Source organism: Calonectris borealis, chromosome 18 (genome assembly GCF_964195595.1).
Source record: "Calonectris borealis chromosome 18, bCalBor7.hap1.2, whole genome shotgun sequence".
NCBI lineage: Eukaryota > Metazoa > Chordata > Aves > Procellariiformes > Procellariidae > Calonectris > Calonectris borealis.
The window spans coordinates 7,620,269-7,836,588 of NC_134329.1; the positions used below are offsets into that span (position 1 = coordinate 7,620,269).

At 49.8% G+C, this 216,320-nt stretch overlaps 13 protein-coding genes across 35 annotated transcripts; 6 read left to right on the forward strand and 7 right to left on the reverse strand.

Annotated features, from left to right (window-relative positions):
• Nucleotides 1-1,612: 1,612 nt before the first annotated feature.
• Nucleotides 1,613-6,834, forward strand: ERP29 (endoplasmic reticulum protein 29). Its single transcript, XM_075167626.1, has 3 exons — nucleotides 1,613-1,781; nucleotides 3,629-3,767; nucleotides 4,942-6,834. The coding sequence occupies exons 1-3, from the start codon at nucleotides 1,662-1,664 to the stop codon at nucleotides 5,442-5,444; spliced, it is 762 nt and encodes a 253-aa protein (XP_075023727.1). The 5' UTR covers nucleotides 1,613-1,661; the 3' UTR covers nucleotides 5,445-6,834.
• A 792-nt stretch (nucleotides 6,835-7,626) lies between these two features.
• On the forward strand, nucleotides 7,627-20,660 carry TMEM116 (transmembrane protein 116). 2 transcript variants are annotated; one of them, XM_075167625.1, is made up of 11 exons: nucleotides 7,627-7,711; nucleotides 8,009-8,055; nucleotides 8,191-8,254; nucleotides 12,102-12,233; nucleotides 16,245-16,349; nucleotides 17,883-17,932; nucleotides 18,365-18,448; nucleotides 18,532-18,670; nucleotides 19,185-19,329; nucleotides 19,444-19,517; nucleotides 20,057-20,660. In XM_075167625.1, exons 1-11 carry the CDS (start codon nucleotides 7,664-7,666, stop codon nucleotides 20,285-20,287), a joined length of 1,119 nt encoding a protein of 372 aa, XP_075023726.1. In that variant the 5' UTR covers nucleotides 7,627-7,663; the 3' UTR covers nucleotides 20,288-20,660. The 2 variants fall into 2 exon arrangements, with proteins under 2 accessions (XP_075023726.1, XP_075023724.1); XM_075167623.1 differs by having other exon boundaries at nucleotides 7,631-7,711; nucleotides 8,009-8,254.
• On the reverse strand, nucleotides 20,418-23,750 carry LOC142090155 (disintegrin and metalloproteinase domain-containing protein 20-like). The gene has a single exon (XM_075167612.1). It carries the CDS (start codon nucleotides 23,748-23,750, stop codon nucleotides 21,255-21,257), a length of 2,496 nt encoding a protein of 831 aa, XP_075023713.1. The 3' UTR covers nucleotides 20,418-21,254.
• A 1,630-nt stretch (nucleotides 23,751-25,380) lies between these two features.
• LOC142090156 (disintegrin and metalloproteinase domain-containing protein 21-like) lies at nucleotides 25,381-32,660 on the reverse strand. Of its 4 annotated transcripts, none has more exons than XM_075167615.1 (3): nucleotides 30,476-30,545; nucleotides 29,300-29,366; nucleotides 25,381-29,101 (listed from the first exon to the last, which is right to left on the reverse strand). In XM_075167615.1, the coding sequence occupies exon 3, from the start codon at nucleotides 27,724-27,726 to the stop codon at nucleotides 25,381-25,383; it is 2,346 nt and encodes a 781-aa protein (XP_075023716.1). In that variant the 5' UTR covers nucleotides 27,727-29,101; nucleotides 29,300-29,366; nucleotides 30,476-30,545. The 4 variants fall into 4 exon arrangements, with proteins under 4 accessions (XP_075023716.1, XP_075023718.1, XP_075023717.1 ...); XM_075167617.1 differs by having other exon boundaries at nucleotides 25,381-27,689; nucleotides 28,957-29,366; XM_075167616.1 differs by lacking the exon at nucleotides 30,476-30,545 and adding an exon at nucleotides 32,586-32,660 and having other exon boundaries at nucleotides 25,381-29,366.
• Nucleotides 29,576-56,522, reverse strand: MAPKAPK5 (MAPK activated protein kinase 5). Of its 5 annotated transcripts, none has more exons than XM_075167618.1 (14): nucleotides 56,149-56,522; nucleotides 51,352-51,425; nucleotides 49,989-50,064; nucleotides 48,701-48,798; nucleotides 47,143-47,251; nucleotides 44,392-44,481; nucleotides 43,666-43,761; nucleotides 42,335-42,415; nucleotides 38,252-38,439; nucleotides 35,810-35,930; nucleotides 35,022-35,152; nucleotides 34,262-34,383; nucleotides 33,818-33,922; nucleotides 29,576-33,054 (listed from the first exon to the last, which is right to left on the reverse strand). In XM_075167618.1, exons 1-14 carry the CDS (start codon nucleotides 56,182-56,184, stop codon nucleotides 32,960-32,962), a joined length of 1,422 nt encoding a protein of 473 aa, XP_075023719.1. In that variant the 5' UTR covers nucleotides 56,185-56,522; the 3' UTR covers nucleotides 29,576-32,959. The 5 variants fall into 5 exon arrangements, with proteins under 5 accessions (XP_075023719.1, XP_075023720.1, XP_075023721.1 ...); XM_075167619.1 differs by having other exon boundaries at nucleotides 34,268-34,383; nucleotides 56,149-56,518; XM_075167620.1 differs by lacking the exons at nucleotides 48,701-48,798; nucleotides 56,149-56,522 and having other exon boundaries at nucleotides 32,859-33,054; nucleotides 51,352-51,380.
• A 590-nt stretch (nucleotides 56,523-57,112) lies between these two features.
• ALDH2 (aldehyde dehydrogenase 2 family member) lies at nucleotides 57,113-67,572 on the reverse strand. The gene is made up of 13 exons (XM_075167627.1): nucleotides 67,379-67,572; nucleotides 66,060-66,164; nucleotides 64,568-64,708; nucleotides 64,215-64,294; nucleotides 63,558-63,669; nucleotides 62,535-62,663; nucleotides 61,917-62,030; nucleotides 61,433-61,535; nucleotides 60,513-60,697; nucleotides 59,997-60,161; nucleotides 59,531-59,688; nucleotides 58,647-58,761; nucleotides 57,113-57,657 (listed from the first exon to the last, which is right to left on the reverse strand). The coding sequence occupies exons 1-13, from the start codon at nucleotides 67,505-67,507 to the stop codon at nucleotides 57,625-57,627; spliced, it is 1,569 nt and encodes a 522-aa protein (XP_075023728.1). The 5' UTR covers nucleotides 67,508-67,572; the 3' UTR covers nucleotides 57,113-57,624.
• Nucleotides 67,573-70,249: 2,677 nt separating this feature from the next.
• ACAD10 (acyl-CoA dehydrogenase family member 10) lies at nucleotides 70,250-85,081 on the reverse strand. The gene is made up of 15 exons (XM_075167628.1): nucleotides 85,004-85,081; nucleotides 83,992-84,202; nucleotides 83,339-83,487; nucleotides 82,327-82,521; nucleotides 80,569-80,727; nucleotides 79,666-79,825; nucleotides 79,091-79,232; nucleotides 78,268-78,336; nucleotides 77,308-77,489; nucleotides 76,578-76,728; nucleotides 75,171-75,316; nucleotides 74,174-74,347; nucleotides 72,934-73,289; nucleotides 70,784-70,852; nucleotides 70,250-70,490 (listed from the first exon to the last, which is right to left on the reverse strand). Exons 2-15 carry the CDS (start codon nucleotides 84,155-84,157, stop codon nucleotides 70,413-70,415), a joined length of 2,196 nt encoding a protein of 731 aa, XP_075023729.1. The 5' UTR covers nucleotides 84,158-84,202; nucleotides 85,004-85,081; the 3' UTR covers nucleotides 70,250-70,412.
• Nucleotides 85,002-100,933, forward strand: BRAP (BRCA1 associated protein). Of its 2 annotated transcripts, XR_012676434.1 has the most exons (13): nucleotides 85,100-85,280; nucleotides 85,500-85,658; nucleotides 86,440-86,641; nucleotides 87,429-87,618; nucleotides 89,136-89,249; nucleotides 89,747-89,895; nucleotides 92,122-92,197; nucleotides 92,842-92,980; nucleotides 93,472-93,581; nucleotides 95,217-95,306; nucleotides 97,220-97,323; nucleotides 98,563-99,079; nucleotides 99,674-100,933. XR_012676434.1 is itself a non-coding variant. In XM_075167629.1 (12 exons), the coding sequence occupies exons 1-12, from the start codon at nucleotides 85,199-85,201 to the stop codon at nucleotides 98,921-98,923; spliced, it is 1,776 nt and encodes a 591-aa protein (XP_075023730.1). In that variant the 5' UTR covers nucleotides 85,002-85,198; the 3' UTR covers nucleotides 98,924-100,933. The 2 variants fall into 2 exon arrangements, 1 of the variants encoding a protein (XP_075023730.1); XM_075167629.1 differs by having other exon boundaries at nucleotides 85,002-85,280; nucleotides 98,563-100,933.
• Nucleotides 100,934-111,734: 10,801 nt separating this feature from the next.
• ATXN2 (ataxin 2) lies at nucleotides 111,735-169,075 on the forward strand. Of its 11 annotated transcripts, none has more exons than XR_012676435.1 (24): nucleotides 111,745-112,002; nucleotides 118,767-118,803; nucleotides 120,473-120,532; nucleotides 121,263-121,334; nucleotides 121,570-121,720; nucleotides 129,802-129,926; nucleotides 131,214-131,305; nucleotides 134,047-134,244; nucleotides 134,765-134,943; nucleotides 136,448-136,657; nucleotides 138,738-138,920; nucleotides 140,461-140,649; nucleotides 141,385-141,492; nucleotides 142,342-142,412; nucleotides 143,124-143,431; nucleotides 143,922-143,985; nucleotides 144,101-144,253; nucleotides 144,889-144,955; nucleotides 146,970-147,154; nucleotides 147,777-147,909; nucleotides 157,785-157,930; nucleotides 158,773-159,000; nucleotides 162,394-164,194; nucleotides 164,364-169,075. XR_012676435.1 is itself a non-coding variant. In XM_075167634.1 (24 exons), exons 1-24 carry the CDS (start codon nucleotides 111,881-111,883, stop codon nucleotides 163,484-163,486), a joined length of 3,279 nt encoding a protein of 1,092 aa, XP_075023735.1. In that variant the 5' UTR covers nucleotides 111,745-111,880; the 3' UTR covers nucleotides 163,487-169,075. The 11 variants fall into 11 exon arrangements, 10 of the variants coding, with proteins under 10 accessions (XP_075023741.1, XP_075023740.1, XP_075023743.1 ...); XM_075167634.1 differs by having other exon boundaries at nucleotides 162,394-162,562; nucleotides 163,458-169,075; XM_075167636.1 differs by having other exon boundaries at nucleotides 144,889-144,949; nucleotides 162,394-162,562; nucleotides 163,458-169,075.
• SH2B3 (SH2B adaptor protein 3) lies at nucleotides 169,025-196,088 on the reverse strand. Of its 4 annotated transcripts, none has more exons than XM_075167645.1 (8): nucleotides 195,778-196,088; nucleotides 186,209-186,997; nucleotides 171,405-171,506; nucleotides 171,048-171,139; nucleotides 170,848-170,930; nucleotides 170,435-170,649; nucleotides 169,916-170,133; nucleotides 169,025-169,565 (listed from the first exon to the last, which is right to left on the reverse strand). In XM_075167645.1, exons 2-8 carry the CDS (start codon nucleotides 186,968-186,970, stop codon nucleotides 169,127-169,129), a joined length of 1,911 nt encoding a protein of 636 aa, XP_075023746.1. In that variant the 5' UTR covers nucleotides 186,971-186,997; nucleotides 195,778-196,088; the 3' UTR covers nucleotides 169,025-169,126. The 4 variants fall into 4 exon arrangements, with proteins under 4 accessions (XP_075023746.1, XP_075023745.1, XP_075023748.1 ...); XM_075167644.1 differs by lacking the exon at nucleotides 195,778-196,088 and adding an exon at nucleotides 193,922-194,423; XM_075167647.1 differs by lacking the exon at nucleotides 195,778-196,088 and adding an exon at nucleotides 193,922-194,402 and having other exon boundaries at nucleotides 169,916-170,087.
• On the forward strand, nucleotides 173,841-176,548 carry LOC142090168 (uncharacterized). The gene is made up of 2 exons (XM_075167648.1): nucleotides 173,841-175,126; nucleotides 175,544-176,548. Exons 1-2 carry the CDS (start codon nucleotides 174,258-174,260, stop codon nucleotides 175,641-175,643), a joined length of 969 nt encoding a protein of 322 aa, XP_075023749.1. The 5' UTR covers nucleotides 173,841-174,257; the 3' UTR covers nucleotides 175,644-176,548.
• Nucleotides 196,089-199,464: 3,376 nt separating the features above from the next.
• Nucleotides 199,465-202,423, forward strand: PHETA1 (PH domain containing endocytic trafficking adaptor 1). Its single transcript, XM_075167630.1, has 2 exons — nucleotides 199,465-199,969; nucleotides 200,469-202,423. Exon 2 carries the CDS (start codon nucleotides 200,480-200,482, stop codon nucleotides 201,257-201,259), a length of 780 nt encoding a protein of 259 aa, XP_075023731.1. The 5' UTR covers nucleotides 199,465-199,969; nucleotides 200,469-200,479; the 3' UTR covers nucleotides 201,260-202,423.
• Nucleotides 202,424-203,983: 1,560 nt separating this feature from the next.
• CUX2 (cut like homeobox 2) lies at nucleotides 203,984-215,736 on the reverse strand. The gene is made up of 14 exons (XM_075167632.1): nucleotides 215,689-215,736; nucleotides 214,822-214,926; nucleotides 214,054-214,245; nucleotides 213,887-213,945; nucleotides 213,667-213,727; nucleotides 213,471-213,558; nucleotides 212,603-213,223; nucleotides 211,531-211,632; nucleotides 209,867-210,642; nucleotides 209,273-209,438; nucleotides 208,459-208,728; nucleotides 208,032-208,220; nucleotides 207,649-207,922; nucleotides 203,984-206,587 (listed from the first exon to the last, which is right to left on the reverse strand). The coding sequence occupies exons 1-14, from the start codon at nucleotides 215,719-215,721 to the stop codon at nucleotides 205,927-205,929; spliced, it is 3,597 nt and encodes a 1,198-aa protein (XP_075023733.1). The 5' UTR covers nucleotides 215,722-215,736; the 3' UTR covers nucleotides 203,984-205,926.
• Nucleotides 215,737-216,320: the final 584 nt, after the last annotated feature.

A 216,320-nucleotide genomic window follows, 5' to 3' on the forward strand; every position in this document is an offset into this window, starting at 1 on the left:
AGTTTCTCTATAGGAAGAGACGGTGTACAAAAATTACTATGTACTGACTGTTTGGGGGCTTGGTTGAGGGAGAGGGAGAATTTCTCTCCCCCTATAAATTGTGTACAGTTAAATATATTATATATTTCTTACAAAAGAGCATTTCCCCTCCAGAATGTGTCCCACAGGGATCTGATAAGAAATTCAAGCTATAACCCATTGCTGCTGTTCCCCCTTTTCCACTCTTGGGATTTGTTTTTGTTTGTTTGTTTTTGGAATTTTTTTTTTTTGGTGATGAGTTGAAAAACATACCTAGAAGAAGCTACCAAGACTACTGTTTACAGACTGAAAAAATACTGCTTTTATACTACTGGGATCACGAGCCACGATCCTTTTACAGATCTCCTCAACTCTTCTCTTTGCTTAACATCAGTGTCTGATGTAGATAAAGGCCAGAAGTCTCCTACCCTGCTTTGTCTACATACAGGACAAAATGTACAATGCCTGTTTGTGTTGCCCATCATTTTTGTACTTTTTAACTGTTCAAAAATTGCATTTATATTTTGCAATCATTGATAATCATGACTTTATTTTAACCGCTAGTAATCTTAGGAGGGGACTTTTTTGTTGTATCTGCAGCCTTATCTGAACTTTCTCTTCCTTGATTATTCATTGTTAATTTATGACTGTAGAAGATGTGTATGCCTCAGCCTTCTACGGACTTAAGTGACACAACTGCAAATGATCTGCTTTAAACTGGATGGGTTTATAATTTATATAAAAGTCAGTTTCGTTACAAATCAGTATTGCTGCCTCTTTCATTTTTCTGTCAGGATGTTCTGGAAGTGACTGAAGTGTTTGCCTCCAGTGTCTAGCTTTGTTAACTCCTTGGTGAAGCCAGATTATCCTGGTGCAGGGCAAGCAGAAAATCAAGTTACCTGCAAAGAGGGAAAGAGGGGAGGGGGGAAATGCTCATTGCTTTCTACCTGCAGACTGGGTTCAGAATGATGTCTGCTGGGGCGAGGGAGACATTGACATGATCTGACATGATTTGACATAATTTGTCAATCTGCTGTTGAGGCTTTCTGCATTGCTTGCTTCTACTTTATCCTGGCTTGCAGTGACAAGGAAGGTAAGGGCTGACAGTGCCTGAGATATCTCTAGTAGCACAAAAAAATGTGCTTGAGAGGGCCGAGGCAATGCGATGGCAGCAGCCACCCTGCCTGGCCTGCTGCTGTATATAAATATATACCCCACCAGCTGGTCTCTCCTCTCCCTGCTCATCCCTGCGTGGCCGTAGCGCTGCAGCCTGTCCTGCAGGGCCAGATCCTGCATTCTGCCCTTTCGCCTGCCTTCATCTTCTGCGAATTTGCCGCTGCAAGCTGCCTGCTTGCATTTATGTTTCTAGCAGCAGCACCACAGCCTGCTGCCCCCCGAGGGAAGGGGCTGCCTGTGCGCTCTGCCCGTTCCACGCGCGGCGTGGAAGCGGGACGGCGTTAGGGCACTGTCCGTGGCCCGAGGACCCTGCCCGCTCCACCGCCGCGGCCTGGGCCCGGCCCGGGAGCGCTGCCCCGCTCCTCCGGTTGGCCCCGGGGCTGGCGGGGCGGGGCGAGCCCCCGGCGGCGGCCGGCTCTCCGTGCGGTCACGTGGCCCCGGCAGCCCCGCTCCCTCCGCGCTCCGCCATGGCTGCGGCGGCCGCCGCCGGCTCTCTGCTCCTCTGCCTGCTCGGCCTGGCGCTGCCCGGCGGTAGCGCGCTGCACACCAAGGGCTCCGTGCCCCTCGACGCCATCACCTTCTACAAGGTACGGCCCGCCCGGCGGGCGCTGCCGGGTCTGGCAGAGCGCTCGGGGTGGGGGAGCGGGCGGCCGCTCCGGGAGCGCGGCGGCCATGTGCACCCTCGCGGCTGCCATTGCAACAGGCGGACAGGCTCGGGGAGGCGGGGTGGGGCGCCGGGGGTGCGGAGCCGGGGCCGCCGCGGGGCCGTCCCCCCCCCACACCGCCGCCGCCACCGGCGCGGGGGAGCGCTCGGGGCTCGCGGAATGGCCGAGGCGGCGGGCCCGCCGCGCCACAGCCAATAGGAGAGCGGCAGCCGCGGCGGACAGCCAATCGGCGCGGTCCAAGTGGAGCCGTGCCGCCGGGGGCCGCCAGGGCAGCGCTGCGGCCGGGGGCGCGGGGGGCCCGGCCCGGCTGCTGCCGTGGCTTCTCGGCCCTGCGCCGGGCCGGCTCCCCGCGCCCCCGGTCAGGGAGCAGGAGAGCCGCTGTCGGCTCGCTCCTGCTCTGCCCGTGCCGGTGACCCAGGGCAGGACCGTGCAGGGGAGCGAGTCGGGGCCGTGAGTGCTCTCTGCTTGGGCCGGTTTCACTTCTTTTTTGTTCGTGAAAGAGAAAGCAACAGGCTTCTGCCAGACTGAGGTCTTGCACGGTTTTTTTCTCCGCTAAATCACTTGGAAATGAAGGTGTCTCCTTAGAGCGTGGCAGGATTTTGATTTCAGTAGCAACTCGTGCCGCGACAGGTGTCGCAGGCCCAGCTCGAGGCAGATGGCGAGACGCCTATCGAAAGGGAATGTCGTATGGCAGGATTAAAGCGTGTGCTGTAGCAGGGCGAGCTGAAGAGAGAACAATCAGCTGAGCTGTTGGAAAAGTATCTGCCCTAAACAAACTGCTCAGGCGTGAGCAAATACTTCTTGCCACATGCCAGCCCCCGGCTTGATTTTTCTACGGTGACAGACCATTTTTGGTGTTTTAACGCTACGGCACTCTACAACCCTTAGGAGCTTCCAGCTCTTCTGCAACAAGAAGGATTTGAAGTAATTGGCAGAATGCTGAAAAAGGGACTTTAAAAGACTAGCAGAAATATCAAAGCTGTAACACCTGCCATGCTCGCTTCCTAGCAGTAAATAAAGTGATCAGCAGGCCCAGGGCTGAAGACTTCTGTTAACTGTTGCAACCAGGTCTTTTGTCAGTGCCTGAGCAGTGCTTTCAGTGCACTTTGTAGGCGGGGACCTGTGTTGCAATCCGGCCCTGTTCACTAGAAAAAAGATTTTGCAAGATCTTCTCCTGGAGGGAGAAAAAAATCCCAAACCAGGTGGCAGATTCCATTTCCAAGCTCATTTGAAAGGGCATCATCTGAGCAGAGGAAAATTCAAAAGCAACAGCACAAGTGAAGAGCAATCAATTAAAATACAAATTCTCCGTTTACTGAACCAGTACAGCACCTGCAGCATCTCTGCTCCTTCCCCGCGCCTCCTCTTAGCTAAGAGCAGCAGTTCTCAGGCTGGGGCACTTCAGAATGACATTAGATTTGGTGTCTGTCCTCTTAATGTCCCACTGAAAATTGTTTAGCTGACTTCCTTCCAAAATGCTAATCAGATTTACAATAAGCAAATCAGGTACAATTAAAGGCATTATCAGATCCCCCAAACCTACCATATACCATCTTTATCATCTGGTGTAGGAATACGTACACCCAAAGCTCAGTCTTTCCTCCATACTGCAGTGAGTCATTTTTGAAAGGCCATAATTATAAAATTTCCATTCTCCCTCTGCATCTACTCATTGCACAGGAAAAGAAGAACAAGCTAAAGCAACCTTAGGTGACTTACAGATTACTCAAACCTGAAATGCTTTTTTTTTCTTCTTCTTCTTATTTTAGGTAATTCCAAAGCACAAGTTTGTCCTTGTGAAATTTGATACACAATATCCGTATGGTGAGAAACAAGATGAGTTTAAAAAGCTGGCAGAGAGCTCAGGCTCCAGTGATGATCTTCTGGTGGCTGAAGTGGGAATATCAGGTGAGGAAGTCTGGACAGATCAGTACAGTATGGGTCGGTGTGGAGGAGATAAAATTCACTGCAGTTTCTGATGAAAACAGGCTCTGAGGTAGTTCTGATAGTGAGAAGTGAGATGGGCCCGGCGCTGCCAGACCAAAGCACCTGCTCTGGCTGGTCGCTGAGCTCTGCCGCTCTGCCTCCCGCGGTGAGCGTAGGAGTGCCGCTTATCTCCTTTCGGCTGGTTAATGAAGCAAGTCAGCCCACGCTGCTAAACTGGATGCCACCCTCCTCATTCATGACACTTTTTGTCTTTTGGGTTTTTTTCTTTCTTTGCTGAGAGAAACCTTTTCGTCCATTTCTAGGGAACAGGCCTTAAAAGAATCATGCTTTAGTCACAAGCCTGGTCATACAAAGCAAATGTGGTATGATTAATTCATTGTAGCAAACCCTCCGTTTATTGCTGGTAAAGCACAGAAAGTGGTCGTTGCGCTATGGCTGGTGTAACTTGATGTTCTTGTAATTGGCTTTAAGAGAAAAGCAGTGAAGAATGGATCACTGTCACCTTCCTCACTCTTGCTTTGTAGGTAGAATTAAGAATTTAAGCTTACAGGAATTGTCTAACCAGGAAGTTTCACCCACGCTGACATGTCTGAACACACATGAATTTAGCTAAGTAGCATAGTTGAAATCTCTTTATGTTTTCTGTCCTCAAGAATAAATGCAATTTATGTAAGATGAGAAAACATCTTGTAGCTTGGCATGCTGTCAGAACTAAAATGTATAAGTGTACACTCTCTGCACATAGATCAGGAAAAAAAATCCATTTAACTGTAAAATCAAGTAAAATCAATGGATAGCGCAAAACAAGGGAAAAAATGGCTATTAATTTCCCATAAGGAGGACAGGGTTTGTACGTAGAGGTCCTGCCGATGTCTTATGCTATCGCAGCCACAGCGAAGCACCATTAGAATCTTGTATTTTTCTGTGGAAAACCTACTGATGGTTTGCCTTGCAGAAGTGATTTTCTGGGGTGTTTTTGTTTCAGTGCGTGGCATTTCCTGGCAAAGAGGTTATTAGGAAGTGTTGAAACTCCAGAGACAAATATTTATCAGTTTGTGTAGGACAGAATCCTAATTTAATTTTTTTCTCTTGATTAACGTACTGTGCTTTTCTGTGTTTCGTTTTCTCTTGACAGATTATGGTGATAAACTGAACACTGAGCTGGGAGAAAAGTACAAGCTGGATAAGGAAAAGTTCCCTATTTTTTACTTGTTCCAGGATGGTGACTTTGACAATCCCTTACCTTATAGCGGCCAAATCAAGGCCAGGGCTATTCAGCGCTGGCTGAAGAGTAACGGCATCTATCTGGGGATGCCAGGCTGCCTGAAAGAGTACGACATGCTGGCCAGCAAGTTTGTGAGCACCACTGAGAAATCAGAACGCCAGTCCCTCCTGAAAAAGGGGCAAGAGAGTTTAGAAAAAACAAAAGAAACTGAGAAGAAGTCAGCTGAGCAATACTTGAAAATTATGAGCAAGATACTGGAGCAGGGAGAAGAGTTTGCTGCTAATGAAGTCGTCCGAATCACAAAACTGATCGAGAAGAACAAAATGAGTGATGGAAAAAAGGAGGAGCTCCAGAAAAGCCTCAATATCCTTGCTTCTTTCCTGAAGAAGAATAATGAAAAAGATGAGCTCTAATATGTTGGAGAACTTTGTACAAGCTGTGAAACACTGTCAAGAGTCCTAACCAGTTCTCCTTATGCAAGCAAACTTCCCGCTGACTTCAAGAGAGCAGCAGATTTCCTTCTGGTATTCTCAGTTTAGAAGATCAAGAGGAAGACATTCCTTAAAAACACAGTATTCTAAATGTTGGAAAAATCACCTTAAAGCAAGATGCCAGTATTGTGTAATACTATTCAATAACAGTGTTAAAGCAAACCCAAAAAAAAGCACTAGATTGGCCTGAAGCACATTCCTGGTGGTTTTTACAGCTGTTCCCTGGCAAACAAATAACAAAATTCAGTCTCACATTCCATCTTACATGTTGTAAAAGGCACAGATCGGGTGCCCCGCGCATCCCCACCTTTCCCTGTTCTTCGTTCTTATGCTCGTTAATCTACCCCTCCTCCTACCTTTTATTTTCCCAACAGGGCTCCTTCTCTGAGTCTTGTTCTCCTTACCTGTTGGTGACTAAGAGACCTGGAGTTTCCTTTTTCTGCCTTCTCCCTCAGTGGCTCCTGTCTCTGTTTGGCTTGGGTATTGGCCAAATGCTGGCAGGCGTAGCCAAGACAGGTCCTCCACGTATCGGAACTTGCCCCTCATCTTCTGGCTGGAGCAGCCGTTTCAGCAAACGTCCTCCTGACATCCTTTGCGGTACCCTGACAGAGCGAGTGATTTGAGCTCTGAGCAAGGGCAGAGTCTCCTCGAGGTGCTATTACACTTAGTCTCGCCAGTTTGTGCAAAAACATGTTTTTTCAGAGGTAAATTTGGGTGAGTTTTCTGATGGCTGAAGAGCACATGCAATGCCTGCACGTTTTGCCTGTCCTTCCCGTCCAAGCTTCATTTCCCAGGTTCAGAATAAAGGGGGTGAGACCAATAGGGACATCTGAAAGTCTCAAGCCATAGTTAACATGAACAAAATTATTTTCTCCAGCCTCGTCTTCAGAAGTGATTGACACTGTCAAAGTTTCATCAGCATTTGGTAGCTTTAAGTATTTGAAAATGAGGTCTTATAACAGGAAGCAGAAGTATTTGTGCCCTTAGAAGCCCCGTCTATGTTATTGTAATGGCAATACCTGGCCCAGGGATCAGGTCAGTCCTCAAAACTTGATACTGCATGTGCTGTTCACGCTGTGTGGAATTCAGATGGCTGCTGGAAGAGGCTGTACTGCTGATCAGGGTTATGGAGAGTTGAAAAGAGAAACACCTGAGTGTTTTACCTTAAGACTATGCTTTAAGCTAAGCAAAACTGATTTCTGTGGGAGCTTTGCTGCCTTTTGAATCCTGGGGTGGGTACAAGGAGCAGATATTGCTGCAAGATAAAATGTATTAATAATGCTATAATAAAAAAAAGTGGTTCCAATTAATAGCTGCTTGTTAAACTGCTTTCTAGAGAAACTACTGCTGATTTCTGCGGCTAGAGGGGAAGGCAAAGGCTCATCAGCCAGACGATACCACCTAGAAGTGAAAGGAATGCCGCGGAGATGGGTTGACACGAAGCGGTGGGAGGGTGTCCCTCGGGCCCGGCGCCCTCTCCCCCTTAGGAGGGGAGGAGGAAGGATCCCAAGCGGGGCGGGCTAATCTTTACGAGGTCTATGTGAAGACGCTTCCCGCTTGACTCCTGAGGAGAGAGCCTCCGCCTCGCTCCAGCCCAGGGCGGCTCCGAGGCGCGGGCGGCCGGGCGCCCTTGGCGGGAGAGCCCCCGCGCGCCCCCTCACAGGCGCCGCCAACCGCCGCCCGCGCGCCCCTTAAAGCAGTTCCCCGCCCCCGGCCGCTCGTGACGTCGCTAAGAGGAGGAGAGATGGGGAGTTCTGTGCCAACTTACTGTGTGGGGGAAGCTAAGCAGGGTCGCTTCGGGTCAGTTTCTGGAGGGGTGGCCCGGGATGCAGCACCCCGGGGTGTTTGGTCTAGGGGCTCCCGGACCCGCCAGGGCTGGGCCGGGCCGGGCTCTGCGTGCCGGTGGTGCCGCAGGGCGGCGGAGGCGCGGGTCCCCGGCCCCCGGGACGCCGGCCCCGCTCTTCCCCCGGGGCTCCGGCCCCCCTCAGCCCCTCTCTACGTCCGGGCGCCGCCCGCAGCCGGCCCCGACTGCGAGGGCCGGGCCCGGGGCTCGGGGCGGGCCGGGCGCGGGGTGGCCCCGGGGCGGAGCGCGGGCGGTGCCCGCAGCCCCGGGAGCGGTGCGGCGGAGGCGGCGGGTACCCATGGCCCTCCCGGCGGAGGCGGCCGGGCTGGACGGGGGCTGGCAGGAGGTGAGCGAGCCCCGCCGGTACCGGGACCCCCGGGGGCAGCGGCTGTTCCCTGTCCCGGGACCGCTCCTTGCGTTCCCCTTCGCCTCCCCGGCCAGCCCTTCCCCAGCCCTGCGCCACGCTCCGCGCCCCGCGGCACCGGCAGCCCTGGCCGCTCCTCTCCGGGGGCTGCGGGCTGGGACCTGCCCCCGGCACCCCCCGGGCTGTGCCTGCCCGCAGAGCGGCTGCCGTGTCTGTGGGGCGCTCCCCGCCGTGCGCGGGGCCGTGTCGTGCTGAGCTCACAGCCGTCCTTCTCCCCAGGTCTACTCGGCTCTCCAGTGGATACAGTTCACCATGGCCATGCTCAGGTACAACGCGCTGCTAAACCCACGGCCCCGGGATGGAGTTACTATTGCAACGACGATTTTCTCCAGAAAAAGAGAAATCGCTTATCCCAGCGAGGCAGATGTGCTCCTGTTCCAACCTGTGCTTTGTTTTCTCAGTGTTATAGGTTCCAGCTCAATTATTGCCTACGCTGTCTTTCAAAATGCAGTGCGGTCCCCCGAGGTAAGGTCTGCGCCTCCTTTTCCCTCCCTAAGTCGAGGTGTTGGTACCGTGCAGATGGGTTGCGCGCGTAGCAAAGACCCGCGTGGCTCAGGCACTCTGCTAGGAGCAACTGCAGGTCTCAGGCTTATGTGGTTAAACCTTGTTTAACAGCTGGGAGGCAAAGGGCTTGCCAAGAGTTTGGCCTTTTGTCTGTGATATGAGTTGAAGGGACTAACCTTGAACTGCACCCACGCAGGGAGAAGCAGGTTCCTTAGCCCCGCACTTTCTGCCGCTCCAGGAAAGTCCTCCAGTCATTCAGGCACATCCTGGGAGCCGGGATTTGTCAGCGTGTCGTCCTCTGTGGGGTAAAACACCTGGAGGGCTGAGGAGCTGTGTACACAGCTGCTGAAGTGCAAATTGGAGATGCCCCCGTAGGAAATGTGTTTACAGGTGTCTGTCTTCAGGTATTTCTGAGTAGTTTTTCCAGGCAGATGCACTACTAAAACTGAAACAATTCAAAGATGCTGCAAAGTTCAGACAAAAAGAGACCAGGCTGAAAAGCAGTGCTGGGCTCCACGGTGGGGCTTTGGAAGATTCACCCTGGCTGCACACAGGAGCCATGAACGTTTCTAATGCTGAAGCAGCGGGTCTGAGGTGCAAACTTCCCTTGGGGTGCGACCGTCCGCCTGTGCACTGCAGACCTGACATGAATGCAGTGCCTGGCATGTCCCAAGTGCATCACCCGTGCAGGTCGTGTGTGCAGGGAACCCCGAGTGTCTGGGATACGCCAGACGTGCTGAGCAGGGGGCTGGCACACGAGCAGTAACCGTAGACCTCCACCCCAAGCCTGCCAGGCTTTTGCTGTCCACTCGCAGTCCCTCTGTCTGTCCAGGACTTACCGGAGGCAGTGCACAGAGCTGATCTGTGTGAAGCTGGGGTTCGTTGTCCAGGATTTGCAGATGTCTGGCAGCCCAGTCTGTGGACCACGCAGATAACAGGTTACTGCTAAGAGCAGTAGGACAGTGGAGCTGGCAGCTATGTTGTAACAAAGCTGTATTTGTACTTCCCTCGTCTTCGATGTTCTTTGTACATTGTGGGTTTGATCTGCAGCCCAGTGAACAGGGCTTCCAGGGAATGCAGTGAGTTATCCCCAGAGAAGGCAGGCATGCAGTCCAGCTAACAACTGAGACATGGTTGGATGAAGCAGAGAACATGAGTCCAGGTTTGCAGGGTAAATTTGCACCCCTTACAACATGCAGGGCAGTCTTATTCCCACACAGGGAACAAGTCAGGTTCCCAGGCGTTCTCCTCCTGGAAACGCTTTGCTCATCAAGAACGAGCTGCGGAGACCTCCATGCATTCCCGGGGAGGAATGAAAGCTGGGACTTCACCTTAGTGCTGGGATGGAAAACCTGCCTGAGCTTGCGCTACAGAAGGTGCCCATCAAAGGCCCCCTCTGTCACATCTCCTACACCTGCAGAGCTCCAGACGTGGTTCTCTCCTGGGGTCCTCCACTCTGGGATGATACGGAGCTGGGTTTGGCAGGTGTCCCAGTGTGACTCAGCAGCCTCGGCCCGTTTACTTCCACGGCTAGAAGTCTGCATTACTCAGGAGCCCTTCTGCGATTAGTCATATGATGTGGCTGTGGCTTGGGAGCTGCACTCTAGCTGCTGGTGAGCCACACATGGCTCCAGGTCACAGGTGGACCCTTCCTGCTCAAGGGAGTCCAGATGTTTGTGCTCAGATTATTTCTGCAAATCTGGATAGGAGGGATGGATACCAGCTGGAGTGACTCATCTGCATCAGGCTTCTAGGCTCTTGTTCTGCTGCCAGGGGACATCCATTGCTGGTGTTTCAAAAGCGGCAAAATCTTCAGTAACTTCCCCATCGCCTTGTCCCCATGTTTCTGGTCTTAAGTGGAAATTTGTCAACAAAGGGGCTGGAAGAGTTCCATATCAAAGCTTGCCACAAACAGCTTATTCCTTGAGTCATGAGGCTCCAGAGTAAAATGTTTAAAAATAAACAGCTCTGGAGGCTGGGAGGAGAACAATGTTATAAACACTTCCCCTCCTGCCCCCAGCCCAGGAAATCAAATATTGTATTCTTGAAGCTTGTTTTCTGTCTCCATGGGGTCAATAAAACTCTTCAGCCCGAGCTAAATCATTCAGAAGAGATGATGGCAAGCAACGAACAGAGAATTTCCTCTGTCACGTCAACAGGTTCTGTGCAGGCAGATGTCCCTGGGCAATGGCCAGACAGTGCTAAATCATCATGTATGCTCCAGCCTGGCAGCTCATCTGAATCATTACGTCTTTACATTCCCTTCCTCTATTTTATAAATACCATTTGATTTTTTTTCTTTTTCCTTTTGCAAGGAAGAGCCATGCTGCCTTTCATTTACCACTGCGTCACCTACTTCTTTATTTAGGTCTGTGCCGAAATAGCTCCTCAACCGAACAGTGGTGCCTCACTCCGAGGACACTTCTTGCTGGAGAAAGGGGTCACCTGTTTGATCGCAAAAGTTGCTGCTTTGCTTATTTCAGAGCTGCTTGGTTTTAACCTGCCGTGCTCACAAACTGGCTGCTCCCCAGCCTGTCATCCTATGACCGCTTGCCGGGGCTTCAATTCTGCACCAGCAAGGAAAAGCTTGGTTAAAAAAGGCATTCGTAAATGCAATGATGAACAAACTAGCTCCAGATATTTAGCTAGCAACAGCAGTATGATTTGCTGTGTTGCTGGGTAGGATGGTACAAATATGGAACTGGGGGGACAAGGATGTTGGAGGAGACAAATCCTGCAGAAGGCAGAGGACCTGCCACGCTGCCGCATGGCAGCGGGGGGGGCAGGAAGACACAGGCAGATCTCCCTCAAACTCTGGCATAAGGACAGATCTGGTTCAATCAGATCTACTTACCGCTTATCAACCTTACTAAGCTCTTTCTCGTTGCTCCCGGGAACAAGACAAGTATCACACAACGTGATGGGTGGCAAACATTTACTTAAAGGACAATATTGAGGCTCAGTTCCATGAAAAAAATCTTAAAATCAAGGCCTCCTGAAATGTTTCCGTGCTGTGGTTAGCATTATAATTTCCTGTAGGGAAAAAAAAATGCCATCATTTTCTCTCCAGGATGCTGAAAATTAGGTACCAAAGGCTACAATTAAGAATCCAGATAATTAGGCTGCTTTTCCAGAGTGTCTACTTTCCCACTAACAACGAAAATGTTGGCCAGAATTTTGCACAAATATTTTCCTACAGTGTTTACAGTCCTTTTGGCCAGTGCACGCAAACTGGAAATGGGCTGGAAACTGCCATTAGAGGAGACGCGACTCTGTTCCAGCAAGATGCAGCGTGCAGCAGAGAGACTAGTGGCTCTCGTAGCGAAAATTAATCTGGCATGTAAAATAGATTCAGCCTTAGTCACCAACTCAAATGACATGAAATACATAGGAAAAATGTCTGTTCCAAGTTATTTCAGACCTGAAGAAGGGTTTGTGTTTACCAAAAGTTTGATTTCTCTTATAAGGTTATTTAACAAACAACATTGCTTCTCCCTGCCAACCTGTCCCATTCTGCAGAATTGTAACATTCTGCACCTTTGAGATATTTTCTGTAAGAGTTGATGCTGCTTTTGGATCCTGGGGCGTTGCTAGTGGCAGAAAGGGTGATTAGAGTGAAGTATCTGCATTGAAACAGCCCAAGAGCAAGAATCAGCATGGGTTTTGTGTGCAAGGAGAGCTGCCCTACCAGAAGGGCTGGGGGACGAAACCATATTTAGATGATGGGGTAAAACCGCTGCTGTAGGTGGTCGTGGGAGTGTTGTGACCATCTCAGCTCAGACCTGCTGACCAATTTCACTTTTCCCAGGTTCGTCCACTTTTCTACCTGAGCCTCTCCGACCTATTTCTGGGCATGTGCTGGCTCACTGGGGCGCTTCTCTATAGCACGCCAACCTCCAAGCAGGATCTCATCTGCTATAACCTGCAGGCGACAGGACAAGTGAGTAGCCTTGACATCACCATTCATGCTGTTACTTTGCACCCATTGCCTTAATTAGCTCTGCTGGTGATCAGAGCGCGGCTGTGGGGGACTGTTTCTAGACGGGCTTTGGCAGAGACTCCTCGTGTGAACTTGACTTATCAGATCTCTTCACCTTGTGTGTAAAACGGAGATAACGATGCTTGGGTTTAGGTACATCTGGTTTGTGAGAGGCAATGAGGAAGGCAAAGAGAGCATGGGATTTTGTGGTTACCGTGTTTGGGTTGCTTGTGTAAAGTGAGTAGATGGGTCTTAATCTATTTCCTCTTGGACCCGTGCCGACGATGATCTCTGTGCCTCTCACACAGCAGCTTTTCTATTCCTCTTCATGCTTCCTCCATCCTGGGCAGGAACAGACATATTCTGCGATTTGCTTGAGCTCAGACTTACAAAGTTACTCATATAAACAGCCCTGCTCTTGCTGACCTGGCCCCATCCTCTCTCAAACAATCCCAAGGATGCTCAGGGGCTGCTCCGTCAGCGCAAGCTCAGTCCCGTGCCCCAGCGATTCGGCTGCTTTCCAGCTGATTTTCTGTGCTGGAGACTAATTGGAATGGAGTGAGTGAAATACCGTTTTCCTGACAGTTTGCTTTTGTCCCACCAAGTTCCCATTTCACCATTAGGCTTTGCAAATCACTGCTCTCGAAAAACTCTGCGGGGTACGGCCAAGCTTGGGCCAGGGCGGTGCTTCACAAGCGGTGATCTCTGGGCTTAACAGTTTCCTTTTAAAGGACCCACAAAAACGTGACTGGGAAGAGCAAGTAGCTGTCGGGAGCCTTGATGTGTGTTGTGTGGGCTCGGGCAGCTCCCTGGGAGCGTGATGGTACCCACAGATGGGAACTGAAATGTCCTCGCTGAGCAGCAGCGTCTGAAGCTGGAGAGGCTCTCCGTGTACCTCGGAGAGGGCAGGGAAGTGGCTGCGTGTGCGGTATGGAAGTGTTCACGCTTTGTGTGGCTGGGAATGGCTGCCTGCAGCCCAGGGCTGTTTCAACAGCTGTTCTTGTGGGTAAAACCGTAATACTCATGATTGCGAGAGCGATTTTTCCACTCCTGGCTTACCTCTGGTTTCTCTAGCTCCCCTGTGCTGCTGTGGAAGCACTGCAATATGTTCACGTCGAGAGAGGAAACAGTGGGATGTGGGTAGCTTGGCCACTTGGGAATGACGCAGAACAGTATCAAGGATGTTTGTTAGATGATGGTACAGGGGAGGGTGAGAACGGCTAGGGAGAGGCTTTTCAGAGCCGGAAGGTGGAAGGAGCATGCGGGACTGAAGGCATTTCCGAGCTGTTTCCCTTGCAGCTTTGCCTGGAGAACATTTCTTAATGCTGGTGTGATCTTTTTATGGCCTGGAGAAGACAGGCTGCACTGCTAGAGGAGGAGTAGGTCGGATATAGACAACACACCGTCATGTCTCAGCGGAGGCACTGGGAGCATGCTATGCTGCCATGCATTTCTGGCTCTTTTCTGCCCTTGCTTTTCCCGCTTGTGGCCATGCTTCTCAGGGACACCACCAAGGGACAGGGGCAAGGTGGGAGCTTTACTTTCACACTGGGAAAGGCAGCGTGGGTAGGCAGAGCTGGCCTTGGGCGAGTCCTTACAGGACCTGCCTTTGCCTCAGCCCCACGGGGGACAGTCAGGGTGCTGTGGTGGGGTGTGCAGGGTGCCTGCCACATCGCGACCTCGGCCATAGGGTCGCTGGGCTCCTCTCCTGCAGGCCACCAGCAGACCACCCCCGGCAGGAGGACTGCCAGGGTGGCAGAGCCAGCTTGCATCTGGCAAGAGCTGTCGCTGCTGTTTGCTCTGGGAGAAATTAAAACAAACGGAGCAACTTGCCATAGCAACCGTGCCCGCATGGTGCACGTGACACGGTGCAGGACACCTTACTAAACACCCAGCAATGCCCTTGCATGGTGGGAACACCTGGTGTGTAAATAGGAGCCAGTAACAGGTTTAACCAGCAGCGTCTGCAGAGCATAAGTGATCTGTAACCGAATGAAATGAGTAAATGTCTCTTGGCCCCATTCTGCCCGTGCTGAGCGGAGAAGCCTCGGAAGGGTTGCATTCCTGGGTGTCTCATAAACACATGCAGCTTCTTTGCACACAAACCCCTAGAAGATGTAAAATGCACTGAACGACAAGGGTGAGGACGGGCTCAGGACTGCTCAGCAGTAGTGTTTGCAGATGGCAGCCCTTGGAGAGACTCAACCACAGTCCATGTGATGTGGTTGTCTCAAGGGATTGAGACAGGAGCAGGACAATATTTTGCCTTATTCAGCCTGTTTACCATCACTTTATCACCAAGGGCTGATGTTGTAGCGGATGGAACTCCCCTAACATCCATACTGTGTCGAAAAGGAGGAGATGGCTTGCTTTCTTGGACTTTCCCTGTTTCAGCCCCAGACTCTTGGTTGATATTAAATGTAAATACTGCTCCCTTCTGCTGTCCCTTGACTTTGTTCTCTCCTCCTCCCTGCCTTGCCTTTGCGTTACAATAATAAAGTCCAGAATAGAGATTGTGGTTATAATTGCACAATTCCCCCACATTCTTCCAGTACAGTTCCAGTGGCCTAATAATGTCCTGGCAGGCTCCGCTCACGCTGGTGAGCACAATGGGGAGCCACAGAAGTGTTATAATGAGGGACTCTCATGTCTCCCAGCCCCTGCTTTATCTCCTCACGGGGAGCGCTGCAGGACTGTCCACAGCCCCGAAGCTGGGGCTCGGGAGAGCAGAACTCCCTTCGCTTTCTGCTGGCAACTTCACAAGTGGCTTTTGCTTCCCTCTTCCAAAAAAGAAGGCAGTGCTGACATTTTGTGAGCCTCTCTAAGGCATTCTGAAGTGCAAGAGAACGATCTTTGTGGACTGTTTTGATGACCTTCCCTGGAAGTAATTGAAGAAGGGCAACAAACCCTCATTAAACCTCGTTTAATGAGCTGGAAAGTCACTGTAATGTTCCTGCTGCAGTGTAGCAGCCCCTTGGACTCAGCCTCTCGAGTCAGCCAAAAGCATTTGCAATCTCAGTGAAGGAGAGCAAGTTTATTTAGTGATTGCTTTCCTGGACTTAGATGATACCAGAGCGGCAAACCTGTGCTTCTTGCCTCTTTGGCAAAGGATAGCAAATCCACAGAAAATTTTACTTGTCCAGCCCTTCCTCTTTGCCTTTGCTACTGAAACATGTGTTTCCTGTAACAAACACAGCACACGCATATATATAGTATGATTAGGCAGCACTGTTTATACTTGACTGCCTGGAGCAACCATGGATTCAGAAACAAATGCAAGAAAGATTTGGGGGTTTTTACAGGAAATTTTAGATGTTTGGTCTCATCTCAAGCTGGAATCAAGGGCTGTGAAACTCTCTGTGGGAAACAGTGTTCTGATCTTTTCTTTCCTCCTTTTTCCCATGGAGAGAAAAGGGCTCTTGGGATGTTAACTCAGGCTTAGTGTGGATATTCACTGCCCCCACTTTCCTCTTTAAATATACTATTGTTTTCTGTTTCCGCGAACTCACTGTGTAGTGAGCTGTCGTCGTTTAACCCAAGCTCGTTATGTGAGAAGCAAATCTAAGTGCCGCATCTGTGTTGTGTTTCCTAATGGATGTAGCACAGAAAGGGTCAAAGTGCTTTTGAACCCTTTGTTGCCAGGATTTGAGCCAAGTCACAAAGATTTGTATTTTTAAGACAGTCTGCTGTCATTAGTTCTCCTGTCCCTGGTTTGGGGCCAAAGTGAAGCTGCCTTTGTGCAGTCTAAGGTGGGAACCCGTCCTCTAGCTGGCTCTTCCCAGTTGGTGTCCCACTGCAACCCAGTAGACATGAGCACAGGGGCTGTGCAGGGACCCTCACCTTTGGCAGTCCACTACCCTGTTTAGTTTTCCTGCCTCTGGCCCGTGGGCTTTGGGTTCATCAGCGATGAACTAAAAGTGCTACAGGAACTATTATTATAGGACTGAAATACTGTCTGTCTGTATTTCTCAGATATTCTACGTGGCCTCTTTTCTATACACTGTCAACTACACCTGGCATCTGTACATGGACCTGAAGGTGAAATACAATCAGAACCTTCACAGGGTGCCCCCCCAGGTGAGTAGGACTGATGTGCAACAACTGTTGGGTACCAAGGTCTAACTGTGGGGTTGTGGTGGGGTTTAGGAGGTGCATTCGTAACAGTTATCTCACCGCAAGGACTTTGAAGGCCCTTCTGCCCCATGGCTGTGTGAATTGACATATCTTGCCCCCTGAGGTCAGCAGAGTTACAGCTAGGTCTGCTGTAGGATCTCAGTGAAAGATTAGGCTTGCAAGACCAAAGCAGGCAAAGGCCAATGGCAGTGTACACCTCGGAGCAGAGAAAGCTCAGGACTGGGTATTGGTGCAGTTCTTCTGCAGTTAGAGGAACAGCAGTTTGCACCAGCTGAGTGGTTTGTTGCTGGCACTGCTTTCTGCCAGTGCACGGCAGAGGGGACAGGAAAGCAGGGGGTGCCTGGACGGCCTGGAACTGAGAACTGACAATTTCTGTCCATCCCAGGTGTCATACAGCATTCGAGAGCATCAGTAAGTATTGCAAGAGTTTGAGATAAGAGGTGTGACGGAAGTGAGCTAGTGATAAAAGGACCAGTTGGCTCTGTGAACAGTGGCCAGTCCTCACTTCATCACCGCTGGCCTTTACAAAAGCCCTTTGGGGAACCAGCGTAATCGCTGGGAACCGAGGAACAAGGACATAGTACTCAGAAAAATATTCTCTGCGTTGTAGGCTAAACAAACACTTCACATACCGCATGACTAAAATCTCTCCTTGCAGTTGTTTCATTCCTCACACCTGGCTAAACAGTGAGGCACCCCCATCGCCGTCACCCGTGTGCTGCTCCTGATGTATTGCTGCAAGATGACAGATTCCTTATGCAGCTCTTCCCATTGAACCCATCGGCCCTGTTTCCATATATAGCCTTTTTCTTCCCCAGACAGTTGCTGCGCACAGCAAACTTTGTATCCCAGATATTCCGTCTGTCGGTTCGGGAGCAGCAGGCTGGGCAGATCGGTCTATATTTCAAGGGCTTTAGTCCGTAGGGCTTGGATCCACTTGTAGGACTGGTTTCCTTCTTGTTGGACTCCCATTCAGAACACACCTACCATAATTCCCCACCACGTTGTATTGTCGTAGCTGGTGTGTGGATGCCAGCTGCCGAAGGACGTTTCCTGCTGAGCAGATACCAGGACACTCCAAATTGCCTGCATTTCTTCACCAGAACATGAAGTTTCTGAGGAACAGGGCCAGGTTAAGTGAATAAGCAGTACAAAAAATGAGTAAGTTACACTAGAGAGCTCATCAAGTGTCTGCTCCTTGTCCAGTTCCAAGTTCCCTTCTCAAATCCTCTAGTCTGGAAGGAGAACAAGGCAGTAAGCGGGTGGAAGCATCGGTTGTTTCTGTTGCAAATCAGCACAGACTGAACTCGGCGGTGTTGATCCAGTGCAAAGTGGAAACAAACATTTGTGCTCGGTCTGGGGATTAATCAGCATTTGAAGAACCCTCAGCTGCTGAAGTGCTCCCTGAGAGCTGGTGCCTGTGAACCAGTGGCTGTACTGCAACGATCGTTTAATTAAGCTCTTTGGATTTTGCAGGTTGTAGGTTATGTGAGTTGCATTGGCCGAATAGCAACGATCTCGTCTAGGTAAGATTTAATTCCCTCTGGCAGAATGATGTGGGTTTGGTAAACTGTAGTGTACTGATCTCTGCTTCCTGCTTATTTTGAAGCAAGTTTTACTAAAAGCTGTAAAGCTCGTCAGTAACAGCAGCGTGACCTAACAAACTCAGAGTAAGAGGTTTTGGATGTAAGGGCCTTTCTCCAACCAAGTTAGTTATAAGTAAATTAACTATATGTAGTTTTTCAGAAAGTGAACGTCCCTTTACCAATGTATTGCCTGCATGAATGGAAGTGCAGAAGTTAGTAAAGCTGGTAAAATACTCTTCCAGAGCAGTGTCATTAAAAACAATTTTTAAGTCCCCTATAGTGTCAGGAAAAAAAATAAGCAGTGTTTGGTTGGGGATGGGAGAAGTGCAGTGCAATAACTAATAACTATGCTGTTGTCCTTTCTCCTCTTAGCCTGATCCCTTTTCTTCTCATGGTGCCCGTGTTTTGCCTGGGAAACAGCAATAATTGCTACCAGAACTTCAGCCAGAAGCATGGGTAAGCTTCACGCGTCTCTCTGAAACAGCCCCACTGCTTATGAGTCACGGCAGGAGCTCAGGCTCTTCCCTTTCTCCCCACAGATGTCTCTTGATGCACACGGAAATAGCCATGCCCACCAACGAGCCGCAAACCCTGAGTGGCTCTGTTTGCCGTGCGATGCATTTCTATGGCATTGGGGTCTTCCTCATTTTCTTTCTGATCAGCTTCATAGCCATTCTGGTAAGAAACATAGTCCTTGCACACTAGCCATTGCACCCAAATGATCTGTGTGAGAAGATTTTCCCCTTTTCATCTTTACATCTTTGCTTGGATGGTACCAGAGGCCAGGCAATGTCAGGGGAAGAACTGTGTGGTGCTGCTTCCCTTTTGGAAGGAGTGGTAGGGGAGAGAAAATAGCATTGTGCCATCATATAAATCTGTCTGGAGTCCTGTGTTCTGTCAACCCATCCCAAAAAGGATTTAGCAGGTAGAGAAGGCTCAGAGCGTGGCAGCAGAGATCACCTACTGCATGGGTCAACAAAAGCCCAACTCAGTTCAGAGTCTTCAGTTCAGAAAAGGTCACGTACAAAGCAACTGCTCTCCCCCAGGGAGCACACTGTTGCGTGAAAAGGTTTGATAGATCGAAATGAGGTTTTGGCTAAAAAAACCACGGGGTGCTCTGTCCTAGATGAACAAGCCAGGGCAGAGCATGTGCACAAAGTACAAACACCCATATATGCTTGTTCTTTTTTAGGTTATACTCAGTCAAGCCCGAGGTTTGTACAAAAGGTTCGTAAACTCCACAGGATTCCTGGGGGATCAGCAGTGGGCCATGATTAAGATGGTGGAACAACGAGTGGTTTTTTACCCCGCCGCATTCTTCTGCTGCTGGGCCCCAGGTTAGCAGAAAGCTGAGTCACTCTCACCGTATTTCCCTAGGACATAGTGCCTGGCAATGAAACTCAGAAAAGGTGGCATTAAAGCAATACCCTCTTGTCCATCCCTTTTCACAGCTGTCCTCCTTGGAATACTGAAGCTGACTGTTTCAACAAACAGCAAAATCTACATGGCTCTTCTAATTCTACAGGTAAATGTCTTCCTCTGCAACCTCCTACGGCCTGCCTTCTCTGCTTGAACAGGCTATTAGTGTTTGCCTGCTTCTGGTCTCTGCTGGGCAAAGCACGCTGCCAGCCAGATCACTGCTATGAGCCTAAGTCTGATTTACGTTTTTGGTTGGCAAAAGCATCTTTGTTAGTTGGTTTATGTTTTTCACAGGCTTGAAAAGGTCTCAATAACCAAAATCACAGCGCAATGGAAATTGTAGAAAATAGGACTAGAAGGGATCCCCAGAAATCAGTTAGTTTATTCCCTTTCTGTGAAAGTCTCCAAATGCAATTCCTCCACAACACTTGTCCAGCTCCTTGCTGTGCCTGAGGCAGCATTTAGCAAAGATTATTAAAATAACCATGAGATTCCTGTATCACATGGGGATGCAGATAGATAAAATCATGCTGGAGGTGGGAGACTTGGCATAACGTGCCGGGTTAGACAGCCTGGTAGGGAGCTGTGGACTGCTGAGCAATGCTGGCTGAGAAGAGCCCTAATCTCCCCTGTGATCTCTCCCAGGCTCTGACAGCAGCTTCCCAGGGGCTTCTGAACTGCATCGTGTACGGCTGGACGCAGCACGTCTTCCTCTCCCTCAAACGCAACGCCTGCCGGGACGTTGACACTCAGACTCCTCTCTTGCGCTCCCAGAAGAAGTTCTACGACAGCACGCTCCCCGCCGGGCACAGAGGGGTCCACGTCCACCCTGCTCTGATGAACCCCTGCGTCGAAGGAGAACAGGCAGCGTCCTAACGAGACCTCGTCGTGTTTTAGCCATGTCAGCCAGACCCAGTATCAGGCTGTCTGCTGCGAACTGTCTTGCCAGCGGCAAAGTTAGCTGTAGTGCTGGAGGAGCCTGAGCAGAGCTGTCGGAGACAGACACTTCAGTGAAGATAGTTATTTATTTTACAGGTTTGTATGGATTGTAAATGGATTCTTTAAACACGGTAAATCTTTAGTACAGACTTTCTCCGTATGGAAATATCTCTAGAAACGCAGCAAATTATATGTAACAGCTCAGAGATCTGGTACAGCTCCTTTGAGGGTAGGTGGTCAAAGGATGTTTTACTTCTCTAAGTATTTGCCATTACAAATTAACAGTAAAGCAAAGGTGAATATTTTTCAATCTCTGACTTCTAATTCATTATAAAGATAAGAACAGGTACCATACTAACAGCCAACTGCAAGGAATCAAAAAATTACAAAGTAGCATAAAAAAATCAGCGCTCACTTCTGTGCCTCGACTTTTTGCACATTTCCCTGCTGTTCTTCATGCCAACTTCTGCTCAGCTACAATACTCAGAAAAATAAGCTTCTTCGACCCGGTGGAGCATCTCTCCTGAACCAGGTGAGCAGGACTTCGCATGAATCTGTCTATGCTCTTCTAGATGCTGAAATGAATTATTCACTAAGGTGCCACCGTTCTATAAAACGGATCTTTAGCTGCATTGAAAACAACTCTCTAACTTTTACACTCTTTATTTTCTAACAGCTTCACTTTGGGTGCAACCAAAAATTATTTACATAGTAGGTAATACAAGAAGAGGAAATACTCAAGTTCTGTGTCATTAACTTTCATACAGTTTACACAGTTACGTTGTGTAAATCACTTTATGCAAAATCTCCTGGGACTAGCAGTCCAGCTTCAAGGGCATACCCACAGGGCCTGCAGTCCTTTCCAAACCTCAGCTGGTGGGTTTCCCACTGCTTTCATGTTTTTTTAAACATAATCATCATCTTCTTTTTCTTCCATACTCTGCTCCTCAGCTGCAGGAGTCTCGCTTCTCTCGGTGGCTAAACTTGAACTGACAAACGCAGCTATTGCCTTTCTGCATTTGGTCAGAGCAATGAGGAGAGCAATCAGAACAAGGGCAATGGGAACTGTGATCCCAATTACCATCCCAAACACTTTATTTTGGACAACCTCCACCATGGACATCATGAGAGGCGGTGGAGGGCCGCTGTCCACGCTGCCTCCCAGGCCATGGAACTGGCAGTTCGGAGGAGCCCAGCCAGCTTCGCAGTGGCAGTGTTCAAGGTTGTTGCAAACCCCTTTTCCCCCACACAAAACCTTCCCGTTGCACTTCGTCCTGACCGTGGCGTCTGTGCATGTCTTGTTAATACAGATCTTTTTTGGCCCACATCTGGTGCCATCAAGCCCTCCTCCGATATCAGGTGTATCGATGCTGGCCTGGTAGGCTGTGCCCCAGCACCAACCCTCGGGCCCTGGCATCTGAATGATGGTTTCAGACCCCTCCAGAACAGGTATCCTCTTCACATTGGCACACTGCAGCCTTCCACACAGAGCGTTTTGGGGTTTACATCCCACAAAAGCAACTTCAGTCCCATCGCCGCCACAGTTGCCAAACCGATCCCCTTTTACGTTCTGCTTTTTGAAGCAACTTTCTGGAGCACCCCGAGCTTCCTTCCCAAAGATTTTTCGGCACAGGTTGTCATAGGTCGCGCATTTCCCGTGGTGGCAGTAGCTGTTGTCGCTGCATGGCGTCCCATCGTGCACGTGCACATCCTCCGGGCACCACTCGGAAGACCCATTGCAATATTCAGGCAAGTCGCACTCGTCCGCCTCCGACCTGCACTTGTGTCCTGCAGCACGAAAGCGGCATTTCTGACAGCATTGCCCAATGGAGCAGACGGCCCCTGGCTTCAGCCTGCAGTTCTGGTGACAGCAGGGATCGCCTCGGCAGTCCTGCGGCCCCCCACAGTCACACTGCTCTCCCTCGTCGATCACCTTGTTGCCACAATGCTTAAAATAGAAGAGTCTGTGGGGCTCTGGGATGTTGCGCAAGCAGTCGCCATCCCCTCTGCCGACCAGGTCTAAGTAGCTCTGCCTGCTGCAGTTGCTGAAAGCCTTGGCGCTGTCAAGGAAGTGTCCCGTCATGTAGCACTTGGTGGCTTCTCCGCAGACACACTCCTTTTTGTCGTGCTCCATCCCCAGGTTGTGACCCAGCTCATGAGTAAAAATAATTGAAAAGGTGATGAAATCTCTTCGTATATGTGAGACAACAGCTGATTGATAACCGGGGTGGCAGATGCTACCTACGTACGCCATCCCAGCCATCTGTCCGAAGTCCATGTAAGTAAATAAATGTGCAATGTCGTATTTCATCCTCTGAGAAAGATCCCTATTTCCCCAGTCGTTAAAATTTTTAAGAACTTCTTCTATATCCTGGCTGTACTTGATGAAGTTGCTGCGCGTCCAGATCTCCAGCCCGATCAGGCAGATGCGAATCTTCAGAGGAGAGAAGTATGTTTCCGATAAATTGATCGTATCTGTAACCAGAAGCGTCACCGAGGTCTCGTTGCTCCCTTGGAAGGAAAACAGATAGTGGTCCACCACGACAAATATCTCAATGTACATGGTGTGCTTCAGTCTCTGAGACAAGTCATGCTTTCCTAAGGCTGTTTTAGCTCCCATCCCACCCGGCTGGTTTTGGATCACCTCATCCGTCAATCCGCACATCAAGGGCTCGTCCTGGGTCTTCTCTCGCCGATAGAGAAGGTGCTGGAAGGTGAGGGACCCCGGCACAGGTTCAATGCCATAGCTCAGGTTCCCGATTTCCAGCTGCCCCCTCAGACCCGAGCAGGTGCTCAGCGTGGCGAGGGAGCCGGGGCTGCCCTCCACGTAGCCCAGGTGGAAGCACTCCTTGGGGACATGAGGCTGCTCCACCACTCTTGTCCCGCTGGGGCTGTATGTGATGACCGGCAGGTTTTTTGCCAGAAGTCCTCTCTTCTGCCTGAGGTGGATGACGCGGTTCTCCCCCTCCACCCTGAGGACGTAGGACATTTCTCCCCCCGTGGCTTTTCCCGCCCTGTGGGGCAGTTTCCTCGGCTGGACTATCTCATGGACAGCGTAGCCCGGCGGTGGACGATGGCTGCCTGCCCCAGGGAGGAGAGATGCCACCAACGCTGCCCAGACCCCCAGCATGAGGAGCAGGGCTTTCCCCTGGCCGCCATGATGTGCCTGGAGCCGTCTCATCACCAACACCTTCAAAATGGCGGTAAGACAGCCTGGGGAGGGCCCTGCCATCCCTTGCATGGACATCTTGACCCTCTCTCCCTTGAGGCGCTCAGGCAGTGGCCGTGCCGGGGCTGTCCCCTCAGGGCTGGCACGGGACCCTGTGCCCCCAGGGGCGGCTGTTCCCCTCAGTGTCCCTGGGAAGGTTCTGGAAGCGCTGCCGCCCCTCCCAGCCACCATGCTGCCAGCCGGCTGCAACACGAGGCCGGGGTGGAGCGAGGCCGTGGCACGGGGGCCATGAGTGCTCCTGTGAGGTGACAGGGATGAAGAGCACCCATCCGCGCTGACCTTCCCTCACCGGGGCACCATGGGGTGGCCGTCGCGGCCAGGGAGCTGTGGTTGATCTTCAGAGCCACTCCCCTGCCGCTCGGTGAGATCTGGGGAGCCGTGCGTCCTCACCACCTCCTCCTCTTCCTCCCCAAGGGGGATCCCTGCCCAAAGATTGCCTGTAACTTGTAAGTTTGAGAATTAACCACAACAAAACTGCTCCCAGCAAATTAATTTGACAAATCTTGATGCCCCTTGGCCATTGCCTTGCCTCCTTTGCCAAGCTGTAAACCAGTGGGCTCTGGATGTTTTTCTTCATCGTGCACGGATCCTGCTGAATGTCAGGCACAGCTTGTTATACACAGAAAACCACATTTCATACAAACACCTGCCAGCCGCCAGCTGCACGTGAGCACCGGCAGGCAGCAACGTCCGCAGCGCTGAATTTATCATTAACCAGGTCTACCTGGAGCTGAGCAATAGCCCATTCCAGTGGGGTAAATTCCCTCTTCTAGCACGAAGCACTCCTGCTCCCCAGCGTTCACCTCCTTCTTCAGGAAGTGCTGAAATGGTTTTTTATTTTTGTTTTTTTTTTTTTTACTGTCCCTGTTCTGCTTCAGCGCTGCTCCTGCGCCCGCTGCTCCCCGCTCACACTGACGCCTCGGCAGCAGCCTGGCTTTTTTGTCAGCTCCGCCTGGCAGGGATCGGATGCTGCCGACAGTTTCTTTACCTGCTCAAAGCCTTCCTGCAAGCTCCTGTCCAAGTGGTCCTGCCAGCTTTCTGCTTTTCACAGAGGCCACCGACGTGAGTGGTAATGAATTTTTTTCCCCTCTTCTTTCCTTATTTCCTTCCAGATACACTCCACATCTTTTTCTCCTGTAATCAAGCCTCAGAGCCCTTTCTTCCCTCCTCCTATCTCCCACTTAACACTGCCTGATGTTTTCAGCAGCTCACATTTGTTCCTGGGCTGCGGTGCCGCAGAGGGGGTGCTCAGGTACACCCAGGGCTCAAAGGTGGGCGCTCCACCTGGGACCCCGGCTCCGGAGGAGGGGGCTATAGTGGAGACAGAGTCCTATACAGTGGTGTGGACAGTTTGAACCCCTTCCTCTGAGCTGTAGTGGAGGGTCTGTGACCCAGAAGTTTCTTTGCTCAGAGGGAAGAGCAGGTGTCCTTTGGGACACATGTTTAGTGGAGAGGGGGACTCGCTGCTGCAGACCCCCATGCTCTGGGCTGAGAGACAACCGTTGCTCTTGCCTTGCAGAAGGCTCTCGGGATCCTCCTTGCTCAGCCTGTGTCTGTCAGTGTAAACCAGCAGCAGATCTTAAATTAACCTGAGTGCCCCTGTCATTTTTGTCAATGACTTTTTTTTCTCTTATGGAGTGAGGTCAAGTGAAACAATTTTGTTTTGCTGTTCTACAGAATAAAAACTAGGTCCCCTAACTCTACACTTACATCTAGATCAATTTTAATTGAGTCCACCACAGCTGGAGTCTGAATCTAGTGACTGACTGAGTCCAGTTTTCCACTGCTGCGACGTGAAGTCCTACACAGGGGAGTTTTGACTCTCGGCTGGTTTTGAGCCGTCGTCTTCTGCCTGGTCCTTCGGACCCTCCTCAGGAGCCCCTTCTCTAGACCAAAAGCATCTGACGAGTCTGTTCAATGCTTGGGTTACTCTGAGCTTTCTCACGTGCACAATGACGAGTGCTGCGAGTGCCAGAACAGCAACAGTTATCACAGTGATCCCAATGATGAACTTAAAAAGCCCCTTTTTAGTGACCGGTGCAGGCCCACTGTCAACGCTTCCTCCAAAGCCAATAAACTGGCAGTAGGGAGGTGCCCAGCCGTTGTCACAGTGGCAGTTTCCTTTACTGTTGCAGACGCCTTTTCCTCTGCACGTTCTCTTTGCAGAACAGCGGGATGTCAAGTACTTCTCCTCAGGGACACACGTCCGATTAATGCAGATCTTCTTCTCACCGCACTGCATGCCATCCTTAATGACTCCAGCATCCAGAATGCCCACGCCCAAGTGGTAGTCTGTGCCCCAACACCAGGTATCGCCCACCGGGGTTTGAATGATGGTTGTGTGATCTTCCAGCTGAGGTAGACGTCTAACGTTCGTACACTGCAACCTCCCACACAGGACATTTTCTAGCTTACATTTCTGAAAGTTGACATCTGCCCCATCTCCCCAGCAATTGCCAAACCGATCCCCTTTCATGTTCACCTCCTGGAAACATGGTAGCGGAGCAGGCTTTGCTTCCTTGCCAAAGATACTCATACACTGTAATGTGCGAGATTGGCATTTGCCTGAATAACAGTACCCATCCTCAGCGCACACAGTCCCATCTTGCTTGGCCACATCTGCTGGGCAATGCTCAGATGTCCCGTTGCAATACTCGGGCAGGTCACACGGACCGGCACTCTCCCTACACACTTCTCCTTCTGGAAGAGGTTTGCAATTCTTACAGCAGCCTCCAGAAGTGCAAATGGCTCCTTCTTTTTTTTGACAGGTATTGTCACAACAAAGGTCCAATTTACACCGTGCTTCTGAGCCACAGTCACACTCCTCCCCAAGCTCCAGGACACCATTCCCGCAGCGCTGCAGTGCAAATGTCATTACCGATTTTGGGGCATTATTAAGGCAGAATCCTTGCCCTGATGCTATAAAATCAAAATAGTGCTTTTTGCTGCAGTTGCTGAATTGATAGTTCACTGTGCTGTGTGCGCTCATGATGCATTTAGAGGTGTTTCCACATCTGCAGTATCTGTCATCACGCTCCATGCCAAGGACATGCCCTAACGCACGAGCGACATGGACAGCAGTGTCCATGTAAGGCTGTTTTGCAAACGATACAACAGCAGTGGCGCGTTTTCTATCACATGCACTGGCGAAGTTGGATTTGCTGCCTGTGTGTGATGCTCTCATACCGCTATCAAAGTCCATCGAGGCAAACAGACATCCCACGTCATGCACGGCGTACGTAAGGCTTTGCTGCTTCTGCCAAAGATTAAAATTATGAAGGACCTCGGTTATGTTTTTAGTAACACTGATAGGGTTCTTCTCCACCCAAATCTCTAGTGCAGTTATCAAAACACGAAGGTGGAAAGAATAAAACAGTCCATCCACCAGATTGATTATTTCAATAACTTCCAGTGTCACATCAGTTATACTTCTGCCAAAGGCATCAAACCCTTCCTTGTCCACCACGGCAAGGAGCTCCAAATACCGCGTGTGCCCCTGGGGCTGGAACTGCCCGGTTGCTGTACCAGGACCTGGAAATTGTCCGCTGTCACGGGGCATTTTGTACATCACCGTTCCAGGAACCGCCTCCTCTCTCTGCAACAGAAGATGCTCAGACATGGTGGAAGCTGCCAGGGGCTCGATGCTGTAGCTTGAGTTTCCAATCTGCAGCAGTCCTCTCAGCCCAGAGCAGGCCGTCAGAGTCACCGCGGAGTCCGGGATGCCTTCCACGTAGCCGTGGTAATAGCAATCTGCTGGCACACGGGGCTGTTCGACGGCAATTTCCCCTCGGGAGTCACGAGTGAATACGGGGAAGTTTTTTATTACAAAGTCTTTCTGCCTGAGGTGAATCGTGTAATTTACCCCCTGAATGCTGATGATATAGGACACTTGGTCCTGGCTGCCCTTCCCTGCCTTGGGGCCAAGTTTCCTTGGAACGACTATCTCGTAGGCTGTGTAGCCCCAAGAGGGCTGGGGGCTGCAGCCTGCGCAGGGCAGCAGGAGCGCCCGGAGCAGGAAGGAGAGGCCCAGTCCGAGGAGGAGAACCCCGCTGCCCATCGGGGTGCACCTTGGCTGTGTCCAGCTTGGAGCCATGGTCACTGCCTCCCAGGCTGGAGAAAAGAGAGAAAAATGCAGACGATAAGACATCAGAAAAGCTGCCTTTAACTCAGCAGCAAAGCTCCCTTCTCACCACCAGGACACCGTCTGTCCTCTTCTCCACACTCAACCTGCAGCCAGGCTCAAGCCTCCTGCTCCCTTCATCCAACACGCCTTTTCCAAGCTCTTCTTCAGCTACCTGTCCACCAGGGAGGTAGGACACGCAGGGGGCCAGCCAGCCTGCCATCCAACTGCAACGGAGCAAAGCAGCGCTAGGAAAGCCCCGGCATGGGGTGGGAAGCCGGGGGAGAGCTGCTCTTGGGGCTGGAATGGAAGGGCCCGAGGGGCAACCGTTTCTCCGGCCCCGCTTTGAACGCAAACATTCCACAGGGAGGATGGGACCCGCGCCCCTGGCACCGGTGCAGCCCCCCCGACAGCGGCACAGGCAGGAGCAGCATCGCATTAAATACGCCCTGGCTCATCGCTAAGAGCCTGCTGCACCCTACTTGGACTGACCCCATTTGCTAAGAGCATGATGAGCCAGTGCTGCTACAGCAATTTGTTTAAAAGGGGATTAAGCCTTGATAAGTGGAAAGCAATAGAAGATTACCAGGGAAACGACAATTTGGTTGCTAATGGGACCTTCAGCTGCAGTGGTGAGAGCCTTCAGTGTCTGTTGACAGCTATCCTTGCAGGGCTCCTCACTCAGCTGAGCACGTCACTGACTTTTAACTATTTGAGGGGAGTTTTCTTGCTGGAAAGGGAGAGGTATTCTTTGGGCCCCACATCCTTCTACGAGTAGGGGAGAATCTTTTCTTGTCCCACTTCTATAGGCAGCCAAACCAGCTACAAGCGCTCTTAAGTACTCCCAGGATGCTTGGAAATTGTTCTCTCGCTCCCCTTTCCAACGCTATGGATGCTCTGACAGTCACTCACTATCCAACACCCTATTAACTCCCCAAAGGTACCAAGCAGATGGATGTTAACTCTTACAAAGAAGGTGGCCTGGCGCACAGGGGCACTCACAGCTGTCCCACCACCTCTTTTTGTGCCACTTTTGTTCTGAAAGGGTCTATCTGGTTGCTGTCAACAAGCCAGTCAAACCATGCTTGAGGATAATAAAAATATTTCCAGAGCCAGGAAGTGCACAAGTGCCATACTTGACGGCACCGGTCTGTGTTCAGAAGGGCTGACTGCCTAACAGGCGAGGAGAAACACTCCAGTGCTCCCTGGCAAAGTGTGCTGCCAGCCTGAAGGAAAACCAACCTGTTTCTCACCTACCGTGTCTCCCAAGTTGCCAGTCCAGCTCCCGCTTCAGCCACCTTCAGCAAAGCACAGCAGCCTGCAAGGATCGTCATCCTAAAGGAACTGGTTCCTAGTTCCTGCCCCAAAGAACACGCTTGGCAGAACGGAGGAGCTGTAATACCTGACAGGGGAAATGTCATTGCACTCAGAACAACTCATCCCTCCCTTCCCCGCCTGCCCAAAGCCATCGCTACAAGGAAAATCCTGTAGACCTTGGGGGGTTAACCTGCAGCACTGGGCATGTAACTGCTGCCACCTAACGGAAAGCAGTGTTTTAAAGAGGCAATTTCAGGTTATGATGTTGCCAGGCAGAGCACACCATTTTCTAGGGCTTCATCCAGCCTATCCCATCAGTCATTCTTTCATTTCAAAGCCTCGCGGCACTCCTGCAAAACACAAAGCAAAGTGCTTATTCACATTTGTAAGGCAGGCGGGACGGAGGACTGAGCACGGCGGGAGAGGTCTGGGGCTGGCGGAGGAGGAGAGGAGCGGCGTGGCGGCAGGAGAAGCGCGCTGCCGTGCCCTCCAGGCCACAGCTGTCCTTCCTCCCTTCTGTGCTACGGGGACTCAGGAACAAACAAAAGCAGCCAGTAACTTTTAAGTTTAGTAAAATCATTTATATACACTGATGCGTAATATTTACAATATAATACTGATCCAAAATAAACTAACATATTACAGATAACACTGAAAAGGAGAAGTGAAAACATTTTAATACACAGAAGTTAAACATGGCATGAGGACAGATTCAGATTTCCAAAAGAAAAACCTGAAGTAATGACAGCAAAACTTTGACATGTTGCTATTTCCAACCGAAAACTCTTTTGCCTAGTCAAGTTCTTCTAACTTTTAAATATATATATAGCTTAAAATAATCAAGTCACAGGAGAATTCAGATATACATAAAATTTTGGAAAGGTCAAATGATTTCAGAGATTTTTCTCTTAAATAAAATTCTAAAAAAAAAAAACCTACAGAGCTTTCTCATACCCTTTTAGTGTTTGTACAAAGAGTGTCTTCTGTGATCCCACACAACCCTTCCATCTCAAGATATTTACAATATTCACAGTCTGCTATAAAGGATCAGTAGATTTATTACCAAGTAAAACCTTACATAATCAAGTCAAGGTATCTTGCATTTATGTCAACTGAAAAATAAAAAACACAGGAAGGAGAAAGTAAAATACTGCTTTAAAATATATAAATGAATCCATTAAAGTGTATTTAATTTTGAAATCTAAACCGTAACTTTTTTAAGAGTAAAATAATCAACTTTCTCATAGAAATAAAACCATTTGACCTTGAATGTTCAAATTGTGTTTTCTTAATCTGTCCCTCCCTACCTCCATTTTAGATCAGGCGATTCTTATTTATCACAGACAACAAAATCTATAGTAAATCCATAAAAAGCAGTTCCTTATTCACAAAAGCCCTTAGAAATTTGACTTCCCTCCAGACACCAACACACTTCACGGTCAGTCGCAGCTGTACCCACCTCACCATCAGTAACAGCTTGAAATTATTCTGTTGTGTAAGTTAAGGGACCCGGAAGAGAGGAGGGACCCCCTTACGCAGTCAGATCCCATCTTCTCTGCTTATTTCTGAGCTGCCTTGGATGTCGGTTGCTCTCACACCCCGAGGTGCTCCCCACTACACCAAACGCACACTGGTACTGCAGGAACAGGCTGAACCCATTTCCTACAGACCGTTACACAACGGCACACAAGCCTCGCTGCTGTCATCTTTTACACTAGAGCAACCTGCCAGAGAAAAAAATAGGTCCCGATGTGTGTTGCACCCCCAAATTGCGCACAAGGCGCTTGGATTGTATCAGGCTGTGGCGTGGCGGTAGTCTCTGCTGACTGTACTGTGTTGGCCATGAGAGCAGCTACAGTCTGATCCATTTTTCTGCTAACAAGTTCTGGCTCCCAAGAAACTGCCTGAGTATTTTCCTCCTCGGAGGGCAGAGTTGCAAAGTGCTTTTGTGGGGAATTTTTTGCACTCCCATTCAAATAAAGGTGATTTCCTTGTTTATTTCTCCACTGCCATACTGAAAAGTTCCAATGCAATGAGATTTCTCAGAAAAAACATGTATTTCAAGTTAAAAAGGAAATGATCTATTACATTTAGAGATTGTGTGGATGTTGACAAGACCTAGAATTTAGGGCAAGGACAGAAATTCATATAGGGCCTGCAGACTTGCTGATACTACCAAGAAATGACAAATACTCATCTCTTGCTAATGCTTTACAGTTGTCATCGATAGATGTCAGTGCACAAATATTCCATGTAGTGTCAGAGGTACAATTCTGGCTTACACAAAACCTCCCTGTTTCCATCACAGAAAGTGATGGTTAAGCAGGGACTGTGGTTTTTACTTTGTGATAAATCAGGCATTGGAAAACTGTCAACAGGATTAAAAGAAAGCTGACAAGGTGCTGACGAAGAATGGGAAATGAAGTATCTCCTTCATGTAGAAAAACTAAGTCACTGTTTACAAAATTTTATAGAAAGAGTCAGATACTGGTTCGCCATCCAAGCTAAAGGTTGCAAGGAAGTCTGGTATAGAAAAAAGACAAAAAAGAACAAGGCTGGACTGCCATAAGAGTAAATTGGGAGATTCATGGCTCAGGTTCGTAAATGTAAACCCAAAATTAATGAGCTATGAAATATAACAATAATGTTCAAGAGTCATTACTAATAGCCCTGAATTGGCACTTCAGTCTGCAGACCAAACTCATTCAACGTCTGCACAGGTTTAGTACCAAAATATCTCTATAAAAAGCCTTCGACCGGTCTCAAAAGAAAGAAAAGCGTCAGAAGGTAGAAAACTAGAAATATGTACAGATTCTTTTCATTTGTTTGTTTAATTAAGATTAAAAAAGCAGCTTTTGGAGCCAATGTTCCAGACTAGTGTAAGAATCTGCCCTGGGCAGCCTCGTGGTCCAGGCAGCGTAAGGACGTGTGTCAAGGAGCAGCCCTGCATCTGTTGCTCCCCCAGGAGGAGCTCGAAGGCATCAAAGGGATGGGGAGCTTGGACTCCAGAGGGTGACACAAGAGAAGGATCACCAGTGGATTCACACACAGCAGCACTATGACCCTTGCCAGGATGATCTCTTTCAAACAAAAGGACAAGTCTGAAACCAAGTGTTGGATCTTCTAGAAAGGAAAGAATGGAGTACACGGGTGGAACACACGCAACTGCTGATCTGGGGCCAAAGCAAATGAACCCCACACTTACTGTTGTCCGCAGAAGATCCCACCATGAAAATAAGAATGACTTGTACATAAGTAACTAGAACATTCTTCCATTCTGCTGTTGAACAACATGATAAAAAGAGGAGTCTTATGCTGAATGGCCAATTCAGCCTTAAAAAAGGTCTGAGGAAGATGGGAAAGAAGAAAAAAAAAAGAGGGCTACTGATCAGAACTGAAAAATACAGCAAGCATATGGACTCGGGTGCCCTTGGCAAGGCCAAGCGTGGCTCTCGGATCATCTAGCGAAACAGAAGGCTATTTAGTTGCCTCTACATAAAGACTCAGAATTTAGGTGCAAAGGGTAGCTATGAAGTTTGTGTTTCACAGCACTTGCTTCAAGTACTTACTGAGCAGGGTGTTGAGAAACTGTGGCTGTCTCGTTCACATACACAGTCATTGCAGCTGGCTGTATGTATAGCAGATGGAAGGCAGCTTCTGCAACTGGTTATTAAGAAAAAGAATGGTCTTTAACAATATAATTTGCCCCATCTGGGGGACTCATGATTAACAGTACATAAGTGATCATATATACCTCAAGGAACTGAGTTTTAAAAAAATATTACAGTACCAATGATTTTTTTGTATCTACAACTATACAGCATTTTCAAGCAGTATGGAAATTTAATGAAATAATTATGATTTATTAATTTACATAAAAATACTTTTTACAGTTAAAGAATAAATCTTAAATGGTAAAAAAAATAAGATTAAGAAGCTCCAGCTATTGAGAGTCATGGGAGTTTGTCTGCTCTTCGATAACTTGTTTTACTATTTCTGCCAGTTTTAGTCGATCCACTTTATCTGTGAATCCTCTGCCTGAAAAGAGAAGAATAGGTAGTCAGCTGGTGCTGGGCACAAGGAGGAAAGCAATCACGGCTGGAGTCATACACTGACTGAACACAAAACAATGCTTCACACAGAAACGTAGGACAACATTTGCAAGGCAACGAAAATGAGTTATGATCTCTAGTTCCATTGAAAAAAACCTGAGCACTTAAAAACCTAAATTAAAACCAACCAAACAAAAACCACAACGAGGGAAGAGGCACGGCCAAGCCCTTGTGATCCTGGCTGATGCCCCTGGTCCCTTATATTCATCAGCATCTGCTCCTGGGGGCTGACACCACTGCCACCCTGTTTTGTTAAGGAGCCATCTGAACACTCCCCAGGCAGCTGGCCTAGTTTAATTCTGTTTCCTACACAAACTGAGCAGAAGAGATGTTGTGCTGGCATAGATGAGGGCAGCAGCCTCCAGCAGAAAGAGGGTAATAAGCAGCTGGAAGGAAACCAGCTCAAAACAGCTAAAGTGGTTTCTAAAGTGATGATCCATCTGTGCTGTTATGTTCCTACATGATTTGGTGCCTTTGAAAACTCTACTCTGAACCTCAAATAGAAATTTTAAAGCAGAACTTTCAATAGAACATCCATGCTGGCAGATGGGCTAAACCAGTGTCAAAACCTAAATCAGTCTGACACAAATTCAAGAAATTTGTTTTTATTTCTGTATGAGAAGGTCACTGCTTCTCCTCTTTCACCTGGCATTAGCACCATTCTCCGTGGAAGAGAAAGAGTTCCTCACCATTCCAGCTGAAGCTCTGAAGAGTGTCTCGCAGCAACTTACACTCTCGATTATACTTCCATGCCTCCTGCATCACTTCATTCAGCTTCTCATCTTCATTCTCTCCTATTCAGAACAAAGATAAACAGGAGGTTTGTCATTCTGCCATTCAGTAAACAGTATGTGCAGTTATTCCTCCTCGCCTCACGCAAACTAGGAAATCGGTTTGAAAGCAGACACTCCTGTTTCAAAGTTATTTTAACAGCTCTGCATGTCACTGTGGGCACTAACATTAGGCATGCACCAAAATTACAGTCCACAGACAATGCTCTCCTCTTGAGACTGACTGGGACAACAGGAGTTTTGTTTATCCTTCCTCACTACTGACGCAGACTGATCTTGAGGCACAGTAAAAAACTCAGTGTCTTGCATGTTTAGGAATGTAACTTTCTTAAAAGTGGCAACCTTTACCAGCCTGTGGTAGAATGCACTGAGCAATCACATCTCTGAGCTTTTCCAGAGCCACGTTGGAATCGTTACTTCCATTCTCAGGGTCGTGGATATAAACACCATCCTTTGGCTTAGTGCTGCAAAAGAACAAGGAGGAAACAATTACAATTTGAATGCAACTCAAGTCCGCTACTCGTTGCATAACTGCACCAGTATAATGCTCTCTTTCACTCTCTGGAAAGCTGGGACTGGGAGCTAGATTTAGCATTAATTGTAACAATGTCCTGCATTATGAGACCACTTTAAATATGAAGAAAAATAAATATTCCTTTAAATTAATTCAAGTAAGGGTAATCCTAAAATGCATTATCCTATTTTTCAGATAGGTAACTCGAACAAAGAGAGAAAGATTACCTGACTTTGTCAGTAAATAAATGTCAGGATCAGAAAAAAATTACTGGAATTCTGTCTCCCACTTTGCCCTACCTTACTCAACATGTGACCCATCTTCTCATAACAGATCTGTTCTGCTACCTGTATAATATAACAACACTATCCAATCTCCTTCCCGCCCTCACTGGCATATCTTGGAAGACATCGTGTTGTGCAAGTATTACTTGACTCCAACTACCCACTTCAGCACGAAGAGTGTGTCAAGCAAATCAGAAATTCAGGAGCACGGTTACAATTGAATGAACCTGTAACATGCTTAAAGTCGTTCTGGCATCATGGCTGCCTACAGTTTGATCTTTCAAAAACAGCTTTAGAGAGTTACCCCAGTAATTTCCTTTTGCGCAGGATTGGGTTGTTGACGGAGTGAAGGGGTTTGAGACTGACTTTGAGGTCTTGGATTCTCATGTTCGCAAGTTGTTCTGCGTGAGCCTGTTGTATCCCTGCAACCATTGCCTGGAACGAAGAGAGTTGCGCTTGATGTTTTAATTAGCTTCTTCGTGAATTAAAGAACAATATATGGACAATGTTAGCCACGAGGGGAGGAGGGGAAGGCACCAAAATCCTATTTATTTCAGAGAAGCCTAATAAAAATCAGGTTTGCATTATGCAGGACATGATTAGAACGACAGTCATTGACTGGGACAATGTATCCCGACCTCACAGGGGCTGAATGGGACAAAGGATCATCTCTACTTCTCATGTTCACAAGCTTAAGGGTGCTGACTGAACTCCTGAGCAGAGTTTAAAGGAAGCAAGAAGGGCTATTCATTCGCTGCTAATTAATGAGGCCACAGCTGTAGTCAGGTATAAAACATGGGGAAAAAAGAGAAAAGACCTACAGAAGAGCCCTCAGGCATGTTTACTGCCATACCCTGTTCTCTACTTGTTAGCACATGGCTGCTCTTTACCTCCAGTCTTGGAGCGTCTTCTCCTAGCCCCAATTTCAAACAGAACCATTTCCATTTTCTTACAAAGATCTCAGGCTCTCATCAAGGCAGAAGGGGAGCTCTTTGTCTGCATAACACCATGCGAAAGAAAACACTCAAACCACCCAAGAGCTACCCAGCTCCTCTATGCAAAATTCTTGATAAAATAAAATGTTGTTTAGACCTTGTCCATCATCAGCTGGGCAGAGGGCAGGATGTTATCAAGTGCCTCGGTGGAGTTGAGCCAGGGATGGTCCAGCACACCTTCAATGGTCAGCCGTTCCTCAGGTTTGACCTTCAGCAGCCTGGGAGAGGAATCAATCAGTCCATAAAGAGGTCTTTGTTGATTTACAATGTGCTGCTCTGTCTGGGATCAGAGCACTTAGCAATCTCTAAGCACTAGAGAGGCCAAAAAAGAAACTTCTCCTAACAAATAAAACACCAAGCTGACTCAAAAGCAGTCTGACTTTCTACCAGCTTCACTGACCCTTGCTGCGGTGATATTTTAACACTATCACAGCTCATTCAGTTATATTCAGCAACTCAGTGTAAAAGAAAGGCGCTGAAGGCCATTTTAGTAACGCTTGTGCACTGCTGAACTCTACATTCACATCCTCCCAGATGGGAAATTACCTTCCAGATGAACTGGGAACGATCCAGACCGACACTCGCTGGAAATGCACATCTAGAGCTCATCCACATAATAGTCTATTCTCACACCAAGGACTCTGGGCACGGTGAAGTAAGGCAAAGCTTCAAAGTTGGAAACCTGTTTGCTGAATTAACTGCTTTCACCATGCAACCTTAGCTTTTCTCCCCCTGCACAAGCCTCAAGCAATGGACACTTTGGCAGGCTCTAGCACCTCAAAATAAGAAGGAACTTTATTTGGAGATCTCTGAAAACTGTATGGAATTAAATTTTACTAGAATGAAACCCTGGAAAGAGATTTTGCAGATAAACTCATGTTCTCATAATAATCACAACTGTTTAATAAAAAAAGTAAAATTTCACACAGAGTGCTGACAAGTTACCCCACGGGTCTAAATTAGAAACAGAATGACCTGATGAGTTTGTCACACTTTCTTAGACAATACTCTAAATCAGCTTCCTGGCTGCAAAGCAGAATTGTTTAATGTACCAAGAAAGTGGAAATAACTTTTACAAAATGTCAGCAGGACCACAGGCTAGCTCATAAATTTCACTTGCAAGGCCATGCTGCCAAACAGGTCGTAAGTTCAGTTTTAATACAAGACCCAAGACACATGCAATCCTTCACCGCAGGTTTTCAAAGTCCTAACCTATTATCAAGCACTCCAGCTCATAAAGCTTGAGGTCAGAAATCAGCTCGACATGCTCGAAAGGAAGCAGCTGCTTGAATGCAAAATATGACCTCCAGAAGCAAGACTCTATATGAATAGCAGTCTACATAAATAAAATGTAAACGTATCCAGAATTCTATAATCTAAATGTATTCCTGTACCATAAACCCAGATTCAGACTCATGGCTGGAAAAGACAAGCAGGAAAGGGAGTTCTGATAACATTAGTGAGAGAATTAAGTGAAGTGAACTGAATCCAAGTAACAACATTCTGTGAGCTGAGTTTCATGGCCATTTTAAAAGACAATGAAACCTATTGACTGTGGAGCTTCTGAGGGAGAATAAAGAGTTGACCTTGGTATAAGTGGAAGTTTCACTGCAACATAATCTGCAGTTTATTCGGTGAAAGGTTGTGGGCTCTCCTGCACTGCTATAAACAGGTCCCGGCACCCTTTCCAAACAATGTTAAGTCCTTGGAGATTCTACAGTATGTCAGAGGAGACAGTGACAGTTTAAAATTGTTTAACAGATTGATTTTTTTCCCCCCTCTTTATCTTGCTTTTATCCTTCCAGTTCCTCTGGTGATACAAGCAAAGGCAGTAAGTCTCTCTCACATTTTAAAAAATAAGTGAGGTCAAGACCTAATCAGTGCCACATTCTTGCTTTCAAACAGGACCATGGGATCATAGTCTTTGAAACATTTGCAATTGAGATGTGCATTGCATGAAAAACAGTTTCCATTAGCATTTAGAATAAAATGTCGATGCAAAACCTTTTCTCATAGTCTGACACCTTGTGACAGATCTTAATCTCCTTTTCCATGCCTCTCTCTTGACTCCTTTTAGACTGTATATTATGTGCACAGGGTCTTAAGGGACAGATCTGCCAGTTCCTATTACGCCACCTAAATGCCCCCTGATTTTAACGGGAGTTTAGACATTACCATAGGAGATAGGTGCCTACAGAGCACTTGCAGATGTGGCAGCTGGTTGTCTATATTGTTCTGAAGCCAGGTAGTGTACCCACTCTCCTTAAAGACTAAACGCACAACGTACTTTAGCAACTTCAGAGACAGGAGACATCAAAAATTGAACACAACAGTTGAGGAGGAAAAAAAGAGAGGGAAAGAAAAATATTTACCAGACTTCATTCATGCTGAATACGATAAATTTTTCAGCTGTTTGTGCTGCAGACAATTCCCCCCGCCTTTGGAAAAATGAGCCCTTTGTGATAATGCACTTTGAAGTGATTTTCCAATTTCTTAATATAAGCAAAGAGCAATACAACATTTTCCTCAACTGACTCACTTTCGCACAATGTCTTTCGCCATTTCTGAGATCTGGCTCCACTCTTCCTCTGGAAATTCAAAACTTCCTGTCATGATCTTTTTCCGCATGTCCTTTGGAATTGTCCGACTATGGTGTTTGGAGTAAAACGGAGGGTATCCACACAGCATCACGTAAATAATGACACCCAGGGACCACAAGTCACAGCTCTGAAAGCAAGGAAATGATCACTTTGGGGCGCAATTTGCAGCAAGCAATGGTGTAGCTATGTTAAAAGTTCTATGTGATTCCTTAAGAAAACAGAAACACAGCTCAGCCTCCTCCTAAAGGTCCATCTGAGGACCTTCATGGATAAATATGGCAAATATGTAAGCACAAGATAAGTCCATGCTGCCAAGCTAAACTACTTCCAGTACCCAAAAGTAGCTCATTTACAGAACGCGCTCCTGTGACTCTGAGCTATGCAATGGTAATATTGTACGGAAACAGCCGCTGCATCAGAGGCGTGAGCAAGCTGTGCGTTTATTACATCTCTCAGGATACTTGAATCCTAGTCTCTCAATATCAGAACATAAAACAGAATACAGTCATTTTTTAGAATGTGAGACTAAAAGAATAAACACCATCAAACAAACAAGCTAGCAGGGATACTTAATTAGAGAGGTCTGTAATGAAAAACACACATCTTGAAAGCCACGGAGATGAAGAAGCTTCAGAAAGCCAGGAGCCGTATTTCACGGCTGCTTGTGCTGCGCTCGCTCCTGTCCTCCCACCCCAGCCTGGAGCTCCCTCCCCTGCCCTTGCACTGGTGTTACTGATGATGTGATACAGAAGCAGTTCATCCAGGAGGTGGATCCAGCCAAAAACCAGCTCAGTAAAGAAGGTGAAAGCCAGATCTATTCCCCATCTGGATCTCTGTGCATTCACGCAATATAGACACTACTCGGGAAGAAGGGAAGAGTACCATAACAGCCTAGGCTTCAATTCAAGCTTCTGTTGGACCATATCCTTAAGGATACAGCTCTGTTATCACTTGGTTATGGCATGGAGCAGGCTGGGGCTGGTAGGACCTGCTCTGACCCTGGCCATCCATTCCCAGTATTTCTTTTGTGCCAACACTCGCATTTCTGCAGCTAATCATTTATTTTTACTGGCTTGGTTTCCAGCCCTATCAGTCCTCCAGGGGACTCCCAAAGGTTTATGCCAGCACAAGGATGGACAGGAACACACAGCCAAGTGTAAGCAGAAGCCTGAACTCCAGCCAGGTTCAGGTGACTGTGGAAAGACACACAAGGGCAGAACTGGGGAAGTGGGGAGGTTCTGCGATCGGTTTACCCAGACAGAAGTCTGCACAGCAAGCAACTGAAGCAACCTCAGCACCACCGTGTCTGCCCCAGGCTGTATATTCCACCGCCTACTCTGGGACAGCACCAGTGTTCATGAAGGTGCACAGATGAACTCAGCAAACACAGAATCCCCGACTGCGGTAAGTGGTTTTTTTGACCGGATCAACACCAACCCAGGGAGGGGCCCTCAAAGGTGAGACTGTTTCCTTCTGGAAGGAATACACCCAGATCAGCTCATACTGATCATTAAATCCTACCCTTGGCTTTTGACTTCTACGAAACATGTGGATGCTGATAACAAAAGAAACTTCAAGGAGTTACCCCACATATGTATGTTTTTCAGAAAGTTGTTTAAGCCAATCTCAGATGGCTCTAGAAGTCTAAATTTCTATTTAGGTACCTAAATTCTCATCATTTTTCCATTGACCAGAGATAATTTCTAATTAAATCAATGGGACTTTAAGCATGTAAGTAGGAAATAGGTGTCTAAATTCTTCGTGGATATGGTTCGCAGATTCTATTTCTCAAGAGTCAATCCCCTCCAGCCATGACATACAAACTTATATTTGATCCAATACACACAGAGCCTAATAAAAATGCTCAGGGAATCAAAGATGTATTTTTTCCTCCGATTTAAATCTGTGGGATAGAGCTGCTGATCATGAGGGTGGATCACAGGCATTTCCACTCAGGCTCTGAATTGCTGTGGCAGGACAGTATACCTGGGAGTTTATCACAGTCTATTTTGGGGAACTAGGCGTATGCCAGATGCTGCTTTTGCCATGAGTCACACTTGGCAAGGTAAGGATAAGGCCACTTCTTTCAGCAGCCTTTCCAGCTAGTGCCACCATGGCTGAAAGCAGCACAGAGTGACCGATCAAGTCTTTAAATGAAACATGAAAACAAAATCACTGTATCACACTGTAAATCCCAGAAGATCATGGCAGCTGAACCTTGTCAGTATGTGAGTTGACTCCAGTTGGTATCTGTTTTCAAGGTTCTTCCATTCTGTACCAGAATATGGCCCATATTTTGCTTCAGGTGCCACAGCCAGGGCTCTTTGGTTCATTAAAAGAACAAAACAGCTGTCAAACAGTTACCAACATGAACAACGAGCAACCACTTCTAGGTGTCTCTGGAAGTGCATCTACCCTTTTACAACGAAACAGAGGGAAGTCCCTGGAGAGGGCTGTTACTGGAGAGTAAATCTGCTTCAATCCACAGAAGTGGAGTTCTTGAGCCTTGTGAGATTTCCAAAATTTATAAAAAACAACCTTCCCTGTGACTGGGGTTCACACAAGAGAAGGCAGAAGAAACTCTGTATTGAAAAGACTATTGGCACCTGTCTAAGAACTCTTTTTATAAGAAGTGTCTGGCTTCAGTCATCAAGCTGTTTCTCCAGGATGGAGAACAGATAATCATAGCCCTGAAAAAGGCAGATTCATGATTAGGAAACCCACGCAGACTAATTCAGTGAAAGTTACCTCTGCCCATCTTTGCTTTAGCTCTCTACAGAAGGCTACCAAAACATAACACTATATACCAAACTACCCCCTCTAGCATGTGGTGGGTTAAACAACCATCCTTGAAACTGGAATCAGTGTAGATACTTAGCACTGCAATCAGAAACCAGCTAACTTTAATCAAAATTGACACTCCGAGAGAAAAACACTCAATGGTTCAAACACTGCTAAGCCAGCAGGAGACAGTGATGATAATATGGAGGAAAATGTTTTGGAATGACCAAAAAGGAGTACAACCTTTCAGGACACTTTCTGTCGACACTTTACAAGACTCCAGCAGCAGTTGTTATTGCCCATGGCTACTGCTACAGACAACACAATACACTATTGGTCATTTTGCAGAAGATCCCCGACACAGACAAGGTACCACCACAGCTGCCTGAACAAGATAGCCTAAATAGTGCTTTGCACATCCAGAAACTCTGGCTGACAGCAGAAAAGAGGTTTCCTTTGAACCAGCCTCTTGTGGAGGTGAAAGAACTTCCCACGAGGTCACACTCCAGCAGAATCATTCTACTCTCTTGTTCATATTTAGTGCTCCTTTAACAGTGTTTGTATATTTTTCCTTTAATTAGAGGGTCATTAATTAGGCTTGGACCAAGTGCGCATTTCATAGAATCATTGAATCGTTTAGGTTGGAAAAGACCTTTAAGATCACCAAGTCCAATCGTTAACCCAGCACTGCCAAGTCATTATTCGCTCTATCAGAAAGAACACAGAGCCAGCAGCGCCTTTTAGCGTGTCACTTCTAAACTGAGACAGACAGCTAACTGCACAGATCATTATCTTCTAATTTGCCCGTTCAACTGAATGAAACCTGGTCTGAACCCAATATATTTAAGAGGAGAAATACCACTGTATACCTGGTCACTCCTTTTAGAAAAGCCAAAGGAACCACACTTTTGAGAAATACAGCGCCAAAGATACTACCTCCTTACAGCTGAAAATACACGTGTACACAAAACAGCAAGCAACATGACATTTCCGTACTGTTTCCTGTAGATCCCACTTTTTACTCAGGGTGAGATATTTGGGTAGTTAGATGTGTTCCTGTCACAGAGATCAGAACAACTTTATTGCTCCTGGTCATAAGTGTGTAATTTCAGGGCAATAAATTTTATTGCCTTAGCTAATAAACTGTGTCTATAGACTACTTCTACAGCAGATATATTGGGGGGGGTGGGGAAGAGACTGTGCTTTAAAGGTATTGACTTGTGGACTGTTTCATAGCTTACCTTGTTATAAGTGTAAGGTGTTGGAGAGGTGGGGATAATACCAGATTTTTCTTTCTGATGCCGTCTTTGTGCCTCCAATACCTGTTGCCATGAGAGGAAAAAAAACATAATGCAAAATACATCTCATCTACAGGCACCACGAACAGCAACGCCTATGCCAAAGATGCCTGATGCTTTTCCATTTGGTGGACTTATTCCAGCTACTGAAGACTCTGCCAAACTCAAACTGTTCTTCCTAAGACAGACAGGAACTTTCTACCTGGGGAAAATTTCAGCTAAAATATTTTGCTGCTTTGGATGAAAATTCCAGTTTTGCCTGAATTAAAGCAATTGCTCACACCTCTTTTGTTCAAAACCTCTAACACCTCCATGCTTTAGAACTAGAACCTGAAGTGTGTTTGGAGGGTAACACTAGCTCCAGAGATGTCCCTTTTTGCCTCTCCCATGAACAAATCACATCAAATCTGTCCCTCGCTGATCAAATCTGTGTTTCTGGGTTTCTACAAAAATCTCAGTTTAAATATGCTCAGGAAAAGCTTTCTGCAGGTTTGGTAGTTCACATGTTTTATAAACCCTGTCTGTAGTGCACATGGCCCTTCACCAGCAGGCCCCAGCTGAAGAGGCATTTTCAAGGCACTCGACTGTGGCTGCATGGTCTGATCTCTGCAATTGCTCTTCCCGGTCATTGAAGGCTGCCGACATGCCCAGTACTGCAATCAGATATTTATCGGCAGTTTTCTTTTCATTTTCTTCAGGACTCCAGCACAAAGCACAAAAGAGAGTGGGGAAAGCAGCACTACAAAAACCAGCCTGTCTGTAATTATAGATTATGTCTTAATGCATACTGACAAGGGGGCCAAGCCAAGCTGAACGGGTAACCCTCTGGCAATGCCCTCCTTTTGAGCAATTGCCTTTACAGAACCTTTTTGTTTCAGCACAGTCCTTTTTAATGTAATCTTGAATGAGCCTGAGCTGGAAGAAGGATTGCAAAGCAGGGACTTATCCAAACCAACTGCTTTAATGCAGTTAAAGGCTCATTGTCAAAATCCTGGAGCAGTCTCACCAGTGGGAGTCAAGCCTGGGAGGAGGCATCGGCAGTAAGTCAGTGCTAAGAACACAGTCTGGGAAATTTGCCTCACGATCTCCTGCTGTAATCAATAGATCACTGTGGCACTCCATCTTGAAAGGTGGCTACTGTACAATTACTCAAGATTCCTGTGCCCAGAAGCCCTTAAGAGGACAGCAAAGGCTTTTAAAATGACGTGGTTATGGAGGCACAGGCAATAAAGATCACGATTCCCCTTTAGCCTAGAACTGTAATCGTTTGTTACCTGAGGAGCTACGTAATATGGAGTGAACTGTGGTGTCATCAAGTCACCTTGGTCTACTTTGGCAAATCCAAAGTCACACAATTTAACAGGTGCATCCTGAAACAAGGAGAAGAGGCTTCATTACAAAAATCTCATTGTATCTGCTTTTCTAATACATATTTCTCGCCTTGTAGTCATCTTACCTTTGCCACATGTACCCCTCTTTTGTATTTATACCCTTACCATTCCACAAAGCAGCTAAAAGGTCATAAACTGATCTTTGAAACAATCACTTTTGTTCTCCTGGGTGCTCTGGGTCAAAAGCAGGCCCCCTCTCAGATTTGGAAAGCACTAAACACATTGTAGGGGGGTCACTGCATATGCAGAGTGGTTATGAGCAGGAGAAGAAAGAAACAGGCAAGTGCTTGGATACGTCAAAGCACCTGTAATGCACGTTAGAACATCCTGACGACACCTAGGGAGGAAATGTGGCAGAGCAGATCTTCTCCTCAGCAAAGCAGGATACTATGTTGAGGTGGAGAACCTGACCCATATTTAACAGCAGCAGCATGGACAGCCTATACTCCAAGCAGATCAGAGTATGGAAAAGCACGAAGCCAAAAAAGGTCATTAATTTTTGTCACCAAAACATTGCAATAATGTAATTTTACAACTATTCTGAAAATCACTATTGAGCCATTTTACAGAATTCAGCAGTAAACAAAGAATACCAAGTCTTCATCTTACCAGAGAGTTATCCTTGAAGAGGAGATTCTCAGGCTTGAGGTCTCTATGTGCAATGTTTAGTGAGTGGCAATGCTGCAAAGCCAAAGCTATCTGAAAAAGGGCACAATAAATCAACTACAATTACAGAACTCCTCCTTTAGCTTGGACAGTTATTTTAGCTTTAAAAAGGACATTGCCAACACAGCTTAGACCCCAAACATTTTCACTCCACTTGGGTACAATTCTGAGTTAAGACAAGCTTGGCCATACTGCGCAATAGCACAGTAAAGCGACCATCGGGAAATGAAACCCACCAAGCTATTCAGTTTCCATTTCACTCAAAGCAGACAGAAAATAAAAGCTAAGTTGTATCGGGCTTCCCAACCATCTTAGTTTGACTAACTCGGGGCATTATTTGCCCCCCCCGAAGTGAAACAGATCATGACAGTGTCCTTTTGTACGCTGCGCTAGCCCCACAAGGTCACTCCACTTACTTGCACACTCTCCAGCGATTACATTCTGTTTAACAGTCAACAGAGAGTTCTTGCTTCAATATTTCAATTAATATTTTATTGCACTGACTTAAGAGTCAACATTCAGGCAGTTTTATTCTTTAATTCTTGACCGTACTCCTGCAATTTACTCATTTCATGGGATATTACGCAGAAATGCATTACTTGTTTCTTTCAAAGACAGCTTCTCACACTGCTGTGGTTTAGAAACCTGTAACCCAGTCATGAAAGCTCTTCAGGCTGTACATTTGAAAGTGCAATTCATTTAAAGAAAACCAAAGCATAAATACTTAAACAGCATTACTGAAACAAAAGTAAGGCTAAGCCACACGACCCTTATTTGAAAGTATTCCTATCGGCTTCTGTAGGATCCTACCCAAACACAGCACCCTGGGTGAAGCGCTGAGTCCTTGGAAGACTGCAAATTACCGTGAGAAGAGAACTTCAGTGTTAACTTAGCTCAGAAACAAATACAAACACATTCCCAGAGAAAATGAGGTAGCTTTGTGACAAGTTTTTAACTATTAGTGGGTACAAGGAACTAAGCCCCGTAGTTCAAGACAATGACGAAGAACCACTAGATGCAAGAATAAGACTTTAACATTGCTTTCAAACTTCACCTGTATAAACATTAAAGCAAAGAGTTACGTGGGACATGAATAACCCAAGCGTACACACAGTCAGAATTCAATTCAAAGTCTTGTCTTTTGATACAGTTTTAAAAGATTTTCCCAACATGTTAATCCTGGAGACTGCCTTGCATTGTCAAAATCAAACAGCCCAAAGGACATGACAATGAACTATCAGGAATAATTCTGTACTTCCACCTAATTTCTTTGTTGGATGAAACCAAAAAGGTAACACCACAATTAGCATTTCATTAGAAACAAGTCAAAGCACAAGACAGAAAAGCAAGATGAAATGATTTGGTCCTCTTTTTTGCCTCAATACCAAACATTATCTCCCCAGCTTAGGGGGAAGCAAGTGATGGGGATATGGATATACTCATAAACAGTCATGTCAATTTACGACAAATGCTGTAATATCTTCTCATGTTTTCTTTCCTTTATTCACTGCAGTGATCACTGGTGGGGGAGCAGGACATTTACTGATTAGTATCTCCAGCAGAGCCTCTCACCTACAGTTCATATATCTTTTGTTTGGAATGCCAATATAACCTCTGCAAGAAGCAAACGATGGCAACTCCGGCCTTCGGCTTCATGCCGTGGTGCCATGCAGAAGAGCTCAGCCATTTTGACAGCAAGATCCTTCTGCCTTGTGGTTCCTTACAGCAACCTGCTGGTCCTCTGCTGCGGCTCCCTAGAAAAGCTATCACAACATACAGCCATACCATCTTTCCTGCAACCCTCCCATTAATCCAAGCTCTCTGACTGGGCACCACAAGCTTAGAACTGAAAGGAAACAAGTTCACCCCAGAACTGAGAGGAACTGACACTGGGATCCCTGCACTGAATCTCATGGAGGCCCTTCTGCTTCGTCATCCTGCCTGCTCTAGCAGGACATAAGCTAGTCACACCAGATGCAGTGCTAAGCAACAAAGAGCCTGGTGGACACCAAAACCTCTAGTAATAAATACTGTGGAGGCTATAAAACACAACATTCAAGAGTAAGTTGCGTAGAGAAATGGAGAGGGGAAAAATGACATCAGAACAAGCAGCATAGAAAACATGCACTATAGTGGTACATTCCTCTTGTTATCTTCCATGATAGGCAGGACTTCATAAAACCAAACACAGAACTCGGCTTGAAAACCACTGGCCCAGGACACAAGTACATTATTGTCTGCTACCCCTCCCAAGAGGTGAGAGAAACACCAAGCGTTGTCGTGGCCAAGAGCGATTCTCAAACTGGAGCTCAGGAGCCACGCGGGGTCTGGTGAGAACCTGTGGACTGTTGGAGGTAACACTTTTAGAACAACAGCGAGGGATACAGCAGGAAGATTGTGCACGAAAAGAGCTCTCTTTGGTGAAGTGTTCTGTAGACCAGGCTAGGAAAACCATCGCTAAGGACAGTAGAGACACCAGGGTCCCAACCCAGAAGAACTAGCCCACACCTCCAAATTCTTTGCTTCTATTAAAACTTTGGCATTGTCAGGTTATAACAAAGCAGGCAATGATCATCGGATCAGAACTGAGTATTATTTTAGCTTCCTTTTTTCCCACCCCCCCACCCCAAGAAATTGTTACGTACTTTAGCCATTATCATTCATGGATTTGCTTATACATGGGTGTTAACTTGCCTGCTTTGTTACTTGGCTTGCTTGCTTCTCAGTAAAGTGCCGGTGCTGGCTGATTCTGTGAAATAGCTCTCCCCCTTCCATCATCTCCATTACAATTAGGAGCCGAGCCCTGTTCAAAAGCATTTCATTTTGTTATATTAAAAATAATAAAAAAATAACAGAATTGCTAAGCTAATAATGCATACTTCATATCTACTGACGCGGGCCGGAAGAGAGACACATACTTGCTTCTCCTACAGTTGTTAGAGCTATTTTGGTTCCATAATTTTGCCTTTAAGCATATAAGCTGCAGGATTTTCTGGCTCCCAGCACAATCTGACTCACTGATTGTCAGCCAGGAATCTACAGTTTGCTCTTCGAGTTGGGCTCCCACATCCAGCTGGAACAAACACCATGGACATGTCTACATGGATGCATTCAGACAGATACATGCAAGCTCCACCCACGCTTTCCACCAGCAAGCCAGTTTGGACCTGGAAGCCATTTAGACACATCAATGTATAACTCTGCCCTCAAAGAACAATACAGCAGGTAGAGTCTTGCATTAAACAGGCTAAACAGCTTCCAGGCTGGAGCTGGCTTAGAGCACAGCGTACTTCTGTCTGCACCCATCCTTGCAGACATGCCGGTCTGCCTCGGCGCTGAAGATGTTCACGGCAACTTAGAAGCAGAAGGTTGAGGAATTATCTTTAATGCTTTTGAGTCTGGATACTCTACTGTACCTCATTATTTTAATTTACAGTTTTATTGCCATAATTATGAAGGACAATGAATAGGAAGTGTGGAGACCAGGACTGCTGGATCCTCAAGAAACTAACTTCTATTTCTTCTCGCCACACAGCAAAATCAGACACATCAGAGATTAAGACAGGTCTCAGCTCTTTAATTCTCCCAGCTCTGATTTTTTTTTCCTCAACTAATATCCAACTAGAAGACAATGTTTTTATCCCAAGCGATATTAATGTATGAAAAATAATAAGTCTGCTTCGTGTTTTGCTGTGTTCATTTTAAACAGGACAATGTATTGAGAGTTTACAGGGCAGAACCTAGTATTTTTAGAAACAATTCTCTCTTCCTTTTTTTTTAAAAAAAGACTGGCACTCTGAGTTTCCCAGTGGCCCACAGGCATCACCATCATGTAAAAGGATCTCACTTAGGATTCTAGGTAGCAACAAAAGTCGCAGCTCCAATCCTGCTTTAACAGTGCTTTGAAAGCAGGAGGCTCAAAGGTTACAATTCAATTCAAGCTACTAAAGCAATACCGAAGCATGACAGAAGCTAGAATCAGACTGAATCAATGAAAAACCTAAGAAATGAAGATGTATTCAAAACCAGTAGTGAAGGACACCAATTAGTTTAAATATGCAAAGGTCTGGGCATTGACAGGGGAAAAAGCAAGCATTGCTGAGTCTGAAGTATAAATACCATACCTGGAACACCCTATAAATATTCATTTTGGTCACACTGTGATTTAAAAAAAAAAAAAGCAAACTCCACTATACCTTGGCCTAAACATGGAAAGCAAGCTGTGGGAATGAATCACCCTATGTAATCTTACCTTGGGCTGGATTCATGTGGGAACTGCACACTGTTAGCATAAACTTCAATAATTTGAACAATATTTGGATGTGTTGCACACATCATGTGCAGACGTACCTTGAAGAGAAGGGAAGAAACGTTACTGTACACGGTGACACCTACTTGACCAGTTCTGCTCTTCCCTCTGCCCCCAAGACTATGGCACACACGAGCCCGTGCGCTGCCAGCTGTGCTCAGCACCAGTCACACCCAATTTAAAATTGTTCAAAAAATAAGAAGTGCCTACAAGCGTTTATATGAGTGACCAATAGCACCACACTACTTGGACCAAGCAGGACCAAAAGATTGCCAAACTATTTGTTACAGACCATGGAATCAAACCCAGCAGAGTTCCAGAAAAAGCCCAATCTTTGATTTCTTTGGGGTTTTTTAACAAATTTAAAGCTAGAACTAGCTTTAAAGTAGCAATAAAGATATGATTGAAACCCAAAATTCATGAATAAAACTTGAAATTCCATAATCCAGCTCCTTTTATGGCCTCAAGGTCTAGCACTCACAACACGTGAAACCTCATCTCCTGTTCTGACTTTCTGAAACAGGAACGTGAGAAATTTTCCCCAGTTTAAAGCTACCTGGACTGCTAAATCAAGTCAAGGCTTGATGCTCTTTGTAAACAGATTATTTCTCCCTGGGAATTTTAAATGAGAATTTGCTCAGTAACAAGAAATGGAAGTTGCCTAAACCTTGAGCACAAGTAACGCTTCTTTCACTTTCATGACAAGTTGAACCGCTGCCCATCATTTCCAACAGACTGACAGTTTGGTACCTTGGCACGCTCTCGCCAGCCGCAGTAAGTCACAAAAAGTATCAGTGAGCTTATTTAGTTTCTCGTACACAGATAAACCCATACCATTTAGAGTACAACTTGAAGCATTCTTGGCAATTCTTAGAGTAGTGACATCCAAGAGTGAGATGTATGGGAACAAAATCAGTTCTAAACTATTCATGTTACATTGCACGGGACATGGGGAGAACATTAGCTTTAAAACGCAGCTCTAAAGTACACTTGTACATACACAGCTAACACCTGCAGCAAACTCAGAGTTAGAAAGACCCTGTTTCACCCACCACCTCATCCTACAGGAACTGAGCACAGCAAGGTTAGAGGATCAAACCCAAGGAATCTTGCATAGCAAGATCTGCAGGACACGTGGTGGTTTTTTTTTTTTAAACCATTGCAACAATTCACCAAAAGGGCGAGACTATGCGGTGTGTCAGAAGGCAGACAGTAAAAACAGGAACTATACCTCATTTCTAGCTTTTGGACGATCGAGAAGAATTTTCAGTGCAAAGCGTTCTTGAGAGGATTTTTTCACGCAGACTCTGGTATTACAGCAATAAAATTATTCAGTCAGCAAGAATGTTAAAGAGACACTTCAAGCAATTGATCTGTAGTTATGAGTTTGCTCTCCGCATGGGAATTAAGAGGAATGCCCGCAATCTGGAATAAACAGGGCACCTGTCACCACGTCCCAGCTTGAAAGCTTCAGTTTTCAGCCTTCCACAACAATCTAATACGTTATGCAGAAACACCTAACACAAAGTTATATTTTCAGCAAAGCAGAAAAAGTACTTTAGAGCAATGGGTAACTGCAGTCAAGCAGAGTGCACTCTAGACATTCACCCTGAAGAGATACTCTGGATGAAAAAACCCAAACCACACAGTGGCAGCCTGAAGATCTCCAATGGAGGGTGTAGTCTGCAATAAATAAAGTGTTTCTGAATGGAAATCCTTGTTTTAGCAAGGCCACCAACTGTGCCACGCACGTTTTTTCTCTCTTTCCCCCATTTAACATTAACAATTGAACTGCGTCAGAGGGAAGGGCCCACATATTAACAGGCAGCTAAAAGGGTAAAAAACAAAGGGATATTTTAATAAAGATCAGAGGCAACACAGCAACAGAAAATGAATGAGGAGAAAACAATTGCCTGGACAGGAAGATAAATGGTGGCAAAAGACAATCGCCCTGTCAAGCTCCCAGAAACAGAGAGGCGCAGACATTTGTTTTCCAGCGCTTGTGCAAATTCCCGCTCCCAAAAGGGAGAGTTCTTGTTGAAAAGGGAACATATGTTTTGCTTTACAGAAAGTGTCCAGTTCCTGCTGGGGCTAGAAATTCACGGTGGGCAAGTCCGGTATGAGATGCAGAGCTCGTGGCACTATCTGCTTTGGCCTCACATCATGATGTGAAAAAATAGCTGGTAAAAATAGCTAACGGGCGCAGAGTGCTGATGCCCCAAGTGATGATACCGTAGACGGGAGCAGCGACCTTTGCACCGCACTGACACTAGTATCAAAAGGACAAAGGTATTTGAGCAGAGTTTTCTGCTGTCACTGTTTCACAACCGACTCCTGTTCCTGCTTTGCTTCAGGAACATGGCAGTGAGACGGGACACGGCAGAGAGGCGAGGAGAGTTTTTACTTCAAACATATCCCGTAAAAAACAATACCTCGCTCGCACATCAGCTACGACCCGCATGGAGTAGAGAGACATTTATTTGTTTATAAAGAGTCTTCCACATATCACATCACAATTAAAACACATACTCACTTCTCCACAGCTAATGAAACAGGCTGAGATTACATACAAATCCGCAGGTGTGTTGTCTTACCTAACAGGACCACTGATCCCAGCTCCCAGCTTCTGAGTCCAGTTAATGTTGTACTCCTCTAAAATGGAGGTTTCCTATTCAAGAAGGAGCAGGGGGAGGGGAAAGAGAGTAAAAAAAAAAAAAAAAAAAAAAAAATTACTACATCCCTTCCAAAAAAAACCAGCTCAGCAGACCTGATTTGCAAGATACCTGAGCAGAGAAAGAGTCTGCTTTGGAGTTTTGCTTCACCTAGGAAAATTAAACATAAATACAAATGCTCACATAATAATATATCTCAGTTTAAAATTATTTCTGTACAGCTAAGACTGCTCACCCTGGCATTCTGAAACAGGATTATTGAGAACAGTAAATGGGATCTTGTGCCTTTAATACAGAAAGTATCAAGGGCACTTTCCCCCCCGACTCTTAAATCCAGCTTTCTACCTATAAATGATCAATCGCAACTGAATACAAAGGCCCAGTTACAGCATTATTATGTACTTTTTGGTCATACGGTAGAGTGGAAAATGATTTTGCTGCCTTCTTAGGGTTTTCAAACCTTTGCAACCATTATACTGTAAATTAAACCCTGCGCGACTAGTTTTAGCTTGTCTGATAATGAACCAGGCTCATGTTTATAATCCGTTTGTCCAAATCCATACAAACAGGGTTTGGTTTTGTTATGACACGGCTTGGGCGCTATCATGCTTAAACACGTCACGAGGTGGGATGCAAACGTAGCTTCAGCGCGCAGCATTTTGATTAATGCCGCTGCCATGTGCTGTTACACAGATGGTGATCTAACAACAGAGCAGGGCTGAGCGGTGGAAACGTTGCGTGCAAACACAAGTAATACACGCCATAAAATTCTGCTTTTTCTTTTATTTTATTATAATACTGCCTGTTCTTTTATGAGCATCGCTACCTATGTTTAGGATCATCTTTCAAAAAGCCATGCTTTCTGATAAACTGCAGGGAAAGGAGGTGGTGACAAAAGCTAGCACCGGAGAAGCTCACGCAAGCAGGTAAAATACTTCCCAAATACACTGAAAACAAATGGAAGAGTCCACCGCTTGCAAAGCGACTTTATTCTGATCAGATTTTCCCCTTCTGTTAAGTTCAATTCAAAACATGCAGCATTTCAAGAATCACTCATGCTACAAATCACGAGACCACGGAGAACGCTCGTGCTCTCGACGCAGGTACTGAAAATGGCAGCCCCCAACCTGGGGCCGTCGGCCGCCGCTGCAGCGGTCGTGGATTAACGCTACTGCAGGCTGGAGCCAGACCTCAAGCCACACGGATTGGAAACAAAGGAAGAGAGGAAAGCTGATATTTAAGGCAAGATTTGAAAGGATTAGAGAGTGCAAAAGACAGACTGAAAGGAAAAATTGCCTTTTAACGCAGTCTGGAGCGGGTATTGCATAAATCATAAGTGACTAGCGTGAAAGGTGTAAAGGAAAAAGTTAAAGTTAACTGGAGGTTTTATGAAGGGCTTTACAAGGGGAAGGAGAGCACGGTGTATCACACACGGTTTGTTGTTTTCAAGTAGAAGCACAAAGAAACTTTCTTATCAATTCAATGAACATAAATTTCACTTGTGGGAAGCGTATTAGGGAAAAGCTAATTTAATTTTCCTGATATTCAGATACAGAGGATTGAAGGCATCATAGGTGGAATAAAAACACAATTTTGGAAGAGCGTTAAAGAGCAGAGAAAGGGTTTCTCTGAACTGGGGAGTACCTCCACAGCACATGCTTTCAACACCACGCTTAGTGCCTAATTTTTGAAGAAAGTCAAACCACTGAACTGGAGAAGCAAATGCCAAAATACTCTGGAGCAACATCGTGATTAAGTGATAATAATTCTTTGTTATTTTTTATAGAGCTTTGAAGTCTGCTGCTGCTGTTCCGAAACCGAAGGAGGACCTGCCTGCCCCAAAACTTACCTAACCCTTTCAACTGCACAGGTTGGTCTAAAAAGAGATACTGTCTCCACATACAAGCCCAGTCTTGACTAAACAGTTTCTGCTGCCTCGTGCCACTTCTGCGATGGCACAGAGACTACTTGCTTCGTTCCAGCTGAATAAGTGGAACAGAGAAGCTGACTAGGAATTGGGAAGTCTGTGATCTATGGGTCAAATGAAGTGAGAATAAGATCTGATAGTTCTCAACTCCCGAAGGACAAGTTCAACAACTACAAATAAGTCCACTTTTAATAAAAATTAATTTCCTCTTTCATAGTCTGCCTATTTGCCATTGTTTTAAATAAAAAAGCCAACATTTTTGTTTTCTGCATCTTTATTTGGATTCCAATCTTCATTCAAAAGCAGCTTTACAACTTAGAAGTAAAAATGAATAATCTAGTGATCAAGAAACACTATTCACCATTTCCTAATGGTACAAAATACAGAATGTGAGAACTTTGATATCCGTCAATGTACAGAATTGCTCACATCTCCTAGTTCAGAAACAGGAGCTCCAAATCTAGCACCAAGACTATGTAGCTGCAAATCACCACGAGTTCATAACATTCAAACAGCATGAAATATTTAAAATGTACAGATATAAAACTGCCCTCTGAAAACATCAGGATCTATTTCAACTGGTAAGCCTAAATGCCTTGCCTCTTCATTTAGATTAATGTACTGTGGATGCAAGGAGCAGAGGGTTTGGTATCCTGTACTTAGCTCCACATCTGGAGAATAAAACGCTTTACAGTAGCGCTGCTGCACAGCACTGAACTTGTAGACTGGCTGACGGGTCAGCTGGAACTAATCCGTTGCGGCTGGGAACAGAGGAGGCAGAAGAGTGCCGGAGAGAGCGCTTTCAAAAAAAAAATGAAATCTGCAGTGGTGCAATTTCTTACAGTAAACCTTTTTGCTCCTACTGTTAAAGGAACTTTAAACTTCTGATCGCTCCTTACATTAATTTCCAGTGGGCAAAGGGAATAAACTAATTCGAAATCAATTACAAAAAAGTTTCACACAAACTTTAAGAGTTGAGTCCTCTTCAATAGCACAAATCCCTTTCAACAAGCTCAGGGTACCTAAAACAACGGTTTGAGCATCCTCCCATGCAGAGTCAGCAGTCTGGGACGCTCACAGCCTGGAAAGGCAGGACTCCGAGATCTCCAGCAAGCTGCTTTCAGACAGGGTTAGGCATGCATCGGGACTGCTCGGGGGAAAGCTCAGGCGCTTCTCAGTTTCCACCGAATACCAATGGGAAAAGGTTTGAAATAAGGTACTTTAAGAATAATGCGTACTCACTACAGTCAATTAAAAGTACACAGACTGCTGCTTGGACAAACTCCACATATTCAACAAGTGAAATGCCAACAACCAGTGTAACTCCACTGCTCCAACACGCAGCCTTTCAACTTTGACTAGTTTGCCTTAAACAGCGATCACTATCTTGAATCACACACCTTAAACCCGCAGACGCAGGTGAAAACCAATCAAATCTGAACAATAACCAAGTATTTGAGAAGCAGAGAAATCAGCGTAATATATAAAAGTACTAAATTATGTTTTAGATTCAGAAAATGCTTATAACCCAAAAGATTTGCCCAGAATCTGTTCTGGGTCAGAACCCCCCCCAAACTGAGAGGGGCAGGAGGCAGATACAGAACCGTCCCTACACTTACACAACCGCTTCGGCTTTTTTGTTTTGTTTTTAAAACTCCCAAGAGCTCTGATGTAAATCTTTACCTTCACATGGTAAATACTTGAAAATATAATAATACAGGATACACTGAAATACCTGAAAAACCTTTTTGAAAGCTTTCTGGACAGCTACTTCACCTGCACTGTGCCAAGACTGGTAATGAAGCAGGAAGAGACAGTATACAATTTCGGTACTTGATCCTGTAGTTTAATTACAATCTGGGTTGTCTGAACACAGTGCTTAGATTTCCTTCTACTTTGGGCTTTTTTAGTTCAAAAGGCAAGACCCTCGTATTTTAAATCAAGCCAGATTTCAATAACACAAGAGTCTGTTGTAACTCCTCTTGCATTGATTTTTGCCCCCAATGAGCTTTGTAAAGACAAATCCCACCATGGCAGATAGCAGGGCTAAGGAAAGGTGGCAAATGCCAATACACAGGGTCTTTTAACCTACATCCTTACGGAATTCATTCATCTTATTAAAGCATTTTTGAAAGCATCCAGAAGCTGTGACAGCGAATGCTTCGCACAAGGTAAAGAGCCTGAGGAGAGTCTTTAAAACATCATTTTATTGTCACTTTGTTTCCCCAGCTTCTTCGGGAAATCCGCTCAGCCAGGTCACAGAAGGATTCACCGGGAAGCGCTAAGCTCACACACTGATTCTTGCTGTAAAAAAAAAGCCAGCCTGAATCTGTTCAGCTCCTCTAGCACCGCTCCAAACACAAACATCCCACACGCCAGATTTGTTTTCATGACAGCATCCGAACAGGAACTCGGAGATGGATTGAGGCGACAGCATTGCCTCCGCAGCCGGGAACGGCTGTGAGGCAGAGACCCCAGCTCCCGGCCGCCCCGAGTACCCCCGGTTCTGCTCCCCACAGTCTCGGGGTCTCAACACCGGCCCGATCCCGTGGAAGCCGTCTGCCCGCAGCTCCTACTTCCCTGCCCGGTGCCTGGCGCTCCACACCGGGGCACTGCGGGGCAGCCGGGCCCCGGTGGAGGGGCAGCGAGAGGCAGAGCCGCAGCCGTAAGAGAAGGGGGGGACCGGGACCCGCCGGGCCCCAAGGCCCTGCCCGGGCTGCCCACCTCCCCTCGCCGGGCAGGGGACGAGCGGGGGCCGCCGGCGGGGAGCCCCCGAGCTGCCTCCTGCCTACCTTGATCATCTTGTCCATCTCGTGATCCTCCGACATCCTCCCGCGGGGCTGCGGGGGGTTGCGGGAGCCGCTGGCCCGTCCCCAGCGAGGGAGAGCGGGGCTGCGGGGGCCGAGGCAGAAGGGAGGGAGGCGGCGAGGGAGGCCGGGGGCGGCGGCGGGGCCGGCCCGGGGGCGCTGGGCCGCGCTAGGCAACGAGCAGCCCCGGAGGAGCCTTTGTGCCGCCGCCGCACCGCCTCATCCCCGGCCGGGCGGGATGGGGGCAGGAACCCCGCGCGGAGGCGGGGGAGCGCCGCGGGGAGGGCGCGGGCGGGCCCAGAGCCGCCGCTCAGCCCGGGAGACGCCGCCGCCGAGGCGCCGCCACCGCCGCCCGCGCCGCCCGGGAGCCAGGCATTGCCGGCACCCTGAGCCGGGCACACCCGCCGGGCGGCGCGCCCCGCCGCAGAGCTCCCGCCCCCGCCGCGCCCAGCACGGGAGGCCGGCCCGTGCCCCCCGCCTCCTCTCCGCTCCCACCGGGGAATTTTAGGAGCCTCCGCCACGGCGGTGGCGCGGTTTGCAGGCGGCCACCGCCACCCCTAAAAGCGCGACGTCGCCATCAAGGCCTCCGCGGGGCCTTCGAGTCGCCGGGTGCCTTCTAATGACGTCGTGACGGGGTGGTTGGGGGGGGGAATGACCCTCAGAGGGGCGGGGCCGGAGCGCAACGCTTCGCCCCGCCCCCCCGCCGGGAGAGCCGCGAGAGCGGGGCGGGGCGTCGCGAAGCCTCGCGAGATCTCGGGGCGCGAGCGGGCGCCCGCCGCCGCCCTGAGGGGTAATGGCGGCTCTCGGCGGTGAGGGGACGGGGGGAAGCAGCTCTTAGCCTTCGCCTTGTACCCTCCACCCGTGAGGGGGGAACGGCTGCCCCTCGTAGCACACCTCCCCTCCAGCGCAGGTCTTGCTCTAATGACCACACGGTGTCTCCCACCGCAGCTCGCTAAAACAAAAATGTTTATTGTGAGTAGATACAATGAGAGCAGGTGGGAGCAGCCCAGAACAAACTTTTACCTCACAGATTCACCCTGAGAGGTTGCTCTCTGGCTCGGTTCACTTGCTTACAGAAGAGGGACGAATGTGTTAGGTGTATAGGACGAGTACAGAGCTAGCTGTGTAAGCCAACAAAGAATTACTATAAAACCTATGCAGACTAGACAAGCATTTAAATGATTTCTTGGAAAAAAGCATATTCATCAGATACAGATGCAACAAGAGTACACCCATGTAATGCATTAGTACTCAATTGACTGTATTTGGTATTTCAAAAAGATAAAGCCAAGTAGCAGTTTTTAACAAAAGCTCCTTCAGGCACCTTCTAAAGAAACACTTCTTAATGCAGAGCTATGTATTTTCCACCTAAGTTTTGTGTCTGTTACGAAGAGGTTTCCTTGCTTTGTATCTCATAAAGCTGCATAGGTGTTTCCAAACGCACGGAGAGGCTGCTGTCCTTTAGGAGTTTTTCTGTGGAATTTTGATTGTCACCTAGAAAAAAAAAAGCACAGTCACAATTACTTTCCTGAAGACACTGTTCAGTTATATTCACTTGGAGGCCGAGAGGCAGCAGCATCCTGCAGAAGAGACTCGGAACCAGAGGACAGTCAGCGGGCAGCGACTGGGATCACCTCGGGCTGGAGACCTATCTGGAAGGCTCAGAGAGAGGGGGAAGCTCGAAGGCTGGGTCACAGCATCTCTCCAGAGATGCCACTGCTCTTTGGGAGGTGGGAGCGGGCACGCTTGTTTGTTCTCACCTGGAGCTCCTGTACCAAATCAGCCCCCTGCCAGTCACAAGCTGGAAGCCCTCAATCCTTACGCACTTTGGTGTATTGTAACTCCACCACCTCTGCCCAAGAGCTCCGTCACCCTTTAGACATTGCAGCTGCAAGCAGAGAATGTGACAGCCCTTCTGCCTTGTCTTACAGGAAATTACCCAAGCCTGCGGTGACGGGATTGCCTAACACCAGGAACCTTGGTCTCGCACGTGGACCCAAGGGCATATCGACTCAAGAGAGCGGCATTAAGTACTGGTGGTCACTGCTCAGATTCCCCCCCTTGAGTGATGAGTGCCCAGGGTTCACCTGCCAGTTCGTACCTGCAGAAGCTTCTACCCAACAGGCATGCACCCCCAGCACATGCTCTTTCTGTTCTCCACAAAATAAACTCACGGAGACGTCCATACACTTGCATTCTTTACAGTGAGAAACAGCTAAACAGTCCCAGTGGTGCAGGCAATTGGTAATCCATTAGGTTACATATCCTTGTTTTCCTCAGCAGTATAAAGCAAGGCTTTATTCTGTTTAAAATACAGTTACATGGAGTTGTGTCTGTGGTTACTTCAGAAGCGCAGCTCCAAATTTGTTTCAAGCATGAGAAAGAAGAATCGCAACTCTCAGGCCAGCCTATACCAACAGGCACAAATACCATGTGGAGCTACGGCAGAGGGTTGGGAAGTCCTCGGATACAGGGATACTCACATTTTTCACCTCTACATATGCCTCCAGACCGTATTCTCCCAGCTCTCGCCCATTCCCAGAAGCTTTGTAGCCGCCAAACGGGGCTTGTGCACCAAACACGTCATAGCAGTTTATCCTGAAAAGGAAACCAAGAGTTAGGAACCTGCAGTTTCAGAACTGCTTAATGGAAGAGCCCTTTCGCAGCAAATGGACATCTCGGCTCTTTACAACAGAGGGACAGCTGAATTTCTAGGCAGGATTTCCATATTTGTCAGTTCTCTCAGCCAACAGAATTAATCAATACTGGAACCTTACCCTCAGCAACCAGGAAACAACATCATGAAATCGATTCCTGTCTCATTACCACAGGACCAGGCGCCCAGGTTGCCACCCACACCTCCAGAGGACAGATACCAAAAGCACCTACTTGTTCACTCAGTACCATTAAAAAAAAAAAGATAGTGAGATACTGGATCTCCAAAATCTCTTGTGCTAGAACAGTAAACTGGTGTGGAAGTACTGACTTTGGCATAGTCTTCAGCACGGCCTCAGAACACAGAGGAACATCCACTGCAGCAGCCAAGACCGCACAGACGTGCGCGGTGATCTAATCACTGCTGGCACTCAGCCCTGCAGCAGTTGCTGTCATTGCCAGCTGCAGTACTGGGTTTTCTTTTCCCCCATCCCATTCATTAATTCACAGTGGGAGCATGGAAGCTTAATATACCTAACCCTTACCAACCGTTAGCGTTACAGCTGAAGGTCTGGCATTACATTCAGTGAAGTACACGTAAAATTAGATCCAAAGTAGAGACAGGCTATCAAAGAGCAAGCTTAATAAGAAATGGCAGCACACAAAGAAGCTAAACGCAGCAGTTTGGGGAGAAGGAAGCGTCAAGGCTCACCAAACTGTTCCAGCTCGCAGGCCCTGTGACACATAGTTTGCTTTGTCAAGATCCTTTGTAAAGACTGCTGCTGCTAGGCCGTACTTGGAGTCATTTGCTCTCTCAATGACTTCCTCAATTGTTTTGAATTTCAGAATCTGCATGACTGGCCCAAATATCTGCAAAATCCAAACAGAGCATGTGAAAATCTGTGTAAATTGATCACAGGGAGGACTATGGTTGATGCTGGAGTTATGTATGTATGCTATACGTCACACAGGACATCAAATTCAAAGTATCACTTCCCGTATTACGAAATTCCAGGATGCAATCCGGAGGGAAGTTTAATGTGGTAACTTTCTAAGAAGCATCGAGTTTTGCAGTTCATGAACATCCAGTTCTTGTAGACCCGTGTTTTTTACATCAGAGGGGGCAAAATAACAAAGAAGTGAGAAGCTGACAGACAAAAAGGCGCTGCAGGTCTCACCTCCTCTCTGGCAATCGTCATGTTGTCCTGCACGTCGCCAAAGACAGTTGGCTGGATGAAATAGCCTCTGTCCGCAGCGGGGTTGCCACCACACAGCAGTTTGGCTCCTTCACGCTTCCCAGTACTAATGTAACCCAGGATCTTCTTATACTGCTCCTCATCTACCTAAGAGCCATGAGGAGAGACAGATCAGCCTCACCTTTAGTGGGGGAAAAGAAGATTTGACTACAACCTGCTGTGCATGCGACTGTGCTCTAGCAATTCCTCATTCCCGCAGACTGCCAAGCCAGCTTCAAAGGGAGATGATAATTTTTAAATGCCAGCATCAAGTGGAGGAATAATCAGAGCTGTTAATTAACTTCTCCCTCCTGCACAAGCAAGGAGGTAATGAGCACAGTTCAAAGGAGATTAAGCAAGAGACCGAAGGATACCTTTCATTCTAATCTACCGATGCACGATGACTCAAGATTAGGACTATTTAATGAGATAACAGTTCAGGACATTTTCTGCTCTTACCTGAGGCCCCTGTTCAGTTTTAAAGTCAAACGGGTTTCCAACCACCCTGGACTTGGCCTTCTCAACACTCCTCTCCACAAACTCATGATATATGTCTTCCTGGACATACGTTCGGGATCCAGCACAGCAGCACTGCCCTTGGTTGAAGAAGAGGGCAAAATGGGCTTGATCCACAGCCCAGTCCACTGACATTGGGGAGAGGAGAGAAAACCAATAAGCAAACAAAACCAACCAGAGTCAATAAGTGACTTCTTTTGAACAACTATCATGCAGACTGCTGGAATATCAGAGATACAAAGTCCTTTCACTTGACAGGCATTTTCCATGCTTTGGTAGGGCAGAAGTTGCGTATAGATTTAATTAGTATGAAGGTCTATTAAAGCACTCCATATACTCCATACTAGAGAAAAAAAAAATCTAATCTGAGGCAGATTACAGTTCTCATTTGAAATTATCGGGTATTAAGGACAAGTTATTTTAGATCTAGCAGAATTTCCTTCCTTACTGCCATATAAAAGCACATATGTTGGCTCATCAAGACCAAAAATGGTCTATATGCAAGAGATGAGGGAACCAGAACTTCACAAGACTAGAAGAGAGTGGTACGCACTAAGAGAAAGACAGAAAGAAAATGAAAACAAAGATGGGACTGAGAAGACTGAAGGCAGATACTGAAACAATACTCATTTGTTGTATCTGAACTTCTTCACAGCGCTGGGAAAGAAGTGGGAGTGAAGAAGCGCTGATAAATACGGCAGCTACAGCAGGAGGCACGGAGACTTCACCGGGTGAGAACAGCCAGCTGGTGTCAGAGCTGGAGACTCACACAACACAGGAGAGGTTTCCTTTCCCCTCCAGCTCTGCTTGCAGAAAGCCGATGTAAAAGGCACAGATCAAATATTACGCTAGCAGGTGCTTACTGTCTGCATCAGACATGATTATATTTGGACTCTTTCCTCCAAGCTCCAGTGTCACCCTCTTTAGGTTACTCTCTGCTGCAGCCTTCTGGATCAGATGCCCAACCTGCATCGGGAGAAGGACGGGTATTAGGAATTAACTCCTACAAACAGCACCACCTGGCAGGGCGGCTGGTTTTAGATGTCCGTCAGCAGTTTAATAATAATTCCTTCATTGTCAGGGCTTTAAGGGAACAACTGAAGTCTGCCCAGAGTTCCACCTCTAGTAAGAAGCAGCTTAAGGGAAACAATAGGAAGTATTCTAAAGAAGGCACCTAAAAAGAGTCTTATGTAAAGTAAAAATAAATTTCACACCCTGAATTCAGCTGTATTTTTAAAAAAGAAGTGTAGAAGGCAAGGCACCTCCAGTATTTTATACAGAAAAGGTATTAGAGCAATGAGATATTCTCTACATCCCAAGGGCTTAAAAGTTAAGGTACTCCCTTACCTCCGTGGAGCCGGTGAAGGCCACTTTATCTACGTCCATGTGGGAAGAGATGGCAGCCCCGGCAGTGGGCCCATAGCCGGGGATGATGTTCACCACGCCTGGTGGGAATCCAGCCTGCCGGTTCGCAGCAGGAGAGAGCAACGTCATTCCTTTTACAAATCAAGGATTTCACCTACCCTCATCTGCTAGTAACGCTGCAGTAGGCCTCCCAGGAAGAACAGAGCCTTTTCACTTTAATTTCCCAGGTCTTTAGTTTTAATGTTCAGTTTGCAAGAACCAGGGCAACTTCTCTCTCCACCCCGCATCCTAAGCATAGTTTGGAGCTATATACATTAGCTGAAGTTACATCACCCTGAAGTTTGTTATTTAACTGAACCTCAAAGAGTCCTTCCCTAACCAAGATTTATGTCCTCTGCATATGCATTTATGAGGATAAGGGTTTTTTTTTTTGCTAAATCAAAAGCTAAGATACCCAAGACAATCCAGCCTTTCTTCAGATCAGACAGCCCTTCTCTGTTCCTGTCACATGCCCTCCGCAGCTCACCAGTTTGGCTGTATCACACTGCGCTCCAGCAGCGATAGCGAGGCAGCGGATGGAAACCCAGCCTGTTCGCTCACCTCTTTGATCAGATTAGCCACGTAGAGAGCGCTCAGGGGGGTTTGCTCCGCCACTTTCATCACAACCACATTCCCAGTAGCCAGGGCAGGCCCCAGTTTCCACGCTTGCATCAACAGCGGGAAGTTCCACTGAAAAACAAGGAGGTATTTGCTGGTCTGAACTTGAAAGCTTCCGATTAATCCGCAAGTAACCAGTGAGCTTCATTCAAATCAGCTGCAGCACCTATGGAAGCAGTCTTTGATCCTTCCCTAGCTGCTCTTCAATTTTGGGATCCTTTTCAAGCGCTGCCTTCTGCTTGTCCAGGAAAACCATACTCTGAAGTGTGAGGTCTCTCAATACCATTGCAAAAATCCATCTTTTTTTGGAATTAACCTTTACTGTCAGTTTAGTTTAGCTATTAAACACTCTTTTGAGGTATTTTGAAAGAAAGCCTGTTTGTAATGACAGAGCAGCGTTCACAGACTGGTGAGGCGTTTACATTCAGTTCTTGCTCAATGCAAATATAAAAAATATGCAAATACAGTATGCAACAATCAGAATCTGGCTACTCCTCTAAAGAGGTAAAACTCTCCACGGATCATTGTATAAATATGGCTTTGTTGTTCACAAACCACCTTGCTACGCTTGCTACCAGTTACAGAAACAAGATCATGTACATAAAGCTGAATTTTGCACGCTAGTTCTCTATTTCCTCATCACACAGAATTTTGTTTTTAATGGTAGGTGGTAGCTTAAACTTAGTTGTGGTTCTGAGCCAGAGAACTCCTATAAAGGGGTTTAAATTCTCCTTTTTTTTTCCAGCAGATACAAAGTATATCTTACTCGGAGCCCATGAAATCAACAAGTAGTTCTGTACTGCCAGAGCAAAGTAACAGCCCTCCCAGCTGGTGCAAGCGTAACGTTCTTTACCACTGGAGGAAGCAGAGGTTAGCAACAGATAACAACTTGCATTTTAAGACAGCTCTTCATGCTAACACTGAATTCTTGAAATGCTGCAGGAACTACTGACACATTTTACTTACCGGGATTATCTGTCCACAAACTCCCACTGGCTCATGTCTTGTGTAACAGAAGAAGTCTCCGTCTAGCGGGATAGTTTTGCCATGGAATTTATCTGACCAACCTGCAAAGTATCTAGCCACAGTAAAGTTTTGGTCACTGAATGTAAAATTTTCTGTCACCAGAAAATAAGAGAGACTTCCTCCAGCTATTTGCTTTCCTCCTTTCTTCACTCACTTCATAAGACACATACCAATACAAATATTTCCCAAACAGGTGATTTTAAGAATGGACAGTAAATACAAACATTTGTCTCTCTGCATTTGCCAGCACTTTGCATAACATACATCTGTCATTCCTGCGCTGTAACACAGATCACCTCCATTAGTGCGAGTCCTGTAGATAGCAACAAGGAAACATATGTAACAAAAATCCTTTAGGAAGTCACAGGAATTACAGCCTCATTCTTAACAAAAAATAAAAATAGAGGAAAACAGGGTTTCTGACACCCTGCTCTGGGCCGAATGAAAGCAACAGGTCAGATCAGCCCTGGCACCCACACCTCTTGAATCAGAGGCATCTGGTCTCTGCACGAGCAGAGGTTCAGCCACCACGGGCCAGCTGAGCACAAGCGTGGAGCAAGAAGAGTCACTGCGCTGTCAGGTAGCCCCCACGCCTACCTGAGACATTTGACTACCATGTCCAAATCCACCAGGTAGGAGATGGAGTACGGTTTGCCATTATCCAGAGTTTCCAGCGCCTACAAAAGACAATGAGACTGCCTGAAGAACGAGGTGGGGAAAGTCACACATATAGATTTAGATTCGATTCTCAGTTTGCAATTCGGATCAGTTCTGCATGTTGGCCTTTTTGCTTTCAGCTTCCCAAAACTACTTCCCCATCCTTTGTAGCTCTCTCGTGCAGTTTTAAAGTCCCCATCACACCCGATGGGCACAAACCACCCGTTTCTGCCTCCCTCTCCCCAAAGTTAGGGATCGCAGCAGAGAGCTCAGCCACAGAGCGCGATACGCACCGCCAGGTAAGCCCGGTCCCTCTCGATCAGGTCAGCAAGACGATTCAGCAGCTTCCCCCGATGAGAAGCATCCATCCTCCTCCAAGGCGAGCCCAGCTGGAAAGCTGCCTTGGCTGCCTTGACGGCCTTGTCCACATCTGCCTGCAGAGGAGTCCAGGCACGAGGGTGAGAAAGGAGTAACCAGCCCCCACTCGGCTCCCAGCCCCCCTCTCAAAATACAGCCGGAGCCTTCCCTGGTCTCCAGGAGAAAACAGCCTCCAGCCGGACGGCACAAGAGGCTGCTAACGCCAGCCTTTTTGGGGGCAAGACCTTGCAGCCTTGACAGCTGCCTCACTGCAAGACACGCCTCGGTCCCAGGGCAGGGGAGCGCACGGGCTGCGGCCCCGGGGCCACTCGCCCCACGAGCATCAACCTGGGCAGCGCTGCACAGCAGCACGGCCGCAGCTTTCTCGCCCGGTCAGCATCCGCGGGGAAGAGGGAGCAGAAGTTGCAGTGAAACAGATGGGCGCAACAGCTGCGCAACCACCACCTCCGCCTGCGCTTACACCCTCTGTTATTTCAGCTATGCGGAGTGCAAATATTGTCAAGTTATTTCCGCAATGTCATCTGCTGGGTTAATATTTGCATCCTAGAACAAGGCATGGAAAAAGCTCTAGAAGTCTGCTTTTGACACTCTTTCAGGATTTGGTTTCGCCAGCACAGTCTAAAGGAGTTTTTTCATTGATCAAATATCTCTAATTCATCATTTTGTCCTGTCAGGGCATTAACTTGTTTCTAGTTGGTTTTCTGTTCTGGCTTGCTGTAATGGTCTCGCCAGGACAAGCCAGTCTCCCACGGACAAGCAAACAACAAAGGGTTTCCCTCACTCACCCCTCCCTTGGGGAATACAGACAAGTTTCCAGACTGTAGGAAGAACACAAAATTGTTGGGAAACCACCTCAGCTCTGCCACAGGCTCCTAGGAGGCCCTTGCATAAGGCATGGGATGATTACATGACTCTATTCCCCACCATCGCTCTCTCTTTTTCTTGTTTTAATTTCCTAGGGCTGGGGACGGTCTCCCACTGCATGTGTACAGCAGAAAGGGGCTGTTCAAGTGAACCCTGGCCTTTTGTCTCTGCTACCGTGACTCTGGGTCACGCCGCCAGCACAGCACCCACGGGACCGCAAAGGTGCCTGCCTTCATCCCTGCCTGCAGCAGGGAGCAACCTCCACCCATGACTGCTCCCCAACCTCCCAACTCAGGCTCCACTGCACACCACATCTATTCCTCTTTGCCCTTTCCAGTCCTGGCTTGCCACTGTTGAAAGCAGTAGCCAAGGAAGAACACAAGCAGCACTCGATGTGGTATTTGTATAGGTCAGACGCTTACTGCTGCAAACACAGCACTTGGCGGAGCTGCCTAGGCGAGAGGCGAGTTAGTGTCGTCTTCTGCAATCCCTGTGTACCTGCTCACGCGGAAAACAAACCGATCTCGTCAAGGGAACGCTTACCTTATCGCCCTCAGCAACCTGGCAGATAACTTCTCCTGTTGCTGGATTGATAGAAGGGAAGGTTTTCTTACTGACTGCATCGTGCCATTCGTTATTTATGAAAATCTGCAATGAAAAAAGCAAAGCAGTCTTAAGTCTAAGAGCCAGACCTAGGTGAAATCAGTAACAGTTTTAGTTGTTTGATGGTTTAATTAAAAGGGACTCAACTTGTGCAGGCTCCAAAACTGCACCAATATGAAGGAGATATTTTAGCCTAAAAGTACACAACAAAAGACATAGCCTCAAGCTAATAAAAAGAATTCACATCTCGGCAAACAGCACGTGAATTGGAAGCGGTTCCTGTCTCAGTAGCTCCCTGCAAGACCTGGAAGCCCGGCTGGAGCTGCGCAGGGATACCAGGAGCCTCAGGAGACCGAACAGTGGGAAAATGCTTCAGGCACGGACGATACAATTGATTTTGTACACAGCACTAGAGCTTTTGGCAACATTTCCCCGATTAGCTGATTTTAGGCTCCCCATGTACCGTCCTGAAACCAAACCAGATGCCAACAGCAGCTTTTGACCAACTCTCTCTTTGCCAGTAAGGGCAAATTTGCTTTTTCAGGTCCATGGCAAGAGAGTGCCAGCGCAAAGATCACGGTGCTTGCCGAGAACTTGCCGATCGCCCAGCCAACTCCCAACGGCCTTGTCACGCCGCTGGAAGGAGTTGGCTCGGCGGCTGGGGAGAGGAATGCTAGCCCTCCACCAGCACCTCGCACAGACGGGACAGTGTTTTCCTCAGGGCTGCTGAGCAAGGGCCACAGGCTCTAATCTATGCAGGCAACCCGTATCAAGCCCGGCACCTTCCCCTCCCTTCGCATGCCCTCTGGCACAGTTTTCTTCCTTAAGGTTGTTTGCACCGATGGCAGCGGTTAGCTGCAACAACCGCAGGGATCGGGATAAAGCCCGATGGCAGCACGACACACGCCTTGTGCCTCGCACCAGCTGCTGCACCCAGAGTTGCTTTTTTCCAGCAGGATTTCCTGCAACGCAAGGCTTGGGGCCCGAATGTCCGGCTGCTCCGGCGCCCGCCCGGCCCGGCGTTAAACCGGGGTGTCCCCAGCCCCGCACCGGGCTCGCACCCCACGGGCCCCAGCAGCCCCAGCACAACCCCTCCGCGCCGCGGCCGAGCCGGGGAGCCCCAGGCCCCCCCGTCCCAGCCCGGCTCGCTCCCGGGGAAGCCACCGCTGCCGCCAGCCGGGGCTGCCGGCAGGCAGCGGCCGGGACGCGCCCACCCGCCTCGGGGACGCGTCCGGCTGCGGCCCCCGGCGCGGCCCTACCTTGTTGCAAGCGATGTCGGGGCGCGGGTTGGGCGCCGGGATGGGGGAGGCGGCGGCGGCCGAGAACGGCGCACCGAGCCGGGCCGGGCCGCGGCAGAGCCGGGAGGCGCGCACCGCCGCCCGCAACATGCTGCGCTGCGCTGCGCTCCGCTGCGCCGGGCCGGGCCGCGGGCGCGGCCCCCGCTCCTCCGGGGCGGCCCCGCTCCGCCCCCGCCCCGCTCCGCCCGCCTCGGGCGGCTGGGCCGGGCTAGGCTCGGTCCGGCGCGGCTGGGCTTAGTTCTGTCCACACCAGCACGGCCCGAGTCGAACCAGCTTGGCACGGCTCGGTTCAGTTCTGTCTACATCACCACGGCCTGAGTCGAACCGGCTTGGCACGGCTCAGTTTGGATCGAATTAGCTCGGTTCAGCTTGGTTTGGGCAGTGCACTTTGGCTCAGCTCGGCTTAGCTAGGTCGCATTGGCTCAGCTGGGCATAGCTCAGTTCAGCCCCATTCGGGTCTGGTCAGTCCAGCTCAGTTCAAATCACATTGGCACGGCTTGGTTTGGTGCACCGGGGATGCCTCATCTGTGCCCAGGACTGGCACTGACTGTCCCTGTCCCCGTCCCTGTCCCTCTCCATGCCCGGGGAACTTTGCACAGGCAACAAGAAGGAGAAAGGCAGCGGAAAACCTGAAACATCTCTGTTGCGCTGGTTAGTTTTGCGGGGAGGGTGGTGTGATGAGGGAAACGGTTGGGGACCCCTGGTTACCTGGACATGCTGCCGTTAGCATGCGCACAGGAATCAAAAAAAGAAACTCCTGTGGGGGGGGGAAGTGGAACAAAGCCAGCAAAGTACTCTCACAACAGGAGCATTACTTGGTGCATGCAAATGAGAGGCTTTGTAAAATTGCTCCCAACAATGGCTAAAGACCTTTTCTGCCCGTTTGCTTAAGATGCCTTGTGCAACTTCAGCCTAAGTGCAGATTCATGTGCAGGGAACAGAGATGTTCTCAAGTTATCGACGCCATCAGTAAAGAAACCACAGACCAAAAGTGTAGAGTTTTTAACCTCCAAAATAAACCTGTGGTAATTACTCTGTATCTGACAGCACCTCCCTGGCTCCTTTAGTGTGGGGTCTGTGAAGGGTAACTGGGGGTGGATGGCTCTAGTTTATTAAAGGGGCCAGAAAAATTGTAGAATATGTCAATTCAAAAATAGTTTAACCTGCTGTCCTGGAAGACCCAGGTCGCTGAAAGTCTTGGTGGTAGCACAGTGGTAGTTCCTCCATCTGCAGGTCTCCAGGCATTTCACTCAGGAGGGGAATATCAGTCCCGTTCTGCAGGGAGGAACCACGAGGCCCAGAGAGGCAAAACGACTTGCCCAAGGTTATCCAGCAGGACTCGGCTTAAGCTGCGCGTTTCCTAGATCAGCTGAAAAGAAATCCTTTTGCGCTGGATCTCAGCCTCTCCCATCCTTGGCCGCCCATACCCCCTGAAGGGTGACCGATTCCCCTTTGTGCCCCAGACAGTGGGTCCTGGGCAGCACTTTAGGAGGTGGCACTCATGAGGACCGCTTGTTCCAACATGCTTTCCCTCCTCTTGCAGACCTGCATGCTTTAAACCGCTTTTGGGAGGTGCCAGAAAGACCTGTTTTACCCGTAGAGATGTGCCTGTGTGCACTGTCTGTCTCCCGGAGGGACCGGGTCAGGCTGCGTATCCACAGGACACATCTCGGAGCTGAGCTCCAGCCAAGCGTTGCTCAGGGCTAAGCTCCCATATCCCGTGTGTGTCTTCTGCTGGTATCTAGATGGACAGCCGATGACATTGAGCATTAGCCCTGTGTTAATGCTTTTGTTCCTCTTGAGCAGGAGCCTTCCTTTCCCTGGGACTTAGCAGACGAACCCAGCAGCACTAAAACCACATGCAATGGAGGAAACACCTTCATGGCGAGACCCAGCGCTCAGCCTCAAACTCTCAGCCCTGCAATAGCTGGCTGGGATTGAGCCTGCCTGAAAGGTGAGATGGTGGGAGGCACAAAGGCCAGGTGCCTGCTAGGAAATCACCCCAACTGTCTGGTCTGGGTTCGATGGAGGCTCCCTCCCCCTTCCACAGAAGAGCCAAGTGCCTGGGGTTGAGATAGAATTTCACCCTGCAGCCTGGGAGAAACCAAAGCTCAGGTTACGAGGCTTCCCTACAGCCCTATGGTCATGGTGTTGAGCAGCCAGCACGGCCGCCCCAGGGCTCCTCCGCAGCACCCCTGTGCCCCTGAGAGCAGGGATGTGGTGCTGACGCTGGGCAGATGGATGTGGCCTTGTGAAAGTGGGCTGTGAGCCGTGCCCGTGCTGGAGAAGAATTCAGAGAAGTGTGCCCATCACTTTAATGTTGAATTAATACTAGACTACACATAAAGAGCCCAGGAATTCCCACAATTGTTCCCACAGTTCTCTCCTTGCTGCTGTCTCTGTGAAGCACTGAAAGACCACATTGATCCAGTCTGCATCCTCCCTGATCCCCAAAGAAACCCAGAGAGATCCACTGCAGCCATGGGACCATGGAGTCCTCCCAGCTCCTCCCAGCTCCAGGGGCCAGGCACTGCCTCAGCTCCGCAGTCTCCCCTGAAGCCAGGAGTCCTCAAGGACCTGATTCAGTTCCCCCACCACTGACTGAAGTCCTTCTAGAGTCTGCAGGTAGCTGGAGGTGTTGTGCTGAAGGAGGAGAGACACCCTGCTCCATTCTCTTTATTCCCAAAACCAAGCCTTGCATCCCGACCCGGTCGTTCCTGACCACCTCTCCCGCCCTGCGAGGCTGGCGTTGACTGCCTGCAGCCTCATGATCCAGGGATGGATTTGCCCCATACCTATCGAGCCTGGCAATAAATGCACTGAGCCCAGGTATGAGATAACAGCAAACACCACTGAAATTCAGAAGCTCCCAGGCTGCTGTTAGCACCACCTCTCCCATGCCAGAGTGGCTGGTTTAGTCTCATGTCCAAGGCTCCCCAGCGCTGCGGCTACTGGCTCAGCTCTGGTTTGGAGAGCGCTGTCCTGTGAACCACCTTCAGCCAGACATGGAGCTCAGGTCCGAGTGAAGCACCAGGCTGGGGTCCGCACTGCTGAGATGCTCTGCTCCAGAGACCTGTGTGAGAGCGAGAGCAAAGCCCACGCAGGGCAAGTAAGGGGCTGCAGGACCAGGGAAGCACGGCAGCAAATGCCCCAGCCCCTTCCAAATGCCCTGGAGAATGCAGTGCTGGGGAAATGTCCTCACCTGTGATCCCACAACAGACAGGACAAATCACCCCTCGTGCTCACGGGCCCCAGACTGCAAAGCCTCGTTACAGGTGTGGAGGAGGCCCCAGAAGGGAGGTGTCCCTGTGTTGCTTCGTTTGGGCCAGAGAAGGGTCAAAATGTTAGGTGCATGTGTCTGCTCACCTGGCTGTCCTGATCCATGGCCCGTACAGTCATCGTCAGAGCCCCTGCTTTGGTCCTGGCACTCTCTGCCTGATGGAAGAGGATGAGACACATTATATCCTCCTACATCCCCCCACCCTGGTGCGGCCCCCTCCGATAGCCAGTCCTGGCTCCCTCCCGGGCACGACGCTGGGAGTGCAGCTGTGTGCCCGCAGCTTTGGCCAGGAGCACTTACGCTCGCTCTGAGAGAGAAACTGAGCTTTGCGCTGCAACCTTGGAGAGGATCTCCCCGGAGAACTGCAGGGACAGGCAGCCCTCGGGACCAGCGTGCAAAACCTGCTGGCTCCCCGTGCGGAACGTGGCAGGATCAGCCGAGACGCTCCCCTGTTGAGCCGAGAGTGCCTCAGCCAAGGGCATTTTGCTGCCAATTCGTTTGTGGAGGGGACGAACCTCCACCCCTGCAGTGCCAGCTGGCATGAGGCAGGCTTGTCCTTTCCCTTGGCCCTTGCCCAGCTTACGAGCGCTGTGACAGTCCCAGGCCAGGACTACTTGGCTGTTTAAAACTCTACTGCATAATCTTTCTGCCGTGGGCAGCAAGACTCCTCCCCTGGCTTTCACAACACGCTTCCACAGCAAAGGTTGACAGTGCAGGGACGATGCCAAGGGAAAGAACAGTGGGATGGATAGGGAGATGGCAGGGATGGGGGGCTCTCTGGTCCCCCAGACAAGGAGCAGTGTCTCTACCACAAGCCCAAGGCATGGAGTAGAGAGAGCGTGGCAGTCCTGATGTTTGGAGACTTGGCAACTCTCGCCCGGCTCTGTTTGGAAGAAGGGTGAGGAGATCTGCTAATCTCAGCACTTCCAAATTCCCCAGAGCTGCTGCTTCCCCTCCTTTTCCAGCTTCTCAGGGGATCAGCTGCTAAGCATCCCGAAATGCTGGGGTTTGCTCGTTTCTGCCAGAGCACAAGGAAATGCTTCTGAAGGGCTGAACAACAGATGGGATTTTTTTTTTTGGCAGCTAAAAGGCAGTTAAGTAACCCACTAGAATTTGATAATGTCACTAGAATACATTAAGAATATAATCTCGGTAGCAACCCAAAGATAGGGATGTTTGTTTTCATGACACACTCTGTGAATGATTACTTATGACACCACTCCCACCAAATCCGTTTGCAACACCAGCCAGCCCAGAGCCACGGGCACACTGAGCCGCCCCGTGGCCACCAGCAGCACTGGGAAGTAGAAGCACAGAGAAACCAGACAGTTTGCACAGCCCGGGCAGGGGACCCAGGTGTCCTGACACCTGCGTATTGACCTGACCTGCCTTGCACTGGCAGAAGGAAGAGACGCGTAATTAAAACTCTACAGTTCAAGGCCTGATGCTACTCCCATCTCTGCCATGACCCACCACGTGACCATGGGCAAGTCACTTTGGTAGCTGGTTTCTGCTTCCTCACCACCGATGTCCCTCGATTTTGAGGGTTCAGGGCTGCAGCAGCACCCATTCTGTGCAGGAGAGCCCAGGGCGGTAGCAAGGCCAAACTCCAAGTGGCATTCCAGAGCCGGCACTGCCGACCACACTTGGCTTATCACTGGGCAGGTGACTGTTTGCTGATGGGGATGTCTGCAGGGACAGCCCCTGCCAGGGAGAGCAGGATAAGAGAACACAACGGAGGACATGAAGCTGTGGAACTTGCAAGCAGCTCCCTGCCTGAGGGACCTCCCAAAGAGGCACCGGGAGGGACTCTTAGTAAGAGAATTAACTCAGCCTTTCCCACACAGAGGCAGCAGCGAGGCTCCAGGGGAAGGGAATGAGCAACGCTGGACTAGCAGGTGTTGAAACGCCCAAGCCAAGCTCTGGGGCCTCCATCAGCATTCATGGCAGAACCTTGGCGGAGCAGGACCAGCGATTACAGCTGGGCTGGCGTTAATCTGCTCATCTTGGAAGGGAGTGCCAGCTTCTGAAATTGCTATTTCCCAGAATATGAACTCTGTTACGCGAATGTAACCGGCAATGAGAACCCAGCCCCTTTTCTCCAAGCCATTGGACTCTACAAGTACCAGATGTCTGATGGATCAGGAAAGCAAGGGTGCTCATAGGCATGCTGCGATCCCCCATCCTGGTGCAGGTGCAGCAAAGCAAAGCTGCTTTAGGGAGGAAGATGTCTCACCTTCAGCTCTAGAAGAGGACGTGGAGACCATCTGGGCTGGGAAACCAGAAAACTCCACTGGACACCCATGATCTTTTCCAGCTTGCAACAAAGACCCTGGGCCATCCCCAACAGGCTGGTGGGGGCAGTGACCAGGGGGACTTTGGGCTCAGGAGCTGCCCCAGGATGTGGCCAGGTACCGTAACTCCTGCTGAGGATCGGCCCTCGCCTGGCCCAGGTGCTGTAACGTCGTGCAAGAGGCTTTCTGGCGGGGAGGCTGTCAAACACACGGAATCCTTCTTTTATGGCGAAGTCCCAAGCCAGGTCGGCCACGAACTCTGCATCCTCCGGGCTGCTTTCGCCTGGGGCTGGCCTCCCTGGGGACAAGAGAAGAGTAGGACATCTTTGTTTGAAAGAGCCTGAGTCATGTAGTCACATCCCAAACAGCGAGATCGGGCCAGGCCAGCAGGACTCGAGGAGACTCCTCTCTAAGGAATCCGAAAATAACATCCTGTTTTTCTCTGATAAAGACTCCCAGGGCAGACCTGATGTATGCATATAAACAGCACTGAGAGTTCACACCACCTCCCCGCTTTTGAGCCTCTCTTCGAAGGTGGTGCTTAGTTCGAAGGTCTGAGAGCTCCACCTGTAGGGCACGGCTCTGAGCTCTGAACCCTGGCCTCGGCTTGGTTCTCCCATGAAAGAAAGTGATCACACAGCAACCTCTGATCAGCACAAACATCAGACAGGAACAGACCAGACTTTGCATCCAGCAAAAAGCAGCCGCTGGGGAAATGCCCTGTGTGTGCTCCCCTTTGGCCCTTTTTTCTGTTTGCAGGACACAACCTGACTACACAACACAGCCTGAGCGGTTACAGCAGCCTCACACCCTCCAGAGCCTGTGCTGGAGCAGGGAGGGAGCTCTGTGCTTGACAGGACACTCTATTCGCATCCCTTTTGTCTACAATAACTCGCTGCATGATTACTCCCAAGTCACTCATCTCCAGAGTGAAACAAGATCTCTCTTTTTGATCCCTTATTTCCCACAAGAGCTCTACGCTGAAAGCACAAGATTACCAGACATGCCAAGCTTTGCTGTAGCACCTGGAATTTTGGAGCTCTCGGGGTTCACAGCCATAAGTGCCCAAACTCTGCAGCACATGCTGCCGGTCTGACCTCCCCCGGTTCACTATGAGAGCCCTCCCCACACCGGTGCTCGTGTGTCTGTGCAGAACAAGGCCGGCGTGGTTGGGTTTCTCACCTGCCAGAGAGCGTTTGTAGAGTCCCTGCAGCATTGCAGCCAGTCGGAAAAAGGCAAAGGCCATGTAGAAACTCCAGTTCTCTGGGCGCTCCTCTCCCATGTGGCCACAGTACATCTGGGAATACTCCTCTGCCGTGGGGACTCCCAGGTGCCCCAAATCACAATTCTTCAAGCCTGGAAGACGTGAAGAGGCAACAGGGAAGCAGCAGACAGTGAGGAGCTCAGAGCTTTCTAGGGATTCCGTGAGGCTTGTGGCAGAGCCATGCAGCTGTGGAGCAGCGGAGACACCTGCACCCATCCACACCTGCACTGCTGCCATGCTGTCTCCATACATTACAGTGGGGGTTTGGCACCAACCCACGTAGGTGAAATGCATATGGGGCAGTTTTCTTCGTTGGGGTGAGATTGTGAAAGCAGTGACTGATGGATCCTTCTCCTAAACAATGGAGTGATTTTCCTCCCTGTTTACTCCTATACTGTTCTTTTTAACAAGTGTCTAACTTTGTGGACAAACCCCTTCTGGGCTGGCCTGGTTCACAGCTTTCCCACCCAAAAGAGTTCCTCAGCTTTACAGCTGAAGAGAGAGGGAAAATAATCCAAACTAATTTTTAAACATAGTTTTGCAAGCTGTGAAGCAGGGTCCTCCTCTCTGGGGCCATCCCTGACACGACTGCTAACAAAGGTCCATGTGCATGACAGGGTGACAGTACCAACCAGGCTAGGGAGCGCGTGGCAGAGTATCTGCCAAATGGGTGGCAGATGTGAGACAAACTGGGGATGGGGCCACCATGGCACAGCGATTACTGCACATGGAGGGATGCAGGGCTCTTCAGGGAGGGGAGAAGGGGCAGAGCAGGGAATGTGCTACGAGATCCTCAGCCCTTTCCAACTGCCATGAGCCCAACTGTCAGCTGAGCTCTCTGGGCAGGAGCTAATCTGTTTCTGAACGCTGGTTCCTCTCTCCGTGTGTCAAACGTGACTTTGCCCCTCTCTGTACCTCTCAGTGCATTAAAGTGAGGTGGCAGGAAGTAGGCCATACAGTTATTCGCCAAATCAGAGATGGGATCTCCTAGAGTTGAAAGCTTCCAGCCAAGGACAGCAAGGACTTCTGGCCTGTCTGGATGAAAGACCAGGTTGTCCATCCTGTATCAGAGGGAAAAAGAGATCAGAAAAGTCTCAAGAGGGGGCAAAAAATGCCAGTGCTCAGCAGCAGTAGGTGCTTTCCAGTGCTCTTCAGTCTCTTCAAAAATTGCTTAGTCCTTTGGGAGGCTGCGCAAGTGAAAGACTAATTTCTGCAAGCATAGGTCAGGGAGGACAGAGATTACTCAATAGTGAACTCCCTGGTTAATGATGAACTGAACTGTGCTTTGAAGAATGAAACCAAGTTGTTCCGGGCCTCAGATCCTTAACAGATGTTACAGGACAGGCTAGCCAAAAAGTGAAGCAGGCAAGTCACTGTCCAGGGGGATCTTCTGGTCGTTTCAAGGGCACACAATAACTCCAGGCCCTGCATTGTCATCTGCTGCAGATTATGCATAGTACAGCCTTCAACAGTTTGAGCCCCAGGAGAGGGCAGCAGCCTACTGAGGAGGAAACGGAGAGGGCAGCCATCCTGCCAGGGTGCAGAGAGCTCACCAGCTGCCAGTCACACAGGAACTGCGTGCGCTAAACCTTGCGGGAAGGAGCCTTGGCCCAGAACTGGCACAGAATTGGATGTAAGGCTGCAGCCTCACATCCCTGGCAGCCAGGGTCTGACAACACAGAAGTAGCTCTCAGCATCCCTCACCTCTGTCCCTAGCCACCATGTTCCTGCATGACTTCACCTGTAACACTGGCAGGTTTTGCCATACATCCTGCAGCATCTCACCAGCCACCCAAACTCTTTAAGCACCAAATATCATTAGCAACATGCACCAGGACTGATATCTGAGTATTGCAGAAACAGTTGATGATCCTCCAGCGTTAGAGCAGTGTTTGCAGTGGTCGTGTGAAGAAACTCTGTTAACACCAATGAGGCAGCAAGATTGGAATCGGACATCAGGAGTCCAGGCTTTCAGTTCCTGTCCCCAGTTTCCCTGCTCTCGAATGGGCACTGCTTTTAAACTGCCAAGATCGGTAGGCAGATAAACACTGGGGAAAATACGAGAGCTCTGGGTGCAAGACAGCACCAGCCAGGGCTCTTGGAATATGTTTCTCATGACGGATGCAAAGGATTTGTGGCCCTCTAGGTCTCATGACCTGGGGGATGCTGGACATGACCCAGAGCCCAGCTTTCGGACTGCTCTGAAGCTGCTGCGCCAGCCCAACTCAGCACCTCTTTGGAGTCTGCATCTTGCTTTACACTCTGTCTCCCTCTCCGCTGCCCGGGATGTGCTGCGGGGCAGGGCTGTCAGCCAGGCAGTACCTGAAATCACCATGCACGACTGTCATCTTCTGAGATTCAGGAAAATGCAGAGGCAACCACTCGATGAGTCTCTCCATGGCTGGGATAACGTGAGTTTCCATAGCTCGATACTGCTTTGTGCAGGTCTCAACTTGCCGCTGAATGTAATTACCTGTAAAAAGGGAATGAAAGCTCTCAGGGAAAGGGACAGGCACAAAGAGGCTTCAAAAGAGATGCATAAAAGGTACATGCAGAAACAGTCAAACAGCCAAGCAGATCTCAGTCCAGCACCCTGAGATAAGCTCCAAGAGTTTAATTGTGATTTCCAGGGGTCTCATACATTCTTAACTGGGCATGGATTTGATATTCTGGTGGAAATAATCAGATCCTGGACAAAACCATAACTTCTCCACCAACTCCGAGAAGCTGAGATAGCCCTGCAGAGAGACTGGAGGAGCTGAGGACCTCTGGTCAGAGATGGCAGCAAACAAGTTACTCCTGCACCCACAGTGCAGCTCTTGGTCATGGCAGGAAGCTCTGGGGACTATTAACAGGAAACACAGACCTGGAGGATCTAAAGCAGCTCTCCACACCCTCCCACCACACCTGGGGATTCAGACACCCTGCTGCTCATCTTCGCTTTCCCAACTGCCCCCAAGTTTGGCCCAAGTCCTGTACCCGAGCCCATCCCTTGAAATGCTGATACACAGGAGAAGAAAGCAGTGATAGAGGATACAGAGCCTTCACTCACCCTGCTCCCTGAGGTCCTCCAGTTTGGCTGCTCTGAGGTCTACGCTGTGGATCTTGGAGAGGACTTGACTCATGGCAGCATAAACAGCCCTCCGCTCGCTAGGCTGCAGCGCAGGGAGGGAGGCGTCGCTGTAGACATGGCCAGCACAGTGCTCCATCAGGTAGAAAGGTGTGCCAAGGGTGCTGGGGAAGCAAGGTGGAACCAGTGGGTCTGAGGTTAATCCTGCTACCTACCACCCCTCAAATCTCACCTGCACCTTGAACATGCCCCCAGGCCTCACCTGCACGGCAAGGCGAAGAGCAGCCTCAAGAGCCCTTGAGCACGCACGCCCAGCTCAGGCTGCCAGCCTGTAGCACACGGCTGTGGCATGGTCAGCCCCGATCCCTCCAGCCCCAGGAAGCTGAGGAGCTACAGCACCAACCACCTCCCTGCCTCCCCTGCAGTGAGCTCTGGAGCTGGGCTGCCAGACTGCAGGCAACCATCACGAAAGGTTGACACGCGTTTAACTGCAGTGCAGAGACTTTATTGCTGCAGCCAGCAGAGATCTGAGCGTAGCTGTGCTGACTGCAGGCTAGACAGGGTGTCCTGGTCGCAGACTTGCTGCTGTGGCGGCTGTAGAACTTGGGGCAAGTCTGAGGACTGGTATTTAGAAAAAATCACCTCATTGGAAACCTGAGAATATTGAGTCAGCAGGAAGCCCTACAACGTTGTTTTATAGCAGCTTTTCAAAGGAAGACAGCATTTTGATGAATTGCTAAAATAAGGACACACCTAAAACAAGCCAAATAAAAATGTTACTGTCCTTTGAACTTCTACAGGCTCCTCTAGCCTGAGACTGGGCAAACACTAATTAGACCAGTGCACTTTGTGAGGTCTGGCTCCTTCTCTTCCTCTCCTCGTCTTTGAGGGAATCTGGCTGAAGTTGTCAAGCACAGAGTGAAAGCTGAGGGACAAGATTACCTTCTGTCCTCGCAGAGAGCAAGTACAGTGGGAACAGGAACACCAGCCTCAGAGAGTGCCTTCAGTACCCTGCCAGGGCGAGTCAGAGAGCCATGTCAGCACAGAAAGGCATTAGGGAATCGATACTAGAACTGCATTGTTGCTAGGCAGACACACAATATAAAAAAGAGCCCTGTGCTCAGTTTTAAACACACTAAAATAGCATGGCTGGGGGTAGGGGAAAGAAGCACGTCAAAATCTTTGTATGGCCCAGAGCCCCGAGACCAACACACTCTGAAAAACCAAGGGGAGATCACAGCTGCTCCCCCACGAGCATCCTGCTGCTCTGCTGCTGAGGCAGAGATCTCCGGCACAGCAAACCGCTCTGCAGCACGGGGCTGGCCCTTCGCTGGGCTCCTCACCGCTCAGCCGCAGTGTTGTGCTGCAACCTCTCTCCCACCCAAGGTGCCAGATGCGACGGTGAGATCCTGCGTCTCCCAACACGTGCCGGGAGAGCTGTGGAGTGCTCCGTGGAGTGGGGAGAGTGCTTTTCACAGGCACAGGGTCCTAACTGCACGCTCACCGCCAGCTGCAGGGCGGTAGCACAGCCTGGTCTCTCAATCCAGGACTGCTCACGCTAGCTGCAGCAAACGGACAGATCCCAGACTGAATCTGTGCAAAATGCAGGGGCGGACGATGTGGGAGGCAGGTGTGTGAACTGTGTGTGTGATGTGGAACAGACAAGCCAAGGCTGGAATAGAGCATTGTCCCTGGACGGGGTTGTTTGGGATCTCCTACAAGTCTTCCCTGGTCAGCTGGCATGAGGAGCACAGCTCCTTCTCACCTGTATTCTCTTCTGACAGCAGGCCCCGAGGGATGCAGGCTGTCAGAGGGCTCCTTCTTCAGCACTAGCAAGCGATCTCCAAACTTGACGTAATAGGTCCGGGCAGACTGTCCGTGGCCAAACTGCCGTAACACCAGTGGGCCTGAAGAGTTGAGAGCAGGGCGTCAGCAGACAGAAGCACGAGCTGGCATTATTTCTCACCACTTCTCCAGTTTTACTTCCCCTTCCTGCACCTGGGTCTGAGATCTCACTTGCAGCAATCAGGAACCTACACTTTGCTCCTGTGTCCCAAATCCCTGGGGAGCATGGCAATTGCTCATAGATGGCTCACAGGCCAGGAATATTCCTGGCACCTCTTTGGCAACTTGTGCTCAACCCCTCCCAAATGAGGAAGTCCTAAAATGTTGTTTCCCATTTTTGGGAATCACTGAAACGTGAATGGCTGCAATATTTGCTTGGAGATTAGGAGCCTTTCATTAATATTATTTTTCAATCCATCTGTCGTGTGATGGAAAGAGCCAATGGCTCCAGAATATGTGAGCTTTCAGGCTGAAGAGCAAAAAGCACTGCGATACCTGTTGCCTGGTCACTGAGAACATTTTCAAGGTACATTTGCAGACGATCTTTTGGGATTTCCATGCTTGGTCTCACTGAACAAGTATATGGAACAAACCCTTGCAAAGGAAAACCCAGATAGGTTTCCAGCTCTTTGAGTGCTACTTCTGGATCATTGACCTGAAAGCAGGAGGGAGAAACACGGGGTGATAGTTAGAAGATAAAATTGCTTGGGAAAGAAAGAGCTCTGCACACTTGTGATGAATTTATCTGAGAGTCCAACAGCACCGAACCAGTAAGACACACAGGAATTCACTGGTCAGTCCCTGACAGCACAGAGAGCCTCCCGCCTTCGTCTCTGTCCCGGGGACATACCTGTTATTGTGGCATAGGCACTGTGATCTTGGGCTGGGCTAAGAGCTGGAATTCCCTGTGTGCATCCAGGGGAGCAGAGTTCGCTCTTCCCACCAGTCTTTCCCCCTCACCAAAGTAAAACCCCTGTGCTCACTATCTCCAAAGCCTGGGGGTTAACCAGTCAGTCGCCAGCGGACAGATCCATGAGCTTCTAGAAATTTTTAAAATATGTCTTATTTTCTCACATCAGATGGATGTGGTTGTCTCAACCATATGGTTAGGGCTGTTCTCTAACAGGAAACTGAGGTCCATAAAGGACAAGCGACTTCTCCGAGGTTACACTGGCTGTAGGGTTTAGAGCTGTGAATGAAACAGGCCAGTGCAGACTTTGCCAGTAATCCCCCCCTTTAACCCCGCCACATCCTGCAGGAATAAGGACAGGCTGAAACAAAAGGCTTGGCAACATGAGTCTGCCACTGCGATTGAAAATCCTGAGCCATTCAAGTCAAACACAGCTTCTGGACTTAGAAACCATACCCAAAGCCTGCCCTGGCTGCATCGCTTTGTACCTTCACTGTTTTAATGCCAAGCTGGGCTGCTGCTTTTAGGTTCTGGCTGCTGTTGTCAAGGAAGATGGATTCCTGGGGCTGAACGCCCAAGCGCTCCAAGCACAGCTTGTAGATACGAGGATCTGGCTTGCGCATTCCTTCCCGATAAGATTCAACCATCTACGGCAACAACAAATGGATTATGCGTGAGCCTACTGTGACCAGAAACATCTGTGCAGTGCTGGAAATGGAGGACGGGAGGGTGGGAAAGAGACTGACAGTCTAAGTAACATGTGAAATAAAGGACACGGGGAATGGAGGGCTGACAGAGCTGGATAGGATGTGATTCAAGTGACTGCGTGGGTGCCAATTGCTTGGCTGTGGCTCTGTCAGCTCAAATAAGCTAAACAGGATCAGCCAGTCCTTGGATGGAAGATATCCAACGAGATGTTACGATGTGGGAGACTCGCTGGATGTCCCAGACCGTGCTGAACCAATTGCTCAATGCTGTCCAAGAAAGCCTTGGATTGCATTCCAAATCATCTGGAAAAGTGGTGTCCTCACCACTGCACCTATCAACCACGCCAAAGCAATCTTCACAGCAGCAGAGATGTTGACCATAATCATCTGCCCAAATTTGGATCAAAAAAATCTTGGGTGAGTCTCTGAATACCCACATTGCCCTCAAAACCGTAAAAAATTCAAGCAATATTTCACCCCTGCACTGACAGACACTCTAGGAATAGAAATGAATCTATTAGATAGACATAAAAGCCAATCCTAATGGAAATCCACAGACAATTAATTTTTTTTTTTCACTAATTACTGTGCAGTGCTGTTGCCTGCTGTTATAGAAGAGCCACACCGCATGAGTGATGACACCGGATAGGCCATGGTTATTAAAGTGCTTTGAAACAGTCTGGGATGAAAGGTACCACAGAGCATGACTCCACTAAGCGAACTTCACAGGCACTGACGTCACTAGTATAATGCACAGAAAGCCGAGTCGGTAATGACATAATGTTGACAAGATGGCTTTAAACAGTCACGGGTTTTAAATGTACCGATACGACTCTTCTTTGCATATTTTGTTGTCCCAATCAAGGCTATAAAACAAACTTAAGTCATGAATAAACTCCTGAAATTCCAGGATGTGAGTTGGGGCACACAAAAAAGCAAATTTTCTGTCCTGCTGAGGTGAGTCCTTATAGCTTCCTGTTAAAGTGAAGCCACTCGAACCGTCCTCGAGGTTCATGGCTAATCTTCTGCTTCATCTTTGCAAAAGCAAAGCGTGCTGGGAGAGGGGTCTCTGCCTGCTCGTCAGCTCAGACAGATTGGCATGTTGGGGTAGTGGGATTTTTCTAATATGGGGGATGCTTTGCAATTCTTTGGGATGAAACAATCTTTAAAAGAGCAAGGACTAAATATAAAGCAAGCAGGGGCACTGGGTAATAACATTTATTTCTTGTATAGTGTTCCAGCTTCTACGTCCTTTATCGACATCGCTAGCTATGCCTGTTACACGTATACTTGTGGTTGCGTGGGCATTTTGCAATGTATTTTCAAATGCACAAGTACCTGCCACTCACTCAGACCCTCTTCAAGGCCCAGTCACTACAGCAAATTATGCCAGGAAACGTTTTCACAAATGTTACATTTATGTCTACTAATACCTGCTGCTGGTTGCCGTTCATTTGGTACCTGCATGTAAAGAATTTCAGTTGCAGCTTTCTATAGACCTAGCTACAGAAAAGCATTTTGGAATCCATCCAGGCTTACCACATCAAAGTGCTTTCGGTCTAGGGGCAGAAAGCTGTCTCCATTCAGCAGACAGAAGTTGTTGCTTAGAAGAGCTGTCTTAAGACCTTCTGCACGGATACACTGTACTGCTTCTGCCATTATGGGGAGCTGTTTTATCATCTCATTTCTGATTAAGTCCAAGAGAAAAGAGTCCACTGGAACACAGACATTTGCCTAAGAAACCAGAGAAACCCCGAAGAATGATAATTAGCCATAAACGGTTTTTAAGCAGGGAGGAAAATAAGAGTGGTTGAGTAGGTAGGTTGCCTGATCATCTTATCTTGCTGTCCTACTTCCTTTGGCAGCAGAAGGCAGTCTGAGTGAATCTCCCAGCTAAATTGCTTAGACCAAATAAACAAGTGTTCTCACGTTGCTAATTCTACAGAAGCAGCAGCAGAGATAAAGGGCTGATTTTGGGAAAGAGAAATGCACTAGGACTGTGCCTGCCATGGAATCAAGGCAGGTTAGAGATAAATACTGCTTTACCATTCAGCAGACACGAAAGGAATCTGCATTTTAGACTGAGCTGTTTCAAAAAGACTTTATTCAAAACAGGATTCTTGCACTGTGTTCCTAGAGCTGTGGAGGGGCTTCTGATCTTAAGAACCCTCCCTGAAGACCATGGCCTCCATCCATTGAGCGTGCCCACGTACAAACTAGCAGCAAAAGCCTTTTAGCTGACCTCTGACTCTCTGACTTTTCATCTTGGCTGATCCTAGAGATGTCTTGAAATAAAGTTATGAAATATGCAGGAAGAGGCTGGTGGAAGTGAAGGCAAATTCAGCTGACCACCCTGCCTGGGTACCAGGATGATGATGGCAGTGAAAAGACTGCCCTGATCAGACAGCAATGCTTCCTAGATGGTAAATCCAAACCTTCCATCAAAGGATTTCTTTTAAAAGCTCCTCCTTCCTCACTGGACCACCACATTGCAGGATCCCGTTTCCCTGCAGTCAGGAAGCACAAAGAGAGGAAGGGGGAGTTGGCTTACAATCTCAAAGCACTGCTGTCCCAATTCCTGCAAAAACTCCACAGTCGTCAGCTCTCCTCTTGTGTACTTCAGAGAGGGACTATTTTCCCCTCCAGAGAGTATAGCTTGCTGGATGGTGCCAGCTGGAATACAGTTCCGGGCCTCCCAGTCTACATAAAGAAAAGTAAGAAAGCCAGGAGAGAGCATGTATGGCATCATCACAACTGGGAAATTAGCTTGAAATCCCTCTGAAGTCTGATACATCGACCAGCACTCGCGAGAACCGATGTGCTGGACTGGGGTAATTTACCCAGACATGGAGAAGAAGTTTTGGCATTTCCCCGACTGAATTTTGGTGTGGTACCCTTGGGGTGAAAACACGGAGTTCTTAAAGTGTCCCGAAGGACCGCACCTACGTTGGGTGGTATCAGCCGGTGTCATTACAGGACAGTTTAATTACCAGATGGGTTCAGGCCCTGATCTAGAGCTGTCAACGCAGTTGTCAGTTGCTGTCAGTTCCAGTACTTCTGATGGCACAATAGGTACCATCGTCACCATCGCAAGTTCTTGAATATCGTACCAGAACCAGACAGGGAGCTGACAGGGACACCTGAAATTTATTTCCCCTCCATGCATAGAAACACCAGGAGCAAATGAGAAATGAGAATACACACCCGCGGCAGTCTTGTACGGGGACGGGAGGAGGACTCCGCTCGCATCAAAGATCACGGCTTTATAATGGCACCATCCAGATCGCCTCCGCCGAATTAACCCCTGCGGGTGCTGCCGGATCCTGGCACAGAGCAGGTAAGGGGCGCGGGCAATGCTCCTCAGGTACATGCTGCGGAAAATTCGCAACCGGCCCGTGCCGACCGAGGAGAGAGGCTAGGACGCAAAGTATAGAATTACAAGGGTAAATATTTATTCATGCACATGAAGTGTCCCGGCCAAATTGGGGCACCTGAATGTGTTTTTACACAGGGTCCTTATACCCTTCAAATGTTCAGGGACAACATAATTTGACTAATCACTAACACCCACACTACTGATTACTAATCATAGCAAAACTTTGCAAAGCGACTATATTTTTGCAATGTTCTTGTTGCTTGTCCATTGATCCAGATGTCCCCGGAGTCAGTCTTGCTATAGTTACTTTTCTATGATCCAGACATGTTAGAGGGGCTATAGGGTGCTGGCGTTATCTTGATTACCCAGGGGGATCGTTTGTCCTTCCCGGACAGCTCTGAGCCGCGAAGCAAAGTCCTTATTTCCAGGCTGTCCTTTAGTTTCTTTTACTTAAGCATGACCCATACCAACGCCTGGCACAGCCCTGAGCTGCAAGATACCAGCGTGGCGGGTGTGAGGGGAAAGGAAGAAAGGGGGGGTTATTGTTTTTTTTGGGGGTGTGTGCTTCGGCCTAAGGGGATGGTCCCTCCAGCGTGGCTGCGTTGCCATGGTAACGGGGCCTGTGGCTCTGGTGCAGGCCTGCCCAGGCAGGACTGTCACCCCCCTTCTTCCACCCCCAGTGTCCCATCCCTGTTGTCAGCCCTGAAGTCAGTTGTCAGCCCTGTCAGTCCGCCCCGTGCCCCGGCCCCCCTAGGCCTAGTCCAGGCCAGGCCTTGCCAGGACGAGGGCAGGCTTCACCGTGCCATTTGACCCCAGCCCCCAACTCTCGCGAGAACACACCTGGAAGTCTCGCGAGGAGCAGCCGGGCACCGCTCGCAGCCCCTCGCCCCGTCCTCCTCCGCCGCCGCCGCGCCGTCGCCGCCGCCTCTACGTCATCACGTCGCGGGGGTCAGAGGGGAAAGGTGCGGGAGGCGGAAGCGGTGCTTCATCTCCGTTGGCGGAGCGCGGTGGCGGCGGCCCGCGGTGCCCGGGCCCATGAGCGTGTCCCTGGTGGTGATCCGGCTGGAGCTGGCCGAGCACTCGCCGCTGCCCGCGGGCTTCGCTTACAGCGCGGCTGGTGAGTCTCTCCGGTCCGGTCCGGTTCACTCCCGGGGAACTGGGCCCGGGTGCGGGTCAGCCCAGCCCGCCATGGCGGGAGAGGGAGCTGTGCCCTGTCCGCGGCCCCCAGGTGCCCGGGGAGGGGCTCGGGGTCGCCGTCCCGGTGCTGCCGGTGGGTGCCGGTCCCGGGGCTCCGCTCCCACCACCCCGTCCCAACGCCTCCTTTTTTCCTGCGCAGCTCCGGAGATGGCCGCGGAGAGCACCGGGGCGGCCCCCCCTGCCCTGCCGTCCTGTTTGGAGGGGAAGGGCCCCGGGGAACGGGCGGCCATCCTCCACCAGCACCTCGGCCGCAGGGAGATGACCGACGTGATCATTGAGACCATCCAGCCGCGGCCAGGTACCGGCCTCGGGGGGAGGAAATGCCTTTTTTTCGGGTCTGTGGTGGTCGCCCACCCCGCTCGTGTGGCGGCCTCTTGTTGCGGAAGGCGAGTGCAGGGCTTCCCAGGCGCCGGCGGCAGCTGTCGGTCAGCGCGGGGGTGGTGGAGGTGCTGCTGGGTTTGCGGGTCTCGAGTCAGTCGTGGAGTTTGGAAAACAAAGAGAGAAGTTAAGGAATGTGAGGGGTCCAGATAGGAGAGCTGGTTATTGCTGGCAAACATTTTCCCCTCCATAAAGGGTTTATTTACTTCGGGCTGTGCTGCGGGCTGGTTGGTGTTTTGCTTGTGGCCCGTGGGATTGGGACCGTTCAGCTCTGCAGACGTTAAATTCCCTGACAGAGAAGTTTAAAGACAGAAACTCCCAGGTCGCATCGAATGTCCGAGCTGCCACCGGAGCAGCACAGGAGCAGCTCGCTGCCGCGGGGGTCCCCTCGCCCGCGCTCAGCAAACCGTCCTGGCTGCTTTGCGTTGATACCTGTGCCTGTCGGGATTTCACCGGGCACGGTAGAAAACTCGCCTGGCTTGATCCGCAGCACCGGGTCCTGCCAGGGGCTCGCACCGGCTGTCTGGCAGCTCTGGAGTTTCCCCTGGAACAGCAAAGATGAGAGGTGTCTCGTTCTGCTGCTTTCCAGGGTCGTAATTTGACTTCTCGGGGTGCTGTTGTGTACACGCAGGCTGTGCTTAGGGAACAGCAGGCATTTCGGATGCGCCACTAGTAATGTGGAAACTTTTGATTTGTAAAAGATGAAACAAAAGCTGGCATGGAAGGGAGAAAATCTTCAGAGGCTGCATCTGCCGAGGACAAAAATAAACATGACGATCAAAGTAAAGAGCGTGAGGCTGCTCCAGACTCGCCTTCAAAACAGCTCCCTGACCAGATTTCCTTCTTCAGCGGGAATCCCTCAGTTGAAATCGTTCACGGCATTATGCATCTGTACAAAACAAAGTAAGAATGCTTGACTAATTGTAGCTCTAGTGGGAGCAGCACTCCTGAATAATGCCGCCACCCGGAAGGGTGAGTCTGTCACCCCGGGGCTGTGGCTCCTGAGCTGGGACAAACAGGAAGGGTGACTGGCACCCGGGAGGGCAGACGAGTCCACCCAGCTGCGGGTGATGCCACTCCAGGTGGAGAGGGCTGTCCCAGGGGCTGTAATAGTGTAAGACGAATGTGGGTTCCTAAAAAATGATGTTTGAAAGCAGCTTCTCAAGGGATCCCACAATTAAATTGTGATCTCTGGGGTCTTGAGGAGCTGTCTGAGGTACGATGTTTCATCCCGTATTTCAGGGATTACAATTCCATGCCGTTCCCCTATAATTGCATGAGAACTTCCATTTCGGGTCTTCCTGAAAGCTACCAGGAGACACAAAAAGGGTATTTGAAATACTAACAAGCATTGCTCATTTGTTGTAGGAATAGTTCTGAGCATCTGTGGCTTGCCAGCTTCGACTGTTGTTATAGAAAAGCAGATGTCAAATTATTCCCGACAAAACCGTTGTTTATTGGAGCTGCCCAGTTTAATCCTTTGCTAAAGAGTAATAGTTTCACGTGGGTACATTGGACGCTTACCACAACCCCTTGCTTCTCTTTCTTAATATCTACAAATGTGGAAAAGAGGATTAAGATTGACCACAAAGCTATTGTAGTAACTGCGGCTGTTGCAAGTGTGATGTATCCAGCTCTGCCTTTGTCCTCTCTGAAATGACATGAAGTTGTGTCACTGTTGTCTTATCAGCAAGATGACCTCTTTAAAAGAAGATGTGAGGCGCAGCGCCATGCTTTGTATCCTCACGGTCCCTGCTACGATGACCAGTCACGACCTGATGAAGTTTGTAGCTTCCTTCTACGAAGTAATCGAGCACATGAAAATCATCCGAGATTCCACTCCAAACCAGTACATGGTGCTGATAAAGTTTAGCTCGCAGGTAAGAGCTGGAAGTCCCTTTGCTGTAGAAGGGACTGCACTGCCATATACAGCTGCTGTTTAGGAGTGCTGTCTGGCTTCACTGGCCAGCTGTGAGCCAAGATTGCACTTTACCCTCGGAGAAACAGTCCTGTCCTATCGCCTAGAGCTTTCCCAGGGCTGCTGACTAGGATTAGTCCCACACCTTGACCTGGAGCCAAGTGTCTGCCGTGTTCTAGCTAGCCTATTTCTTGTTGGCAGGATATTTAAAAAAAATAGTAAGGGTAAACAGTTCTCTGCTATCTCAGAGCATGTTCAAAAAGAGGGTGATGCATTGTACTATGCTGAACGGAAGGGACCCAGCCAGTGGGGCTTCGTTTGCATTTTAGGAAAGACTTGTTCTGGTTTTCTGAGGAGCTGGGTGGTCTCACTGCCACTGTCAGTGCAGTGTGAACAGGACAGCCTCCCCCAAAACTGGGAGTCTAAGGGATGAATTGATAACCAGATAGCACAGTTTGCTGCTCACAGGTCTTCTTGAACTATGTCGCTTTAAGCGTTCCCCCTGCCAGTTCCTGTGTGGACCCTCTCATTTGTACCTTCTTTTCTCCCAACTGCGAATGACTTATTTTGGTGTTGGGGGAGAGGTTTCCCCCAGCCGTGAATACTGTGTGAGATACTTCCCACGCCTGTTGTGCAGATGCAGTTTTTGTGTGTGTTTTGTGCTATCTGCAGTAGTGGCAAAGATGCATTTTGTATATCCCTGTATCAAATTTCCGGGGCAAATATCTAGTGCTAAACAGCCTTGCAGCAAATCCTTGCAGCAAACTTGTACTCAATTCACTCTGAAATTCCTGTTTATTAGGAAATTCCCTGAAGCCCAGTTCCCCAGTGACCCCTAAAGGCAGCAAAAGCAAATCTCGTGGGCCTTTATGCTTCTGGCTGGAGTGATCAGAAATATGGGAATGTGGCATTCAGCTAATTTGCCTCAATCTGGTGTGATCATTTGTGAGAGAAAGGATTTGGGGAGGTTACTGAGTGAAAATGGATGATGTATTTGACAGGTTTTGTTTTGGTTCTGCCTCTTTGCAAGTGGTTCAGAGCACGCCTGAATTGCGGCCGGTGAAATGGATCCTTTCCCACAGTTAAATTGTTGTTGCTTTCCCCGACACAAGTATCAGTGTCCTGCAATGTGGCCCTCTTACATTTTCCCAGAGACCAAATTTGCTTTGCAAATGCACTGAAAATGCTGACAAAGGGCAAAACAGATGCTGAAGGGAAATCTGTTATTCCTGCTGAATGCTCAAATATCAGAGTAGCTGTCACTGCTGTGAACTTCACTTCTTGTCTTTAAGTGGTAATGCTAAACCCAGTGCCAAGATGCAATGCCTGCTGGCGGGAGCTGACTGAAATATCTACCCTTGTATTACAGGGCTTGGTGGAGGGGAGAAGAGAGGATACAGCAGATTTCTCCTCCTCTTCCTCGGTTGTGTCAGCTGCGAGTTTTCTCTTTTTAACTGGCTCCCTTTGTTTTGGGCATAGGCTGATGCAGATAGCTTTTATATGGCATGCAATGGCCGGCAGTTCAACTCTATAGAGGAGGATGTTTGCCAGCTGGTGTACGTGGAAAGGGCTGAAGTCTTCAAATCAGAAGATGTAAGTTTGGTTTGTTTTGTTTTCCCTGCAGTTCAAAGAATTTTCACAATTATTTGGACTGGGCAGAACGCTGCAAGGACTGCTTAACTGTATCAACCCGAACTCCATTTCCCATTCTGGTGCTGTTTCTGCTTGGGAGAGTTTGTTTGGTGACTGTGGGCTTCATGCGTCGCCACTGCAGCATCTCTGACCTAAACCTGCTGTGGGTCGTAGATCTAGCGAATCCAGAAAACAGACTGGGGCTGGTGGCAGATCCGCAGCTGCGCTGAGCCCGTGCTGTGAAGAGGATTCTGGCTGCGGTCTATTGAATGTTGAGGATCGCTTTCTTTTTCAATAGATTTCTCACTGCTGTGTAGACTCACAGGATTACTTTGTAGTGTTTTTGTACACTAGCGCCAGCAGTAACGAGGGAGAAATTTGACTTTTTCTTATGTGGGCGCTTACTGTACGGTGATTGGAAGGTGCTGAGCAATTTGTCTCTGCTTGTTCTTTTGAAGGGGGCCAGCCTGCCTGTGATGGATCTGACAGAGCTCCCGAAGTGCACAGTGTGCCTGGAGAGGATGGATGAGTCCGTGAACGGGATCCTTACCACGCTGTGTAACCACAGCTTTCATAGCCAGTGTCTGCAGCGGTGGGAGGACACCACGTAAGAGGCTTTTCTTTATTTCCACATCTAAAACTCTGTTTGAGTGTGGTGGTTACGTGCTGACAAGACTGGTTCTGCTCATCAGAGTGTGGGGGCAGGAATTACTGCAAATTCTAACGCTCTTTTTTCCCATTAAGGGAATCCCAGAGAGAAATCTCCCCGCCAAAAGTAATTGAACAATGTTTCCCGTGGGCCTCACTGCTAAGGCAGGAAGGGAGTTGTAGAGAAATGCTGATTTATTTTAAAATATTGTAGGATAAAAATACTGGGGTAAACAGCATTGGATGCACACACAGCCTTGTTTCACTCAGTCTTGTGTGTCTGTTCAGTCGTTCGTTTCCTCGGCATAGCTGAGGCTGCGCTGTAGGCAGATCTGCACATCTTTTGGGAGCGCTGCAGGGCAGCGGTCTTGCTCGTCTCCCTTAGATGCTGGGAGAGGATGAAGAAGAGCTGGGCAAGAGCAGGTGTACAGGGGGACAGGACTAGAAAGTGAGACAGAAGGGAGGCGGGGAAGGAAGGGACGATGACAAGATCACTCAGTAAATCGGGAAGGGGAGGCAGCTGCTCTAGACAGGCTGTATTATCCAAGGTGGGTATGGGCTGAGTGATGGGAGGCTGCGTCACTGGCCTAGGGAAGCCTCCGTGGCACTGGGCAGGGCTGGGGGTCGGACCTGTGTCTGTCCTTAAAGCAGCTCTTCTTTTCACTGCTGCTAACCCTGTCCTCTTCTTGCTCTTACCATCCTTCATATCCCTGTAGATGGGGATTTCCCTGTGTCTGAGCTCCTGACTGCAGACCCCCCGACGGGCACCCAGGTGCTGCTCTCAGTTGTGCATATTTTCCATTGTTCTGGACACCGCTTGCTGTTTCACAGCACATCAGGCAGCCATAGATACTGCAGCAGAAGGCTGCCGATCTTCACTGTGTTTTCTTCTCTGTCACTGGTACCGCTGATTGCCCGATGGAGTGTGAGGAAAATTTTAGCCCTCTGAATATCATTGTAAGCCAAAGTAACAGAACCTCGGTAAGATTAATCAGATTTGTAGCTATTCAAGTTTATGGGCTGCTTTGGTCCATAAATCAAAACCAGTTTAAATTTGAAGCAGTGGAGCTTAGCCAGTGTAGGAGCAAGATCCAAAATAGCACTTAAATATCTAATACACAATTTAAGCAGAACTTATGCTAGAAGAACGATAAAACGATAAAAAAACGATAAAAGAAAATCCCTGTCCACTTTGCATAGGTGCCGTGGAGGCTGTAAGTGCCTGAATTTGTATAGAAAGCTGACTGCAATCCAATTGTCTCCTCCCTTGAATATTTCTGTAGCTTATCCAGCAGCTAATGAAAAATACATAAACAGTCCTGGCAACAGGATGCACAGCCTCAGTTACCCCGCTCCCTAGCTGAGCTTCTAGTGCTTAGGGTCTGGACAAAGGGTCCTTCTGGTCTTGGATCTTCTGTCTTTCTGGCAGCAGCGGTGTAGTTTCAAAAGAAACGATAGTGGGGTGCCTGCTACTGATTCTTTTAGGGTACAGTCATGGGATAGTCTTCCTGGAAGGGCTGAGACTGAATCCATTGGGTTGGGGTGAGATTGAAGCATCTCCTCATCTCCTTAGGGTCGGTTTAAGTACTAAGGTATGTTTGCAAAGTGTAGGTACCTCCCTCTGTCACTCGTCTGTCCTCAGCAACGTGTAGTTACAGCATCCTTCCACTACAGTGTGTCGCTGCTGCATAAAACCCTGCAGGTAATGGAGAGCTGAAGATGTCAGTTGGCAGCAGTCCGGAGGAGCAGTGTTTAGAGATGTGTAACACATCTATACAAGTGCTTCTTGCAATGTTTATGGCTGTGGCAGGGAAGTGTTTCTTGAGCTCGGTTGTGGCTTTTGTGCTTACTGGCAGAGGCTGAGGTTGCTGGCAGCCCCACTGAGGCTTTTGGTTGCAGATGTTCTCTACACCTGGATTGCAGCAAAACCAAATCAAGCTGAGACTGTGAAATGGCTTCGGAAGAACCATTCTTTGTTCTTCTGTCACGTACTGGCTTTAAAAACAGCAGCCTTGAGTGGAATGGAGGCAAATTTGAGTGGGGCAAATGTGAGCTGAGATGCACGCACATAAGGAGCGTCCCACTGCATAAGGCATTTACTTTGAGCTCTCTGGCTCTCTTTTTAATTACCGTAATATTAAGATGGAGCTCCCTGTGTCTAATCATGATGCTTATTGCCCTCTAGGTGTCCTGTCTGCAGATACTGCCAAACGCCTGAGCCAGTGGAAGAGAACAAGTGTTTTGAGTGTGGAGTTCAAGAAGTAAGTAGGTGGGTGGATGGTGAGTGAGATCTAGACTAGATCTGACTGCACAGCTGCTCTAATTGCTTTTGGGGTTAATTCTGTGGCTGCTTTTGGGCTGATTTTACCAGTCAGTGGTGCGTCTGCTTTCCTTTTGAGTTGGAATCGGTACTGGGAAGGGATCTTACCTCCCAGGCTTCCTGTTCTGACAAACGTTTCTGATTCTTAGAAAGAAGTATTAGCAGATAAGCTGCTCAGAGTGTGCGTCATCAGATGAGTATGATAGGAGGCAGTAAACTAACACCAAACTTGGTGGTCCCTTCTAGTCCGTGCTCTTCAGAGTTTGCTTTTGTGGTCCTGCTGAGGTGCCTCGTTCGTTAGTTAAGGCCATTCTTGCATCCATGCTTGTGATAATCTATCAACATACCCAGCTCTTGCAGGCTTGCAATTGGCTTGAATGAGCAGGTACCTCCTTCTCTTTAGCCTTCCAGCTGAGCAAGGCTTCAAAGGAGGGGGAAAAGCAAACGCTGTTCGCTTTCTAAGGAGGTGACTGGATGTACGCAGCATCCGAAGCAGGCCATCGGTGTCAGATCACACTTTCTCAAAGCGCTGATACCGCTGCTTGGCAGTGCTGTATGTACAGAGCTTTCTCATTCTGTTGACAGAACCTTTGGATCTGCTTAATATGTGGGCACATAGGCTGTGGCCGGTACGTGAGTCGACACGCTTACAAACACTTTGAGGAGACCCAGCACACCTACGCAATGCAGCTGACCAACCACAGAGTCTGGGACTATGCTGGAGGTAAGCATCTGTCTTCCCCTCTTGTAGGATGACCTTGTTCGTAAAATGGCTTTCGGGACCCCTTAGTAAGAGTGCTTGTGATAGACTTTACTTGGAGATTAAGGGGTTTGCATCTGTACTAATACCTTGTCTGTTGGGAACATCCATCTCCTCTCTAATAGCAATTTTTGTGGGTCTGTAGCAGATGGAGGAGGGAGAACATGATTCTGTAATGAACCAGGGCAGTCCTCTAGTCTCTGTGGAATGTGTTTGTTACTCCCTTTCCATCAATTTGCCCTGAGGTATGGGAACGGGCTGTTGTAATAAATATCCTGTAAGGTGTCTGTGCGAAGTCTGCTAATAACAAATACATCTGTTGTTGGCTTTCTGCCTTGCTAATACGCTGTTGCAGCAGTCTGCATGGTTAATTGTGCTGCATAAAGTATTTCCACTGGTGTCAACCTGGGTGTTCTTAAGCTAAAACTCCCCGTGGTTGAATTTTCTCTCTTCAGATAACTACGTCCATCGACTGGTTGCAAGTAAAACCGATGGGAAGATAGTTCAGTATGAATGCGAGGGAGATATGTGTCAGGAAGAGAAAATTGATGCCTTACAATTAGAGGTAAATATTTTTGCTTGTTGGACTCTGCATTGTGCTGCTGTGTGGAAGTGTTTCAAATCCAGATATGACTACAGGAAAATTACATCAGCTTATGCAGCAGACCTGCTCCCTGCATGTAGGCAATCATCTTCAGGCAGAAGCAGGATGTTTTTACTGCTTTTTTTTATTATTTTTTTAAAAAAACTCTTCTTGGCTCTGCAGAGCCAATGCAGCTAAGCGTAAGCTGGCTGCAGTTTCATCTGTGTTCGCTGGTAGACTGAAGATTAGCTGGTTACTCTGCTACACTCAGCTCATTGGAGAGAGAAATGGGTCCGAATACCCAGACTCACTCACCAGACCCTTCCTAGTGGATCTGTAACTTGGTTTAAGAGCCAGGATGTGTATGGAACTGTCAGTTCGAGTAATTTAGCTTGTAAACTGAGCAAGTACGTAGGAATCCATAGCTGTGTGCTTACCTTGGCTATCAAGGCAAGCTGACAGGCTCGTCTGATACCAGCCCTATTCTGCTCCCTTCTCTTGAAGAGAGAATGATTATTTTGTACCTGTTGGCCAGCTTCTCCTATCCTAACTAGAAGGGTAAAGGAGAGAAACTCAAAACTACTGCTCCGCTGAGCAGATATACTGCAGCATGATTTCAGCCACATCAGACACAAGGGTATCTGAGGAGGAACAGCCCGTAGAGACCAGACTTCCTAAGCTTATTGCTCAAATATTTATTTGGTTGCTTTTCCATCAATTTTCTGAGTAAGGCTTAGATGCTAAACCAGCTATTTTTAACCCTTTTTTCTGGGAGGTTGGTGCTTAAAGTATGTAAGACCTCTCTATCTAGCTTATGAGATCTAAATGTTTCTAGAGAGAATGAATTTGGCAGTGTATTTTGGCGCTGGGATATTACTGAAAGTGTTCAAGGCTTTTTGCACATGTTTAATTCTGTAGTGAATGCCTAATTTGGTGCTTATTAGCCTGACGATAAGAAATGATCACGTTTCCAACATTCTCATAACTCACTTGCAGAACCAGGAGGGAAAAGATGGGATGTAAGGCATATATCCTGTTCAGATGCCAACATAACATTGGAATGGGCCGTACTTGTTGGAGAACAATAGTTGTGAATAGTTACACACGGCTGAGGGTGCTTTCCCAGAGACATTCTTACAGTGAAGCTAGATATGTGCACTTAACCCTTCTGCCTTGGGTTTTGGGCTGTGAATGGGGAACTCAGCAGCTCAGCCTTTGGGATCTCAGACTCTCGTGGCAGGGGTGGTTGATGCTTCATTTTCCTGTGGAGTGTAAAACTTGTAGAGATTTATTGTTACTACCATGAAAAATCTGTCTCCTCTTTAAAAAGTTCTTGGCTTGATACTGGGTACGGCGTGGCGGAACTTTTACTTGATCCTTGCTGTTGTGCTCTAAAGGCTTTCCTTGACTTCAAAAAATCAAGTGATTTGATTTTGAAATCAAATTGGTGAAACACATCTGCTGGATCTGCAGTTTGCACGTATGTTCAGAATGTCCTGTATGCTCAATTTCATCTGATAAATTGATTTGTATATTGGAGCCTTTTGGGCTTCTTAATCAGCACAGCCACCCTTACGTAAAAGCTGACTGTTCTGTGTATATCTTCTGTGTTTATAGTACTCGTATTTGCTAACAAGCCAGCTGGAATCACAGCGAATCTATTGGGAAAACAAGATTGTCCGAATAGAAAAGGATACGGCCGAAGAGGTGAGCTCTGCTCTGGGCATGTGTGAAACTCTGCTGAAACAGGCCCTGGACACTGTTAAGTTGAATGGGAGATGGAGCTGTTCGGTCTCTCATACAGCCGGAGCGTTGCGTGACGTGGCCTTGCACAGCCTGTTTCACTACCAGCTGAGAAAATTGGCTCCAAGACGTACCCCTTATCTCGATGCTCAGATCTAGCAATTTGCTGCTCGGTGGTGCAGAAGTAGGTAGATTGCCACCTAGATTGCAGGTTGATTTAAACCAGCTCAGGAAACTGCAGCAGTGGTGAAAACAAGTCCGTGCTGCTGCAGGATCCCTGCTTGCCGATGCCATCCGTCTCGCACTGACGTGTATCTCTAGGGGAGGTTAGTGTAGCATAGACAATATGACTTCAATTTGCTCGGCTGCAGAAAGTGGTAGCAGTCTTGTTGCTCCAAATGCGTATTGATTCGCCCTTTCTTTTTGATCCCCTATCTCTCCTCATCACCCTTTGGGAAAAGTTCAGAGTCTCGTTCTATAAAGCATTCTGTGGGCAGGACTGCTTCAAAATGTCATGAGCAAAAATCCAGTGAGAATATTTTAATGCTTTTCACTCTACGTAGATCCTTTCAACTAGGTTTAAAGTGAGTCAGGATTTAGGGTTGAGTCCTTAGCTGAACTTTCTGCATGAGTTCTAATTAACCATTTAGTATCTGCAGTTAAATAACATCAAATACGTAGAAATTATGACTGTTGAAATAGTGGTCGTTGACCTTGGTCTAAAGAACAGTCCCAGAAATCTTAAGGAGGGCCCTATAAAAGGAAAAGATATAGCGAAAATCGTCTTGCACGTGACCAGGAAACACGATCCATAAAGCAACTTCAAAGTGAAACGACTGTGATATATGCCCCAAATGTCGTTTCATGTTTAAAGATCCTTACAATTTTATTCATGGCCCTTGCTCCATGTAAGCCTTGTCTGGATCGGTGCCACTATGCGGTGTATTCCATTATCAGCGCTCAGGCTCCTTCCCCAAATTAACCATCAGCTGCATAAACATTCAGTGATTAAGGCCGGAAGGCTTAAAACCTGCTCTGCATTGACTCTGGCATCGGTGAAGGCACCATATGTGCTGACACTGACATTTATCCAGATCGCTCCTCCAGGAAAGCATTTTTCCTTTAAATTCCTGTCTCCACTACATGCAAGCATGCTTTTGACACTAACATAGGGGAAACGAGTATCTCTGTCTATAAATCTCCTGTAAGTCTTACGTTAGAGGTTTTGACGTGTTCTGTGCAGTGCCTAGAGAACGAAAGCTGGGTTTTCTTTAGCAGTAGCAGTCTTGAATTGTGAAGTGGAGGGGAAGAGGAAGCCAATGTACGTGTGTTTCTGTTTGCGTTTTGCATGAGTAAGATATTCGTGTCAGTAGGTCACTGCCTTATGACAGCAGCTGCTGAGTCAGTGCCGTGCAAAGCAGCATGTTAATTTTCGGACTTTGACCATACTTATTTGAGGTTTAGTTTAAAAAGAGCAAAAGCCCGACATTGTAAAGCCTTAAGATAGAAATTTAAGTTTGCTGACAGATACAAAAAAGTCTGGGAGAATGGCTAAACGAATGCTTAACTGCAGTCAATAAGAAGTTAAGGATCTGATGCAGCTTTTCTTTGAATGGGGTGCCTGGCACAGATTTGCAGGCTGAGTTGCTGTTCTGTGTGAGCAGCTTCCACGGCAACGTGGTTCCTCGTTGGGGTACTGCGAACTGTAAATGCAGAGGGTCTTCATCAAAATTACGCCTTTTCTTGACTCAAAGCTTTTGCTTACCTGGATATAGTAATTGGTCAAAGTCTCGAAACCACTCCAGAAAAATGAATGTCATAATGAAAGTGCACAGGACTTTGATCTCTGTGAAATGCCTGTGTGTTTGTTTTTACAGATTAACAACATGAAGACCAAATTTAAAGAGACCATTGAGAAGTGTGACAGTCTGGAACAGAGGCTGAATGACTTGCTCAAAGAAAAGCAGTCTGTCGAAAGGAAGTGGGTACCGCTGCCAGGTTTAGTTCCATGCAGCCATTAAAACTCCGTGCACTGACATCCAAAAAGAAAAAATCTTGCTATTCCTGGGCAATTTTGAGCTATTTAAACCGGTGTACTGAGAACACAGCTTTTTTAAAAAAGCTCTCATTTCTGTAGGTGTTCACAAATTGAAAGTGCCTGTTGAGTGGAACACAGCTTTTGGGCTCTTGGCTCTTTTTACATGGTCTGCGTATTTAGCATTCAGTAATCCTTCCTCTGCCTGCTCAGAAGGAGACGCCAGTCTGTTTCACAATTGGCGGATACATCCAAAGAGGAGAAAAGCAGCTCACCAGCGGCATCTCGCCCAGCACAGAGGAAAACGTAGATCTTAGGCAGTGCCTAGATGAAAGATGTCAAGCAGGGGGGCTGTGCAGATCAGGGCGTTCCAGCTCCCTAGGTGGGACTGTGTGCTCTCTTCCTCCTAGCCCACCAGGCCCCTGGCACTGCTGCCTCTCCAGCAGTCCTGGTTGGAGCAGGAGACCCAGGCTAGTGGGCTGTGGTTCATGCAGCGCACCTTGATGAGCGGAAAGGAGTCTGCATGATGCCAGTGGACTTTCAGGGCAAAAGCACTGAGTTGTTAGGAGCAGGGAAGCACTGTCTGTGAAACGTGAGGCTACCGATACCCTTGTGGGAGCATCTTGCTCCCGAGTGAAGTGGTATCTTCAGGGTCTTGTACTCAGAGCGTGGCGGGAGCCAGCATCTGGGAGTCCCTGATCGTCCTTAGCTCTCTAAGGACCCCATGTAATCTCTGCGCCCTTTTTGGCGCCTATTCCCTAAGTTGCAGACGTGTGTTCAAGGTTACAGTCCCACGCTCCCACACACACCCTGTCTGTTGCCTCTGTGGGCCTTTGGTACAAGATGGAATTGTCTAACTTGCGAGGGAAAGGATGCTCCCGGGTTATGCAGTTGGAGGGCCAAAGGAAGGGATTCTGCTTCACAACATATGCAGGTAACACCGTACAGACAAGCAGGTGCTAGCAAGCCATGAGCTGGGTAGAAAATCCTGGGGGGATTTCGGGGTCCTCTTGTGTTGCCTCCCCTTGCCCATCTTTTGCCGGAAAACCAAGTTCCAGGTGGTCTTGGTGGGGCTGGGGACAGCTGGGGGTCAGTTGCCCTGGGGGATTAGAAACACAAAGGATGCAATGGTGTTTGATCTTGGTATAGTGCACTGCTTTCCTGACTTGTGCTTCTATTTGTAAGGTGCTCTCAGCTGAATAACAAAGTGGCTAAACTTTCCAACGAGCTGAAGGAGGAGCAAGAACTGAATAAGTGTTTGCGAGCGAATCAAGCCTTGCTTCAGAACAAACTGAAGGAGGAGGAGAGAGTGTTAAAGGAAACCTGCGAACAGAAGGACCTGCAGATCTCTGAGATCCAGGAGCAGTTGCGGGATGTCATGTTTTACTTAGAGACGCAACAGAAAATCAATCACCTCCCAGCTGAGACCCGACAGGAGATTCAGGAAGGACAGATCAACATTGCAGTGGCATCTTCTGCCAGCTCCTCCACGGGGGGCTCGGGCAAACCTTCTTCCAGGAGAGGCCGTGGCAAGAGGGGCAAATGAAAATCAGAGCGCCCTGCTCCCATCCTGAAACTGGCCGTGCTGGTGGTAGGCCAGGCTCACCTCTCGGGACTCTGGCTGGGAACGCCCAGTTCACTAAAGCTCAACTAGAAATTGTTCTTCAGAGCTGCTCATAAAACTGGCTGCCAGTCAATGGAGGTGTCTGTGGTATTTAAAAGCATTTCACTGCACTATTTAGCTATTTTTAGGCAGGTCTTAATGACCATTTTGCCTTCCTACCTTTTCACAGCCCCTCCTATCATGCATTTGACTTTCTTCTTGGAGAGTGTACTGTTTTGGGGTGGGTGGGTGTGTACGTGTTAAACATCGCATTCCCTAAGGGGATGCTGTAGAGTAGGCTAGGCCCAGCGTGTAAGGCTTCTCCGGTTCTTCTCCTGGATTAAAAGCATTCTCAATTAAGAAATGATTTTATTTAATAAACAGTGTAAATTAGATTATATACATCTCCGTTTAGTATGGGCAGTCCTGACACTGCAGAACTGCTAGTGCAGGAGTAGAACTGTAGTTTGGAAATAAAAAGGAGTGAAGTGTGGAAAATAAACCATCTTAGTGGTGTAAGAAACTGAACGAGTCCTAAAGGCTTGTAATCTAGGATATTAAATGCTTTAAGGGACTTTGCTACTGTTTCTTCATTTTAAAGATGGCCTTTGAAAGGCCAGTGCTTGCTGCCTTTGGGGCAGAAAGCGTGGAAGTTTTATATTCTGGAAACTGTTTAACGGGGTTATTTTACAGGCATTTCTACAAGTTACATAGAGTCATCTTTGCGAAGACCGGTACACGTTACCTATTAACAGCTGCCACCGTGTTCTGATCCTCCTGCGTGCGCGTTCCCTCCGTGAGCTGCGCCAGGGCCGTGTTGCCGTAAACTCCGGTGCTGCAATCCTCAAAACGAGGTGAGGAGAATGACTAACGTGGCGTTTTAAAAACCCTCCTCCTACCTGCCTGTACCCAGCCTTTGCAGTAGCTGCCGGCGCCCGCCCGCGGGGCCGCCGTGCTGGGCTCTGCGGTGGAGCTCCGCGCGCTGCCTGCGGCTGGGCCCTCGCCGCTAGATGCGGCTGTTGTATCCAGTTACTGGGATCGCTTAGCGCTGCCGGTTCTGCTCCGAAACGTGGCTCTGGCCAAAAATCTCAACTGGCAAAGCTTTTGTGTTATTTGCCCCAAAGGTATGCAGATCCCTTAAGGGAAATTTGAGGATAAATCTGGGGGTTTTTTTGTTGGTTTTCACTTAGAATGTATACCAGGCTTGATGCTCTGGGGTGGGAAGAGTTGCACTCTGGCTGGAGAAGTGACTGTCCTGGTTGCTGTGTTGCGCTCAGCAATCTGAGCGTTTATTAAAAATGGCTGGGGGAGTCCCGCAGTTGTCTTTTCAGACCATAGCATGATCCTTTTCCATTGTTTGAACTGCAGGAACAGCCTTGATCTTAGTCTGTAACACTGAAAATGCAGCTCTGACTTAGCAGCTCCAAACTGGAACAAAGAAATAAAACAGCTAGTCCTTTATTGCTAGAAGTTGTTCTTTTTGGCCAATTGAAAGGAACGAGTTAGAATAAATAGAGTGATTCTCGGAAGGTGAGTCGTTATAATCTGCTTCCTGACTTTATGGACTGGAAGTGTTGAACTTCCTCACTTTGAAATACAGGGCGCTTGTTCGTGCACTCACTGCATCCACGGCTTGGGTTTGGAGATCTGTCCCAATCATCCAGAACTTCGACCTTTTCTAACTTTGTAGCATGAATGTACACTAACTCTTTTCTAGCGCGTGGACCGTACAACCGGGCCTCTGCCTTCTGTAATTTATTCTAAGGACCTAGAGATGTACAACACAGCTTGCTCTCCTATAGAAACTATTTTATTTAAGATATATTTTTACACCATCTAAGATCCTCTGACCTTTTGCTGAAAGCTTGCTTTGTGTAGAACACTAAGATGCTGTTCTGTATCTTGGAATTAATTTTCAAAAAATGTAATTGAAAATTAAAACAGTGTGCAGTATTTTTGTTTGTGTATTGAACTGGAAGTGGAGGGAGGAGATGGCAGGGAGAACGACAAAACATAACACTTACTCTTTTTGAAGTCGTCTACTTTTTAACTCAAAGGCAAAGCTGTCCAAACAAGCTCTTTGTCATGTTTGGGTTGGGGGGAAGTTCGGTTCAGCTGAGCTGATATGTGCAGATAAGGCAGGGTAATTCTCTCTCATGAGAAGCGGGCGGCTCATGCAGGAAAAGCAAGGGTTGTTGAATACTTTTGCATTAAACCAGATTACCCCCAGTCCTTGGGTCCCCTCCAGCTTCTCCTAAAATCATCCCAGGTGGCAAAGCAACCCACAGCATCCATCTGGCTGTTTATTCACTGCTGTAGATCCACCGGGCTCCTGCCGGGAGAGGCTGAGGGCACCCTCCCTGGCGGGACTTGCCCCGCGGTGGGACCACGCTCTGTCTGGCTGCGGGGCAGAAGCAGCGCTGATGTGGCTTGAGCCCACACGTGGCTGGTGGTGAAGGGAAAAGTCCCAGCGAAGGCTGGTCCGTGACTCTTCCTTACCCATCATCCGGACACCCGAGTGCCTGGAAAAAGCCGTGGCGCTCAGAACTCTCAGCCTGCCGTCAAATTTTGACATCTGCGACTCAAACAACAGGTCAGCCTTGTGGCTGATGACTCAGTATCACCACAGCAGAAGGTTGCAGCAGCAGAAAACTTGCCCCAAGCACTGGACAGCTGAGATTGGGCCAAGCTCCTGCTATGATTAAAATCCTTAAAATAGATTTTTTTAAAATTTTTTTTTTTCTTTAAACCATGAAGGAAATCTTCCCCCCTGCTGAACAGCAAAGGGGTTATACTGTCTGCTGATGCTGTGTCGGGTGCCTGGAGTAGCATCAAAGGGAGCTCTAGGACAAAGCCTGCCTTGGCACTTGCCGTGTGGGCTACGTGGCAGTAATGGAGAGGAGATGTTTCAGCAGGAGCAAGAAATGGGGGACCTGCTCTCCCCAGAGCTCTGTGGGCAACACGGGAGGGGCTCCGGTGGTCAGCACCTTCTGTGAACTTCACTGGATCCTGCCCTGCCCTCGCTGCAAAAGGTTCCCCGATTCACAGGCTGGCAGGGAGGGAACAGGACAGCAAAACGACTCGCGATTCTGTGAGTACGTGGGCAGAACGGTAACGGCAAAAACACCCGAGGGAGCCCAAGAGCCTCCAATGTCAGCTCTGCACCTCTGTGGTGAGAGCACCCACCTGCTTGAGAGAGGAGGCCATCGGGGACCGCAGGAAAGGCTGCGGGATTTAAAATGGCCAGGGAGAAACACAGATGGAGCGGAGTGACAGCCAGAAGTCGCACGAAGCTTGGCAGAGTCCTCCGCGCTTTGAGGATGCTGAAATGATTCACTCCGGCAGCTGTTCCGGCGCGAGTGGAGGGGAGAGGCGGTTAGTCGGGGCGATGGGTCGGCACGGCTTCTCGTCGGCTGGGAGAAGCAGCGCCTGCAGCCCGAGGGACGGCAGGGACAGAAAGGGCCATGTCCCCCTGCTTGGAAGGGAAATGCAGGGCAGCTCGGGGTGAGCTGGGGCCCAGGGCTCCGCTGTCACTGCTTCGCGCCAGGGATGTTCCCCATAAGCAAACGGCAAAGTCCGGATTAGCAGGAGGCAAAAGCAGCGCTGCTCGGTGGGGCTCCACTTGACGGCGAGGTGGGCTTCCCACCCGCCACCTCCAGCACCCACAGGGTTTGTGCCCGAGCTCCTAGCAGGGTCTGTTGGGGTGGGAGGGGAACGCAGCACCCGTGAGACCTGCGGCCACCCGAGCCCCAGCACCCCCGTCTCTCCGCTGATGGGTTTCCAGGAGCCCTTTCGGGGCCAGCCCAGCAGCAGCCCCCGCCGTGCAGCCCGGCCAGCTGCGGGTACCGCGGTTTGGGGTGAGATACCTGGCTGACATCGCTCCGTTTCACACGGTTCCAGGGACTCATTAGTTTAATTTGCCTCTTGGGAAGAACCTGTCCCTTAACACCCATTAATCCCCTCCGTGACATGGGTTCTGCTCTTTTAGGAGCTGAGGTCCCGGGTGGGTGATGTCTCTCTGGTTTGTGCCCTCGCGTGGTGCCACTAGCAGAGCGGACACGGAGTCACCCCGCAGGCCAAGGTCCGCGGGTGTCTGTCCGTCCATCCGAGCAGCTGGAGCACCCCACGGCCATGCCGTGCTCCCTGTGCCTGCGCCGCAGCCAGCCCGGGCCCCTCCGAAGGGGCACGCTGCCGTCCCACCACCCGCTCTCCGCTCCGTTTACCTTTTCACCAGAGCCCAATTTCCCCAAGGTGGAAAATTCCTGCCCTGATCTGCACCAACCGACTTGTCTGTTCTTGTTTGAGCTCTGAGAAATTCACATCAATTTCTCCTAGGCTTCCCCCCGCTCCTTTTTACATAAATGGGCATTTTGGTCTAAAAACTGTATTTTAAAGGGAGACACATCCAGCTGGCCCAGCTCTCCACAGCAGGTCCTACACCGGGACAGTCAGCAGTGTTTGGAGGGGAGTTTTGCAGCACAGGAGGGACATTTGTGTATTCATTCTCCAGCCTGAATTCCCGCACACGTTCCCCAAGGCAAGAGCCAGCTCCGTGCACTGGTTCACTTCAGCCTCCGAGGGGCAACAGCAAAATAGCGACAGGTTTGCTTGAAGCAGGAAGCAATTTGTGATATTTGCTTTCATTTCAAGCTCAAGTTACAACCCCACACCTAACGCTTCCTGCGCCGGCACCACCCTTGAGCAAACATTATTTATAGCAGCAAGCAGCATTTATAGCTTTGCCCCTTCTTGACCTGGAAGTAATTGGTTAATTGAGTTAGACAACAAACCTCAAGACACTCACATGGTTTCCTTCCACCTTCTTGGAGGGAGCTGGAGAGTCAAACTCCTTCCATCCCAAGCTGGTTAAAAACATCAGACACCACAGAGAGAGCGATGGTTACTTCCCCACCAGGAAATTGGTCCCTGCTGAACCTTCTTCAGGGCCAACGGCTCCTATAAAGCTGCTGCACCTGGGGGGGTCACTGCCTTGCTGGAGCTGGCTCTGGGGTAGGTGGGGGCTCTTTGGGGAGGGTTTCCTGAGCTGCACAGGGGTGGGAAGCAGTGGAAAGCTTTGCTGCTCGCTGGTGGGAGCTGTGCTCCGAGCGGACACGCCTGAGCTCACTGAGATGTTGGTCTTTTGTGCAGGTTTAGTAATGCGATGATTTTGTGGTTGTACAGGTTTTGTGGGCTTGAGGGTAGGGGGTGAGGATGAGCTATTGGCTTGTTTGCGCTGTGTTAAGGGGCTTATTCCCAGCCGGAGCTCCTGGGGCTGTGCTGGTCGCCGGTGCTGGGCCCTGCGTGTTCCTTGTCATCTGAAGGTGGCACTTCAGTGGCAGCACTTCTCTTCTGCAGGCTGCTGAAGTGGTTGTGCTCTCAAAAGTGCTTATGTTGAGCTGTAAAGCCCCCGTCTGCGCTTGGGGGTGTGCAGGAGCCTGCGCTGGGCAGGGAGCTACGAGTGCTCCACCTAATGCCAGTGGAGGTTGCAAAACATTCACAAACCCCCCCGGCTGCCCCAGACCGAGCAGTCAGGCTGCCTTCAAGCATTTTAGGAGGAGTTTTCCTGGAGGTAGATTGCAACTTAGCTGTTTTTCTTGCCTATTACCAGTGTCCCCACGTGGTGGCAATTGGAGGACAATGTCAGTGTAGGATGTACCTTGGTTTTCTGGATGCAGAGATGATGTTCTTGACACCTGTTTATGTGCCTCTGCCTCCCAGTCTCCCTCCTCCCTCGTGTCTCTATTTATATGTGACTTTGTGATATTTATTAGTCTCTATTGATGTGTGGTGCTGTTAGATGAAGAAATGTATCCTCTTGCCCTGTAGAACAGAGGGGTTTAAGCACGTGAAGGAAACCCACCTTGGTGGGATCCTTCTCTCTGGGGTGGGGGGAGACCCCCACTACAGGTGTGAGCGAGGTTCCAAGGCAACTTCATGCTCTCCATGTCTGAGCTCATAAACCTAAAATAAAACCACATAAATCTGTTTTAGCATATAAAACGTGACTAGATCTCCTAGAACAATTCCTCTACACTACTGGTAATCTTAGTCCAAGCAGAATTAATGTAGGCTGGAGAAACTCCTAGTGCTGTAGGCTTGAATCCATGGTCTGTGTGGAGTCCCAGTTGGAAAACCTTCTGCGAGGGCTGGAGGAGCCGAGCGGGAGATGCAGCCAAGCAAGATGGGTGAGCTGGTGTTGTCCACAGGACGCCGCTGCAGCCAGCGGCCCCGTGCCGATGGAGGGGGAGCCGTCCGGTCTCGTCCAAGCACAGCTGTGCCAAGAGTTTCCCTCTGCAACTGCATGAGGAGCAAAGAGGGTTTTTTCCAAGCAATTCTTCTTGGCAGCTTTCGAACGTGCTCCGGCTTCACTGGAGCGAAGAAGAAATCCCAACTGGATCCTGCCTGCTCAGTGAAGGAGCACCAAAAGCTGAGCACAGCCCCAGGACCTGGGAGCTCCACCCTTCACTAACAGACCCCTGCAGCTTCATTGCAAGGAGCCAAACACCCACTCCTCCTTCCAAGAAATCAATGGGGAGGAATTAATAATGGTGTAAAAGCTGAAGTTTTTAGGCAGCCGCGTGGGAACGCAGGCAGCGCCCTGAAATCACAGCATTTCCCTCTGTGGCGATCGGAGTCAAACTGCAGAAGCAGTTAAGAGGATTAGGTATTTTTGATCATATTTGCAGCTGCGCTAGCTGTAACCAAGAGGAGAAACCCAAATGCTTCGTCTTGGGAAGTGACTCTGGGCCTGGGAGGGAGCGCTCCCTCGGGACCCCGCATCTGGGTATGTGCTCAGCCCCTGCTGTTCGACAGAGCTACGAGGAGCTGTCGTTCCTACAGCTGAACTAGTGCCTTGGCTCCCTTGAAGACCCAGGCTCCTGTGGAAAACTCGCTGCGAGCCAGCCCGGATGCAGGGCTCCGAGCTGCAACGATGCCTCCAAAATGTCAGCTCCCACGCAGAAGGTCTACGTCTCCCAAGTGCCACAGCCTAAATGAAGAACGCGTTAGAAGCCCTGCCAGGTTTAGACCCAGATGTGAGAGGGGAGATCCCTCCCTGGACATCACGAAGAGGATTTCTTTAACAGTTGTCTTAGCACTGTGGTGTTTTAGCAAGGAAAACTAATTTCACTGTACAGTTAAGTTTCAGCGTGTAGTTCTCACGCATTTAGGGCTGTTACGGTCCAAATAAAAATACCTGACCATTCCTTCTGAAGCCCAACCCAGCAGAGATGGTGGTGATGTACTGCCAGCGCTGTAGTAGGAAACCCCCCTGCTTTTCCCTAGGGACACCTCCGACGAGCCGTTGGCCCCCACCGCAGGCACGATGGGCTGAGGGGGGAATATGGAATCCATTAAGCTGTTTTTCCAATCTTAAATAAAAACGTGGCCTTGTAACCAAGGAGGAAGACATCACTCCTTGACACATGTGCGTTCGCTGGAAGCGCTCGGCCCTGCTTGCAGAGGCTGCCTGGGGTCTCCACGCGGAGGGGTGGGAGTCCTCTCTTCACGGATGGAGCCTCAGATGATGCTCCAGGCTGGGGCAGGCGGGTTCCTCCTGAAACCAAAATCCCGGATCTGAGCCCCAGGTATAACGTGTTGGAGGAAGGGAAAAGCTCCACATCTCGCTTCCAATTTGCCTGATGATTTTATAACGGAGTCTTAGCGAACAGGGGAAGGAGTGCCAGAGGTAACAAATTCAAGCCTTTCCAAATGTGGTCATGTGGTAGTCATCTGCCAAAAACATAAACCAAGATCATAATCCTGAATTTGTCCTTTGAATGTACCTGTGCCTGTTCTGTAGTAGTTTCCTTCTAATCCCCAGGGATTAATACCGAAGTGTATTGAAACATCTGAGGTGAAGGGGCACAGTGGAAATTCCTCGCGGGCTGATAATAATAACTGAAAGCTGCTCTGTGAAGTAAACCTGAGGCTGACTTGGTTTTTAATGGACATCTGTCTGTAGGGGGAAAAAATGCCATGGCAACTGCCTTTCTTGTTGGCATGCCTGTCTCAGCGAAGGGACGGGGAGAGGATGGGTATTGGCGGGTCTGTGTAGCTGCGCTTGGGAAACATGGAGGTACAGCTCGACGAGGCTGTGAGGCAAAGGTTGTTTATGCTCTGTGAGCGCCAAATCTTGAGGGATTTAAGAGCTAAATCTTGGCATAATGATTTCTTTGTGTGCTGCTGCTGCTTAGCGGGAGCTAGGCTGGGTTTCCCCCTCCCTTTTGTAAAAATGTGAAATCTAAAAGCGTAAAGTGCTTGGTTGAAGATTACCTGGCAGTTTGCTGGGCAGAGTTGGTGTCTCCCAGTTTGCAGCTCTGTCCCAAAACAATTGCTTCATAGCTAGAGCATCGCTGAACAGGTCCTGGAGCTTTGCCTCCTGAGGAAGGAAATGCCCTTGTTTAGTGTCTGCCGCCAATGGAAATTGAGAGTAAGGTTCATTAAAATGTTGGTTATAGGTAAAACGAGCTCTGGCACTTCTGTATCTCTCTCCTGAGCTCTGTGGACGTTAGCATTTCCCTTCATCTCCTGTTGGTTGTAGGAGAAGCAGCTGGCACGCATGGCACAGCAGGCACATCGGCCATCCGCACCCTGTCTGAACCGAGCTGGAGGGGGATGCTGGAGGGCTGAGAGAAATTGGGAAGAAGTAGTTATAACAGTGCAAGTGCGGATCAAAAACTGTATCTGATGGGAGCTGGCCTCTGCTTGGAATCGAGTTGTGAATTCGAGGGCCTGCAGGCGATGAGAGGACACAATGCAGTGACTGGGGTGGGGAGGAAAGGCAGAAGTAGGCAGCAATTGTCCTGCTTGGTTGGTTTGGAGCTTGGGCTTCGGTTTTGCTCATTGTTTACATATCTCTTTCTGGTTTGGCCGGTAGCGCGTTCATCAGTTAAAACTGACGGCAGCTTTGCTGACGAGCTAATATCGTATCTCTCTGGGAAGTGCTTCTTGTGTGTTAGTGGACCTGATTTATTTTCCCAATATCTTTCCAAGTGTTTGGAGAATCCTGTGCCCATAGCACTGTTCACAAAGCTTTGGCCTCCAAGAAGAGGGTTAGGGATAATGGGACTAAGTAACAGAAGTCTTCAGGGAAGAGAAAATGCATGTGTAGAAATGCTCAGTTCTGTGAGCTTCTCTAACAGCTGATTTTGCTTAAAATAAATGCCCGGTGCCCATGTCGGTCGTCCCTCCGCAGGCACGCGTGTTTCATCTTGTTGAATGCTGTTGAGGATCACCCCGGGTAGCTCAAGCAAGAGAGCACAGCACCTAACAGCAGGTTAGATCAAGGAAATGTTACATTACGTAGCACTTCCTGGTAAGTAATGGTATTATCAGACTCATTCATCTTCGTATGCAAATACAGCCTGCACATGTAGTCACAAATCTGAATGAAAATAGTAGTCTTGAAAAAGAGCAGCTCTAACCCGGAATGTGGACAGAAAGGGCAAAACAATGCGATTCTCCATCAGAAATAGTTGCATTTCTTTCTTGACCATGGAGCAGGTGACTTTGAATCCTGAACTTTTCTACATCTTGGCCACTGCATCCACTGACTGTTGTCTGATCTCTGTCACAACCTCATTTGCAACCAACCTAGTAGCTGTAATGGTAGGGAATAGCCAAAAAAGGGAGAAATTGATAGGGCCAAACCATAATGTAATAAATGCCGAATATTGGGAATGGTGGGCGAAGATGAGCCGTATGCAGTGGAAGTAAAGAGAACGCTGTGCCACAAGAGCAGTACAATCCCGTAACGCTGGAAGCTTGAGCAGTCCGTTGCAGACGTGTGCCCGCAACAGCAAGGTGAGGAGCAGTGTCTGCGCCGGCGGTCACCAGACGCCGGCTGCTGCTGGATTCAGAACCCAACCTGCAAGTTCTCTGGTGGTCATTACTGCCGGAGCGATTTTAATTTGGTCACTTCTATACTTTTAATGTGTTTTTTACGAAGATGCTTGACAAACACAAAAAAGGGAGGGCACAATGAAAGCCAAACAGAGCTTAACAAAACAAAGAATACATTGAAGGAGAAAACAAGTTAAACTGCAACTGCACTTGAGTCATTACTGCAGACGTGAACACGAGCCTTATTCATACACTGCTTTCCAAGCACGTGGTGTTACCCCAAAATGTAGCTTAGTATGTTCATATCACGTCTTGGAAACCATCTCTGCCCCTGGAACTTATTTCTGTATTTTTGACATCCTTGAATATCAAGGGCTCCATCTTCGCCAGCGGGACCCCACAGCATGGCTGCCGCTTCAAAACGCTGCAGGCTCTTTAATAGTTCTTAACCTTTAGCCGCATAAATAGTGACTAATTGCTGTGCACTGTAAACATTCTTAGCTGAAAAAGCATTGAAGTAATGTCCTTTAAAAAAACCCAACTATTAAGTGACCTGGATATGTTATACTCAGTCTCTTATCAGACTTCCTTGTGCTTTTTCTTGGCAACTTCCTTTTAAAATGCAAAGCACACTGATGAAACACGCTATTGAATAAGCAATCCTTGCTAGCTGTAGCTTACTCGAGTTAGATTCAAGGCATGTTTTGGCTCTTCCTTTCCTGCTGCATTTCCCCTATTGAGGTAGCATTTGGGGGCCCTCCGCCTGAGGTCCAGTAGGACCAACCAAAAGATACAGAAGACCTCATAAACAGTACCCTAAAGAGTTTGGTTAAATGCAGGGTTTTGTATGCTAGTGGATTTTACATATATATGTGCAGGTGTGTATGTTTTGTGTGTGTTTATATATATATTATTTTAAAAAAGGTCTTTTCTTAGCTTCTCTTAGGTAATGTTAGTTATCCCATCATGTGCAGTGAAACAGACTTCTGCTTTCACAGTAAGTGGTCCTAAAATTTGTGCCAGTGGTAGCACGAGCTGTCGTCAGCTCTGCAGGTGCTAGTGTCTCCTTTGGAAACTCTTGGACTGCAGAAATCCTCAATGTCCTTCTCTCTCGGTTCCGTGGCTGTGAAATAGCAAAGTGTCTTGTGAGTTCACTAAAGTGATTGAAAAATGTAGTTTCCTTAAAACTGCTGGCTCTGACTAGGGCAAGTATTTTCAATGGAAAAATTCCTTGTGCTGAGCCCATTTCGGCTAGTATCTGTCATCTAACTAGTAATGTGTTAACCGCAAGGTTATTTGGGCCTGTAAGGTAAAACAAAACAAGCAGTTTAACAGTCAAAAGTGTAGGGAAAATGCTAATTTAAGAAAGCTGTTAAATATTTGTTATCTTTTTACCATTGTGTGTTGCCACCCACAACTCTTTCAACCACATGGGAAAGCTGTTGCTTTACAAGCAAGGTGTATAAATAATGCCTGCCTAAGAGCACCGCTCCTTTTTATTACATTTGAATCCTGTGGGATTTCTAGAGCATTTCTATGAATAGATTAAACTCTGAGCATTTTGAGTAACCATGGCTATAAATCAATTTAGCTCTTGGTTTTCAAGTTACATCTGCTCTTACTAATCCTATATGTACATAGAATTTTAACAGGACAGACCAGGCTTTATTTTTATGTATTGGTATGCGTCGGTGAAACCACCGCTCTGCGTAAAGCGGGTACCACCAATATGGCAGAGCCGAACAGTCGCTGCACCTTGGATTTCTGCAGGAAGCCTGATGATGGCAGATAGGTAACACCACAGCGATGGGAGAACTGGCATCTTGGGCTCAAATATTGTCAGTGCAACGCAAATTTTCATTTCTTTGGACTGCAGTGATTTAGGGGGACCCCCCTCCCCCCCCCGCAGAAATCTGTAATACTGAGGGGTTGTCAGCAAGGAACGTGGCAATCCCTTCGGCCCCATCTTGCTTTCCTGTAGCTGGCTCCACGAGTAGGAGGGCGATGGGTTGTGTTTACTGGCGGTAGTTCGGTATCTCTGCGGTTAAAGGCAGGAGCCGGTCTGCAGCTTTGCTAGCGCGCACAGGGGGCCGGGGTTCTCCATTTCGCCTTTCACAACTAGTCGGCGGTTCGGCCATTTTTTTCTGAATTTTGGTGTCTCTCCATGTCTGGTTTCTTTTGAACGATGCGCTGCCGGGCCGAGCCCGCCTCCCTCCCACTCCTGCTCGCTGGCGGCCCGGGGCGGGGGGGCGAGCTGGGCCTCGGCAGGCCCGGGTGGGGCCGGCCCCGCCAGCCTCTGCCCCGGCCAGGCCTCGGCCTGCGGGCCGGCCGGGAGAGGAGGCCGCAGCCCAGGGCCCTGCGCCGCCGGGTGAGGAGGAACGCTCCCCTCAGGGGCCGGGGCCTGCGGGCCGCCCTCCCCGCAGCGGCCGCGCCGGGGGTGTCCGCCCGGCTGGCACCGGCTCGGGCTTGCCCTTGCGGCTACCGCGAGCGAGGGGTGAAGACGCGGGCGGGCTGTGAGGACGGGGGAGGCCGCGCCCGCGGGGGCCTCACGGCACCGGCGGGCCCGGCCCGTCCCCTCAGCGGGGCCGCGGCTGCGGCGGGAGCTGCCGCCGTCCCGCGCCGCCGCCTCACGTGTCCCCCTCCCCTCCCCGCCTCCCGCCTCCGCCCCTTCACCCTCCGCAGCACCGCCGCGGCGCCCTCCGACTTCCCGTAAAGAGTCCGCGCCCGCCGCCCGCTCCGGCGCCTCCGCCTCGCCGCCCCCCGCCCCGCCGCCCCCCCGCTGCCGCCGCAGGGCTGCCCGAGAGGCGGCGGGGGCGACCGCCGCGCCTCTCCGCCCCGCCGCTCCCCTCACCCGCCGGCCCGGTCCGGCCTTCCCCCTCCAACCCCCCTCCCTCCGCGGATCCCTCCGCGCCGCGCTCCGCTCCCTCCGCCCCGCTCGCACTGTTTGGGAGCAACCGGCCGAACCAGCGGCGCCCCGGCCCCGCCAGCGCAGCGAGGCCCTGCGGACCGGCGCTCGCCCAGCCCCGGCGCGCACCCCCGGCCCTCTCCCCTCTCGTCATGTCCCTCAAGCAAGCGGCGGCGGCGGCGCAGGCCGCCGGCAACAACCGCAAGCCCCCCGGCGGCGGCGGCGGCCCCGGCCTCCCGTCAGCCGCGGGCGGCGGGAGGCAGAACATGGGCAGGTGGGTGCGCGGTGGCGGCCTTGGCCCCGGCCCCGCCGCGGAGAGCCCGGCGCGGGCGCCGCTCCCCCTCCCCCGCCGCCACCCCCCTGCACCGGCCTCCATGGGCGGCGGCGGCGCGGCCGGGAGGGGGAGCGGGGCCTGCTGCATGGCGGGGGACGCGGCCCGGCCCGGCGCGGGGGGCTCCGCCCGGCGGGGCGGGAGCCGGCATGGCGGCGGGCGGGGCGCACGCAGGCCCGCCGAGGGGCCCCGCCGGTTCCGCAGTGCTGCCGGGGCGAGGCCGCGAGGCCAGGCCGCGGCCGGTGCCCTTCAGGCGGCCGGGGACGGCGGAGGGCACGGCGGGACCTCCATTTTCCGCGACAGGGCGGCGGGCGAAGCCCCCCGCGGCCTGGCGGGGGCGAGGGGCGCCGCTTCCCCCGGGCCAACGTGACCCGCCTGCTGAGGAGGCGGCGGGGGAGGCGGGGGCGAGGCGCCGTAGCCGGCGGCCGCACGTGCGCGAGGGGACGGCGGCGGGAAGGTGCCGGCCGCGATGGCGGCGGCCGGGGGGCGGCGGGGCTGTCCCGGGCGGGGGAGGGGGCAGCGTTCCTGCCTTGTGGAAGTCGGCGGAGGCCCGCCTGCGGTGGAGCACCTTCAGCTTCCTGGGCTTTATTTTTATTAATATTAATATATATATTATTCTATTATTTAAATCGCAATAAAATTCTCGCGGGAAGGGAGGCCGCAGGAGCGCTCGCCGGCCTCGGCGGTGGATGGTGGTTCCAAGCACGACTTGCTTTTTCACAGATTTGGGGGGCGAGGAGTCGGGGTTTTGCAGCAGGCTGAGATTGCCCTCCTCCTATCTCCCCCTCCCCACGCACGCTGCGGCGGCCCTGCTGTCTCGTACTGCCTCTGGAAGATTGATCCTGCCCCTGCTCCGGCTCGGAGAGCATTAGCTATACAAATTCACGCATTATTGAGAAAGAGGAGGGGAAAAAAAATAAACTCTCTAGTGTTGTGAATTTTTCCAGTGCTGTGGGGGTCATAACAAACAATCAAAGCAGGACAGTAACAGTTTTGAAGGTCATAGTCACTCAGAGCAGTTTCATTTCAAGTTTTATTCATCTTGCTCTTTAGGTTGACTTTTATTCTTACTCAGTTTTGTGCATTGACAATAAAACAATTTACAGTGGTCCCATTGTTGGACATCACTGGAAATAGAGTTTTACTTTGTTACCAGTCTGGAACTGGAAGCGCAAAAGCTTTGGTAGGGTCGAAAAGGGCAAAATGAACTTAAATAACAACAATAATACCTCAGCTCTTCATTGCAGTGATTTAATAGTTTTTACATGTGACGGTTTAGATTGAACATGATGTTTACTGTGCCTTGCTAAACAGTTATCCCTGCCAACACACAGTGGCACTGTAGAGGTTAACGTGAAGGGCAACAAAACCCACAGCTTTCTTTTTTTTAAATTCAGTATGATGGTGAGCACTTCTCTGTGTAGATTAGGGGGATGCGAGCTTCAATTTCTCTCCCAAGTTTTAAGATTAAAGCCGCTGGATTTCTCCTACCAGTGTTGCCTTTCTAGTTTTGTTGGACAAATTCCACTTCAGAACTCCTTAGGGAGTTCTACTGGGGCTGCTAAACAACTGACATGTTCCCTCAGAGGTGTTCACACTCTCTTTTTTAGTAATCAAATTTTCAAGTTATTTCTAAATGAAGGGTCTGTAAAATCACAGTCCCTGGGCTGATGGATCTTCTCTTATCGCTGTCCTAAAGAAAAGTCTTGTCTTCTTGGGAGTACAAATTCAAAGATGGTTCATGCTGCAAATCTGTTCACGTAAATGAAAAGCTAAGTGGCTTTTCTGTTTGAAAAATCAAGTTGTTTTTTAGCTGTCCTGCATCTTGGTTTCAATTTGAAGCATTATATTATTTAATAGAAACTTAAACGTCTGCAGTTTATGCCACACTTGCTTCCTAGCAGCTCGTTTCCCTAGCATTCTCCTTCTTATCTTCTTGAGATGCAAAAGAATGTTGCTTTTCATGGCTAAGTTGCTCTTAAAGCCTTAGGTTTGGGTAGAAAGCTTATTGATAGTTAACTGTCCTGGACCTCATTTTCTGCTGTGTGTTTATTACTGTAAGACTTAATTGGGCTAAGCACCTGGTCCTTCTATGTCTGATAGTGAGTGGAGGGTCAGCTTTGCTCACTGCATTTGTTTCCATGGTTTCATCATGATGGATATATGTATTTTGTATTAGAAAAGGTAAGATCTTGTGTGAACAAATACGACATTCCAGTATTTGTTTTCATGATATTATTAATTTCTTTTGCATGAGGAGAAAAATCACAAATTAAGGTATCTTTAAAGGTGCTCAAGAAAAACAAGCAAGAAGGATTAATGCCTTTTTTTTATAAAGAGGCACTAAGTGAAATGCTATGTTTGTTTAATAGCAACTGCATGTGCAATATGGCAGATGGGAAATTGGGCTGTAGGGGGGATGCCAATAGCACGTTGAACTGTAATTAGGAGAAAATGTAGACCTCATACACAAACCTGCTCCACTGTGCTAGTCAAAACATTATCTAATATCTACTTTTTGTGTTTCAGTTCAGTTTTGCCCTTATACAAGCACAGGAAGGTTAGCTGTCCTGTGATTGAAAGTTGCATCAGTCCCAGCATTCCTTCAAGCATCCTTTTTTGTTATCAGTTTTTCCCCATTGTTATTTTGTCTGGAGGCAAAACACCTCAGACTCAGGTTTTGGATGGTTATGTATCTAGTTACAATTGTGGCAGAAGGTCTTTTTCCTTTTTATTTGGTAACTTTCTTGCCTAACTGGACTTGGGAGTCCTTTAAGAATGCTCTAAGTTACTGTCTTTTATAAATGGCTTTGCAGCAGTTAAAAGTTAAAACTGAAATGATCCCATGTTGCGTAGCTTGCTTTTGAGACTTAACGCTTCTTGCCTAGTCTTGCTTTCCTTTTTCCTTGACAGCCTTTTTTATTAGCCTAACTAAAGACTTAACTAAAGGGCAGAAGAGAGGTGTCCATTCTGTTCAGGCAGAAATAATTTGGAATATTGAGTGCTGAGGTGCTCTGATATAATGGAAGTGGCTGTTCCAGAGGTTCGATCACACATGCCATTTGGAGTTTTTCTAGTTTGTTCTAACATCTTTGTGTGTGTTGGTTTTAATGCAACTGTGCTAAACTGCTGAGCAAAATGAATGGATAACCTGCAGGTCTCTTTCCTTATCGCTGTTAATGTCCTTTAGTATGATATTATATACCTGCTTTTGAGTAAGTTTTAATTTAGCAACTGTTTCATGGCAATGTATATGAAGAAGGTTCTTCAATGACTAAGTCCATCAGCAGGTTACAGATGTGCACTGGGTCAGACTTCAGTCAGGTTACTTACATATTCAGATGCTACAGTTGTCATCTTATAAGAAGACAAGAGTTGACATTATTAATGTCAATATTGGGGAAAAACTACAGAAAACAATGCTGCAGGACTTCTTGTATAATCTTAATTTGACAGTTTCTATGCATTTGACTTATATAGACAAATACTGCACTTAAATAAAACTTTGTACTTCTGATTTCTCCCTTAGAAGAAAGCTTTACCGGCTTTCTGCACTTGTAATGAAAGTTCTTCTGTAAATTTGTTTTCAAAGCTGTAGTAGTGTCAGCCAGTGCTCCAGAAACATCCATTCACTCTGTTAAATTCAACAGTGAGTAGTTGCACTTCTGCTATAGACATTAATTGCAGTGTGGTTGCATTCGTTTCTTATTCTCAAAGTAAAGATGCTGCTGGGGAGAAAACCCGAGACTTTCTTTCACATCCTGAAAAGACTTGTGTCCCTTGCATAAGTTTTCACTTAACTGGAAAAATATAAATGCGTGACCTTGTTTTGCTTATACAAATGCTTTACTTGGCATGTAAACATTAGGGTGGGAGGTGAGGGATGCTGAGGAATAGGATAGTAAATGCTCATAAAAATAGAAAAAAATTTGCAAGTTGCTGCTGGGGAAAAATGTTTATTGTGCAGCATTTAGGATTAAGCCTTTATGGAGACTTTCACTTTTAAGATTAACTGCTGACCTGCAATGAGTTGGCTACTAAGTTTAATTGCTTGGTCGTTACTTTGTCTGGTGCAGCATTTTTCTGCCTCTGTGACTTTGCTACCCCAAAGCAAAGGGTGTACAAGTTGGATTTGCCAAGCTGCTGTGCCTTCTCCCAGGCTTACCTTTAATCACATTTCTGCAATACAAAATGTATTTTTTTTATTTACCATACTTACTGTAATCAAGATGTGGTTTTAGGTAGTAGTGCCAAATTGTTACTGACCCTTCTGGTTTCCTCCACCTCCATTTCTTAGTGTTACTCTCCTGTTTTAAATTGTGGTAAACTTCTGGCAAAGATAATCTACTTTCTGCTTTTGTAAACGTCCTTGTTTTTCTCATATGATGCATCAAAGATGTGTCAAAGGGTAGTTTGAACTTGAGCCTTCACCTGTTGGAATATAAACCTCAAGTTGATGACCTTGGTTTTAGCAGAAGATACAGTATTGATTGAATTGTAGCATTGGCAGAATTGGTGAATGTCTTTCTTTTTTGTAAGGGTTTGAGTTTAACAGTTGTAGCTGGAAAAAAAGAGGTCAGGTCTGTAAAGAGATCTGTTAGATCAGAATAGTATATAGAATTTCTGCAATTAGCTTGAGTCTTGGTCTGATGTAGAAGTTAGGACCTCTTGCCAGTGTGGATGCACACAATTGGATTGTTTCTTAAAGAAATGTGGGTAGGAACAGTAATTTTGGAAATGTGGTAAGAGATGGAAAATCTAGAACACTTAGGTTGATGCTTAAAGGGAATCCTGTAAACTTTCTGACCAGTCTAGCAACCCAGTTATTTTAAGTTCTAAGAATACTTGTCACTAAAAATGGGAGTGCTTTCTATTTCAAAGATACCCAACTCTCTCACTTTTGACCATTTCTATAGCTGGTGCAGGAAGGAGTATCTTCTAAAATCTTTGAGACCGACCGAGGGAACTGGTGAAATTGACTTCGGCCATGTTCTTTGAAAGACCGTGGTGTTGACGCTTTTGATGGCAATAAAAGGAAAAATCAGAATTGGACTGTACCTCTCTTTTACTTGAGTGTTTCACATCTGGTGAAATGACTTTCAGAAAGAAAAGGATCATTCATCTGAATATTATGCAAAAATTATGTTCCGGGTTCACGAAGGGCTCACTTCAGCACTGTGCTATAGGTAGCCATTTGACAAGTGACAGACTCGGTGAGACTTGCTCGTCTTCAGAGCAAGCCTGAAGTTGTGATGCTGCCTTATGGAAAGTTAAGACTGATAGGTAATTAAATAAGGCTATTTGCATTAGGTTTTTTAAATGAGATTAGTACTCTCTACGTATTCTGAAAATGGCAGCTAGACATCTGAAATCTGCAGTTATTGCCAATCAGCAAATGTCATCAGTGTGCGTGAGGCCGTATGAGACTACATTTCTGTTTCAGAAGCTTGTTTTCTTAAACAAGTCAGGTGATAGTTTCGTGGTTTTTCATTTTTTCCTCATTAAGGCCTTTCATGGTTCTCTGATGGACTTGCTTATTTCTGCAGAATTTATTGGAGGGATATTTATGTTTACTGGGAGAAGTTCCTTTGATTTCTTGACTAACTTATGAGCCCTATTTATAAGGGCATGTTGTTTTGAGAGCAAGGTTGTATACAACCACAGCATAGCATTTTCAAAAGCAATTGAATGCAGCTGACATTCAGTTGGATTTAGATTTCGGTGTTGTTTGGCTATTTTGAAACGTAAACGTGATTCTTTGGGTCTCTAATTAAATGGTTGTGCATCCGTAAGGTGGGTCTGTTTTAAAAAATTTTTTTTTTTTTATAGAACAGAAGACTTCATTTTGCCTCACATTACAGTGTGCACTCCTGAAGTCGTCATGATACAAATCGAAACCACTATGAGAAATATTTGAAACTAGGACTTCTTGGTGCAAGGAAGTAACTTTGAAATAACCAGTGAAGTTGAAGAATTGTCGCAGTTGCGGACTGGCTAGCTGCAGGGAGGTGGAGGGCACAGACTGTTACATCTCAGTTTGCAAGATATTAAGAGCATACAGGTTAATTCAGAAGCTTTTTGAAGTGTCCCGAGTGCTACACATTGACAGATTTGCATTATAAGTAGTTAGTGTTTTTGAGTGGATGGACAGACCCACTTGCTGGCTTGTGGTAGTACTGATAAGCAAGCTCTGTAGGTAGGGCCTTGCAGTCAGGGCTCCTCTGCAGCTTGCAGCGTGGGTCAGTTATTTGGGTGGCCCTTGATCAGACGGGCAGTGCCGCTGTCCTGAGCCTCTAGTCTTGGAGAAGGGGCTCTGTGCTAAGTAGGGGTTGGGCCTGAAAGTGGTTTTTGGTTTGGTGTGCCAGTAAGTTTTGGAATTTGCTTTAGTTATAGGATTCCGCTTAAGAGAGAATATTTTTGGATTTTTATGATGACATAGGCTTAGTATTTTTTTCATTTTGTCCTTGTAATTTATTGTAGGTAACCCTCTTGCCTACTAACCAATGTTACTTGCTTGTAGGTTAGTAGTTTGGAGGATAAATGCTGTGGGCCCTGTAGTTGTCAAGTTCTGCTCTAGGGGAGTGCTGTTTTTCTCTGATCCATTCTCAACACTAAATTAAGATGGGTTTTTGAATTCTTACTTGTTAGGAAATTAATCAGTTTCGGCAGTTCTTTTAATCGTATCCCATGTATGTATTTAATTTCAGAGGTCGCAGCAGTGGCAAAGGACCGCCTCAGCCTACAGTAAGTATATGTTTTTTCCTCATTGTACCACTTCCTAGGTATGAGGAAACAACTTATGTATAGTGACCCAAGTATCCACATAAGAATAGCAGATACTGGAATATTCTCTCAATTTTTTTCTTTGGATACCTTGATGAGTATTTTAGACTGAGGTATGCTTTTCTAAAGATGTAGCATCTTGCATTCTTTTAATTCTCCTGGGAGGGTGAGGGGGGGAAGGGTCACTTAAACTTCTGGCTATGCTAATGTAAATCTTCTGCATTTTCTTGCAATTATAGTTGTAGATACGGATAACATTTAACTTAAGGCAATGCTTTTGAATTAGTTTCTCTCTGAAGCCTCTGACATTGGCTTCTCCCTTCAACAGATGACAGTAAGACAGCATGTAGTTAAATAAAAATAACAATTTTGTTAGCTTTACTATAAAATAGCTAACCCAGTATTATCAGTAACCTGAATGTGTAGCTTAGTTATTGTTGAGGCTATATTGTTGAAGTATAGGTGTGGCTTGACTTGTAGAACATAATTTTATCAAAGCTGAAGATGTGGATCTCAATTTAAAGAGTGGATCTTTGAACTGCACTAATCAAATATTTGCTAATTTGTTATTGGCCTGGTTTTCAAGGATGACTAATTTTGGGGAATGGGGCAGAAGTAGGAAGGTTTAAAAGGACTACAGTTTACTTACATAAATGTTTATTGAAGATATCAAGACTCTTCAGTAAAAATAAAGAAGCTTTGAGGAAGAGTGGTGAAAAAGGTCATATGCAAACACTGAACGTCATGAAAGTGTTAGTCTTTACATCCTTCATACTGAGTGTTGAGCATAGGAGCGTCCTTAAACATGTCTTTTCAGACCAGGAAGGTGGCTAACATGCAGGAGTAAATGGATTACGTAGCTGACAGTTTAAAAGATATGCTGTCTGTTAAAAAGCTTAAAATATGGTGAGGGCCTTGCATGTTGCAGCATCTCTTGTTTCACAAGCATGAAGTTGACGGGAAGAGATACCAGATGTTGCCACAAAACACAGACATCCTCGCCACGTCATGTATGCTTATGCGAGCGTGTCATCTAGCAAACTGGGTGATACTTGGTCAGCCCTCCTAGTGTAGGATCTCAGATTCTGATACTGCAGTGAATTACTTCGGACTAATTTTATGACGGATTTTGTAGCTCTTTGGCACTCCACAATCTGATGACTTTAGCTTCTGTTAATGCATGTAATCAGGTCTGTTAGATGAAAAGATGTAGTTCAGCAGGCCCTGAAAGCACCTTTTTACTTCTACAGCAGTTGAAGTACCTTACTCTGTTGATGGCTCTTAAACCAGAGAGGGATGTTAGCAGGGCTTTTTCAGCTAGAAGTCTGTGCCTAGAAGCTTCACCCAACCAGCAAGAGAATTTCCTTATTGAGAGACATTAGGGGCACTCCATAATGTTTATCTTGTTTAGAAGGGTGTTCAGATCTTTAATGATCAGAGAAAGGGGTAAGGTCCTCTGGAAATCTCATGGGACCTAAGTTCTATGTGTATCGACCGAGTAAGGTTTTGGACCAATGTTTCTAGGAGTTAGTATGTACTGATGAAAGCCTGCATTATTTTTGGCGCACTGGCTTTTTGAGTTATTACAAGTGTTTCTCATATATTCATGACGGCTTTTTTTATTTTTCAGATTTCTTTCGATGGCATCTATGCAAACATGAGAATGGTTCACATACTTACATCAGTTGTTGTAAGTCTTCATATTTGGAAGGAGGGTGAACAGTTTCTATAGTGGCATAGAATTGTTAACTAGTCCACTAATTGTGATATAATGGAGTGAATATTAAATTTTAACAGTAGGCATCTTTTGCCAAGATTGAACTTTAAAGAATCACAGTAATAGCTATTCTGCATTTTTGGCTTGGAAAGGTTCAAATACAGTTTGCAGAGGTATAGCACATGTCTTAGGTGCACTGTCATATTTTGAATTTTCTGTCTTTAGAGAGGTTATGGATAAATAAAATGAGTCTGTGTGCAGGGAATGGAAGCCTTTCTCCCCAAATTTTAAGGGAAGCCTTGACATGCCAAAATTAAGTAAGGCAGACTGTCCCACATCTGCTAGAGTCCAGGATAAGTCTTCATCCTTATTTGTACCCACACATATGCACAGATTTTGTTTTTGCACAAAAACTTGTTTGTGTGCATAACTGGTCAAGAGTCTTGTGAATACCAAATGTGCTTCTGTGAGTATCTTTAAATCCCTTCAGAACAAATTTTGGTACACACCCAGCTGTTTGCATCTGCAGAACACAGTGGCGTATTTATAAATGGGCAAATGTTGAATGAGTAGATTTGATTAAAAACTGAGGTGTATTTTTACACATTGTACTTAGGTAAAAAAATACGTCTTTGAGAGAATCACTCAAATGTCATTTGTCAGGCTGGTAGAAAACTGTATTTTCATTTTTCTTGCATTCTAGGGATCCAAATGTGAAGTACAGGTGAAAAATGGTGGTATATATGAAGGAGTTTTTAAAACCTACAGTCCTAAGGTAATTTTTTTCATTTTGACTCTTCCCTATTTTAAAAGAACCTAATACTTGATTAATCAATGTTTGATTAAAATTTGAATATGTGTTATGAATTATTTTGACTAGTCATGTCTAGTTTACACAAGCAGATTCATTTTTGCAAACTGTTGTAAACGTCTGTTTTTTGCAAATATGTGAACTTACCGAGTAGCCTATTGTGCATTAAGTTAGTGTATTCTTTTTGTATCTCTAACAGTGTGATTTAGTGCTTGATGCTGCTCATCGGAAAACTGCAGAATCCAGTTTGGGCCCAAAGCGTGAAGACATACTAGAGAGCATCTTGTTCAAGTCTTCAGATTTTGTTATGGTGCATTTTAAGGATATGGATACCAATTATGCGAGAAGAGGTATACTTGGTTTTAAAGTTGTCTATATCTTAGATCATAAGTCAAGATTTTCAAAGTAGATGCTTTAGGATCCAAAAACTAAAGTTCACATTTAGACTCTTAGTTCTTAATGAGTGCAGAACATCCAAATATCCCATTAAAGGCAATGGAAAGAGCGGATGCTCAGCACCTCTCGAAATCAAAAATTTATCAAAATTTAAAAAATAGATTGGAGAACCTTTGTGAGGGCGCACTGCTTTGAGCAGCTGTTTTAGGTGTCTGAAAAGCAAATCCTTAGTGGTGTTACAAAACATTTTACAGATTTTGTGGGAGGCTGGGTTTTTTTTTGTAAATGTCTTTCTAAATTAGTCTATTAAATGTTATATGAGAATCCATGAATATACAAAGCCTTTATAAAAAGGTTATTGTTCAGAGTTGGTGTATATATAAAGTCTATATTTAGTTAAGTAACTTTTGTCTCTAAGCATGCATTCATGTAAATATTCTAAAAATACTACTGCAAACGGAGCTAAAATTCTTAGAAAATCCATTATTTGTTTTTAATTTCTGCTTTACTACTTGTAGATACTACTTCTGTAGGTAAGGCTCTCCAAAATACAGAAGAACGTAGTGAGGTGGCAGGCAAGTGGTCTTAAAATCTTGAATACATGGCTTGAAACTGTCAGAATTAAACGATTTTATAGGCAGTCAGGCAGTCTTCATACTTTTTCTTTTAATGTCTGACCTCTAAGACCCTAATTATTTTTCTGGAACCCAAGAAGCTCATAAGTCAGACAGCTCTAGTTCCTTTGCAGATTTTTTTTTTTTTTTGGGCAGCAAATCTCAAGGGGTTTTATGCTTATGTTCCTGACTTGCTGGGCTAAGGAATAAAAGCAAATACATAGCTTTCTGTGCCATGGTGTGAAATTGCATATGTGTACGTTTTCAGGTTGATCAACAACTGTCGTGGGAGCTAAGTTATTGTAACGCACATGCTTTATTCCCATGTAGCAGTGACTTAGAGATGCGTAGGGACTGGTGGACATTTAATGAGATCTTTCTCTTTTCACCTTGTGTTTTTACGTGCATATGTTTTTGCCTGGTTTAAAGCTGAAGAATGAGAGGCTTGTTGTTTCAAGGAATTTGCTTTTACCAGAAGAAGATGCATAACGTCAGAGCAAATGTAGCATTGAAATGCAGATAAGTTCCAGGTTCTGGATGGGACTTTAAATTCAAATTACATGAGAGCTGTTTTATAAGGGGTCTGCTAGGAACATCACTTTAATGTAAATGCAAACTGGGCTGTCCATTACCCAATCTTTGTAGATTTTGAGCAGACGGAATGAAGAATATACTACTACTACTAGGAATAATTACTCAATGAAAGTTTTCTAGAAGAAAATGACTGCTTCAGGTTGAACAGTTGCTCAGTTCGCTTTATTAGGTGGACTGTCTTTGAATCTAAATCTCTGAAGTAGCTGGAGAGAAGAGCTGAAATAAAGCTGTAGAGACTTAGAGCAAGAGAAACTGGAAAGCTGCAAAACTTGATAACTCGTAGTGGGTAAATTAATCTGCTTTCCATTTTGTCTCAAAAATGTATTATCTTGAAATGACACTTGAAAGTGTAAGTCAGTCTCTGATCACACCTGTAAATTACAGCAATGAAGGGCTTCCTGCTTCTTGGGAAGTTAAATAAGCAAGGATTCAAAAGAATGGAATTGTATGAACCTGCACGCAGGTCTTTTGTTCTTACAAATAAACCCAAATCTTCATGGTACCAAGTCTCATAAGCCTGTGTGATTCACAGCAAAAACTGACTCTGAACTCCTAGGTGAGGAGGTGGTGCTCCTTGCCGCGTTTGTATTGGGAATGGTTACTGTCTGGTGCCCAGAGAAGTTTGACAGTGTTGGACTTATCCAGGAACAAATATTTTAAAATTTCCTAGCCCTCAATGTTTTTTGGCTTTCACAGACAAGTTAGTAGACAGTTTGGACATACTTGGTTGGAAAGGCAAATTGCTCTCACTTCTTTAAAAACATAGTCAAACAAAAGGGCACTTCACAAGCACTTTGTTGCCATAGGAGAGGCTTTCCTAGAGTAGGGTTTGTTGGGGTCTGTGTATGTAGTTTCTCCTACCCCTAGGAAGAGTACTAGAATTTTGAGGAGGCCTTGAAGTAAACTTAATTTCTGCAAAAGATACTGTTTTGGAAATTTTAGTGCATCCTGGTTTCCTGGTTCATGTAGGTATCTGGAGTTCTATGGATTTTTATTCTGGCATTTGCTTCTCTGCTGAGCTGGAGGAGTGTGGACAAATGGTGCTCCTGACTGTGGGTCTTGATCTTCTGACTTATCCTCAGACCTGAGTAGCAGAGATGTTAGCTGCATTGTCTGCCTGTCTGACCCAGTGAGACAGAAGAGATTGTAAGAGTACTGGAAAAGAGCAGCAGGTGGGGAGAAAGGGAGTGGGATGGATTCTCCTTTCAGAAGAGTGGAAAATACAATTGTGTCTGAAAGAACCATCTGAAATAATCTGCCAAGCACCTTTCGTTGCTATCGTACTTATGCAGCTTTGGAGCGGTGAGCTGATAATTCATCCTGCAGCTACATCAGTAGTGCGAGTGCAGGGGAGGTAACGCCAGTATAGGCTCGGGGTGGGTGAAACCAGCCCGTTTGGAAGCAGCAGTCTTAGATTTCCTTGTGCCAAGCATGACATTGCACCTTCAGACGCACCAGTGGAGAACGTGTGGTGCTTGCCCAGCTTGTAGAAATTGGAAGGGTTGGGAGAAAAAGTAGTAGGTCTGTGTAGATAGGGACATTCTAACAGTTTGTGTTTAAAAAATAAATCTGTCCCTACTTCCTGGGCCCTTATTTGCAACTTCGTCAGTCTGCATAGGCTTTCGTGCTCGTGTAGATTCCTGTTAGGATTTAGAAGGAATGGAAAGGAGCCACCTGAGGGTGTCTCACTGTGGAATTAGGGCTTTCTCCAGTACAGGGAGGCTGTACGTGAATGAAGCATGCATTGGAAAACTGAAGTGAAATTGGATTATATCCATCATCCCTCTTTCAGACTATTCTGTCTGCATTTAAAGAGGCACAGGCACAGTCTTCAGTGTGTGGCAGTGGAAATCAACTGCTAAAAATCCACTCTAATGTGCAAGCAGAAATCCCTGGCTGTACGTTAGCATGTAGTGTCTTTCTGTTTCACCTTCTGAGGCAAAGGTGAGGTGCCTAGATCTTGTAGCTGCTAGATTACCTGGGCTGCATGATTGAAACGGGAGGGTGTATTTCTCCTGTGTTCTACAGAACAAGCTCCTAGCAGTGTTTCCTGTAGTCCTAAACACTGATCAGTTGACAAGGCTGGTTTGCATATGACTCAAATTTGAGTAAGGCCTCAGAGTTGCCTTCTTGGCTTCTCTTGAAAGACAAGACAATTCAACATCATAACTACTGTTAAAGTAAAAGGCTTCTACAATGTTTTTATTGGTTTTTTTGGCACTGTTACTGCACTCTGAGAAAAATATTACAATCCAATGAAAAAAGACAGAAGAGAATTGGCTATTTAAGTTTTTCCTTGAATTAGCACTGAAAGTGGCATCCTTCCAGAGAAGGTGTTGCAAGGGGAACAGCAGTAGGCATATGATGAACAAAGGAAGGAAATGTTGGCTCTGCAAAGCTGGTGGTAACTGGTTTTAATGTTTCAAATCAGTAGTAAGTAGTTACAAAACAAATGAGAGTTTACTGTTGAAACCTTTAAGATGAAACCTCAGTTTTCTTTGGGCCGTGCTAAACTTGATCAAAGCTTGCAGTGTGCAGCATGAACACCTTTGGCACGCTATGCCGATTGGTTTAATAGCATTTGAACTGCAGAGTTGCACTTAATTGCGTATTTGTGCTCTTCACCATTAGTAGCTCAAAACATGTTTGTGAAAACAAACATGTTAAACACTGAAATTAATTAAACCCGGACTCTTAATTGCTCTATTCTGGCAATTTTTTCTGTAACTCATTTAATAGCACATACTTGAATTTGCCCAAGCTGAGTTTTTCTCAGAATGTGTATATTTAATTTGCCTTTACTTAATGTGAATTTCTGTTGCATAGAATTGTTGTTGGGATTTTTTTTTTCTGGTTAGCAGGCTTTAAAACAAGAAGCGAGGTCTTTGATATCAAACTTCTTTGCTTAGGAGATGTCACATTAAAGACGTACAGAGGCAGCGGAGGCTAATTGAATGTTACAGCTCAAGCTCTTTGTTTGACCGGTTTTCATTTGATCTTTAACTTGGGTTTTACCATGTAGAAAAGGAATTGATTAAAAATTTGTCCATGTCAAGGTGTCATGTGAATTGCTCATTCAACAGCTCAGAGATATGAGGCACCAGATAAGGGGGAGGCTGAGCCTGTGCAGTCAGTATCTTGTCTGTTATTACTTTGCCAGTCGGCACTTGTAGCAGCAGTTCATGTTTTAGCTTCTACTTTACTAATAATCTTAAGAGCAATATTTCTGTTTTGGAAACAATTATTTGTAGAATTTGTTTTTTACATATCTTCTCAATTTTGTTGCTCATTAATTTTGGTGAAGTCTTGTTTGACTTGCTGCATTTTTAATCTTAGTGTCCCGTGTGCCTGCCTAGCTGTTTGTTCCAGGAAAATAGTGATCTGTGCCTTGAGGTACCGTTCTGCTACATTTAAACTTTGCCTGGATGCTCATGAGACCATATTGTCTGACTCAAGTCTGCCTTTGTAGCTTGAATTTCTCTTAACTCTGGATTTTCTTTGAGTTGTAGAGGTTAAACTGATGTTGCAGTCTCACTTGTGACTTCCATTCTAAAGTGAGAGAGAAATGAAGAGCAGTGAAGCTTCCTGTGCCCCCTGATATACTGGATTCTACTGGGAAGCTTAGCATTGACTGTACACATTCTGCTCAGATCTGTAACATTCGTTAGATAGTGGAGTTTTTGTTTTGACTTGTTTTCCCCCCCCCCATTCATCTGTATCGTTATAATTTTTAACAGAACTCTGCTGAATGTTTATGTGGCTTTTTAAATAAGAAAATTAGGGGTTGAGTAGATGAGTCTTGTTAAGCTAGTATTTTATTCACAGTGTTCAAAACGGCACAGTTGTGTATGGAGTTTGCCTGGAGTAATTTAATAGAACTTAAGGAAACACCCTTCTGAAATACAGAAGACTGCCTCCATCAGGTGCTGTCATCAGTCCTCCTAACTCATATTTATCTAATTTTATTGGAGAAGAGTTCCCTCTCCTCCCGGTGCAGTAGTGTAGAAGCAAATGTCATGGTTTCCTAAGTGACACAAGCAGCCTCCAACTTGCATTTGGTGTAAAATGTCCAGTCTGAGAGGATCAAACATGAAACATTGAATTCATGATGTTAAGCACAGAAGCAGCACTGGTCTGTCTGGGTTATGGCAGTGTTAGCTACAGGGTATTGGTAAGGTAAACTTAGAGCTTCTAAATAGAAGTGCCTTACTTTTGCCTCCCTGTTAAATGTGCTCTTTTGTTACTACTTAACTGTGGATTGAGGTAGCCCTGTGTTACTACGTAGTTTCAGATGACATTTAAACGTATCTTCTGTTTTTATGGTATATTTTAAAAGCTGTCTGTGTGAAGAGAAACTGAGAGACGTTTTCTTTCAAGTTGGTATACCTTAGAAATCTGTAGGCTATTTGGAGGGTGTTTTTGTGAAGCAAAATGGGGAAATACAGGGGGCTGTTTATAAGTGGGAACATTGCTGAAGTTTTACTGTGGAAATGATCTTTGCAAGGTGGGAGATGTATAATCAGTTTGAATATGTCTGTGACAGGGACTGAAAGAGTGTAGCTTTGCCTGAATTCAGCCATATAATGTGAAAAAATCCACCTGTATTTGTATCTGATGTCTTCCAATTTTTTCTCTCTCCATATCTGTTGTAGTTCCTTCAGAAACAGGTAACTTTTTTGGCAGTCACTCTATGTCTCTGCATCTTGCCTTTCATAATGCTTTTGTTACCATAATATATAACGAAAACTTAATATCTTTGCTCGCACATTTATGGCACTATAAAACATGCATGCGTAACTTCACAGAATCATTTAGAGTATCTTGCAGTTAGTTGATGACTTCTGTTCTCACCCTTGATTTTTACCTATTCTGAACAGTTGAAAATGCAACGATTGAAATTTTGCATCAGCACGTAGGTGGTACAATGATACAATGACTCTGTTTCAGAACAGTTCACCCGTAATCCCCGAATGTGCCTGCTAAAGGCATTGCATTTAGTGACAAGCTAAAATACAATCTCACGTGAAAGTGTTAACCTCCAGCTGCATATGGTCACAACCAGGTACTGTCACAACTTTGGTTGGCAGACTATGACGTCTCGCAAGGTGGTTGATGCAGGTTTTTGCAATTTCACATGAGCCCTAACAGTGATGTGCCTGGTTAGGTGTCTTTCTTTCATTTCGCTTCCTTTTCTTATTTTACTGATTCTTTTGTATTTGAAATGAATGTTTAGCTAATAAACTTCTCTTATTTTTCATACATCTTCTATAACGTTTTGTTTCATATATGCTTATTAACAATGCTTAATTGCTTATCCATAGTTCCTTTGGTCTTTGCGTTTGAGTTGAGCAAGCATTTCATGGGATAGTGCGGAATGTTATTAGACAGTCTAAGCACAGTTAACTTTTATGACAGATCATACCAATATATGTGCAGAACTTGACTGTGCAATTGGGTAAAACAGGAATAATAAGCTATGTCAGCAGTCTCTTTACAAAAATCTTCAGTGATTGTTTAAAAACCGTAACATCAGTGGCCAACTTCATATGTTGTGAAATCTTTTCACGGTGGCCTTAAAGTTCATTTTTCTTAGTAAGATTTCAGATCTTGCCAAAAGTTAATTTAAGCCACATTCTTCTATATCTGGCACTGCGTGGTGGTTTGATCTCATCTTTTCTAAAGGTCTGAAATGTTTGCTCCTTATTTTATCAGTAGAATGGTAATAGGAAATTCTAGATTGAAGGCTTATTTAATTTAGGCTTATTTATTTATTTATAAGCTTATAACAAGCTTATTTTATTTTTTTAAAGTTCCTTCTGTTTAAGTAATTTAAGAATTTGCAGGCAGCTTTGAGATTTAGTTGCTTACAAATATAAAAGCTTGGCTTCCTTGATGAATGGCTTTGTACATTTATTTTTTTTACAGCACTTTAATATTCTAGCATTATTCCTTCTTAAGTCTGGTTTGAATGAAACATGAACAAGTGAAAATAAAAGCTCATGATCTTTATTTTTTTATATATGTTTTTATAATTTATATAAACAATAGCAGACCGTTAGTGCACCTAATGGTATACTTATTTTCATATGTCGTTGAGAACAAAAGGTAGAGAGTTTCTGAATCTTGCTGTGTGATTTGGGTAAGCTGCTTCTTGAAAAAGCTCTTGCAGGAAAGAGGACATCTCCGTTCATGTCACAGTGGACGGGTGCACCGAGCTAATGGATAATTGAGTTACACTGCAAAGGGAGTAAAAGTGTGTGCATGCATGCTGGTGTGTTGAGGAGTTGTGGAAATAGAAGAAATGCGGATATTTGAAGAGAAACTTGTATTCTGCCCATTTATTTAGGGAATGGGATTGGGTTGCATTCCTGCTTTTTTGATATTTGCGTAATATGTTAGTGTGCAGTTGTGCGGGCTGTTTGGAAAAGCATATTATGCAAGTCTTGGGTTTTCTAGAGGAATGGGGATCCTCAGATAGTCTTTTTTTTTAAGCAAAAACATACATGTAGTTTGTGTAAAATACTTTGAAATAACTGAAAGTAATTACTGCTATTCTTTGATGCCTTGTCTCATACTTCAAGTTGCAAAAAACCTATGTAAACAGATACATTAGAAGTTAGTCTGTACTTCCATGGTTATTCTAAGTTTAAAGTAGGCACCTTTTTAATGTAGTCCTATTGAATACAGCAACTACAAGAGAAAGTGAATGATGTTTCATGTGTCTGCGATTCAGCTGTATTTGGTTATTCCTCAGATAAACTAGTGTGTACATCTTCCTGTACTTAAGCAAATTGATTTCACCCCCATCCCTCCCCACTCCGTTGTAGATGCTTTTACTGATTCAGCCATCAGTGCTAAAGTAAATGGTGAACACAAGGAAAAGGATCTTGAACCATGGGATGGAGGAGAGACCACTGCTACCGAGGAGCTTGAGGCATTAGAGACAGATGTTGTAAGTAATGCTTTTTTATCCTCTATGACAGTCTGTAGAAAATAAGCTATTTCTCGAGACATGCCTCGCAACAATTCCTTAATTTTAATCTAGTAATGAACTTTTGACTAAAATTGCTGGCCTACATTGTATGGGTGTATGTTCAGTCTTTGCTAGCAGCTGCCACAGTACTTTTTTACAATTTGAATAAGAATAGCTGGATTTCAAATGCCACTTTTGGCAAATATTGACAAATGGCAGCTGCTGTGGTAAGGGACGTCTTTGACTCACGGACTGGCTGAAAGAGGAGCTTTTATTAAGGACTCCAAATTCAGCAATACACAGAAGTGATTTATGTTTAATCAGAGCATTCCTGTCTGACTATCGTTGCATTTGGAAATTATGGCGAAATTGTGCTTAGCTAACTGTTTCTGAGCTAAGATGAAGGAAACTGACGGCCGTCTGACCCATGACTTAATAAGCACAGATACAATCTCAATAGATTATGAATCGTTAGATGAAAAGTATGGTCTCAAATGACATTTCCTTATATATCATAGCAGTCAGCTTTTACTCAACCATGCATTCTTTTTAGTAGGGTATTCAGACTGCATATGTTAAAGAAAGAAGATAATATTACTGATTAGAGAAGGATCTAGTCATGTTACTGTGGAGCATATTAACTTTGGGTAGAACAGTTATCCTGTCAACTTTAGTGTACATATTGTACAGCTGAGTTTTATTAGAATACTTAATACTGTCAGTGCTTTTATAAAACATTCAAAACATTTATCGTTGTGCTTGAGTGCTGTAATAGCGATTTTACTAAAGTGGGCAAGTTGTGCAGATCAACAGGGGTCTTCTGCCTGAGGTGTGTGTCTATCTCAGATAATTGCATTAGTAGTGCAGTTGAAAAGTTTTAGCACTTGCCACAGCAAGGGGCACTTCTAAGGTTCAGAAGTGTCAATTTTCACTTTTTGGAAAAGACATTCAAGTATGTATTTCTTGCTAGCCAGTAATCTTCTAGTACAGAGTGGGCATGGTACTTAAAAAACAAACAAACAAAATCATAAAAACAATACAAATACACACAACAAACAAAAAAAATGGCTTTTGAAGGTAAAATCTGTGCATCTGATGAACAAAGTTCCCTGAAATAAATTGTGGCTTTAGTAACTTCGTAATCTGGACAGTGAATTCATAGGCCCAGGAAAAAGGGCAAAAGGTTTAACTTCTGCCATCAGCCCTTAAGTTTAAGGGAATGTGTTTCCAGTGTCATTTTGAAAAACGAGCATCATTTTCTTCTAGTCTAATGGATGGGATCCCAATGACATGTTTCGTTACAATGAAGAAAATTATGGTGTAGTATCAACTTATGACAGCAGTTTATCTTCTTATACGTAAGTTCCAAAATATTTTGTTATTAGATTTGTATTTAATGTTCTCCCTGGTTTGACAAACTTTATATTCTGAAGATAATTTTACATGCTTTCTAAAGTTGTGGAATCGAATAACTGAAAAAGCAATGAATGAATAGTGCTTAAGAAACTTTGCCAGTGTTCTGTGAATAGTTAGGTGTAGTAATCATTATATATTCCCTTAAATGGGTGCAGTTCATTTCCACTGCAACCTTTTCTGAATTTAGGCATGCAATAATGCTTGTTTCTTACAAAAACTTTTATGAATAGGGTGGAAAATACCAAATTGTGAAACTGTCTTTACATAGCTGCTATACCTATAGTTTGTGTTTAGCCTAGCAGAACAGTTTGACTAAATCCTAATCTTATTGAGACAATTGATCTCGTAGATACTGGAATGTTGAAATGTTGCTCATAACTAAGGGGGGTTGTGTGCTGTGGATGACTTGTTCAACAGACTTGCCCAGATCTAAACTGAAGTTTTAGTGACAGTATAATAACAACGTGAATATAGAAGTAGTATAAAGCCTGCTCTGGCTACTTTGGCAGTGTGGACCTGTTCCCAATAGTCTGCAGCTATAATGTTAACTGCAACTGCAAAACAAATCAATTGCAGATGTTCAGCAGCCGTTGTGAAATGTCTTTAATGTTTTCCCACTCTTTTAACCCCCAAAGCGTAAACTTATTTTTGAATGTGAAGGAATTGCAGTGAATATTTTGATTTTTGTCTACAGGTCTCTGGTTCAACAATTTTATTTTTACTATTTTGTTAAAATAGACTTGTAACATGGTGATAATCGAAGTGTCTTAATTGGCTTATATTTGAATCCTGGGGAAGCTGTTCTTTGGTATACTTCATTGCTTTAAGTACTTTTTGTACTTTTGAACTTTAGTCTTCCATCTTTCTGCTTTATGGATATTAATGGAAACAGATTAAAAACGTGAAGGTGGCTTTAAATTGCCAGAGGCACATTCCATTGTTTCCTAGTCAAGCAACTTGCTTTGCATATCAGTCTGCTAAACTGGGAAACTCTCTTCCTGATTCTCCAAGTATGTGATGAGCAGCAGTGTAGCTAAATGCTTATATGTGCAACTGAAGGGTTGTAAAGGATTTATGGTTTGTTTTCGCTTCCTAGAGCTAAGCGTTAGCAGGTATAGTTTGTCAAGCTGCATAAGGGTACAAGTTTGTGTTCTAGCAAGTGTACTGCATTAGTATGTCGATCAGCTGCTGTACCTGCTTCTCTTATCACCAGGGTTCTGAACAGTGTCATCTTGCCCATCCCCTTTGTTTCATCTTTAATGGCCTTTTCCCTGTTGGAAAATGTAAAATCATTCTTTTGCTTGTTTAAGTTGCCATCAGTACTACTGCATCCCTTCATTTTTTTCAGTTACTTTAAATAAATGAGGATGTATTGGGTGTTCTTCTTTTTTCTTGTCTGTATACTTAATACAGGGTAAGCGAGGCCTGTGACTTCAGGTTTGTATGCATTGTGTTCATGCATATCTTATTTGAGCCAAAGCTTTACGCTGAAGGGTAAGGTTTTTATTTAATATTCTTGTAGTTACCATTGATAAGGCCAATAGATGTCTTGACTGGCCAAAAATGTGTGTGTGGGGAAAAACTTGTGATGCAGTAGCTGAGTGCTGGCTTGGAATTTGGCAAAGCCACTTGTTTTCCTAGTTCTGCCACCAACACTTGAGTAATCTTGCATATATTATTTCATACTTGGCTTGTATCTCCACCTACTTTCTTTGTTCTTCTTTTTTATATTATTCAAAATATGTGCAGTAGTGATTATATAATGCCCAGCATAGCATGGTCCAAGCCTCAGCTGTGTTCTGTATTTTTATGTAGTTTATTCTAAAGTAAGGTTGGATGAAACAACTTTGGGAACTCAAAATTAAAATCAGGGACAAAGCGCAAAGTTGTTTTATAAAACCTGATACTTTAACAAAAAATTGGAACAGGTAAAAACCAAAACCATGGGTGGACAGAAGGAAGTGCCAGGTATGATGTCCATCTCTAGTTATCTCTCTCAGTATTTCATTGCTCATATATTGAATTCTTACTTGGTGACTTTCCTAAAGGAGCTACGTATGCTTTTTGCAATATGCTATTACCTAATATAGATATACAGCATGAATGGTTCTGAGGTCCTAGGACATGGCAAATGAGTCATGGGTTTCTGGTCCCGTGCTCTATGTATTGCGTTTATCTTTTCTGCAGTTATTCATAACAGGAAGAGCTGAAATTCTATGACTGGAATTATCAAAGGATTAAGCATATAACTCCTTAATTTCAGTAGGATTGGGGACCCTTGTGTCTGTTGGGAATGTGTAAATAGCTAAAGAAATTCAAATTTGGTCTCTTACAGTAGCTTCCTGTCTAAACAACAGACTAAGGCTTTTTATTACTAATGTACTCACTGGTGTTAAAAGTTGGAGCCTTTGCATAGCTTTAGGGACTGGGGGTTTTGCAAGTCATATGGAAGAGCTGTGCACCCTGACCTCAGCTCTCTAGGCAGGTAAATGACACTGAATTTGCACATAATATAAAAACCAGTCCAGGAATATTGACATACTAAAAAAGACAGCAAGTCTACTGGCTTAAAAGCAAGTTGTTTTACTCTGACTTGGTTAGAATTAACGCTATGTAATTTTTGTAGCTCTTTTGTGCTTTTGAATGCATTTCAGAGATTCTTTTCCTTTCCATTGTCTTTTAGGGTGCCATTAGAAAGAGATAATTCAGAAGAGTTTTTAAAACGGGAAGCCAGAGCAACTCAATTAGCAGAGGAAATTGAATCAAGTGCCCAATACAAAGCTCGGGTTGCCTTGGAAAATGATGAAAGAACAGAAGAAGAAAAATATACTGCTGTTCAGAGAAATGCTAATGAACGAGAAGGACATGGTGTGAACACTAGGTACTTGCATACGCTATGAATAGTATTTTTATTTAAATGATGTACGTATTTTGGTACAGTAGCAACTTACTCATTGAAACGGTGTTTTTTCAGCAGGGCTGATTAGGTTAGGAATCTTGTGTAAACAATCATGTGCTGGTTTTGGCACTCATGCTGACTTGTACACCTCTGCCTGGCCCTGTATTATCTCTGCAGTGGAACAGACTTCCCCATTCTGATATGTCACTGTGGTGAATTCATACCAAATTACAGGAAAGGGCAGTGGTTTCGGTATGTCATGGAGAATTTCAGGCATTAGTACTAAATCATTCGGTGTCTTTGGGCTCATAGAAAGTGGACTGTGTGGTCAGTATCAAAAGCCAATTCATGAGGTGAACGTTAGGTCAACATCTGATGTATTTTGAATTTTCCTTTAGCTTGATTTGAGAAAGATAGAAAGTATCAGCAGAGCACTTAATCAGGTACTTTTCATTATCTTTCAGTTCTGTCTTAACACTGACAGAAATTTGCTGTGTTTCAGAGAAAATAAATACATTCCACCTGGACAGAGGAATAGAGATGTCCTGTCCTGGGGAAGTGGAAGACAAAACTCACCAAGGATGGGCCAGTCTGGATCAGGCCCACCAATTTCAAGGTCTGGATCCCATACTTCAGAATTCAGTCCTAACTCTGGAGCAGATCAAAGAGTAGTTAACGGAGGCAAGTATCTGAAGTCTAAACATTATAAAATTGAAGTCAATTATCCGGTTATGTTGAAACTGCATATGATACGGTCTTAGGATATGTATTTCATAAGCTAGGTTAGCATTTGTCATTTAACACAGAGGTTGTGATTTTGATTTGGGTTTAACTTATTCATAATGGAACATGCATTTGACTGCACTGTATGTAGCTTTGCAGAGCAGCAATGTCACTTGTTTTCCTTCTCAAACACCTTTGTCTTAGATGACGGTGCAGTATGTGGTTTTAAAGATTAAAAATTGCTTTATGTATTACTTCTGCTAACTCTGTGTGGAGCAGTAGCAATGCTGACACCTAGTGAAAGGGAGGTGGCAGCCGAGGAAGCATCACTCTTCCTTTCTGCTGCATGGATCAATTCTGTTTCCCATTAAAAAGAATAAAGCAACTCACTGACTTCACTGATGTGGGGGAAAAAAAAGTCATTGTTGGGAAAGTAAGAGAAGTGTTAGGGGAAAAGGAATCAAAAGTCTTCTTTCTAAATAGCTATTTGAGTATATTTTCTGCTATACACATGGGTAATATTTTATAAATAGACATCACTAGGCACTGTGCAGCAGGAATCCATGTTTCATAAACCAAACATGGATTTTTTGAGATGGATTTCAGCAATGGCCTATCGTTGAGGCATTATTTTTATAAGTTAAAAGTGCTATTATATGAGATTGCTGTGAATAAATGAAAAATGTATAATACTTAAGTGCCTCTATCTGGAGAGGAAGTCTGAGAAACATCTAAAGGTAAGTGAGACTTCCTTTTCAAATACAGAGTCAGCTGTACAACTGAGCCTTGCCCAAACAATGATAACCTTGAAATTTGTTCGTAGTATTTGTGGTTTCTGTCATCCTGTTACTCTGCTGAATGAACACCATATACCTAAAATATTCAGAATGGCTTGTGAATTCAATTTCTTTGTTTTGGAAACAATTAACCCTATCTCCTAGATTAAAATACTACATTAATACTTCAGATAACTGATAAAGGCATAAATGTCAGGATTCAGACACTGAACACCGCTGTTTTTTGTAAAGATACAGTTCCTAGAGTTGATATTGCTCATCATTTGGTTTGAAAGTAGCAGTTTGTGTAGTCAATACTATATGTGAACCGCTGTTTGAGAACCTCTGGTAGCTATTTAAGGACCTTGTCAAGAGTGATGCGTACTGTAGAACATATATATGATAGGCTAACAGATCAAACTTTACTGTCTATTCCTTAGTAGTATTTGTAGATCCTAATTAACCCTTTGGGGAGTTTGTGACATTCAGATGTTAAATTTGACCTGAAGTGGAGGAAATAACCTTGCAGAGACTATTTTATTGGTTGCAGAAATAAACTAATTATCCCCAAAGGGTTAAACATGAAAAATCATTTTGTCATATTTTACTTTTTTTTTCTGTTGACCTTTTTCCCCATAATTTTTCTTTAGTTTTTATACTTTCCTTCATATCATTTGTTCTGTCAGGTGTTCCCTGGCCATCGCCTTGCCCATCTCCTTCCTCTCGCCCACCTTCTCGCTACCAGTCAGGTCCCAACTCTCTTCCACCTCGGGCAGCCACCCCTACACGGCCGCCCTCCAGGCCCCCCTCGCGGCCCTCCAGGCCCCCGTCTCACCCCTCTGCTCATGGTTCTCCAGCTCCTGTCTCTACTATGCCTAAACGCATGTCTTCAGAAGGTACAATACCACGATTTGTTCATGTTTTTGTTTGTCTTTGTTTAACTCCTTTGTGAGTTTAATTACAAAATTGTTTTTCCTCTTCATTACTTAACCTATAATTTGTGTTTAACTTTAGTTTATCAGACTATTTCTATTAACCTTTTTATTTGAAGAACTTTACAAAAACAAAATAAAGCTGTGAAATTTCCCAAGTTGGTATGAAATAAACTCAGCTTTGTAAACGCTGCTCAGTGTCTTAACTTAACCAACAGCAACATGCAGGACCTGATAACTTTAGAGGGCAGTTTTAGGAATATAAATGTATATAAAATACCCAATATTTTAATACACTTGTTCCACAAAATGCAGTTTCAAATTTAATAAATCAATGAATTATTTTGTAAAAAAACAATAATAATAAAAATGCTGTATTCAGAGAAGTGCACTGTGGAATGGGATAGGATAAGCTGCTTCAAAGGCAATTCTGTAGAAAACTTTAGATCTGTTTGCGTTGAGGCAGAACACTAAGTCAGCTCCCTGGCAGTCAATAATATGCAAAGAAGGGCTAACCCATGAGTCTTCGGTAACTGCATGCAGAAGTATCTGAACTAAATTTATTTGTCCTCTGAGGGTACAGTAAGGAACACATTTTTAAATTTTTATTTTATTTTATTTAAGTGCACTGAAAAACTAGCCTGCACAGCACAGTCTAGCAAGCCTGGAAAAATGCAAACCGGTTATACTAAACTCACTGGAAGCTTGCAGGGACTGCTGTAGCTGGCTCCACTGGAGCCACAGGAGAGAGAACAGTCGTCCCGCTAATTGAATCAGTAATACTGTTCTGCAGCTTGCCCGGTAAATGCTCAAGACGGTCCATAACCAGGAAGTGGATGGTAGTAGGCATGTCTGTATGGCATGCTACTGTCAGTTTATCAGTGTGAGCTTTTTTTACGTAGTAAGATACTGAGAATCCATGTGCAAATTCAGTTATTTTTTAGCACTTGCGATTGATTTGTCAGGCATGCAGTGAACTGCTGCTTACTGCAATTTTTAATTTCTGCTACTAGAAGAGGATTGCTGGAAAGTGTGTATTCTTTAAAATACTTGCCTGTATATAATTTGGATAGAAGTGTACTTTAGATTCATGGTTAAAATAGAGGCTGACATTTAAAGATTTATGTAACCAGAAGAGGTACCTGGTACTTTAGAACCTTACCTGAAACCAGAAAGCCATTATCTGAACTTTTGTCTATTACTGACCTACATAAAAAATGAACTGTAATCAGCCAGATTATCTTCTGTTCATACACAGTTTTTCCTTTCCTTATCAACATTTGAGTCTGATCTTGTAAAGAAAATGTTTGTTAGAATGTAGAAACTGTATTGCTGCTTAGACTTGAGCATAACTATTCTGTGGCAGCTGTATAAGCTGTTCAGAATTACTGTATTCACTTATGACTTTAGCTTCTGGCGTTAAACATGCATGACTTGAACCTTGGGATAACAATAACTTGTTTAGTTGCAATTTTGCTGACTCGTAAATGAATTGTGACCTGCTGTAGGCAATTTAGCCTCAGTGCAGAATGCTCTGCTGAAATTCCCCAAGAGCATTGGTCAGCCACTAGTGACTACTCTGTAAATAAATGTTTGGTATCACTGACCACCTGACAAAAGCAATGGAAATTTTTTCTTTTCTGGAAAATGTTTGATAGCCTGGAACTGTGCTTATCCAGAGGGAGCTGGGCCACTAACCTTTTTGGCTTGTCTTGCAGTAAGCAATATTGGATATTTGGATTCAGATATTTTAAATCCAGGACTTGCATACCTGTTTCAATTCTGATAAAGCTTCTAAATATTAATGAATGTGAGCTGTCATAGCAAGGTGATGAGCGTGTTGGTAGTCTGGCTGGACCAATGGCTTGACCTTTTTAGTCTCGTGGATCCCTGGTTCTAGTCGATGTCAGTGTAAATTGCTTGACTGTATTACTGCATTATTGAGAGTTACTAGATTAAATCCAGTTTTAAAAACAGATAGTATGTTTGGGTACTCTTAAGTACGTTAAGTACTTATTGTGTGGGGTTGTCTTCTTTTTCTCAGGGCCTCCACGGATGTCTCCTAAGGCACAACGGCACCCTCGAGGTCACAGAGTCTCTACTGGTAGGGGTACAATTTCAAGTGGCTTAGAATTTGTATCTCATAATGCACCAGGGGAAGCATCTACTACTGCAGTGGCACGAGGCAGCCCTTCAGGTGGGACGTGGTCATCAGTTGTCAGTGGGGGTAGGTAAAGCTTGGCTTATTGCAGATGGCTTGCCAGGGGTACTTTAGAGTGTGAATGCTAAGCAGAATACTGCATTTTTAGACAATTCAGGCTCTGAATAAACACTGGTCTGCTAACTTAGCTTGCTTAGATGAAGTGGGAGAAGGATGTTCCCAGTTAGCTTGGTAAAACAGTTGGTGAGTTGGTCCTTCAAGTGCGATATTGTCTTAACTTGCAGACAGGTTGAGTCAAACAGTGTGTGAAGAGAAAGGAAGGAAAAATGTGGGAATTAGTTGTTGAAAGAAATAATTTTCAGGAAAGTTATTGAAAAGAAGAAAAGTTATATACGTTCCATTGCATCATTGAATTTGGTTAATGGCAGTGTAACTGGGCTGTGGTTTACCAATGAAGGAGATGTTTGGATAGAGGAAGGTTGGTGTTAGGAGATGAAATGATACTCAAGTTAAGTTGTATATATTTTTCTTTTAAAAATTATGCATAGTTTTAAGTGGTCATTTTGTGTTTGTCTGAGTACTGTAGTAGCAGATATAGTCAGTGTCTCTTCTTTTTTGAATCAGTTAACATCTTTTTTTAATATTTGACTTCAAATTTGAAGCTCAGTCAGTCTTGTGACACAGGCCCTAGTCTCGAGCTTCTGTAGTTGAGGCTGTGTTCTAGTGAGTTGTCAGCAGCTGGGCGCTTTCTTGAGTCGAAGGGCAAGTGAGCGACAGTTTGGAGTCTGATACTTTTTAGCAGTGCTGGAATTCTAGAGGTGCGTAGTGGGAATGCATTTTTCAGAAAGAAGGTATGAATTAGACCCCCATAGACCTGTTGCCTTGTGGAAAAGATTTAAACTCTTCTGTTCTGGCATTATCTCCGATTCATCTTCCCTCCCCAGCCCCCCACTTTATATATAATTAACATGCAAGTAGGACTGTTAAACGACTTATCTCTCTTTCTCCTCGCTCACTTGAAGTTAATATGTGACGTAAAGCAACTAACTAACCACAGTGGGATGAGCAGGAAGCAGGAGGTACAACTTATTGCTTAAAGAATATACAACTTTCCTTGCTGCTTTAACACAGGGGCAAAAATATGCATCAAATAATCTTCTTTCAATAGGATATGTTGTTTTTTTTCCAGCTGGCAAGCCTCCAAAAGAGGACGCTGTAAAATGGATGTGTTTTTTCAGCCCTTTTAAAAATATTTTACATCTGTTTGTGTGGAGACCTGACCACCTTTTCTGTTCTGCCTGAAACTGTGTTAATGTGAGCTGTTGTAGTTGTACTACTGGGGGCTGGGGAGCGTATTGCAGTTTCATGGTGGGGACTACAGGGCAGTGATATATATTAGGGGACAATCTGCAGAAAAATCGCACCACTTATCTGAAATGCTGCGTTTTAAAGAACTAGGAGATGTACCTGAAAGGTAAACAGGTTTTCAATTACTATATAATGTTCCACTAAGTTAAAGCATGTTTTTAGTCATTTTAAAAACAAACAAACTGCTGAGCAGATGAGGAAACTTATCCTATAACTATTTTTTCCTGTTTGTTTCTAGTTCCGAGATTATCCCCTAAAACACACAGGCCTAGGTCTCCAAGGCAGAGCAGCACTCCCACGGGACCAGCTCTGCCTTCTCCTCAGCCTGGTACTATTCCCACTGAATCTGTTGCCATGCCTGTTCCAGCTGCCTCTCCTACCCCTGCCAGCCCTGCATCCAACAGAGCAGTTACCCCTTCCAGTGAAGGTAAGTTACCCTCGCTAGCTTGCAAATTGCTCCCTTTCCCTAATCCCTGACAACGAATAGGCCTATACAAGAGCAAAGCTGCTTCCTAAATGATGGGAAAACTTCTAATGCATTTAATTTTACTGTGTAGTGAGTTCCCCTTTTCTCATGATGCTAGCTTTAAACTAAGGTTGGAGAGAGGCTTTTTGATAAGTCTGTATGCTTAATTTCTTCTGCCCTTTAAGGAGTATGGGCTTGTAGGTGTTTGACTTAATTGAGGATTTTTTTTTTTCCAAACTGAGTTCCTGGCTGTTTTCTGATTTAAAGAAAGGTAGGCCACTGGTTTCAAAGAATATTTTGAGCATAGCGAAAGGAAGGGGGAAAAAAAACCATTCAAGAGCACAGTCAAATGTCTAAGAACTCTCAAATCTTTGTAGCGTTCTGTATGAAGAGCTTGGACTATTGAAAATAATTTGCTCTCAGTTTATATTTTTTTCAGCCTAGTTAAGGTTCCGCGTATGATGAGAGGGATATGTTTGACTGGGACTTTTTCATTTGGCTTAAAGACAGTAGGGTGGGGTAGGGGAGAGGGTAACCCTCCAGGCCCTAACTAGGTAGCTGAAAATGTGTAACTTAGGGTTTTTCTTTTGTAAGCTAAACATGGTTAAATCTCTCTTCTGTTTCTATCTTGCCATCTCTCTTTTTGGTCAGTCTGAGTTGTGTATAAGAGAATAACTTTGGCAATTTCTGTTCTAGCTAAAGATACTAGGCTTCAGGACCAGAGGCAAAATTCTGCAACTGGAAACAAGGAGAATATAAAGCCAAGTGAGACTTCTCCTAGTTTTCCTAAACCTGAAAACAAAGGTTTGTATCAAAAGCTTTCATATATACTAGAGTAATGTAGGAATTCCAAGCACTAAACCTGCTATATTGACTGCTTTAGTTAGCATTTTAAGGAAGACTTGGAGGCAATCTGGCTTGGGTGTTCTACAGCGAAAATTTGGTCATGCAGTTGTGAAGTGGCAGGCCTACAATTTTAAATGTTGTTCTTGACTCATTTCATCAACACGAAGTGTAGAGATGCTCATGTGGCTGGTGTGATTTCTTTTTTACTTGTTTTCTTCTTTTTTCTTTTTTTTCTTTTTTTGTCTCTTTTTTTTTTCCTGCTCACAAAACTCTTTTTTTGCTCTCTCTGGACTGAATGAGTGTTTCCGCTTAGAGCTATGCTCACAATACTTCTGAGCATCATGGTCAGCATAGTTTTTTTATAACTGTACTTCTTCCTATTATGCCTTAAACTTGGCTTTCTTTGCAGCATTGCTTGTTCATTCAGTTCTCAAAAAAATCTTGTAATGTTGTTGAATTTGATCAACTATGTCGTGAAATGCTGGCATTGTATGTTTTGAGAGTTTTGTTGGATGCTTCTTTGTGTTCAGCTGAGTTCTGCAGTCCCTGCACCTGAGGGCTTCTGTCTTGGTGTGATGGGTTAGAACTATAGATCTGTCAGTTATGTAATGCTATGGTTTCGCAGAGTATTTTTGTGTGCTCATACACATCGTTCAGGGAATTATACTAAACTACAGATGAAATGATATCACTGTATTTCATTTTTAGGTATGTAAACATTACCTTTTTGGAAATTTAGAAATGTAAGGGTTGTATATAAAAGTTGTATTAGAAATGCTTGGACAATGTTGGTCTTCCATTTGGCAGGTGTATCTCCAATTGTTTCAGAACATAGAAAACAGATTGATGATTTAAAGAAATTTAAGAATGACTTTAGGGTAAGTTTCTCTCTACGTTAACTTAATGGTATCAAAGTTCTCATGTGAATCCAGATTGTTTTAATGAATTGAATACATGGCATGCATTAACAGGAAAACAGGTCCTTACTACTTGTGCTTAATTTATGAAAATATCCGTAAGAATTTATGCTAGATATTATAAAATCAATGCTGACTATTGCTGGTACAATTGCCTAATACATGTAAATGTGCATATTGACTACGCTGAAAACAGTACTTGAAACCTGTTTGATCGTTAGGTACAAATAATTATCACATTTATGCTCCATATGGAAGAGCTCTTTCGAAGTTAAATAAAGGGTTTTGCTGAGGAAAATTGACAATGAATTTGTACTACTTATTTCCTGGTTGTAATGGTTTATTAAATCAGGTTAGCTTTTCAAGTGTTACTGTTAAATCACACAGGGGGATGAGTCCAGAGGGTTCTCTTAAGCTTTCCTGTCACTCCCTAATCAACGTATAGGTCAGTTGAGTCTCTGAATAGCTTCTTTCACAGTGTAGGCTTAAAACATTGTCAATGTTCATAGATTTCTTTCCTAGTAGAAATGGAGATGTATGTTTTAAAAGGTCATTTCCACATGATTGAGGCCTATGGGACTGTATTTTACTCTGTGTATGTGATAGCATTAGATTGTCTCTCCCTAGTTCTGTGTATCAATTTACTGAATATATTCCTTGGGTTTTTTTCAGTTACAGTCGAGTTCCTCTTCAGATGCAGTGGATCAGCTGCTAAACAAAACCCGAGAAGGTGAAAAATCAAGAGATGTAGTTAAAGAAAAGACAGAATCAACCCCTAAAGAATCTATCATAGAAACTGGCAGTAATACTAATTCTAACGGTGGCAGTAGCAAACCTAATAGTCCAAGTATTTCTCCTTCAATAAGTAATAGTTCTGAGCAAAAGCGAGGGCCTGAGGTAACTTCACAAGGTGTACAGACATCTGGGCCTGGAAGTAAACAAGATAAAGAGGATAAAGAGGAGAAGAAGGATACTTCTGAGTGAGTAATTATGCCTTTTAGAACAAGCACATCTGTTATTAGCATTTAGCCATTTGTAGAAAAAGCTATTATGAATGTGTAATATCTTGCTGTTTATATGGCCGATGTAAGTATTCTCTGTTATACAGAGAAAACAACAGGTGAAGTGACTGTACCGAAAGTCATCTCGTGAGTCAGTGGCAGAGCTGCATGTAGAACTCTGGTCCTGTTGATGCCTAATTCATATCTAAATGCTTATTTAAATGTTTTCCTGGCTCATGTGAGCTGTAGTATCAACAGCAGGAAAACTTTTTTTATGGATAAGTATAGTAAGAGTACTGTCAGTAAGAGTGGCTTTTTGCATGCCATGTGTTGTTTGAGTTCTCACAAATCTGACTCACAGATGGAAATGAGGTATTTCATCTCTTCACATTTTTAATCATTAGGGAGTTCTGCCGATATGCTTGTAAAAGAATAATGCTGAACATCATTTTTTGTTCTTTATGTTTAGGCAAGTTAGAAAATCAACACTTAATCCTAATGCAAAAGAGTTCAACCCTCGATCTTTTGCTCAAGTAAGTTACTTGATACTGTTTAACATTGCCTTTGAGTAGATCTTTATAAGCAAACCTTTTACTTGGAGGATAATCAAGCTAATCTTGCATATGCATTGCTGAACTCTGTTTGTAGCCGAAACCTTCTACTACACCAACCTCCCCTCGTCCGCAAGCTCAGCCCAGCCCCTCCATGGTGGGTCATCAGCAGCCAACCCCAGTGTACACTCAGCCTGTTTGTTTTGCACCAAATATGATGTACCCGGTTCCAGTGAGTCCAGGCGTGCAGGTAAAGTGCAGCACATGCTGCAAACTTGTTAACGCTTTTCAGATGATTGTCAGCAAGTTGAGGAGACTTAGGAGATCTAAGTTAAAACAGTGAAATGGTACAGCTTGTATTACTCTTGTAAATGCGGGCACAATTACATTGACTTTACCCAGTGGTCCCTCAACCTAGATGTTCTCATAGTCTCAAACACTTGTAAATTCCATCAGCTTTTACTCATATTTATTGTTAATCTGTGCAGACTTAGGTCCCCAATCCTCCAAGCATAGTCTCACTCTTTTTAAGTTTTAAGCAACTGTTTCTTTGTCCTCAGCTTCCAGCAGTGTCCCACTAGTTTCTAGTCGTTGTAGGGATTACTAGGATTTCAAATCTAACCCTGTTATAAAGCTGTCTGATTTTATACATTTCTTGAAGTAGCAGTAGTATCATTACTTGACTGATTGTTGCAGACCATATGGTCTTAGTTGTTGGTACATGCAGACTCGATCACAGTGATAAAATATCGTAGGTTAGGCAGAGTTCACTAAGCCATGTAACATAATGGAGTAAAACACATCAAAGCTGAGTGGGGCCCCCACCCAGACACACACTTGGTTTTTAAAGGAATATCATAGCTTCAACTCCTCCTTCTGTTTCAGCCTTTGTATCCTATTCCCATGACGCCCATGCCAGTGAACCAAGCCAAGACATATAGAGCAGGTAAAGGTGAGAATAATACTGCCTGTTTGGTTCTTAGTCTGCATGCAGCATGAATAAATTACAAGTGTTTGTGTATTTTCTGATCCATTAATTGTTAATTTGTTTTCGATTGATATTTTAAATGCTATTTTTAATAAAGGGAAGTAAGTGGAAATACTAATGCATTTCTAGATAAACTAATTCAGCAAAACATGATAAGTTTGAGTAATGGGGAGTTGCTTGATTTGGAATTTGATTTGACAAACAGGAAAAGGTCTCTGTTACTTGGAACATTAGGGTAAGCTGATCATCTCCTATATTTCATAAATGTTACGGGTTTGTTTAAAGGGAACTTTCTGTACTGGTTTACAGTAGAGCCTTGAATGGTGCTTTAATAGAGATTTTTTTTGTCAACAAGCAAAATCGCTATTTCTTCAGAAAGAGTATGCTATGCTACTCTTCTGGAAAGAACTTAATGCTGGTTCCAGTTTGTTCTTTTGCATTCCTTCTGCAACAGTAACTGAACAGCTGGACTAACAATACCATGTTTTTAACAAGTGACACCTGTGGCTATGGAGACGAGAACATGTGTGGTGAGATGCAATCTCTTCTGTGCAGTGTAGCGCCGGAGCAGGAAAATGATGGTCTTGTTTTTATAGTCATGTTTCAGATAATGCTCTAGTTCTACACAGTGCATGCTTTCTTGCAATTTTATACAGTGGTTCATGATGATAGGTTCCAGTGCTGCAGCTCCAGTCACTGGAGGAGGAAATTGTTTAAAAGAGCAGTTCTGCTCTTTAGAAATAAACAAGTAGCCTTTATGAATGTAGGGAAGACAAAAATCTGCAATGTATTTCGATTTTAAAACACACTAACTTTACTGTGGCCTGACTCATGAAATCTTTTGATTGGTAACACTGATTGTTTTAATCAGAAATATATTGCTGTGTACTCACTTGCTGTGTGAGGCCGCTCTCCTATTCTGAATTGCTTTTTTAAGTTTCATTATTTTCTGCATATCCATTCTGTGTGCAGCATAGTCCTGAAGGAGCTGCATGGGTTAAAGTTCAGTGCCTTTACGCTGTTCAAGTTGCGTCCTGTATTTACTCTTTTCTATTGTTGATTTACAGCGTAAATACAATCATCCTTGAGTGAATTTACTGACATCTTCAACATTTCCCTCCTTTCCTCTCTCTAAGGGGTCTGTCTACATTGCACACTGCAGTGGAGTTTACAGGTGCTTGAGTTAGCGTAGTTACTAGTTGCAGTCTCACTGCAGCAAGCTGGAGCTCTCTTGAACTCTCATGCCCTGTTGCTTAGTAGGCTGAATTAGTTTGTTCTGAGTGCCTTGCTGCTGTGGTTCGGTTGGTCGTCTTACCAGGATAGCTCAGGTAGTCCCACACTACAATGCTCTGCTTTCTTAATCTTTCTTCCCTCTTATTCCTGCTCCTCTTTTTCTTATAGGTTGACTTGTCCCCTTCAGTGTTGACTGTGACCTAAAAGTTGCTTTATGCTACCCTGAGGGGTAGCACAGAGCTTAAAAGATGCGAATACCTCAAATTGCGGCTGCGTGGAGACCTTTTATTCTGCTCTCCTCAGCCATAAGCACAAGTAATTTTAACAGACTCAGCTTTCCAGCTGATGGAACAGTTGCTGAGTAGTTCCCATAGAGGGTGAATTAAGCCTTTTGAAGGGGACAGGATCAAATTTGATTAATGTAGGTATCCTGATACAACCTTTCTCTTCCATTACTGATTCTTGTCAGTCTTTCTCTCCCTCCACCTTTCTTCCTTCCTTCACAAAAAAAGCAGGCCTGGGTTTGTGGCCGTATACATGGCTCAAAGGCAGTGATGAAAATCAAATGTTTCTTGGAGGAACTCCTTTTCGTGCTGTTCCTTTTTGATAGAGCTCTAATATGTGCTTAAAGGTGAGGGGTGAGGATATTCCACTTGGTCACAGTGACATTGTAATGTAAAACCTTTCAGGAAGATTGTCACTCTTTGTCCTGTGTTTCTAATGTGAGGCACTTTTTGCTTTCTAGTACCAAATATGCCACAGCAACGGCAAGACCAACATCATCAGAGCACCATGATGCATCCTGCCTCAGCAGCAGGCCCTCCAATTGTAGCTACACCACCTGCTTATTCAACACAATATGTTGCATATAGTCCCCAACAGTTTCCTAATCAGCCTCTTGTGCAGCATGTGCCACACTACCAGTCCCAGGTAAGAGTCCTTTTAGCGTATGTGAGAAGTAAAAACAGAAAAATTAAGTGGTTCGGCCCTAAATACCCTATTGTTCCCAGTCGTGAGAGGTCACTCTGAGCAGTTTCTGTGTCTGGAGCATACTTGGTGGTGTTGTAATGTGCTTCAAATTTTGTGTAACAAATTTTAAGATCAGTTTAGAAGCTGGCATTTATTAGTGATATTACCTTTTCAGCTCTTTGAACAACTCCTTTCAGGTCACGGCCAGGACATCTCCTAGTGATGTGTTCTAAAAATAAACTATTTGGTGTACTCCTCTTATATATAAAGGCTTTTAAATATACATATGTAATAGGATAAATATATATATAATTACATATATAAGCTTACTACATTATTAGAGTGGCAAAAATGAGATATGCCAATGCTTTTTGTCAGTTTCTAGCCCACTGCAGAAAATGTCCTTAAATTTTTAGAAACACTTGGGATAATTGTGATAGTATGAAATCTTTAGTTTGCTCTGCATTTTAGTAAGGCCAAGCTACTGCTGTTTCTAAATACATAATTATTGTTTAGATGGCACTAGTTTCTTTGTAATGGTCCCCCAATTAACTGTCTGTTTTCTTATTTCTGTTGAATGCAGCATCCTCATGTTTATAGCCCTGTAATACAGGGCAACGCTAGAATGATGGCACCACCAACACACGCACAGCCTGGTTTAGTATCTTCTTCTGCAACACAGTATGGTGCGCATGAACAGACGCATGCTATGTATGGTAGGAAACGTTTTGTGTTATATGTAACTTTTTAAGTTCTTATGTTGTGCAGGGATGTATTTAATCTCAAGCTTCAAACATGGGTATCATTCAGATTACACCAGTAGATGTGGTTTATATTTCATAAGATGATGAGCAGAGCATTGAAAACTGAGCCACCTGGTTAAAATGAAAACTCAAGTATGCTGATTTCAGTAGGATGCCAGTGACCAAGATGAAATTTCAACCTGGGAGCTGCTAAAGAATATCTGCTGAAAGAAGTTTGTTCAAGTTCTCTTGATGCTCTTGACACAACATCCCTTGATTGTTTCTTGATAATAATTAGGACTTGTTTTATTGCAAGGCTATGACCTCAGTTTCAAAACTTGACTTTAGTTCTGACAACTAGTGAAATGCTGTCTTTATGATACTACTAGCATTATTAACAGTATGAACACTGCTGTTTAAGCAAAATAAAACATGTGTTGCTTACCTTTCTTTTTTGGTAAGTCAAGAATAAGTATATGAAACAGCTCATGTATTGCTCTGACTTTGACAATTAGTCTCCAGCATTATCAGATGGGCGTATTTCACTTAACAGTGAAGTGCTGAAAATGTGGTTTACCTTGTTACAAAGTAAAATGTGAAAGAACTTCTAAAGCGTTATAAATGTATGATAAATCAATGCCCAATTCAGAGGAAAAACCTCACTGCAAAACATGCTATTGAAAGAGGTAGAATCAAGGTTGCTAGAAGGCTTGGAAATTGTCATAAAATGTCAAAACAGCAGATGGTCTCTTGAAAACGTGGCATTTCAATACTTGTTATAGCATCTGAGGAAGACTTTTATTGGGTCACTTATATTATTGACTTAGATTCTAATAAAAGATTTTCTCTACCTTTAGACATCTTTGTATGTTTTCCGGTGCTTAGTTTTTCACTGCTGCTTAATGGAAGTCCATGATGTGTCATGAAAACTTACAAGACTAAGAATCTGAAGTTTAGTGTGAAATTTATTCTGATTTTAAAAAGTCTGTGTCTTACCCATCTGAAAACATCCTTTCAGATCTCTGCAGTGGTATGGTAACATAGCTAAGAAACAAAAATAATAGAGAAACCTTTGACACTTGGAGGAAGAACATTTCAGCTCATTTGTGCTGAAGCTAAAATGGAAGTTACTTGTAGAGATTAAGTCTCTCTCTCACAGGTCCTTGCTAATTGTATTGCTTTGATCTTTTCAACTCTTGTGCTTGAGGTGACCATGTAAACAGATCTTCTGTTTGCTTTTTCATTAGATTAAATAGAATTCCGATAAAATGAATCATCAAAGGCTTTCAGACCTTTATTGGTGAAAACTCCCTCTCAAATCCTAATTAAAATAAAACCAAACGTGAGATAATCTGAGATTTGATTCAAAATGGTTGCATGTGACTTCCTAGCAATTTCCCATTGTGCACCATCCTTATCTTCTGTAACCTGTGGGTTCTACAGCATTGAAGTACAAGCCGGTTCCCTTGTTTGGCTTTGATCAGATGTCTGTATAGTTTTTTCACTGATACTCTAACTCACAGCTGTTAGATCTCATTTTGTGTTGTTTTTGCAGCTTGTCTATTGTAGGTATGTGACTACCTACCAGTGCAGACAACTAAGTTGGGTCAAACTTTAGAATTCTTTGGTATTTCCTGCCATGTAATTAAATATTACTTTTCCAAGAGCACCTAATTTAACAGAAATTGTATGTCCTCCTGTGTTCTTTCAAGTAGGTACTTGGTGACTCTTCTAAATATTCTCCCGCCTTCCCAGTAAATGATCAAGTGCTTGAAATTCTTGTTATTGAAACCATTCAACCCAGCTGGTCATGAATTCCATATGAGACACTTTTTTTAAGAGTATGTTCTTGCCATGCGCAGACGTGTTTATTGCTTAGTGAACATGAATTGGCTCAAATGTACCCTTAACTTACAAAGTTTACAGTTAGCTACACATGAAATGACTTCTGATGTAGTGCAGCACTGTCTCAATTCAGATTTTTGCAAGTCTTCCATGTGCTGAGTACTTGAAGACCTTGCCTAGATGGATTGTGTTTCCTCAGAATGTGTCCATCTGTAACGTATTCACTTCAGCTTCCATTTATCGATATGGGAACGCTTGGGAAAAATGTAGAAATGTCTAAGGTGATAAATATAAGCTGCTTATGGAGTACATTGCTAAAGAACAACGTGCTGGAATCATTCACGTCTGATTGAGTGACTATAAGAAAGTATCCGTAACTTATGTTCTGTATTTTGGGAATCTTAAAGTTTACCCACAGTATCTTTGAACTAAATATACCAATGCACTTTGATTCTGGTCCTGTCTTAAAACTAATTTGAAAGTACAGAACAACGACATCCTGTGAAATAACCACTGCTGCTTTTGATTTCTGGAGCACTTGCTCAAACAAGTTCTCAGATTTCCTTTTGGCTCTTTAAAATTACTATTTGATTTTTAAAAAAAAAACAAACAAAAAAATTTATTTTTTAAACTTATTTCTTCCCCCATTGATATCAGGATTCAGTGGGCTATACTGCCCTTTTATCCATCAAGGTACTAGAGCTTTCTTTGAGATAATTCTTGCAAAATTCACTCAATTTTTTTCCTGCGTATGTGGTAGAGAGAAGATGTCTGCAAGGACAACTGCGCTGAGACGTGGGGGTTGGGGGGCACTGCTTATGAAGTATTCTTAAGGTGTGAAATGTTTTCTGATGAGATCTGAAACTCCATCTTCACTAATGGTTTGGGACAAGTTGAAAGTCTGTGGCAAGTAGTAACTGCCTGCCAGTGAAGAGAAATGCCTGTTGATCCATTAAGTGAACTACCCTCACTGCTAAAAGTTTGGTTTTTGTTTTCCTTCCTGTCTCGTGAAGAGATAGCTGAATCCAGAATACATACAGTGACCTGCACTTGTTGATAAGCACTCTTCCATTTTAAAGAAAAGTATTTTTGTCTAATGCTGTTTAATGGGATATTTCTGCACTTCTGGGATTTCCTTGCCAGTCCTTACAGTGTCCTGTTTCACAACCCGCTGTTGACAAGAGCTCAAGAGAAGCAGAGCAGCTGAGCTGCGTGGTCACCAGTAGACCCATCTAAACATGTGACGGAGGAGTGTTTTAAATCATTGGGTTTTTCCCCTCAAAACACAACTGGGAAGGACAATGTTCAAGCAACTGTCTGTCTTCCCATCTACCAGCCAGACGATAAAAACGTCTGTTACACACTTCAGCTCGTAACTTCTGGAGACGTGAGCCACTTAGATGTCCTTACCAAGGGAAGTCTGAAACGCAGGCACTGCTGCAGCACAGCAGTACACGCACCTTTAACGGCCACACGCACATACCTGAACGCGGAGTTGTCGCTCTTACCCTGCTGAACCGCACGTTGGTTTCAGAACACACCGTCTGTCTCGGAAGCGTTGGCCCTGTGTGATCTCCCTGCTACCGATATCATTGGGCTGGTAGAGTTTGCTGGCCACTGTTTGCAGTTTGACTGCTTGGTCTATGTCGCACAAAGACCTAAACTTGTCTTGTGCTGTAGAAAATTTGGTTCTCTAAGTAGATGTATTCATTCCTGTGACAATGAACTTGTGTTAGTTTTACCATGTAGCTGAATTGCCTGTGTTTTCAGATAACTGGAGTCCTCTGAAAAACTTTACTTTTGTGTTTAAAAACAAACTTGTGTAAAACCAGACCTTGGTTTTATACAGATGCATTTCCTGGTTTTTGTGCTCTCATTCCCATTCTCCCTTCCCTTTTTCCCTTCTGCATATGTTTTACTGGTCTGGTGTTGTCTCTAACTTTATCTGGTTTCTGTCTCAGCAGTAGAGTAAATTCTATTACCCTGATAGTACAATGGTGGATATAATATAAACTTCAGAGGATTCTCCAGGGACTAAGAGTGAACCAGTCACCAAAGGTGTCTTGGAACTGTTCAGAATGACAGTGATATAGCTGAAAAAGCAAGGGGCCAATTTCTGTTCTAATGTAATTTCGTTTTAACCTTCTTATTACAGTGGACTGTAATAGACCATTAATTGACATAAAGTTTATTTTTGTGTTAATTAAGAACTAAAGACCTCAGTGTCACAGTTTAGAAGGAAGGCTTACCTGAGACTTGTGTTGTTTCATCTCCACTCATTTGTAAAACTAAATGTCCAGCTCTAATAGCATCTAAGTAAATAAAAATATCTGCATGGTTCTACAATCTTAAAAAAAAAAAAAAAAAAAAGATGCTGACCTTTCCAGAAGACGGGAAGTATGCACGTGGCAAGAGGCTAATTCACCTTTCTATTTCCCAAATTCAGCATGTCCCAAAATACCATACAGCAAGGAGACAGGCCCTTCTTTCTACTTTGCCAGTGAGTTGGGTTTTTTGTACTAATTTTGATTGTACAGAAAAGCACTTTCTAAAGAACAGATGTTAAAGGAATGGGACGTGTTGAGGGAACAAGTTTCCTTGCACCAAACCAGTATGTGGAAAACGCAGGAAGGTTCCTTTCCATGGACAGGGCAATGAAGCTGTTGAACAGATTTATATGACCACAGGAAGCTGATTTGTCAGTCTTTTAAAATGTATTTTGCATGCCCAATAATCTCTAACTTCACTACCCAGTCGTTTCATCTGCAACCAGAAGTGAGCGCTGCATGTGGATAGCCTCTGCTTAAAACCTAGGTGAACTGCCCTTTCTTTCCTGGCCCAAATGGGATTTTAAAACTTGGCAAGTTAATCTGCTTCCCAAAAGGAGAAGTATCTTGTGCCTCATCTCTTTAAAAAGCTGTGGCTCAAGTTCTGAGCCCCTGGGAGAAATAACTTGAGTTGCAGCTGAGGTGAAGGAAACTTTCTGTGGAGTTACTTGGGTGCCACTGAAGGAAAGCAGTCGTCGTTCTGAAGAGGGTGACTAGATGAGGGCTCCTGGCCGGTGTGTCGCATCGGATGCTTCCCCCTTGGCGGGTGAACGTTATCAGTTACGTTACCTGGCTCCGGTGCCCCTGCCTCGGTGTAGGCGATGGGAGAGGGGCTGGTGTTCTCCATACTCTCCGTACACAACAGCTAATACAGACTTCAGTTGCGTGCGTGTACAGGGAAAGGTGGATAACAAAGCTGTTTTTGGGGGGAAGTGGGGTGTTGCAGGATGAACTGTAGTTGTCACCCAAGACATGGGAAAGGAGGACTGCAGTTTCAGGGTATTTTCAAACATGCTCCTGTCCTGCAGTGAGACTTGTTGCTGTGTCTGTCTGCAAGTCCATGCAGCCTATGCCAGGCACTGTTCTGGGGTTTTTTGAGTTAGCTCATGCAAGAGGGATGTGAGAAATACCACTTGTTCTCCAAAAATCTCTTCTGGAACAGACTTCCTGTGTTTCTTGTACAGAAATGGTTCTGTGTGAACTAGTGTTGCAGGATGCTGACCTGTCCTGTTTTCATGCGTCTTGGTTTGGTGCACTGAAATAACTAATAAGCTCGTTCCTTTCGTGGATAATCTTTTAAGTGAAGTCCGCTCTACCTGTGTAAAATGACTTCTTTAAATGTTTGTATTATGAAAGAAACATTTGCTATTTCTTTGCTTCCTACCATTCAGGTCTTTTAAATGTAGTTATCCTCACCATCTTACTGGGTCTGGCAATAGTTTTGAAGTTTGTTCACTGGTCAGTTCTTGAAAATAGGCTCTTCAAGTGCATCTTTGGACGATGACCAACGATGACCACCATTGGCAGCATTGAAATTCCTACCAGGGAAAATACGAAATTACATTATATGGTTTTTGCATATACCCTTGTAGCTGGGAGTTCTGCTTGATTTCTGCTGCTCTGACCTCTTTTGATTTCAGCTCCTTCTGTGGGTTTGGTGGCTACTACTTGTTCACCTCTCAGAAAAATGGGTTGCACTTTTGTAGAGTTGAATTCAGTAATTCAATCCATCTGATATTTTTGCTCACTTCATTACTGAATTACTTATCTTCACTGTGTATCCCTGCAAGGTTAGTGCAGTTAAATATTACATGTTAGGAAACAACATGATGAAAAAGATGCTGAAGTGAAGCAGGTTAGCCCAGGGAGTATTTCTTGGGGAGAGGAACATAAGGCATAAAGGGTGAGAAAAACAATGTATTTCTGCTGGACTGAGCTGAGGTTTCTTGCAGCAAGGAGATACACAGAGCTGTTTTGTCCTTTCCTAGAGCTTTCTCAACACTTTCTTGGATACTAGGTGGCCATTTGGAAAATCTCCAAAGTACTGACAATGGGGGAAAATGTTGGATAATTGGTGATTTTTTTTTTTTCCCCACCTCCTGTCTTATCTTGTTTGCTATTTGATATGTGTAGTGAGCTGCTTTGATGAACAGGCAAAAATTCTTGAAAAACGTCACAGTAAAAGTGCTTTAGTTATGGCTAAGCAGGTGAATTTCTCATGACTGTTTTGCAAGACTTCTTTCACAGGCTTGCTGATCTCATAGATTTCATTGATTTGTCAGGAAGTATTAATTGCACTAGCTAAACATGGAAAACATTTCTAGAGTTGAAGTTTGAACTCTGGGTTTGAACTAACAAAGATCTGTGCACGTGTTTCAGACTTGCTGCCACTTGTCCTGAACCCTTCTTGATTTGTATGCAGTGTCTGTACAGGATTTAGATAAGTGTCCCCGTAACATTTTTTGAAAGACGCTTTTAATATTACTATTAAAACATAATTTGCAGCAGCATCTGAACTAGTTTTAACCAAACTTGTAGAGCTTATTAGAGTAATTTGTTAAAGACAAAATGGGAGAGAAGAGAAGCTAGGCAAATAAAAATTCTTCAATGTAAAAAAATCTGGTGCTTTAAATGCAAAGCTATGGATAAAAGATATTAGAAGGCTATGAGAGAGCTGCTACTATGACAAGAACTTGATCCTCCCTCCTGCTTCTGTATCTGTTCTTTAGGGTACTATTCCTCGGTTTAATTGGTTTCTTAAGAGAGAAATTCTTCATTGTGAAGTTTTATTGTATAATATATCTGCTTCAGAATAACTTAGTTTATTATTCTCTCGGCTATAAAGAATGAAAGATGAATTGCACAAATGGTTTAAGGGAGTACCACATTATTTCGGGGGCTCTTAACAAGTAATGTGGCAGGATGTGGGAAGCCTTGAATATCTTACAACTTGGAATTAATTTTCATATACATTTTAAAACCTCTTTTGAATGGAGTTGAAGTTAATTTGTAGTCAGGTGTGCCAGCTCTGCGGCTGAGGCAGTGGGATGAGAGCTGAGGAAGATTTCTGGTAGCATGCCCTTTGGCAAACAAGTCAATCCCTCTATGCATTTATTTCTATTACTTTGACGGAGATAATAACTTCTGGCCCTCTTCAGAGTGTTGTATAATAATGAGGTTGAGAAATTTTCCTACTGTAGGAAACCGTAAACTTCATACTGTAAAAATGATGGGTGTTTCCATGGATAATTTTCAAGTAGTCCTTGTAAGAAGGAGCGGTGGTTGAAAGTCAAATAGAAGCATGGTTGAGATGCTGCTGCAAAATAAATTTTCATAGTGATATGAAAAAAAAGACTTTTCTTGCATTTGAAAGAGTAACGAAGTGCTGTGGCAGAAGGTACTGGTAGTTTTGCCAGTGTGCGTAGAAAATACCGAGGTGTTTTCAAAACCCCTCTCAATCAGAAACGCTCATAGTGTATCAGTATGCTTGTACGCTCAGGCCTAAGTACATTTACATGCTTATGCCTAAGTATGTTAGGATCAACTTAAACTGCAAGAATTTAGGGATACAAATGGGTGTGATGTTCATCTGCGTTAATAGCCTGAAACTGTAGTGCACATCACTGTTGGACCATTTGCTCAGTGAAGATTTAATAGAGCTTTCAAGACAGCAGGGTGGGATTAAGTTAAATGTGGTAGGCAGTTATTTTATAAAGGAGAGACCTTCATAGTGGCCTGTACAGGGGAGAAGAATCTCAATTAGCCAAAAAAAGATACTGTCTGTATGTATTATAGTGAGTTTGAATATTTTAGAACTAGTATTTGTAAGCTTTATAGCAAAACAAACTGGAGGAAAACAAGTACTTGCACAGGGTAGTAGTGTGTTAGGACTGGTTAATAGAGTACAGTGGGGTTGCTGTCCTTTTGAGACTTGCTTTTGCTGAATAGTATTGTGCTTTCAGATGCAGCTACATTTTTGTCCGTTTTCTCCACCCATCTTGTCTTTCATCCTTTATATACACTCAGGCAGTTCTGTGTACTCATGTACTTGGAGCCCAGCACAGTGAAACTCTGCATAAGCTGCAGCAAAGAGTTACTTGCAAAAGAGAGGTAACACACCTCACCAGCCGTGACTACACAGGGCAGGTGGTTGCAGCGTCACAGTTGCACTCCAGGCTTCTCCCTGTGCCCTGCTTTTCAGGTTTGTTTGCTGGGGCAAGAAAACACCACCAGAAAACCCATCACTTCTAAAGGGATGCTGCAGACAGGCACTTCATTGGCCATCAAGTTCTCATGTAATACAAACCCCATTACAAAAAGCTGTAACCCGATAGATAGTAAGCAGTAATTAATTTAAAAAAAGGTACCAGAACCAATAAGGAACAGTTGCAGGGAACAGATTCAGGAGCAGGTTGATAGTTTGCTTTGACTGTCTGTCTCTTAGCACTATTGTCAGCAAAACTAGCCTCAGTCTTGACAAGCTGTAGTATTGGAGAGAGTAGTGCGCGTTGTCACATGCAGAAGTGTAGTTGCAAACTGTGGACTGGTTGTTGCACAAGTTCTAAAAGCAATAGGGGGGAATAGGCAAAGCATCTTCATTTTCTTAGGGTCTTGCTTTCTGGTTGCTTGCTTTGTGTTTAAAGGAAGACTTGCTATCGTTATGGCTTTTCATACTTTCTTAGATTCCCTCAGAAGTAAAAAAAAACCAAACAAGCAAACAAACAAAAAACAAACAAACCAAAAAAAAACCCCAAAACCCCCAACAAAACAAAAAAACCCACAAAACCAAAAACGATTTTGTGTGGCCCGTTTTGAGGCAGAACAGGGCAGGACTCCTCAAGGAGGGACTTGTTGATATTAGTTTGTTGTTGGAGACTGGTATGGCTGTAGCAACAGATGTGGTTTCACTGGTGTGAAAGTTTTATGTTGTTAAGTTTTTTCCTTTTTTGGAATTTTGTACCTTATTTGCTACTGTTTCAAGGAATTAAGAATTTCATAGCAGTGTTGAGAAGCTCACAGAATGGTGGTGATCCAGAAAACACCCCTCCCTTGAGAGGAGAGGAAAGAAAGATTCGTTATTTTAGTGCAAGATACTGACTTCAGCAAAAATTTGATGTTCAAGCAGCCTCAGTTTTCTCAGCTGTTATGTATATACTGTGTGTCCCTATAGCTCTTAAGCATACATGCAGTGTATATACTTTACACTGACTGTACTGTGAGCAATTTCCAGAAGAGTAGCATGGTGAGGTTAGCCAGGTATAAGGCCAAAGAATTTTTTGGATGGTGGAAATAAAAATGGCTTGTAACACCTTTGAAAAGTATATTTTAGGAAAAACTAAATTGTATGAAAATTATAAATTTGATATTTTAAACTGGTCTGTTTGACAAAACAAAAGATGAAGTACTGCTTTTTTATATGTAGTATCTGTTACATTGTCAAACTAGGGAAGATGAACTGTCTAATTATGGTTATTTATAGACTTTCCTGCAAAACCAAACTACACAAAAGCAAGGTAAGATACTCAGCTATTTGCAAGATAAATATTTTTTTTTAGAAGGGGGAGGGAATATGTTTGCAGTATGTTTGAGATATAGCGAAATCTTCGAGTGCACATGGTGACTTGATGAGATGCATGTTCTGTATCTGCTGTTAAATATTCTTCTTTTTCATCCTAGTTTCCACTGGCTCACTTGCTCAGCAGTATGCCCACCCTAATGCTACCCTGCATCCGCATCCTCCGCATCCTCAGCCTTCTGCCACACCAACTGGCCAGCAGCAAAGCCAACATGCTGGAAGCCACCCTGCTCCTAGCCCCGTGCAGGTAACAGAACTCAAGGGAGTGAATGTCTTTAAATTGTATTTAACACGCTCTGCTGGAAGGTGTCGCATCAGTCTGATGCTTGACATCGATACATTGATTTCTTTGAGAAGAAGAATGGTAAGATGGAGCAGTTGCCCAAGAGAACTGCATGTGGCAGCCCTCTGTTTTCTGGAAGGAACGAAGTAGAGCTATATAACTTAATTTTTCTCTGCTTGCAGTGGCTAGAACTCAAAGGTGGTAGGCTTGTGACATAGTTTGTTAAATAAGCTAGAGGGAAACTTGGGGCAGTCCCTTTTCCTTAGTAAGAACCAATATCGGAGTCCAACCATTCATTTCTCCCTCTTCACGGGGGACGAGGTACAGCTTGTTTCCGTGTTACGATTAAGGAAGGATGATAATTTTGTCAGAGCTTTAATATAAGTGGGGTTACAACTGGAAGTAGCAGATAAATGCTGAGAAGCATTTGATTGTATTTCATCAAAGACAAGCAGCTGAAAACAAAATAGGCCTCATGCTAGTGCTGCATGCCTTAGTTACCTACTGGTAATAACTTTGGGCTGCTAAGTGCAACTGTGAAGTATATCCAGCCCCGCGGTTGCAGGCTCTCCTTGTTTTCACCTGTCAGTCTAGGTTCCATTTTCCAGGCTCCCATGACTTTGTAGTGCAAGGAGAAAATGAGCCTGGTGGCATTGAAATGAGTTTCCTCATGACCAGAGGTGTGGTGATCCTTAGATTTGCCGCTTAAAAGATTCACTATCGAGAGCAGTTTTGCAAACCTTTACAGAATAAATGTGTCTCGCTTCTAGACCATAACCTAAATGATCTTTTATCCTTTGTTGCAGCATCATCAGCACCAGGCTGCTCAGGCACTCCACCTGGCAAACCCGCAACAGCAGTCGGCAATTTACCACGCAGGTCTAGCTCCAACCCCACCTTCCATGACGCCAGGCTCCAATACGCAGTCTCCACAAAATAGTTTTCCTACAGCACAACAAACAGTCTTCACCATTCATCCCTCCCATGTTCAACCTGCATATACCAATCCGCCACACATGGCCCATGTCCCCCAGGTAAACACAGTTTAACAACCTTCAAGACTAAATGTCTTAATGCCACAAAGTTAGGACAGTTGGGCCTGCTGAAGTGATTTCCATTCTGTCACCTCTCAGCACAGACTACCTGTTGTGTTATTTAGGTTTCTGTCTGTACATTGCCTTTATTTAGAATTTTACAAGATATTTGGACCTCAGCTTCCAACACCCAGTGCATCTACAACTGTAGTTTAATGAAGACATCTTAAGGTGGCACTGCTACTGAAAGAAATTGAGCTCTCTTCCCAGTTCCCGGCTCCCATCCTTGTCCTGCCCCACCATTCTGCTCACAGAACTGTTTGGCCATGCAGCAAACCAGACTGGGAACGTGATTCAGCTGAAGTGTGCCTCCCCTACCCCCATTTTAGGCTATTTCTCAGTCAAATCAGTTCACTACTCAGGTTCACTGCATGATCACAGGAAGAGCTGGCATACAGAAAGGTCGGAGGTGAGAGCTGAGTGGAGGAAGGCTGAATTGCTGCTTTTGGTGGCAGTTTTAGGCTCTGCATTGTAGTCAAATTTATACAAGTGCATCCAATAAAGGATATTACACAGGATTAGTAGGGAGTAGCAAGGCACTGCAGTGGGAGATAGGTGAGATTCAATTCAGATGACTGCAAGACAATCCTTGCTGAAAGAAAACTGCGTGTGTGTGTGTATGTGTCTGTGTGTGGTTCTAAATGAACTGCTTATGCAGGAGATCCCCGATGATTGTTGGGCAACTTGACAACAGTCCTTGGTTCAGGATCAGAAACCCACTTCTCTTAACTGCTCTCTTGCGGTCAACTCACTGAAAAAAGGATTTTGGGAAGGGAAGCACATGATTGATTAGTCAAGAGCTCTGCGTAAAGCAGCGTTACAAATATTTTCTGACGTTTACTGAATCCCATGGATTTAGTGTGCTTTGTCAACGAACGGACGAATAATCAGTAATTTGACTGCACAATTTCTTCTGCAGACCAAGAACTCGGTGTCTGGCTTATGCTTTCTCATACAGGTTAACAATAGTTTGGGATATCATGACTAACTGCAATTAGGGAGGTTAGTCTAATAGGTGTCCAGTCCCTTGCAGAATTCTGATAAAATCTTTGCTTTGGTCCCTGGAACAGTCAGTTAAGCCCATGAATTAATAGTTACTTAGGAATTGTTTTACTGATGTTGAGTTTTTAGCTTTTTAATTCCGTTAGGCTTTTAATTTCTCTGCTTTTGTACTGTGGGAGGATAAGGAGAGGATGTCCAAACTTGACTACTGCTGCGGCATCTTGCCGTGTCCTCCCAGGCTCTGGTTTCTGCCAGAAACAAGATACTTGCTCCGCTCTGGTGTGATGGCACTGGTGTGAATGCCTAGATTGTAGAGCTTCTTGAGGTGCCTTGCATGCAACCCTACGGAAGGGTCTTGCTGCAAGCGCCTGGGTTAGTGGCATGTTCAGTGCCGTGCCTTGAAACATGAAACATGTTTGTGTTAAGGTCAGCTTAAAGGTAAAACTGTACACGAATTGTGCTGTACACGTCATGGCCAGGCCCATGCCTGCGCTATAGGATGCGACCATTGCCTTCCTTTCTGTGTGCCAAGCACTTAATAAGCAAACCTCGCTAAAGCAAATCAGATGCAACTTCTAGTCAGAACTGACTGCTCAGTCAGGATTTTTTAGCAATCGCAGGCAAAGCCTGCCTTACTCTTGACTTTTACAGCAGTCTCTTCTGCTGTAGTTTTTTTAGGATGAAAACTACAATCTATAATCCATAATATTTACACCAAACTGAGTTTTCAAAATGAAGTAGTTCCCTCAAAAATCTCTGATGAAGGAATAACTACAGTTCTGTAAGAAATTTTAAATGCATGTAATTATTCCATTGTGGGGAAACTAATTGCTGGATTTAATAGTTTCTTAGCAGCCTCATTTCCAGCTTCTGAACACAATTCTGAAATACCGTGTAGTAGGAATTTCAGTTAGGCTAACACAGGGGATCAATTGAATTTCCCTTTAGGTTATCAGATGAATCTTGAGCTGTTAGATATCTCACTTGAGAAACAGTATTATAAAATTCATTACAGAGTACTGTCAGCTGCCATTTGCAAAGCGTTTGAGCCCCACAGCAGCAGATTTTTATCCAATGTGTGTATTGAATACAGCTGCTATATGAATAGCTGCTTTATAACGATGGCTGCTATAATAGCATGTTTGTCAGAGTAAAAATGGTGCTGATCCGAAAAGGTGTTTCTGTTTCACGGCCTTATCTTTTAAGCCTTTTTTAGAGCAAGAGTGAGATTTGAATTGCAGTTCCTGCCTTTAAAGGCTTCTTGAGTGCTACTAATACAGTGCAAGTCTGATAAAGAGTTTGAGGAATGTCTGTGATGAGTCAAGTAACCCTTTTGTCTTTAAGAAATAAAATTGTAGCCACTACCTGCTATCTGTCTTTACTGGCATGTGAAACTTGTGAGGCTGCGATTATTGCACCGTAGTGCTCTGTTAATGGGATATGGTAGAAGGACAAAGCAAACCGTAGATACAAATGCCTTTTTTTTTCCCCCTAAGAGAAACCCGCTGAGAGCTCTAAGAGTTCCTTAATGTTTTGTGCTTTTAAGAAACTAGTGTCTACTAGATTTTTAAACCAAAAAATTGATGACCTCTAGAGTCACGAATTGCTCTGAGCTAAAGAAGCCAACTGACAAGTTACTGAACTTGTTTGCCAGAAGGTGATCAGCAATAGTAAAGATTAATCTCCTTTTTCCGCTGAGACTTAACTATGATCGCTTAGATTACACAAGAACCTTAACTGTGATGAGCTTAACTGGAAACAGAACAAAGCTGACCTAACAGTATAAAGGGATGAAATCTCTCATCTCAGAATGACTGCTTAGATGAACGATAATGTGGGCACAGGTCACTGGAGAGAGTGGTTTCTAGGGCAGGGAGCCATGAAATAATGTGGAGTTGTGTAATGAGCAGCTGAGGAAGGGATGCCAGGCTCCCAGTGCGCGTGAAGTTCGTATCTGTACCCGGTGCATTCTCTGCATAGGAAGTGCTTTGATCTAGGTTACTAACAGTAATGTTTTGAAGATTTGTTGCTGAGGTTTGTTTTTTTTTTTTTAAATATCCCACTGTTTAATGCTGGCAGTTTCTCCCAGCGCTCACTGTCCAAATGGCTAAAATTGAGAATGTCAGAGCCAGCAGTAAGGATTTGAGCCCTTTTTTTTTTTTTTTAGTTATTTTTTTTGTGTTAAGATCTCTGACTTAATCCCTATAGCTAAACTAGTTAAAATGGAGTAAATCTCTGGATTTACTGGTACAGCTGGAGAAAACTTGATAGTCATGTGGCCAGGAGTGGTGCCTCCTTGTGACCATTATACTAAAGAGCTCTTTGTTTCAGGCTCATGTACAGTCAGGAATGGTTCCTTCTCACCCAACTGCCCATGCTCCAATGATGCTAATGACGACACAGCCACCTGGTGGTCCCCAAGCCGCCATCGCTCAAAGTGCACTACAGCCCATTCCAGTCTCGACAACAACACATTTCCCCTATATGACGCACCCTTCAGGTGAGGAGTGTGTGCCCGGGAGACCTGCACCTTAACTGAGCCAGGTCGTAGTAGCGAGGAGAACTGTTATGAACCAGATTTGGGGAAAAGAACAAAAAAAAAAACAACCTTAAGATGTCCTTGTGGAGTGGCAGGCTGCTGAAGGCAGACTGTTTCTGCATTTAGCATTTACACTTTGCCAGCCCAAATGCGAGCCTAGATAAGCGTACGAGATTTAGCTAATTTAGGACAGACTTTGCTTCTCTCTAGCTGAAGTAGAGAAATGGATAACTATGCAGACACTGGCACTGTGGGACTGTTCTTCCAGGTTTTGCTGTGGTTTTGCCGTGGGGGATGGACTGTCTGTGTAGCCTGTTTATAATGATCTGGGGTCTTACTAAATTTAAAGTGATCGGTCTTGAGGATAGGAGTGAAAATGTTGCTTGGGGGTAGGGCTGTAAGACTTCTAATAACTGAAGTAAAGTGACAATTGAAGTCTAATCTTTAATTCAGAGTAACGTTCTGCAGCTTTACTTTTTGGCAAAAGTAGGTGCTGTATGACTACTTTCCGCTTTAAATTTAACCTTACCTAGGTTTCTTTATTACTCATTTCCAAACAGCCTCTAAACTTCTGTAGTGAAGTAGTTACCTGATTTTGTTTCTTGGGGAATGTGAGAGCAGAACAAGGCTGCTTTCTGAGGGTTTAGGTAGGGAAAAAAACATCCAAAGGACATCTTGATATGCAGGGTTTTGTTTGTTCATTTTTAAAAAAAAAAAAAAAAAAAAAAAGAGAAAAAGAAAAAAAAAAAAGAAAAAAGAAAAAGTTCAGCTCAGTAGTTGTCCTGTGACCACTTTACTAGCAAACTGTTGTGTGGCTTGCCAATTTATTATTTACATTTGAACTTTTTTTTTACAGTACAAGCCCACCACCAACAGCAGTTGTAAGGCTCATCTGGAATAACTGAAAGGCTGGATACCTTTTGTAGGCCAAATACCCTCCTTCTACTGCTTCTGCCAACTGGAAGCACAGAAAACTAGAATTTCATTTTATTTTGTTTAAAAAAAAAAAAATTGATTTCTTGTAACATCCACTAGGAATGCTAACAGTTCATCTTGCAGTGGGAGAGATTCGGACTGAGTAGAGGCATTTAGGAACTTGTGGGCTATTCCATAATTCCATGCACTGTATCAGAGTCCTGCAAGTGCCCCAACTCTGCTTGCTGAAAACTGGAAGTTATTTATTTTTTAATGACCCTTCAAAGTTATGAACTCATCAGCTAGCAAAAGAAGTAACAAGAGTGATTCTTGCTGCTATTATCACTAAAAATCAAGACTTGGAGATCCCTTTTACTTCTAACTAAACTTGAAACAGGTTCAGTAAAAAAAAAAATTCTAATCGTCAAACTGATGAATTATTATTTATAAATCACGTTTGATGAGATAATCACTATCGTGAGACAGTGATGTAACTTTTAAGTTAAGAAAACTTTTACTTTGTAGATAATATAAAATAAAAACTTAAAAAAAAATTAAAAAATAAAAAAAGTTTTAAAAACTGACCTACTTAGTGTTTGTGTCTTGTTTTACCAGTATCTTACTTTGTGTTCTCCAGCTTTCGATCCACATCGGAGTGAATGTTTTATTTAGCATCAGGTAAGCTTTGCCGTGTGTTTCTGTTGTGTGCTGCTGCCGTACCGCGTGTGTGTGTCCCCGCTGTGAAACCACATCAGTCGTATTTGACTTGCAGGGCCATTGCAATAACAAGTCAAACGTTTCAAGATCCGAAGTTCGGTACAGGTTTTAAACAATTTCTTGTATTCAGGTCTATTCCCTAACGCCTCAGCCTTGCACTGTTCTGTGAAGATGTCACAACTGGGCCTTGAGGCTTAACATGATAAAACTATACACGACACGGTGCTGCTGGAGAAGGAAAGGAAGAAATGGGGGTAAGCGTTCCTTAGCAGATGATGCTGGTTAAACTGGATGATGCTGTAGTTGCTCTTCAGAGGCAGGACAAGCTGTTGTATGTGCAGCCTTTCATGGGCAGCCGTTGCATCCCATCGTGGCTTGGTGAAAAACGTACAGGGGAATACAAATACTGCTGCAGCTCCTGCCTTAATCCTTCCAGGTCAGCAGTGCAGTAAAATGTAATGAGTTCGTGTTCAGGTGGGCAGCAGGGGGCACGAGACCATCGCAGACGGTGATGGTGACTTGGGGCAGGACTCCTGGAATGAGTCTTCTGAGAAGGAACAGCTTGTCACAGAGGCTGTCGGCTTTCTTTTCATTCCCAAGGGAGAGTTTCTGTCTTTTAGCAGCCTTAAAGGATCTGTTAAAATAGTATCCCGGCACCTAGAGAGAATCTGACTAAAGACTAAAAGCGAGAAACGAGTTCTAAAAACAGTTTATTAAGAGCAGGGTTTTTTATATTATGGTAAAATTGCATTATTCAAGAATAAGTTACTTGTACAGTACATACAGAAACAATATACAGAAAAACCTACTATACAAGAAGAATTCTGTGCAGGTGAAAAGTAGAATTTTTAGATTGATAGGCTTTTCATCCAACAAACTGTTGGCTTTAATAACGCTGCTAAAGGCTGAGTTAGAGAATGCAGAGTCGCCTCCCCCACCTCTGGTAGTTGCTGGCAAAGGTTGGGTCCGTTTGCCTCAAACAAGCTTAAATTAAAATTTTGAATACTCAAACCTGTTAGTTAAGATTTCAAGGCTTAATATGCTTGTTAGAGTAAAACTGGTTGGATGACAGCGGTGTTCTGCGGTCCGGAGGCTGTAAGAAAGGAGAAGCTTTGGCTTCACCCCGGACCTGCACCTCTTCCTAGAAGCTTTGCCCCAAAATAATTTTGATGCAGAAACCATCGGTAAGGCAAGGGGGGTGTCAGTGTTCGGTAACCTGCTCCGGATTGCTGGTGCCGTTCCTCAGGGCTGGGATGCAGGGGGGAGGGATGGATGAAGCGATTGAATAATGCTTCCCATCACGAACTTCTTCAGAACCTGTCACCTTACGGACACGCAGAAGCCACCGATGGGGAGGGTCTGTCAGCAAAGGGCGAGTGGTTTCCGATCGAGATGAGGGGGAGAAGTTCTGGCTGGACCCAAGTCTTAGGTTATGTCCTAAACCAGGTCCCTGCTGTCAGAGAGAGCGAAGGCACTGCCTGTTTTGCATTTTTGTTGCCAAAAACAACTGCCCTGAGTTAGGCTGAAACGGGGCTTCCCTCCCTAACGGCCCTCTCCTCGGGGGGCTGCGTGCGCGGTCGTCGGGCAACGGCTCCAGCCAAAGGCACCGAGAGGCGCTGCCGCTTGGGTCGTGGCTTTGTTACGTTGGATCCGAACTCGTGTTGCACGTGCCCCTCTCCAGGACCTCGGCGGTCACGTCTGACTTTATTTCAGCTCTAAGGGAACGCTCTTTCTCCTCCGTGGAGCCCAGGAGGCGGCTGTACCTGCAGCACGCAGCCATGCAGGGTCTCTTCCCTTGGCTTCCCCTCCTCCCAAAACTCAGCGCTGATACTTCATAAAGGCTGATAAAAGCCCACGTGGGCTGGGGAACTAAACCTGCCAAGTCCTGGGCTCTTTTCCCAAGTTTAGAAAAATATCAAAATTCCTTCAGGTTGCTTATATTCCATATAATGGAATGGCTTGATGCTCTTGCCCACTGCTGTAATGAAGAGGAGTACCCGAGGGGCTGGAATAACGCGTGCTGGCAGGAGCAGAGGTAGGGCTGCGTGTCAGGCTCTGACCTGTGTCGCTTTCTAGGAGAAACGGGATTTCAAACTCAGCCCTTCAGAGCTGGGGAAATAGCCCAAAAAAACCCTTGGGTCCTGGCGCAGCTGGGGTTGGGACCACAGTGGGTCCCAGCTGCGGCCGAGCAGAGGACTAAGGTGCGGAGATGGTGGAGCTGGGTGGCCGAACAGCCCTTGGCTACCTTGGTGAGCTCTGAGATGGAAATAACTCTACGAAAGAATCAGAACGACTTTCCCATTGCTCACTAGTGGGGAGAACAGGAGTTCGCATCCACCGGAGTTTGTTTGCACAGGGGAAGTGCCTGACGGGGCGATAATGAACTCAACATATATTTTCCTAATCAAGCACAGCAATTTCCATTTAAACTACAGAGAAACCCCTTGCAATTAAACTGCAGGTTAAAAATACCACATGCACGTGCATGTTTAGTTGTTGGCGCTCGAACAATAAGCCCCGGCGCGCCAAAACAACCCATCCCAGCAGCAGCAGCATCTGATTTATCTGGCGAGGGCTGCGCCGGCTGCGAACAGCGATCCCTTTTCCCAGCCCGATCTTTGTTGCAGATGCTCTGAGCGTCGGGTGATTCGGGTGAGGCCCCCTCGTCTTTTGGGGAAAGACCCCTTTGAATGTGGCTGCCTGGAGCTCAGCAGGACTAAAATTAGCTCTTTGAGCCTTAGCAAGATTTAGCAAGTGTTTTCCAAGGCGTATATGCTCCGGCAACCACGCACCAAGCAGGCGAAGGAGCCAACAACTTGTGCTATGCTTCCTCCCCTTCCCTTCTTCATCCCTATAAATGCAAGACCACGGGGAGTTAGTTATTAGCAATGAAGGGAGCTGGCTTGCCTGGCACAAACCAGCCTGGGCTATACATTCCTGCCGTTCGGTGCAGCCTTTGTGCTCGTCCGGGGAGGAAAATGGGATGCGGATACGGCCGAGAAGCTCCAGCCGAGGACAGGGCTGCCTTTGTTTCTCCGGCAGCCTCGCCGGGTTTGGCAGCGCTGGAGGTGCGACCAGCCAGCGCAATTCCCTCTTAATGCTCCGGTTTCAAAAGTGAGCGTGCAACGGTGTGTGCTGAGCGCCGGGAAACGCCGGGCCCTGCCGAAACACAGGATTGCTCCCCATTTGCGCCCATTTTCAAGTTGTTTTAAACGGAGTGTGTGGGAGGGGAAAGACCTTGCCTGCTCTGAATGTACAAAGACAGCCCGGGAGAGGTCTCAAGTCGATGGTATCCAGTTTCTCCCAGCCCTCATCCTTTGATTACTACTTATAAAACCAGATTTGCGTTTGGCTCTGGCTATTTTGGCCCTGCCCGGTCCTGGTCCCTGCCTGCGCTACGTCTGCCCTTTCTGGTCCAGCCCAGCACAACCGCGCCGTGATCCTACCCTTCAATTCCTGACCTTGAGCAGAGCTTGGCTCCTCGGGCTTTGACTGCCAACCGGGCTCACCACGCGCTGGCTTAACGGCAAAGCCCTGCCTAAAGGCTGGATTTTTGCAAAACTCCCTAACTCGGCTCCACGAGGCTTTTTGTTTGCTTGCTTTCAAATTAATTCCTAAATGTTAACGCTCCTAAGGGCTCCCACCTCAAGGAAAAAAAAAAAATTAAAATAAAAAGCCTTTCCTGTAACACAATTTCAAGGCAAGTTTTGCATCTGAAATCCCGGGGAGCGCCGCACGGGCTGCGCTGAGAAATCTGGAAGTTGAATGCTGCGAACATCCCCTCCCGCGTGTCGCAACGGCTCCAGCCCCTTCCTTATTCTTAAAATAACGGCAGCTTCTACGAAGCGGTTCCTCTCTCGGCGCGGCCGCGTTGGCCGCCCCAGGTGAAGCAGCACCTCGGGCTCGGCGGCACCGACGGCTGCAGAGCCTGAAAACGGCTCCGGCGCTGCTCCCCTTGTGCGGGTGCCTTCGCCGGGGACGGGGACACGGAGCCCCGGGGATTTGCTGGATGCACAGTGATTCCCGCGGGAGATGGCACCCCCTCGCCTGCGAGAGGCCGTTGCATAGCTTTAAATCCTACCAAACTCTTCGTCACGCAGTGTTTTGGGAGGGGGGGGGAAGAGGCAAGCGAGAGCGGGGTGGGCAGCCGCCTGTGCTGGCGAGGTAAAAAAATGTTTGGGAGGAAAACCTCACTTTAGATTTGTGCCTAAAATGCCTCCGTCACCAGGATAAAAGGCTTCCGTCACCAGGAGGGGTTATTTGCCGTCAGTCACAGCATTAGTTCTCACCTAGTGACATTATTAATGACGGAGCAGTTAGTGTTCACGTCTTAATTAGCAAGGTGCTGGTGTAAGTATTTCTCTGGCTGGTGCGGGGAGTGACTGCAACTGTGCTAGGTTAAAAAAGAAGAGCAAGAAAAGCCAGTTTTTGCCTTATCTAAAAATAAAGCCCAAACTCTGATCGCGATCGTCATCTTCGCCCGACGCGGGAGCTCAGCTCCGGCAGGTCGGGGTTTGCTGGAGGGTTTGGCAGCGGCAGCACGTGCTGGGGCGGGAGGACGGGGCTCGTCTTCGCCTGCGCGCAGCCCAGAGCAGCAACTGGTCGATGAATTTATAATCCACTTCCCCCCCACCCCCTCCTTTTTTTTTTTTTTCTCCTTTCTCCAATCATATGGGTGTAACGCAAGACCCCGGTTCCTTCGCTGGGCGCTGTCGTGTCAGGGACAGGCGGGAGACCGAGCCCGACCGCGCGATGCTCGGCACGCAGGGACGCAGGCAGGAGCGGCGTGTGTAAACAGTAACGAGAAAGCTTTGATAATAACAACAAAAAATAAAAATAAAAGGCCCTTTAACAGGCCGACAAGAGGGAGCACACCCGTACTGGAGTGAAAAATTACCCCCTTCCTTGTAAAAATACAATAATCATCCCTAACCAGAAGGAAGAAACGAAGTACATTCTTTCGCTTGATGGGATCCCCAGAAGGTCTCTAGGATTTCTCCACCCGAAAGTGCATCCCAGTGCCGGCGCAGCGCCGGTCAGAGCGGCGTGTACTGGTTGTCGATGGCGCGGACGTGACCCCGGCCCGGTGCCTCCGCCTCGTAGTCCGAATCGCGGTGCCGGGGGCCGGGGGCCGCGGCCGCCCCGCTCGGGCGCAGGCTCTGCGCCAGCTCGGCCGGCGGCGGCACCAGGTGGAAGATCTGCTCCGGCGGGGGACCCGGGGGGGGCTCGTCGGGGCCGTGGGGGCAGGAGGAGCCGGCGGTGGCGAGGCTGAATTCGGGGCTCCAGCTGGGAACGGGCAGGGGGAGAGGGACCGTGCTGCCGGAGCCGGGAGCTGCGGGCGGAGGGGAGAGACGGCCGGTGGGTGGGATGCTCCTGCCCCGCTGCCCCCGCTGCGGGTATCGGGGTTGGGGTGCAGGGCGCATCCCGCACCCGCCCTGGCTGCAGCGGGGAGCAGCCGGTGGTTTGGGGAAGCTTCTCCTTTCTCAAAAGAGGAAGCCGGGAGCTCGGGAGTCACCTTTTGTGCCGCTGCCCGGATGCTTCCGCTTCCCCCCCTCCACCACCACGTGCGGCCGAAGGGCCCAGCTCTGCCCAGCCCCGCGGCACCCGCATCCACCCCGGGGACCCTGCACCCCCCACCCCTGCACCCCACGGGAACGTCCCCGTCCCTCCGTGCCCGCGTACCTTGCGGCTGGGGCAGGACGACGACGTAGCTGGACAGACGGACGTCGCAGGCTGTCCCGCACTCCAGCGGGATGGGGTAGCGATGGAAGTGGTGCAGCATCTCCACGATGGAGGAGAAGCGGAGGTGTTGGACGCGGCACTGGCCCCGCTCCGTCAGCGCCAGCCGCAGGTGCTGCGGGGAGGAGCACGGACCTGTTACCCTTCCACCGGCTCCCTTGCTGGAGGAGATGATGGGGGGACACGGGGATGTTTGGGGGGTGGGGGGGGGACAAAGGGCCTTAGCATGATGTGCTGTACCCCCAGCCCGCGGTGCCCTGCTCGCTGCAGGGGGTTTTGCCCCCCCAGGAGCGGGGATGGGGTCACCAGCTCGCAAACGTCGGGGCAAGGACCAGGCAAGGAGAGCATCTCCCTGGGGTGGGATGCGATGGGACAGGGACCGTGCCGTGGTGGGGCGGGGGGCTGCCCGAGGGGCTCCTGCGAGGTTCCCCCGCCCTGCCCCAGCCCCTCTCCCGCCCGTACCTTTGCTCTGCCCTGGAAGTTGAAGGTGAGCACGTACTCGCCGCGGCGCGTCTCGCTCTGCCGCACCAAGAAGACGCCGTGGCCCTCCAGCCCCCCCAGCTGCACCAGCTGAGCCGCCTTCACGCGGGAGATGGGCCCGTGGAACCAGGGGCAGGAGGAGAGGAACTGCTCCATCTTCGGCCCCGCCGCCTCCCCCGGGTCCCCCGGCGTCGCCCCTGCCAGGGCACAGGGATGAGCACCCCGGGAGTGGGGACCCCTCCCCATCGCCCCCGTCCCCCTCCCCTCTGGCTCTGCCCCCCTGCCATGCCATTTGGGGATGCCCGAGCAGCCCGGCTGGCCACAGCAGGATGCAGAGACCCCCCCGACGAGGGATGCTCTGTCCCTGGGGTCCCCTGGCTGTCCCCGCTGTTCACCTTGGCTGTCGGTGCTGGTGGGGCTGGCGGCCGCGGGGTCGGGGTGCCGGCACGCCAGGAGCTCGGGGTCGCCCATGTCGGACCTGCCGGGGACGGGAGAAGCCAGGCTGAGCGCTGGCAGCGGGCGGCCGGCACGGTGCTGAGGGACACGGAGCGGCTGTCACCGTCCCCAGGCTCAGGGACGCCCGCCGGGCGCTTACCCCCTGCGCACACACTCCCGGATCTCAGCCGTCCAGGAGCTGAGCTGCTGCTCGTCCCCCGCCTCGAACAGGACATCGGTGGCGTTGGTGACCTGGGGGACATCAGAGAGGGACAAGGGGGCTTCAGAGAGAGAGAAGTGCATCCCCCTCCCACCCACCCGCAAGTGGGGACCGACCAAGTCCCACGCTGGGGCAGAGCATCCCCCACCCTGAATGCCGCATCCCCCCCCGTGCACCCCCTCCCCGGCTGGGAAGAGGAACCGAAATTTGGCACAGGAGCTTTCGGCAGCCACGTGCGCACCAGAGAGCGGGAAAGGCCCCAGGGCCGGCTGCGGACCCCCCTCGGCCAGGCCCTACCTTGAGGACGAAGGTGTGGAGGTTATCGGGCATCTCCAGGCGTGTGCACCTCCGCACCTCCTGGACGGCGGAGCAGGCGGCGTGCAGCTTCGGCTTGGAGCCCTGCAGAGGGGAGCGCGGCGGCTGAGCTGAGCCCCGACACCCCCACACCCCGAAACGCCACCCCACGTCCCGCTGCTTTGCCGGGATGGGGGGGTCGAGCCTGCCGGGAGCCACCCGAGGCACGGCAGTCGGCAAGAAAATACCCGGCTCTGCAGGGCAATGCCCCACCGGCAAGGAAGTACCCGGCACGGCACTGCCCGGCCACAGTCGGGGCACCCCGGGGGGGCCGAGCAGGGCCCAGAGGGGGGACCCATCTCGGTGGCCCCCAAGGACCTGGCAGCAGAGGGATAGGTGGGGGAGAAGAGGGAGAAGGGGGTTCCCAGCACGGCAGGGAGACTGGGCACCGATGGGGAAATTGGGGTGCAGGCAGGGAGCACCCCGGTTATGGGTGCAGGGGGTCGGCAGCGCGCTCGGCAGTGGCGTGCCGAGAGCTCCCCGCAGCCGCCCGGCTGGTTTGGCGCTGACCCAGGCACATGACAAAATGCTGAGCAAACACTTCCAGAAAGGCTAATAATACCCCTCCGGGCAGCTTTCGGTTCCCCTGCTGCCCAGCGCGCCCCGGGCGCTGGCAAACCAGCCGCTGACCGCCGCGAGGCTGCGGCACGTGGCGCCCGCCCAGCCGCCACCGGGACCGGGCTGCATCCGGGGCGCTGGGGACCATTCTGGGTGCAAAACACCCCAGGGACCCCCCTGCACCAGTGCTGGGCGATGGAGCCGACCCCTCCATGCTCCTCCCCGTGGCCGGAGCCAAGCACAAGCGAGCCGCCCCGTGTACTCCGGTAAAGCCCAGCCGGTGCCGGTGTGTGCCGGGCACACTCGTCCCCCTTGGCCGGGCCAGCATGACAAAATTTTGGCTGGCCGTGATTCACGCGGCGGCTTCAGCATCCCCCGGGCTGAGTCGCCGCACCCTGCGCCGGCCCTGGTGCCGCCCTCCAACCCACGGCCACCGTCCCCGCGCGCGATGCCGGGCTGCAGGCGCTTCGCCAACCAAATTTTGCTCTGAGCTTGCGACGCTCGCGGCAAAGCCACCCCCTCCCCATCCCTAACCAGCCGCACAACCCCAAGGGGGTCCCCACCGGGCGCTGGGGGGACACGGCACGCTCCACGCCGTGCTGGTCACCCAACCAAACCATGTGTGGTTGCTTTTTTATTTTTTTTTTGCCATCCCCCCCTCTTCTTCCTCCCTCCCTCGACACTCTCGACCGAGGACTCGGTGTACTTTGGGGCCGGAAACGCAGCGCGAGAGGGATCAGCCCTTATCAGCGCCGAAAAGAAAGTTCTTAGAAGTCGTTCGCCGTACGGTATCGTGCAACGGGGTTGGCGCTACCGCGGCGGCTCGCGGCACCCCCGGTCCCGCCGGCGACAGTGATTGCAGCTGCAGCAATCACTGTCGCCGGCGGGGCCGGGGGTGCCGCGAGCCGCCACAGCAGCACCGGTGCTTTATCCCGAAGGAGTTTTATTTTTTTTTGCCGTCCTTGGAAGATAACGGCGTCCCGTGCAAAGTCCTGCAGGGACAAAGCGAAGGGGTTGCCCATCCTGGCTGCTTTCCTGGCTGCGTGGCTTGTGACGCCCGGCACGTCCCCGAGCTCGCAGGCACGGTGGGGGTTATCGGCACCCATCCCCACCACGGCGTTGGGGTTGGCCTCCCGCTTTCCTAAGAAGTGGGAAATTCCAGGAAAAGGGAGTTCGGCGAAGCCCCCTGCGTCACTCCCCGGAGCGAGCGCAGACGGGGAGCGCGAAGGGAGAAGGAAATGATGCAGCAGAGAGATACGGCGCCCGAAAAACCAGTCTGGCTTCGGAGAAGTGCCTACCGCAGGCACGGTGCCCCCGCCCCCCCGAACCGCCGCACCTGACCGCAAGATGCCCTGCTCGATGGCGGCCGGTACCGAGAAATCCCTTTCTCGGTAACCAAAACTGCACACTCAACACGCCGCGTCTTCGCCCGGCGCCCACAGGCTCCTTCTCGGCAAGAGAGGTGCCACGGCAGCGTCGTGGGGCTGGGTACCCCCCCGCTGCCGGCTGGGCTTGGGATGCTCAGGGTGCTCCAGATGGGATGGGATGCTCCGGATGCTCCGGATGCTCAGGATGGGATGGGATGGGATGGGATGGGGTGGGGTGGGGTGCTCGGGATGGGATGGGATGGGATGGGGTGCTCGGGATGGGATGGGATGGGATGGGGTGGGGTGGGGTGGGGTGCTCGGGATGGGATGGGATGGGATGGGGTGCTCGGGATGGGATGGGATGGGATGGGATGGGGTGGGATGGGGTGGGATGGGGTGGGATGGGGTGCTCGGGATGGGATGGGATGGGGTGGGGTGGGGTGGGGTGCTCGGGATGAGATGGGATGGGATGGGATGGGATGCTCAGGATGCTCAGGATGTTGCCCCAGTTCAGCTCCCAGCCCAAGCGGCATCAGCTCCCACCCCAGAGACTTCACCCCACCGCTTCCCAAAGGATCCTGTGCACACGGGGGAAACCCACAAGGTTGAGCATCCCCCCAAAATCACCTGTGGACACGATGCCCCGTAAAGCTGCACTCCCAAGCCCCCAGGACACAGCCGCCACTGTGCCACCGCTGCGGCATCCCCGGACCTGACACCCGGCATGCAAAACCGGCCGTCCTGGGGTGTGACACGGGTGATCTCCAGCTCACAGGGCTGACAGCAGCAGGATGCGGCCCGGCTCCCCCAGACTGCCCCTCCCTGTGGGGGCTGACAGCGGCCAGGCACTGCTGGGGACATCGGGCCACCGATGGGGACGACGGTCCCGTCGGCTGGGGACGGAGAAGCCCCACCGGCTCGCGGCGCCTACTTAAATTCAGTGCTTGGGAGCGGCATCCTCCACCTGGGGTCTGCTGACCCCTGGGATTCGTATTTTTGTTCTTTGCAGGGGATTTTTCTAGGGTTTAAAAATACGAAGCTCCAGCCAGGCCAGCGCTGTCCCCAGTGGCAGGGGACATGGGGCAAACTGGAAGATGGAGGAAAATGCCCCCGGGGTGAAACTCCCTCCTGCTCCCTGCCCAGAGCATCCCACCAGAGCCCACGGCTTGACCCGGGGGGGACACCCCACTGCACCCTGCGTCCCCGCATCCCCGACCCCCGGCGGGTCCCTGCGGGGTGCCACGGGGAGCACCGGCGCGGCACGGGGAGAACCAGCACGGCACGGGAGCGCCGGCACGGCATCCGCGGCCACCGCGCACCTGGGCAGGGCAGGGCGGCCGGGAGAAAGTGGGGTTTGCCGGCATCTGCCAAATATAGGAAGGAGACCGACGCCGGCTCGGCGCTGTGGTCGTGCCAGGAGCGCGAGCTGAAGGTCAGGCCAAGGTCACAGCTGCGCTCGGGCGTTGCAGGCGCGGAGAGGAGCTGCTGCGTTTCCGCCTTGCAAACCCCCAGTAACAGCTCTCACCGCAGCGCCTTCGCCCGCCACTCTTTTTACTACCTGTGTTTACGCGAGGAAGCGTGCCGGTGGTCGCGGTGCTGCCCGTGCCGCCGAGCGCCGCCGGCTCCTTTCGCGGTGATCCTCCCTCCGGCAGCCTTCGCAGCACACCTTTCGGCTTGCTTTTCTTGCTTTCACGTGCGAGCGGCGGTGGGGAAACCGGGAGGGCTGGCTTGGCACAGCGGGTCGCCCCCCGACCTCTACAACAAGGATGTTTTGGATTTCTATTTTTTTTTTTTTTGGAAGCAAAACTCCTCGCAGCCCGCCCGCACGTGCCGGGAAAGCTCTCGCTGTGACGCCCGGAGCGGCTGCGGTAGGGAGCCCTGCATGGACGCACAGGGGACACTGCAGATGCTGGGAGAGCTTTTTTCGCTGGGGTGAAGCGGAAGGCAGCCAGCTTTCCAAGAACGAGAGCGAAATCCCGCTGCCACGCTGGCCGGGAGAGCCACGGGCACCTCTAGGTTTGACCGGCAACGGCACCGCCCGCGCACCGGCAGGGTGCTGGCACCCACTGCCCGCCCAGACACCCCAGGCTCAGCCGATTCCTCCTGGGTCCCCAAAATGCTGCCACCACCCGCAATGCTGGTTTGCGCGGGAGGGAGCCGGAGCCACCCACCTTTCCCTGCGGATTTGGCCAGCGCCCTGTCCCCTGCTGGCAAAGGCGGTGGTGGCACAGGGATGACAGTGGTGGCACAGCGATGACGGCAGTGGCACAGCAATGACGGCAGTGGCACAGCAATGACGGCAGTGGCACGGCGATGACGGCGGTGGCACGGCGATGACGGCGGTGGCACGGCGATGACGGCGGTGGCACGGCGATGACGGCAGGGCTGGCAGGCCGGGACTGTGCCGAGCAGAGAGCAAATCCTTCGAGAGCAGCGGGCGCTGCTGCCAGACCCTCCACGCGCCGGGGATTTCCCCGCGCCGGCTCTTTCGCTTCCACTCTGAGTCACGCCGCGGGAAGCGCCGCGAGCCCTTGTGCGAGGTCCCCGACGGATACAGGCGAGATTTGTCGCTCCTTGTAAATCGCGGAGCCCGCCGTGTACCCCTTACGCAAGGGACAAACCTCAGTCGCCGCTGCAGCGTGCCCGGGCATGGCTGAGCCCGGGACGGACGGACAGACAGGCCACCGAGATCTGCAGGGGTGCGAGTGCCGGGTTACGCCGGCATAAAACCCTATCCCGCGCCCACGGCCCTGGGAGTTTTGTGAAGTTTCCCAGGAGCACGGCGGCACGCAGCCCCATCCCGGGGGATGCCGGGCGAACTGGAGGGGACACACGTCCCATTGCCCCCGGCGCAGGGCAGCGGGGCGGCGACAGGGGTCCTGTGGGGCTGGGTGGGGGGCACCAAGGGTCGCGCTGGAGGGTGCAAGGTGTCTGCTGTGCCGGCGATCGTCCTCGGGGGTTTGCACCGTGGGTAATCCCGGCGTTCGTCCTCGGGGACTTTGCATCATAGATAATCCCAGCACGTGTCCTTGGGTGTCTGCACCACGGCTAATCCCAGGGTTTATCCTCAGGGATCTGCACCACGGCTAATCCCAGGGTTTATCCTCAGGGATCTGCACCACGGCTAATCCCAGGGTTTATCCTCAGGGATCTGCACCACGGCTAATCATAGAATCATAGAATCATACAGGTTGGAAAAGACCTCTAAGATCATCGAGTCCAACCGTCAACCCAACACACCATGCCACTACACCATGTCCCCAAGCGCCTCATCTACACGTCTTTTAAATACCTCCAGGGACGGTGACTCCACCACTTCCCTGGGCAGCCTGTTCCAAGGCCTGACCACTCTTTCAGTAAAGAAATTTCTCCTAATGTCCAGTCTAAACCTCCCTTGGCGCAACTTGAGGCCAGTTCCTCTCGTCCTATCGCTGTTACTTGGCAGAAGAGACCAACCCCCACCTCGCTACAACCTCCTTTCAGGTGGTTGTAGAGCGCGATGAGGTCTCCCCTCAGCCTCCTCTTCTCCAGGCTGAACACCCCCAGTTCCCTCAGCCGCTCCCCATCAGACTTGTGCTCCAGGCCCTTCACCAGCTTCGTTGCCCTCCTCTGGACACGCTCCAGCACCTCCATGTCCTTCTTGTAGTGAGGGGCCCAAAACTGAACACAGGATTCGAGGTGCGGCCTCACCAGTGCCCAGTACAGGGGCACGATCACCTCCCTGCTCCTGCTGGCCACACCAGTTCTGATACAGGCCAGGATGCCGTTGGCCTTCTTGGCCACCTGGGCACACTGCCGGCTCATGTTCAGCCGCTGTCGACCAGCACCCCCAGGTCCTTTTCCTCTGGGCACTTTCCAGCCCCTCTTCCCCAAGCCTGCAGCGTTGCCTGGGGTTGTTGTGACCCAAGTGCAGGACCCGGCACTTGGCCTTGTTGAACCCCATACATTGGCCTCGGCCATCGACCCAGCCTGTCCAGGTCCCTCTGCAGAGCCTTCCCACCCTCCAGCAGATCAACACTCCCGCCCAGCTTGGTGTCACTGCAAACTGACTGAGGGAGCACTCGATCCCCTCGTCCAGATCGTTGATAAAGATATTGAACAGGACCGGCCCCAGTACTGAGCCCTGGGGAACACCGCTCGTGACCGGCCGCCAACTGGATTGAACTCCGTTGACCACAACTCTCGGGGCTCGGCCGTCCAGCCAGGTTTTTACCCAGCGAAGAGCGTACCTAAGCCGTGAGCCGCCAGCTTCTCCAGGAGAATGCTGTGGGAGACAGTGTCAAAGGCTTTACTGAAGTCCAAGTAGACCACATCCACTGCCTTTACCCCATCCACTAGGCGGGTCACCTGGTCATAGAAGGAGATCAGGTTGGTCAAGCAGGACCTGCCTTCCATGAACCCGTGCTGGCTGGGCCTGATCCCCTGGTTGTCCCGCACATGGCTCGTGAGCGCCCTCAAAACCAACCGCTCCATGATCTTCCCCGGCACCGAGGTCAGGCTGACCGGCCTGTAGTTCCCCGGATCCTCCCTCCGGCCCTTCTTGTAGATGGGCGTCACATTGGCAAGCCTCCAGTCGTCCGGGACCTCCCCAGTTAACCAGGACTGCTGGTAAATGATGGAGAGCGGCTCGGCAAGCTCCTCCGCCAGCTCCCTCAGTACCCTCGGGTGGATCCCATCCGGCCCCATAGACTTGTGAGCGTCCAGGTGGCATAGCAGGTCATGAACTTCATCCTCTTGAATTATGGGGGGTTTATCCTGCTCGTCGTCCCTGTCTTCCAGCTCAGGGGGCTGAGTACCCTGAGGATAACCATTCTGACTACTAAAGACTGAGGCAAAGAAGGCGTTGAGTACCTCAGCCTTATCCTCGTCCTTGGTGGCAACGTTCCCCCCCGCATCCAATAGAGGATGGAGATTCTCCTTGGCTCTCCTTTTGTCATTAACATACTTATAAAAGCATTTTTTGTTGTCTCTCACGACAGTGGCCAGGTTGAGTTCTAGCTGGGCTTTTGCCTTTCTAATTTCCTCTCTGCACGACCTAACGCGATCCCTGTATTCTTCCTGAGTTGCCTGACCCTTCCTCCACAAGTGATAAACTCTCCTTTTTTTCCTGAGTCCCAGCCAGAGCTCCCCGTTCAGCCAGGGTTTATCCTCAGGGATCTGCACCACGGCTAATCCCAGGGTTTATCCTCAGGGATCTGCACCACGGCTAATCCCAGGGTTTATCCTCAGGGATCTGCACCACGGCTAATCCCAGGGTTTATCCTCAGGGATCTGCACCACGGCTAATCCCAGGGTTTATCCTCAGGGATCTGTACCACGGCTAATCCCACTGTTTATCCTCAGGGATCCGTACCACGGCTAATCCCACTGTTTATCCTCAGGGATCCGTACCACGGCTAATCCCACTGTTTATCCTCAGGGATCCGTACCACGGCTAATCCCAGTGCTCAGCCTCGCAGGTTTGCAGCACGGCTAATCCCAGCGCTCTGGGGGGTTGGTAGCATAGCTAATCCCAATGCTCTTCCTCGGGCGTTTGCTGATCCCACGGCTGATCCCAAGGGACAGGTCCGCCCCAGGCAGCCCCGTGCCAGTGCCGGTGTTGGGGACGGGGGCTGGGATCCCGATTCGGGCCATTTCCCTGCATACTCTGGCCTCTCACCTGCCCCACTGCAGGGCCCCCCCAGCCCCGCTCACCCCCTCAAAGGTCACTGGGGAGGACCCTAGGGTGGCACACTCTGGCCTCTCTGCCTGCATGCAGAGGTTGTTCACTCTGAAACCTACTGACAGCAGCAGTGAGCGCCATCATGGGGTTCTCTGTTCTGGGCTTGGGGCACTGGGCGTAGGAGGTTTCCTGCCTCTGTTAAGCAGAGAAACACGAGAGGCGATCCCCGCTGCGGGCTGCTGTGCCCTCACCTCCCCAAAAACCCCTCCCTGCCCACCCCAAACCCCAGCCAGCATCCTCAAGCCACAACACTGGAGGGACAAAAGAGTTTCCAAGACACCCCGTCTCCGAGCATCCCCAAAGCCCGTGGCGGGGGACAGAGCCGTCCCCGAGGGGACCGGGCTCAGCGGTGACAAGAGGCACCGTTGTGCCGGCCTGAAGCGCTGGCTCGGGGGCACAAAGCTCCTTCTGTTCCCACGCCGAGCGGCTGCCGAGCACCGGCGAACGGCGACACAAGAAAACACAGCCTGGATCCCCGCCGACCCACCGAGCCTCTATTTCTTATTAAATTAAACCCGGGGCGCTGTGAAACACAACCCCAGGAGCCGCCAGGTAAACCCATACCCGTGGGGAAGGATTTGGGGGGAGCTGGCTAGAAACCCCCACCCCGTCCTCGGGACTGCCGGCCCCTCTTTGTGCATTGATAAACCTCAGCGGCTGCCAGATCCGCACTAATGAGTCAACGCTCCCTCCCCAAAACCCTGCAAATCACCCCAAAACCAGAGAGCCCAGTGGCTCACGTTCACAGTGGGGTTCGGGAAGACGGAGGCTATAAACGGGATCTGTAAACAGGCAGCGTTCACCAGTTCCTTTTTTTTTTTTTATATTTTAAGCCAAACTCGCTTCCAGCGTGGGCTGCTTTAATAATTTCCTGGAATAAATAACGAGCGCGGAAAGTAAACAAGGTGTCTGCGTGCAAGCGGGAGCTGGCTGCAGCCGGGGACTGAGTCACCCCAAAACCGGCCCCAGAGGGCTGGGGGACGTGGGGTGTCCAGCACGGACCCCACAGGGTCCCTGTGATGCCCAGGACACCCCAAGGTTTTGCATCACCCGGGGGTTTTGCATCACCCAGGACGATGCAAGAGCTTCAAGAGCCCAGGCGGGAGCATTCGATCCCCACGGGTGGGTATTTTGGTCCCCGGCCCCTTGCTGCGCCCCGCCCGGCTGAAGGAAGCAGATCCTGCCCAAAATGCTTCGTTTCTAACATAATCTCAAGACGACGTTGAACATCACGATGCCCATCACGGACATCGGTCGGAACTGGGACCGGCTGCCCGGCGGGGAGGAGGGGGGTCCGCCCCGGCCGAGCCCCCGCCGCCGGGATGAATCCTTCCAGAGCCCGCGCTGCTTGCGCAGGCTCTCATAAATATTTACCTTTGAAAGAAGCTGCACTCAGCCTCGGAACAACCACATCCTGGGCTGTAAAAAAAAGAAAAAAAAAAAAAAAAAAAAAAAAAGACAACCACCCAAAAACCACCACCGGGCATCTCACAGCGGCTGCCAGGGCTGAGTGGGACCCAGCACCCCCCCGCACCCACCGGCACCCCGCGGCCCCTCGCACCCCCAGCTGCGGGAGGCTCGGGGCGAAGCGGCGCAGTCCTTGAGTGCTTTCCCAGTCTCTTTTTCTGTGATTCACTTAATATCTCCATTTTTCGCTCACTTCTCGGCTTGCACATGGTGCTTTCCTACCCCAGCAGCTCCGCAGCATCCCTGCGAGGGAGACGGCTCCGAGCGAAGCATCACCGCCGTGAGCAGAGGGGTCCCAGTCGTGGCACAGACCCCCCAACAGCAGCTGGGTGGATTTTAAAGGATGGGGTTCAAAAGAAAGGAAACCCTCCGAGCCCCCCTCCTGCAAACCCCAAGAAGCCCAGCGCCCGGGGAAGCGGCAGGTTGGGGCTCCGTCCCGCATCCTTCCCCTCGCAACCCAATCAAGCCCCGGCGAGCTCCATCCCAGCAACACAGTTTCCAAAATAAGAAACTCTGCTCTTCAGCAATTAACGCCGGGGCTGTGGTTACGCTGCTAAAAGTGTTTTTTCCGTGCATGACCAAGGATGGAAAAAGTTGTGGTTAATAAATGACAAATAACCTTTTGTCTCATCGCCCTCCCCCTGCGCGCCCTCACCCTGCGATACCAAAAAAAAGAGGGGAATAAAAAAAAAAAAAAATATAGAAAAAGTCACCACCAAAATCTCAAAAAGCCGAAAGGACGCCCGGCCCCACGCGCCTTCGAAGAACAGCGAGCAGTGCGCGCCGAAAGCGAAGCAGCGAGGGGATGCGCCGCCCGCCCCGCTCGGCGGTGAAAGTCCGCAGGCGGGTTTCGGTGCGGCTCTGGGCACCTTTGGGTGCGATTTCGCCTCTCCCAAGGGAATCGCAGTACACCCAAACCCCTCCGGCTCTTACCCCACAGCAGGTTTCCCAGCTCCTGCCCCAGGGGATGCCAGGAGAAGGATGCGGTCCCAGGGGATGCCAGGAGAAGGATGCCGGGAGAGGGATGCGGTCCCAGGGGATGCCAGGAGAGGGACGCGGTCCCAGGGGATGCCAGGAGAGGGATGCAGCTCTCCGGCCACGTGCTGTCCAGCCACCAAGGGACGATGCAACAGGGTCTCTCTTGGCCGGAGGATCAAGGCAACAACCCCCGCCAGCCTGGGATTGTTTAACATTTTCATTGCAACAAAGAGAGAAAAAAAACCTCGGTGTGAGCCGGCTCGCCCCTGGGTAAACCACGGGGACGAGGGCAGGAGCACACGTGGTCCAGCCTGCTCTGGCTCGCAGGATGGAGGACACCAAATGGGATCCAGATTGACACAAACGTGCCTTTGCCCAGGCCAGGGCGACGACGGGACATTTTGATGGTTCCCATCACCGGCAAACCCCTTCTTGCAGGGCACCCGCGCCTGGCCGGCTGCTGTGCAGAACCCCAGGTGCCAAAAATCGGAGCCAGGGGCGCGGGACCCGCTTGCTCAGGAGGTGGCAGTTCTCAGAAACCAGCTTCAGGTGAAAGGAAGAGGAAAAAGAAAGAAAAAAAGGAAGTCAAAGCAGTCTCACGCTGAGCAGAGATAAAAATACTGCTCCTCCTGCGGCCACGGCTGAAGACATACGAGCCGTGACACAGGCACCACGGGTTTTCAGCGGAAGGAGTCTTCCCGGCTCGTCTCGGCATGCCATCAATTTACGGGATGCACTGGATTTCATTAAAACGCTATAAAGAAACCAGTGCAAATGCAAATCCCATTTCCCTTCCGCTTCCTGTAAAAACATCTGGTCAACAGAAACGGCTCGGGACATTTCCGTTGCAAATCACAGTTTTCATGGAGTTTAGGACTTGGCCATGGAAAAGGCACTTGGGGCTGGGGCTCAGCCGATGAACAGGGCAGCCCCGAAACCCCGCAGGGCCGCCCTAAAACACGCAAACCTCTTTTGCCAGCTTTGGCTTAAATTTAGGAAGGTGGAGAGGCCTCAGAGCTACCCAGTCCTACAAGTTATATGAGAATAAATGGCGCAGTAGAGGAGAAAGCCCTTAGTGCCTCCCCGGGAGGACTGGCGAGCATCGCCCTCATACTAGACATCAGAGAATCCACCTGGGCTGCACGCCTAGGACCGTACCCAGGGTTTTACTGGTTTTCCTGTGCACATGTATGTATACACCCATACGTACAAGCATTATAGATATCCCCTGCTCCAGGCGCTCTGCATGTCAGGATGGCCCCGCTGGTGCTGGGTCCGGCCCCAGCAGCCTCGTGCCATCATCACCTCACCCCGGCACCGGTCGGTGGCACGGTATCCTGGCATCCCTCCTCTCCCCAGCACACCGGTGCCCTCCGGCATGTCCCCAGGGTGGGGGTCCGGGTGCCCCCTGCCCTGCGCCGGCTGCCCTGAGCCCACCGGTGCCCTGCAGCCCGACTGTGACCCACTCCCGGCAGAGCTCCGGATCCAACCGACTCCAAATCCCTCCTTTGCAACATCATTTTTCCAGGGCTCGAGGGAGGAAGGAGCGATGCCAAAACCAACCCAGCAGCGGATGCAAGCACGGGAAGCCCCATCTCATCCCATGAGGCCGGCACATCCCTGGGGGATGGAATGCCGCAGGGATCGCCGGCGCCTGCGGCACGGCTCGCCGACACTCACCCCTTCGCCCAGCCCGGCGCAGCGCCGGCTGCAGCCACCCAAGCACTAAATGGGATTAGGGCTCTTCAAAGCACCCTGCTCCCTTTGATGCCGGGCACGTTATGGGATTAGGCTGGGAGGCCCCGCTGGATCGCACCGGGGGGAAAATAAGATAAAAGCTGCCAAAAGCAGAGGGAGGGAGCAACGGCCGAGCTGCAGTGGGGCAGGCGCGGGGCCCCCCCTTCCCCACGCACCCTGCTTTTCCAAGGTCATCGCATGGTGCCGAATATCTGGGGGCTTGGCTTGATGCTGTAAAAGCTGGGCTGAATTTCCATGTACGTGGTATTATTTAAAGGGGAGAATGGGAGAAGAGGAGGGCGCTTCTGGGGAGACCTCGAGGGTGACCAAGCTTATGGGTCCAGAGACCAGCCAGGGACGAAAGCGCCCCAGGACTGTTTTTACAGTTGCTTATTTAAAACCATTAACCTTCCATGATGATCCACGGCATCTTCAAATCAGGAACAGATCCACAACATGGGTGAAAGGCAGTGGCAAAGCCCTGTGAGCATCCCAGGGCCGGAGGATGGAGGGGAGGGGGCTCCCTGCAGCCTTCCCCGGAGGGTTATTGGTTATTATTCAGTTATTTTAAAGAAAAAAAACAAAAAAACAAAAAAAACCCCACCACCAACAAGCTGTTCTGTTCCCACTGCTCCGTGGTTTGCCCCCTTGCTGGGTTTGGGGAGCGGGACCCACCAGCACGGCGCAGGGTTTCCCCCCGCCCCCAGAATGCAACCACAGTTACTGGGAAAGGGGCTGGACTGACTCTACTGTAAAGGAGACAGGATCTGGCCCCGGCCCAGTTCATTAGAAAGGAAGGACCCGCCCTGAGAATATTCGCGCAGGAAGCAATTTACTCCGGAGACTCGCGAAATCCAGCAAAGAACATCCCCCCCCTTTTCCATGGATCTGGCTCCATGGAAAACCCCCTGCTCGGGGCCCTGGGGACTCACCAGGAAAACTCCGCGGGACAGAGATTTGTTGGAAATTGCAAGGAATAACGCTGCCGCGCGCGGGGTGAACTTGCTAAGTGTCTTCTTGGAAAAGCCTCCCGCCCAGGGGTCAAAGCCGGGCAGGGGCTGCGGGGAGAGGAAGCACGTGCTGTGCGCTGGGCTTGCTTCCCAGGGGGGAAAAATAAAGAAAAAAGGCAAAAAAAAAAAAGGGAAAAAGCAGCCTTTGCAAGCACCAGGTCCTGGGGGCAGGCGGGACGCAGCGGGGGCCCAACCGGGTGCTCATCCTGCGGGACAAGGGTGCTGTGCCGGTGCAAGTGCCGGCGGTGCGGTGGCTTTGCTCCCTGCGTTGCGCCCGAAAGCCTTTGGAGGAAAAGAGTTGGCAGAAAGGACGGCTCGGCTCTGCCGCGCGGCTGTGCCGGGTCACCGGGGATTTACCTGGTGTGGAAGTGGCCAAAGCCACTGCAGCTGTAATGTGCACGGGGGAAAAGAAAAAATAAATGCTCAGGGGCTCGGTGCCCGGGGGGCACGGGTGGGTGGCTGGGGGCACGGGTGGGTGCCCGTGGAGGGGGGTGCTTGGCCCCGACTGCCAAAGCCCCCCCGCGCCGGGGAGCACAGCCCCCCCCCGGGAGGGCATCCCCTCGCCTCGCTTTTATTTTTGGCTCTTGCAAAGCCCCGAGGGCAGGTCTGGGCCACCGCCACCGCCGATGAGGAGGAACAAAGCCAGCAGCAAATTTGGCACCAGCGCCTGAAATAGCTCCAGCCCAATGCCTCCTCCCCACCTCCCCCAGTGTCGGACATGCCCGATGCCGTCCGGGTGAGCTGGGGTCCGGATCACGCCGGCACCCAGCGGTGCTGGCAGCTGCTGGGAGCACCCTCGAAGAGCCCCAGAGCGATGCTGTTCAGAGCCAGACCTCCCCGTGCCCCGGGATGGGGACAAACAACCGCAACTCCTGACACGACGGAGCACAACCAGCTTTTACTTTCGGATTTTACAATTTTGGTGTTTCTTTACTTTTTTTTTTTTTTTAAATATTTAATATTGGGGTTGTTTGACAGAAATAGCAGAAATTTAGGCGTCCGCTCCCTGGCCCTGCCGTGGTGAGCGGCAAACACAGCCCGAAGGCAGGGACAAAGCTCCGGCTCTACCCGAGGCTTCCTCCTTCCAAAGCACAAGTTAGTCATCAAAGTTAAACGAGCACAAGAAAAAAAGGGAAAAAGAAAGAGAAAACCCAGCCCATCATGCCTGCGTAAGCCCTGCCATGTGGAGGAACTGTCTTTTTAAAGATTAAACGCCACGGCTCCCCCCGCATCGCTCCCCGTTCACTCACATCCTGCATCATCTCCGCTCCAGCTGGCGTCTGAGCACCACGGGAGCTCCCCGGGGTAGACGAGATCTGAATTTCTAGCCACAAAAGTACTTACAAAAATAAAATTAAACTCCCTTACAGGTCCCACGGGGAGCAGAGGAAGGCACAGAGCCTAATTTCTATTTTCCCCTTCCTTTCCCAACTTGCCCAGGCGAGCAGATGCTTTGGCTGCTGAAGCCACGGCACAGCAGGGACAGGGTGAATTTGGGGTTCGCCAGACCCGGTGACCCCCGCCTTGCTGGGATCGGTCCATGGGGCTGGGAACGAGCGGTGCGGAGGCCACCAGCCCCCATCCTCAGCTCCACATCCGAGGGCAAAGAACCTAGAAAAGCCAGGTTTGGGATCCCAGCAAGGAGAAATGCAATTGCATCTCGACCGATTGCAATAATTAGCGCTCACGTCGCCCTTGGCACATGGTCGTGGCATCTTTTGCCCCCTGAATGCAGCCCTGAGCGCGAGCCTGTGGCAATGGCTCTCCTTCTCAGAGGTCTCAAATACAGGGTGCAGCCTCTGCTCCCCACCATGGGACGTGCCGGCAGCCTGGCATCGCCACCAACCCGCTCCCGAGGGACCCGCAGCATCACCCGGCCGAAACGGGCAAGAGCCGGCCGGTCCTTACCTTGGGCGGGTCGAAGAGCTCCAGCACGTACTCCTCGCCGTCGGGCGTCCCCGCTCGCCGCAGCACCAAGCGGCAGCGCTGCCAGCGCGTCCCGCTGTCCAGGGAGGTCTCGTCCAGCAGCCCGTACTTGAGGACCCCCTCCTTGCGCACCTCGGGGGGCTGCTCCCGCGCCAGCCCCCACGGCAGGATGCGTTTGCCCAGTCCCGGCTTGAGAGCCGCCTCCGCCGCTGCCACCTCCCCGTCCCCGTCCCCGGGGAGGGCGTCCGAGGAACGGCGTCGGAAGAGGCTGCGCCAGCTCCTGCGCAGCTGGCTGAGCGAGAAGGGCCGCCGCGCCGGCCCCGCCAACTCCTCCGAGCTCCAGGACTTGCGCAGCCCAGCCGGGGCGGCTTCGGGGACTCGGCTGGGCTGCTCGGGGCGGGCGCCCGGCTCCGCCTCGGCTTTGGTGGCCACCGTGCCCAAGGAGGCATCCGCGTGCCGCCGGTGCGTCTCCCGGTAATCCCGCGCCGGGCCGGCAGGCAGGATGCGGAGCTGGTTCATGGCGAAGCCCTCCTTCACCTCGTGGCAGAAGTACTGCTGGAAGAGGTCGGTGAACTGCACCGAAAAGTTCTCGGCGGCCAGGAGGTCATGGTGCGGGTGCTCGGTGGCGAAGCGCAGGTAGTGCCGCGCCAGCTCCTTGGCGGTGCTGATGGCGTGCAGCTCACAGAACTCATGCCAGCCCCGGGGATGCGCTGGCGTGCCGGCCGACAGAGCGTGCCCATTCATTGCCGTGGCTCCAGCGAGGCGGCCGCGCTGCAAGACAGAGCACACCCGCGGCGTCAGGGTGGTCCCAATGCCTCCCCCCGCCCCGGCAGCCCCCCGCCGCCGCACGCCGCTCCGGATGCGTACCCGCAGGGCAAGCGGCCGTGGTTAGCTGGACCCCGGTCCGAGCCCCGTCATTCACCGGGGCAGAGCGCGGGGACAGGCGCTGCAGCCGGCCCAGGAGCAGCCGGCTCCCCGCAGAGCGGCACGGCCGCACAAGCAACCGCTACGGCTCGCCACCCGCCCCAGGCAGTGGCCATGCAAGACGCCGAGCACCCAACCCTGCCGCATCCGCATCTCCACCTGGCAGGGCCGTGCCTCAGTTTCCCCACCTGCGAGGCGGGGTGCAGGCAGGTCCCGCAGCGGGGCGTCTGCGCGGCTTCCTGCCAGCACAGCTGCCTGCAGCTGCCCGCCGCCCCGCGGGGACGCCCGGCCGGGCCGCATCCGCTCTCCTCCCGCCAAGGCTTCGCAGCGCCGATGGGTTTCCCTCCAGGGACCTATTTCAATGGAGCTGATAATATTGGAGCGGGGGCGGGAGGGGAGGGAACAACACGAAAAGCTGCAGAAATCCAGGGACGGAGCTGCCTCGCCTGCCAGATCCACCCGGCCCCACCGGCCTGGGGGGACGCGGCCGCGCCGCCAGCACGGCCAGGGATGAGCACGTGTCCCCGGGGGGACGCTCCGCTGCCTGCGGGACCGAGGGGCCGTCGGGCTCCGGCAAACCACGCCGTATCTCCGCCCCGAGCAGATTTTGCTGCGAGGCCAATCTGACGGCACCCATGGCCGGTGTGCAGCCGCCCTGGCGTGCCCGGCTGAGCCCGGCAGCAGCGTTCCCCATGGCCGGCCTGGCTGCGCCGTGCTGCTTACCGCCGAACCTCGTGCTCAGCCGCGGCACTTATCGGGGCCGTGCACTCCGCTCAGGCAGGAAACATCGGCCAACCCACCCGGATCCTGCCGCGCCGGCACGGGCACCGCCGCCTCCCCGAAACTCCGGTCGCCCGGCAGCAGCGCCCCGGCTGCTGGGAGGGGAGGAAAAGTGATTGCATTTGTCAGGGGGAGGAAAAATTAAAAAAAAAAAAAAAAAAAAAAAAAGAAAAAGAAACCCGAGGGGCCGGGAGGAAGCGAGCGGGGCGATGCAGAGCGCGGCGGATCTTGTTTGCAGCCGGGGAAGCGATAACGCCGGGAAGCGGACCTCTATCTCTGCCCACCCGCCGCCCTTCCTAGTACGTCCTGCAGAGTTTCTAGGCGAGGGGAGATGTTATCTGCCCCCCGCCAGCCTCGCCGGGGCCCGGCTTCTCAGAAGAGCCGCCCGAGGCTCGGGGCCGGCCGGCGTTGCGGCGGTGCCGGGCTTGCGGCCGCCAGTGGCCCGGCCGAACCCCCCGGCGGGGCCCCCGCGCGCGGCCGTCTATCAGTGCCGCCAGCCTGCCCATGACTCAGCACCCTCCGGCTGCGCTCCCGCTTCCTCCCGGCACCCCGGGAATTGCCGCTGCGGCCGCCGGCACCGCCGGCACGCTCGGCGGGATGCTCCCCCAAAATGCAGAGGGAAATGGGGCACCCGTGCGGATGGCTCCTCAGGCGGGTGGAAGATTCCCAGGACAGGGAATTCGCCTCCCAAGTTTTTGGGCTTGCTCCATGCCGACTTCGAGAGAGGTTTGCGGCGCGGGAAAAGCCGGGCTTCGCCTGCGCCACGCGGCGGGAAGCGGCCAAAGGCCGTCTCCGGTAGCAACGTGCTTTTTTCCAACCGGCACGACGATGGGAAATACATCCCCAGCGCTTCCTCCTGCCGGCACCGGCACAAACCACGATGCCGTCCTCCCTGCTCCTGCCCGGAACACTTCTCACGCGGAAATGGCTATCCTGGTTATCCCGGCTGAATCCACGCTGGAGCTACCGCAGCAGCATCCCGCTCCTCCGCCTGGCCCCAGGTTTCAGCAGGGATGTGCCGCAGGGATGCGAGTGCCCGCTGCTGCGTGGGCTTCTCCCTGCTCCAGCCCATCGCGCTCCACGATGCCGGAATTCAGCAGCCAGTGGCTTTAAGGCAGACTTTACATCCACACCCCTTATACCCCATATGTTCCTACGAGGGGCTCCCGGCCGTCCTGCCGGTCACTGCTGAGGCGAAGGACCTGTCACAGCAGCTAATTGCTTTAATTTGCACTGAACGGAGAATCCAGGCCACCCTCGGATGCACCACGGGCGGGTTGGGATGGGGGGCTAACGTCCCCCCCAGCCACACCACCCAGCCGGCCCCGTCTCAGGGCTGTTTTCGGGTGCGGGCTTGTTTTGGGGTGCTGGGTCAGGAGTCTGAGGAAGAGCGGGACGGGACAGACCGGCCGCGGGCTGGCTTTGATGCGGGCTGGGGCGGCGAGCCCCGGCTTGCGCAGGATCCAGCCCTGCAGCCGAGCCGCCCCCGGGAGATTTCATTAAGCTCTTGCCCAACCTGGCGAGTGTCGCTGCGGCAGCGGGTGCCGGCACCGGCCGGGTCGGTAACCCGAGGCCATGGCTTGGATCCGGCAACGGGTTATTTGTGCCTTCGCGGTGGCAAAAATCCCAGTAAATGCATTTGTTGTTCAATTGCACCCAGAGGAGCCCGCAGCACCGAGCAGTGCCGGGGCGATGCCGGGAGCCAGCACCGCAGCTCTGCCACCCGATCCCGGAGGATGAGCGATTGGGAGCCAGCTGGCCGGCCTCGCCACGGAGGGGCCGCAGGACCCGGCTCACCGCAAAACAGCCACGCAGGGGGCTGCGGCTGCGCGGGAAGGGCACCCTCCAGCACCCAGCGCTGCAAATCTGGCCTCGAAGGGAAATGTTACGGAGCAGCGACCGTGTCGGCGTGCCCGGCGCTGAGCGAGGCGCGCTCACACGCGCGCGCGCGCACCGGCAGCGCCGGAGCATGTGCAGCGCAGCCAGCGCACCGCGATCTGAAAATGAAACCGGCCCCGACTCCTCGCCGCTACTCTCCACGCCAGGAAAACGCACGCCAGCAACGTAAATAGGAAATTTGATTTATGTGCCGGCTGTCCCAGAAACAACTGTTCCCCAACCGGAGGAAAAGCAGCCGGCGGCATTTTCGGCTCCCTTTTACAAGCACGACGCTATACCAAATTCAACCCGAGGACTATTTTCAGGAGGGAGCAAAGCGAGGGGCTGGGAGACGCCCTCGCCGGCCCCGCAGCTCCCGGCATCCCGAGTGGCAGAAATACAAAGTTCCCACAATCCCAAGAGCGGGAACATTGTTCCTTCCCAGGATGTCCTCCATGAAAAGAGCTATTCTGAACCGGCAGCAGCCTTTCTTGGCACGGCCCCGCAGCCCGCTCGCGAGGCGGCTGTAAAAGGCTGGGTTACAATGAACAGCACTTTTCAATGGGAGAGCATCCGGTGCGGGGGGCTCGGGGGGGTGCGGGTCCCCGGGGAGGGTTTGGGGGGATGCGGGTCCCCGGGGAGGTGGGCTCGCAAGGGCTGGGTGGTGTGGAGCATCCCCCTGGGATGGTGCTGGTGCAGTCCCTCTCTGCATCCCGATCCCCCGGGATCGGGGCAGCGGGCGCTGGAGGACGGGCTGGATGCGACCCTGGGTTGAGAGCGCAGAGGGGGATGAGCGGGGCGGTGCAGCCATTTGGGAATGGGCTCAGCAAGGCAGGAGGGTCTGGTGCAGGGGGAGAGGTGGGAAAGGGTCCGGATGCGGGATAAGGGGGGGAACAGAGGAGACCACCCCGATTTCACCCTCCTCCAAGCTGGGCGACAACACGACGTGTTCATGGCACGTCCCCTGCCCTGGGCACGCTCGCTGCAGAGCCAGCGCTGCCGTGGAAAGCGGCCCCGACTCCACGCTCATGGAAAGCCCCATGAAGTTTTATTGCTGCCCTTCAGCCGAGCCCCTTCTCCCTTCCAGCAGCCCACTTTCACCAGTGGGGGAAATATTGCTGATTTACCCCCGAGCAGAGCAGAAAGCCCCAGCCTATGCACCCAGGGCAGCACAGCCCCGGGAGGGGACTCCATGGGAGCAAAGAGGGCGACAGGGACCCCCTATTACCCCCCCAAAACAGCACCCACATATTTACAGCATCACTATAAAACAGCCGAGGCCATTTGTGCATCAGACCAGCACAACCCACAGCAGAAACTGCCCGGCACTGTCCTGCTCCTCTCCCTGGGAGCAGCCCCCTGCGGTGGTGTGGATTCTCTGGGGTCTTGTAGAGGGTGATGGCACAGCACCGCACCTCTGAGCACCATCGCTCCCTGCGACCTGCCGGCAGTTTCCACAAAAGCTGGAGGACCCCAGGGGGTCCCAGGACCTTCCCTCCTTCTCCTTTGCCTGAACCGAACCAACAAACTCAAAAGCGACAGAGGAGCAGGTCAGAGAGACCCCACCGCATGCTCACACAGGCTGTGTTTTCTTAGGAAATCGGGTTAAAAGCCGAGAGGCTTGAGGGGAGCTGATTCTGCTCTCCTATCCCCACCTTCTCGCAGGACATACACACCCCTTACTTGACCACCCGGCACTACACAGCTTGTACATCAAAGGTCAGAGCTGGCCTTAATCTACGACTCTGCGTGGGCTGAGCAGCACTGCAGACCTCTGGGGATGCGGCCAATGTTACGGCACTTTAAATCCAGGGGAAATCCACCCATTTGGCTTCCCCCGATCGCTCCGCTGGGACAGACGGCATGGAGACAGCCCATCCCGAACCCACCTCGGGCCAAATGCAACTCCAGGCTCACTTGGCCCGCAGGAGCTCACCAGGACGAGCCCCTGCAGCCAGCCCAGCTCCCCAAAGACCCTCTGCTTGCTCTCATTCACCCGAGTGCCCATCACCGTGGCGTCTGGCACCTTGCAGCCCGGTTTACATCATCATGCTCTCCTACACCCACTGCCTGCGGGGAAAAGCCCAGCAGCGGGGTGGCCTCTTTCGACAGGGTTTGTTTTGTTGCACGAAATGAATCGCTGCGGTGTAGGCGTGGGAGAAGCTGGGCGCAGGGAGCGCTCCCGGGGGAGCGGCTGGCTGGGGGTCCCTGGCTTCGCCCACGGGGACAGAGGGGAGCAGCCAGCAGCTCAGCTCCCTGCCAACCTGGCTCTGCCTCCCCGCCACAGCAGTCCCCTCAGGGCTGGATTTGGCTCTTCCTCCTCGCCGAGCCGTGGCAGCGCTGGCAGTACCACAAACCCCACCAGCGCCAAGCTCTTGCACTTTCGCTTCATCTCACCCGCTGGGATTTGTCCCGACGTCTCCCGACGTCTTCGCAGTGCCAGGGTCAGTCCCGGCACCCCCATGGGTGGAGAGGGTTTGCTCTGGGTGAGGAGGACGTAAGACCCCTCAAAAGCCACTGGCACTTGCACCCAAATCTCTCCGGTGCGATACCCGGCGCTGGCAGACCTGCTGCCCCGCGGGCTCCGGCGAAACCAAAACAGATTTTTTTTTTTAGAGGCAATAAATACATAAAAGCAAAGGAGAAAATAAAAGCAGTATTGGGGGCGGGGGGAATGCACAGGGACAAGGCTTTCCTGCACCAAAAGCGAGTTAAAAAGAAATCCGAGGCGTTGATCTAGTCCCAAACAAGTCAAAGCGAAACCTGCCAGTAATTTCACGGGCCTTTAAACTCCAATCCCGTAACCTGCCAGCAAAGCCCGATGGCAGACGGGGACATGTGAGAGCAGGCAGCGCCAGGTCCCCGCGCCGGCCACCTCTTCCTCCGCCTGCTTTTCCTACCTAAGCGCAGCAACCCAAAAAGTCCCCGGGCCACCAGCCCACAACTCCAGCACATCTTGAATCAATTTGCAACAGCAATATCGAAATCGCAGCTCGACAACTCATCCTGGTTTCCTTGACAGTAAATCCCAGCCCGGGCAGCAATGACTGTGTTATTGCCGCTGTCCGAGCCAGCGGGTCCGGGCTCTCCGAGGGTGACCCCGCCGGGGCTTGGCACGAGCAGGACTGGGCACGCCAGCAGGGCGCAGGGAGGCCGTTGGGACGCTGCCTGCCGGTGCATCGGCCTCATGCTCCGAGCCCCTGCGCCTGCCAAGCCAGACAGCGCCTGCAAGCCAACAAAGTCCGCAGGGAGCAGAAAGCCGGAGGAGCCGCTTGGCAGGCTCCGGCTGGCACCTCCGCTTGGCGCTCGCAGCGGGCACGGGGGCAGAGGAGAAGGGGACAGCGGGCCAGGCAGGCAGAGCACAGCCCCCACGGACAGGGCAGCACCCCACAACAGCGGCTGGGGCAGGTGGGCATCATCCCACGGAGTCCTGCACCCTCCAAGAGGGGCCACCCACATGCCAGGGGCTGCAGGGGTCTGGGGGTAGGTGGAGGAGAGGGGCAGGGCTGGCTCCGTGCCTGTTGCACCCCTGGGTCAGGGGTCCCCAGGATAGGGCTGCTGGGAAATGGGGGACCTTGAGGGGGGACAGGGATCCCAGAAAATGGGCGTGCTCTGGGGTAAAGGGATGTTGGAAAGATGGGTGTCCCCAGGATTGGGGGCACCCACAGGGGGTGCCTGGGATAGGGCCCCTGGGATAGGGAATGCCCACGGGGGAAACGGGTGCTGGGAGAACGGGGATCCCCGAAGGTGCCCGTGGCCCCCGGACAGAGGGAACCAGAGTAAACCAGGGGAAGGAGGCCCGGGATAAGAGTGTTCCCCCGCAGAAAAGGGGTGCCGTGAGGTGGGGAGAGGTCCGAGAGCTCAAGGCTGGCAGAGGAGGGGGATGATGCTCCCGGAGCGGAGGCGCTGGGGCTCGGGGAGGGAAGAGGGTCCGCGCCCGGGGCTCCGGGGAAAGCGACGGGGGCTGCGGCAGGAGGAGCGGCCGCCGCGTGCCTCCCCCCGCCCGGCCGGACCCCGCCGCCGCCACTTTCGCTTTGCAGCGGCCGCTTCCCAGAGACGCCCCGGCACGGTACAGCCCGGTACAGCCCGGTCCCGCTGCGCGCCCGCGGTTACCTGCAAGAGAAGGCGTCCGGCTGCCGCTCGCCCATGGTGGAGCGCGGCGGAGCGCCCGGGGCCGGGACGGGGCGCACGGCTCGGTACGGGATGGCACGGCTCGGTACGGGATGGCACGGCTCGGTACGGGATGGCACGGCTCGGCTCAGGCAGGAAACCGGGGCAGGCGGCTCCGCATTTCCGCCGAGCGGAGCCGCGGCGGCGCGGGGCGCGGACCCCGGCCCCGGGCGGGTTATGTAAAGCGGAGCGGCGCGGCCGAGGGCGGAGGCTGCGCGGGGGCGGAGCGGAGCGGAGGGGAGCGGAGAGGCCGCGCTGTCTGTCTGTCTGTCTGTCCGTCCGGATCCCGCCGGCAGCTCCGCGGGTGCGCACCGCTCCGCACCGCCCCTCCCCGCCCGTGCCTTTATCTTATCGCATCCGCGCCCGCGGAGGCAGCGGCATAAACAGCCCGGCTGCGCTCCCGGGGGTTGGTTTTATTACTTTTTTTTTTTTTTTTTTTTTAGTTTTTATGAGTTTTACAATTTTTTCTCTGTGGATTTGGAGGTGTCCGGGCACCACAGCCCACCCTCCCCCCCCCGACCCCAGCCTGGTCCTTGCTCCTCGGGGGTCGGGAGGGAACCCGATCATGGGGTCGTTTGGGGGGCTCGGGAGCGGGGTGTGCAGGAAAACACCCTGCTTTCCTGTTCCTGCCCGGCCGCATCCTCCCACGGCTCCACAGGCTGGGACCCAAGGGACCTCTGCGGTGGCGGCAGTGGGCGAGACGCTGTCTCAAACCCCGTTTCTCATCATTTTCCTCTGCCTTTGCTGTGAGAGGCACTGCGGGGTGCTGCCCACGGTGGGTGGGAGCAGATCAGGCCACAGGGCCCACAGATGTCCCACACCGTGGGCGAGAGCTTCAGCTGTGAGCGGTCGCAGTGTCCCTCCAGTGCCGAGAGGGCTGGGGACTGAGGTGGGAGCACACGGGCCAGGCTCGGCAGTCCCAGTGCTGTCCTAGTGCCGTCCCATCCCATGGGGACAAGGGTGGCAGGCGGAGCTGCAGTTGCCCACCCTGTGAGCAATGGGAAATAGGAGGACAATAAACTTTCACTGCACCTATTTCCAGAAAAGGGCTGGTTTGTGGTCTGTACCGTCACATCTGGCCCATGAACATCTCCCACCCGTATCACCGGCTGTCCCAAGAGCTCCTCCGGGGCCTCGTCCTCCTCGAGCGGCAGCAGCGCCGGGAACGGAGGGGCTCTCCTTGCCCCGCAGACCCCCCACGCAGGTGCTGCTCATGCCAGGCATGGAAGAGCCGCAGTGAAGCAGCCCTGCCCGAGGGCTGGCGCTCACGCAGCACGCCAAACCGGGGAAACCCAGGGAAGCAGCAGCTGGGATTTTACAGATACCACGCGATCGATTTGTGGGTGTTGGGAAGGTGGAAGCTGCAGGATTTTGCCCTTGGAGAGCAGGCTGAGGCACGCCGAGCTGTTTGTGAAAGGGCATCTGTGTGTCACCACCAGCGGGCTCCATCCTCGGTGATGCTTTAAAACACACCCCAGTCACTCGCCCCATCTATTCCCAATCCATTCCCTTCCGACAGGGAAAAGACTGAAATGGGAACCCCTGGCTGGTGCTGTGCCCAGGGGCTGGCCATCCCCAGACCACGGCCCTGGGCTGTGCTGGTGCGGACACAGCCCCGCTGCCCCCATCCAACCCCACCGACCCCCCCAGAGCGGAGCAGAGCTTCCCTGCAGGGCTATAACCCCGCGCTCCCCTTGGGCATCGCCTGCTCCAGGGGTCCGGGTGACTCTGCAACCAACCAGCCCTCCCCAAACCCCACAGGGAAGTGGCTGGGAGCAGCTGACATGATAAAATCTTACCTTAAAAGCTGCTTTTTGATTCCTCCCGCCGTTGCTTCATGCATAATTGCACCTTCTGGCTTTTTTTTCTGAGCACGGACGAGCGGTCGGCAGAGCCCGCTGCCTGCCCTCCTTCCCACGGGCGGCTGTCCCAGAGCGCAACTATTGCACACTTTTCTTTATGAGCTTCATCTATTTCAAAAGTGCCCTCTCAGCGTCCTCAGCCCCCGTGGCCTGAGATTTCTCTTTTGTTTTGCTTCCTGTATGGATTTTCTACAGTCCCTAACTGCTAATTCACTACCACCGACTTCTGCTTTTTCTGTTTGTTTAAGCGGAGCTGCGCAGATGCCCTTGTACACGCACACACGCCGCCGCTTCCCTTCCGCTCTGCATTGGGCTCAGCTTTTAACCATTGCTGCTTTCTTCTCCTGTAAAAGCCTTAACCAGCTTCCAACCATCCTTCCCATTCCTCTCTTTAACTCCCACCCTCTGGCCCACTTTGTTTTCAGGCTGCGTGGGGTGGTTTGGAAGTGGCACATCGGCATTTCCTGGGGATGGGATGTGATCGGCTGCAGGTGACCTCTGCCATCCCACAGTGAGAGGAGGGTCCCTCCTCTCTGCCCTGGGGGGTGACATCTGGAAATGCTTGGTTAGAGGGGTGTTGCGCTCAACTGGCAATGCTCCCCAAAATCTCAGCCTGGCTTTCATGCACCCCTTCAGAGGGCAGGGTGGGCGAGGGGCAGGGTGGGCAATGGGCAGGGGGGGCAATGGACAGGGTGGTGATGGGCAGGGTGGTGATGGGCTGGGTGGTGATGGGCAGGGTGGGCGATGGACATGGGTGATGGGCAGGATGGTGGTGGGCTGGGTGGTTATGGGCTCTGTGGGTGATGGGCAGGATGGTGATGGGCACAATGGGTGATGGGTAGGATGATGATGGGCAGCGTGGTGATGGGCTGGGTGGGCGATGGGCTGGGTGGGCGATGGGCAGCGTGGTGATGAGCAGGGTGGGCAATGGGCTGGGTGGTGATGGGCAGGGTGGTGGTGGAGGGGCTGCACCCCCGCAGCCCCGCCGAGCCCGGAGCGCCCCGCAGCGCTGCCCGCAGCCGTCGCTGGGCTCCAGCTGCCCTCTCCCGGGCACCCGCCGCACTGCACGCCGCCTCCCGCCCTTCCCGGCCCCGCCTCGCCGCGCTGCCCTGCCCTCCTGCCCCGGCGGCGGTGGGGGGGCCCCCGCTGGAGACCTGCGTGGGACGGTGAATCTGCGTGGGCCCGGAGCGGGACAGGGGTGCCCGCACCCCAAAATGCACCGTGTAGGGTCGCGCCAGCCCCACACTGGGGACTCCGTGGCGGTCACAACTTGTTTGCCTTGAACCCCAGGGCACAGCTTCTGGGACCCTTTGCTGCTGGTCGCGACAGAGACCCGCACCCCTTCTCCTCCATGTGCCGGCTGGGGACACGCACAGCGCTGGGTGTCCAGCAGCCCCTCGGTACCCTCCCAGCACCCCCAGATTTCCAAGACCGACCCCCACCGAGCCAGCACCGGCGGTGACTCAGAGCTCCCCGGCTCACCTCGCTGAGCCATCGAGCACCCGCCGCTGCGTAACCGCGCCGCCAAGTCACCGGTCATGGGAGCAGCAGGAAGCGGAGGCCAAGGGCAGCCCACGTCCTAAACGGCGCCCGGCAGCCCCTCGCCTCCTTTTCCCTGCTGGCGTCAAGCTCAGCATGGGAATTCATTTTCCCATCTTTCCCAGCAAGATCTAGCTGGGGAAACTGAGGCATGGGCTCTGGGCTCCTCGCCGGCAGGGACAACAGGGAAAATATCATGGGGCCGCTCAGAAGGGGAAGTGCTGGAGCCTGTGCAGCGACATGCAACTGTCCCAAGGGAGACCTGACGGGAAGCAAAAACCCACGGGGGAATTTTGCTGGTGGTTTTTGAGGAATTGGAGCGATTCTCCAAAGGAGCTTCCAAAGGGCTCCCCGGGAGGCAGCTGCGGTGGAGGAACAACCTCCGCTAAAGCAGCCGATGGGGCTGCAAGAAGCAGCCGGGTTTTTGGAGTCCCAGCAAAGGAAGGCAGAGCTGGGAGCGTGGCCGTCTTTTTTTCAATTACTCCAGCTGGTCTAATAAAGATATGCCTTCTCCCCACAGTCCTTCCCCCTCCTAATCTTGCCGTGTGAAAGGGCACCTCTCAGCAAGGCAGGGAGATAAGCGGTGCAGAGAGACCCAAGACTTCCCACCAGCAGCCTTGAACAGAGCCGCTCCACGCAGGAGGGAAGATAAAGCCCAGATGGTTTTAGTGCTTGTTTAAATCCCTTTTTATAGTCTGAAAGAGAAAGTCTGCAGGTGATAGGCAAAACCCTCGGTGAACTGAAAATCACTGCCACGAGCAGAAGGTTGCAGAGCCCCGAGCAGCTGCGTAGGGCAGTGGGGGGGCATCTATGGGAGGGGAGAGGTGAGGACCACGAGGCAGCGGCGGTCGCTGCGGGGGTGACCGACGGCAGGATTTCTTAGTTGAGGGCCTGCAAAATGAGTGCCAGCCCCTCTTTTGCTAAAATATACACATTGCTGTGCAGCCGAGTGGGGGAACGAAGAAACTGGAGGAAAGGGACAGCGATAAGGACAGTAAATCCTTGACACTGGTATTTATTGGGACATGGCAGCGGTGCTGAGGTGGTCCTTGGGCTGGTGACACTTTCAGCGTGGAAGGCCAACCAGGAGCAGAAGTCAGCCTGGAGGCTTCTCCCAGCCAAAAGGTTTGTGGTTGACCTGGGACATGGGTAGCGGCAGCGGGAAATCCAGCCCCAGCCCCAGGCAGTGCTCGGCACTGCTGGACCTGCTCACGCCTTGGCCTGCATGGGGCAAGTGCTGGCCACCCATCCGAGAGTGCATCAGCAGCTCAAGTGCCACGCGGCTCCCACAGTCAGGAGGGAGCGAGGGGGCTGCGATCTCTGCCCACGCAGTTGCACAATACCCAGCAGCTCCAGCGCCCAGCTAACGGCTCGCCACCCCCTGCTTTCTAGCTCCTTGTACCAGTTGTCACCCTCCCCCAGATGCCCACCCAGACCACTCGGCGCCAGCCTCAGCTCCTTCTTTTTTCGTCCACCCCATCCATGGGCCTCTGCCCGTTCCCTGTCAGATGCTCCTGGGCACCCACTCTGCCCCAAAAACCTGAGTCAGTGTTGTGCAGCCACTTCCAGCTCTAAGCTCACAGGTTTCCCACCCATGTATACATCCATGCATACATCCACAAGTACATCCATGTGTACATCCATGCATACATCCATGCGTACATCCACACATACATCACATGTACATCCATGCATACAGCCATGCATACATCCACACATACATCCATGCATACATCCACGTGCACATCCCTGGTCGTGCACATATCCCCCTGCACCCCCCGGACCTGTGCTCCCATCTCTCCCCGGCGCTGCCCGGAGCTCGGCCCCGGTGCCCAGAGGTTTGACCCGCCGAGGGCTTTGTGCCAAGCCCGGACTTCCAAGCCCCGGGGCCGAGCTCCGGAGCAGCTTCCCAGCCGGGCCAAGGGCCCCCCCATCGCCGCCCGCCGGGCCACCCCGAGCGGCGGTGATGGGCGGTGGCAGAGGAGGAGCCGGCCGGGAGCAGCGCTCCGCCCGCCGGGGCCGGGCCGGGCCGAGCCGAGCCGGGGCGGCGGGGAGCGAGGACAAAGGTGGCCGTGGGGGGCCGGGAGCGGGGCCGGGAGCGGGGCCGGGGGGGGCCGGAGCCGCAGCGGAGCGGAGCGGGGCTGAGCGGGCGGGAGCCGACTCGGAGCGGGGCCGCCCGGTGCGGGGTGGAGGGCGGCTCCCCCGCTCCCAAACGTCCCCAAGACTTTGGGGACCCCAAGGAGAGTCCCTGAGCTGCCTGCGGGAAAGGGGTCCCCGCTGCCCCCACCCCCGGCGCTGGGAGCCCCGAGAGCCCCCGTCTCATCTCCCTGAACTCTGCGATGTGGCTTAATAGGAAAATAATAATCCTGGCGCACGTCCGCCTTGTGCTCCGCAGGCTGGCGTGACGCGCGAAAACCGCAGGCGTTTCGGTGCTGGAGCCAGCGGCCGGAGCGGGGACACTGGGGTGCCAGCCCCCACGGTCCCCTGACACCGGCTGACCCCAGATCCAGCGCTCCCACGGCCGCCACGGCCACTCGCGCGTCGCTGATGCTGGCAGCCACCGGAGACCGGAGCTAGAGGCAGAGTCCAGGTAGGCGGAAAGTCTGGCATGGTGAGGCCACCGGTGATTAGGGGACAAGGGGAGAGGTGGTCTTGTCCAGATGACAAAATCCATGGCCACAGCTCTCCAGAGCAGCAGCCGGATCTGTGGCACAGGCCATAAAACCTCCCTGCGTGCCATGGGGAGGAGCGCCGCAACGCAGGGCAAACACGGTGCCAGCGGTAAGGTCACCTGCGCCGGGTGCCATACGGCACCAGGATGAGCCCTGTCCGGGGCTCCTCTGTGGGAAAACGTTCAGCTGGGAGGGAGACCCCCACCCCGGGGAGCCCCAGATACCCGCCGGACGCACCTTGGCTGGGAGCGGGGTTATCCCAGCTGCGATCATGGGGCTGTTTATTCACCGGCTCCATTTCCTGGGTGCCAGGGCAGTGCTGCCAGGAACAAAAAGCCAACAGCTTATTACCGTGCAATTAAGGTGCACCCATTCTCTGCGTGCCGGCGGGCGGCTGAGCACCCTCTGTCCCTGCAGGGCGCGGAGCCATGAAGCTGAACGAGCGGAGCCTGGCGTTTTATGCCACCTGCGATTCCCCGGCCGACAACGCCGGCTTCCTCTACAAGCGCGGTGAGCGGCACACGGCGTACCATCGCCGCTGGTTCGTGCTGAAGGGCAACATGCTCTTCTACTTCGAGGAACGGGAGAGCCGGGAGCCGGTGGGAGTCATCGTGCTGGAGGGTTGCACCGTGGAGCTCTGTGATTCGGCTGAGGAATTCACCTTCGCCATCCGCTTCGGCGGCGCCAAGTCTCGCACCTACGTGCTGGCGGCCGAGAGCCAGGCCGCCATGGAGTCGTGGGTGAAGTCGCTCTCACGAGCCAGCTTCGACTACATGCGCCTGGTGGTGCGGGAGCTGGAGAAGCAGCTGGAGGAGATGCGCCGGGGGCCGGCCGGTGGATGCGGAGGCTGCCGGCAGTCACCTGCCTCCTGGAAGCCAAAGCCCTCGGGGCCGGAGCGGTCCCCAGAGCGACTGCTGGCTCTGCCCACCGTCCTGCCGAAGGAGAACGGCTGCGCTGTGTGGAACAACGCACCAGGAGCGCACCGGCTGCCCAACACCTCCGGCTGTGGCAGGCATGACAGTGAGGGGAACCTGCGGCCACCGCCGCTGCCACCACGCAGGCGGGCATCAAGCAGCGAGGCAGGCAGTGCCGGGGCGGCCACAGCGGAGAGCCCGTCCACCTTCTGCCAGCTCCACCAGCGGTATGGCCGGGAGGTGGCTCGGCTGCAGCAGGACTGGCTAGAAAGGCGGCATGGCCCCCGGCTCTGAGAGGTGGCCGATCCCTGGGGACCCACCAGGACCCGTGGCAGGGAGGAAGTGATCATCCTTGGTGCCGCCTTGGATCCCTCCTCACCCCGGGACGTGTAGCCCTGTCCATGGTGGTGATGGACACCTGCTGATGGTGCCACCAAGCACCCAGTGCCAAGGGACACCAGTGCTACTCCGTGATGGTGAAACTCCAGCCCAGCACCGATGGCAGCTGGGCTCAGCGTGCCGCCAGCCAGGCAAGAAATCCCCGGACTCTTGGGGCTGCCAGGCTCTCCGGCATCTTGTGCCAGCTGCGGGTGCTGCCCGCAGGGGTGCACCCCTCCGGTTGTGCCCGGGTGTGGGTGCGGGGTGGTCCACCCAGCGCAAGCAAGCTACTTGCTGGCTGCTGCCTCCTGGGAATCGACCGCTGCACTGGGTCTGGTGGGGCCTCTTGATGCTCTTGCAGCGGGGTCGTGCACTGACAATGCTTTTGGAGGAGGATTTTGATGGGATCTTGCCCGCCTGAGCCCCCGTGTGGGTGTTTCACAGCCCAGGAGCCTGCTACCGCTTTCCCCTCCCTGCCTGGCACAAGCAACTGGCTGAGGTCGACCGAGCTCCGCCGGATCCCTCTGCTCCAGCAGGATGTGGTTTGAAAATGAAAATATCAGCGAGCGCAGCCCTTCCTTAACGGCAGCAGCACCGCGCGCCCCGGCCGCCCGGGGAGCTGCTGACGCCTGGCCCCGGAGTCTTGCACAGGGCGATTGCTGTTTGCAGCCCGGCCAGTGAACCCGTGGCGGGGGCAGCCCCGAGGGGAACGCGGCGGCTGCGGGTGCCACCTTGCCGGGCAGATATTTTGGGGCAGGGCATCATCCCCGGGCTGGCTCGCTAAGGGGAAGCATCGCTCGCAGCGGCGAACGGGAACGTATGTGTCAGTGGTGGGGGGTGTTGAATGATTCATGTGCCGAACTGGAGTGAAGCCAGTGTCTCGTGCTGATGTTTCTCTTTTATTTCCCCAATGGCTTATATCGACACTAAAGCTGCTGGCCTGGAGGTGGGGTGACCTGCCCCAGGTCTGGGAGGAGCAGTCGGGGTGCCCCGGGTTTGGGCCGGGTGGCTCCAGCTCCCTTTGCCCCCTTGGGACAGGCACAAGATTTTGCTACAATAAAAGTTGTTTCAGAAATTCCCTCCTGGGCCTGGTTCTCGCTTGCGCGTTTAAACCCCTGGGGAGGGGGGCCCAGGTGGGAATTAATCCTCCATTTTAAGCCCCCTCCTGTCCCCACCGTGTCCATGGGGCTGGGTAGGGACTGTGTCGCCTGAGTGGGACGTGGCCAACGCCAGGGTCTCGCAGTGCCCTGGAGCCCCACATCTGCCTGCAGGGATGGGATAGATAGGATGGGATGGGATGGGATGGGATGGGATGGGATGGGATGGGATGGGATGGGATGGGATGGGATGCATGGAATGGGATGGGATGGATGGGATGAGGTGAGATGAGATGAGATGGTGCCACCCTGGGGACATCAGGGGACACAGCGCCAGGGTGGTCCCATGGCAGGGACAGCACGGTTCTGCCCTCCATGACGGCTTGAACAGCCAGGCACAGGTGACCAACACAGGGGTTTGGGCATTGGAAAAGAGCTGGGAGACTGACTGGGAGCACAACCCTCCTACAGTTTCACCAGTGAAAAATGGCACTGGGTGCCCCGGCGTGAGTTGCCGGTGCGTTACAGGCTCGATGGGGTGTTACAACCATCCCTCCAAACCCCGGGTTACAGGCAGCAATGCGTGATGCCACCCAAGTTTGGATGCCCCTGGTTGGGTGGCCCTGGCCCTCGGGGAGATGTCCCCAGCCCCTGCCAAGGGGTCTTAGCCAGGGGCTGGTGCCGGTGCTACACGGGGACCGGGGACCCTGCCCTTGTGGAAGTGGGCAACGTGCCCCCGTGTCCCTGCCTGCACAAACATCTCCAGCTTCTTGCTAACATGGGGTCTTGCAGTTTCCTCTTGGGGAAACTGAGGCACAAAGCCAAGCCAGGGTCACTCGCTCGCCGAGAGCACTGCAGAGCATGGAGCCCTGCTCCTGGCCAGGCACGGCACCCTGCTACGCGTCTTGGCCTTTGGAGCGGTGCCGCCGAGGGCAGCCGGGTGCAGCTACACCCGCAGCATCCAGACGGTTAACGCGGCCCCATCAGGCGGCTGCAGAGGAAGATCCCGGTTTCCATGGCAGCCGGCCCAGCTTCTCCAGACGTTCAGATATTCATTAAAAATAAATCCTTCCCAACATGTTAGCCGACAAACAAGCTTAAACAGATACGCAACATACGGATTTATTAATTCATCAAACGCAAACACCCCCGCCTTGTGTCGGAAGCTGCAAACTTGCCCGGCGCTGGCCGGCTCTGAAGAAGAGCCGTGCCAGGATGCGGCACCATCCGGCAATGCCGAGCCGAACCTCACGCTGGAGGATGCTGAGTTACTCCGGGGGCAGGAGCAAACCTGCACCAGGGATGAGCACAGGACTTTCACGGGGCAGGATTGCACCCTGAGCTGGACTAACCCCATTTAACGCCCTCCTTTTGCCCCAAATCCCCGGGAGGTGTTTATGCAGCGAGAGCTCTCGCCATAAACCCAAAGCAAGGCTGTGACTTCCAGGGGAGCCAACACCAACCCAGGCGCCGGGCGAAGGCGAGGGGAGCTCCCATCTCGACCGCCTCCGGAAAAAACACAGCCCAAGGCCAGAGTCGTATCCAACTTCTGTATTTAGTGGCTCTTTACAGAACTTGTTCCTTCCAAAATTGTTAAACAAAGTTCATCGATCTCATAGAAACTTTTGAAGTACAGTACATGAGCCTAACAAAAACGTGACCGGTATGTCCCGCTAGCTTTAATACAACAGGATTGCCGTGTTCAAGACTATCCTAAGTGCTTCCTCGAATCCCGTTCCACTAAAGCTCCCGCTCGCACACGACGGAGAAGAGCAGTCAATGGTCGCGCCTCAACCTTCTGCAGCGCGGCGGCAGGGAAAAGAGCGGCCGTGGGCAAGCTGGGGCTCGCTGGGGCAGGGTAGGCGGGCAAGGAGAGCCGTGCCTTCGCAGAGCCGCTTTTAGCATCGCTCATCGACTACCACCCAAATATAAAAATACCTTCTATTCTGATAAAAATGTATACAGTGGAAAATTAGTCAATGCATAGCCTCGGAGCCTGGCAGGGGAGCTCTCCCGACGGCGGTGGCCTTGGTGGGTGATGGCTGATGCCATGCGGGCAGGGGACAGGGCAGAGCAGCCCAGCATGGGCCACCCCGCGTCCTTTAAAGGCATTTCGTTAGCAGAGGCCGGCTGGCGGTGGTGGGGTCGGGGAGGTGACGGGGAGCACGCCAGGATGGTGCCACCGCTGAGCTCCTGCGCCCTTCCAGCGGGTCAGCCCTGGAAAGCCAAAGCTCAATGGTGTTTTGCCCGATTCAGGTCTGAGCTTGCCCAATTCAGGCAGAAGCCTGGCACGACACCCCGGGGCTCATCCCGGCTTCACCGGCAGCCACCGCCTGGGGACACGGCCGCGGCAAGGAGATGCTCCTCCTGCCCGGGCGCTCTCCCTAAAAAAAAAGTGCTTCAGCCGCAAGAGCTGGCTGTGATGCCGGGAGCAGCCCCGAGCAGGGTTCAGCCCCCCGTGAGCAGGCGGCTCATGATTCTTGGGTGCCTCGGGGCAGAGCTCGGAGGCTCCATCTCTTTTTCTTTCCCAAATGGACGATGGCAGAGCGCGGGGAACCGGGATCCCACGGATGTCCATCCCCAGCGAGCCGGAGCCATCCCCAAGCATCACACCCGGGCACCTCTTCCCATCTCGCTCCCAAGATCGCAAGCAGAGGTTGCTTTCTTTGCTTTCGCGTTATTTTTTTCTCTTCCTTTGGGAGCTGGCAGGAGCTGCACCGTGCCGTATCGGGGCTGCCACCGGTTGCCGGCTGGAGGAAGCGCGAGGGACGGCGTTGGGACCATGCTACATCTTGTTCCAGAAGGCTATTGCAGACATTTCTACAACATATACAACCGCACGGGACATTCTGTGTTACAAAGGTTTCAAAAAACATAAACCACCAGAACTAAATACATACTCGATGGCATCAAGGTTTTTAGAGTCTTCAGGGACTATGACGCAGTCTCTGGCTGGGGCAGAAGCGATGCAGTGTCTTACAGACAGAGGTGGAAACCGCTCGGCAGAAGTTCAGTAGATTTGGTCAGTCTCATAGTGCTTCTTGATGGCTTTGCTCAGGAAGTCTTTTCTGTGGGGGGTTTGTTTGTTTTTTTTTTTAATCTCATCCAGTGGCAAACTACAAGACTTCAGTGTACATTTAATGACACGACTGCTACATCATCTTGATTTTATAGCTATCTTTAATATCAAAGCAGCTTAAGCTGTTAATAAATTCCAAAGTATCCTTTTATTAAAATATCTAAAAGAGGTCTATAAATATTTTTTGTTTTTGTTTTTTTTTTTTTTCTTTTCTTTTCTAAAATTGTTCCCAGTTTTTCACATTTAAAACAAAGCGGGGGGGCGGCTTCGTAGCGGGGCCCCCCCTTTCCACGGGCACTCCCCTCCGTCGCGCCGGCTGCCTGTCGCCTCTCGGTGCGCACTGCATTTAACAAAATATATATATATGGGGGGGTCTGTATATATATATTTAGGGTGGCGGGGGGGGCTCAGAACTCCCACTCGAGGGCCTCCTCACGGTTGGCGGCCCGCTCCAGGCGGTGGATGATGTTGTTGAGGTTGGCCATCTTCTCGTGGCGCCGCTGGACGCTGGTGCTGAGCCGGGGGCCGGGAGCCGGGGGCAGCGCCGGTGAAACCGGCCCGGCGGAGGACGGCCCCGGTGAGGCCGAGCCGGCGAGGCCGGGCGAGGATGCTGCCGAGGGTGATGTCGGGGAGACCTCCAAGCTGCAACGGGATGACCCCGCGGAGGACTGGGAGCTGTCGGGGTGCGGCGGCGGTGGTGGCGGGGGTCCCCCGGCGGCACCGGCACGACCCCCCCGCCGCGGGAGGCTGCCGGCACTGGGGGCGGCGGCGTGGGGGGCTGCCCCCCGCTCCTCCTGGGGAGGTCCGGTCCCCTCGGCCGCCCCGGCCGGGCTGTGCGAGTCCCGCCGGCGGCCCCAGCCGCCCGCCTCCCCCTGCTCCTCCTTCACCTTCACGGGCGCGGTGGCGCAGGGGTGCTCGCCCCCCCCAAACACGGGTTTACGGTCCTCGGCATCCGAGTCGGGGCTGTGGGGGGCACGGCGCCCAGGGATGGCCGCCCCGCCGCTCTGCTCCGGGTCCGTGTCGTTGTCCTGCGCGCCCTCCACCAGCATCTCCCGGCGCATCCGCGACCTGCCGGGACACAACCGCGGAGGGTCGGCGACCGCCAGCCATCGCCCTGTGTCGCGGGCACCGCGCGTCTTGAAAAAGCATCTCCAGCCAGAAAAATGATGACATCTGCGACATCGCTCGAGATGTAAAATGGCCTTTAAAACGTTTTTTTTAAAGGAGAGGAAGATCACTGCCGCTTGAACCCGGGGAATGGATTTTGCAAGACTTTGGGCTGTTTCCAGCCAAACTGACCCAGTTTTGCAAGTGTTTTCCACTACGGTTTTTTTGGTTGTTTAATACATAACATTTTTCAAAGGTTTATTTTAGGGTGGTTGTGTTTACCGAGAGCAGGAAGGGCTTTCCTGGAACCACGCGAGGGGAAAGGTCATGGGTTTAGTCAATGTTTCACCAAAAAGCCCGATTCTCCAAGCTCTCCCCCACACTCCTCACACGACGGTTTCATGTGAGACACCTCAACTGGCTCCCATAAATATTGACCATCTGGGGGGAGTCAGAGGCTCCACAGACTCAACACAAGCACCTATACGTCTTTTTATACTTTATATAGGGGTTTATATAGGGGAGGGGGCACAACCCATCACCTGGGCCGCTGAGGCAGAGCGGGTGGCTCTTGGTGTGGGTCTGGGGAGGATTCAGGAGCCATGTGTCCACCTGCAATACTGCCCAGGGATGAAGCCCGTGCTGCTCCCCGGGGCCGGGCTGCTCTGGGGACAGATCCTGTGCTCCAGGAGCATCCATAAGGCTTTCCCCCACCCATCATGGAGCTCCTGCTTGGTGGCAAGTGGTGTTCTGCACCGGTGAGCAGGCAGACGTGAGCATGGTAACCTCTTTAGGTGCTCAACATGACTCAGTCAAGGTGGTCAACACCCCTTGACCAGCCACCAGCCAGGGCACACGCAGCATTTCAGCCGCAATCCTGCACTTGGGGACATCCAGCGACCACGCATGGGTCTGCACCTCCCCGTCTAGGCAAGAGGGACCGCGAGGGCTGGAGGAGGAGCAGCAATGCCACCTTGGTGGCACAGCACCATCAGACGTCCAAAGCCCGGGAGCACCTATACCTGTAGTTGTGGAACCAGTTGATGACGGTGTTGGTCTTGAGGTTGAGCTGGAAGGAGAGCAGCTCGATGGTCTGCTGGGAGGGGTAGGGCTCCAGCTGGTAGGCTTTCTTCAGGGCTTCCTTCTCCTCCGGGGCCAGCACCACCCGCGGCTTCTTGATCTGGAGGAGGCTGAGGTCCTGCGGCTGCAGGCTGGGGCTGGCGCACTCGGAGCGGGTGCTGGGGGACTCGCTGTCCGAGCCGGCACTCATCAGCCCGTACCGACGTTTCAGGTAGGCTACGGGAGAGGAGACCCAGCTGCGCGCCGCTCGCCCCCCAGCCCGGGGAGTCCCCCCAGCTTGGCCAGCACCCCAGACCTGGGGGGGCTGCATCTCCCTGACCCTCACCTTTCTTCTCCAGCTTCTTCATGTCGCGCAGCTTCTCCACGTTGTGGGGGTCGTTGAGCCAGAGCTGCATGCGGACGAAGGGCTCCCTCCCCTTCAGGCTCAGCTTGTGCCACGGCTTGGGCCTGGAGAGGAGATCGGACACCGAGCCCTGCGTCAGGCCCAGGATGCTCTCCCCGAACAGCCGCTGGCCTGGCGGAGGAGAAGCAGAGGTGGTTAGAGCGGGGCAGAGCAGCGGGGCGGGCGCTACAGTCCCCCCACGGACCGGCTGCACCCCGTTTCCCAGCCAGCATCCTCCCCAAAGTGCTGGGATCCCCCAGAGCACCCGCAGCGAACCAGGGGGGAGTCTGCGGCGACGGGAATTGGGGTGACGCATCCATGCAACCTCACCAGCAGCTCCCGAAAACCCGGGCAGGGGGAGGGTCCGCACCTAAATTGTTGTCCGTCAAGACCTCCTTGACCTTCTTGGTGATGGAGTAGGTGTCCAGCTCGGGGGACATGGCGACGATCTCCTGGATGCCCACGGGTCCCTGGCTGTTGGGGTACGTCTTCCCACCCAGCGCAGGCGTCGACCGGCTCTCGGGCTGCTGGTTTTCTTTGCTGCTCTCCAAGGCCAAGGTGAGGGGCTCCTGGCAGCCCTTCTCGTGCTCGGCGGGGCTGGGGGGCGGCGAGGGGGACGGCTGGGGCTCCGCCGGGCTGGCTGCGCGACACCGGGGGAGAGGGGTCAGCGGGGACGGCGGGGGGGGAGAGCGGCGGGGACCTGGTGGGAGCAGGAAGGTTATTTTGGGGGTGCCCGCGGCTCTGCCCTCCGGAGAGGGGGGGATGCCAGCCGAGTTTTTCCGGTGGCTACGGCAAAGCGGGAGGAGCCGGTGGAATAGTTAGAGAGAAAACACACTAACATAAAAACCCCAGTTACTTCTTCACGCCAGGCACAAAGCCAAGGATTTTTGTTGTGGTTTTCCTTTTTTTTTTTAAAAGCTAGATGACTTTCAAAACCCATTTCTGACAAAATAACATTTGAGGATCTGTGTAACAGCCATAAATCGTCTAAGCGACTAATTAAGGGGGTTCAAATGAGTTGGATGCGTCAGAGCAGAGGGGGATGGAAGGGGTGCGGGTAGGGGTGCTGGGGGCAGCTCTCCCCAGCGCTGGGACGGGGGTAGGATGCGTGGGGCAGATACAGAAGCGTTGGGGACACTGATGGCACATGGGGGGACCGCGGGGACGACGGCGGCGGCGGCGGCACTTACCCTGGGAGGGGGTCGGCTGCTGGCTGATGCCTTGGCCCAGCTGGTCGGTCAGCCAGAGCTGCATGCGGATGAAGGGCTCCCGACCCTTCTGCGTCAGCTTGCTCCACGGCTTGGGCCGCGACAGCATGTCGCTCACGCTGCCCTGGGACAGCCCCAGCACCTAGGCACCGCGCAGGCGTCACCCGCCGGGGCCGGGGCGCGCTCCCCCCGGTGCCAGGCTGCTGCCTGCCCTCCGTCCCCCGCGTCGAGGGAGGGGAAGCAGGCTGCCGCGCTCGTGGCCCCACGGCACGTCCGGACCCCTTGGCCCCAACCGCGGGTGCTGGGACTGTGCTGGGTCCCCCTGGGATACCCAGTGGGCTGGGAGGACGGTCCCTGCAGGAAGACAGGGCGTTCCTGGTGGGAAGTGTCACCAACCAGTTGGTGGTGGCCACTGGGAGACTGCTTGGGGTTGGGTCAGACCCGGAGGACTCAGCATCCTCCAAGGGGAAACCCACCGGGGAGAGCGGGGACCCTGGAAGGAGCTGGCGGAGGCCACCCAAGAGCCCCGGAGCAGAGGGGACACCAGACCCCCCTCCTCCCGGCTGGTACCTTCTCTCCGAAGATCCTCTGGCAGATGCCGTTCTTGGCCAACTTCTCCTTGACCTGCCGGGTCAGCTCCAGCGTGTCCACCTCCCTGTACATGTACATCTCGTACTGCTCCGGCGTCAGCGGCGGCACGGTGGGCTTCAGGGTTCGCGGCACGTAGGCGGGGTAGTACGAGAGACGACCGCCGGCCGCCGGCTCCGCGCCAGCTCCCTCTGCCTTCATCTCCGTCAGCCGGTGGGGCTCGTCGTCTGCCGGCGGCAACTCGTCTTCATTGGCACCGCTGTCGCCGGGCTCGCCGCGCGGCCAGCCCCGGCCGTTGGCCATGCTGGAGTAGCTCGAGGAGGAGGAGGAGAGCGAAGGCGAGACGGAGGTGTAGGGTCGGCTGAGCAGGCTCCGCTCCGATGCCCAGTGCTGGTCAAAGTAGGAGCCGGCATCACCGATCTCCGACTTCACCTTCCGGATGATGCTCTGGACGAAGGCGGCGGGCGAGAGGACGGCGAGAGGCGTCTGCGGGGGGCCGGGGCTGGCCCCGCTCCCCTCCTCCTGCTTGACATAGGTCGGGACGATGTTCTGGTTGACGGCGGCCAGCGTGGAGCGCTCGGTGGGCGGTGTGTCCCCGGGGCGCCCGCTGCCCCCCGACTCCATCTCCAGCAGCGCCTGCTGCTGCGCCTGCATCTCCCGCCGCGCCTGCTCCAGGATGCTCTTGATGGCATCCTCCGAGCTGCTGCCGCCCGCCCCGTTGGCCACCGCCTGCGATGCCGACGGCGTTTTGGGTTCACCTGCAAAGAAAAGGGGTGAGGGGAGCCCCCAGGCGCAGCACGCATCGTTTTACCACGTGGCCATAATTCAAAATACAAGGAAAAAGGGATTTTAGCCCAGTCTGGTTCGGAGCACCCTCCATCAGGCAGATGCCCCGTGCGAGTGCAGATCAGAAGAAGGACCAGCAGCACCCGCAAAGCAAAAGCTGCGACACCCCCAGCTTTAAACAAGCTTCTTTTTTGACGACTGCAAAATAAATCCCATTACCAACGATGGCAATAGACAAACATGTTTGTTTTCCCTGTCTGTTTTTCCACCCGTCCTGTCTAATTTAATTCTCCGGGATTCTGCTTTCTCAGCAGACTACCTGGTTTAATGTATTTCATTTCTTGTAATTGACTGTGAGCGCAGCTGCTTCAATGATTCCTCGTGCCAGATGGATCGTGCATCCTCATTTACTCATCTGTTTTGGGGCGGGGGGGAGGAAAGGGTAGAACCAAAGTTTCCGAAAGCCCAGGTACAAACGCCGCTGCATGGAGAGTCTTCCGTCCCTAACAGTATTTACCAGCATTTCTTCCAACCATGCCCCAAACTCCTATGGGTGTCAGCAGGAGAAATGCCAAATAAAGCCCATTTTGGCCCCGCCAGGGCTGGGCCACCTCAGGACCCAGGTTAGCCCAGGGCCACCCTGCCCAGGACTGTGCCGCGAGTGCCGGGCTTGCCCCCCCCTTTCCTAGGGGAGGCAGAGACCCCCGCGCCGGACGCTGCCGGTTTTGCGGGTGTTTCGGCGTGCCGTGGGACCCGCAGCCACGCAGCACCCAGCCGCCGGCACCCCTTCGGGTGCTGCTCCCACGGGGGCAGGGAAGGGACTCGGTTACCCCCAGGGCCACCCACACGCCGGCACCTACCTCCCTTCTGCGACTCGATCTCCTTCTTCGCCTGCTCCAGGATGCTTTTGATGGCGTCGTCAGAGCCGGTCTCTGGCGTCCTGATCCGCGGCGTGATGCTACCTGATCAAAGAGGCAGGGTAACAGCTTTGTCACCGGCGCTGGTTTTACAAGCTCCGCTTGTATATCAGGAAGTATTTACCGCTCCTCACGTTCAGTTATTTTTAGGGATGCTGGTTTTAAGACAAATGTCACTCCCGACTAGTTGCTAGCCGGAGCGCAGGGAGCCCCGGTAGCCTCGGCTGCCAGCTCTCGCCTCCGGCATGGCATCTCCCGGCCACCTTGCTCGCCCCATCCGAGGGCACCCGCTCCCCACCGGTGCGCAGGGTGCTGAGCGGAGACGCGGGTGCGGGGACCACGTCCCCCATCCCTGGCACCGTGCCCTCCGGCAGGCGAAGGGTTAATGCTGAATCGGCTCCAGGGGATAAATCGGAGCCCTCCGGGTTGAAACGCCAGCAGATGCGTGGACCAGCATCACCCCATCCCCGGGGCACCGCAGGGACATCAGTGACCGCCACCACTGCTGCCACCGCCGAGACGGGGCCAGGAGCCGCCGACCCCGGAGCTGCGCGCACGGGCGGCGGGGCGTTACCATTTCACGGTGGTGCCGACACCGCGCCGAGGTCCCACAGCATTAAGACTTCATTATTTTTTTTAAGGAAATATTCCCGAGCACATTGATTCATACGCCACGAAACAGCCTAATGAATAATTAAATGGCACTTGTCAGAATAAATGAGTAAGGCATGTCCGGGGATGCAGCTCCCACGACGGGTTGTTGTTAATCGCTACCATTTGCCGGGGCTCCATCCCGCCCCAGGGACCGCCGGGGACAATCCCCGAGGGCCACCGGTGACTCCGTGTGGCACCGCTCCCTGTCTTGCCGGCACACCACGGGCTGGCGGGCATCCCCGCCGCGGCACCCCGGGGTGCTGCCGGGGTGCTGCCGGGGTGCGTCGGGAGGGGATCCCACAGCACCGCTTGCAGCATCCCGGGGCAGGAGCCGTCGGCCAGGGCCACCCCAACCACTCACCTCTCTGGCGCACCTGGATAGTCCTCAGGGCCAGCACGTTCTGCTCGTCGGAGAGGAACTGCTTCATCTTGATGAACGGCTCCTTGCCCTTCACCGTCAGCTTGCGCCAGGGCTTGGGCCGGGCCAGGATCTCGCTGACGGAGCCCTGCGACAGCCCCAGCACGTAATGCCCGAAGACCCTCTGCCCGATGTTGTGCTTCAGCAGCTGCTCCTTCACCTGGAAGGCGATTTCGGCCGTGTCCAGCTGCTCCTCCTCGGCAGAGCTGCCGGCGCTGCCCTCGGACGGCTCGCCGGGCGGGCTGGCGGTGCTGGCGGCCGGCGCGGTGCCGCTTTTGGCCCCGAAGAAGGTGGAGGGGAAGGGCGGCCCCCCCCCGGCACTCTCGCTCTTGTAGGCAGGCGGCGGGAGGTGGGGGGTCTTGGGGTCCCCCGAAAGCCGTTCGCCCCCCGGGAAGGGGGACAGCGAGAAAGTCCGGGGGCCGTCGGGGGCCAGGCCGGGGCCGGGCAGAGGCGGGAGGGGAGTGGGGGAGGCAGGTTCGTCCGCCGGGGCGTGCTGGGGGGACGGGTACGGCTGCTCCATGCCCAGCGAATCCTTTCCCAACTCGTCTTCGGAGTGATCCTCCTCTAGAGATGAACGAGAGAGACGGAGACACACTAGAGTCCCCCCGGCCAGCGGCCCTGGCACGGCCCCGCAGCGAAGCATCTCCTGCCTCAGTTTCCCCAGGTGGCATCCCACCCCGTGTCCATCCCCCCGCTCTGCTGCTGGCTCTGGGCTCCTTCCCACAGCCAGGGCAGGATCTGGCCCTGCCACCCACGTTCCCAGGGATGCTCCCGGTGGGACCGGGGATGCTGCGGGACCCGGGGACCCTACCAGTGCTGGCCAGCAGGCTGGGCTTCTCCAGCAGGTACTTCTGGGAGGGGTAGAAAGCCTCCTTCCCCAGCAGCAGGGCCTCCTCCGCCTTCGATATGCTCTGCAGGGAGCCAAGCCGAGATGGGAAAGGGCAGCGGAGCCACCGGCGGCAGGGCTGGCACACGCGCCCCAGCCCGGCCAGCACGTCGGCACACGCCGCGGCACTTGCCTGGGGAAGGCTGCAGCTGGCGGATGCCACCTTCATCGCCTTCAGGATGCTGGGAGGGAGACAAGGGGGGTGACTCGGCGGGCACGGCTTTTCGCTGCCGTCAAGCTGCCGAGCGTTACGGCTGCTGGAAGTGTGCCGTGGGTGCCGGTGGCACCCAGCCGGCCAGGGGACAGGCAGGCAGCAGGCATGGATGCCGGTCGAGCCATACCTTAGCTCCGTTTTGATCTCCTCGTAGTCCGCCTGCGCCTGTAGCTTCTCCTCCAGCTTCTGCGGAGCAGAGGAGGGGAGTCCTCGCAGCCGGCTCCTGCACACACCCCGCATGGCCGGACCCGTGCCCCCCCGTCCCCAGCAAGCCCCCAGCCCCCATGGGCGCACCTCAATGGCTTCGTTCTTGGCGGCCAGCTGCCCCTCCAGCTCGGCGATCTGGGTGGCAGAGGACTCCTCCAGCTCCTGCAGCGAGCTCTGGAGGTGCTGGACGTCCTTCAGGAGCCGCAGGATCTCCCGGTCCTTGGCAGCCAGAGCCGCCTCCAGCCTCGACCCTGAGCACATGGAATAGTTCACTTTGTCCTGCCGGGAAAGGGGACACCGTCAGCTCCTGGCTGCCCAAGGCGGGGACAAGGGCCACCCTCCCTGTCAGCCGTGTCCCAGGGGGAGCAGGCGAGGCCAGGACTCAGCCCTGCGGGACGGGGACCCAGGGTGATGCAGCCGTGGGCAGTGACAGACCCTTCCCCTGCCCTTACAGGTCTCCCAGGTACGTCTGCTCGGTGCTGCGGGGTGCCCGTCCCCCCGCCCCGTAGGAGCTGGGGCTGCAGGTGGGGCATGGCCAACGCTACCACCCCGTGGTGGAAAAATGCCTCGGTCACGGGCATTCCAGGCTTGCTCCCAAACATGGTGGGTGCTCCCAAATGCAAAAGGGTGCTCCCGAACGCAACAGGGTGCTCCTGAGCACAACAGGATGCTCCTGAACATGCTAGGGTGCTCCTGGCTGCTATGGGGTCCTCTTAGCTATGATGGGGTGCTCCCAAGTGCAATGGGATGCTCCCGGCTGTGACAGATGCTCCCGGCCGTGATGGGGTGCTGCCGGCTGTGATGGGGTGCTGCCGGCCCCGAGGGGTGCCGCCGGCCCCGATGGGGTGCCCTCACCCCGGCAGCGCCCGGCGGGGAGCAGCAGGCCAGGCGGAGGGAGCTGTTCACGGCCGCCAGCTGCTCCCGCAAGCTCTCCACCTCCCTCTGCGCCGCCTCCGCTCGCTGCAAGAGAGCAGAAAGCGTGTCAGGCCGGGGCACCCGCAGCTCGTCCCACCCCACACAGGGCAGAGCAGGGATCCAGGATCTGCACCGACCCGCGCCTCTCCCGAGCATCCTGCTCCCACCACCGTCACCGTAAGCCCCCCCCATGTATTTCGGCTCCCCACGTCCTACCGCGGTTCCCAGTCCCCATCCCTGGGCACCAGCAGCCCACCTCCAGGACACTGCCTTTTTCCACCCAAAAGGCCGTGCTTACATGCAAATTGCTCTTTAAGCCTCTCTTATTATCTACGGATATTTGTACCTACATTTTCAGAATTAAATAAAACTAATAAATAGGAATAGGTAAGACCAGAAGCAATTACGCCAGAAACTGGTGTGGGTTGTGCCCTGAAACACCCGGGAGAGGCTGGAGGTGACAAATGCCAGCTCCAGCAGCTGAAGCGGAGCCCGGTGGGAACCCAAACACACCAGTGACCCCCAACACAGGACAGGGGTCCCACCAGGCTGGTTCAGAGGAGCTGCTGGGTGAAGGAAACCAGAGCCCCCATTTATAAGGCTTGCCAGTGCTGGAACCTGACTACCCTGTACCATTTTTGGGGACACGCACCCAGGCCACGCAGATGCTTGGGGTGCTGCGGCGGGTGCAGCACCCAGGCTCTGTGGGGTGAAGCCCGTCAGCCCCGGGGGGCCGTGGCTGAGCGTGGCATGGGGGGAGCGGGGTACGTTGCCCTGCGCTGGCTGGAAAGTCACCTCCCAGCTCACCTGGTTGGCTTTTTCGAGGTTCGTCATGATCATGGCTACTTCGTCTGCCCTGTGATGAGAAAGCGAGAAGCGTCAGCCGGCGCGGAGGCAAGGGACACAGCCCTCTGCGGCCGGCGAGGCTCCTGCCTCAGGTTTAGGGAGTCCCCGGGATTTGAGATGCTGCTGCGGTCGCTTAAAGTATCTCAGCTCCTCAGGTCATTTAGCAGCACCGCGGGGATGTCCCGGCACTGCCGCTGGGACGTCCCGGCACTGCCGCGGGCGGCTCGGCTCAGCCTCGGGCACGCCAACAGCCTCCGGGCACGACCGGGCATCACCAATGACTTACTTGGATGCGGCTTCCTCGTCGTATTTACACCGCAGCTCCAGCAGCTCCGTCTGGGTGGCCTTCAGCGCTGGGAAGAGGAAGAGGAGGATGAGCCGTGGGTGGGGGCTTGGCCCCCCAAGGCCAGCAACCCCTGCCCCGGCCCCCCTACCTGCGTGGAGCACTTTGATCTTCTCCTCTGCCTCCCCCAGCCGAGCGGCCAAAGTGACCTGTGCTTCCTGCAGCCCCCTGCCAGAGACGGGCATCACCGACGTGCCGGCGGCACCGCGGCCGTGCCGACCCCGCAGCCCCCCGGCCCCCTCGCTGCGTC

Excerpts from the sequence above, each read along its gene's own strand:
- ERP29 (XM_075167626.1), top strand. The coding sequence starts at position 1,662 with ATGGCTGCGGCGGCCGCCGCCGGCTCTCTGCTCCTCTGCCTGCTCGGC. Across the intron at positions 1,782-3,628 it reads ACGCCATCACCTTCTACAAG|GTAATTCCAAAGCACAAGTT; the intron begins GTACGGCCCGCC and ends TTCTTATTTTAG. Across the intron at positions 3,768-4,941 it reads GGCTGAAGTGGGAATATCAG|ATTATGGTGATAAACTGAAC; the intron begins GTGAGGAAGTCT and ends TTCTCTTGACAG.
- TMEM116 (XM_075167623.1), top strand. The coding sequence starts at position 7,664 with ATGGCCCTCCCGGCGGAGGCGGCCGGGCTGGACGGGGGCTGGCAGGAG. Across the intron at positions 19,330-19,443 it reads CTTCTGCTGCTGGGCCCCAG|CTGTCCTCCTTGGAATACTG; the intron begins GTTAGCAGAAAG and ends CCCTTTTCACAG. Across the intron at positions 19,518-20,056 it reads TGGCTCTTCTAATTCTACAG|GCTCTGACAGCAGCTTCCCA; the intron begins GTAAATGTCTTC and ends GATCTCTCCCAG.
- LOC142090155 (XM_075167612.1), bottom strand. The coding sequence starts at position 23,750 with ATGGTGGCTGGGAGGGGCGGCAGCGCTTCCAGAACCTTCCCAGGGACA.
- LOC142090156 (XM_075167616.1), bottom strand. The coding sequence starts at position 27,726 with ATGTCTTATCGTCTGCATTTTTCTCTCTTTTCTCCAGCCTGGGAGGCA.
- MAPKAPK5 (XM_075167618.1), bottom strand. The coding sequence starts at position 56,184 with ATGTCGGAGGATCACGAGATGGACAAGATGATCAAG. Across the intron at positions 43,762-44,391 it reads TCTTCAAGGATAACTCTCTG|GATGCACCTGTTAAATTGTG; the intron begins GTAAGATGAAGA and ends TCCTTGTTTCAG. Across the intron at positions 33,055-33,817 it reads TCAGAGCTTCAGCTGGAATG|GCAGAGGATTCACAGATAAA; the intron begins GTGAGGAACTCT and ends TTCTCTTTTCAG.
- ALDH2 (XM_075167627.1), bottom strand. The coding sequence starts at position 67,507 with ATGTTGCGGGCGGCGGTGCGCGCCTCCCGGCTCTGCCGCGGCCCGGCC. Across the intron at positions 63,670-64,214 it reads ATGGTAGTCAAATGTCTCAG|ATACTTTGCAGGTTGGTCAG; the intron begins GTAGGCGTGGGG and ends TACTGTGGCTAG. Across the intron at positions 60,162-60,512 it reads AAACTGAACAGGGGCCTCAG|GTAGATGAGGAGCAGTATAA; the intron begins GTAAGAGCAGAA and ends CATGGCTCTTAG.
- ACAD10 (XM_075167628.1), bottom strand. The coding sequence starts at position 84,157 with ATGTACCTGAGGAGCATTGCCCGCGCCCCTTACCTGCTCTGTGCCAGG. Across the intron at positions 79,826-80,568 it reads TTGGCATTAAAACAGTGAAG|GTCAATGATCCAGAAGTAGC; the intron begins GTACAAAGCGAT and ends TCCTGCTTTCAG. Across the intron at positions 76,729-77,307 it reads GGAGGACCTCAGGGAGCAGG|GTAATTACATTCAGCGGCAA; the intron begins GTGAGTGAAGGC and ends CCCTTTTTACAG.
- BRAP (XM_075167629.1), top strand. The coding sequence starts at position 85,199 with ATGAGCGTGTCCCTGGTGGTGATCCGGCTGGAGCTGGCCGAGCACTCG. Across the intron at positions 85,659-86,439 it reads GACCATCCAGCCGCGGCCAG|ATGAAACAAAAGCTGGCATG; the intron begins GTACCGGCCTCG and ends GATTTGTAAAAG. Across the intron at positions 89,896-92,121 it reads CAGCGGTGGGAGGACACCAC|GTGTCCTGTCTGCAGATACT; the intron begins GTAAGAGGCTTT and ends ATTGCCCTCTAG.
- ATXN2 (XM_075167633.1), top strand. The coding sequence starts at position 111,881 with ATGTCCCTCAAGCAAGCGGCGGCGGCGGCGCAGGCCGCCGGCAACAAC. Across the intron at positions 129,927-131,213 it reads AGGCATTAGAGACAGATGTT|TCTAATGGATGGGATCCCAA; the intron begins GTAAGTAATGCT and ends ATTTTCTTCTAG. Across the intron at positions 140,650-141,384 it reads AGTTACCCCTTCCAGTGAAG|CTAAAGATACTAGGCTTCAG; the intron begins GTAAGTTACCCT and ends TTTCTGTTCTAG.
- LOC142090168 (XM_075167648.1), top strand. The coding sequence starts at position 174,258 with ATGGGGACGACGGTCCCGTCGGCTGGGGACGGAGAAGCCCCACCGGCT. Across the intron at positions 175,127-175,543 it reads GGGCTGGCTTGGCACAGCGG|CCGGAGCCACCCACCTTTCC; the intron begins GTCGCCCCCCGA and ends CGCGGGAGGGAG.
- SH2B3 (XM_075167645.1), bottom strand. The coding sequence starts at position 186,970 with ATGAATGGGCACGCTCTGTCGGCCGGCACGCCAGCGCATCCCCGGGGC. Across the intron at positions 171,507-186,208 it reads AGCTCTTCGACCCGCCCAAG|GGCTCCAAGCCGAAGCTGCA; the intron begins GTAAGGACCGGC and ends TCCCCTCTGCAG. Across the intron at positions 170,650-170,847 it reads CACCAGCACCGACAGCCAAG|GGGCGACGCCGGGGGACCCG; the intron begins GTGAACAGCGGG and ends GTGCCCTGGCAG.
- PHETA1 (XM_075167630.1), top strand. The coding sequence starts at position 200,480 with ATGAAGCTGAACGAGCGGAGCCTGGCGTTTTATGCCACCTGCGATTCC.
- CUX2 (XM_075167632.1), bottom strand. The coding sequence starts at position 215,721 with ATGATCATGACGAACCTCGAAAAAGCCAACCAG. Across the intron at positions 213,559-213,666 it reads TTCCCCAGGCAAGTGCCGCG|GCGGAGGAGGCCCTGCTGCT; the intron begins GCGTGTGCCGAC and ends AGCATATCGAAG. Across the intron at positions 208,729-209,272 it reads GACCCCCTCCCAGGGTAAGT|CCAGCCCGGCGGAGCCCCAG; the intron begins GCCGCCGCCGCC and ends GGTGTCGCGCAG.